Source organism: Taudactylus pleione, unplaced genomic scaffold, assembly GCF_031769625.1.
Source record: "Taudactylus pleione unplaced genomic scaffold, aTauple2 ptg000251l, whole genome shotgun sequence".
In the NCBI taxonomy this organism is placed as follows: Eukaryota; Metazoa; Chordata; class Amphibia; order Anura; family Myobatrachidae; genus Taudactylus; species Taudactylus pleione.
Window position 1 is genome coordinate 1,002,892 of NW_028284653.1, and position 230,061 is coordinate 1,232,952.

Consider the following 230,061-nt stretch of genomic DNA (forward strand, 5'->3'; position numbering starts at 1 on the left):
TCTATCTGATTAGTTGTTCCTGTGGCAAACACTATGTGGGGAAAACTGAGAGGGCCTTCAAGGAACGCATGGTGGTCCATAGGTCCTCTATTAGGGCTGCCCTACAAACAGGGAAGACTGACCAGCCAGTGGCCCAGCATTTTTTGGAGGTACGACATAGCCTGGCCTCTCGTATTATCGATCACATCAAACCTCCCAAACAAGGGGGTGATCGTGGTCTATTGTTGTTGAAGGCTGAATGTAGGTGGATATTTCGCTTAGAAACATTGTCCCCTCGGGGTCTCAACGAACACTTGGGACTGGCCTGCTTTTTATGAATACCCAATACATGCAATAAGGGATATTATGCACTTTCTGTGTATTACTATTATAATTATACTTTGAGTACACATGTAACTGTATTATTGATCCCCGGTATGTGTTGAGGTCTGATACATTTTGGTGATTTTTTGAGATTGCTTTTTTGGAGATCATGTTATACTATTATGTCTTTATTACCTGCAATATTTATGTGTGGTGCTTGTTTTGTTTGTTTTACCAACAGGTGCTTGTTGTGTCCATCTGTTCTCCATGCTCAATGAACTATTTGTTTATACTCTTTTGCTGCTAGGTTACATATTTGTTACTGGTATTGGTTTATTGGAATCACGTGGCCGGCCCCTCCATAATGCCGATGCATGCGCTTCCCGTGACGTCATTTTTCTGCGCAGGATCCCACCTGCATGAGGTGACACGGACGGTCCAGTGGGGCTATATAGGTGAGTTTGTCTATATGTGTATTTATGCCCTGAGGAAAATGTTTACATAAACATTGAAACGTCGGTGTAACCTGGTCTCCTGTGTCATTTTGCAATGCGTGCCGCCTGTCTCTTACGCCGGTGTAACCTGGCCTGTTCTTATGCAATTAGTGCTGCCTGTCTCATATAAATAATATATATATATTATATTAGATATTTGCAGTATCTGAAAACTTGTTTTATAGTATTCTATTTTCCGTATTTATGAGTCGTAAATTATACCAATACTTTTTCCCAATCTAGTTGGCCACACCCCTCCAGGGACCTGCCACACCGCTTTGTGGGCCTCTATTATTGCATTCCCCCGTAGGCCCTTCATAGGTTAAAAGCTCCACTGGGGCAGGGACTGATGTGAATGACTAAATATATAATATGTGTACGCTATAGAAATAACTGTTAATAAAACATTGCAAAAATATGAAAAGCAGAAACTGAAATCAAATCATATAGTACCTTAGAAATGAAAATGTTAGCTCATAGGGCTACTGGCAGTTTAAGTATGTACTTTATATTGCTATGTCAAGATAAATAGTTATACTAATATAGTACAGTATATCTCCAGCACTTGCATGTGTAAATTCTATTTGTATTTTTGAAAAACTATTCTTGGCAGATCAGTTTTCCATTATGTGTTCAAACATGACTAATGATTAATAATAATAATAATAATAATAATAATAATAATAATAGTTACTAGTATTAAAAGATTCCAGGCCTAATTAGTGTTCCCCATTAACAGATGAATATCTACGTTGCTTAGCTCTACAAGTAAAATAAGATAAATGCCAATGCAAAGGTCCACTTTTAACACCTCTTTTGAAATCTCTATGAGCAAAGCAGCACAATACTTTAAAAGGTTAATGATAGAGACCTAATGGGCTTAACAATATAAAGGGCCTGGTATATGCAATGTTTTTAGCTGCCCCCTACTGCTACGCACATCTAATGTCTGTACTTTGATATGCTAATGCACAGCTGGAAAACTTTTCTTTCACATGGAACTATTTCTTGGTTTGTAAATAAATCTGATGCTTCTTCTACTGACAAACAGTTGTAAATAAAGAACTTTCATCAATACAGTGTACAGAATGAAACTGAACTTTTCAATTTATTTTAAAAAAGAAGTGAAGGCTATAAAGAACAGCCAGAGTTTACCTAATCCCTTCAGACTATAGAAAGCCAAGGCTGCTGGAACCTTAGCTTACCACCAGGATATGAATATCGGCATTTCACCTTCCACCCGAGTTCCACAGCCATAAAGTGCAAAACCAGAAGCATCACTACCATTGGCGGATTTTACCTAGGGGCAGCAGGGCTACAACCGCCCCAGTAAAATCCAACACCTCAGTGAGCAGTTGCAGTCCGTGACTGCACTGGCTACACTGTGATTGGCAGTGACTTCCCATTAGAATTCCACCTGCCAGTCATATAGTCAACAGGCAGCCCTAGGGGGAGGTTTCTCCTCCCCTGGGACTGCCAGTCCGGGCTGCTATTATCAGAGAGCGGCTTCCAGTAGGAAGCTGCTCCTCTGCCTTTCAGCCAGTCCTACCCGGCTTCTAGGAGCTGCAGCCGACACAGTCTAGTAGCCAGGGATATCCGCATGCGCGGCCCCCAGCCGCTAGTGTACATGCGCCGGTCCCGGTGCCTCTCAGATTGCGCAGGTGCTGGGACACAGCTGGGAGGTGAGTGTTTCCCCAGTCTCCTCTCCTTCTCGGCAGCGGCAGCCCCTCTTATCCAAGATGGTAGGAGCCGCCGCTGGTCACTACACTAACATCTGGAACACACAGCTGGAAATAAATAAAGGGCTAAGCTAGAGAAGGACCTGTCACTTCCTGCTTGCGCTTCACCACCTTGGACGTATATACGGCGGTAAGGCTACCATACTGACAAAACAGCAAGGCTATAAACTGATATTTCCAGCACTACTTACAAAGTGAAAGTTAAGTTACAGCTTTTCGTACACAATGTAATATTCATTCCTCACAAAACTGCTAATAAATATAGCGGGGCATATATAAACCTTCAATTAAATATATTAAAACCAACTAAGTATACAGTCAGACTGGTTACAGCATGAAAGAGAGGCCAAGCATAGTTATAACCTAATAATTACATGGGGGGCTCAGCTGCAGATGAGTATCATTTCACATAAGGAGCTCTATTTATTAACATTATTTTACTAAAATAAAGTGAAAAGGGGTGTTTTCACATTATTTTAGTATCACCTAAAGTTACTACAGGGCATTTGGAGTAGAATTCGTAAAATTCTACTCCAACCCCTAATTATCACTTATTTTTAGTAAGCAGATCGCATTTCCCATAATTGTAATGGGAAATGAGATCTGGCCAAAGTTAATAAAAATAAATTGCGAAAAAATACCGGACTCCTGCTCTGCTCTAACGGGCAGAGCAGAGCCCAGAGCCAGCCCCAGTGATCAGCTGTGTGGTCTAAACAAACCACACGCTGATCTCTTCTAAAAAATAAAAAGAAATAGCGTCCAGCTCTGAATCACGCCCTATACACAGTGGACAAACAATGTGAAAAAAAACACAAAATGAAAATGGAACCATGTACAAAAGTTATCAGACCCAGTACACCAAACTAACTATAAATATATATTAAAAAAATCCCAAATAATATATTTGTGTTCATTTGAATGACTTAAAGTTATAAGGAGGGCATACAAAAGCTGAGTTGCATGGTGAGAACTGTTTTGTGTACTTCAATATTGAGATTTTGTCCATGCCCTTGAGACAAATTGTTGTAGGGATACTTTCCCATCTTATTTTATTGATATAGGTAGCAATTTTATCCCTCTTTTTGTATTCTCACCTTTTTTAGACTTATATAATAAATGCTAAAGTTTAATATAGGCCATTATACATAACCAAGAGTTTTCTTTTCTCCTCATTCTCACTATTCTCTTAAAAGCCGAGTTGGTACAAATGTTAGGCCAATACTATATTTCTTAATCACCCTCTATGTGGTCCTAAGATTGTGTTAGGGTTGGGTATGAAATCCTCTTGCAGGAAGCTCAAAGGTGCAGAATCCCGACAGTGGCAGTAAGTAACCTAACCCTCTCCCTCTCCCCCTTAACCCTAACCCTCCCTTAGTGGTGCCTAACCCTAACCTCCCTAGGAGCTGCCTAACCCTAACTCCCACCAGTGGTACCTGACCCTAACTCCTCCTCGCAGCCTAATCCTAACCCTTCCCGGGGGTGCCTAACCCTAATTTCCCCCCCAGGGGTGCCTAGACCTAACCCCCCTTTACCTGGGCTAAAGTGCATATTTACCCCGGATCCTTCGTTCGGGATTTCGGCGGTCGGGATGCCGGCACCAGTATCCTGATCCCCTTCGGGATAGGGGAGTCTGCATTTTGTCCTGCCGTGGAATTCCGGTGGCAGTTTATCAATGTCCGACATCCCGTCCACGGGCATATTCACTACATCCCTGTTACGAATCAGAGGTTTAGTCAAGGAGGGAAATTGTTATGCACTTAAGTATTGTAAGAATAAAGTCCCGCTACAGCCTTGAGGGCTGGTATACTTGGCTAGCTGCGGCCGTGGAGCAGCCTTGAGGGCTGGTGATGGCCTGTGGGTTGTAGAATATGATGGGGCCTTTGAGCCGTGTAGCAACCTTGGCAAGCTGTGGTCCGAGAGCCGTAGAACAAGATGCTGCCTTTGGGCTTTGTAGCAACCTTGGCAGGCTGTGCCCCGAGGGCCGTAGAATAAGATGCGGCCTATGAGCCGTGTAGCAGCCTTGGCAAGCTGTGGCCTGAGGGCTGTAGAATAAGATGCGGCCTTTGGGCCGTGTAGCAGCCTTGGCAGACTGTGGCCTGAGGGCCATAGAATTAGATGCGGCCTTTGGGCCATGTAGCAACCTTGGCAGGCTGTGGCCTGTGCTGCCTGGATGACACAAGCAGTGGTATGCTGGATTGCATATGCTGGACGCTGGAGTGCCGTCTGGATGACACAAGCAGTGGTACACTGGAGTGCATACGCCGAATGCTGGAGTGCCGCCTGGATGACACAAACGGCAGATACGCTGGAGTGCGTACCCCGCATGCTGGAGTGCGGCCTGTGCCACCTGGATGACACAAACGGCAGATACGCAGGAGTGCGTACACTGGACACTGGAATGCGACCTGTGCCGCCTGGATGACACAAACGGCAGCTAGTAGATATGCGGACCGTGCCGCCTAGATGACATAAACAGCAGATAGCAAAAGACGACCGAACTGGGTACTCGATTGGATACAGAAGACAACACCAAACCGGAAACATGTGACCACTATCACCGGCATCAGAGCAGAGTTCACACCAGGAGAAAATAGAAGGAGGAACCAATCCAGATCGATCCTGGCATGATGGACAGGAGGAGTTTCAGCGAGCGCTCGCTCGGCATTCACATCACCCTGCATGTGCAGTGCGGCGGCTTGTGACAGTACCACCCCTTGACAAGGGGTTAAAGAACCCCTAGACCCTGGTTTGTCAGGAAAGTTCTCAAAGAATTTTATCTTCAGGGTAGGAGCATGCAACGACCTTTCAGGAATCCAGAAGCGCTCCTCCGGTCCATACCCATTCCAGTGTACAAGAAACTGAAGACATCCTCTAAAAATTCTGGAGTCCAAGATTTTTTCCATAACAAACTCCTGGCACCCCTGGACAAGCGCTGGTGGAGGTCTGACTTGAGAAATAATCCTGAACGGGCCGATGAACTTGGGTCCCAACTTTTGTGAGCTCCGGTGCAGATTAATGTTTCTGGCAGACAGCCAAACCAAGTCCCCCACTTTGAGACTACAGGGCCTATGATGTCTGTCTGCCCAGTCCTTGGAACGACCAGACGCTTGAAGAAGAGACTGATGTGCTTTCTTCCAGACTAACCGTAACCTGGAAACAGACGAAGGAGAAGAAGTTGTGGTAGCTGAAGTCTCAAAGGAGTTAATCCTAGGATGAATCCTGAAATTGCAGAAGAACGGAGACACTGAGGAAGTAGAATGGCAGGAGTTGTTGTAAGCAAACTCGGCGAACAGCAAAAGAGACACCCAGTTGTCATGACATTTGGAAATGAAGCAATGGAGGTACTGCTCCAGAGATTGATTGGCCCAATCCATCTGCCCATTGGACTGTGGGTGGTACCCAGATGACAGGCTAACATTGATGCCCAGATCAGCACAAAAGCGCCTCCAGAACCGAGCAACAAATTGGGTACCCCGGTCAGAGACGATGTTTAAGGGAAGTCCATGAGATCTAAAAACATGTTGCACAAAGAGTACTACAAATTCTATGGCTAAGAGCAATTTACTGAGAGGAACAGAATGTACCATCTTGGGGAATCGGTCTACAATAGTCCAGATGACCGTGCAGCAGGAAGATGACGGAAAATCCACCATGAAGTCCATTGCGATATGCGTCCATGGTTTGAGAGGAGTTGCTAACGGACATAACAGGCCAGAAGGAGTGGTGTGGAGAGTCTTGTTTCTAGAACAGACGTCACAAGCTGCCACAAACTCATGAACATCATGAGACATGGACTGCCACCAGACAGAGCAGGAAAGAATTTCAAGAGTCTTGGAAATGCCCGGATGACCAACAGACTTTGACGAGTGGAAATCCTTAAGAACTGCCTTACGAGATCCCTCTGGTACAAATATTAGGAGGAGCTTCAGACTGGCACCGCCTAAGAGAGTCTGCCAAGGTTCTTGTCAAAGCCAAATGAATCCGAGAAGTCGGAATGATGGTTTCTTCCCCAACAGTAGGACAATGACCAACGAAAACCTATGAGAAAGGGCATCCACCTTCACATTCTTAGACCTAGGCTGAAAGGAGATGGTAAAGTTGAAGCAGGTGAAAAACAGGGCTCATCATGGTTAGCCCCTTCTAATCAGTGTTGCCAGTCCTTAAGAGATGAGGTTTGTTCCCAATCCAGGACAGCATTCACCTTACTCGGATCCATGGAGAATCCACGAGAGGAGATTATGTAACCCAAGAAGGAGATCTCTTCCACCTCGAATTCACACTTCTCCAACTTGGCATACAGACAATTATCCAGGAGTCTTTGCAGTACCAGTCTCACGTGTTGTTGATGTTGTTCCACGGATTTGGAATAGATGAGAATGTCATCCAAATAAACAATAGCAAAGACCACCAGGAAATCCCTCAAGATCTCATTAACAAAGTCCTGGAAGACGGCTGGGGCGTTGGAGAGACCGAAACACATAACCAGATACTCAAAATGCCCCGAGTGGGTGTTGAAAGCCGTCTTCCATTCGTCTCCTTTACGGATGCAAATAAGGTTGTATGCACCTTGCAAGTCAATCTTTGAAAAGAAAGAAGCCTCCAGTAATTGATCAAACAGGACTGAGATAAGAGGTGATTTTATTCAGTCCTCTTAAATCAATGCAGGGTTGGAGTGATCTGTCTTTTTTTCTTGACAAAAAAGAAACCGGCACCTACCGGGGACTTGGATGGCCGAATAAATCCTTTTTCCAGAGCGTCCTGGATTTACTCCTGCATCGCCTTACTCTCGGGGACAGACAAGGCATATAGTCTACCTTTGGGAAGTCTGGCATCAGGAATCAGATTGACTGCACAATCAAAGGACCGTGTGGTGATAGAACATCAGCTTCCTTTTTAGAGAACACTTCTGCCAGATTACGATAAGGAGCGGGGACCAATGGAGATTCTGATGGAATGGCTGCTGCTAGACGAACAGGATGAGATAGACAATGAACGAACAGAAGGATCCCCATTGCAGAATCTCCCGAGTTTGCCATTGGATAAATAGGTGATGCTTCTTCAGCCATGGCAAACCCAGCACAATGGGAGCCAATGGACATTGAAGGAGGAGAAAGGAAAATTCTTCCAGATGTAGAGTTCCAACGGTCAACTGTATCAGTGCCGTCCGGAAGGAATTGGGAACTGAGGAAAGATTCCTTCCATCCAGACCAACGACTGCGACTGGACTACACAAAGGTTCAGGAGTAAGTCCCAACGTCTCAAAGAATGCCAGATCTATGAAATTCTCCATGGCTCCACTATCAATGAAGGCAGAAACGGATACCTGGCCATGTGGTAACTTGAGTATGGTGGGGAAAAGGACTGAATTTTTTGGAGATATGGATGCAAGGCCTAGATGCAACTCTCCACTACCATCTAGATCTTGCCTTTTTCTGACTTGATGGGGCAAAGTTGGGCCATATGTTCTTTACCTCCACAATACATGCACAGTCCCAGTGTGCATCTCCTCCGTCTCTCTTCAGCAGGGAGACAGAAAGCCCCCTGTTGCATTGGTTCCTCCTGTTCCACTGAAGGCATCTAAAGAGGTGATCGAGGAGCCTGTGATGGCAGATTCTTTTCCAACCTGCACTCCCGGAGACATCGGTCGATGCAGATGGTCAGATTTATTAGGTCATCCAGAATCTCTGTGGAGGAATGCTGGACCAGGATGTCCTTTATCTGATCTGATAAACCCCATCGGAACTGACTCCGAAGAGCAGGATCGCTTAAACCAAACTCTACGGCCCACTTCCAAAACTCCATACAATAATCCTCTGCTGCCCTGTTCTCCTGTTTAAGAGACTGACGGCTAGCCTGCACCATGGCTGCCTTGTCTGGGTCATCATAAAGTAACCCCAGGGCAGAGAAAAAGGAATCTATGGTCTGAAGAGCAGTTGAAGTGGAGGGAAGACCGATGTCAGGATTCGTTGCAAGTGTTTCTCTGTGGAGGATGGGGGAAGTGACTGTAACTAGGTCTCCTAGTTGTGGCCAAACCCAGGTTTGGCTAGACCTGCCCAGAAAATAGCATGGAAGCTAATGCAGGAAATTCTAAAGAACTGTGAGTAGACTGAAGCAACACTCTGAAGGGAAAAACACAGAGCAACACTGGTGAGAATCACAGGCATTGGAACAGCGAAGTTGAACAGCAGTTTCCTGTTCCTGGAGTCAAACTAAAATACCCCTGGGTAGCTGGTCATTGGATCAGAGGATCAGCTGAGTGACCACCGGACTACCATTGGGAGAGACTAGTCAGGTGATATGGACCAACACGGCTGTGCCCATGCCCGGCACCCTGGAAAACAGGACACACACACAGAAGCCCTAGCAGACCCTGGGGAGAATACTCAGACACCACTCCCCTCCACTCCCAGCGACTTGACATCTAAGACCAAGGAAACGGGCATGAAGGTGAGTAGCGGCCGATCCCAGGCCGCATCCTGTCAACCGAAAGCTCAAGTTTGAGGGTCTTCCTGTAGAAGGGAAATCACAATCCCAACTCGATGGACCTCAGAACCTGAGGCCTGAGCCTAAAGTACAGTTTACAACTCTCCCTAAAGTTCACAAAGACCTTGCAGTTACGCGTAAACTGGTCAGGCATATTCAATTTGGGCTCAAGGACAGTTGGATGGGCAGGTGACTAAATCCCCCACATAGCGTGGCCGGTGAAAATGTTAGGAATCAGAGGTTTAGTCAAGGAGGGAAATTGTTATGCAGTTAAGTATTGTAAGAATAAAGTCCTGCTACAGCCTTGAGGGCTAGTATACTTGGCTAGCTGCAGCCGTGGAGCAGCCTTGAGGGCTGGTGATTGCCTGTGGGCCATAGAATATGATGCAGCCTTTGGGCCGTGTAGCAGCCTTGGCAGGCTGTGGCCTTGAGGGCCGAAGAATATGATGCAGCCTTTGGGCCATGTAGCAGCCTAGGCAGGCTGTGGCCTGTGCTACCTGGATGACACAATTGGTGGTACGCTGGAGTGCCACCTGGATGACACAAGCGGTGGTACGCTGGAGTGCGTATGCCGGACGCTGGAGTACGACCTGTGCCACCTGGATGACACAAACGGCAGATATGCTGGAGTGAGTATGCTGGATGCTGGAGTGGGGCCTCTGCCTCCTGGATGACACAAAAGGCAGGTAGTAGATATGCGGACCATGCCGCCTAGAAGATAGTAAAAGATGACAGAACTGGGTACACGGCTGGATGCAGGAGACAACACCAAACCGGAAACACGTGAACACTATCATCGCCATCGAAGCAGCGTTCAAACCAGGAGGAAATAGAAGCAGGAACCAATCCAGATCAATCCCAGCATGATGGAGAGGGAGTAGGAGTTTCAGCGAACGCTCGCGCGCCGTTCATCTCGCCCTGCATATGTAGTGCGGCGGCTTGTCCCTTCGTGTCATACCATGTATTGAGGATCAATGTGTTAGAATCAACACATTGGCAAATCTTTTGCTGATCTTGTAATAAGATATTTCTAGCCTTGATGAGGCATCTCTCAACAGTGGCCGTTTTGTACCCATGTTCCAAAAATCGTTCAAAAGATTCACTTAATTGGGCTTTTGCTTGAGATGAATCAGTTATTCTGCAGAACTGTAATAAACTGTGAGACTGGTAAATTGGATTTTAAAGAGTCAGGATGGTGGCTACTTGCCCAGTATGTGCTTACATTACCTGCACCAGAATACCGACGTCGGTCAGAATCTGGAAGCCAAAGGTAAGTAACGGGATTGGTGGGAGGGTTAGGTTTAGAGACTAGGGTTAGGCACTAGGGGAAGAGTTAGGCACTAAGGGGGAGAGGGTTAGGTTTAGGGTGCAGGGTGAGGGAGGTTAGGTTCAGGCACTAGGGGGGAGGTTAGGGTTATACACCAAAGAGGGAGGGTTAGGGTAAGGAGAGGGGGAGGGTTAGCATACCGACTGAGTGTCATTCTGACTGCCAGGATCCCGACTGTCGGTATTTCATACTGATTCCAGTTGCCCATAGTAGGGTGTTCCTGTCAGTTTCTTTTCTGTATAAGGTTTAGTCTAACCCATAAGGACCCTTCAGCATGGTGCCACCCAAAAAATGAATCTCATGACTGCAAAGAGAACAAGTGAAACTAAGAGGGACATCCAAATTATGCAGTGTTTGTACCATCAGTTGAAAGGACTCAGCATCACCTCTTCAAATGACAAAAATATCAACTATGAAGTATGAACCGTTTAAAATAAATGATTTGTTCAGCAAAACTACTTAGGATTTGCTCATGTTTATAGCGATTCATAAAGATGCTATATTTAAGCACATATCGGTTCCCACTATCTGTATGAAATAATCACTTTGGTACATGAAATGGTTTAGCTCAAGAACACATCTGAGTAGTGATAGTATAAATTCAATAGATGGGCCTTTCAATAAGGCCTCCCTTAGTGCCTCAATCCCTGCCTCATGCGGGACCACCGTGTACAGTGAGCACACATCGAGAATACACAAAAGACAATCCACAGGTAAATCAACTAGAGTTCTCAAATCTGCAAGAAAATGATTGGTATCTCTTAAATAAGAATTTTAAATTTAGGGTTTAGGATACGGGGGGGTTAGGTTTAGATGTTACCGGGGGGGTTAGGGTTACGCTGCGGGCAGGGGGGTAGGTTTAGGTACCACAATGGGGGGGGTGTTAGGTTTAGGCACCAAAGGGGAGTGTTAGGTTTAGGCACTAACAGGGATGGTTAGAGTTAGGCTTCAGGGAGGTTGGGTTAAGGTTAGGATGCAGGAAGGGAGGGTTAAGGTTAGGGGGTGAAGGGAGGAGGGTTAGGATACTTACCGAGCCCCTATCAGGATTCTGAGCATTGGGATGCAGCTGTCACTCTTCTGACCGCCGGCATCCCGACTGCTGGTCTCCCGTATGTATTTCGTTCATACACACTGAACAACCATCATCTGTCATCTGGCTGTGAGTCCCGCTGGCTCCCCACGGCCTCTGCTACAAGTGTACAGGCGATTGGCTAACTGCCCGTTCACTCTCCTTGGCTTTTTACCTTTTTTGTTACATTACAACCTGTAAATTATTTTATTTTTTTATCTGAATTTTATGTGATGGATCTGCACAAAATAGTTAATTTGGTGAAGTGAAATGAGAAAAATATATATAAAAAAAGAATCTTTATATATAAAATTCGGAAAATTGGCATGTGCATATGTAATCACCCCCTTTGCTATGAAGCCCCTCAAAAGTTCTGGTGCAACCAATTACCTTCAGAAGTCACAGAATTGGTGAAATAAAGTCCACCTGTGTGAAATCTAAGTGTCACATGATCTGTCAGTATAAACACACCTTTTCTGAAAGGCCCCAGAAGGCCCCAGAGGCTGCAACACCACTAAGCAAGAGGCATCACACCATGAAGACCAAGGAGCTCTCCAAACAAGTCAGGGACAACGTTTTTGAAAAGTACAATTCTGGGTTGGGTTATAAAAAAAATATCCCCTGGAGCACCATCAAATCCATCATCATCAAATGGAAAGAACATGGTACCACAACAAACCTGCCAAGAGAGGGCCGCCCACTAAAACTCACAGACCGGGCAAGGAGGGCATTAATCAGAGAGGCAGCACAGAGACAAAAGTTACACCCTAAAGGGGCTGCAGAGTTCCACAGCAGAGACTGGTGTTTCTGTGCATGTGACCACAATAACCCGTACACTCCATAGAGCTGGGCTTTATGGAAGAGTGGCCAAAAAAAGGCTTGATAAACATAAGAAGACACGATTTGAGTTTGCCAAAAGGCATGTGGGTGACTCCCCAAATGTATGGTGGAAGATGCTCTGGTCAGATGAGACTAAAATTTAACTTTTCAGCTGGCAAGGAAAACCCTATGTCTGGCGCAAACCCAACACATCCCATCACCCCAAGAACACCATCCCCACAGCGAAACATGGTGGTGGCAGTATCATGCTGTGGGGATGTTTTTCAGCAGCTGGGACTGGAAAACTGATTTGAGTCAAGCGAAAGATGGATGATGCTAAATACAGGGATATTCTTGAGCAAAACCTGTTTCAGTCTGCCTGTGATTTGAGACTGGGACGGAGGTTCACCTTCCAGCAGGACAATGACCCGAAGCATACTGCTAAAGCAACACTCGAATGGTTTAAGGGAAAACATTTTAAATTTGTTGGAATGGCCTAGTCAAAGCCCAGATCTCAATCCAATTGAGTATCTGTGGTCAGACTTGAAGATTGCTGTTCACAAGCGGAAACCACCCAACATGAAGGAGCTGGAGCAGTTTTGCCTTTAGGAATGGGCAAAAATCCCAGGGGCAAGATGTGGCAAGCTCATAGAGACTTATCCAAAGCGACTTGCAACTGTAATTGCTTCTAAAGGTGGCTCGACAAAGTACTGGCTTTAGGGGGGTGAATAGTTATGCACGCTTTTTTTTCTGTAATGTTGTCCTAAATGTTGTTTGATTCACAATATAAAAAGAACACAACTTCACAGTTGTAGGCATGTTCTGTGAATGAAATGATGCACACCTTCAAACAATCCATTTTAATCCCAGTTTGTGAGGCAACAAAACATGAAAAATGCAAAGGGGGTAAATACTTTTGCAAGGCACTGTAGCTGCAGATATATCTGCCATCAGCTGTGCAGCACAACTGGCACAATATGTCTGTGAATTACGTCGGTCACAGGCATATCGCTCGTACACACTGGCCGATGGGTACACGATATATTGGACGATCAATTGATCGGCCAATATATCTGCCAGTGTGTACCAAGTTTAAGGGATTTCAACACAGAGCATTCTTCTGGACTAAAGGTGGGTACACATCTGATAGTTATATCTGCAGATCGACTGATCTGCAGATATATATGCAGACTGTGCAAAACATATGTTCTGCATATAGTCTGCACAATCCATCGTGACTGACATCACCACTGACCCGTGCAGCAAGTGTACGGGCGGTCACCTGACCGCCTGTACACACAGCACAGCCGACGCTATATGCCTGTGAACGATGTCATTCACAGACATATCACTGGTACACACTGCCTGAGGCACACACAATATATTGGGCGTTCAATTGAAAGGCCGATATGTCGGCCAGTGTGTACACGGCATTATGTTATCTTAGAACCTTTTGGCAGAGTTAGCTGGTTTACATTCAGTATCGACTAATCTGAGGAAGGGCTTTAAGCTTGGATTGGATGATTGAGGGTCAAACAAACTGGGTTTTTTAAAGACCTTCTTATCAGACTCAGAATTAGGTTGCATTTTACCATCAAAGAATTCCCTAAGTCTCAATTTTAAAATGATAAATGGACCATTAAAAAGAATCAAATTTACAAGTTGGAATAAAAGACAACCCTTTACACAACAAAGACGTTCCGCTTTAGACAAATGTTGATTGGACAGGTTAAAGATTAACTCCTCATGCCTCTCTTTCTTCTTGGTCTGCCTTTGCTTCTTCCGACCCCCTATCCTCAATTGTGGTCTCCTAGTCCTTCTAACGGACCCCCACTTGTGTATCTCGTACCCGAGACCTAAAAAAGAGGAACCAGATGGTGAGAGGCTGTTGGCAGATTCAGCAGAGGAATCAAGAGCATTTGGAAAATAATAATTAAAAGTTTAGTCTTTATGTCAGCTTTACATTTTCTAACATTATTTAATTAAGGTATTTCCGGGTAGTAGTCACAAAATAAAATAGCTAGTGTAGTTGGGAAGCAATTTTTATTTCCAAACATGTAGCAATCCTAGGGTTTAGTTTGTGGAAAAACAGAGGCATCATTTACTCAATGATTTGCCAGTTATACACAGTCATGCTGTCTGAGTTACTCGCTATTGGCCCCAAAGTTTTTCTATGAGAAACATGAGGAAGTCATAGCAAGTGTTTGAAAGTGTTCGCCATATGCATCCAGGCCAGATTGAACGCGTTGATCCATGTTATGGAAGGTTTAACCAACATATTGGGAGTCACAGTCTCAATTTCCCATTAAGGGCCATATTCAATTAGTGGTGAAAATGGACGTTATCATTAGGGTGGGTGTTTAAAGGGTTGTGAAAGACATCGCCAAATTTTTAGCCAAAAATAGGGATTTTGCATATTTTTTTCTCCTTGTCTTTGATGGAGAAAACTTTTCTTCAGTTTTTTTTTTTTTCGCTTGTTGCCGTTTTCACCTGTTTTAATTTAATTCCGTTTTTTTGTGGCCAAAAAAATTCAGTTTTCGCCGATAATTGAATACGGCCCCAAATGTTTTCTCTCAATAAACACAGACACGATGAATGTGGATGCTTCTACACAACACCACTGTCAGAAGCAAGAATATCTACTGACTAGCAGTGGTGGCTCCAGAGGTGGGGCTGCAGCGCAGTCCAAAATTCAAATAGGGAAACCACACCAACTGCCATCCTCACTGTCATCCTCACTGGCAGTTGGTGTGGCTCCCCTATTTGAATTTTTGACTGCGCTGCTGACTTGGGTGGTGAACAGTTGGCCTTCACTGCGCACATGCATGAACAGCTGGCCTGGATGCTAATGGCGAACATTTTCAACACTTGCTATGGGGTCTATTTACTAAGCAGTGTTAGGAGAGTGAAAAGTGATAAGGTGCCAACCAATCAGCTCCCAACTGTCATTTTTCATACACAGTCTGTGAGATGGCAGTTGGGAGCTGATTGGCTGGCACCTTATCACTTTTCACTCGGTCTCCTAACACTGCTTAGTAAATAGACCCCTATGACTTCCTAATGTCTGACTTCCTAATGTCTGACTGACTTAGTAAATAGACCCCTATGACTTCCTAATGTCTGACTTCCTAATGAAGGTATGTCTGTGTCACATTTCACTAAATTATATCAAATAACTTTAACAGTTATAAGAAAAACTTTGGGGCCAATAGCGAGTGAAACACCCTGTATAACAACATGAGTCTAAAATCTGATTGACTTATTCCTTTTCCGAGTAGATTATAGGGTTTGTTTTTGCTTTTTTGCAGTGATGCTGTAATGCAAATCCTATTTTTAATAGCAGGAATAGATGGTGCAGATTGCTTCCAAAATGTAGCAATCATACAGTCCGTGGCATGTAAAAAATTAAATGGCAATTTGTTGAAACCTCTGATGAGCTGAGGAATAGGTACAAGAGTAAGTTACTCACTTTAGACAGTGCTATACACAGAGATAATTAAAGGTGCGTACACACTAGACGATGTGCTCACTATGCAATATCGTGAGCGATTTTCCTTGAACTCTCCCCGGCAGTCCTGGACACGAATTGGTGTTTAAAAAGTGTCCAATTTGACCAACGATCTGACAATCTATTGTGCATCGTGTACGATTTCCAAATCGTGAGATTGTGCACGATAAATCATTAGTTTATCAAACGCCTGACGATGATCTGCAAGATTTCAACTAAATTTAAATAATGGGCGGGCTTAACTAGTGGGTATATAAAGCAGGAGCCATTTTAGGTCTGGGTAGTTCTGCTCTGTGACTATTGAGGCTTGGTGTATAACTGATGAACGCTGTACATTGCTATTGTGCTCTGCTTTGTTTTGCCTGGCTTAACAAAGTGTGTTTTCTTGCATTCTATCCTGCATTTTGTGCTGATGCATCCCTATCGGTATAGAGTTCTGCTCACCTATGCTGGGGCTAAGGTGGTGAAGGAGAGGGCCCAGCAAAGGAGGAGAGCATACTGGACCAAGGAGTGGTTGCTGCAGAGGGATACTCGCTCTCGCATGTCCCTACTGATGGAGATTCGGGAGAACAATCCGGACGACTACCGCAACTTCCTGCCCATGGATGACGCCACCTTCCAGGAGTTGCTGCATCTAGTGACCCCCTATATCCAGAGGCAGGATACTAAGCTGCAGAGGGCTAGCCCTGCTGAGGAGAGGCTGGTGATTACCCTGAGGTACCTGGCTACAGGAAGGAAGTTTGGGTCCCTCATCTCCCCTCTGGTTTGGGCATCATCATCCCAGAGACCTGCAAGGCTATTGTCAAAGTACTGCAGTACCAGTTTTGCAAGGTAAGAAAAAAAATACACTACTGTACACATTTATTTCTTGTGAAAGAAAAAATGTTTTATTTTATTTGTTTTGCTTTTTATAAATGTAGAAAAGTGGTGTAGAAACACTTTAAAACAGTGTAACGTTTGCTGCCAACATGGCTGCGTGCAATAAAATAGTTATTAATGACCACACTTTAAAATATGCAATACCAACATGGAAAAAACATCTGTTAAAATGCATTTTTTTTTAAGCTGTATATGCATTTATAATGGAATAAAAGGCAATTATCAACAAGTTTTGTCAGTCCCAATAGCTATGCTGCTCTATGATATGTGTTGGTTCAGACGCTGGATTGAATAGGCCAAGAAACACATGGCGCAAGTACAGATTGTGGCCCCGGCTTCCAACAATCTGTCCTTACACCATGTGTTTAGTAGTGGCAAACGCAGTATTTTTAGAAGGGGGTTTCCAAATGCTTGATTTTAGAGTGAGTGTGGCCAGTCCATGAAGTGGGTATAATTAGCACTTATCCAGCTTTAATATGTGTCATACAAAATGTAATGTGCTTCATAATTCCAGCATATCCAGGACCAGCGAACACAGTAAGCATTAAATGTGGCAGTAGGGCCATCCTGCCTGAGCTAAATGTTTTTATTTCAGATGTGGGCACCATTCCAGAGCATTGGAGCAAGTCTGGGAGTCTGGGGGTGCAGCAGAAGAACCTAGAACTACCCTGGGCATATATGTACATATTGGTCTTCTTTTGCACTGAATAGTGTATTATACAGTATTAATAATTAACCCTACTGATGGTCTATAGCATTGCAACAATAACAGTTCATGTTTTCCAGATCTCCTAGTTGGTGCACAGGTGTATTTAATACTGGCTGACACATGTTAAATGATCAACAAGGGGTGCTATTTATTTAATTTGTGATACTGAGAAGAACATGCAGCACTAGTAACATTCTATTATATTACTATTTCTATTGTGGTTATGGCAGTGGTTCCCAAACTTTTTTGAATCACGGCGCCCTAGTGCATCAGCATTGTTTTCATGGCACCCCTAAGCCAAAAGTTTGTTACTGAGAAATTCAGAAAAAAAATTAGTAAAGTGAAGTAAATTGTGCTTACCTGTCATCCTTAGGGTCAGTTATGCGATGGTGGACAGGTTTGTGCTTCTGTTTGTCCACATATTTACATTACATTGAACATAATTAATTTGATTTGGTGCTGGTCCACCAATCTGAGGCACCCCTGCAAGTGTCCCGAGGCACCTCAGGGTGCCACAGCGCACAGTTTGGGAACCACTGGGTTAATGGCTGGGGAGGGGGGTTTCCAGGGATCCGGAAACCCCCTCCCCCTGCGTTTGCTTATGTTTAGTGACCGTGTCCAATCAATGTCGTCACCAACATGTACCATAGAGTAGCTATTAGGAAAGATAAAATCTGTTGATACTGAAGCCAACAACAACACTGAAACTCATAAATAAATTATCCCTTTCTGGAATTTACATAAAATGTAATAAAAGTCAAATATCAACAAGGTTTATCAGTCCCAATAGCTATGCTGCTCTATGATATGTGTTGGTTCAGACGCTGAATTGAATAGGCCAAGAAACACATGGCGCAAGTACAGATTGTGGCCTCAGCTTCCAACAATCTGTCCTTATGCCATGTGTTTAGTAACCGTGCCCAATCAGTGTCGTAACCAACATATACCATAAAGTGTCTATTAGGAAAGATAAAAATTGTTGATAATTGTATAAAAAAATAAAATGAAACATTTACAGGTTCGTAAAAGCCAAGAATCTCCTCCTCCAATTCTAAAAGTTCGCTATAAATAGCCTGGCTTGAGGTAGACGGGTTAGTGGGTGGGGGAGTAGGCTGTGACTGGGTGGGAGGCATCACAGTGGCGGTAAGGGGAAGGTGGGCAGGGATGAGGGTCAGCAATGTACGTAGTTGGCGATAAATGATTTCTCATCGCCCTGATGACCAACTCGTACACCAGGGGCTGAAATTACAGCTGCATTTCCAGCCCCATCTGATGGATGGAGCTATTAATGTGAGATGTGAAGTGATCTAGGTGGTCGGGGGGCCTTCTTAAGACCACTTCCGCCTGACGCAGAAATTCATCTGCAGGCTCCATGGATGGCTGCCTTCTTCCCATTTGTCACCTTTTTTTCGGGGGGGTTGGTGGTGCAGTTGGTGGGCATGGGGACAGAGAAACATCCCAATCACTTTTACCGATTCCACTTAAGTCCGGAGTCCCAGCCAAGTCCGGTTCTTGGGTGGGAGAAAAATAAAATAAAAAAAAATAATGTTGATGTTGTAACCAATATTTCCTTTTTTTCTAGTTTCCTACATCCATGGAGGAGAGGCAGACCATCGCTGAAGACTTTGATCGGCGGTGGAATTTCCCTAACTGCGAGGGAGCCATCGATGGGAAACATATTTGCATCACCCCACCTGCCAACAGCAGATCCTACTATTCTAACTACAAGAGGTACTTCAGCATCATTCTCATGGCGGTGGTGAATGCAAATTACGAATATGTCTTTGTGGATGTTGGCAAGAATGGCCGTGCTTCAGATAGTGGGTCGTTCAAACCCTCAGGCGGGGTGCCTAATCCTAACCTCCCCTGGGGGTGCCTAACCCTAACCCTCCCTTCCCGTAGCATAACCCTCCTGGGGGGTTGCCTTACACTAAGTCCCCCCCAGGAGCCCCTAACCTAACCCTCCCCCCCCTCACGGCTGTCCACACCCGGCGCCTGGCTTACCTTCGTTCGGTATGCCGGGCGTTGGGCTCCCGGCATAGGTATAATGACAGGCAGCAAGATTTCGACACCTGTCATTAGTCCCCTGCCGGGATTTCACAGTCGGGAAGCTGGCGGTTGGCATTTCGACTGCCGGCTTTTTTTACTGCATCCCATACACAAGAGGATTTGGTGTGGAATGGTGCACAGTGGGTGGGTCATGCATTTAATACACATAGGTGGACAGTAGGTGGGTCATGCATTAATAAACACATTGGTGGTCAGTGGGTGGGTCATGCATTACACATTGGTGGTCAGTGGGTGGGTCATGCATTACACATTGGTGGTCAGTGGGTTGGTCATGCATTAATAAACACATTGGTGGGTCATGCATTGGTGGGCTGGTTTGCATACATTGGTAATCAGCTGCACTATCTATCATACTCACCAAAATAATAAGGTACACGCAATCAGGTGAGCCAGCTACTGGAATCGCGTCCGTCTCCTTCCAAGCCACGATGCTGCACAAAATGGAAACAGGGTGTGTCCAGGGATATGTCAGTCAAGTAATGCTGATTGGACGATAGATTGTGAGTGCCAACTGTCGAAGCCGGATAATTGGCTAAGACAGAATCTGTTAGAATCGGAATCTGCACGATGCCATCTTGTGAATGGCAAACAAGATGCCATATTGCAACTGATTGCAAAAAGCCATTTTTGCTACAACTAAAAGTCCTTACATTAAATATTCAGTGATGACAAGACAAGTTTTGTTGATTTGTCTGTGATGAATAATTAAAGAATACACAAAGATATGGTGAGCGTTTGCTCTGCATACAAAACAGTATGCCTATGAAAATTGAAGTATAATACAGACACTGATACATACCTCCCAACATGACCCTCTCCAGGAGGGTCACAATGCTCTGGTCCTGGACTTGCCTGGTAAGAGGTGAGGCTGCAGCGCAGTTCAAAATTCAAATAGGGGAGCCTCACCAACTGTCATTTCACACACTGCCAAATATCACTGGCTGGGACTCACTGGCAGTTGGTCTGACTCCCCTATTTGAATTTTGAACTGTACTGCAGCCCCACCTCTGGAGCCTCCACCAATCATAAATTGCCAGGGAAGTCCAGGGCCAGAGCATTGTGTCCCTCCTGGAGAGGGTCATGTTGGGAGGTAGGCGTGTACTGAAGGTGGATTTAGGAACAATTGTTAGATGTCTAAGCTATCATTAGCCATTGTAGGCCTGGTATCTAATGTTGATGTGGTTAAGAAGAAATTAATTGTATTCTAAATAAACCATTGTCTTTAAGTATGATGCTTAAACAAACTAGCTTTTACATTTGTGATTTCATCAAGCATCATTTGCCACCTGTGTAAAATCATTGCCTGTCATTTTGTAGTCCAGACAAGTAATAATAAAATATGCCAAGTGATACATAGATAGATATATATATTAATTCATGATATATACATGCATGCACATAGACAATCGCATGTGTATCCACAATGCGTGCACATATATACACAGTTGCTATTGCAGATATAAACACACACAGCGCACCTTTTACGCTGTGCTCAGACGCACAACACATACTTACATATAATCATAAATACACACGCACTCATAAAAGGTTCCTGCAAATTATGGTTTATATTAAAGTTATTAATTATGATGTAAAATGTATGTATTTGATATTAATGGTATAGAACATCGTAGACATTTCATGTTTGGTACTGTACTGATACCTTGTCTATTTCCAGATACCCGGTTATATCGGCAAGGGAATCGGATCATGCGTTCGGGAGTTATGGACCATATTGAGTTATTGGTTGAAATATAAAACTCTGTATGCTGAGCCTGTGGTTAATTTAAATCAATTAAAGAAAGACAATACAACCTGGAGAAGTGGGACATACCCCTAGTGAACTGTCCTATGAACTACAGTGTACTACAAAGACCAAGAGCAAGAACCAATGGAATTATGTTTGTCCGTCTACATTGCTGTTATCATGATCTGTTCGGGTATATAGCCTGTGTCCTGACCCAATTAGGAGCCATTATTCATGGATGACCGCAGGCTTCTGGATTGATGACTGTAACTGGGACCAGCGCACTGGCTCATGTATTGACTGTACCATAATGAATGTAACCTTTGCACTCATTGTTTAGATCAAAGTGCTAAGTACCTTTTTTCTTTGTGAATAATAACTTTTGTGCTTCGGAAACCACAATCGAGGTCTGAAAGTGTTTATTTTTATGTGCGACTATTCATAACGCTAAATAGCGTCTTCTAAGGTATAGAGGTTTAAGTAGGATTCCATGGAGGTTTAAGTATGATTCCATACAACACACGTACGATCTGCACAAAATTGTGTATGAGATTGGCAAATCTTGCCTGCAGTAGGCAAGATCTGAAGATGCGATGTATGACCAGTGGGTAAGCCTCGCGCATCGGCACAGTGATCGTGAGTGGACACTCACGATTTGGACATATTTTACATGATTTGTCGTTCCAAAGCATCGAAATCAGGTGAATCATGTAAAATATAATCTAGTGTGTACATACCTTAACAGTACTGCAGCCTATTTGAACCAGGAGCTTGAACTGTCAGGACTACTGCCCTGTTCGCTTAACCTTGACACATAATAGCCAGGGCCGGTGCAAGGTTTCCGGACGCCCTAGGCAACATTTCACCAACCGCCCCTGCTCCTTCCAATTCATAATATGCCACGCATCAGACTACCCAGTTACATAATATGCCACACAGCAGTGTCCCAAATTCATAATATACTATATAGAGTATTACACACAGCAGAGAGTCAAAATCCTAATGTACCTTATAACACTGCCGCAAATTCAGAATATGCCACACAGCTGTACCACAAATTCATTATATGCCACTCAGCCATGGATTATGCGATTCATTTATTTTTTGTGGACTAAGCGGCGCCCTTAGGCGGCTGCCTAAGGTTGCCTAATGGTAGCACCGGCTCTGATAATAGTGCTTATTGCTCAAGGGATGACTACACTCCTTTTTATTGCACTTATTTATCCATATTCTTGCTTTAAAAGTAAAGGAATTTTTATTTAAATTTTAGGGTCCAGTGTAGCCAGACTCTAAGTTCTTTTCTAGTCCCTCAGAGGACCTATGTAATTATAAGAAAAGACAATAGACCAAATGTTTTGGAAGAGTAGCCACCAGTGAGCAACATCTACATTGTAATTTTTGGTGGGATGGGCGCTGTTGCTGGAGGCAATCCTATTCCCTAAATCAAAGGTTGTAGATCATAGATTCCTGCAACCAATTTGTTCTTTGTAAAACTGCCACATAGCAACAGCTGGTGGACAGACTCAACACGTCCCTGGAAGTTGCTCTGAGAAATCTGATCTTTTCTTGATGTTTCCAATATTGTTATGCAAATGACCGCATTGATGACTAATGAGCCAAATGAGCCTTGCGCATAAATGTTTATAGGGAAAGACCTTCTTAGGTGCCTTCATTTTGCAACTCCAGTCAAAAAGCGACCTAAGTAGTGTCAAAACCTACATTGTAGACACAATTCATTCTGTGAAAGTTGAGGGTATATCAGAGTGTGAGGAAAAATGTCCTAGCTAATTAGAGAGTATAGTTTGTAATTTGCAAATGTACATGCGGATGAGTAGCTTGCCGCATACATGACAGTTTGAAGAGGAAAGACTGTGGGGCTGCTTTAGATGCAGCCTCTATCATGTCACAAACAATCTATATTCTAGGGTACAGTGTTTTACTCTTTGGTACTATTAGGGAGACGGTACGAATTACCTGGGTCCAGGCTTGTTAGTGGGGCCTGGGTCTGCACCTTCTCCATAAAACTTCTTACCTGTCAACGGCTGCAGCCCCTCTCCCCAGACCAGCACCTGCTGCTGTGCTCTGGGCTGTGGAGGGTCCAGGGAGGCTGCAGCCGCTAAGCAACACCAGTCTCTATCTGCCCTCATGATGTGCAGGGCAGATCACTTGCACTGATCACCCCCCCCCCACCCCCCCCCCCCTGTATTTGCCACTGACTGAGGAGCATGTGAAACTTCCCTGTGCAGTGTATGGCACCAGCCATAATTTCTTCAGTCCAACTCTGCACAGGGCCGCAACTAGGGGGGGGCTGGAGGTGCACGTGCACCGGGTGAGCCGCTGTACCTGGTGCCAGTGACCTCCAGCCCGGCACTGCAGAGAGGCTCCAAGCCGGACGTCCGCTGGTAATATTTATTACCAGCGGGCGCCCGGCTCCTTCTCTGCAGCGACGCGGTGTAGCCGGAGCCGGAGGCTGGAGTTCTCTCCCGAACTCCAGCTTCCGGCTCTCCCCACGGGCACTATGGGGGAGACGTCATGACATCTCCCCCATAGTTCCAAGGAGCAGCCGGCGGACCGGACGCGACGCTGGATGCAGGAGCGGGGTTCAAGGTAAGTATTTTTTTTTTAATAAGCTGCACTACAGGGGCATTATTATGGGGGCAGGGGCATTACCACAGGGGCATTACTATGGGGGCATAGGCAATAAGGGGCATTACTAATGGGGCATGAGCACTACAGGGGCATTACTATTGGGGCATGGGCATTACAGGGGCATTACCACAGGGGCATTACTGTGGGGGCATGAGCACTACAGGGGCATTACTGTAAGGGCACTACAGGGATATTACTATGGGGCATGGGCAATACAGGGGCATTACTATGAGAGCATGGGCACTACAGGGGCATTACTATGAAAGCATGGGCACTACAGGGGCATTAATATGGGAGCATGGGCACTACAGGGGCATTACTGTATGGTGGGCACTACAGGGGCATTACTATGGGGGTATTAACATATGGGCATTACTATGGGGGCATTACAATATGGGCACTACTGCAGGGGGAATTACATGGGGGGGCGCCAAATTACTGCCTTGCCCCTGGTGACAAAAATCCTAGTTTCGGCCCTGCTCTGCATAACCCAAACTTCTGTTGACCCTCTCTGAACATTGCTTACATGAGGACGCCCGGTTGTAGCCCAGTTATGTCTCTTCAGTGGCAAGTGTTTGAAATGACTATGACTCACATTCACTTGTACTTGTGTAAGTTTGGTCCCAGAACATGTGCAGTGCAAAAAACACAAAAGCCTGTAGAAATTGACGTGGGGGGGTACATTTTCCAAAGTGAGAATTTTTAGAAGTGAGTTTTAAAAGTGATGTTGCCCATAGCAACCAATCAGATTCAAGCTATTATCTTCTAGAAGGTGCTAGATAAATGTTAAGTAGAATCTGATTGGTTGCTATGTGCAACATCACTTTTAAAACTCACTTCTAATAACTCTCACTTTAGTAAACTTACCCCGGTGTGTACGTTTTTTTATTCCATGTATTTAAAACTAAGTGCACTTGGAAAAAAATGTCACGAAAGAGCATTTCTGCTGTTTTGTACTTTAATAACAAACATAATTAATGAGCAAGTACGTGTATAGGAAAGGCTGTGTAGTACGTCAATGACTAATATGCCTGGAGTAACTGGGGTGTTGATTCTTAAGGTGCCCATCCACTAGACAACTAAGTTAAGCGATTGAACGATAACAATATCATTATCGTTCATTCGTTCATAAATTGTTTGCAAATTGTTTGGCCCGCTGGTCATTTAGACATCTATCATCGGGCAAACATGCTGGACAATCTGACGATATCGTCAGGTTCAGCATTTTTGCAGATGATTGATGTGCCTACACTGAACGACTGCTCATTCAGTGTAGGCACATCACAGACTGACAAACGACTGCACAATGACAATGTCATAATCGTGCAGTCGTTTTCATGTCTTCTAGTGGATGGGCACCTTAAGCTACGTACAGTATGACCATTTTTCCATGCATATTTGTATCAAATGCATTTAGGTTGGTAGGGTAATATGGTAAGCAATATTTGCTCATTTTTCTGTGGTGCAAAGAAAACTGAGCAAAGATATTGGTCACAAAGCCTGACTATTTGGGATGAGCACACTGCTTATGAATGTAGAGAAAGGAAATAAAAAAGAGTCATTACAATTACTTTGAATCCCTGCTAGGTACTGCTGTTTTGAGGAGATATTTGTGGAGTTGTTCCTGGTACCTTTATAGTGCATGGGGGTGTAACAGTGAAAGTTGTGGCAACAGGGACAGGTACTGCAGGCCAACATGGGGTTAAGGCTATTCACACTGAAAGGAGGTCCAATGACTGGTGAGAGGGTGGAGACCTCAGATGGATAAAACCTGGAAGCATTCCTGATAGCAGCCTCTTTACAACATTTTTTTTTCAAGGACAGGATATCCCTCTGGATGTAATATAAGTATCAGAGCTTTGTCAATCTGCCTGTGCTGTATCCCTTTCCCCTTCTTTTCCTGTCTCCACTGCTCACCTCTATGTGTGGCCATTTTCATTTGGCCCCTCTTTTTCTAAATGTGTTTTTATGCATATGAAAATCCTTTAATATTAGTGGTCAATTCCAATTGAAATCCAAATAGTGTTTGTAGATTAACTCTTTTCTAGTTTGCTTGTTAACCCCCCAGTGGCAAACGCAGGATTTCTAGAGGGGGGTTTCCAAATGCTTGATTTTAGAGTGAGTGTGGCCAGTCCATGAAGAGGGTATAATTAGTACTTATCCAGCTTTAATATGCATCATACAAATTATATTATGTGTCATAATTCCAGCATATACAGGACCAGTGATCACAGTATGCCATTAGATGCGGCTGTAGGTCCATCCTGTCTAAGCAGAATGTTTTTTTTTCAGATGGGGCACCATTCCAGAGCATTGAAGCAAGTCCGAGAGTCTGGGGTAGCAGAAGAAGAACATAGAACTGCCGTGGACATATATGTACATATCGGTCTCCTTATGTACTGGATAGTGTATTATTATACAGTATTAATAATTAACCCTATTGATGGTCTATAGCAGTGCATCCCTAACAGTGCATGTTTTCCACATCTCCTAGTTGGTGCACAGGTATATTTATTACTGGCTGACACATTTTAAAAGATCCACAGGTGTTGCTAATAATTTCATTTGTGATACTGAGAAGAAGATGCAGCACTAGTAACATTGTATTATATTACTATTTCTACTGTGGTCATGGTGTGTGCAGGGGAGGGGGGTTTCCAGGCAGACGGAAACCCCCCCTGCGTTTGCCTATGAACCTCCCTGCCCTCAGCTCTTTAATTTTGTCTTTGTCCCCATCCACAGTTCAGTTACATCCCTGGTGGCCCATGCCTGGGCATAGCAAAGCATGGAGTGTCCTTTGCACTGGGGTCCATCATGGTCTTGAGGTGAGTGCATTCTAGATAATTAAATGCGGATGCTACCTATGTGTGGAGAGTGGTACTCTCCAAATAATAATGTTTCTGCTAACGTCTCTGCCTACTCTTGTGTGATTCAGGACGATGTCCAGGAGCATCTTAGCAATGGATGGACTTACCAATAAGGACCTGGTGACTACAGCTGTCAAAATCTTGGTAGCAGATACCCATCCTCAACTGTTGGTCACACATGCTGGCCGCCTGTCTCCCATCCCAGAACATGAATATGATCATGTTCAATCCTTTGATGAATTGTCTTGGTTCAGCAGCTCTGGTAGCGCAACTAGGTCTACCGACCACCTCATGCACTTGCTGTGAAAGGGCACAAGAGCATGCGTACATCTGCCATGGTGAGAGTAGGTGATGTGGCTGAGCAGGAGGATACCAGAAATTGGTGTGACAACACAGTCATTAAGTGGGTTTTGCAATGCAGGGCCCGCGAATCACCTAGGAGGAGTAAAACAGCTTTGAGGTTAAATAGACATGCAGAGTGGCCCTTGGGGTTGCCAAGAGAAAAGCAGGTAGTGGCGAGAAGGCATATAGTACCTTTATTTTGCTGGATGAGGGAGATATTGGTTTACTCCTCCTGCTACTTGTAAACCAGACCAGGTGAGGACTTAAAATTACATGCATATGATACATGACATGCGGGCCAAAGCAGAGGCAGGGTCCTCGTTATTATATGAGACATTAATGGCAAAGTTGGATGTGGAGTCTGCCTTGCAGCTCCTGTCTCTACACCCCTCTTCTTTTCTATTTATGGCTTCCAGATTACAGGACGGATTTTCCATTGACAAGTGCTTGCCTATGGGCTATGTGGTCTTGTTCCCTTTTTTAATTTTTTTATTTTAAATTCTTGCACTTTCTGCACTGGGCAGTTCACGTGGACACAGGGCACCATGGGGTAGCTGAGTACCTTGGTGATTTTTTATTTGTGAACTCTGCCACTTCACTGGGTTGTGAGAAACTGTTTGTCTCAGCCAAGGCCCTGTTTTGGCAGTTAGGGTTGCTTGTGGCGCATGACAAAACAGAGGGACCCACTAGCTGTCTCTCTGACTTGGGCATCAAAGTCAATTCTGTGGTGGGGTGTTACAGGCTACCACCGGACAAGGTTAGCAAGCTTCAGGCCTTGTTAGAGGATAAGTTACATCCCACTAGGCATGACCAGTCCCTGCTTGGCCTCCTTAATTTCATGTGCAGGCTTATGCTCATAGGCAGGATCCTCTGCCGGTGACTAGAGAGGGCCCCGGTGAGCACTAGGTCGCCATATCTTGTGCACCTGTCCATGAATATTTGGGGGAATCTGGTAATGTGGCAGGTTTTTCTGCACAATTTCAATGGGATCCAAACATGGCAAAAGGAGAAATTGGCAAGCTCAGAGCTACAGATATTCACAGATGCAGCTTGGGGCATGGGTTTTGGGGACTTACTCAGGGGTCATTGGTGTGTAACACTTGGCCCCCTGACTGGGGGATAGACTATTTAACCAGGAACCTATTGGTGCTGGAGCTTTTCCCCATAGTGATTGTCGTAGAGCTCTGGGCCAAAATCTTGTGAGACATGCATATCATGTTCTGGTGTGACAACTTGGGGGTGGTTCATGTGATTAGCAACAAGCATGCTGCTTCAGCATTGTGACTAGTCAGGCACCTAGTGTTGACTTGTCTGTGGAACAATATGTCACAATCAGTGCAGTTCCTCCTCCTTACCCCTGGTGTTGCTCTCTGCCTGAGGTCTGTCTAACACATTCCTCCCTGGTGAGTCTGTGATCTTGCAGCCTGATTACCTAATCAGGCAGTTTTGGGCTGCACCTGGGGGACTGGCTATTTATCTGCTGTTTTGTAATCCGTGCCAGATCATCAGGTCAACCACCTTGACTGTGCTCCTGGTTACCAGCTTTCCAGGATTTTCTAGGTCTGTCTACTGATATTGGAGCATGACTTCCACTTGTGTCTCCCTGTGTAAGCTATCTGGGACTTTTATACTTCATGTCCAGTACTTGCATTTCACCAGCGTTCCAGGACTTGGTCATTCACTTCACATCAGTTATTCAGGACTTTACTTATCTGCATTTACTACATCTGCCTTACATTGACAATCTGCAATATTCAGTATCTATTTATGTGGTGCATTTTTACCTTGGACTTTTGCATTTAGTTCTGCTGTATGTATCCATTCCAGATCCATCTGTCTAGCCTGCATAACGTACCTGTGTTCAAGAATAGCCTGTGCTTATCCACATTCAGTACTCTGTTTATCACCAGTGACTGTTTATCTGCTTACTCCAGAATCCGTTACAAGAAGTGTTGTGTCAGTATTGCTCCATTTAAACTTGACCTTCCTTATTCCTGTATTACACTGTGTGTGCTTAATAAAACTTTATTAACTACATCTGGCAGCAGTGCTAACCTTATTTTGAGTACTTCATGCACACACATTTTGGAAACCCTTGGGAATCGTTACACAGAGAATCTTGTTGCAGATGCTTTGACTTGGTTTCAATTGAATAGGTACCAGCAGCTAGCACCTTCGGCCTGTTCAGCTGGTGAGAAATGTCTGTCTCATGATTGGCAGATCCTCAGGCCACCATCAAAAGCTTTTCAGTTAATTCCCTAGCTCCCACTACATACCGCAACTACAGTACTGCTTGGAAAGCGTCTCTACAGTTTCTAGAGGCCAACACAGGTAAAGCCAGCTGACAGACACTATCAGTGCTGTAACTATACATTTTAGTGCCCTGTGCAAGAAAGAGCATCGGTGCCACCCACTCCCAACTTATTGTAAAACTGGTGGGGCCATGGTGAATGATACTGTGGAAACGTTGACCTGGGCCTCTTGGTCTTGACTAAATCTCAGTTGTTACCCCCCCCTCCCCAAAATCCACCTCTATGCCTCACTCTCTCCAAAATTTACTTTACCTGCCCAGTAATAACCACCCAAACCCCCTCCCTATGCCTCTATTTCATTTGTAATGTAACCTTCCTTAATGATTCTCCTTATGATTCAATGATGAAGTGAATATTACTGACAGTAAAATGTATATCTTTAATATTAAATAACATTGTACAGCACTCACCCCCACTGTCATTGGGTGCTGCACTGCTCCCACACTGCTGCTGCCTGGCCCTATGCTGTAGGCACTCAGTCAGTCCAGGCATAACTCAGTTGAGCTCACTCTGCCTTGCCGTCTCTTCTTCTGACTCTTTCTGAGTCCTGCTTAGTGGATAGTGTCCTGTCCCTGTGCACTGCCAGCCTCATCGCCACGGCCATCCTATTGGCTACTCGGCATAGGGCACTGTGGGAATGGACTGGGAGAGATGTCATGACGTCTCTCCCAGTCCCAAGAGACACTGCAGGAGACAGGAGGAGGACCAAAATGGGCAGGCTGGTTGCAGCACTGCCCACTGCTATCTGGAATGGAAGCAGTGCAGAGAAGGAGCCGGACGCACCACTACTATTATACATTGCAGCGGGCAGTACACAGCAGCTGGCAGTGGCGGCGCACACAAATTACCACAGGTGGATGCGGCTGGTTCTGCCCACAGAGCATATGTGCTCTGTGCCAGCGCACTGGTCACACCACCCTAGCTACGGCCCTGGACACTATTAAACTACATCTGGGAGAGCTACAGTTCAAAGTGTTCTAAGGCATCTGTGGCTGGTGATCCAACAGGTATTTCCATTTTCCTGAAGTTAAAAGGTAGGCGGGGTTTCTCGTCTCAAAGGCTCTGAAAGGCTGGGGTAGATACCAACCAGCAAAAAGAGATGTAAGAAGGCATATTGACCCACAGAGGTTGTTGAATTAGATGGTGGCGGCCAGTAGGGTTGCTAGCAGCCCCTTCGAGGTGGTCGTTTTCCAGGTTTTTTCCCTTTGCTTACTTTAGGGCCTGTCAGATAGGAGAGGTGGTGGCTTCTTCCAGAACCTCAACTGACACAGGTTTGCACTAATGTACTGACTCGGGAGTCAGGAGTTTTATGCAAATTCACCAGTTCAAAACTGATCAGACAAGCAGAGGTCAGTGGACTTCCCTTTTACCTCATGAGAACAATGATATCTGCCCACTCCACTTAGCAACCCATTACCTATCACTAAAGCAAGCCCACAAATTTGTTTGGATGCGTCCCTGACCAAGTTTCAGTTCTTAGCAGTATTCAAGAAGTGTATTTCTGATGGGGTTGGATGTCAAAAACTTTTACTCTGACTCGTTTTGGATTGGAGCGGCAACTACTGCTGCCGCTTCGGGGTTGGCCGTTAGTAACATCAAGTTAAGTGTAAAAGTTATTGTTACATTGATACGGGTGCTCACACTCAGTTGGTGAGTTTGAGGGATCTTCCCCTGAATGTTTGAATGTTTTTTTTTACTCTGGTCGCTATAAATTTGCTAATCCTTCTAATTTGACATGATAGACACAGGGTTTTCTTCACCCCATCCATGGGTTCTGAACCTCATGTGGACACTCATTATAGGAGACCAGCAGGGTTGGGGGTTCTGTTTTCCCGGTTTATTATTATTATTATCCTTTATTTATATGGCACCACAAGGGTTCCGCAGCGCCTTACACAGTACATAAGCATAGTAAATAAACATAGTACATAAACAGTTGAGCAGAACAAGAAAACAGTGTCATACAGTTTAAGACAATGCAAGACAAGTACATGGTATATAAACATTGCTGCAACAGTAGCAGGATGGCAAAAGTCACGGATTAGGTGCTTTTGAGTATTGAGCAGATAATATAAGTAAAGAAAGGATAAGCACAAGAGGAAAGAGGGCCCTGCTCGTGAGAGCTTACATTCTAGAGGGGATGGGCAAACAGACAGGGGTGACACAGATGGGCTAGACAGTGAGCATGGGAAAGAGGGTTAGGATGTACAGTATGTTACTAGCATCTTCCTCCTTTCTTCAGATGCTGGAGACACATGGATCGTGAGCCACTCATTTGTTTTCTGGGCTGAGATCTATGTTAGGGAGAGGGGTATAGTTTGTTTTAAAGATAGGCAGTTGCATACGGTTCAATGGTTAGGTCAGTGGGGTATGCTGTAGGCACAGTTCACTGCAGCTGTTTGGCTGCCCAAATATGGTGGTAATCCAACATGGTGGAACCAGTCTAGGCAGAGTTAGTTACTTAAGTCTGGTTAATGAAATGAAGGCAGATTTGAATGAGCTACATGCTCATCTGCCTGTCATACAACTGGTTTGATTGGATATTAGGCCTGATTCAGACCCACTCGCGAGCGCTTAGCGCTCGTAAGCAGGTCGATGTTGGGCCAGTGCGCATGCGCACGGCGGACCCGACTCCATCGTGCGCATGAACGAGACCCGGATAGCGACTGGTAAGCCATCGCTATGGGTCTCGCTACAAAGGGGGCATGTTGTCGATGGTGAGTGACAGCACGACCCCTTTGGTGGGTGTGCCGGGGGCGTGGCTGGCCAGATGGAGGTGTTCCCATGGGAACGCCTACCGTCTGGGGCCGGCCCCACTGACATCACAAGTGATGTCAGTGCGAGTGCTTTTGGCTCTGATAGAGGCAAAAGCACTCCAGGGCTTGCGGCAGACAAGACCCTACCACAAGGGTCTCGTCGCAAGCCCGACGGTCGCGATGGTCTTGACCATCGCAACCATCTTTTTGGCCGCTCGCTATAGCTGTGGGTGGTCACCCACAGCTATGCGAGCGACCAGGAGGCCGCTCTAAAATCAGGAAGGACGGCCCTGATTCACAGCGAGCGCTCTGTCAGAGCGTCTGGCTCTGATTCCGTGCCATTGTCTCTAGGAGGTACAGGTGGGCTTGGTGCAGGCCAGCTATGTATGTAGCAAGTCAGAAGGTCAACCACATGGTAGACAGATTCATGCTAGGTGGCAATGCTGTCCGTCACCATCGCTTGGATGCCACGGTGGAGCACCTCTACAGGGCATCAGAGTGTCCAACAGTGGTTTGTGGATTATCTCCTAGCATGTTTTAGGACATAGGCTGTTTGGTTGGTGGTGGGTTAAGTTCTGAAAGGGTTCTAGCTTTGGTGGGATATTCAATTGCAAACTGGAGTACAATTAATGTACAATGTTATCTATGTGATGAGAGGATCATATGTCCTCTGGGGCCATGTAGTGATAGTGCACATTTACTGATTTTACCTGCCTCAGTATAGACAGTGGACACTTGCCTTGGTATAGGCAGCAGAGTACTTGTAATGTCATGGTCCCATTTGATACTGATGAATCATGAAGGCTCCTCCAAAGCTGATCAATGGCATGGCATACAACTTTTTCATATGGTTGCCCCAAGTCTGTATGCAGACCCCTACATCCATCACTACCCCCTGTTACCTACCTCTCTGCCCTACCCCATGACCATCCTTTCTTACCACTAACTGTCTTCACTACCCCCCTGATCCCCCCTTACTCACCATTACCACTCTGCACTACCCCTCACCCCTCCTTATCCACCATTGCTGCTCTGCACTACCCCGACCCCTCCTTACTTACCACTACCTCTCTGCTCTACCCCCTGACCCCTTTATACTCACCACTACCACTCTGCTCTACCTTACTGACTCATCCATTATCACCACTTCCACTCTGCTCTACCACCTGACCCTTCCATACTCACTTATACCTCTCTGCACTGCCCCCTGACCTCTTCATACTCACCATTACCACTCTCCACTACTTCTCTGACCTCTGTATACTCACCACTACCTCTCTGTTCTACCCCCCTTACCCATTCATACTCACCATTACCCTCTGACCCCTCCATACTCACTGATACCTTACTCTGCACTACTCCCTTGACCCCTCCATACTCACTGATACCACTCTGCACTACACCCTGACCCCTCTATACTCACCGTTACCACTCTGTACTACCCCTCTTACCCATTTATATTCACTTCTACCACCCTGCTCTACCTCCGTGACCCCTCCATACCAACCACTACCTCTCTGCTCTACCTTACTGACTCATCAATAACCACCACTACCCCTCTGCTCTACTCCCTGACCCCTCCACATCTTACTGACTCATCCATAACCACCAGTACCTCTCTGCTCTACATACTGACTCCTCCATATTCGCCAATACCGCTCTGCTCTACCCCCTGACTCCTCCATACTCGCTGATACTGCTCTGCACTACCCCCTGACCACTCCATACTCACTGAGACCACTCTGCACTACCCCCTGACCCTTTCATACTCACCATTACCACTCTGCACTATCCCTCTGACTCCTGCATACTCCCCACTACCTCTCTTCTCTACTTAACTGACTCATCCATAACCACCATTCTCTGCTCTACCCCGACTCCTCCATAATTGCTGATACCACTCTGCACTACCCTCCTGACCCCTGCATTCTCACAACTAACACTCTACACCACTTCTCTGACCACTGCATAGCCAACACAACCTCATTGCACTAGCCCCTGCCTATAACTTACATATTATTGCTGCATTATAAGAAGGCTGTCATGACTCTGGCTAGTTTTTCACCTTTTGCCTTGAGACTTACCCCTGTCAACTGTCCCATGGATCTGTATGTGTAATTTGCCTGGGAGATCTGCTCTGATCATGCTGGCTGCAACACTTCTGTGTATGCATTTGGACTGTGCTCTCCTTTCTACATTGATTATTCACCTGGGTCCTTTCCTGTCTGTGAACACTGCTAGTCTTGATTGGAATCGCAGGTGTAGTACTGACTCTCAGTACTGCAGATATGTTTGCTCCTTCTGCATGTTGTGCTCTTCACCACTCAGAATGCTACTGCCAGACCACCTGAGTGTATTCACCAATTCCTGCGAGACCCAGGGTGTAAAACATCCTCCTCTGATAGCATTCAGGGCCAGAACCTCTCGTTACTTCCCATGGTGCACAGATTGTGTTATTTCTGTCTCTCTGTGTACACATGTATCCCAGGCTCCTGCTAATAGCAATACCTGGCATATCCAGAAATCCTGCTGATTCCCAGACCAGTTCATCTAGTAATCCTGTTAACAGCTATACCTGGCATATCCAGAAATCCTGCTGGTTCCCAGACCAGTTCATTCAGCAATCCTGCTAATAGCAATACCTGGAATATCCAGAAATCCTGCTGGTTCCCAGACCAGTTCATCTAGTAATCCTGCTAACAGCTATACCTGGCATATCCAGAAATCCTGCTCGTTCCCAGACCAGTTCATTCAGCAATCCTGCTAATAGCTATACCTGGTGCATCTGGAAGTGCTGCTGGTTCCCAGACCAGTTCAATCAGCAATCCTGCTAATAGCTTTACCTGGCACATCTGGAAATCCTACTGGTTCACAGTCCAATTCTGCAAGTCTATCTACTGGTTCTCAGTCTAATTCTGCAAGCCTACCTACTGGTACCCCGTCCAGCTCAGCAAGCCTTCCTGCCGGTCCCAGTCCGGTTCCTCCAAGTTTTCTACTGGTTCCACTCCAACGTTACAAGTTTCCTGTTCCTGTCATTTATCATCAAAGGCAGTTCTCACTGTCATACAATTCATATGCAAATAGAGCTATTTACATCATCCATGGTTCCCGTCAAGCCGGTCTCCGCTGAATCCAGTTCAACACCTGAGTCGGGTAACTCTCAAGCACCAACCATGACAAAGGCGTAACCAGCAGCTGAGTGACAGCAAGTTATTTTTGCAAGAGCCAAATAAGTAAAATGGTGATCTAGGTACCACATATGAGTCTATTCATACAGTGCATCCGGAAAGTATTCACAGCACTTTACGTTTTCCACATTTTGTTATGTTACAGCCTTATTCCAAAATGGAATTCATTTTTGTCCTCAAAATGCTACACACAATACCCCATTATGACAATGTGTAAAAAGTTTTTATTTAGATTTTTTTGCAAATTTAATTTAATAAAAAACTAAGAAATCACATGTACATAAGTGTCAGGACTATTTCAGTACATAAAGATAAACTATACTTGCCAAAGTTCCATTGTGGTCATTGGAGGATCTATCCTGGTTACTGGCGTTCATCACGTGCAGTGTGCAGAGAGTTAAAGTGATCATCTGTTTTTTAGATGTCGTCAGGTTGTTGGATTCCTTGATTGCTTATTATTCCAAACCTGATTCTATTTGGGTCACATATTTTGAACTTCCTATGGATCACAGACCTCTAGTATAAAGCCTATTACTAACTATGCCTCATTGTCTGTGCAACGTCACTTTTAGGTCTTCCTTGGACTCCTGCCAGATCCCCGCTGTGCCTGGTGTATGCTGTGGACCTAGCTACATTCCTGCTCGTGTTCCGGTTCAAGTTCTGATACAGGTTATCAGCTGCACTACAGAGCTCAGCAATGCCATTGTCTTTCTGTTGTTATCCTGCTCTATTATTGCTTTTCCATTCTACGCTACACTATTTGGTTTACTTGTTATTATTAACTCATACGGACACTGGGGTTACTTCTTCTACAGTTGTCAACTGCACCATTACAGTCTATCCTCATCGGAACCCCATTACATCGCAGGGCTCAACCCTGCTCCGGACCTTCATCCTGCCGCAGGGCTCATCCCTGCTCCGGACCTTCATCACATCGCAGAGCTCAACCCTGCTCTGGACCTTCATTGTTCCGCAGGGCTCAACCCTGCTCCGGACCTTCATTACGCCGCAGGGCTCAACCACGTTCCGGACCCTAATCACGTCTCAGGGCTCACCTCTGTTCTGGACCCTCATCATGTCTCAGGGCTCAACCAAGTTCCAGACCCTCATCACGTCTCAGGGCTCAACCCTGTTCCAGACACTCATCATGTCTCAGGGCTCAACCCCGTTCCAGACCCTCATCACGTCTCAGGGCTCAACCACGTTCCGGACCCTCATCACGTCTCAGGGCTCAACCCTGTTCCAGACCCTCATCACATATCGGGGCTCAACCCTGTTCCAGATCTTCATTACGTCTCAGAGCTTAACCTTGTTCCGGATCTTGTTACATCTCAGGGCTCAACCCTGTTCCAGACCTCCGTCGCAATACAGGGCTCAACCCTGTTATTGACCTCCACTCTATCCTGAGGCCCTAGCCTCGTGTCGGACTCGGGTTTTCACCACACACCAGTTCAGTGTGTACTTCGAACTTTGTTTCTCACAGGGGCATACCCCTGCACCTGTTAGTGCATGTCATGAACTTTGTGTTATTGAGATTTAACGTGGAACTTTGCCATACAGTTTTTGTTCTTGAATAAATTCTATTTACTTTTATTTCGTGCTAGTGATATTTCATGAAAAGGTCATTCCTAAAACCACCTCAGTTCATACTACCTAGTAAGCCTGACTCTTCCCAGGAGTCTCAAATGTCTGTAGCCGTGACACCTTCATTATGCTGCAGGGCTCAACCCTACTCCGGACCTACATCCTGCCACAAAGCTCAACCCTTCTCCGGACCTTCATTACGCCGCAGGGCTCAACCCTGCTCCAGACCTTCATTACGCCGCAGGGCTAAAACCTGCTTCGGACCTTCATCACATCGCAGGGCTCAACCCTGCTTTGGATCCTCATCACGTCTCAGGGCTCAACCATGTTCCGGACCCTCATCATGTCTCAGGGCTCAACCCTGTTCCGGATCTTCATTACGTCTCAGAGCTTTACCCTGTTTCCGGATCTTGTTACATCTCAGGGCTCAACCTTGTTATTGACCTCCATTCCATCCTGAGGCCCTAGCCTCATGTCGGACTCGGGGTTTCACCCCACACCAGTTCAGTGTGTACTTCGAACTTTGATCCTCATTCAGAGCCGCTCGTAAGCGGCAGTACGCTCGTAGCGTTCCGATGTTGTGAAACCACGCATGCGCCGGTGTTACACTGCGCATGTGCGTACGGCTGATTGCGATCTTTTTTTTAGTCATTCTTCGAATAGCAAACAGGAAGTGACATGTCAAATGTGATTGACAGATCAGGCCATTTTTGGGCGTTGACGGGGGTGGAGATGGGAAAACGCAGGCGTGTCGAGGCATTTTTTGGGCGTACATAAATCATCTCATGCGAACGGCCAATGTGATCGGAACAAGTCATACGTCACTGTCTGATCCACTTTCCGTTCAAACTGCTCGCACAGCTTGTGGTCTGGTATGCACTACCACAATGACGATGGTCTCATCCTCCTTCCCGTGCCTCTTCGATGTTTAATCGATTTATCATTTCTTGCCCGAAAAGCAATCAACTTAGAATTGAAAACAAGCTTGTAATGTGTTTAGCAAATAGTTTTTTTTTAGTAGCACAAAACCGTACGCAGGTGAAATACTCAGCTGCTAATTTCTGGATTAGACAATCAATTAGCGTACCAATTTTTTATTTATTTTTTTTTGCATTTTTTTTTTGGTTTTGTGTTATTGCAACAATATTGTCATCATGTTTGTGTTTTAGCAACATTTTTAATGGGCCAGGAAAATTTGCATCCATTTTGTTTTGGCAAAGTGTTCCTTAAAACTCCTAAATGGTTTTTAACCCTTTGGAATCTGAATTAAAATGAATGTTTTTTGTTTTTGTTTTTTTTTTGGCCGGGATTACCTATAAACCATTTTTAGAATAATGTCACAATACAATGGAGCAGATTTTTAAATGTTTTTATTTTTTAGACATATTTTTATTTTTTCTTGTGCATTTGCCAGTTTTCAGTTCTGGCTAACGTAAAAAAATTTGAAATTAAAATTACAAACACAACAATAGTGGCATTTGCCCAAAAGAAAATAACACACATTAAAAACAATTCACAAGAAAGGAGAGGGAAGTTTTGGCCCTTAAGGAATATGGGGCAAGCACAGAAGGATTTGTGGGAAAATTAGCCAGTGCTGTCATCGCTTTTTGCCCCGTTTGGCCGGGGTAGGGTGGGAGCCTGACCGGGTCCGGGATGTCCTTTGGCTGGCCTGTCCAGAGGCAGATGCTGTGGCCTCTGGACTAGGCAGAGGGCTAGGCACATTTGGAGGGATGGCTGTTGTTGTGCCAGAGGTGGAGGATCCTGATGTTCCGGCAGGAAGGGAGGCCGGCTCCACCATGTGCTGGCGAATGAGCTGCTCCAGGGCATTGGCAATTAGGATGTTGGCCCCGGTATTTTCGGCCAGGGCCTGAGCAATGGTCACGTTGGCCGCAGCATTTTGCTCCATGGCTTCAGCCACCCATAGCAGACTGGCGTCCATCCTCAGCAGAATCTCCGTGTGGTGATCCGATTTAAAATTGAGATCTGTGAGGAGGGCCACTGCCTGCGAGGGGGATTGCCGTGAACTGGCTTCTGCAGGGTCCCCAGCCGGATCTACTGCTTCCTCCCCTGCGGCCAAGGCTCCCCTCTGGAGTAGACTCATCCGCCTGTGTCTCTGTGAGAAAAAAGAGAAAAGAGGAACATTAGAATCTACATATTGTCACAAACACATTTCAGAGTTGGTAACATAACAACATTTACCTGGGACAACATGAGGAGCCGCAAAGTCTGGCATGTCCATATCCATGTTGGACACGCCAAACACCTCCTCTTCCTGCACACACCCCTGTGCCAGCTCTTCCAAGTCATTCAGCTCCAATGACACAGGGGTGGGACCCCCACCTGTCCCCCTTGCATGCCTAGCCCTGTCAGCCAGTTTTTGCTTCAGGCGATATTTAAAATCGGTCCATCTGTGGGTGAAAAAGTTGGCATTATTCCTGCAGTATTTGGCCCTGTAACCACTTTTTATTAAAATGTAGTTTTTATGTACCGGCGTTTGACATCCCGGGTTAGACGGTCCAACTCACCCACCCTATTGATAGCACTGGCTATCTCATCCCACATTCTCCACTTCTGGCTTGCACCCATATTCCTTTCTGCCTGTGGCAGGGTGTCAACACACATTTGGACCAAAACCTCCATCTCCTTTCTTGTGAATTGTGGCTGCCTTTTTTTTTGGTTGGTTTTGTTGGCCTACTCGGCCCAGCAGCCTCTTCCATGGCATCCTCAACACCTTTTTTAAAAAACATTTTGTAAATTTTGATGTCAAATTTTCTATAAATTAGGGTTCTAAATAATCCTTGAATACAAAAGAGACAAATACTTACCGGGCGCCTCTTGGCCATTGTTTTGCTGTTCTGTAGCCATTATGAGCACCTCAACTTGAACTACAGCAGACCGTTTGTGACTTTCCGTGACGTATTTATACATGCGTCCTCATTATTCGTCCGCATCATTGATTGTGCGCTCCTATGATCCGTCCTTAATTTGAGCGCGAAAATAAAGACTATTTATGGCTTGTTGCGACTCGAGTCGAGGTGGCGGGTGATGAATGTTGGAGGTTTAGCTTGGAGGAGTGGATTGTTGGCGTGATTAGTGGTTTGAGGCGGTTTGTTGGATTTGGTTATTGGTTTTTTGTGTTTGATTTTTGGATTTTACGTTCGCTTTTTTTTTTCTGGTTATTTTTTGAGTAAGTCTTTTTAAAAACTCTTTGAAAAATTAATGGATCTACTAACCAAATGTTCTTACTTATTTTTTTTTTTTTTTTTTTTTAACAGTTATTTAGGCAGTGCCCCATTGAAGTTTTTGGACTGTGACTTATTTGTCGCTTTTCGGAAAGTTTTTATTGTTTCATGATTTTACAATTTTGATGTGTTGGTCTTCGCATATGTTTTGCCAAGTAATGTTTTATTTTTAAATGTAAAAATCATGTATTAACACTAAATATAGCGTACTGTTTTGCGAAATATATTTCCATTTGTTTATTTTTTTAAAATGCGTACTATTTAGCGCACTAATGTTTCCTTCTTAACCAGTCAAAAATGCGTACTATTTAGCGCACTAATGTTTCCTTCTTAACCAGTCAAAAATGCGTACTACAGTATTTAGCGCACTAATGTTTCCTTCTTAACCAGTCAAAAATGCGTACTACAGTATTTAGCGCACTAATGTTTCCTTCTTAACCAGTCAAAAATGCGTACTATTTAGCGCACTAATGTTTCCTTCTTAACCAGTCAAAAATGTGAACTATTTAGCGCACTAATGTTTCCTTCTTAACCAGTAAAAAATGCGAACTATTTAGCGCACTAATGTTTTTTGCCTGTAACAAATTTCAAGTCATGTTTTACCACTACAAGGGCTATTCAATATGGGTGCGTTAAGTATTTTTTGGCCTTAATATCGCACTTTTTTACGTTTATGCATTAATATCACTGTTTTTACTTTTACACCGTATTCAATATCAAAGACTTTTTCCATTTTTGAATAGTCGAAGTAAAAAAACGGGGATAAGTTATCACCATTGAATAGGTGTCTTAAAAAAGTGCAGATTTGGGGTTTAGGGGTGCAGGCTTTAACAAAAATAGCCTGCACCCCTGAGAATGTCCTTTAAAAAAGCACTGTGTTAAAAAAAAGGTTTGTTTTAAAATAGGGATACCTCAAAAAATTATTTGTAAATTTGGGGTTCCCAATAAAAAACAACATAAAAAATGTAAAACAATAGGCAAATATGTTCAGGGCTATTCTGCATGTATGCGGCAGGTGTTTTGAAGAATAGAATTATAGCGGCAGGTGCACAAATGCTGAATTTTCAAAACACTTACTTTAAGGACACCAAAATATGCTAGTACCCATTTTCATGTCCCCCAAATTTGATGTGACCACTTAAAATATTTTAGACAAATTCCAAAGTGCTCTTCTGCATCACTTGCTCAATGTCGGTTAAAAAACACCTGCTGCGTCAAATTAAATCCCCGACTTTCAATCAAAGGCTAAAACGGGGGTACCCACAGTGTGCCCCCATGTTTTCCCAACTTTAGGGGGGTCTTACAATTTTTTTAAGGAAAACTTCGTTATTTTACGCAAATCAAACTAAGGAGTTTCCCTTTTTCGCTAATTTTATATTGAATAGGTGGATAAGCGGGAGCGCGCACCAGACTTAACGCTAATAAAACTCCGAAAGGAAACGTTAACTTCACTGTCGAAGTTAACGTTTCATATTGGAGTTTTTTTTTTCGTCAAGTCTGGTGCGCGCTCCCGCTTATCTATTTAATGCAGAATGAACGAGCAGGTAATCGAAATCTGACAGGCCCACTTCCGGTTTGGACTTGTGCGAGCGTTCCGTGCAAACAAATTTGGAGATGGACGGTCTCAATTTTGCTCGTTCGTTAGCTAGAGGAGGGGTTGGGAGACTTTGGGGCGGAAGATTAGCTACGAGCGAACTTACGAGCGAGCGCTTGAATTTACATTTTCTCACTCGTTCGTCTAACGAGCAATCATCCACTTGCGTACGGCTCTGAATCAGGCCCTTTGTTTCTCACAGGGGCATACCCCTGCACCTGTTAGTGCATGTCATGAACTTTGCGCGTCGATGTTGAGGCCCTGCATAATCATTGAGGGCATGATTGAGGGCATTGCATAATCATTTTTATATTAAATCTCAGGGGTATGACAGGGGAGGCTCTGCCACCACTGCCTACCCTGAGTGAATGTCCCTGTCTGTGGCCCCTTAGGGGGTCTCATTCAGACCGGCTCGCAAGTGGGTCGATGTTGGGGCCCTGCGCATGCGCAGCAGCCGGACTGCGCGTGCGCAAGCCCCAGAGCTCCGGGGCTCACAACAAAAGGGGCGGCTGTCGATGGTGATCGACAGCTCGCCCCGTTTTGTAGGCGGGGTGGGGGGTGGCTTGCCAAATGGAGGCGTTCCCAAAGGAACGCCTGCCATTTGGGGGAGGCCCCACTGACATCAGTCGTGATCAGTGGTGAGCTTCCGGCTCTATTAGAGCTGAAAGCTCACTGGGGCTTGCGGCAGACAAGACCCTACCACAAGAGTCTCGTCGCAAGCCCCGATGGTCGCGATGGTCTTGACCATCATGACCATCAACCTGGCCTCTCGCTAAAGCTGTGCGAGCAGCCAGGAGGCCGGCTCTTTACAGAGAAGCGAGCGCTCGCATTTTGCGAGCGGCTCTGAATGAGATCCTGGGTGTCGCCAGACCTGTTGACGCCTCTGGTGGGCCACACCCCCTTCAGTGAATGGCCATACCCCTTTGTGGGCAGTGGCCTAACGTGGGGGGGGTCAAGCAGGGCACGTGCCCTGGGTGCCGTCGGACCAGGCGGTGCACCATCGGACCCGGTGGCACGTGCGGTCCACTGCACTTCACATTAAAACACACCGATGGTGTGTTTGAGTTAGACAGACTCTTATTGGCTGCTGCACCCAGGGCTGGAGCCAGGCTGGAGCTCTCTCATGTGCCGAGCGGGGCGGGAGCAATGGACAGTGGCGGCAGGAGTCTTATGTGTACAAAGCACTACTGCTGGGGGCACTGTATATTGGGCACTACAAAGGGGTACTACTGGGGGACACTGTATAAGGGGCACTATAAATTGGGCACTGCGTAAGGGGTACTATTGGGGGTCACTGTATAAGGGGCACTATAGAAGGGGTACTACTGGGGGCACTGCATAAGGGGCACTATATATTGGGCACTACTGGGGGCACTGTATACTGAGTTACTACTGGGGGCACTGTATATTGGGCACTACTAGGGGTACTGCATAAGGGGCTTTACTGGGGGCACTATAATATGCACTACTGGGGGAACTACATAAGGGGCACTATATATTGGGCACTGCATAAGGGGCACTGCTTAAATGGCATAAATGGGGCACTGCATAAGGGGCACTGCATAATGGGCACTACAACAGGGGGAGCATTGCATAATCATTTTTATATTAAATCTCAGGGGTATGACAGGGGAGGCTCTGCCACCACTGCCTACCCTGATTGAACATCCCTGTCTGTGGCCCCTTAGAGCCCCAGAGAATATTAATAATAGAGGCCCACAAAGGGGCTTGATTGATTATATGTTTAAGTGATACAATTGTAGCACATATGTAATTAAAAGCTGGACATAATAACCAGCTACCTTTTGGGAATCCATGTATTTGCTTCTGAGAAAACAGAGGGAGAAGACCTCAGCAAAATGCGCCAAGTCCAGCGCAACCATGACACCAAACAAAACCTGTTCTGTTGATTATCTTGATCAGTTTAGGAATTTCATCTACCTATAGCAGTTAAGGGACACCAAGAGACATCTGCACTGAGAGCATTTCTTGCTAAAGGACTGTCTGGATTCATCCTTCCCACAAACTGATAGTACCAGACTGCATACTAGAATATACGAACTGACTTGGATTACTATATTTACCCCTTGCCCTCACAACCAAGGCTGTTTTTATTTTTAAAAAATAGGGACAATATCAACTTTCATTTTGAGGACTTTTTCTGACTGTGAATATGGCTGTCTAGTTGCCAATAGTCATATGTTTATGAATTATATATTTATATATGTATTTTCTTGTTTTGTATTATAAATTGTTTCAACATTTGAAATTAAACCTATCTATACTATCCTGCACTAATTAATGTTTAAAATATATTTTGCACTGTTTTTTATTTTCCCCATAATTATTACAAGTCCATATTGTAACAGACTTTTTCATCTTTAAAGTTTCCCTGCTATGTATAGTACGAATTGCAATTTACAGGGACAGCAGTAGCAATAACCCCTGTCTCTGCGAGTTACATCACCCGCATATCGGAGAAATCTTTCACATTTTCAAAAGACCCCTCCTGAAAAAGTGAAGCTGCTCACAACAGTGTCGGTTTCGAGAGCCATATACTGCAGGAGAGGAATTGTAAAATCTCTCCCCTCCGAATATGCCTCCATAGGGATAAAGGGGCCTATTCATCATGTTAATTATCGGAGTCAGAACAGACCCCGATAATTAACATCCTAACTCGCTGCGGCTGCTGGAGCAATTCATCATTGCTGTGGCGCGGTGGCAGCTGATGTGATATCAGCTGCCACTGCGAGCTGCTTCACTGCTCCTTTTCGGGGCAGGGAATCCTTTCACTGCTCCTGTCGGAGCAGTGATGGGAGTGCGCATGCGCGACCAACAGGTCACGAATGCGCACAAGAGCCCCGACGTCCGGCAGAAGGAGCTGGAAAGGGGCAAAGTGATCCGAAAGGATCCTTCTTCGCAACCCGGACCTCCTTCCCATATGAGCAGGAAAATGGCGGATACTCCCGCAGTCGACCTCCGAAAATATTATATTTTCGGAGCTTGATGAATACTGTCCCCATACTAGTGTATGGGCACAGCGGGCCATTCCGCAAAAGGAAGGTAAGTAGGAGATATCTGTGATATCTCCTGCTTTACCTTCTCGATGAATGGCCCGATAACTTCATTTTCACAATTGCAGGTGAAAATGTGCATTTTCAGTTGCTTTTGTGAAAATTAAGTGATGAATAGGCCCCAAAGTGGCTTATGCCATCTGATGAGTTTACTACATAGGGGGTCAAATCATTATCCTAGGCTTGCCGACATTCTGGCTGCCCACTCCTGGAGGGAGCAGCCAGGTCGGCATAGCGGGTGGGCATGACTGGTATAGGAGGGCGCGGCCGGGTATATTACCCGACATTAGGGGTAGAGCGAGGGAGTGGTCACACAATTGCATCATTTTGGCCCGCCCACCCTACACAACGGCTAGATTACTGGCATTGGGAAGCAGGGAGCTGTGTTATGATGACGATGATGTGATTCAGGGGGTCCGGAGGGGTCGGCGGCCGGGAGGCTTGCCTGCTTTTCCAGGGTGTGCCGGGAGACTTCTGTGAAATATCCATTAGACCATTAGTACATAGCAACAATACATAAAATTCTGCAGAAACTGCAATTCCTACACAATTTCATGGGAAAAAAATACTCTTGATAAATAGCCCTACAGTGAATAAAGCGCAGGTTAGAGTATTTACACAATTGATCAGTAGGTGGCAGTAGATGACACCTGTGTGCGCTGTTACCCGGGTGTGTCAGACAGATCCCTCCCTCAGGACGCCTCAGTGACCCGTTACCATGGTGACAGTAACGCACACGCTCCGGCCTGTGGAACAATACATATTACACGGATGTAGCACAAAGTTTCCTTTCCCCCGGCCTGTGCTGTGCCCGGTCACTGGTGTGGCTGCTGCACACAAGCAGAGTTATTGCTGGTGAGAGAAAATTGTTTTAAAATTTACAAAATATACAAAAGAAGAGAATTCTCACTGACACCCATCCCCCACACAGCAAGTGCATGCAGAGCGGCTCATCACTGTGTCACAGGCATATAAGTGTGAGCACGGTCTCCCAACAAGATGCCGTATTACGGCTAACATACATGATGTATGCTCATAAACATATACCTCTAGCAGTAATCACTAATGTAACAATATGTACATAGCCATGGCTGGAGGAAGGGTGAATGCTATTTATTGAATACAATGAATCAGATCGGATCCCATTGATACATTCCAGCTCCCTGGGCAGCAGCAGAATAGTTTAGCTAGAGGAACAGGTGGGGACAGCAGCAGTGTGGGGGTGGGGGGCTGAGGACAGACCTGTAATACAGCATGCCGCAGTACACAGCGTCCCTAATGCAGGGACACGGAGAGGTCATGTCACCGCAGCACAGGGACATGCTACATACAGTGATGATACATGAATCAGGGACATGCTACATACAATGATGACTGATGAAACACGAAGCAGGGGGCATTATACTACATACAATGGTGTGTTATAATATCATTCCCTGGACGTACACAGCGTTTGTCTTACATAGAAGGAATATACACGTGTTCCGCTGGGAGCTGGATGGGTCATAAATCCGTATTTAATACATGGATGTATATAATATATGCCGGGCTCCCAATGGGCTGTACAGTACATAGACCATGACAGACAGAGTCCCGCAGACAGTGCAGCAGTAGCGCTACTACTAGTGTACCGGACGCCCCGTACTATTATATCAGTGCTGCGGCCCCTCCCGCCCCGGGGTGAGTGAGTGGGGGCTGATGATGATGCCTCTGTGGGAAGCTCCCAGGCTAGCACGGCAGGGTGGATGGATAGAGCAGGTTTATGCTAATCTGGGCTGCGGGGGGAGGAGGCGGCGGCAGAGGAGCTGCACAGGGTGAGGGGGTTGGAGCCATTTTGAAATCACTTTTAAAGTTAAGGTGGGAATTGGGCGAAGTTTCCGCGTACCGTGCCCGGCATGCCGCCGCCCCCCAGCCCGGTGTGAGGGCACTTGATGGGCAGTAGCCGGACTGGTACCTGACCAGGAGATGTGGGCGCTCTGCGTGTGGGTCACTGTACTCGGGGCGCTGCAGCCGGCGGGGGGGTTGGATGTCCAACTTCATCCCGGGACCACCGGAGGAGTCAACTTGTCCCTGGGATCGGACTGGAGCTACCACTTGCGGGGAGCCGGAGTGATGAGCGGGGAGATGACCAGGGATGGACAGCTCAGGCTGGGCAACGGGGCGAGCTGTGAGCGGCTCTCTGCCCTGTCCCAGCCGGTGTATCTGCAGCTCACCTCCCGGAGCCGCCTCACCTCTTTGGCCATCAGGCTACAGGTACATGAGCACGGGCGGGGCTGCTACATCCAGCAGCGGAGGAAGAGTGCGGGCACCGGGCTGGCTGAGCCCGATGTGGACGTGGTGTACGGAGCTCATCCCGGGATGTCCGGCTGCCTCCCTGCCCTATGTAACCGGACTGAGGCACTGCTGAGCGCTGTGCTGGGGGTATCGGGCTGCCGGTTGCGAGACTCGCCTACATCTCGCTGCCCGGACCCTGGGACCGCTGTGCACCTGGTGTGCCCGGCTGCTGGGCTCCGCAGGCGGCTACTTGTGCGGCTCCGGCTGCTGCCAGCAGACGACCGGGGCTTGCCCAGGTGGCAGAGGAGGCTGAAGAGGAGCATCAACAACAACCCCCAGTTTCAGCTGCACAATTACCAGGCGTCCGTGCCCGAAAACGAGCCGACCGGCACCCGGGTGACCTCCCTGCGAGCCACGGACCAGGACCCCGGGGACGCGGGCAGGGTGCAGTACTACATGGAGGCTCTGTTTGACAGCAGGTCCAATGACTACTTTGAGATAGACTCAGAGACTGGCACCGTCACTACCACCCAGGCGCTGGACCGGGAGACTAAGGACACCCATGTGTTCAAGGTGACTGCCACAGACTTCGGCTCCCCCAGGAGGTCGGCCACCACCTACCTGACAGTGACAGTAAGTGACACCAATGACCATGTCCCAGTGTTCGAGCAGTCGGAGTACAGGGAAAACATTAGGGAAAATTTGGAAGTGGGCTACGAAGTGATGACCATCCGGGCCACGGACGGTGATGCCCCATCGAATGCTAACATGCTGTACAGGCTGGTCAATGCAGACGGGGTAAATGCGGTGTTTGAAATAGACCCGAGGTCCGGAGTAGTCAGGACCAGGGCATTGGTGGACAGGGAGACGGTCACTGACTACCAACTCATAGTCGAGGCCAATGACCAGGGCAAGGACCCAGGTCCACGGAGTGCCACAGCCACTGTCTACATCTATGTAGAAGATGAAAATGATAACTACCCCCAATTTACTGAGAAACGATATGTAGTCCAGGTGCCTGAGAACGTAAGTCCCAACACCAAAATTCTGCAGGTTCAGGCCACAGACAAGGACAAGGGCAGCAACGCCATTGTACACTATAGCATCGTCAGTGGCAACATCAAAGGGCAATTTTACATCCATTCATTTACAGGGAACATCGATGTCATTTACCCCCTGGACTATGAGGCTGTCAGGGAATACTCCTTGAGGATCAAAGCCCAGGATGGTGGAAGACCACCTCTAATCAACACAACTGGTATGGTGTCTGTGCAAGTATTGGATGTCAATGATAATGCCCCCATTTTTGTTAGCACCCCTTTCCAGGCCACTGTCCTGGAGAATGTTCCAATAGGATACTCTGTGGTTCACATCCAGGCTAATGATGCAGACTCTGGTGATAATGCTCGCATAAAGTACAGTTTGACTGATATCCCTCCCAATTTCCCTTTTGTTATTAACAACAACACTGGGTGGATCACAGTGTCATTAGAGTTGGATAGAGAGGCAGTAGAGTTTTACACCTTTGGGGTGGAGGCAAGAGATAATGGAGAACCAGTTATGACTTCTTCAGCCAGTGTGGCTATAACAGTTCTGGATGTCAATGACAACAACCCCACCTTTACTGAGAAGGTCTACCAGCTGAGGATCAATGAAGATGCTGCGGTGGGGAGCAGTGTTCTCACCATGACAGCTGTGGACAGAGATGTAAATAGTGTGGTAACATATCAGATCACTAGTGGGAACACCAGGAACCGTTTTGCTATTACTAGCCAGAGTGGAGGTGGACTGATCACCCTAGCTCTACCTCTGGATTACAAGCAAGAGAGGCAATATGTCCTCACTGTCACAGCCTCTGATGGGACTCGCTCTGATACTGTCCTTGTGTTCATTAATGTCACTGATGCCAATACACACAGACCAGTATTTCAGAGCTCACATTACACTGTGAGTGTGAGTGAAGACAAACCTATAGGCACATCTATTGTTTCCATAAGTGCCACTGATGAGGACACAGGGGAAAATTCTAGAATAACATATATAATGGAAGATAACATTCCCCAGTTTAGGATAGATCCAAATACTGGAACCATTACCTCATTAATAGAATTGGATTATGAGGACCAGGCATCTTACACACTGGCTGTGACTGCTAAGGATAATGGTATTCCACAGAAGTCTGACACTACATATGTAGAGATACTTATTTTGGATGCCAATGACAATATGCCTCAGTTTGTGAGGGACAGGTACCAGGGTGCTGTGTTTGAGGATGTACCAATTTCCACAAGTGTACTTCAAATATCTGCGTCAGATAGAGACTCTGGTCTGAATGGGAGGGTTATGTATACCTTCCAGGGAGGGGATGATGGAGATGGAGATTTTTACATTGAACCTACTTCTGGTATTATTAGGACCAATCGTCGGCTGGATAGAGAAAATGTGCCTATATACAACCTCAAAGCCTTTGCAGTAGACAGAGGTAACCCACCCCTGAAAGCCCCAGTGGACATCCAGATAACTGTTCTAGACATCAATGACAATCCCCCAGTCTTTGAAAAAGATGAGCTGGATATTTTTGTGGAGGAGAATAGCCCAGTTGGGTCTGTGGTTGCCAGAATTACTGCTTCTGACCCAGATGAAGGGACCAATGCTCAAATTATGTACCAAATAGTGGAAGGTAACAACCCAGAGGTCTTCCAGTTAGATCTTTTCAATGGAGACTTAACAGCTCTAGTTGACCTGGACTATGAGGTGAAGACAGAATATGTCATTGTTGTCCAAGCCACCTCTGCCCCTTTGGTGAGCAGGGCTACTGTGCATGTCAAGTTGCTGGACAAGAATGACAATGACCCTGTGCTGCAGGACTTTGAAATAATTTTTAACAACTATGTCACCAATAAGTCCAATAGCTTTCCATCAGGAGTAATCGGAAAAATCCCTGCATATGATCCCGACGTATCTGACACTCTGCATTACAGCTTTGTACAAGGGAATGATTTAAATCTTCTCATATTGGACCCATCCACTGGGGACCTGAAGCTCAGCCGGGACCTTGACAACAACAGACCACTTGAAGCCCTGATGCGAGTCTCTGTTTCTGGTAAGTTATTCATTCTGATTTAATCATTACTTCTATGCAGCTAAGTATTGTTTTACTCCATGTGTATAAATACGAACCTGTCTCCATGTAGTGTAATTTACCGATTGCAGAGAGAAAAGAGAGTAATGTCTGTAACCATGTAACTAAAGTTGTCGCGTTAATAACATTGTAGCTGATGACACTGACAACCTTGCACACATGGGGTTCAGTTTATGACAGTGTGTTGGATGGAGAGACGCCCTGACAGGCAAAAGCTTTTGCTTCATTAATGTATCGTAAGGAGCTCCCTACAGCTCCAAGCTTTCCAAAATGTGTGATCTTATCTGTTCAGCTGTCTTCAGAAAGAGTGATTGTGTATAATGAGGAAACACCGTATAAATCTGTTTGACAACTATATAAAAATAACTTATGGAAACATTACTACCTGCATACGAAGTGCTGCTACAGACATTTTATTATTGTGTTAACCTATGTGTCAGTAACTGTATAAGAAGTAACATGCTGTTGTAAATTCTTTGTTTTGGTGTTCTTAGAAGTATTGCTGGGATTTATTTATTTTTATAATGTATGTACATCTTCCTCTTGCTGAGATGATGGGTCCCACCACTTGTTTATGCTTTGTCCCTACTGATGGAATATTATCTTGTGATGAACAAGACAATGGCATTATTATTATTAGTATTATGCTACTGGTGTGATATAATTATTATTATTAGTAGTAGTATTATCACACCAGCAGCATAATAATAATAATGCCATTATCTTGTGCATCACAAGATAATAATTTTATTAAGTTTATTTCTTTATTGTCTCCTACTTTTCATCTATTTGGAAAGTCTGTAGCTAGACACAACAGAATGGAGTGCAGCAGCCATCAGGCATAGCTAGAAGGCCAGGATTTACAATTGATAACCATAAAAAGATAATCTTCAACATTAATGGACCAGTAGCTAATGTTCAGGTGCATTAGTTTACAGGTTCTTAGGATTTTTCAGCCTTCTAAAGTATATTTGCATTGTATGTAAAAAAATAAATAAATAAATATATATATATATATATATATATAAACATAGGCTCCTATTATTGTACACAGTCTAGTATGTACACAATAGTTAGTCCAGAAAGTTTTAAAATACAGTGCTGCTCCCCATCATAACCTTTCCTCAAAGGTTGCATCTATTTGTTTAAAAAGAGAAAACAAGGAGGCGCACCATAGTGAAGAAACGCCTGTGACGTCCACCTGTCAAGGAACACATTTGGGCGGAGCCAACTGAGATGCGGACGTGATGACGTTGAAACTTGGAAACACGAAAGGACGCCTCGGGCTTCGGCGGTTGCTGTGGACCGGGTTTTGTGTTATTCCTTTGAGTAAAACATTATACTTTTAAATTACTACACTATGGTGTGCCTCCTTGTTTTCTCTTTTTGAAACAAAAAATAAATAAAGAAAATAATAATAAATAAAAGTGTGTGTGTGTGTGTGTGTGTGTGTATATACTTCAAGTCTCCATGTAATCAGTCAAAGAACCTGTGTTTCCCGAATTAAAGGCATGATATGACATATATATATTCTGCACTGTGTGATGAAGCTCTGGTGCCTGGGCTGAACTTTTTCTCGAAGGAGTAATGTGCTCCTATATCTCTTCTATCTGAAAGATATGAGGACATGGCTTTGGTGGATTAAAATCACCCAAGGGCACAGACTTATGGTCTTTAATATATTACATATTTATAGTGTTATGCAAGACTTTTGTCACTGCATAATGATAGTCACCATAAATACATCTTAAGGTGTGTACACATGGGGACAATTTTCTCCCCGAATGAACAACACTGAGCACAACACTGAATGAATTGTTAACAACACTGAGCACAACACTGAATGAAATCAATGATTTTGTTCAGTGCTGGGCTCCCTCCCTCATCCCCAAACATGTTCAACCTGACATTATCGTCAGGTTGGACAAGAAGTTCGGACGATGAACGAAAACTACAAACTACAAACGGGAGCGCTTTTGTAGTTTACGTTCATTGTTATACCTCAGAAACTGAATGATTTTTTTAACTATTTGTTGCTAATGACGTCGTTAATGACAAATTGTTCAAAAAATCGTCCCATGTGTACGCACCATTAGACTGTCATAAGTTTGTCCTAGAGTAATTGTGACATCATAGATAAACAGGCTGTCGAAAAAGGAGACTTGTACAATAATACTTTAAAATGATGTCCAAACTTGGACAAATTCCTACTAACCCTTTATTTCCACATTCAGCCTATGACCTTGTTTAATGTATCATGGGTGCCTGCACAGCCACCTGAAATGTGTTGAACAGAAGGTGAAAGCAGTATAGCACACCTAATAGTGATCTGTTGATCATGCAATTGTTGTATGCATGTACACACGCTTACAATACATTTTCAGTTTGTTTCATGCAGTAAAAACAGCCAACAGTATGTTCTGACATGTTTTTAAAGTATTTATTTTTATTCAGGTTAAAAAGAAAATCAAAATGCATATAATCTGCATAGTTGTGTATGGGCCCTTACTGTTCACATAATTTTTAAACTTGTTTCATAATATTAGTTTACCCCTTTTCCACTGTGCCGCAATAAACCGGGTTAGTCCCGCTTCTACACAGGTTGCGGCTCAATGTTAAAGGGTCCCAAAAATATAACTCGGATCCAGGGTTGGACACAGGAAGGATCCAGGTTAAGGGGCAGTATAAACGGGTAACCGGAGTCTGACGACACGGGCCCCGTTTACAACATGGGGCCGAATTCAATTAGCCGCGAAAAGTACCGTTTGGAGAAAAGTTTTTGCGGATTTGCGCTTTTACCCTGTTTTCAAAGTATCTCCGTATTCAATTCCCCGGAGTTTTCGCCTAGGCGAAATCTCCATAGGCAAAATCAGGCAAAAAAGTTTCCCCAGCAAAAGGCAGGAGAAAAGAAGTGCAAAATCCATATTTTGGGGTACAAATGTGGGGACTTGGTTCAGGAACCTCTGAACACCCCCCCTTCCCCCTAATGATTAATTTTTTTTTACTATCTTAATTCACCCCCCAAAAAATAGACATTGTCATTTTTGAGGCAAAAATTTTAAGTGTTTGAAAATGGGTAAAAAGAGGGGGCCTGGTATTTTTTGGGGGGCTATATAGATGAGACAGGTGATTTTGAGATTGCAGGAGGCTGCAGCAGGTGTGTTTTTGAGATTTTCTTCATTTTAGAGACATCAAACTTTACTAGTACCCATTTTCAGGTACCACAAATTTAACTACGGTTCTTATTTTTTCAGAAAAAAAAAAACATTACTTCCTATAATTTTTCCATACATATGCAAATATACATATATAACTTCCCTTTGCAACAAAATAAGTTCATTAAATAACTTTTATTAGCGCTACTGCTACTATTCTTTATTGATTTCCAGGGTAACTGAAGCTTGTCATGGGGTACAGACAGATTCCCCCCCAAAAATGTCTTTTTCGCTATGTAAAACATTCGCCTATCCGCATTTTTGCGTGTTTTACAATTGAATAGAGCAAAAAGCGGGAGAAAACATTGCGTCAAAACAGGCGAATTTGGCAAATTCAATCCGCTTTTCACCAGACGGCACTTTTCGCTACTAATTCATTTCGTCCCATGGTGAGATAATGAACCGGATTTCCCGGAGCTTGTAGATGATGTCATCTCCAAGTGCCAGCAAGAGAGCTCCACTGCACACAGGTGCAATGTGAACACCGCCAACCTGGGAATAACCCAGGTCGGTGCCACGGTGTAAAAGAGTCTGCCCTGGGTCTGACCTGGTTTAGAGGTCGGACCCAGGATTTTGTTGGAAAAGGGGTACTAGTGTTATTAAACATGTACAATACAGTTATGTATCAAGCTGCTAGCTAGTAAGTATATTCAATAATGAGAAAGAAGACTATGTAGCCACCAAGCATGGAACAAATGCCAATTGCTGGAAAGGAATAAAGTGATACGTTATCAAGGCTGAAATTAATGCCTCCAGTTGAACTTTTCTCCTATCTCCTCACCACTGAAAAATCTGTGCTACATAAATGTACCATCCATATCTGCACGAAGTATATGCTGTATTCTGAGAGATAACGTTTTAGCACAATTCTAGATTATATTTGGCATAAGGAATGGTAGGTTCTGTCTGAACCTATTTAATATGTTCACTGTGTTTTTATTTATTACATTTATATTCAACACTCTCATTTCATAGGGTCATATAATGTTTCTCTTAGCACTGTAATACGTGATTACACCAAGCCTCACAGTCTCACCATAAACACTGCCCTCTTATCTACAGACAGTGGACAGACACAGACTAAACAGAGCTACTGAAAGATTCCTGTAAGAGGATGAGCGTTCTACTAGAGCCAGGATTGACATGTTAGGACAGATCGTTAAGAACTAGTCTTTTGTATAATTGGATAAGGAAATTCTGTATCACTTTACAAACGTATCAGTCAAAACCAAGTTAATCTGGAAACGCAATGCTTGCTAGTAGATTTTTTTTTTTTTTCGCTCACACAGTTAAGCATATTTTTCATGGGAAAAGGAGCTTTGGCAGCATTTGTCTCTACTCTGAGAGCAGTTTTCTGCATGTAAATGAGGACAACAGTTAAACAACAGACCATAAACCATTGCCTAGACCATGAAACGGAAGCCATGGAGAACTGAAATCATTTCATTTATAATTATTTGTTTTGTTGTGTTATATGTTGGGAACCTTTTATAGCATACATATGTAGCAGGTTATTTTGTCATCATGAAATGTTACCTGCATCAAATGTATTTACAGGTTGCTTTTATTAAGGAAATGTAAATTATTCCACTTAATAATGGTCCCTTGTATTTGCTATAACAAAGTAAAGTAGAGGAGACTAAATGGTGTAACACAGCACCACTTTGTATGAGTCCAGATCTTACATGGTAACATTAGGTATTGTGGGAGATGGCACAGAATAGTGCATGGAAATAAATGGTGTATCATAGTATTACTGTGAGAGGGTTCCAGAGTTTGCATGATGAAAATTGGCATAATAGAGTGGTAGAAGGCTTTTGTATTATAGGTGTTGTCAGTGACTTAAAGGAAAAACAAAATGGGTAATTGTGAGTCCTCTTTTTGGTTATTTCACCAATTGTAATCCTAAAATCGCCAGGAGTAATTCAAACAAGAACACCACATTTAAAATCAGTCTATGTTTTATATATGTCTCATAATAATTATATTTGAACTCCAAAACAACACGTTAAACTTGCACATAACGTAAGGGCTTTGTCAGATGGGTGCTTTGAATGCCGGTTCTTTTCCAGCTTAAAAAGTGCCATGCCTAAACACTGCAATGAGTGGGGAATACATTTCCCTGTAACACCAGAGCAATCGGGAACATTACATGCACCATCTTTAAAGTTATTTGCTGATGTGATCCGGGGTATGAGCATTGCACAGTCACTTCATTGCTGACGTGTTCCGGGGTATGAGCATTGCACAGTCACTTCATTGCTGACGTGTTCCGGGGCATGAGCATTGCACAGTCACTTCATTGCTGACGTGTTCTGGGGTATGAGCATTGCACAGTCACTTCATTGCTGACGTGTTCCGGGGTATGAGCATTGCACAGTCACTTCATTGCTGACGTGTCCCGGGTTATGAGCATTGCACAGTCACTTCATTGCTGATGTGTTCTGGGGTATGAGCATTGCACAGTCACTTCATTGCTGACGTGTTCTGGGGTATGAGCATTGCACAGTCACTTCATTGCTGATATGATCCATGGTAGGAGCATTGCACAGTCACTTCATTGCTGATGTGATCCATGGTAGGAGCATTGCACAGTCACTTCATTGCTGACGTGATCCATGGTAGGAGCATTGCACAGTCACTTCATTGCTGACGTGTTCTGGGGTATGAGCATTGCACAGTCACTTCATTGTTGATGTGATGCGGGGTATGAGCATTGCACAGTCACTTCATTGCTGACGTGTTCCGGGGCATGAGCATTGCACAGTCACTTCATTGCTGACGTGTTCTGGGGTATGAGCATTGCACAGTCACTTCATTGCTGACGTGTTCCGGGGTATGAGCATTGCACAGTCACTTCATTGCTGACGTGTCCCGGGTTATGAGCATTGCACAGTCACTTCATTGCTGACGTGTTCTGGGGTATGAGCATTGCAGTCACTTCATTGCTGATGTGATCCATGGTAGGAGCATTGCACAGTCACTTCATTGCTGACGTGTTCTGGGGTATGAGCATTGCACAGTCACTTCATTGCTGATGTGATCCATGGTAGGAGCATTGCACAGTCACTTCATTGCTGACGTGTTCTGGGGTATGAGCATTGCACAGTCACTTCATTGCTGATGTGATCCATGGTAGGAGCATTGCACAGTCACTTCATTGCTGATGTGATCCATGGTAGGAGCATTGCACAGTCACTTCATTGCTGACGTGATCCATGGTAGGAGCATTGCACAGTCACTTCATTGCTGACGTGTTCTGGGGTATGAGCATTGCACAGTCACTTCATTGCTGACGTGTTCTGGGGTATGAGCATTGCACAGTCACTTCATTGCTGATGTGATCCATGGTAGGAGCATTGCACAGTCACTTCATTGCTGACGTGTTCTGGGGTATGAGCATTGCACAGTCACTTCATTGCTGACCTGTTCTGGGGTAGGAGCATTGCACAGTCACTTCATTGCTGATGTGATCCGGGGTAGGATCAATGCACAATCACTTCATTGCTTACGTGATCCCCCAGCTTAGGAGAATTGCACAGTCACTTCATTGCTGACGTGTTCTGGGGTAGGAGCATTGCACAGTACCTTCATTGCTGATGTGATCCGGGGTAGGAGCATTGCACAATCACTTCATTGCTGATGTGATCCGGGGTAGGAGCATTGCACAGTCACTTCATTGCTGACGTGTTCCGGGGTAGGAGCAATGCACAGTCACTTCATTGCTGACGTGTTCTGGGGTATGAGCATTGCACAGTTAGTTCAATGCTGACGTGTTCTGGGGTATGAGCATTGCACAGTTAGTTCAATGCTGACGTGTTCTGGGGTATGAGCATTGCACAGTTACTTTGAGTGCTGTAAACTCTTAATATTTTTCTAGCTGGTAAAGTTCTAGAATGCAAAGCACCCACCCGACATCATGCTAAGTGCTAGGCAAAATTCAAGCAGAGCCCTAACCATACACTAGATAATACTATAAAATGTACTGTGACACAGGCGGGATAGGGGTCCCCCTCCTGGGGTAGACTGACTCCCTCTTTACATACACCGCAGCTGGAGAAACAGGACACAATTCTGGGGTTCTCGTACAAGCTGGCCGGAGACAGTCTTTATTGTACCAGGTACATAAATAAAACAAAACATAAACAAAATCCTAACCCGTCTGGGCTCTAACTAGACCGTAAGTTCCCTCACTATCAGAACACTATAAACAAGTTCACGTCCACAGTACTTACAGGTCTGTATCAAAACAATGTCTCAAGGCAAAGCTACCCTGCGGGCCTGCTCTCCCCGGTGTGACACTCAGCCAGAACTAAATCCAGCTTATAACAGCCATTTCCAGGTGCAAGCCCTAATGAGCCTGCTACCAGGCTGAAAGGCCCAACACCCTCTCCTCACATCCACACCCCCAGGACCCATTCTGGCTTTTCACCAAAGCTGACATTCCAATCAGTTCAGCAGAACAGACTTTTCCTGGGGGTTTAAAAGACATATGTGAGAAATCTGGGACAGACATAGAAGCCATCCACAACTTTTCCAGTGCTTCTATTACAGTACCCAGGTATTATTAAATTTCTAAATTTACCTGGCCAAATTCTAAAAGGGTAACAATATATTGGTATGTGTATTAATTGCCACATAGCTACACACACATGTTCTGTAAATGGCAATGAGGTCCATGCATTTTCTTTTGGTCCTGGACCTACTAATGTTTTAAAGCATACCTCCCAACTGTTCCAACTTTGCTGGACAGAATCAATTTGCAGTACACCCATTAAGAAGCCAATAGTGCCCATGGTATATGGGTAGTGTTTGGGGATTGGCAAAGGACAGCCTTTCTGATGCTAGCCACTCCTTTGGCAACATAGCCACTCCCCCACCGTGACTTGGCCACGCACCATCCTAATTCATTGAGCCTGAATTTTGGCAGATATGATTAAAGGAGCACTGGTTGTCATATGTACTGTGACATCACACCAGCAGGGAAGTGGTCACAAATTGCATTGTTTTCTGTTCCATTCTCTCAGTTTCTTGGGAACCTGCAGATTCTGGATGTCTCTTTCATACTTGCCAACTCTCCCTGATTATCAGGGAGACTCTCTGAAATAGTAGCTGACTCCCTGAAAAGTCTACCAATCTTCACCTTACCGCCATTATGAAGCTTTATATAAAAAAAATACACAGATATATACATTCAAATGTGATGATTAGTATCATTTCCCTGCAATGGTTATAAGGCACAGTGATACATATGGCTACATGCATTTTCTGTAAAGTAGCGGTGTGTATTCATAAACAAATAGATCTTACTAACTGCTTTGCAGCTTGTTTACATTTGGTGTAAGTCAGTATTATGACACGTCTCTCAGATGTAGCAGTACACGTCCACTTTACCCCAGCGCTCATACTATAGGTGCTGCTTTCACAATCTCCCTGAAATGCTTTTTCAAAGGTAGGCAAATATGTTCTTTCTGACTGATCATTTTTTCTTCCTGTAGTGGACAATAAATTAGTACAAAATATATTTTAGCTATGTTTATGCCATTATCAATATAATTAACATATGATATATTTCATATATTTTGAATGGAAATTATCCGGAAAAAATATTCTAAATCAATGTGTTTAAAGAACTTTGTTAATGTGTAAAGTAGACCTGTCATGTAAATACAGTGGAAACCTCCCATTTTATTTACTGAATCATTGCATATTAGGAATCAGTGAGGCACTGCCTGATTTTCATAAGGCTGGTCTTATATCCATGACTCTACTGGCTCTCTTTTAAAGTGCACATTATGGCTGACACACCCAGTTACTGCTATTATTATTAACCAGTATGGGAAACCTTTCACAAAATGGGGGCAGGTGCACTCTGCTATGGAATGTGATAATTATTTGGTCTGCTATGTCTCCAGTCCAACAAGCCACTGCTAATCACTGACAAGTCACATACACACAAAACTCCTCCAGTGACTGAGCGCTCTAACCGTACTAAATAGACTTTAGACTTTATGCCTTTTTGGTTGATTAGCCCAGTTAGTTCCATTTGACTCTGTAAATTATATTTCTTTTGACTAAACAGGCACCACTTATTTTTTTCAAAATTCCTACATGTAGAAATAAGGTATAATGTTGTGACCAGGTATTTAACTGAATATTTATAGAAAGTAATGCATACCTCCCTGTAGTCCATTTGGCGGTGCTGTCCCGATTATTGATTCCCAAAAGTTAGCAGTGGTATATTATAAAGGAGGAGAGGTTTTGACAAAGTGGGGGCACCTTTTGAGCTTTTTGTGTTATTTTTTCGGATTTTTTTCTCATTAACATAAGAAAAAAATTCAGATTTATAATAGAATTTATTTTCTCTTGAAATGTATAGTGCCTAGAGAATTCTTAACTTCTGATTTTATGGACCACTATAAACGTCACTTCTCACTTGAGTGTTGCTACGAGATGCTTTATATTCCCAGTTTATCAAGCAGAAATACAGGTGTGTTATGGCCTAATAATAACTATTCCCTTGGTGTCAAAGGACTTGTGAAGCTCTATGTACTTCTGCCAGCAACAAACAACATCTGACTACTTTTTAGAGGAACTTCTCACCAGCTATACAGAAACAAAGGGTGAGCATGAAAAGATTGATAGACATGCCCATTACTAAAGGACAGACGAATAGGCTACAGATGACTTTGAATTTAACATGTCTTCTAATGTTTGTAAAAGTTGACCTTTGTGACATGCCAAGACATAAAAAAATGTATTTTAACATGAAGTTTAATCCCATCTTCTACTATTTCAGTTTAGTTATTTTGTTTGCAAAATGGTCACTTAATTGAGTAGTAAAATTACATCAGGATGTGTCCTTATAGTTCTAAATGCAGCGTGGAGCTTGACAACCGTCTCGTGAGAACACCCAGAGTGCTGAGCACCTGTGGTCGCTTCCATGGTGCAGCTGGCAATCTGAGGCATTGTGCTGGGCCAGTTTCCCTTCTCTCTGCTGCAGAAGCACACGGGAGTGTCATGGTGAGATTGTAACCTTCTTTAGTCATACTGCATGTGAGTGGGTCCAGGAGTGCCAACATTATGAGAGGCTATTGTAAATATTAGCATCTGTTTAAAGTATTACTATAAATACGTTCTATATTATGGTAAATACAAAAATATAATTGATTTATTTATATTAGATATGACCTTTTTATTATATCTTTCATGACTTATTTTCCAGGGACCAAACCACTAGGTTCCTCATATGTTGCATGGAATTATTGAAAAACAGATGTTTGAATATATTATATTTTATTATTTATTATTTATTTATTACCAGTTATTTATATAGTGCACACATATTATGCAGCAGCTTTACAGAGAATATCTTACCAATCACATCTGTCCCTGTCCCTGTGGAGCTTACAATCTATATTCCCAACCTCATGCTCCCAAACATACACACTATGGGCAATTTTGTGGGGAGCCAATTAACCTACCAGTATATTGTGGGAGGAAACCGGTGTACCTGAAGGAAACTCATGCAAGCACAGGGAGAATATACAAACTCCACACAGTTAGGGCCGTAGTGGGAATCGAACCCATGACCTCAGTGCTGTGAGGCAGTAACACTAACCATTACACAGTCTGTGCTGCCCCAAAAAACTGCCCATATGATTTGTTGTTGCATTAGACAGACCTTGCCACCCTGTGGCTCTCCAGCTTTTGTGAAACTACAAGTCTCAGCATACCCTCCCTCCGATCAGCTGGGACTTGTAGTTTCTCAGCATGTAGTCTCTATTGTATTCTAGAAATTGATAGACATAATCTGATTGGTTGCTATGAGCAACACCACCACTTGTCTATTTTAGAAGCTTTAGTAAATCTACCCCATGGTCTCAGATACTGTGGTGGAAAATAATGTAGTACAGTTTGTCCTGTGTGATTTAAATGTGTGGAATGTAAAAATCAGGTCACTCCTTCCAGCTGAACAATGAGAAGATATTTGGATGTAGTGCTCCCTCAGGCCTTTACCTTATTTTTCACCTGTCACCTTAAACCCAGCAAGTTACTACCAGCCCACCAAGCAGTCCCCTCAAGACAGAGCTACCATAAGCCAGTAGCAGAACTGTTTGAGGATTAATTAACCTTTTTGATAAATGCCACTTAAGCATACAGATGAATGAGAATCAACCACCGCTGCACCACCTCTAATATGCTCTATGCTATGCCGTCTATGTCCGTCGTATTTGCTATACAATGATTATTCAATTTACATAAAACTGATTTTTTTTTTTCTTCAGTTTTTTCTTATTTATTTTTTTTTCCTAACACTAGTTGCTAGATAGTTCAGTGTTACATATTTTCAAATACTTTTACCTTTAGCATAAAACTACCAGGTCCAATACCGATGGCATATCCAAATATAGATCTGAGATTGTTGTTTATGCTTTCCTAGCAAGAAACCCCGACTTTGCACGCGAGCAATTTTGAATTTACGGTCATAGTCTTATTTTAACCAAGGTCTTATAAGATTGCCTCATAGATGACATTACTCGTTTTTCCTCCTAATGTCAACATGAAAAGATTTAGTTTTGACGTGACACGCAAAAGGGCTACGAAAAGTTGTCCATGAGAAAATAGTCTCCACTTAGGTCAGCTCCAGCCACGTTAAGTGTCTGTCCCTGTGCTTTATTTATTGGCATGCCAAAGCAGGCTCTTACCGGGAAGTGGACCGGTTTGAAATTATAGAATCGTTTTTCACATAAATGAAATAGGAACGGTAAAAAAAGTGAAAAACTGCAATTTTGCATCAGTAAACTGGACTTACATCATTTTTTCATATGTATCAATCTCTACATGGTATAAATTAAAGTCCATTGTTGTGATATATTTTTAATAGTTTAGGCAGCGTAAACCAAGAAAGTGCTCAGACATCCGTTTTTTCATTAACTGGCTTCACTAAAATCGTCACTGCTCGGCTCCCTTTTGTCATACATTAATGTGTCATACACCTAAACCTTCCTCCACAAATTCTCTATAGAATAGTAAAATCCAGTGGTTCTCCAGATTAGCCCAAGATGCACGCCTACCAGGGACTTTATTTTATACTATGTATAGATTATAATTAAAAAGGTTCTCCACATGGAGAATTCTCTCCTACTTTAGTCCCTCTTTCCTTGTGTAAACCTTTGGGGTAAGTCCATTCCTGGTATGAAAAAGAGAGCCATGGCTCTACCGGTAGACTGAACCTGTTCTAGAGCTATCTTCTAGGCCAGAAGGTGTGAGGAGAATGTGGTGCTTAATTTGAGGCTGCAGAACTAATCTGCAGAAAAAGTATATAGAGCAGTGTTTTACTGTAACTCCCCTTCTTCCCCCCAGAAGGTGGGTGCAGTATAAAGTACTTAGTACTTATCATTATTTTACAGTAAATGATCATATCGTAGGATATGTACGATCTATCCACTCGCTCAATAATTTAGGTTAATCCCATAATGATGAAGATGTTGCCACCTAAAATGTTTATTTATTTGCTCATTATGCTAATAACAAGGACATATTGACGTATAAGTCTTATAGACCTATACATACTTTTTATGCAGGTATACATTATAAAAGATAATTCTATATGATCCAGGAATGACTCTAAGCAATTTCTGCCTTGCACCTTGGATTATGCATGACTTGTCAGCAAAGGCAATGAATTATGACAGCTTCCTTAATTAACTTTTATTAATTTGGCAAGTTGAAGCAGCTTTCATGGACCTGCTGTGTTGCTGTATTTCTGTTATTGTTTCATACTCAAACATGTGCACAGTGACCCGATTTCCTTTTCTGGTGCCTGAAACCTAAGGGAAGACCAGGTTCTCTCAGAAGGCCGCTTAGGCTCTGTAGTTGGAAGGGATTTGTGCATTCTTGTGAAATCTGTAGATTTCAATAATTGGAAGTTTCCTTAATTATGTAGACATAAAAGAATGGGTACTTTCACTATGGATTAAACAAAAATCCTTAATGGTTGATTTACTAATACTTTGAATTAAATTTTTAAACCGCCACACATTTGTGATCCAAATTACTCTAAACAGCTTTTATTGGAAAAACACATATAAATATTGAGTCATGAGTTTAATAATGTATATTTTAATCTGTTGTAAGAAACATTTTCTTAAATATCCCTGTGATTGTGGTTGTACGGAGTTTAGTCTCAGCAATGCCTTACTTCTCCCATGCTAGACTAGATTTCATGTGCATTTCTCAAATAAAATAGTACAGAAATGATAGGTAGCAGAGTTTATTCACTTTTGTTTCCCCCTTGGCATGCCGTCCTATACCTCTGCCAAGTCTGTTACCCAATCCTACTGAGAGCAGTGTCTCACAAGTGCATTATCAAGTCACTGATTCAGAGAATGCCTGATCTTTCCTTTCAGCCTCTCACGTCTGTATGTCCTGGCTGATATTTGGGTATGGACAGAGCTGTGTATTTTACTGTTATTTTATTTGGTGTGGACAGGTACTGGGGATGTTTACATGTATTTTATGTTATCACCAAGAGAGCACAGAGCCAGAAATTACTGCTTGTTCCTAATGTTTCAGGGTAAATTCTACTGATCTAAATGGGTATATAAATCAACTTCTTTCAGAACCTTAAAGCTAACTAGGATTGTTACGCCATGGGGTAACCTGAGAGATAGACAAGTCCCAGGGAAGTTAGATTGTATTTATTTTGAGTAATCAATTGCACCCATTAACTTTATACTGTTGTATTTTATGTGTGAATCCTTATAGTATAAGTAACTTTCCACTGCCGTTTCGTGATCAAGGTGTTGTAATGTTTAATTTGGATGGTTAAGATATACTATGTGCAATTAATACTTTTATATGAAAAATTAGATATACATTTCCAACTACAATTATGCAATGACTATGCATGTGTGTATATAACATATATAGTCATAGAACACTTGCAGTAGGAATGCACAGGATCTCTGTCACAGTAACCTCAAGGTCACATGGTAACTTCATCCATGGGAAGCCTTGCTGAGCTGAATAGCCAAATGGCAGTGAAAATCCTGCATGGTTTGTGCCCTAAGCCTGAACATGAGACTCCTGTCACCGTCGTTTAGCACAGGAAACGCAGTCTTTCTGTAAATTCCAGTAAAATTACTCAGTACAGTAACATGTGCAACAGTTGTCTAATAACAGTGCAGTACATTTTTTTACCTATGCATCAATCAATTTTCCCCCTAAAAATGCAGAAACAGAAGTTTCCCTGCGATTTAACTAATCTATTTAAAAAAAAAAAAAGCCTGACTACAGGAGAGAGCTGTAATATCTGCTGTGTTAGACAAGCTAATGCTGCAGGCCAGAGTCCATATTGGTTTTAATGCACAGTAGCCATTATAGCCAAAGGGGGATAGTACAGTTGGAGAGGGATCTTCCGATCCCTTTCTGGTAGCTGCAGGCCTCTAGGAGGTGGAGTCTTTTTCATGGCAAAGTTCTTCATCGGGATAGTCTCTTTCCAATAGTGCTGTCCTGCAAGCAAGAATTCTTAAATGGCACTAATAAATTGGAGAGAAACAATGCGATCTGAATTGTTAGTTATAGAGGGAAAACATGATAAATATAAATAGTATAGGAAACATTTAGTGGTACCGTATACTCTGCAACAGAACATCCCCCCGCTTGCCTGCCGTAAATGGCACAGAAATTTTATTTCTACAGTTAGCCCGATATTAATGTGCCCGATATAGCAGAGGTTACTAGGTGGAATCTCTCAAGTACTGACTAACATCACCCGTATAGCTGCTGTTCTCAGACTGTTGGGACATTAGCTGCTCATTAAATCTTCAGGGTAATTTGACAGGCTGATTAGCTTTGGGTAAGCAATATAGTGAATTATTAACCATCACGCAACAATTTCTAACTTACCCCTTTTGACATTTAGAAAACTCTGATGCAGAAGGGTATTTGGTTACTTAGAAATATCTGCATAAAAGTGCTAAACAACTGGTGATTAGTGTTTTGAATGTTCATAAAAAGGTTATTTAGAGGTTTGTTTTTTTTAATAAACATTTTACTACTTCCAAAGGACCGATGTGAATGATCAAATATCTCTGTAAACAGCTGTGGAATGTGTGTGTGTGCTATATAAGTAAGTTATAATAACAATAGTAATAATAATTCTACATAGTAACCAATGCTTGGAAACAGAGGGTCTCATTCAGGCCCGCTCGCGAGCGCAGGATGCTCGCAAGCGGGTCGATGTTACCCCAGTGCGCATACACACGACGGAGGGAGCTACATCGTGCGCATGCGCGAGACCCGGACAGCAACAGCCGAGCTGTCGCTCCGGTTCTCGCACCAAAGGGGGCGTGCTGTCGATGGTGACTGACAGCATGCCCCCTTTGGTGGGCGTGCCAGGGGTGTGGCTGCCAGACGGAGGCGTTCCCATGGGAACGCCTACCGTCTGGGTCCGGCCCCACTGACATCACTAGTGACTAGTGGGAGTGATTTTGGCTCTGATACCGCAGGGTCTCGTCGCAAGCCCGATGGTCTTGACCATCGCGACCATCATCATGGACGCTCGCATAAGCTGTGGGTCCAAAAGGCCGCTCCACATTTAAATAGGACGGCCCTGATTCAGAGCGAGCGCTCTGGTCAGAGCATCCGGCTCTGAATCAGGGCCAGATTCCATTGCTGGTGGTGCATCTAAACCTATTACTATGTATTGTGCTGGGGACTGTAATGCACTATGGTTCCTATTTGGATTTATATATTTTTTTAAAACATGTCCAGGGCATAAGGATGGCAACTATAATTTTAAGTCCACTAAAAGAGGATTGTTCAACTAAAAATGTACATTTTTGGGGAGCTGCAAGTTGCAGGAATATAAACATATACATACAGCCTGATTTGAACTTCAGGAAGCTGTCTGATCAGCTGCATTGAAACAATTAAGAGCAGCCTTTGTACATCCAAAGTGAGTAGCTCCCAACATCATTCATTGCTGACCTGTTCCGGGGTAGGAGCATTGCACAATCACTTCATTGCTTACGTGATCCCCCAGTTTAGGAGCATTGCACAGTACCTTCATTGCTGATGTGATCCGGGGTAGGAGCATTGCACAATCACTTCATTGCTGATGTGATCCGGGGTAGGAGCATTGCACAGTCACTTCATTGCTGACGTGTTCAGGGGTAGGAGCAATGCACAGTCACTTCATTGCTGACGTGCTGACAGGATCAAATCCCCATTCTATTCTTCTAGACTTGAGAGGTGGGCAGTGAAGACTGGCAACTATGTGACCCAAATATGCAGCGGGATTTTAGTGGCAATACTATATATCTCTAGCAAGGCATTAGACTTAAGTCCTGCACAGTCAGTGGATTAAATGACTGGGTATTATAAATAATTTATGTCCTTTAATTTAAGAGGAAGTTGAATTTTACTGTGTGTTCTCTTCAGAGTGTTCTATACATACTACCCAACACCCCAAGATTTTGGAAGCCTAAAGGGGTGTGGACTAGGTAATACGTAGTGGTTTTGTCATAATTGAGCGGCTTGTACCTATACGGCCTTGGTCTGTGTAGTGTATATTGTCATGTGCATGTGATCACTTTCTAAAATGTTTGCAAAAGATGAGATACATTTGTAACTGTCACTTTGTTATTAAATTAGCTTATTCCAGAAGACTTCTGAGCTGTACTCTAAAGGGGCCTATCCACTAGGCGACCTGAAAGGCTGAATGTCTTGCGTTCAGACCTACAGGTCGCCGAGGTGCGGTGCCCACACTGAACGGCGTTCACTGAACGTCATTCAGTGCAGGAGCCCGATCTCCTATCTCTGAACATGCCGAACCTGACGAACGTCGTCGGGTTGACGGGCATGTTCAGTAGTTAGTCAGGGTCGGCAAGGACCCAACGTGCACGCGCATCGCTGGTCCTTGCCGGCTATCCATTTCCTGACTTTGTGAACAATGCGACCAAAACCTCCTGGTTTGGTCGGATTGTGCACAAAGTCGGGTAATGGATAGGCCCCTTAAGTGGTCTCCACTAAAAGTTGTTTGTGCATATGTATCAAATGTTATTTACTAAATATGTCAGTGTTACTCTAATAATGATCGGTTCAAAGAGTATTAAAACAGTAAATTTCCAAGGTTAGCCTATGAAACTATCCATTCAAAAATATCAATCTTCCATTTATCTCTATAATGACAGCGCTGTATTTGTAATGTCATATTGTAAAGCAACAAATCATTTTATGGATTTTTTTTCTTTTTTTCCTGTGACTGGCAAAACAAATACCAAGCTCAGGGTTTATTTAATTTTTTTTTCACTGCATAATTTCGCTTTTAGTAATTTAATAACCTATATACTTTGCCATTGAGCACCTCCTTTATTTTAACGTGACTCGTGTGCTGTTCCTAAACTATCCAGCTTACAGCTGGCACTATGCAGAACAATTTTAGTGGTGCCTTTGCATGAGGAAGTAAAGGTCTCTAGGAACATAGGGCCTGATTCAGAGCCGGACGCTATTTGCGCTCGCTCGTTCAGAAAAAGGGGCCGGATATTTAAATAGAGCGCTCGCTCTTTGCGGTCTGTTGACGCCTCTATGTCTGAACGAGCAAACTATACATGCGCTCGCTTTTTTTAGAAAAACGCACCCTGGCCGCTCGCATCCTACGTCATCTCTGCTATTTATTAGATTAATCGAGTACATCGAAAGGCGTCTGAACTGCTTGCAGTGCTTGTGGTAGGATTTTCCTACCGCAATCATGCGAGCAGTTCAGGCTAAAAGACAGCCAAGTGACGTGGTCGATGACGCTGCTTTGTTAATTATGCACACCCTTAAAACGCCCGTTTTGACCGTTAGGCACGCCTGCGTTCGGATCTCCACTCCCCGTTTTCAAGCACCTTCCCCTGTTACCACCCACAAACGCCTCATTCTGTCACTCAAATTAGCAGGCATTCGCTATTTTGCGAGCACACAATTTCCGACCGCAATGATTGGTTCGCGCATGCGTATTACAACCCTTACGCATGCGCAGTTGTGAGAACATCGCTCGGAGCGAACGAGCGGCCGCTTACGAGCGGCTCTGAATCAGGCCCATAGTATCTTGGTGGACATGGGGAGGAGAATGTTTTAGATAGTCTTGAATTAAGATTCCTAGCAGTTGATTGTAAATTACTTTATCTAAAATAAAAACTCAGACACAATTGGCTGGTTTAAAAAGGTCACAGCTGTTATTGATTATAATTTAAATTGGTGGCATAGAAAGCATTGCATCCAATCAACTCCTGTCAAGTAAAACTTTACCAATGGGGGCGGCTAAAATGCCTTAGGCACAACATTAAGAGACTCCTCTCCCCTTACCTAGGCAAAGTACTGGACCCTCCTGCAAAGAAGGCATCCAGGTCCCCCCACATAGTTAAGAGGAAAAGTATTCCAGAGCTACAGTAACCATGGCAGCAACAAGAGGAAGAGCAACGCTTTCCCGCACCAGCTGTGCCTCCGCCTCCTCTAATGCAAAAGAAAAGTTAGTATAAGCAAAAAACAATCTTAAAGAAAAACAATAATGATTTTTAAAAAAAAGGGTCTGGAGGGCAGGAATTGCAAATGAAAGAGGCAGATCCCAGCAAGACAGTCTACTTTATAGAATACCAATAACTCTATCCATGCACAACTGAAGGGGAGATGTATCAAATGTTCTAAAGAGGGCAAGTAGCCAATAGCAACCAACCGGATTCTACCTATCATCTTATAAATTGTACTGGATAAATTATAGCATGTACCCATGTGCATAGTAAATAATAATGAGTGAAAAGTTCTTCTAAATGCTAATAGGAAATCTCAGTTCCAGTAACCACACCAGCATTACTGGTTAGGATTTGATGCCCTTACTTTCGGGCCAAAGTGTTATTGCCTTTTTATATTTGAATGATCATCCTCTCCTTAGATGAAATGGGTCCCATATCCATTGCTGCAATATAATAAAATTAAGCAAAAAGGAAAAAATCTAGTGCAACATTGTTTGGTAAAAATTGTACATACATAAATTTTAATATGTTACGCATTAAGGATAATGGTCATTGCTAGAGAGAGAGAAGTTTGAGGTCACCCAGATGCATAGTACTGTAGTCACACTACAAAGTTCTTTGCTTTTGTGTTACTGAGGAACAGGCACAGTGTAGATGTTTTCTTCATATCTCAAGTACTCTTCTTTGTCTTGAAACATTAAGCTGAGCCATGAATGTATTATTACCTCACCTTCAGTATGAACACAGGACACTCCTTGTATGTTCATACAAACATTTCTAAAGATCGTTATAAAACAAAGGCTACAGAGTAAACAATGGCGTCCACAGTGTAGAGATCTATTCTCTGTTGGCTTCAAATGCTGTGATACTGTGGTGTATGATTTTTGTACTGATTGCCTAAGTTGTGAGTATGTCTAATGCTGGGTACACACTGGCCGATATATTGGCCGATCAATTGATTGGCCAATATATCGTGCCCCTGTCGGCCAGTGTGTACAGATGATATGTCTGTGAACGTCGTTCACAGACATATCGCATTGGCTGTGCTGCACAGCCAATGAACAGATATATCTGCAGACATATCTGTCCATCGGCAAGTGTGTACAGGCGATCAGCCGATCGCCCGTACACAGGGGTGCAGGGGGGGGTCTCCTATGTCAAAGGGGGGGAGCGATCATGCTGAAACGTTTTTATTTATTTTCTTTGAAGAGGACGTGGCCACGCTTCCCGCGATTAGGCCATGCCCCCTACCCGCCCCAGTCCGGCTCGACCCGTTGCAGCAGCAGATGATGGTCTTTCAGTGTGTATGAACTACCATCATCTGCATATATACCTTCAGATCACTTGCTATATCTGCAGATCTTAAAGATGCATATCCACATGCCGACTAGGGAAAGACAGTACGATTACGACATCGTATTCGTACCTTCCGTCCCCATCCCTTGCAGTGTCTACACTGAACGTTCCGTGGTAGGCACCCTCCTTCATCCCCGAACATGGTCAATATGTCGTTATCAGCAGATTGACCGGCATGTTCGGGCGATGATTGATGGAGCGCGCATCGCTGGTCCTTTCCGACATTATGGTGCATGATTAATGAGTGATTGCACGATTACAATGTCGTAATCATACAATCGCACATAAATATCACCTAGTGAATGTGTGCCTTAATGCTAACACTGAACATAATCTATTATGCAGAGTCTGATGGTTACATGAAGCACAGAAAGTGTCTATCATTATGGCTTATTATACAGTTGCAGGCTATTGCAGATAAAGGTGTATATATCTCAGCATATTAATGATACAGTGTGAAATGTAGCTAATACCCTTTTCAGACATACGGCCCGGGAAATTTCCTCCTCAGATGCAGGAATTTCTCCTGTGCAAAATCCCAGGTATTTGGTCGAGACCCCCCTTTCACATTACAGCCTTTAACCGGGAAATTCCCGGGTAGACCCCTTTCAGACGTAAGCAGGGTTTTTCAGTTTTTTACACTGGATGTCTGATAATAGCTAGTGTTGTAGGTGTTTATAGAAAGTGAGATGGATCAGACTGCAGTGTGAATGTTTTAGGATCCTCCACTGCTGCAGCTTCCTCACCTCTGACTTCCTCTCTGATGGGACAGCGCCACAGCCTAATGCGGACATGTCCCACGCGATATCCTAGGGGACAGCGGGGGACTAGCCAGGCTAGAGACGGTACAGTCATCTGTAAGTGGTCCCACACTTGGGGCCAGGATGACTCTGTGACCCCGGGAACCCCCTCCCTAGTGACCCGAAGCAGCTGAGCCACCTCTTCCAGATTCCCCAGCTCTTCCCCTCTCCATGTCCAAGATGCCGGCAAAGAAGAAGAGCTGCTGACTCAGAAGTACCTGCCGGATTTCAATGCATGTGAGGCAGTGTCTCTGTCAGTCATGACAGGAGTGACCGTCAGCCGGCCAATCAGAAGCTGCTTGGTGCAACCTGGGAGTAAATTCCCGGGTAGCACCATTCACACATGAGCAGCATAATTTCCCGGGACTTATGTCCCAGGAAATTCCCAGGTCAATTGCAAGGTCGGCACATTTCAGACATATGCGAGATCCCGGGAATTTGGCCAAGGGGAATTAGTATCTCATTCTAGCTACATATGGGCCAAATCAGCTGCTTCGCTAAAATGTTAGGGCTCTCATACATCAGTGATGGACTGGGCCAATTCCCCAATCCCCAGACACCTGGGATGGTGCATCAGTGAAATCCAACATGTTGGATTTCCCTGATTTGCCGATCCCAACCATAATATAATCTGGATCAGCAAATCAAGGATTTTTACCATGAACAATTTCACAAATTCCCCTATGGATCAACACTCATCAATGGCCGCTGATCATAATTTCCGACCTTGCAGATCGGTGGTACAAATCCGATTGGGGAATCCGAGTAACTGCCAGGCCAGGCTTACTTGCACACTAGGTTTTCAAATTCATAATTAACCAATTGATTTAGATAGAATCATACTTGGGAATGTCAATCTCTTTGGGGACTTTACACATATATTTATTTCTTAGCAGTTATCTATACAGTGCACATATATTCAAAATATTTACAGAAAATATTTAGCCATTTTCTTCCTCCATATTTTGCTCTCCAGCGTTTCCTTCATGGTGGATGGATAACATCACTGTGTTGTGCTCTCCCAGGCTGGCCTCAGGTAGATTGTTAGACTCTTCATGTAGTCAGGGTGATTTCCACTCTTTCAGGTGGTCTCCCTGACATTCAGGGAAAGTCGCCAAGTATGCTTAAAAGGAGCTATTTTTTCACATATATTGGAATTTATTAACACTGGTGGGCTGTCGCATTGCAGATCACGCTACTCTTTTTCTCTTTAAGGTGATTCAGTTCAGCATGATGCGCGATGCTGAATAGCTCCAGGAGGGAACATTATTGCTCCCAAACAAGTGTCCCTAGCAAGAATTCAGAATGAATGTGGATTGGGCTTTGGGTATGGTGTAGATGTGCTTAGCGGAGCAAAATATTGAATCATTTGCAAAAATTGTTCTAATTGTGGAGGTGTGAATATTAATATGAGATTTTAAGTTTTAGAAGTAGGAAGATAGTGGAATTATGAGGTAATAAATTCCACTGGTGAGATGCCAGATCTGTTAGACCATTCAATGAGTGAAAGGGACAGGCTGGGTCATAATAATGGAGGACATAGAAGTTGGGTAAGTGCTAAAAAGAATCTTTTAGTTTAATGTTAAAAATATTAATTACACAGTGTTTATGTATTTTGTTGGGCATGAACATCATATTTTGCTATATTACTTTGAGAAGAAGCAGAGAATAATTGATGGGTTTCAGAACCCATTTTGTGGCTGGCTTTGTTTCATTTTCATTGTAGTCGCTCTTTTATAGACCAGAAAACATGGGCAATACCTACATTTACAGATTTAATTCCAAGACTTAGTACTAGTGTATCTTGTCTGTACAATTCAGATCCAATGGAAGAAGCATCCATGGATTTACTGTGTACCCACTTCATGACTGTCTTGATAGTATAGTGTGGCGCTCATACCCCCATCAAGTTGAGGACTCTGCAACTGTGCGCCACAAGAAGGGAGCATGAGCACATCTCAGGGAGGAGTAGACACCGCTTCTGAAGCTTGGGACTGCCCCCAGCCCTAGAAGCACCCCTTCATTTTCGCATGTATCAGTGTCAGGAGCGTGTGACACCAGTTCACTGCTGCTCTAGACTTACCTGCGGTTCTACACTACATAAATGTGCCTGGTGGCACAGCCATTGGAACATGCTCAGCCATTCCAATTGGGTTTAAAACTTAATTGGTGCAGCTGGGCAGCAGCCTCTGTCTGTATCTCTACTGACAGACGAAGCCATACATTATCCATACTCAGTAGCACACTGATTAGTGATGGTGCTGAAACAAAGCAAAGTCAGAGAACAGGAGGTGGCAGGGGTATGATATAGAGATATATAAAAAGGGGGAAATGTACCTTCTAAAGAGTGGAGAAGTGGAAAAGTTGCCCATAGAAACCAATCGGCTTCTATGTTTCATTTTATATAATGTACTTGATAAATGCTAGTGATTAGTTGATTGGTTGCTAGGGTAGACGCTCAGTATGTCGACCTTCAGAATGTCGACACGTTCTGAATGTCAACAGAATGTCAACATGGGTGTACCCTCGAAATGTAAATAAAATGTTGACATTTAACACATCGACACCAGAATATTGACAGTAAATTTTTGTGTTATTTTTAGGGTTAGACTAGATAAGAAAAAAACTTAGTCGACATTTTGATGTTGACATGGTAAATATTTACATTATGAACATATAGACATTTATGAATGGCAACGTATTCTCTGCTGACCTAATGTTTATGTCAATATTCAGAACCAGTCAGCATTCTGAATGCCGACTTTTCATACCACACCCGATTGCCATAGGCAACTTCTCCACAATGTCCACTCTTTATTAGGTTTGATAAATGTCCCCCATAGAGAGGGAGAGACAGAGATAAAATATAGATATCATGTGATTTTTGTTTGTCTCCTCTTAGACCTGTTATTCTGGGTACACACTGACAATTACATTGGCTGATCAATTGATCGGCCAATGTATCTGCTGCCCGTTGACCAGTGTGTACCCGGCTGTGCTGCACAGCCGATGGACAGATATATCTGCAGACATATCTGTCCATTGGCAAGTGTGTGCGGGCGGTCTGCAGACCGCCCGTATACACACAGTGGCAGCCCCGAAGGGGGAGTGGGACACGCCCCCAACACACCCACCGGCCGCCGGGCCCCGAGGGCACAAGCAGATGATGGCTGTTCAGTGTGTATAACCGACCATCATCTGCAGATATATCTGTCAGGTGTGTACCCACCTTTAGGCTTTCATAATTGTGATCAAAGGGAACTGTAGGTGATCAATGCAGAGATTTAAAACCGGAAGCTGTTACATTTATAATACTCACGATGCAGATGGCAGGTCCTTACAGAATGCAACATATCCTTTTACATGATTAAATAGCTTTTGATGAAACTCATTAAGGGGCCATATAAGTAGATTTACAAATCGATTATAATAATAAGTTAAAGTCTTTATGACTCACTTTGTCTACTGTAATAGTTGCTTAAATGTTCAACTGAAAGAACACATGTTTAACCCAGGTTTGTTTAATGAGCTAACGCTCTCAGTTACTATATACTGGAATTTCCTCTGTACACAATACTGTCTGCCATAGCATGGAAACCATCACCAACTACACTGTTACTGCAGGTGACCGTACCAAAGAAACGATCACAGAAAAACACTTTCTGTAGTGCAGGTCACGTCATTATATTCTGACGTCTTTACACTGCACTTTTGCATGTTAAACGTATTTCATAGTAGGTAAAATGTAAAACTTAAGGTAGAGTTTTATTAAAAAGTTCGCAGGAAAAAAATGCAAAGCTTGTAAGCGAGAGCACAGACTTTACTGTGTTTTCCTCAAAGATATGGGCAAGCTGTAAGGTTAGCGGATGCACAGTGTAAACTGAGACATATGAAGTACCTAAATGGCATATCTGTGCTTCTGTTACTTCACATTCATACATAATAACTGTCCCTTTTTTATTTACACATATAAATGCTCCCTATTTTTTTTAGGATAGTCAAAAGGGTCGTACAATGTTGGAAACAATATGTGGTCTCATTGGAAATGTGAATGGCCTGGTTGTATTCCCAGTAGTCTGTCAGGATTAGGCGTGTGGATCTACTTTGTCCCAATCTTTGTAATGTTCTGTGGAATGCAAGCTTGCAGGGTTTTAAGGTTATTCCTATGCAGTGTATGACATGCACTTCTCTGTATCTTCATTTCTGTGCTTTAAGTAGTCCTATTAAATAACAGTTATTGTAATATTTAATTGTGCAATGCTTAGTTGTCATAATCTGTGGACCACAAAAAAAAACAATTGATATCCATCCTAACTAAAACGTAAACATGTTCGTACTAAGACTGATGCAATTAGGGACTGAATTTCTGATTAAATTATCAATATTAATGCCCTCTTGTTAGCAAGTGCTTAGAATTGATAGCCCGATACACGGAAGGAAGACTCAGTGATCTTATCCTACATGACCCACATTCCCCTGCTTTCACCACATCAGGCGCCACACATATAGCCCTCACTCATGTCCAGTTTTTAATTTGAGTTATAGAGTATGACAGCTGCTAAGTGCTCATATCAATAGAACCAAGATATAAATAATTCCATTAATGAATAGTTTTTTTTTTTTTACCACTTATGTCAAATAACTCATGTAATATTTATTGGTAACAGCTGCATTAGCGTCTATATTGCAGACTAATGTGCATAAAACCCTGGAACAGTGACTTACTACTTACTCCCTTCTTTCTCTAGTACTCCAGCTGCTATCTTAACTGGTGAGCTATCTAGACAATATGCTATTCATTGGAAACAGTAAGGCCTATTTCACACTTGCCAGTTTGGGCCAGCCAGCTAAAAAACAGGCTGAAGTCGGCCGTTTTTTGTTCAGGCACTCAGTGCCTGTCACATGGAACGGCTTTAAGACGTTTTTAATGTGTTGTTTTTTTTTCCCTTCTTCTACTGAGCATGTGCAGCAGCAGCCGGCCGGTGTGTGTGTAAGAAAACGTTGTTTCCTATACTCCACTGCCTTGTTTGGATGGCATGGACATGGCACGGCAGCTGTCCTGCTCAGTGGATACTTCCGGCTATTACACGGCGATCGTGCCCTGTGAAAGGACCCACCTGGATCCTTGTTTAATTAAATTTTACACCCGGCAAAAAAAAAGTAATTTTTTTTGCCGGCCAGCCAAGACCGGAAGGTGTGAAATAGCCCTAATTGTTTAGAATCTACATGGTGAGATTTTTACCAACGTAATGGAGTTGATTTAGTACAGTACTACCTGCTAATGCAGTTTTAGCTTTGTTTGTTTATCTCCACTTGCAAATTTGCAAATACGTATTTTATGGTATTATCTATTGTCTTATAAATAATTCATTATAGTTTCCAGAGCCTAGTGTATCCTATTAACTTACCTTGTTGGTTTTTGGGTTTTTTTCACGCACATCATTAGTTATTTCCCAAGCAAAACATTGATTGACAATTTGTAGAAATGGTACAACATTATTGTGTGACATTCACAAACACCTTATGCCAGGAAAGTCAAGTTACTGCTTGGCAGGTTACATGATGTGACCCCTCCCAATAATTTGTATACTCATACTTGTTATGTTCCAATAATTACAGCCAACACCACTCACATCCCATAACCTTCATTCTAGGTTAGCAGTCTTGATCATTCTTTTTGTTATGTTTTATTAAATTAAATTCTCCTTTTTGCAATAAGAATATAAACTGAAAAGCCTATCCTGAAACCGTAATGGGTTAACAGGTTTGCTTCCCTCTTAGAAATGGAGCCTGCCAATTTCACCTTGTTTTGCAGGTATAGTGTTTGGCATGTCTGCTCTAGACCTTTATTCACAAAGACTACAGATAGCAAATGATAGTTATAAACCAGCAGTCTCATAGGGTCTGCAAGAATAGAACTATAAAGATAGTAAATAGGGCGCTGTGGTGAGAAGTCTTCCCAGCAGCTGCAAAAAGGGGAGGTAGTCAGCCTCCTATATGACAATATAGAAAGGAAAATATGCAGCGCTGATAATAGCTACAGTTTAATATAAATATAAAAACAATACAATCATAAAAATAAAAACATATCAAAATATATTTTTTGTGTGGTAATATTGTGGATCCACTGCGATAGTAGATGGAGGTCCAAATAGCAACCTCATAAAGCATGCATGATATCCTATAGGCACTATTGCTGCAGCAATATACTGGATGGACACTGATGTAATGTCTCGCAAGGTAACTTGGGATATAGTTGTAAATCCAACAATGGGAAAGATTTTACCAGCTTATGTCCAGATGAAACGAGGGTCCCAAAATTAGCGATGGTATCACACCGGCGAACATCCAACGCACGGAAAGACCTCTAAAAGATTGATGCTGGAACCAGGGATGGCGTCCCAAGTTGAGAAAACTCCAATACAGTTCCTGAATAGTGTCCAAATGATGAGTGCCTGATAGGAAGAACCACCAACGCGTTTCACTACCACCTGGTAGCTTTTTCAAGGTGTCTCTATGGCTGATATACAGCCCTCTTATACTGCTTTTCATTAGGCTCAATCGTCCTCAGGTGGATCCAATTAATTATATAAAAAAACTACTTAGTATTCAAAAATTAAATAAAGAAACAAACAATACAAACAACAGGAGGCAGACATTGACATACATTAATTCAAATAGTTAAACTTACTGTTTAAAATACACTACAATATTCGATCTAAAACTCACCACAGATGTTTTCTGTATTTGTAGGTAATTATTGGTCAAAAACAATCACGTGACCATGTGGAGCGCTATGGAATCACATGTTGCGTTCCAAGCCTCCGGCTGATGACGGATCTCTGCTGGGCGGCGGGTCACATGACCCGCTCGGATTTTTGTGTGGAACGCTATGGCATAAAGCGCTGCGTTCCACACTTCTAACTTCCCCATTCCATTTCGTATGTTCGTCACGTGGTTTCCCTGACGGGACCACCTCGTACTCCTATACTGTGTGCCCATTCAGCGCTCAGATATTTTTAACTCCTTAGTCCCCAGATGTCATATCAAAATACTACATAGAGGAATATGGTATCGATCCTCATTATAATACTACAATTATATAAACTATGTCTTTAATCGAAAGAACAAAAAAAATTAAAATATCAATGTAACTATAAATCAATAAATTGATAGAAATAAGAACATTACTAAGTCTATTAGATGTGATATAGACATCATGATAAATAATATAAACTAAATGACCAAAACAACAAAATAATAAATATATCAAGGACAATATCACAAAGGCAGATATAAACATTCTTAATCCACTCTGTATGACATATATACCATAAATTGGGTGGACCACTGAATAGAATAAACAGGTAAACCACTAACCCGTTAGATATGACACACACCAGAGGTAAATCAGTGTTGAAGATACACTGGAAACATACATCTAATAACCCTAGATAATAATCAACCACCTAAGGTGATACCCAAATGTCCCTATTTTATCGAATAGCATTGAGGTCTAGGGCTTCATTAAGTCCACTTGGGAATAGAGAATTAAGTTGAAATGTCCAGTAAATTTCCTGTTGGCAGAGTTTTCTAAATCTATCCCCTCCTCGTAGGGTTGATGGAATAAATTCTAAACCGATAACTTTTAATGAGCTTGGATCACTATTATGTTTCACCATAAAATGTTTAGGAATACTATGATTCTGTTTTTTATTTAAAATATTCCTACGGTGCTCCATATAACGCACCTTAAGGGGTCTCGTTGTTCGACCAACATATTTGAGGTTACAATCACATTGGAGGAGATAGATTACCCAACTAGAGTTACAATTAATAAAACCGGTAATACTTTTTTCTTCTCCTGTCATAGTAACAGATGTAGTTCTATTTAATACAAATTTACAGGTTGTACATCTTGTGTTTCCACATCTAAAAAAACCTACTGTTCTTCTGCTTAGCCAAGCTTTAGTACAATTGTCCGAGTCTTTGACCATAGGAACAGATTTCATAAAGCTTGGAGCAAGAATGGTTTTTAAGGAGCGATTTTCCTGAAAATAAATTCAGGGTGACTGGGAAGGACTTGGTTGAGTATAGGATCAACTTTTAATATATGGTAATTTGATTTAATGATTTGTTTGATAGTATTTGACTGGTTATTAAATTTACTAATAAAAGCCAACTCTCTAGATCCTTTTGGATTGTTATCATTTATTTCTAACATTATCTTCTTTTTGGGGGCTAATAGGGAATCTCTATCTATTTCTGATACTTCTTTGAATGCCCTCTCTAAGATATAATTAGGGTATCCTCTGCTCATAAAAGATTCCAACAACTTTTTCGCTTGTTCCTGGAATCCTTTTTCTGTCGAACAATTCTAAGGAGTTGCCCCTTCGGAATATTGGTCTTCCATGGCATGTAATGGGCACTACGGAAGTGTAGATATGCTTCTGTCCCAACTTCTTTGATGTAATTAGAAGTGATGATTTTATCACCCAAAATCTCAAGGGTCACATCCAGAAAATTTATAACACTCTTGTTATAATTGTAAGTGAAAGTCAAATTATAAGTGTTAGTGTTGAGAAAACGTGCAAAATTGAGAGCTGTGTCCAAATCCCCATCCCAAATGAAAAATAAATCATCTATGTAATGGCCATAGAGAACCATGTGGCCTCCAAGCTCGCCCCCCCATATGAGCTGGTTCTCGACCTTGCCCACATAGAGGTTGGCATAGCTTGGTGCAAACCTGGTTCCCATGGCCGTTCCCATAGTCTGTAAATAAAAAGTGTCAGAAAAAAGGAAATAATTGTGGGTAAGAATAAAGTGAATAGAGTCTAATAGGAATTCTTTGTGTCTGTCAGTCAAATCTCCATCTTCATTAAGAATGTCACGAATGACCTGGACACCCATTTGATGTGGAATATTGGTGTACAAACTTTGTACATCCATAGTAAGAAATGCATACAAGGATTTCCATTTCACATCTCGTATTAGTTGCAAAAAATGTGTCGTATCGCGTATATGTGATTTCAACTGACAGACACGTGGCTGTAAATACGAATCCACATAGGCAGAAAGAGCAGAGGTAAGGGAATTAACACCCGAAATAATAGGACGTCCAGGGGGTGAAGTAATTACATCAAAGATGTTGGGACAGAAGCATATCTACACTTCCGTAGTGCCCATTACATGCCATGGAAGACCAATATTCCGAAGGGGCAACTCCTTAGGATTAGGAGGAATTGTTCGACAGAAAAAGGATTCCAGGAACAAGCGAAAAAGTTGTTGGAATCTTTTATGAGCAGAGGATACCCTAATTATATCTTAGAGAGGGCATTCAAAGAAGTATCAGAAATAGATAGAGATTCCCTATTAGCCCCAAAAAAGAAGATAATGTTAGAAATAAATGATAACAATCCAAAAGGATCTAGGCGGTTGGCTTTTATTAGTAAATTTAATAACCAGTCAAATACTATCAAACAAATCATTAAATCAAATTACCATATATTAAAAGTTGATCCTATACTCAACCAAGTCCTTCCCAGTCACCCTGAATTTATTTTCAGGAAAATCGCTCCTTAAAAACCATTCTTGCTCCAAGCTTTATGAAATCTGTTCCTATGGTCAAAGACTCGGACAATTGTACTAAAGCTTGGCTAAGCAGAAGAACAGTAGGTTTTTTTAGATGTGGAAACACAAGATGTACAACCTGTAAATTTGTATTAAATAGAACTACATCTGTTACTATGACAGGAGAAGAAAAAAGTATTACCGGCTTTATTAATTGTAACTCTAGTTGGGTAATCTATCTCCTCCAATGTGATTGTAACCTCAAATATGTTGGTCGAACAACGAGACCCCTTAAGGTGCGTTATATGGAGCACCGTAGGAATATTTTAAATAAAAAACAGAATCATAGTATTCCTAAACATTTTATGGTGAAACATAATAGTGATCCAAGCTCATTAAAAGTTATCGGTTTAGAATTTATTCCATCAACCCTACGAGGAGGGGATAGATTTAGAAAACTCTGCCAACAGGAAATTTACTGGACATTTCAACTTAATTCTCTATTCCCAAGTGGACTTAATGAAGCCCTAGACCTCAATGCTATTCGATAAAATAGGGACATTTGGGTATCACCTTAGGTGGTTGATTATTATCTAGGGTTATTAGATGTATGTTTCCAGTGTATCTTCAACACTGATTTACCTCTGGTGTGTGTCATATCTAACGGGTTAGTGGTTTACCTGTTTATTCTATTCAGTGGTCCACCCAATTTATGGTATATATGTCATACAGAGTGGATTAAGAATGTTTATATCTGCCTTTGTGATATTGTCCTTGATATATTTATTATTTTGTTGTTTTGGTCATTTAGTTTATATTATTTATCATGATGTCTATATCACATCTAATAGACTTAGTAATGTTCTTATTTCTATCAATTTATTGATTTATAGTTACATTGATATTTTAATTTTTTTTGTTCTTTCGATTAAAGACATAGTTTATATAATTGTAGTATTATAATGAGGATCGATACCATATTCCTCTATGTAGTATTTTGATATGACATCTGGGGACTAAGGAGTTAAAAATATCTGAGCGCTGAATGGGCACACAGTATAGGAGTACGTGGTGGTCCCGTCAGGGAAACCACGTGACGAACATACGAAATGGAATGGGGAAGTTAGAAGTGTGGAACGCAGCGCTTTATGCCATAGCGTTCCACACAAAAATCCGAGCGGGTCATGTGACCCGCCGCCCAGCAGAGATCCGTCATCAGCCGGAGGCTTGGAACGCAACATGTGATTCCATAGCGCTCCACATGGTCACGTGATTGTTTTTGACCAATAATTACCTACAAATACAGAAAACATCTGTGGTGAGTTTTAGATCGAATATTGTAGTGTATTTTAAACAGTAAGTTTAACTATTTGAATTAATGTATGTCAATGTCTGCCTCCTGTTGTTTGTATTGTTTGTTTCTTTATTTAATTTTTGAATACTAAGTAGTTTTTTTATATAATTAATTGGATCCACCTGAGGACGATTGAGCCTAATGAAAAGCAGTATAAGAGGGCTGTATATCAGCCATAGAGACACCTTGAAAAAGCTACCAGGTGGTAGTGAAACGCGTTGGTGGTTCTTCCTATCAGGCACTCATCATTTGGACACTATTCAGGAACTGTATTGGAGTTTTCTCAACTTGGGACGCCATCCCTGGTTCCAGCATCAATCTTTTAGAGGTCTTTCCGTGCGTTGGATGTTCGCCGGTGTGATACCATCGCTAATTTTGGGACCCTCGTTTCATCTGGACATAAGCTGGAATAATCTTTCCCATTGTTGGATTTACAACTATATCCCAAGTTACCTTGCGAGACATTACATCAGTGTCCATCCAGTAAATTGCTGCAGCAATAGTGCCTATAGGAAATCATGCATGCTTTATGAGGTTGTTATTTGGACCTCCATCTACTATCGCAGTGGATCCACAATATTACCACACAAAAAATATATTTTGATATGTTTTTATTTTTATGATTGTATTGTTTTTATATTTATATTAAACTGTATCTATTATCAGCGCTGCATATTTTCCTTTCTATATAGTCTCATAGGGTCTGACTGGTCTTCTGTAGAGGTGTGGTATATTTTGTTGACATTCATCAATGAAGAAATTATGACTAAATTGTAGAGGGCCACCAGCTTAAAGAGAGTTCATGTAAATAAGCCCTCTGGACGCATGCATTTATTGGCTGTCCTTCTGTCCCAACTAGACCATGTATGCCTCTAGCGAATTCAATTATTTTAAATATACTTTAGTTTTTATCAGGTCCCAACTTTTCTACTGTATGCGTAAGATAAGTGATGTCAAAGGAAAAACACAATAGGAGCAATTATGACAACAGGTGTTTGTGAAATTGTACTTTGCATCTAATATACTGTACATAAAACAAACTCCTTATGTAATGGCTTTTTTCTCATTGTGTGGCTGGTATATAGCTGCTGATCAAGCAGCATAGTAACTGGATAAATATGATGATTTTGCTCCACATTGTGTAATTAATAACTATTATTTAAAATAAAACATTTAACTGTATTACATCTCACTAACATGGTATAGACTTATATAAAATGTACAACGAGAGAATTGCTGCCTGTATATTCAAAGGAGAGCATATTTATAATATTGCTTTTTCTGCAAATGATAGATTTTGTCTGCAAGTACAGAATTGTATTCTACTAAAAAATAAAAATAAGTGCTACTTTTTATCATTCATGTACAGAAGTAAATCTGTGATGAATAATTTGTTTGTTTACTTCCCCTGCTGAAAACTGAATAACTGCTAATGTGAATCACTACCCTGCTCTACACTCCAGACTCCACCTGTCTTAGGATAACCATAACATAATGATATAATGATATAATGATAGGTCACAGGTTCTCAAACTCTGTCCTCAGGACCCCAAACAGTGCATGTTTTCCAGGTCTCCTCACAGAATCAAAAGTGAAATAATTAGCTTCACCTGTGGATCTTTTAAAATGTGTCAGTGAGTGATGACTACACCTGTTCACCTGCTGGGTAACCTGGAAAACGTGACCTGTGTGGGGTCCTAAGGACCGAGTTTGAGAACCAGTGTCCTATGTTATCCCATGTATTGATGTACAATTGTTTAATCTCTGTACTACACACGCCAAATAAATAAGAGATGATGATGATAATAATACTAAGTTGTAACGGATGTGACCGGGCAAACTCACATAAGCAAGGCTTATTATTAGGGCATGTTTACGCAAATGTAGTCTTACATGTAAGCGTATATGACTGTAAGGAGGCTATCTTTTGCACCAACTTTATTAGGGCAGATGCTAGTACACACTGATGATGATGACATGGAGTAAACTAAACTCCTATGCTTCTGACGCAGAGGCGGAGGCATCTTGAGAAGTGTACAGCTCTGTATATGTGTGAAAATCACTATATTCCTGAGCGCGTTTCTCTGAGCAATGTACGCCCATGTTACTTCTGTTCCTGCATAGTCTGCTTGGTGTTTGTAGACATGTACAGTACAAAAACAGGGTTACCAGTATGCCTGAAAACAATCTGATCAGTCCCTATGGAATATTGATCCAAATTGCTACTTGGTTTCTCTCTGCTCCACACATGGAGCACAGGTTTTCTCCGGTCCTCTCATGTCCATCTGCTGTGTTTCCTAGCAGAGACCTCATACCAGCAGTGGCGTATCTATAATGGATGCAGTGTGTGCAGGGCACACGGGCCCCCGGGTCCAGGGGGGCCCCGCACCGCACACACTACACCCATATTATTTTCGACCTACCTGTCCGTGGTCCCACGTCGGGTGTCTGCGCTGCTCAGAACACCGGAAAATGGCCGCCGTGGCCATTTTTCCGGTTTTCTGCGCATGCGCACTAGACTCCGGGCACTAGAGTGTGCCCGGAGTCTACTGCGCATGCAGAGAACGCCAGAAAAATGCCCGCCGTGGCCATTTTCCGGCGTTCTGCGCATGCGCAGTAGTCTCCGGGCACACTCTAGTGCCCGGAGTCTACTAAGGCTCCGTTGGCTGGCTAGCCACGTCAGTCGGCTGCTGGCCACCAGGGAGAGAGGAGGGGCCCCCGCACGGTGAGTGCACACAGGCCCCCTCCTCTCTTGAGACGCCCCTGCATACCAGCTAAGTACTGTTGTTTTCACGTTGGGAACCAAATACACCGAGCGGTGACCTGGGCCCTCACTGAGTAAAGTCATATCCTGTTGCGGGGATACCTGGTGAATTCTGGTGGGGATCTTAGACTCCTTGCCAGGGTATTTGGTTGGACCAATTCCACCATTTTGCATTTATCATGTGCGTGTGTTTGTACTTTGATACACATGCTGTCTATTTTGAGCTCCAGGGTCACTGCTATATACTCAGTGTATCTCATTGCAAGCTACGTGCTGTTCCCACAGTGCCAGCACATCTGTGCCTCTGATTGTTTGCTATGCGCTATTCCCACAGTGCCAGCACATACGAATATCTCATTACATGCTACACACTGTCCAAACGGTGCCAACACTCACTGCATGCTACAGCTGTTCAAATATTGGCAACACTTCAGTGTACCTTATTGCACACTATGTTCTGTACAAGCAGTGCCAACACATCAGTGTACCTTGTTGCACATTATGCACTGCTCAACCAGTACCCACACCTTCGTGTTCTTTATTGCACGATAGGCACTGAGCAAACAGTACCAACTAACCTGTGTAGATTGTGGCATGCTACCAAATTCCCACACTTTGTGTACTCCGCTGTACCTTTAGGCTGGGTACAGGAAGCCGGCGCTCTGGATTCTGGAGGTTAACGTCCTGACAGGGTTAGGAAACCGACACCTTTCGGTAAGTATCTTAACCCTACCCCTAAACCTAACTCTCCCTCCCCACTGCCTAAAACTAACCCTTACTCCCCCCCTATCAGCCTAGACCTAACTTCCCCCCCTACTCTTACCCTCCACCTAGTGCCTGACCCTAAAACCTAACCCTCTCCTTAACCCCACTACTTACCATCAGGATGCCGGCGGTGGGGATGCTGGTGTCTGCATTCTGAACCCCGGCATCCCGACAGCCGGGATTTACACTACATCCTGTACCTTCGGCATTTGTGCCTACTGTGTTAAACACCTCAGGGTAATCTGTGGCTACCACCACTTGGAGTACTGCAGCTATATCCCTTTCGGTGTGTTCCCCTATAAAAACAGACTCCCAAGGCTTTACGAGCACTGAAGACTTGCTATTTTTACATGAAGACAATTTTTGTAAATTGGAGTGTATAAGACGTTCATACAATATTTTGTATTTGTGTTCTCTTTTTGTTTCAGGAAAGAGTCTGTGTTGTGTTCTGTACATTAAAAAAGTAATTGACTAATATTATTTTTTATTAGGAATTAAATATTTGCAACATATTTAAGATCTGACTGAGTTTTATTCCAGATAAATCTTTTGTTCATTTATCAGTTCTATATGCACTGCAATTTTCAGTTCAACTTGTCAGATATAGCCTTCAATAAATCAAAATCTGTGGAAGTACTTGTAAAGCGATAGACACGGTTTTCTAGGGTGTGCTGTGTCTGAAATAAGTTGGCTCCGGGTGCAGGTTTCATGGATATGAGTCAGAGCATGTTAAGCTAACAAAAATGTGTAAATTGAAAAGTAAACGTCTGTCAGAAGAGAATCTTTAAAGTTTAGAACAAAAGGTGTTTGTTAGGTTATATTTATTGTGCACCAAACTTCAGAAACCGAACCACAGCTCTGCCCTTGGCTACTTAAACCTTGAAGTGGTAAAAATATGCCTATTGAAAGGGGTGTTCCCTTTTGGGCATTATCTCTTTAATCATACCTACACCCCACAGGATTGGGAGAACTAGAGAGCCGGCTGACAGTAAGTCATGCTTGCATTGATACAGAGAAAGTGCACACGCTGCAAGCCAAACATGGCTTTACATGAGAGATTTATGGTAGAGTTTCATACCGCTCTATTTAAGTTTTAATGTCAGGCTTTAATGTCGTCTGTTTCATTTACTATAGTTGTATATATTGTACATATTTTCTATTTATTCAACATGTACGGTTTATATAAAGGGGGCGATGTACTAAGCCCTGGAGAGAGAGAAAGTACAAACCAGTCAGCTTGTTATTTTTCAAACACATTCTGTAAACTGACAGGTGCTGATTGGTTGGTACTTTATCTCTTTCCAAGGCTTAGTACATCTCCCCCAAAGTGCTTCTGGAGACTGCAATTTTGGGGACTTTATATATATATATATATATATATATATATAAATGTGTATATATATATATATATATATATATATATATTGGACTATACACTAATTCTGTTCACTAGGAGCTATATTATTCAGGCTCTATATTGGTTTAGCCAACAAAATGTCTGCCTCCACCATGTGTGTATGTGATGGCTTTACTTCAAATGGAGTAGAAAAACTATCCTAAAAGCGGCTTTAATTTGTATACACATAATTATCTATTCAAAGCTGAAAATGACATTTCCTTGCCCAAAGCAGCATTTACTAATGGATAAATTGTGTATTGAGGACCATGCCAATCTGTCAATTATGTGTTTCTTTATAGAAGAGTAGTTCTCATGCATTGTATTTGCCTTGCTTGTCATTTATTAATAGAGTGGAATGAGAGTTCAAGCACTGTGTCTCTAGGATATTGACTATCATATCAGACATTACTTGTTTAGAACCTGCTGGACTGTTCCCCTCCAGATGACACTGCTTCAATTATCAAGCATTTTGCTGGTTACTTAAAGTAGTGATCTTTCACCTTGTGCAGTTTCACTGATGTTTTACCTAGTGTCCATTTTAACGTGATATAAGCTGATGATTGTTTAAGCCTTAGGGTGGTGGCCTGGAAGGCTCCTAGGAAGACTAGTCTATGGCGTGTAAAGTTGTTAGGACGATCCTCTAGAGAAATCTGCTGCTCAGAGACTCTCGTATAGCTTTGAAACTATGATATGAAGTTGTTGAAGCTACTTCTGGACTTCAAGGTATAGCAGGGGGGCTGTTCTAATAATAATAATAATAATGCTACTTTTTGTTACAATGTAACCTGTGAATGACTTCCCAAGCATGTTAAAAATAAAGTGGGCCAGTGTACAGAGTGGTGGTTGTGATTAAATTTGAAACACAATGTGTGAACCAAAGCATAAGACAGGCAGAAAAGCTGCCAGACTGGAATCTCCCAGTGTAAATAGGGTGCACTATGCCAAACCTGTAACACCGTTCATTATCTTCTTGTCACTAATGCTTTTAAGTTGAGTTTTGGCAGAATTTTGAATCATGCCCTTTCAAAAGACAACGGTTGTCTAGGTTAAGAAAAGTGTTGGCGTTATAAAAGGTCTCTATGGCGACTGAAATCTTCACAGAAGCATGTCACAGTAAAAGCAGACTGCAAGATTTACCTTTGTAGTCCCCTTTCTGAGCAACGGACCCTTTCAATTGACGAGTCCACGTTATTGTGTTAATGCAGATTTCTGTCACTAGCAAATCAATGGAACGCGGGAGCAGTGTTTGTGCATCAATGGCTGTTTTAATTACACTTAACATGAAGGATCCTAAGAGAAATGTAGGCCCATGTTCAGCCTGGCAGAAAGTTGTATTCTGTGGGAAGAAGACCAGGCATGATACTTATATATTGGATAACAGATCATTGCTAATACAAATAGTTTAAGTAAAAAAAACAACACATTTTTATTAGTGTTTTAAACTAACATGACAATGATGCAATTTCTCTTTTAAGTAGCGGAAATTGCAGGTTTCATTTGAAATGCCAGATAGACCTGTGATTAGTTTTTTCACATCAGACCTCAGGGACTGTGGTCTCTTGAATACTCAGTATATAGTATTTGTCAAAACAAAAAAGAATTTTCACAATGTTTTATTTTAACACAAAAATATATTTTTTATTTATTATACACTTGCACTCAATAGAGGCATTAGCTGCTTGTGAAGAATTAAACTACATAGGTGAAAGAAACTGCTTATAATTTGACATTCTTACAAAACTACAGTCTGGCTACACAGATCTTTTCTTAAAAGTCCTTTTATTCAGCACATTTTATATTTCATAATCTTATGGCATCAACCCTAAAATGTGAGCTCTGTATTTTAGGTGACTGCTTCACAGTGTGATTACTGGTAATTAATTAATTAATTTATTTATTTATTACCAGTTATTTATATAGCGCACACATATTCCGCAGCGCTTTACAGAGAGAATATCTGGCCATTCACATCAGTCCCTGCCCCAGTGGAGCTTACAATCTATATTCCCTATCACATGTGCACACACATACACACTAGGGGTCATTTTTGTTGGTAGCCAATTAACCTACCAGTATATTTTTGGAGTGTGGGAGGAAACCGGAGAACCCAGAGGAAACCCACGCAAGCACAGGGAGAATATACAAACTCCGCACAGTTAGGGCGGAGTGGGTATCGAACCCACAACCTCAGTGCTGTGAGGCAGTACCGCTAACCATTACACCGTCTGATAATGATAACTGCTCTCACCCACAGTGTGAAATGTGTGGGGGAAGCTGATTTGATGACAGCTTGAATGACCAATTGAAGTATGTGGTCATTGACTACATAAATGCCATCTATAAAGTCCCTCAATATTGGTCATTGTGCTTCATTTCTGACTAAAAAAAACTGAGGACTAGATTGAAGATAGAAGTTGCCCCTGTAGAGCATGGTTATCTAATTAGCTCACTGCAGGTTTATAGCCCTGATTGGTGTTTCACTCCCACTGACTGTTAGGCACTTAGCATTCCTAAAATACTACTGACACTGTAATCTGCGTCCATCAGTAACCGCCCTTACACTGATAATGCTGGCTTGGGAGGTTCCTATTTATGATTATTTATTATTAAATGCACATAAAGTTTTCAAATATCATACAAAAGAAAGGCCCCTTCATATAAAATGCTTATAATGTTAAGGGTAAAACAAAATAAACTGAGTTGGTCAAATGTCTCCACCTTTTTGATGCCAATTTTTTTTTTTGTCACCACCCACCTTGTGATTGGTATGCACAGTTTGACGACGGTAATTGTTATACTGGTACTGAGATTAAAGTTGGTAATAATAGTGGCCTGAACAGGAGCCCTTTTATATAAGAGGTGCTAATCTTGCTATAAATAGCATGTTACAAAAGGCTACCTGTCTTCACTGTCTCTGCTTTCTCACCAGTAGCTCAAGTATTGGATATTAGACATTTTTATTGCCACCATAATTACAAGAAGAAAAAATCTTTAACAGATGATTGCCTTTCTTTATTAACTGCACATACCTGCCCGCCTATTGTGGATTCACATGTTCTGGAAATTGATTGTGTTACATAGTTGTATTTAATAATTGAGTTATTTAAGTCGCCTACATGGTGACCTTTCAATTCAGGATCATATTTCTGGGAACAGCAGAACTGAAAAATACAAAGGAAAAAGGTCATCTGTTTTCTGTAATAAACTTGTGCAGGCTAAGCCAGTCACCTGTGCTTTCTGTATGGGTGCTGTCACAGATATTACTAAAGGTTCTTATTTTGCTCTACAAACCAGCCTCAGGTTTTGCTAGTGCTTGTAGTTTCCATCTCCTAACCTGCGTCAGTATTACTTGTGCTACAAGTTTTATTGAATTTTGGGTGTTTTTTTTTTTTTTTTTTTACATCCATTTTGTTAATTCTTTACAGTGTGTTTTTCAGGTCTCTTGATTTAACCTATTATATTTAGTGACATCTCTTATATTCCGGTTCGCTATGTCAGTGAATGTAATCTATCTTTAACATGACCCAAGAGATCATATTGGGATTTTATTTTAATCATGACATGTGATTTATTAGTATCTATGTATCTATTGTTTGTAGGGTTAGGAAATACAGAATGATATAGTGAGAATATATATATATATTTATTTTGATTAAAACAATGTCAAATACATTGTTTGAGTTATTAAACTGTTTATTCATATATTATTATTGATTGAAAATATTATTGTTGGTTACTGTTAAATCATTAAGTCTCCTATCCTCCCTTTGTACACCTATGCCTTTACCCATCTCCCCATTTGTCCAGGAACTCATACATTCTGTAAGAACCAATAAAATGTAATTCATAAAAAAAAATGAAAGAAAAGCTTTAAAGCAAGGTTCAGGTGGTTAAAATGAGCCCACTTAGCAGCCCGAGAGAGTGCTTCATCAATGATCAATGGTTTTAATCTATCAGACAGGACCCATCGATGGTTTGTGTATTGCATCCCACGAATGCACAAAACGCAGTTGTGACACAAAATGCAGTTGTGATTCATCAACGAGTTCAGACATTGATTTTATACTGTACCAGCGGAGGCAGGACATCGATGGTGAAACACGATCAACCTCAGACCATTGATAGTTGCTAAACCTTTTGATGGCCATTGGCAAACCCTAGCCAGAGATCAAGCAATAATAAATCCTAATATCAGAGCCCTGACATTATGGTTATGTTATTGCCTGAATTATTGTTATTGTCCAGGCAAACTTTTGCTGATTTTAATGCTTTCAAAAAAAATTTAATCATCCAAAAAGCATAACTGTGTGAAAACAAGCTATGCAAAAAATGTAGGAAACATTATTAGACTAGATGGAATGAGTTAGATTATTTATGCAAACAATTGTGATCAAGGCTTTCTCCTATGCCTCATTGCCGTATAAAAACTCTGCTCAGACTCACAGAATCAGCCGTTTCTGAAAGATGGATGTGCCCTTACATGGTTTTCTTCTAACATTATAATCAATTGAAGTTCATTTCATAGTTGCAGAAATAACTACAGTGTAGCATTATGTCTACTGTGTATGCCTAGAGGCCATGTAATAAGGAGGAGTGCGTTCCCACAACTCGCAGAAATGGATGCATTCTTCTAACACTGAGCTTCTAACTTAACAATTCACTTTTAATATCAGATAATATGATTAGAACATTTTACAATTCCAAATTTTATAGAGGGACAGCACATAATTTGTATAAACTGTTGCAAGCCTGATATTTAAATAACAATGCTGTAAGAATTGTTGTTGCGATAAGAAAAAATCATGTTTTTATTATTTGTCATTTTTTATAATAATGTGTGGGTACAGTTTGCTAGTAATTTGATAAGAGCTTCATGCAATGTAATAAAGGAAGTTCCATGTATTTTGCAGGTGTGGTATATTTTGTCAACATTCATCATGTCGAAATTTTGACATAATCAGAATGTCAACAAAACCTCCCTGGTGGTTTAGTGATGACTTACCTGAGATGGTGGGTCAGGACACTCCAGTGATATCTTCCTGGTCTGGTGGTCAGGTGATGATGACTTTCCGGCGTATCCAGCAGTGCTTCCTAGTATATCGCTAATCCTAAATCTCAAACATCCCCCAAGTGCCTAACCTCCCCTCCCGCAGCCTAACCCTCCACCTAGTGTCTAACCCTAACATTCCACTTCGTAGCCTATCCCTACTCCTACCTCTCCGGTCCATGCAGAATGTCGACATTTCACATGTTGTCATTGAGCACATACCGACATGTTTTAACAATGTTGACATCATAACTATTGACATTGTGATGTTGACATTGTAAATGTCGACATTTTGACTACATCCCCATATTTCCCATGGTAGTGACGTGTGTGTGTCTCAACAACAGCGTTTTTGGCTTGGCAGGTGCTACTTACAGTCATTTATTAACATTTACTTATGCGTTAAGGTAATTTACTTATATTTCGTTGTGCTTTACAGTTGAGATGTTTTGAAATAAAGTCTGTGTGCAGATATATACAGGGGTATTCAATATGAAACGTAAACTTCGCCGTCTATGCGGGTCGAAGTTTTCGCCGCTTTTGCCGGCGAAAAAGTATTGGGCACGCCCCCGATTATACCCGTATTCAATATGAAATCATCGAGAACGGCACCCGGCGAATGTGAAATCAGCAAAAACTTCGCTGATTTTTGTGGAAATTACCCTAACACCCCCACAAAGATGCTCTGACATGGGGGATCACTGTGGATACCCCTGATTAGACCTGCTGCAGGTTTTTGGGGTCTTTAAACGGGATCAATAGCTGCTATTTTGGTGATTTGGGAAGGTGGTGAAGAATAGCATTTAGAAGGTTTTTTAGCTGAAAGTAAGTAGTCCCAGCAAATTTGGGGTACTTGAAAATGGGGGTGAGCATATTTAAAAGTTGCTAAAGATAAGTTTTAAAAAACATGAAAAATCCACCTGCCGCAAACACCTGCAATGAAAAAAACACCTGGGGCATACTTGGGGACCCCCCTAGATTGTAGTTCGCTAGTTTTTAACTTTGTACCCCCCAATTTTTTTTTTCGCCCCCAAAATGAAAATGCTTTTTTTGGGGTCTCCTGTGGTATTTTTTTTAAATTTTTTGACATAGTTTACCTTTGGGGGACTGTCTGAAGGTTGCACCCCAAAACCCGAATTCTGCACTTTTTTTCGCCACCCATTCCAGGGTCGAATGCAATATACTTTTCGCACCAGCGATAAGTTTTCAAATTGAATACGGTGTAAAAGTAAAACCGGCGAAAATTATGTCAACTGAACGAAAACCTCGCAGAAACGGCGTTTTCGCTCCATATTGAATACCCCTATTAGTGTATATTTCATGGAAATGTCTTTGCTTTTTTATGTAATCTATGCATACAAATAGGGTACAGTTGTTAATTATAGAATTACAATTTGTAAATGAAAATAATTCTTTATTTGCACTGTCTAGTTGTTCCCTAGATCTCCATATTTTACAGCCCTAAGAGTAATAGGATATTAGATGGAGCTGTATTGGGGGAGCATGTTGTTGAGGTTAGTGGCTGAAGCTCTCTGTATAGATCTTAGTCGGGCTACATACCCACAGGCATTGCTTTTGAATTTCATGAATCAGCGCAAATATAAGCCTTTGTTGTTAGTGCTTGGAGGTAAATCAGAACAAGTTGCTTTCGGAAAATCAAGAAATGCAGCACTAGTAAATAGGCCAGTGGGTATGGTGACATTTCTATTGCCAGACTTACATAGCGTGGTTGTACTAGCACTTAAAACTGTAGTAATAAGCATGAAATTAACACCAGTGGGTATGAGACCTTGGGTCTAATTCAGACGTGCACTTGGATGCGTATGTAGCTGCAGCCACGTCTGCATCTTTATGCTAAATGCCGCAACTGATGATCTTCCTCCTGAGACGCCCACAGGCTGCAGTGCTAATACGTCTCGGTGCGGCTTTAGAGGCACCATCAGTTGCACCAGCCCATTAACAGGCTCAGTTTCTCTGTCTGAACATGGCGCCCTGTGCCTTTCCTACTGCGTCTGCCTAACACCCCCTCCCCTCATTAATAAATTCTGTGTCTCCTGGCGGTAACCATCGGGGTATACGTACACAGCGACTCAGACGCATGTGCAGTACTTCCAACATCAGCCAACAGCGTGCACGCCGGCTTTGCGTAACTCTGAGTCAGGACCCTTGTTCCTAGTTTGGTTGTCAGAATGCAACAGAAAATACTAATAAGGTGATATGGAAACAGGCAAGGGATGAACCAATCACGGGACTCCGATGACTGTGACATGTAACATTTAACAGGGATTGCAAATGTAATAAAACGTGTGTATAGAATACATTACTGCATGCATACATTTACCAAGCTTCTTATTTATTCACCTTTACTTACATGGCCACAGTATTTTACACAGCTCATTACAGAGAGCATGTTTATTATTTATTTATTACCGGTTATTTATATAGCACACACATATTCCGCAGCGCTTTACAGAGAATATTTGGCCATTCACATCAGTTTTATCATTTATACCCTAGTGGAACTTGCAGTGTAAATTCTGTAACCACATAGACAGACACTAACATTAAGCTACCAATATGTTTTTGGACTGCGCAATGAAACCAGATCAGGTGGAAACTCAGGCAAACATAGGAAGAACATATACGATCCACACAGATAGTGCCCTAGTATCCTTGATAAATGAGACTTGACTACTTTTCTGGGCATTAGGAAGCTCCTTGGACTTTCCAGGAGAGTAGGCAGGTATGAGTACACCAGATTCCTTGGGCTTCAGGGACCTGTAGTAGTCATGTGAGATTCTATGGATCTTGTTGCACCTCTGTGTCTGTGAGAGAGAATTTAAAAAGCAATTTGCAATAAGGTAGAGATGTAAATAAAGTAACATATTGGTGCTATTTCTGTACAATCATGCAGAGTGGCATGTTCCTTCCATGCCAACGACTGTAGCTAAAGAGACGGAGAGGGGACATTCCAGCAGTGGAGAACCAGCACTGGTACAAATAAGCATTACAGGAGAACGGGGCAAGCTGAGGTGTACCGGCATATATATCGGGTCCAGTTTCCTAGTAAATAAATAAAGAGATTCCAATGTATAGTTAATTGTGCCTCTGCCGACCAGTCATACATGAATCTTATAGAATAAAGAATGAAAGGTGTAGTCATAATGCCGACAATCACAAAGTTGAAAGTCAAAAGGTCAACACCACAATTATGTTTACATGCTTAAAATGCAGACACCCAAAATGTAAACACTTGCACAATGTTAACAATATAATTCTAGGCTTAGGGGTTATGGTTAGACCAGAGCTTCCCAAACGCGGTCCTCAAGGCTCCCCAACAGTTCAGGTTTTAGAGATATCCATGGTTGAGCACAGGTGGTCAAATCAAATTGACTGAGGTACTAATTAAGTCACCTGTGCTCAACCATGGATATCTCTAAAACCTGAACTGTTGGGGAGCCTTGAGGACCGCGTTTGGGAAACTCTGGGTTAGACTTAAAATTGGGTGAACTTGTCGACTTTTTGAACCTAACGACATTGTGGTGACTATATAATGACTGTCAACATTGTGATTGCTGACAATACATACGGAACCAATGGAATAATGTTTCCTGTGCTCTCAGCTCTTGTCTCAAGCAAATAGTATTGATTAACCTGCCAGACTGGTTCACTAGACATTTGAACATGTCTTTGCAGACGTGTACGCAGTCCAGACCTCCTGCTGAGTTCATTCAGAAAAGATCATTATAAATATTCACTGTCACATTTTTGTATAGTCTTGTTGGTCACTTAAAGTAACAGTAAGCTTTTTAATTTAAATGTTTTTTATCCATTTTGTTTATATTATTGCTAAAAGATCATAACAATTATTGTGCTCTTGGCATTGGGTAAATTTATTTACATAAGCAGAATGTGCATATGGTTTTCCAACGTTTCTGCGATATAATCAGGAATTCCTGTCACCGAGACACTTGGATCTAAGCCAGTTTCCATTAACTTTCTATAGCTATTGCTTAACCACCGAGCCAGTTACTGTCATTTCTCCTTTCACACATTAGATGGTTCTGTACATGGCCAAGTATTAGGGGAACTATGCAGTAATATGTAGCTGAATAAAATTACTGTTTTAAGCCAGACTGTAAGGGGTAAATTTACTAAAGTGAGTTTTTATAAGAGAGTTTTAAAAGTGATCAGATTCTAGCTATTATTTTCTAGAAGGTGCTAGTTAAATGTTAAATAGAATCTGAGTGGTTGCTATGGGCAACATCACTTTTAAAACTCTCTTCTAAAAACTCACACGTTAGTAAATTTACCCCTAATCATCTGCACAGACTAGAAACAGCGCCTTTTGGCATTTCTGTGGCGGTTTTCCATTGCTTTTATCTTTTCCCTTAAATATATTGTCAATAAAATGGCAGCTAAGCAGTCAAAAAAATTATTCTATAGAGTGAGACTTATTTAGAGCTATATATGTATGGTGAGTACTTATAATATTATTAATATCGTTATCTTTTATTATTTAGCGCCACATAGTGTATGCATCACATACTTCCCTACTCTTCTGAAAATTGGGAGCCGCTCGCAGCCCCCCGGAAAAGTAGGCAAGCCTCCCGGCCTCTCAAGCCTCCCCGCGACTTGAGCTGAATCGCGTCATCATGACCCTGCATCAAAGCTGAATCTCGTCATCATGACCCCGCCCCCTGCTTTACAATGCCGGAAATCTCGGCATTGTGTAGCAGGGGCAGGGCCAAAATGATGTGATCGCTTGTCCACACCCCCAGCTCCGCCCTTAAATGCCTTGTCATGTGCCTGGTCGCGCCCCTCTTTGTTGGCCCGCCCCCTGCTAAGCCAACCTGGCTGCTCCCTCCTGGAGGGGGCAGCCAGGATGTCGGCAAGTATGATGCAACACCCTACAAAAATTAAACAACACCATTATACATCAATACATATGATAACTACTGAAACAACCACACATTCAAACTCAGAGTGAGGAGAGAGTATGGGGTAGAATAGAGCAACTTACTATAGCTTGTAGAAGCAAGTAATGATAAATTGAGGGAAGGGGGGAATAACAAAGAGGATGTTAAATCTTTGTGAAACTCTGCCTGGCTTATTTTAAGAGAATTCCAAGAAAGATTAAGGATGCTTGAGAGACTGTTCACCATACTGTACAGTAGGAGTAAACAACTAGTGTGCCAGATATAATATAGTTTAAGTATCATTTTTTTCAACTGGAAACAGTCAAAACGCGTTGGTGGATAGGACTGGGGACTATATCCAGAACCAAGTGAATGAGAACCTGATAGCTCCCTTTTTGGACCACCTTATTTATACCTGGGAAAGGAGTCCATTACTGTCCATCTGGTACTTGGGTTTCAAGCTTCACTAACATCCTGGCAAGTACTACCAGCCCTTGGTAGAATTTTTTTTTAACCCTGTATGTTATTTTTTTTTTTAAATTGAATTTACTACACTACGAGGAGTATCCTCTGCTTTGTTTGAGACATATTGGTCTGGGGACTGGAAATTGAATACCCATAAAGATCTCTGATATGTTGTGATGAAATAAATACTTTTGTGAGTAGGATCTAAGATATATATCTCTATTGAGTGCAGTGATTACTACACAGAAGTGTGCTCTTTCTCTCCTTTTATCATTTATCTGTGAAGGTTTATTTGCTGCAGATTGAATCTGGGACCATTACATGACAAACTGGCTGTGATTATCACCCCAACAACCAGTATCGCTTCACCGGACTATATTTTGAGACTAAATTGTACTGGTGAAGGTGATCACCTTGTGGTATTAAGCAGCAACTGAATTGCAAGCGCAATATTACACTTCTCTTTAAACGTATGTAGCGCTGTTGTTTGTCCTTTTCAATATAGTCATTTAATAATATAAATTCAGTGACTGACGTCTTTTTTTTTTTTTTTTTTATTTGAATGCATGTACTATTCTATTAATTTCTCTGGAGGGTACCTTGGTGATTGATATATATTTCATTTATTGCCAGTATATGAGGGGTTTTTGAATGCTAGAATTAGGAGTGAGTGTGGCCAGTTCATGAAGAGGGCAAAAATGGTACTTGACAAGCTATAGCATGCAGTGTATGTAATGCTTCATATATATATATATATATATATATATATATATAATATGGCGGCCAGCATACACAATGAGACGCTAAACATGAGAGTAGGGTCAGGCTACCTAAGATTAATGGGCTTTTTTCTGGATGTGGGCACCATTCCACAATCCAATTCACCACTCTTCGGAGCATTGGAACAAGTGTGGTGATGTGGCAGAAGAACCTTTGACATATGTACACATTGGTCTCCAGATACACTGTATAGTGTATGTAATACAGTAGTGTTGGCTAACCTTGACACTCCAGCTGTTGTGGAACTATATATCCCAGCATGCCCTGCCACAGTTTTAGCATGCCCTAATAGCAAAACTGTAGCAGTGCATGCTGGGTTATGTAGTTCCATAACAGCTGGAGTGTCAAGGTTAGCCAACACTGTAATACAGTATTGATAACACTATAGATGGTCTATAATCGGCTATAGGGAAGAGAGTCTAAAAAAGAACTTTCTGTATCAAACACATTTATATCATATAAATAACAAAAGCAATCAGGAAAAAGTTAAACATGCTATAATAAATATACATACATAATATAACCAGCAAGCTTTCTAAGCGCACATTATCCCACCTTATGCTACGACACTTCATGGTGACAGCTTGTCTTTGGTTTGGTGTCCTGATTGTGTCCTCTGATGTACACACACAGCAGGCTTGGTAGGGAAACCTGATGCCACTGTTCATGCGCAACAGCTCTGTGCCATACCTTATACTGCTTATTGTGGCTGTAGCTTTAGTAAAATCATAATAAACACATACATGTACATTCCCCCCCCCCCATTTACCTTTGAGATGCAGAGAGATGGAATGGCATACTTTCCTCCTCACCCACCACTGGAGCGCTGGCAGTGACTCTGATTGTGACCTCCCCACATTTTGCAGAGGAGAAGGTCATGTGATGCGCCCGCAGGTCCACCCACCAACAACTGACGCAACAGCACAACCCTGACTTCTGCAAGCCACATTTGGCCAACTCTTTATGTATAGTCTAAGTCACTCTATTGTTATTGTGTGAAAAATAAACGTTTAAAGGCCAATTCCACCCAAAACTAAAATGGATCAGGGGAGGTACTTGATAAACTTAAAATATCACTTACCTGCCGGTGACTAGGAAGAGTGTTTCATGCTTTTTATTTTTTTGCCCTGCTATTTTTTTTCCTGGTGCCATCCAATATATAGACCAATATGTAGTAAGAGGTGGCTGGTAGAACTCACGGTATGAAATAAGCATATCTTTATAGTTCAACTTTTCAGTCTTTATAGACTTTTTCCCTGCCGAAAGTCTATAAGATTGAAACGTTGAACTATAAAGTTCAGGTGGACCTTTGTTTATTTTCATACCATGAGAGCTGCCAACCACCTCTTGCTTCACACTCACTATATATATATATATATATATATATATATATATATATATATAATATTATATACCATGTAAAATGGGAATTGTAAGTAGCTTTGTTTGACTTCATGTTTGCATGAGTTATGAAACTTCCTGTTGCATTCATTTTATTTTTACTTGTCCAAAGGAGAAGCCAGCTACAGTTGCTTGTGTTTATAATGGCTTCATATCTTTGTTGCCAAAAGATTATTTGGTGTGGACATTTGTGATAGAGATGTGACAATATTTACCCAGCCAGCATGTTGAAGGTGTGAGTAATGTCATTCTCATGTGGTACAATATGAACTACCACAAAGTCATTTCTACAGCAGGTGTGTGCTTATTGTGGACTTGTCACAACCTCCTGTTTGATGTAGGACTGAAATATTACCTATTACATTATCTTCTACTTATTGGTAGACAAACAAAGTGCATAGAACCTCTTCATATGACTGAGAACAAGCAAGTACACGCAGTGGAAGCATGCAATTCTGTATTTGTCATACATTACACACTGGTATTTTTTGTAGTCTACAGAACTTAAACTTTAGATTGAAATTGTGTACTTATACTGTAGGGTAATGTATACAGTGCCTTGCAAAAGTATTCACCCCCTTTGCATTTTTCATGTTTTGTTGCCTCACGATTAAAATGGATTGTTTGAAGGTGTGCATCATTTCAGTCACAGAACATGCCTACAACTGTGACGTTGTGTTTTTTTTTATATTGTGAATCAAACAACATTTAGGACAAAATAACATAAAACTTCAGCGTGCATAACTATTCACCCCCCTAAAGTCAGTACTTTGTTGAGCCACCTTTTGCGGCAATTACAGCTGCAAGTCGCTTTGGATAAGTCTCTATGAGCTTGCCACATCTTGCCCCTGGGATTTTTGCCCATTCCTCAAGCTCCTTCATGTTGGATGGTTTCCACTTGTGAACAGCAATCTTCAAGTCTGACCACAGATTCTCAATTGGATTGAGATCTGGGCTTTGACTAGGACATTCCAACACATTTAAATGTTTCCCCTTAAACCACACGAGTGTTGCTTTAGCAGTATGCTTCGGGTCATTGTCCTGCTGGAAGGTGAACCTCCGTCCCAGTCTCATATCACAGGCAGACTGAGACAGGTTTTGCTTAAGGTATTCCACTTCTTTATTATTCCTGCAACTACTGCTAAACACATTTCTTCACCTTTAACATAAATGGCTATATGTCTTGCCCATATATACATATCAGGCACATTTATTTTTTGTATTTGTTATCTTATGGTGGAAAACTTTTAATGGTAAGCTCTCTATTTGTTTAGCTGATGTCTGTTTGCACCACATTAGTCTTGCGATGATTTGCTGGTGTGGAAGACCCTAAGGCTGACCTTGAAGAGTGGTTGGTCAAGGTACAGCACCCTGACTTGGTTGAGATCTGGTTGTATAAACTCTGAGAACAAGTTTATTGTATCCGAACACCTGAAAGCTGATCTCTACTTGTTTACCTGCTGTTTTACTGATAAGGAGAAACACTTTCAGACCACTTCATTTTATGATGTGTATAACTTAACTTTTTCTATTTTGCACAACAATAAAAACATATTACAATTAAAATGAACAAAATATAAAATGTGAAGTTGTGATTGTGAACCACTTTCTGGTCTGAGGACTATATCTAGCTCTTAAGGATTCCTGCACACTGGCTGTGGTGCATACAGTACTTGCCAACTCTCCCTGATTGTCAGGGAGACTCCCTGAAATAGCAGTAATCTCCCTGATTGCACCTTACCCCCAGGGCCGTAACTAGGGTGGTGCGATGTGCCATGGCACAGGGCACCGCTGGGCAGGGGGCGCTGTTTAAGCCTGTCAATTATTTGTTTATAATCGTTCTCACTTGTAGCTTCCTCTTCTTTTATCTCCGGCATCTCCTGGCAGCCCCTATCTCCTCCCTGGCCAACTTCCCCTCCATCTTGCCACCTCCCCAAGTACCTTCAGTCACATCCTCTTTTATTTAACACACATATGGCTGTCTGCCCTACAATTTCTGATGGCTGCCCTGAACACAGTCACCGATTTCCGACGCAGGTGTTACCGTGTCTTATGTCCCTGTTTGAAAAATGAGGGGGAAGGGGGGGCAAAGCTCTTTCTGGCCCAGGGCACCAAAAAGTCTAGTTACGGCTCTGCTTACCCCCATTATGACACTGTTATATACAAAAAAAAAAACAGATATATACATTCAAATTGGATCATCAGTATAATTTCCCTGCAATGATTATAAGGCACAATGATCCCTATGGCTACATGCATTTTCTGGAATCCAGCACTCCAATGCGGGGGTGGGGAGGGGGGGGTTAATCATGGATTAATTACTGCATCAAGGTTTTTTTTTGTGTGTAGGGTCACTTTATAGGGGCTCTACTTTGGAGCACTTGTGTTAGATATGGACATTTTGGCCTTTTAATGTTTCTAACAGTAATGGTATTTGGGGTGTTCTCTCCAATATAAAAGCTGTATATGGTAAATACACAGATGGCTGAACAGTTTATTTCCAGATAGTAATAGGTATGTTAACACTGGGAAAAGTTTTTATGTAAAACATATACTGGAAAATAAGATGTTATTTCTACTATGATATCTAGCTCTAGAGTCACTGCATATATCACAGTATGTATCACATTTGAGAGATGGTGATGTGAAAGCCCTGCTAGGGAAGGCACGTGCAGTATTACAATCACATTGCATTATTTAAAAGAAAAGGAAAAACACCTTGCACCACGTAGGGTGTTAGTCAGCTCTTCTGTGGTAAATGCAGGCATACAGGTGTTTGTAGCCCTTGTACAGGTTTTTCTTTCCTTGAGGCCCTGACTTTATATAAAGGCGTGTGCAGAAATGACGGTTACTAGCAATGGGTGGGGCGGCTCTGAATCCCTTTTTGAAAATAAACTGTGAAACTTAATCATTTCGGTATTGTTTCTTTTTGTGATCGTATACTGCACGCCCGAGATACCTTTCTGCTATGCTGCACTTTTACTGGCTTTTTAAATGGTGCCTAGAAGTCTTTTTTTTTCTTTCTTCTTTGGAAAAACTACAATGCATTTTCTGCCTATTGGAAAAGCACTTTTACTCCTTACTTGGTGGAAATATATCACCATATGGATAGCACTGCATTGGTAAGCTGCCTCATTGCATAGTAGACTGTGAAAGGACGGTGGGCCTGAGTCAGATGTTTGGCGGAAATGCCAATATAAACCTTGTGTGCATCCATGCAGCAGAATGTGCAAGGACTGGGGTGGCCACTTTTAGTGTCTGTGCATGCGGTTATACAGATTGGTGCATCCTTATACGCCACCATCGGTCGCACCATGGATACTCGCACTGGCTCTGTGGAAGGTGCAGTTTTTTCATCTGACTATGGCCTCCTATGCCTGTGGCTGTAGGTCTATGAATGCAGCCGATATCAGCATTGACACCCAATGACACTCCCATAACATGCCCACTGAATAGACCATTTTTGCTTATACTACTATCCACGTCCCAGTCACTGCCCAGGAATCTCATACTTCTCCGCCACATTGCTGATACCATACAGCTCAATCACAACAGCGTCTTTGCGCGCACACTCTGTGTAATGCATGCACTGTACGAGTTCATGGACATTTGTGCACATGCACAGTTGCAAAAAATCTCTCAAATACGTGAACATGTAGCTCGGAATTAGACCCGGTGTGTTCAGGGAATTTTTGTTAAAGATGAACATGTCTCTACTTCTGCACATAAGTGAAGTGAAAGTAACCCATAAATCTAATACCACACTTAGGACCTCATTCAGAGTCGGTCGTTGCGGCTGCACGGTCGTACGCCACCGATGTTCGCTATACTGCGCATGCGTAAAGTTCGCAATGCGCGTGCGCAAACTAGCCGCTACAATCAGAAATTTCTCTCTCCTTGAACACAGCCAGGTCGGTAGTTTGAGTGACAGATGGAGGCGTTTGTGGGTGGTAACAGGGGAAGGTGCTTGAAAACGGGGGAGTGGAGATCCGAACGCAGGCGTGCCTCATTATGCGAACGGCGTTTTGTGGGAGTGCATACGGATTATGGGAGTGCATAATTAATAAAGTAGCGTCATGGCACATGTGACCTGGGAGGTTTTTACACTGGCATGATCGTAGAGCTTAAGAGAGGGTATGGTCAACCTTAAGCTCTACGACCAGTTCCGATGGTTCCCGATTGGTCTCGATTATTCCTTATATGCCCGGAGATGACGTGCAATGCGTACGAGAAGGGGGCGTATTTTTTTGTCTTCCGACCGCTTCCTCCCCTTGGTCGGCCAACTACGGATCCGAACTTAGGGACGCAACTTGCGAGGGAATCATTTGTATATCCTGCCCCTTATTCCGTACGACCGTGCGGCCACTTCGACCGACTCTGAATGAGGTCCTTAGTGCCTGATTCAGATCCGCAGGTAAATGTCATCGCACCTGCGTTCTCTCCAGATCGCAATAACGATAATCTGCTAATGTCTACAAAGCTTACCCAAGCATAGAGACACCCACTGCTGGCTTCTCATATGCATCTGCTGATGTGCACCAATATGACCATGACCATCGGTGCAGATTGAGGAAGCCACGCAGAGTGAAGTCCCTGTGGCTCTCCTGACACGCTCTCATGCTGCGAAGGAGATTGCAATGGCTAATTATGCACACCCATGAAATTACGTTTCAATGGTCAGACACAACTGCATTTGTCTAGCCACTCCCTTTTACCTCCCCCAAACGCTGACTACCTGTCACTCACTTTTTGAGTGAATCATTTGTGCGAGAGTAATCGCAAATAAATCGCAGGACGTGCGCAGTACGGCTTTAGTGCATGCACAATGGCAAACAATTTCTCAATCTGCAGAAACATCAGTATGTACTGTCAGTTCTCATTTGCTGTTCCCGGCCTCACTTTGCCGGAGTCCAGGAGATCCCCTAATGTTCCAGGAGTCTCCTGGTCATTGCAGGAGAGTAGGGATATATGCGTTTGCGTCCTACAGGTAGGAAGGATGTCTGCAGTACTGGAAGGTGGAGCTGCTTAGTTTTAAGGCATGCTTCTGGTCACGGGTGGGGACTGGAAATCTCCCCCAGTGTGTGTCTGTATCATGCTTGGCGACATTTGCCTTTTCCTCCTGGGAGAAGCCCGGGTAGGAGAAGCAGGTGGAAGGTGTTGGGGGCTGGGCCAGATGGGTCACATCACTAAGCCCCGCCCCCTCGTGATAATTTGCCGCGAACTGTGCATATTTGAATAAGGGGCAGGGGTAAATGACTTGATTCTCATAGAATCGCGTCATTAGGTCACACCCCCTACTCGCAGTATTCTGCCCACTTCACTAGGAAGTGGGCAGAATGCGGGAGAAGTGCCTTCCAGGGGTGCGGGGGGTTACCCAGAAAATACGGAGCCTCCTGCGTCTTCCGGGAGGCTACGCATGTATGGTCTGTATGGCCTCACTGCTGGGTACTCCTCTGTTTCAGATTAAATCAGTGCAGCGCACGGAGCACCCCCTAAGCTTTGGCTCTCCCGTGTGGCCGCACTGGTTGAACATGTCTTGAACCAGCCCTGAGACTATCGCCCAGATTTATCAACGAGTGATGTTCTTGTTATCACTCGTTACTAAACTTAAATGGTGCTCAAACCAATCAGCTCCTGTCATGTGTTTGAAAAATGATAGTTAAGGCAGGGCCGAAACTAGGATTACTGTCACCCGGGGCAAGACAGTAATTTGGCGCCCCTCCTGGTAATGCCCCTGTAATAGTGCCCATATGGTAATGCCCCTGTAGTAGTACCCATATGGTAATGCCCCCATAGTAATGCCCCTGTAGTGCCGCTTACACAAAAAAAAAACCAATAATACTTACCATAAACCCGCTCCTATGTCCGCTGCCGTCCGGTCCGCCCAGCTGTTCCTCGGAACTATGCGAGAGATGTCCAGCCTCCGGCTACCGCTGTGCAGCAGGGAAGGAGCCGGGAGCCCGCTGGTAATAAAATCTCAGTGGGCGTCCGGCTTGGAGCCGGGCTGGAAAACACTGGCGGTGGACCCGGAGCATGTGCACCTCCAGCCCCCCCCCCAGTTGTGGCCCTGGTTAAGAGTTGAAAGGTTGGAGCACCATTTTAGATTAGTAACGAGTGATAACAAGAATATCATCGTTAACCAAACTGGGCCTATATACGGGTTAGAAAAGACTGTCTACTACAGGGCACAGGTCTGCAAATTAATTGGCATAGAATGGTTTACTAGAGTGACTGTCTTACTGGGCCTTGAGGTGTGTAATACGGGGCATGTGGTTTTCATTACTTAGCATAAAAACAAGAGTCTTTATGCCAAGTAGTTTCTAGTTGTTTTTTCTTTAAGGGGTGGGAATTCAATTACTGGCAATGTGCCACAGAGCAATGCCGTGTTGCTCTTCTGCCCACATCTCAGCCAGTTACGATACAGCCAACAAGTTTTCCTGTAGACCTCTATAGCAGGGGTCAGGGAACTTTTTTACCTTTTACCCCAAAATACATTTAGATACGCCGATGTTACCCCCTTGATTTGAAAGGAAGGAAATCATATAGTAGTGCCCCCATATAATGCCCCTGTAGTAGTATATTATAGAATGATTCATATGCATGCCCGGCTGTCCGTCCATTTCCCCCAGGAATTTCATTTTTACCCCATGTGGGGTAATTTACCCCTGTTCTCCGACCACTGCTCTATAGGATACCAGGCAAAACTTGGGTAGAAATGCACATTGGGTCCATGCCAGTGAATTGAGGGTCTCATTCAGACCCGCTCGCGAGCGCAGGATGCTCGCAAGCGGGTCGATGTTACCCCAATGCGCATGCACACGACGGAGGGAGCTCCGTCGTGCGCATGCCCGAGACCCGGACAGCGACAGCCAAGCTGTCGCTCCTGGTCTCGCACCAAAGGGGGCGTGCTGTCGATGGTGACTGACAGCACGCCCCCTTTGGTGGGCGTGCCGGGGCGTGGCTGCCAGACGGAGGCGTTCCCACGGGAACGCGTACCGTCTGGGTCCGGCTCCACTGACATCACTAGTGATGTCAGTGGGAGTGATTTTGGCTCTGATAGAGCCAAAATCACTCCAGGGCTTGCGGCAGCGAGACCCTACGAGCGAGCGCTCTGGTCAGAGCGTCCGGCTCTGAATCAGGCCCTGAATCTCCCCCTTAATTTAAGAATATACTTCTCATTTTATTTCTAATTGGCCAAGTATATATAGAAAACTGGCATGCACAGTGAAATGTTTAAGAGGTTTGGTCTGCCATTTATATAGTTACAGTGGGCATCCTTGAACTCTACCATGTAGCTATTCTTTGGTAAAAGTTGCCCTGGTGTCTTTTTTTTTTCTCCATGTTTTTTATTTTTGCATTATTGCCTCACAGCCCTGAGGTCATGAGTTCACTTCATGACTAAGGCACTATCTGTGTGGAGTTTGTATGTCCCCCACTTTTGCTTCACTTTCCTCCAGGTACTCCGGTTTCCTACCACACTCCAAAAACATGCTGGTAGGTTCATTGACTTCTGACAAAAAAAATTAACTGTAACGTGTATGTTTGTCCATGTGGTAGGGAATATATATTGTATGCTCCACTGGAGTAAGTACTGATGTGAATGACTGAAATATTTCCTATAAAGCGCTGCGTAATATGTTTGCGCTATATTAATAACTGCTGATAAAAGTGGTCACAGCTTATTCCACCACTCATGAAAACCACTCTTCCTGACCTTTAGCTCTTGCCCAGTTCCCTGTTATATCACTCTAAAACATATCTGTGGAAAACTGTCAATTTAATAGGCTAATATCAAGGTTTTAGAATAGCTTTTTACATGTACATTATACATTGCATTTCTTTATTATTTTACCCCTGTTTATTAGTGTCTATAACGTGAGAACAGAGTAGTTTATATAAGATCGAAGGGACAAGTAATAATTCTGTGTTAGAGGTCAATACAGAATGGACATTTTCTTATTCATAGTAACTTTTTGATACAGATTTTCCACACATACAGTATAATAATGATGATAAAACCATGTCTGGGCATATTAATTTTGTCTAGGCTCATTCTTGATGATTCGTTAAATTGTTTCGGGCCCACTACTAGACAATCTATGTCCTATCTAAATAATAACATGACTACTCCCAAAGAAAACTCCTGTATCTGTTTTTGTATGACTGAACACTGGCTGCAGGCACTAGAATACCAGCAGACAAGATGTATATAGATAACTTGTTAAAGGACAATTAGGCTGCTACAGAGCAGGGAAGCATGCTAGTCACAACTGGACTCTCAACTAGAGCTAATCACACCCTTTATTCTCTAGATCAGTAGTATTTTCTCTTTCTATCCTGGTATATGAGCTGTTCGCATGGCACAGCATGCAGACTGTGGGGTGCAAGGAAAGATTCATCTACAAACTGTAGAGAGCCCAGCTCATCATTTCCATGTGAATAGAGCTTGGAAGTTGCAGCTCTGGAGCCTGACACCCGCAAACCATGAAAATGAGATGTTGGGCTTTGTTTTCATGTACACATACCAATGCTGATCACTGAGAGTTTGCTGACTTTTATGTTCCTTGCTTTGATCTCCTCCCTACATACCTCACTGCAAGTTATGTTATAAGCACTACGCTATTAGTTTAAGAAGGGTCTCTTTGATTATGTACTTTGATTTCCCATTTATGTTCACCTAACATTTATCTCCTGCTTTATTCCGGTAGCAGTGGTAAGGTAAGTCTTTTCTCTGTTTTGATATTCAAAGGTATTTTGTTTTCTTTCACTTGTTTTGAAAAGTCACTTGCATTTATTCTTCTTTTATATATTAAGCTGCATTTAATGTGCTTCCAAGCCAAGCAAAATGACAGTGCAATGGTGATCAAACATAACTTCAGAACTATACATTTGTACATAATTCCATAATAACTCAGATTATATCGAGAAATGCCCCAGTTCTATGTTGGTTATGTTCCCGGCTAGTAAGGACACCTTTCTGCAGTTCTCCGGCGTCCACACGTGATTTGAATCCAGTCCACCTTACAATATATGCTGAAAATCCTAGGTTTTTGGCGTTAAACCGCATATCCATTAGGTGATTTTATTGAGCGATTGAACAATTACAACATCGTAATCGTTCAATCGCTCATTAATCGTGCACTTTAATGTGGGAAATGACCAGCGATGCGCGCTCCCGCTGGTCATTTCTGACATCAATCATCGCCCGAACATTCCGGTCAATCTGGTGATAACGACAGATTGACCATGTTCAGGGATGAGGGAGGGTGTCTACACTGAACGACATATCGTACAGTGTAGGCACTACAGGAGATCAGGAATGACTGTACGATTACGATGTCGTACTCGTACTCTCTTTCCATAGTCGGGTAGTGGATGCGCACCTTTAGTTTCAGTAACAGTTATTTTTTTTTCCGTGCGTTAACATATAAGTGCACATAAGATAGAGTTTACATCGGCTAAGGATACTGTGAAATAACATTTTATATACCTGAACACTTTTTACTTTTTTTTATTTTAATTGTGACGTTGTTATATTAGTCTAGTCTTTGTGTAACTCTAAGAAAAGGTTTGTTATTACTGCTGTAATGGGGACATTTCTGTGAATAAAAACAAATTCACATATAAAATGTAAATAGTACTGTGCAGTATAGATTTGTTGCATAGTCCTGAACACATCACGGTGTGGCACTAAGCTCTGTTGCCAGTCCCCGTGTGGCATAACTCGCTAACTTCCAGCGTGTAATAGGAAGCTGCCAGTGACTGTGTCTCTGCTCAGAGGAAGCTGACTGCCCTGCCCACACAGTTTCTGCCACTGTTATACAGGAATTCCATGAGTGACAAGTGGCTGATTTGCAAGAGGTCAACAGGAGGTAAATAATAAATCTGGAGTGACAGCTGCTCAAGGGGTAAGGTGGGTAACCAGTTTGGTATTGGGAAGCAGCTGCATTATTCATTGGTATGAAGGGACTGTGGATTGTAGAAACTCAGCAATCCACCGTGGGAGGATCATGCAATTGTCACACCAGTGTTTACATATACTGTAATGGCATTTCTGTGTATTAAGGGCCTGATTCAGAGGCGCACGCTATTTGCGTGCGCTTGCTCTGAATCAGGGCGTCCCTATTTTTTTAAATCCCGGCCTCTAGGTCGCTCGCACAGCTGTGGGTGACCACCCACAGCTTGTGCGAGCGGCCTGGCGATGGTCGTGATTATCGCAACCATTGGCACTGCAAGGAGACCCTTGTGGTAGGGTCTCAGCACTCGCAATGCCAAGTGGACTTCCGGCTCTAATAGAGCAAGAAGTCCACTACTGACATCACGAGTGATGTCAGTAGGGTCGCCCACAAACGGCAGGCGTTCCTTAGGGAACGCCTCTGTTTGTTCATCCACCCCCCCCTACCCGCCTCGAAAACGGGGTGAGCTGTCGATCAACATTGACAGCCGCCCTGTTTTGCTGCGAACTCCGGAGCGAGTGAAGGTCTCACTCGCTCTGGGGCTCACGCATGTGCACTGGGCCACCAACGACCCACTTGCGAGCGCTATGCGAACAGAAAAGAACCATAGTTAAAGTGAAATATTGCTACTTATACTGCCACCATTGTAGGCTTGCTGTCGTTGCTCTTTACGCTGGTAATCCCCTCCCCCCCAACTTTACAAAACGCATTACCAGAAGCAGGTCATTTTCTCCAATGGGAAGACTTCCCGCGGGTGTAATGGTCTTTTGCTTATCACAGTATATTGGATGTGCAGCTTATTCTGTGCTTAGTTGTTTGCCTCACCCCATACCACGGTCTTTGCCCACTTCCTGATCTGAGAAGGGTCCTAATTATTGTCAGATTGCAGTCCAAGATGAAGTTGCCCATGGTTGAGAACCAGCTAACCACAGTTGGACATTAATATAAATTGCTCCCTTTTTTAAATCAAAAGGCACCACTAGGAACTCTGCTTTTATCTGAGGCTGCTGGAGGGTTGTCCAATAGTCAACATTACATTTGTGTATGTAAATGTCTTTACTATATTGTGATTTCTGTGCATAGCCGACAATGTGTCTTTGTGTTAATGCCATGGCTGATGGGCATTCTATTGAGACTCCCACTGGCAGTGGTGTGAATCTGCCAATTTGCATACAAAAATAATAATCGTCAGATCATCAGCTGCACCAGAGAAAATTGCACCTGCCTATGGCTGGCGCAGAATATTCGTGCAACCATGGCCGCCTGTATCTGTGGAACACCGAAACACCCATGTCATGCCCTCCCTGTTAGCCACCCTTTAAAAAAATACTGTGAACATTGCCGCATTAGCAGTCATAAGACCCAAATCAGTAGCAGGATGGCCAAACTAAAAGGTTTGGTGCCAATGTTGGCAGTGGGGAGATGATGGTATAAGTAAGAGAAGGAAGAGCACAAGCGTGAAGAGGGCTCTGCTTAAGAGAGATTACAGTCTGATGGGGAGTGGCAGACGGATAGAGGTGACACACAGAGGAGACCTATTTTATAGAGGACCTGTTAGTGACATCCAAAAGGTCTAATGCAGAGCTGAACACAAGCCAGTTTTGTTTTGCGTGTTTTTGCACTGCGCATGCTCTGGAGCTGAGTGTACGCAACTACAGGGAGTGCAAAGTCATACGCAAACCATTTGCATCTCCACTTGTAGCTGAAGGGGAGTAAATGGGTGGTAACAGGGCATTTGCACCAGAGCGTAACTAGGGTATTTGGTGCCCAGGGCAAGATGAAAATGCCACCCACCCCCCCTTAACTGTGTGTGCGCACCAAAATTGGGCATGGCCACATGCTACAAGGGGAGTGACCACTGGAAAATGGGGGCGTGTCAACATGACACACCATTGTTTCTCATCACTCTGGGAACATTCCTTTCCATTCCAGTTTGAATCCCAGGTATGACTGTGTTTTCGATTATGGAGAATGTGACCCATTCATATGCGTTCACTGTAGTAGCTTGTGGCTCCATTGGTAAGGTGACTGACTGCAAAGCATGAGGTGCTTAGTTCGAATCATAGATATGACTGTATTTTAGATTAATAAGAATGTGATGTAGCTTGATATAGTTAGAATAACAGTCTTCCCTTGTTAATAGCAGATGGCTCCATTGGTAAGCTGTCTGACTGCAAAGCATGAAGTGACAGATTTGATTCCCAACTAGGACTGTGTTTTGAAATGTGAATATGACTGAAGGGGAGGACATGTGATCAGACGCAGAGAGAAGATTCCTGGACTCACAGAGCAGGAAGCTACATTGCCGAGGGACGTTTCTTCTATAACGACAACTTCCGGATACGCTGCCTTGGCCAGAGGCGCCCCCCTCTGCTGGGCCTTCCATGGCGCCCAGGGCACATGCCCTGCTCGACCCCCACCTAGTTACGCCACTGATTTGCACATTGGAAACGTTTAGAGTTCATGTTATTGGTGTGTAATTTTGGATGTTTTTATATGGATCTTTAGCACAAGTGCACACTGAGACATTGATGATTGGTATTAAGCCAAGCATACAGATAGGGGCGGTCCTATCACAGAGATGCGTACAACTCTGTTCACAGGCGATTATATGCAATAAGTTCTGTGCATGCAATGCGGAAGGAAGAATGTTCAAATTGTGTCCAACTCTGCATCGGATCCCAAATGTACATTTCATTCCATCTTCCCTTCCAGTTACACTGAGACATCTGTTCTGACATATATTATACCAAAAAAAACAATTATGAGAATGCTCTGCAGGCTTTCATGCACACTCCTGTGTCGCTCAGCCTCTTACATGGAGCAAAGACTAGAAATCTTAGGGAACATGTTGGGTCATGTATGGATGCTTTTGTTAAAATGAAAAAGAGAAACGTATTGCGGACAGTTTACAGTGAATTCATCCACATTACTTGTTACTCAAGCTATAGAAAGAGGCTTACTGTACTAGTGTGTACATACATAGAGGGTTTACAAAAAGTCGGGCGCTCTTCACTAGGTTGCAATCAAAGGCCCTCATTCAGAGCCGTACGCTCTGAGCAGAGCGCACGCTCTGCATGAGGGCCGGGCTCCATTTTCATGGAGCGTCCTCCTGGACGCTCGTATAGCTGTGGGTCACCACCCACAGGCTATACGAGCGTGCATTTTGATGGCCGCGATGGTCATGACCATCGCGACCATCGAAATTGCGAGCCGGAGCCTGCGGTTGAGGTTTTCAACCGCAAGCTCCGGAGTGATTTTGGCTCTATCAGAGCCAAAATCACTCCCACTGACATCACTAGTGATGTCAGTGGGCCGGCTTCTGACGGGAGGCGTTCCCGTGGGAACGCCCCCGTCAGGGAGGCACGCCCCCGGCACGCCCACCAAAGGGGGCGTGCTGTCAATCAACATTGACAGCACGCCCCCTTTGATCGGACACAACGAGCGAAGGAAAGTCCTTCGCTCGTCGTGTCTGGCGCATGCGCACGACGGAGCTCCCTCCGTCGTGCGCATGCTCAGTGCAGACCATCGACCCACTTGCGAGCGGACAGCCGCTCGCGAGTGGGTCTGAATCAGGCCCAAAGTCTCTTGTTGGTCTCACATACAAAACAGTCTTATTTGTTAAAAAAAAAATTCCAATTTCCATCCATCGACGTAGGTAATGATAAAAACCTTTTATTCAATCATAAGGCTCACAGGAACCGCACATAAAAAAGAAAACAAAAATGTATATAGTGAAGTACAATAAATATTAAAATATGCTAAAACAATAATCTCCACGATTAGTGGGATTGCAAATGCATACCAGAGGTAGGGGTGTAATCAGTACACAGCATGCGTGTAATATAACAGATTTAAATCCGGAATAGAAACCTGTATCAGCACAAGCTAGTGCAGATAATCCTCAAGGATGTTCCCCTCTGGTGTAGTTGCTCCCTCCTTTCACCAACGCGTTTCGACCGCCAGGGTCTTTATCAAGGTGTGTATATTGAAATAAGGACTGTCCTTATATACCCCCCCCTTCCTGTCATTGGTTATTGGTAGGGAGGTAAGATATATTAATTTTCCCGATTATTCATTAAACAGTGCAATGTGTACATAAACAATACCATAATGAGCATAATACTGTCTTGAAAAATACTTTCTTGTAGAATATATCTACTCAACCCATTCAAGTAAATTCATTACTTCCGGGTTTGGATAGCTGGTGACACACACCTGAGGGATGCTGGGTATTCAGCTCACTTCCCACTAACCCCACCACGTGATAATTATAGTCCGATCACGAATCAGCCAAATTATTGGCAAGGAAACCTCCCATGCTTGCGTCACTCGGTCGGGATTCCCCGACCACATGACCCACATCCACGGGCATTCACAGGGATCGTCATATTGTCACATGATCGGAACTCTCCGGTCATGTGACTAAGGTATCTAGAAATAGACTGCCACACCTCCAAACAGAACTTCATTCGACCGCACCACGTGGTAGGCTCTCCGGTTATGTGTGCATGACAACACACGTGGGCAACATATACAGGCGGTACCAGGGGCGGGTCAGCTGTCAATCAACAATGCGATTCATATTAGGGAAAAAAACACCGGAATTGGTGATCAAAAATTATATCTAATACAAAATTGGTATAATGCTTATCTAACTGAGGAATATCATACATAGTGGAAATGGTGTGCATTATACCAGTTTTGTATTGGATATAATTTTTGATCACCGATTCCGGTGTTTTTTTCCCTAATATGAAAGAGAGCCTACCACGTGGTGCGGTCGAATGAAGTTCTGTTTGGAGGTGTGGCAGTCTATTTCTAGATACCTTAGTCACGTGACCGGAGAGTTCCGATCATGTGACAATATACACACCTTGATAAAGACCCTGGCGGTCGAAACGCGTTGGTGAAAGGAGAGAGCAACTAGACCAGAGGGGAACATCCTTGAGGATTATCTGCACTAGCTTGTGCTGAAACAGGTTTCTGTTCCGGATTTAAATCTGTTATATTACACGCATGCTGGTGTACTAATTACACCCCTACCTCTGGTACGCATTTGCAATCCCACTAATCGTGGAGATTATTGTTTTAGCATATTTTAATATTTACTGTACTTCACTATATACATTTTTGTTTTCTTTTTTATGTGCGGTTCCTGTGAGCCTTATGATTGAATAAAAGGTTTTTATCATTACCTACGTCGATGGATGGAAATTGGAATTTTTATTTGAACAAATAAGACTGTTTTGGATGTGAGACCAACAAGAGACTTTGATTGCAACCTAGTGGAGAGTGCCCGACTTTTTGTATATTTTTTGTAATTCATTTTGGAGATAGTTACCTCCATATTTTGAGTCTAGTGGCTGCACTCCCCATTTGGAGCGCAAATTATATTTGTCGTTTTTACATACACAGAGGGGATTGTAGTCACCTTATATGTCACTATAGACTAAATACATATGTTTGCTTTATTTATTATTTAGTAATATGTTCTTCATTAATTCCTTGGTGTCAAATTAGCCTGTAGCTCATTATTTTGGCAACACAAGACAGACTATGGTTTGACAACAGATGTTCTTTGTACGTAGAGAAATTGTCAGTCATTACATTGAGGCTTTAGTGCCTGTGTACATGTTTGTACTTACAATAATCCATTGTCACTAACTTCTTAATGGTGTGTCATGCAGTCAGACAGTGTATTGGCTATTACTCATAGTGGAAACAATTTGTATATGAAGGTTGGCAGGTATGTAATGTGTTCCTGAACACTATAGAATGGAGCGTCTGGCTCAGTGTGCTATTTTGCCTTTAGTGAATTCGACTAACTATATATATATATATATATATATCAGCCTATACCAATGTAACAATGTGTCTGAAACAAGTTTCATGATCATACCCTTATTTCCACTGGTGCACCTAGCCTAAATGGCATCTGCCTTTCATTAGCATAAATATTTGCACAAACCTATGTATGTGCAGTGGGACGACTTGAGCATACACCTATTAGCTTACAGTCAAATATGCAGATTTTTGGTGCGCCCCCTCCCCCACAACAACAAAAAGCTTTCATCCCTAAGCAGATTTAAAACTTGTCTCTCCTGCTCGGCAGTTTACAACTGTGAGAACATCAACTTTAATTCATTATTTATTTATTTTTTACCACCTCAGTCTGCTCAAAGTGACTTTGTTAGAAGTGTGTCCTCCTGTTAATAGTGGTGCTGTAGTACACACTACATTATTATATTATAGTATAATATTTTAGCAGGTACATTTCAGCATATATTAGTGGCATGATATATGGAAACTCTAGAAATTTACGGTCTCCAAAACACACAATTGCTGAAGCATATTTATCTGTGTGTTTCATTGGCAAATGCCCAACATAGTTTTCTTCAGGGGATCTATAGCTTGTGTGCACCTAAGTACTGATGACACTAGTACCACCCGCCAACACAAACAAAAGAACTTTGTATATCTCATTTAGCTATCCATGAATACTGTGTTGTGTAGAGCACTGTGTAACCATACATACACACACCGTCTGTGATTTTAGTTGTTTGCAGCCTCTATACCAAAAGGGATACAGGACCTCTTCCATTGGTTTGGAGACGGTATGAAAAGTCATAAAGGATGAAATTATGTAATAAGTAAAAATCTGGAAACATAAACACAACTCATTATTTATTGTTCTCATTATCTCCAGTAATTGGTCCAATCTCCACAACTTGGCTGCTAGTGGAGGGCATGATAAGACATGTTACCTGTGCTCACGTGGTACCGTACAGAAAATAGCTTATGTAAATGTAGTAGTAGGGGCTAGACAAGAAGATTAGCTGTGCTTAGTGCACATCAACTTCATAACTGCATGGGGGAATTACCCATTTTCTAGTCATATGTTACATAAGGAATACCTCACACCCCTGGTATCTGCAATCATTTTGGAAAGATACAACCTAATTCGCATAGAGATATCACCCCTAGGTCCAGCCGTAATTGTCACAGAGATATAAACATTTGTCTTCCTTCCTCTCCCCAATGCCAGTTCCAGCTGTGTCACTTACCTTCTCCTGTTGGGAATTTCTGGGACAAAGCACTACAAGTGCTCATAGTGATGAATGACCTTGGCTTCTATACAGCAGATATGTAATGTTGAGGAGTGTGGAGCTGCTGGTCATTGCTATTGCCAAGCTGTGACAGCTGAAGTGGCAGTAAGAGCTCTTGTCACAACTGCTGTCACTATAGTACTGCCTTGAAATCTGTGCATAAGAGCCCAGATAAATGGTACAAGGCTGCACACCGTGGATAAAAATGCTCCTTGTGATCCTCCCCCCACCCATTGCTCCTTTTTTTTACTTTGTTTCCTATTTATTTTTCAGATCAATAGTAACTCTTAAAACATTGCTTCTAATAATGGCAGTGGTGGGAAGTGTGTATAGCACATCTACTGGTGCATGCAAGCGGCCTGGGTCATATCCTGGACTTCCTGGTGTTTTTTCTTTCTGGCGGAGGGGAGGGGGGAGCCTAAGTGCAGTTGTGACCCATGCAACCCCTGTAGCGCCAGCACTATAACCAACTTAGAACTCCACAAAAAAATACAGAGGTGCTTGTGCCTCACTTCCTATGATTCTGCAGCTTGTTTTATCTGCGTCCAAAAGAATGACCGTGAATGAGGTGATTCTGTGTGAGTGGTGGGAGTCTGTTGTGTGCACATGGGATACTACAGTACTACTGACCCCCGCCCCCCTCCCCTTCCCCTCCCCTTTAGTATGGAGTTGCAGAATACATTTTCTCAAAATTAAATAAATATATAGATTTTTTTAATACTATCCACTTTTAATTAAAAAATACTTTTAACTTATGTCAAAGTTAATGTAATGATTATTCTTAATTCCAAAAATTGTGGTCATCAGATCAGTGGAAGTTCCTTTTGAAACCCATACAGGATAAAAAGAGGAAAATCATTGGACTTTGCCAGAGAGTAGTGGCTTTAGTTTGTTGGTGTATCCCCCTTGAATATCTCCAATAATCTTTAGCTTTTTATGTTTATCTTGGAATATTTAATCTACTGAAGTAATTTCAAGTAATTTCTTTACATATTGCAAATCCTCTCCATGGTAGGACAGTGAGCTAATTATATCTTAGTTTAACCTATTTGAAATGTACTAAAATTGCAACTATGGTATAAAACAGCAATTTTATTACAGAATCTAGAATTGTCCACACATCTCTATCTGGCAGTTTTCAGGTCTCAATTGTTATTTTGGAGCCTAGAATCTGCTTCTTGACATTTCCATAATGGTAGCCTTATGGGTATGTAACTATTCATATACAAGAACTAGCAATGATCATGAGGGAATTCTGCAAGTACATATAATGTATATGGAGTACTCCTGCTGGATGCATCAATAGCCATAGACTGATGAGTCATACTTGTGCAGACCATGGACCTTAGGGAGATAAGGAATAAAGAATAATATATGAGCATGATTTGCTAATGGAAGAGATGGTGAGTACTGGAACTTGTACATGATTTAATGTGGAGCCAGCAGATGGGGGATGTTCCAGTGAATCTAGACACAGTACAATTGTTATAAGCACTGAGTGCCCACAGTAACATATAGGAGTTAATCTTGAGATGAAAAGAAAAAAAAACACATATGTTATATTGTATTATATCTTTCTATACATTAGCACAACATTTTTATTATCTGAATTTTAAAAATAACAAATACTCCATCAATATTAAATTATGTTCATAATTACATTTAGATTAAGTGTTCCATCATTCTGTAGTATCTATCTCAACATGTGCCTTGTGCTGCTCATCACTGAAGCCTAGAATTTTGCTGTGCAGTCTTTAGTCATAACATGTTATTCTGACATCAGCAGGGAATTAATCAGCTGGCCACAGGTTTTGTTTAGTGTATGTGTGTGTGTGTGTGTGTATGTATATATATATATATATATATGTGTGTATATATATATATATATATATATATATACATACAGCTTTTATCTCTTGTTGATCTCAAGAACTAAAGGCCCCTACAAACTACACGAAATTGCTAACGATTTGGCCGGATTCCGGCGCAACGGAACGACAAATTGTCAATATCATGTAGTGTGTATGTACTACGTCGTGTAGTGCACGCTCCCATGTGGTCGTCACCTGCATCGCCTGATCTTTTGCACATGAAGGAAGATCAGGAGATACGGCTGACGATCCCATGCACGGGCAGGCATATATCGGCCGTCGGGCACCGGATCGTCCAGTGTGTACGGACCAGCTGATATGTCGGCCCGTCGGCGCTGGGATCATGGGTTGCATCGCACAGTACACAAACGTTTAGTGTGTACCCAGCTGAAGAGAAAAGGGAAATCATTTAGATGTGGTGCACTAAGATCACTGGAGATATTAAACTTAAAAAAAAAATCTCATTACAAAATACTTAGGGGTATATATATTTACTAAAGTGCGGGTTTTTGGAAGTGGAGATGTTGCCCATAGCAACCAATCAGATTCTACTTAACATTTATTTAGCGCCGACTAGCAGATAATAGCTAGAATATGATTGTTTGTTTGCTAAGGGCAACATCTTCACTTCTAAAAACCCGCACTTTAGTAAATACACCCCTTATACTGTTATATTGTCTACCTCTTTTTAAATGTTTTGAATTTTTTTACTTAATATAAGCAATTTCTTTAGCTATACCATTTTCATATTGGTGTATATTTTTCCACTTTTAATGCCATATGGATGGTTGGTGTTACTGTACCACTTTATAAATTTATCATTATTCACATCATTGGGATAGGTATTCTAGTAAAATAATTTAAAACCCAAGAAATAGGTAGAAATTTTGTTGAAAGTAAACCATATTGGTGATGTGTGTGTGGTGGTGGTGGTGGTGTTGTATTATAGCCATAGGTAGGATATTCTACAGTGGTATTATGTAATTTAGGGGTCAATACAATTAGCTTCGATGATTTCGTGAGTGAGAGTCATCACGGCAACATAACGGCAGCCAGGGGCTGGCCGGCCACTCAGAAGCAGTAGACTCTGGGCACTAGAGTATGTCCGGAGTCTACTGCGCATGCGCAGAACGCCGGAAAATTGGCCGCTGCGGCCATTTTCCAGTGTTCTGTGCAGCACTGACACCCGACGCGGGACCGACGGGTGAGTTTTAAATTATATGGGTGTGTGGTGCGGGGCCCCCCTGGACCCGGGGGCCCGTCACACCCTGCACCCGTTATAGATACGCCCCTGACGGCAGCCCAAACTCGCACAAATAGGGCTCCAAGCAAAATTGTGCAAATTCGGGTTCAGAGCGGGCCTTGAGGGATGCGATACCGTTGCCAGCGTTATAATGCCGTGGCGACAGCAACTCGCACCCTTCGCGGCTAGTTGGATTGAGCCCAATAGTGTCACCTATGTGACTTAGGGGCCTGATTCAGCAAGGATCGCAATTGCAATGTTGCACGCAGGCAGCTTTGCAATTGCGATTCTTGCTATTATGCAAATGTAGCAGGAGGTGCATTACACCCCCTGCTGCATTTGCTATCCTAGCAGTGCGATGGAGGTCGCAGGCTGGGATCACCATCGCGACCATCGGTGTTCGATGGTCGTGATGGTGGACGGCGCCTGGCCTCCGGCCAGCTGAGTAAGCCTCAGCATACTCAGGGCCTGATTCAGACCCGGTCGATGGTGGCCCAGAGCACATGCGCACGACGGAGCCGGCTCCGTTGTGCGCATGCGCGAGACCCGCACTCCGTCGCTCCGGGTCTCGCAACAAAGGGGGCGAGCTGTCGATGTTGAGTGACAGCTCGCCCCTTTTGGTGGGCGGGCCGGGGGGGTGGCTGCCCAAGCAGAGGCGTTCCCATGTGAACGTCTGCCGTTTGGGGGCAGCCCCACTGACATCACGAGTGATGTCAATGGAGAGATTCCTGCTCTGTTAGAGCCGAAATCTCTCTGGGGCTTGCGGCCATGAGACCCTGCCACAAGGGTCTCGTCGCAAGCCCGATGGTCGCGATGGTCTTGACCATCAAGACCATCTACCTGGCCACTCGCTATAGCCGTGGGTGGTAACCCACAGCTATGCCCCAGGAGTGTTGCCCCTTCTGCAGTGCCCCCTATGCAATGCCCCCTGTAGTTATACCCCCAGTAGTAGTGTTCCCAATAGTAATACCCCCAGTAGTAATACCCCTGTAGTTGTGCCCCCAGTAGTCATGCCCCCTGTGTGTGCCAATAGTAATGCCCTCAGTAGTAATACCCCTGTAGTTGTGCCCCCTGTTGTAGTGGCACCAGTATTAATGCCCCCTCGAGTAATGCCCCCAGTAGTAATACTCCTGTAGTTGTGCCCCCAGTAGTCATGGCCCCTGTGTGTGCCCAACAGTAATGCCCTCAGTAGTAATACCCCTGTAGTTGTGCCCCCTGTGGTAGTGGCACCAGTAGTAATGCCCCCCCCCCGAGTGATGTCCCCTGTAGTAATGCCCCCCCGAGTAATGCCCCCAGTAGTAATGTCCCCCTCGAGTAATTTCCCCTGTAGTAATGCATGACGTCTCTCCCATAGTTCACTGCCTGAGCCGGAAGCCGGAGCTCACAAGTGAGCTCTAGTCTCCGGCTCTGGCTGCCGCTGCCGGGAGGGAGCCGGGCACCCGCTGGTTACAATCTCAGCAGGCGCCTGGTGTCTCCGTGTGGCACTGGGGTTAGGTGTCCGGAGGAGGCGGAAATGGTTCCGTCTCCTCCGGTTCACTTTAACCCCGATGGCTGGGTGTGGGGGCCCAGGGACGATCGCCCCTGTCGCCCCCCCTTTGATCCGGCCCTGGGCAGAGGCATTCAAGGGTCTGCGTGTGACTACGCAGGGCCCATTCTGCATACTCACAGAATGGGTCCTGCGCACATGCAGAATCCCGATAATAGGGAATCTGCGATCAGCAGTGCACTTGTGCGCACTGCTGAATCAGGCCCTTTAGCAGTTTTAGCAAGGTGATATATTATGTAACGTACTTTTTTAAATCAATATATTGTAAATCGTTAGTAAACTGTCCTTTACAGATGCATATATGTGCTGTTTATGTGGTTTATCATGGGGGTAACATATATTATTTTTATGGACTTTTTTCAACATAACCGTTTTACATGCAGATCCACCTACATAAGCAAGATGGATTTTTTTTCATTCCATCACAAGGTGCCCGGGGGGATGTGATAGTCTATGCCCTGGCAGGGGGGAAGTGCTGAAGCTGGTACTCCCTGTGCCAGTTTCTGTGCATGCCTATGCTTACACACCTATATTTTGTAATTAAATGTGTCACTTGGACAATGTCTTCAGGTCAGAAGAAAATCTAAGTGCCAGGCTGTAGCAATGTATCCATGACAGTATTTCTGATTTTGTGTATTTTTCTCTCCTTCCTGTAGATGGTGTACATAGCGTTACTGCGCATTGTACCTTACGGGTCACCATCATCACAGATGACATGCTGACTAACAGTATCACAGTCCGGCTAGAAAACATGTCCCAGGAGAAGTTTCTATCCCCGTTACTGTCTCTATTTGTGGAAGGAGTGGCAACTGTGTTATCTACCACCAAGGACGGCATCTTTGTCTTCAATATTCAAAACGATACTGATGTAAGCTCCAACATTCTCAATGTGACCTTTTCTGCATTACTACCTGGAGGAGTCCGCAACAAGTTCTTTCATTCCGAGGATCTCCAGGAACAAATCTACCTGAACAGAACGCTTCTCACATTGATTTCCACCCAGCGTGTTCTGCCTTTCGATGATAACATTTGTTTGCGGGAACCTTGTGAGAATTACATGAAGTGTGTGTCGGTGTTAAAGTTTGACAGCTCGGCTCCTTTCATAAACTCCAATACTGTACTTTTTCGCCCCATCCACCCAATCAATGGATTACGGTGCCGCTGCCCCCCTGGATTTACTGGCGACTACTGTGAAACAGAGATTGATCTCTGTTACTCTAATCCTTGTGGCAAGAATGGACAATGCCGAAGTAGAGAAAGCGGCTACTCCTGTGACTGCTATGAAGAGTATACAGGTATGAGCCATACACATTTTATTAAGGTGTGTTTGAGTCAGGGCTGAGCACCATATTCTGTTGCAGAGGTAAGCACTCCAGCTGCTGTGGAAATACACATCCCAGCATGCCCGGCCACAGTTTCAGCATGCCTAAACAGCAAAGCTGTGTCAGGGCATGCTGGAATGTGTAGTTACATAGCAGCTCTAGTGCCACAGGTTGCCTATACTGTGTATTGTCAAATCATCAGAATGGTCACAGCAGCAGCAGAAGATGAGTGAGCTGATCTTACAGGAAGCAGTCACTTGTGTTACTGAGCACAGAGCTGCATAATGTATGACAGGCAGAGCCGTAACTAGACTTTTTGGTGCCCTGTGCCAGAAAGAGCATTGGCGCCCCCCTCATTTTTCAAAGGGACATAATGCACCCAAAAAAGGGCCATGGCTTCATGGGGAAGGGCCAGGGAAGAGATAGGAGAGGCCAGGAGATGCTGGGGATGAAATAAGAGGAAGCTACAAGCAAGAATGATAATAAACAGAAATTTGATAGGCCCAAACAGCGCCCTCTGACCTGTGGTGACCTGTGCACCGGCCGCACTACCCTAGCTACGGCCCTGATGACAGGGGCAATGTAATGAAGTGAGGAGGAAAATGGAGGCACCCAGGAAACTGCAGACTTATGGGCCTATTTATCAAGCATTTTCCCCCATAAAATTATGTAGAAACTGCAGTTTCTGCATAATAATTTAGAAAAAGATCATTAGGTGAAGAATGTTTCAGACTTAGGCCCGTATTCAATTTGAAGCGTTAAGTCCGCATCCGCGTTAAGTTACCACCGATGACGTCATTATCGCCTGTTTTGATTTTGCCCGTATTCACTTTGAAAGACTTTCCACCTAGGCGGAAAGTCAATGCAGTGTAATAGGCGGTAAAGTATCGCCTATGACTGACAGGCGGTAAAAAGTGCAGAATTGGAGTTTTGGGGTGCAACGTTTCGGGAACCCCCATGCAGCCTTCAGACAGTCCCCCAAAGGTAATCTGTGTCAAAAAAATTAAAAAAAAAAATCTTAAGGACACCCCAAAATTTGACTTTGAAGAAGGGGCAAAAAAAAATGTTGGGGTACAAACTTAAAAACTAGCGAACTTGACTCTGGGGGGGTCCCCTAGTGTGCCCCAGGTGTTTTTTTTTATTGCAGGTGTATTTGTCACGATTTTTTCAAGTTCACCTTTTAAACTTTAAATATGCTGGCCCCCATTTTCAAGTACCCCAAATTTGCTGGGATAACTTATTTTCTGGAAAAATTACTCGTAAATACTATTCTGCATCAGGTATTGAAAAACGCAATTTAGCAGCTATTGAGCCCTTTTAAAAACACCAAATACCTTCAGTGAGCCAAATCGGGGGGTACCATAGTGAACCCCCATGCCAGAGCATCTTTTGGGGGGTGTCAGGCTGATTTCCCCAAAAATGACAGTACTTTCCGCTTGTTACAGTATCGCCGGGTGCCGTTTACGCATACTTTGAAATTGAATACGGGGTAAAACGTGCGCGCGCGCAATACTTTAACACCTACAAAACAGGCAAAGTCGGCGTTAAGTCCGGGGAGCGTTAACTTAATGCGGCTTGGCTCAAATTGAATACGGCTCTTAAATTTAGAAGATGTGGATTGCATTGATAGTAATGATGAATATGGCACAATTATAAACTATACTTAAGATAAGACCATACTTGCATATTCTCCCGGGATGGTCGGGAGCCTCCCGAAAATTGGGTGGCGATCCTGGCACCCCGGAAGAGTGGGCAAGTCTCTCGGCCGGCGCCACCCATCCGCACCCCCATACCGTTTGCGTTTGCTCCCCCTGCTGTTCGCTCTGCCCTGTGAGTGGCTGTCCAATCGCGATTACGTGATTTGCGCTAAGTCGCGTCATCGTAATCTCGGCATTTTGTAGCGGAGACGTGGCCGCGATGATGCGATTGCACAGTCCCGCCGACCTTTAGCAATTTTACCCATAAGACTGCATATCAGAGGAGTAGTTGCATGATGCAGGAAGCTACCGAGACCAAGGGGTAATTTTACTAAAGGTCAATTTAGATCGATTTAAAATCGATCAACATCGACGGGCTTTCCGACAGAAAAATCTGCATATTTATCAATCGTAGGGTTTCAACTTGAAGACTTAGAAGAGTAATGTGTGGTCCTTGTCAAATGGACGCAGGAAGATTTTCGTGACAAGTTTATCTCTATATGAAAATAAGTGCATATATCCAAGTTTTTTACTTTGTATGACTTTTAGGACCGGATTTAATTAACCGGCTTGTATGGCCAGGCTTTAACGCCCAGAGCTATTTAAATTCAAGCCCATTTGCTCTCATGGTAACATGGGCTGCAGTTGAATAGTCCCGGGCACCTAACCCAGGAGCTAGAAGCAGTAATTGAATCTGGCCCTTAATGTACGTATACAGTATAGTGTTCCTAAAAAATCTGCTATATAGAGTAATTCATATGTATTTCAACCATTTTGTGCTGAACTACAATTTTGAAATGTGGTTTGAATATAAGCATCAACACTATATCTGTTCTCTGAGGTATAACAATATTTAGTGGTTGTTAATTATATGGGAGCTAATTCTACTTGAAACACTGGAATAATTGCGTGATGAGGGAGGTCATAGGTGACAGAAACCAGACTCCTTGTCAATTGGTACCCTTATAATTAACAACTACTCGTATGTAGTGTTGCTTGTTATACAACACAACACTAGTACTGTTTATCAAGGATTACCTTCCCTGTTAAAGTGTATGTGTACCCTACAAAATAAGAGGTGCCACTGCTTCCTATTGAATTTATAGCCTGCATTCTTATAACGACTGTTAAAGTCCACAAGAGAATGCACTTTGAATGTAATACTGGAACCACTTCTTAATAATAAAGATCAATATTGTCTTAATAACATTAGTGAAACACAATGACAATATTTGGGAACTTAGCATATATGTCTAATAAGATTCCTCTTTTCCTGCATGTTCATTTTGCAGTCTGTATGTCTCTTTTCAGACTATTTGAAATCTCTTTACTGGGGCAAAAGCCCTACACTGACTGTTGTGTCCCTTTGTTGAAGAGAATCTTCACGGTGGATTTCAGGCCCCTCAAACTTAAGGCTCTAACAGTTGTGTTGTCTGTTTAACTGTGAGCTGTGGCCATTTGCTGCATGTTAATGTGAGCTATTGTTAGGCCTGTGAATGAACTTGGATTGAATAATCCTGTTGGTGTGGTAATGCTGGGTGGAATGTCGAGTCAGTCAGAGGCTCCCTCCAGTTCACTTACCTTTTCAACAGGCAGCATTTCGGAAATATGTTACTGCAAAATGTTACAATCTGTCATCCTTATGATAAGACTCTCTAAGGACTGATGATGGAGAGTGCAAGAGAGATGAAGCTCTGCTCACATATCTCAGTTAGTAGCCAAACACTGAAAATGTCAGATACATTTCCTGCGGAGGATAATCGTGGCCGAATGTGACGGTTATTCCTTCTAATACTTTGAAGGTCCTTACTCGGCCTAGAGCAATTATTAGTAATTTATACACGATGAAAGTTACCCTATCTTGATAGTGTTGTATTACCGACACAAAGGTAAACTGAACCTCAGGGTGCATTTTTTTGTAATGAGACTACTATGTAATTAGGCTCTCTGCTCTATTTTCCTGCAAATAGTCAAAAGGTAATATTTAAAAAAAAAGACCCGCAAAATATGTTTTATTTACTTATATTTTTATGTTCGGTTTTAATTAAACTGGAACAGCTCCAGAACAGGCTTTAGTTTTCTGAAATTCATATTTTCAGTTCTTATTCCCCAGCTTTTGATAATAACTTTCCAAGTTTTTTTTTTAATGACCGAAATTTGATGCTGGGAATTGTAGTACAAATTGCATAATGGTTTACAAGAGGCTCTGTAGAATTAAATAAAAGTGAAGCATGTTATGAATCCTTTTGCTAATTTCAACCCTGTAATGAGTCACATTTGGTGCTTTTTGGGCTAGTCACATTCCAACCTTAATGCTAGTCATTTTGTAATGCAGTGCCCACACAAATCATACTTTGGGACAAATGTAATAGCTGATATATTTGATTTTCACTTTTTACTCAAGTAGCTGGGCCACTGGAGAACACTCCATAGAACACCTCGCATTCCCATGCAGACCATGCAGTGTCCATGCCCCCTCCACTCTAGACTGCAGATAAGTGTAAGGGGGTATGGACTATTTGGCATGAATAGGTTGTACTACAAGATTGTGTGCATGTTAAACATTACAAGATTTATTTGATTTATATTTGATCAATTTATAGGTTCTGTAGGTTTTTTTATTCTAAATTGCTAATCAGAGTTTACATTGAATGAATAGTGTTTCTTACAATAATAAGGCAAGTCTGCATGTCACTTTAGCTGCTCAGTAGCAATTTGTGGTTTAATACATTATAATTAAACTGTGTCCGCTTACAGTAGAGCTATAACCTGAGGATGTTTGCTTTTGGTAGTTCTCACACCTGTTATGATCAGCTTTTCATGTCTTCAGGGATAAATGGCTGCCAATGTTCATCTGTCAGAGACCGCTCTAAAGTGCTGCCAGTTACACTGTGACAAGCCTCCTGGGATGGCTTTAATACAATTGTCATATCCTTATTTGTACTGTCTTCCCACAACATCACAAGACAGTGGTGTCAGTGACTGCCAGCTACCACAATTCATCAGCGTACTCTACAGGGCCAGAAGGTATAAAGACTGGCCATATCGGAGCTCAGTGGCCTGGGACTGAGTGATAAGCGTTGCTATAGACATGGTTTTTGTATTCCTCCCTCCCACTTGTAAAGATGACATATTGTCCTGCCTGCTTTATTTTCCCACTTGGCCCAAGGGTTTCTTCTAGTAAAGGGATTAGTCACCGTTAGTAAAACAGCGGAGTCATTTTCTAGCTGACCTTCTGTCATGAACTGTGTGTTGTAATGACATGTATTATACCATAAAACGAATCCAAACAGCATACTCCTATTTCCACTCAACTTTTATTATAGTAATTCATAAGACGTTTGCCTTTAATTATCATTATAGTATATTGGAAGATGTAAACCACACATATATTGCATTACTGTATAATTAGCAGGGCACACACATGTTAAAGTATAATATGGTATTAAATGACCTGCTTTTTCAAATAACTTAGAACTGTTTAGTGCAGATTACAGTTATCCCTGACAGGATACTCCTTCTGTTAGCTGAGAGTGAGTTTTCTTTTCTATCAGTAGAACTCTAGACAGTTTTCCTGACCCATAAAATTAGACCTGTGACCAGAAAGTGCCTTAAACATGTCTGTGTGAGTATCTGTGACTCATTAGTATAGACCTGAATCTGCTGCTTTCACTTTCCACCAAAACTCAGGTTTAGCTGTGAAACTGTAAACTGACAATATACAGTGTTGGGCAATAAAAGTAATTTATACTGAAACATTCTTTCATTTAATAAACATATGACTTTTTAGAAAAGCATTCTATGCTAAGTAGATCAATGGTAGGTCTGTGTCTATTTAGTTTTACATTAGTATGTCAAGTTACCATATGGGTAATGCACCTATAGTTTTGAACTCTAAAACCCGCACACGATTGGTTATAGAGTTTGTACAGGCTAATAATGGGCCTGATTCAGATGTGGACACAATGCTGATATTTATGCAGACTGAGAGATCCTTCGCCATTTCGCAAGCCGCACTGTGCATGCGTAGAGATTGTTTTACAGTTATGCTGACATAGAGGAGTCACTCGCAAAGTAAGCGACAGGTAGGTAGTGTTTGTGGGCGGTAGCAGGGGTGGTAATAAAAACACAGACTTGTCGGACCATTTAAACATTGTTTTCTGGGCGTCCATGTATTAGCCAACTGCGTTCCTAATCACAGCAGGAGAGCCCTCTGCGTGTCTGGGGACCCGCTATGTCTGTGACAGGCGGTATCCAATTAGCCCCAACCATTGTTCAGGCGCTAATGGATCCCTGCGAATTGTGGAAAATGGGGATTATTCACCGATTATCCACGTTTTTTTATTTTTTTTACCCTACCCTATTATTTCAAATGAAATAATAGGATATATCTCATGAAAACACCTAGGGTCTGTGATAAGCTCCGAGACCTATGTGTTTTCGCCTTTTTTGGGGTGAAAAAAACTGCACTTTATCATGGATTATTTTTCAGGACACATCAGATCCCAAAAACTATCCATGATAAGTGCTGGTGTCGGCGGCACATCAGGGCCAACAGGAGAGCCCCACCAAGATCAATTAGCAGCACTACTTTAGCTCTGCTAATTGGATACCCCCCTTAGTCTAAGGCCCCCATACATCAGAGATTGATTACAGCAATTGTGCAATTTGCAATCGATTGTGTATAAAAATCTTTCTCTTTGTGGCAATTCTGCAATCGATTGAAAAAGGGAAAGATTTTATACACAATCGATTGCAAATTGCACGATTGCTGCGATCAATCTCCGATGTATGGGGGCCTTTACTCAGAAGACTGCTAGCCGCCTGATCTGCGTTACATGTTTCCGGCTTTGTGCATGAGTGGCGGATGTGAGATGCTCTCAGTGGGCGTCTCTAAGCACTGGACGCTGAGTGAGTCATTAGATTATTTTCACAATTGTGATCCGTGAGAAATAGCTGTTGTGATGACCTTAGCGTCCACATCAGAATCTGGCCCAATACCAGTTCCTGCATCTTTTCGATTACTTTCAAGATAAATGTGCTGGAATATTAGTTTATTTTTTGAATTAGAAAAGATAAAATGCATGTTTCTTAAAATATGCATTTCTCCAATTGTTATGAGTAGTACATGTAAAACATTGTCTACTTTTGCCCTATTTACCAATAGTATATGTAACTTAAACATATACTTTGCTGAAAAAATTAATTGACACAGCACATTTACTCACAGATTACTGGGTACCAATTCATTTTCTTTTTGCCCCACAATACTCTTGCGTTATAAAGCAGCAAAGTATTTGATGTTTAGAGATTCCCCACTAACAGACAGAGCTCTGGAAATCTAGGCACAGCTTGGCGGGTGCTTGTCACTTTTCTTTACATAACCCTGTCAAACATTTGAAGAGAAATGGTTAATTCAGTTAACTGCAGTTGTGTTGTAACTAGAAGTCTGTCTCTAATCTTGCTTGACAAACCTTATTCAACTTCACAAGATCACTTCTTTATGTAACAACAGGAGGCAGGCTCTGGCATCCGTTCACCATCTGCATAGATTAAGAGTATATTATAAAGCAATGACTTTCACATGTAGGCAAGGTTCCCTTGGTTATCAATATGCTCATGTCTCTCTGCTGCTATTAAACATGCATATTGTTAGTAAAACACTAGCTATCAGCTATACTATGCAATTACCTTATTATTTACCTTTGTTAAACTTAAACCTTATATAATACTTAGATTGCCATTCACCTTTTATTTGACAGGAAAACAAAAAATCCCCCAAATTACAAACGCAATAGTTTCCAGGAAGGGGGTCAACCCAGTCTTTCTATTAGACAATTAGCTAGATTTAATTTGTGCAGGTCACAAAGTACGCTGTTGTTATGCTGACATAGGATACCATAGAGAACATCTTATGTTAAATGCTCTAATACAAACTGTGCTGTTACCGAAATCTAAACGTATATTTTATTATTACAGTGACTCAGAAACATTTGCTGTGCAATCTCCCAGAACTGGAGACTGGGAAATAGAACCATGTTTGGGTTAAAGTATTTGGCCTTGGAGTGCTGACGACATTCTCACTTCAATGCTAACAAGATTATAAACAAATTAGTAATTCCTCGAAGATTAGTATTATAACTAACCAAGACCAACATGACACTTTATTTTCACAGAAACTAGTTTGTATGGCCCATTATACCCGAACGCATATGTTTTACACTGTACATGGCAAAGTAACTCTGCAAAGTGGTGGTTCTAACATTTTGGGGTCTATTTACTAAGCAGTGTTAGGGGAGAGAGTGAAAAGTGATAAGGTGCCAGCCAATCGGCTCCCAACTGCCATCTCACAGGCTGTGTTTGAAAAATGACAGTAGCTGATTGGCTGGCACCTTATTTCTTTTCACTCTGTCTCCTAACACTGCTTAATAAATAGACCCCTTTATTTTAAAATATTGTTTTTGTGTGTGTGTAATGAGATGGAAAAAAATCATATAGTTTAATTATTTGTAAATGTTGTAAATGCTTATTGAGTATAAGTACCATGCACATCAGATGCACTTGTCCCTTCAGTTTACCGCCATTAAGCTGAAGTCCTATAGCAAATATGCCAATTTCTCTATGTATAGCCTGCCTCACCCACCAGCAAGCTCTTGTATAGACACATGCACTGTGAAAGCTAAAATACCTCTATATTGCCTCACCTGTCACTTCGTAGCAAAAAATGCCCTGTGGGTGTTGTGTAGTTTCTCACAACGACATGCTCGCGATGTGGACACCGATGAATTGTCAACATTATTAGAATGTAGACAAAACATCCCTGGTGGTTTAGCTGTGATTTGCCTGGTATGGTGGTTATGGCGGCTCCATAGATGTCTTCCAGGTCCAGCGTTCATCTGATGTGCCTAACCCTAACTCCCCTTCCAGGAGCCTAACCCTTAGCCTCCGATGCCGGTCTGTGCAGAATGTCGGCGTTTTGTATGTCGACCTCAGGTCACGCGTGTGCAGAAGGCCTGCACAGTCCAATAAGTAACGCTGCTACTGACTTAGCAATGTTAGGGGATCACGGAGCAGCTGTCCCTGCAGCGGAACAATACTGAATTACTTCGGTAATTATGTATCCACCGCTGCAACTCACTGCAAATTGAATGGTCCCCGATGGTGAATAGGCTCCTATGTGATGCCCTCCAATCACAGATTCTGTACACAGGGGCAGATGTGAGAACCAAAGAGTGATGGAATTTGAAAAAATGTTTATACGTTTGTTTCTTTAAATAGTGTATTTCTTATTTTGTTATTCAACCATTCTAAATTATGAGAAAATTGGCTTTGATTTCATGTTTCTATAAGTTATAATATAGGCCGAGGGATATTACAGGAGTTTTAGGTTCTTTTCAGATTTTGAGGAACTTTTGCAGTTATAAAATATCTTTCTTTTTTCCTTCCTATTTCTCAGGAGAACACTGTGAAGTGAGCTCGCGGTCTGGACGCTGTGTCCCGGGGGTCTGCAAGAACGGAGGCACCTGCATCAACCTGCTCATTGGTGGCTTTAAGTGCAAATGTCCCCCAGGAGAGTTTGAGAATCCGTACTGTGAAATGACCACTAGAAGTTTTCCTCCACAGTCTTTCATTACTTTCAAAGGCTTAAGACAGCGCTTCCATTTCACAGTCTCTCTTCTGTAAGTTTACACACTAAATGGCTACACATACTGGAAATTAGAATTAAATGGATGAATGGAAGCTGTTTGTTTCTTTTATTCCATATTGTCCTATAAAGGCCAACTAGTCACATGGTTATCACTAGTTCTGGTTAACTAGTCACATCAGCTTATCTTTTATTTTATATACTTTTCCTTGCTAAGCCTGCGTTTGTGTTGTAGCTGATTGTGACATCAGTATATTTTTTCTGTAATATTTTTGTTATATATTTGCGAATGTCATGTAGTGAAGGAACAGATCTCAATTTAATTATCTTTTCTTTGCCCATATTCTTGGCTCCACGGCAATTCTTTTGATATAAAATGAAGCAGTCTTGCTGTCAGAGAGATGATAAATCAGGAACACAGCTGCCGAGGGTTAAATTACACAGCTCTAGATTGCCAAATGCTATGTTGGAGCATAAATTTGTTTTCAGATCAATATTTTTTAATGTTAAATAAAACCTTTACATTTTAGCATGGTCTGTACTGTATTTTGCCTTTTGGTTTACGGTTACATTGTAATTCATTGCTAGTTATAGGCATTTAATCCCTCCGAAAAATCAACTGACTTATAAAGTACAGTAGTATGCACTATGTGTTAATCAGAAATTCTGCAACCCTGATGTTGATTTTTGAATGGACAACTCTGGTACATATTCAAGTATTAAGTACTTAAAAGACTGGGCACTTCGCTGCAGGGGTGTTATAGCAAATAAGAGGGCTTGTGGGCAACTGTTTTCTGTTCACCAACTTCCTGCCCCCCTTCTCCCCCATTGGGCTGCTCCCACTTTATGTATGCAACATTTATACTCTCTAAGCGTGGTCTGTGACTGCGGCAATGTGTCTGTCCCCCAGATGATATCTTGCTGCCGGTAGCAGCATCTTTCAGACGATGTCTTCTCAAATATTGTTCTGGCACAAAAGATACCAAGGACTCAAGCACATTGCCTTAGTTTTGCTATCTTCTCCACTGGTGCCATATTGGAGAAGACATGGCTGGAGAGATGTCGCTTCCGGAAGTGTGGTAAATATGAAGTCTGTTCTGGGTGCAGGGCATGTCTGGGCGGCCCCTCTTAGATTCATGGACCTGTATGTACAACGCACACTGCACATATTACAGATACGCCGCTCCTTTGCTGTTTCATTATTGAATAATGAAAGATAATAAAAGAATAAATCATACAGACAAATTGCTCTAAGAGTACAGAAAGCAGTGAACTAAAAAACATAGTTAAAACAAAGATTTAAGTGGCATAGGAGGACAGATAAATACAAAGTGGTAAAAAATACCAACACCAACCATCATAAGTAATATGAGGTTGAAAAAAAATATATTTTATATGCTTCGCAATTGAAAAATAACACTAAGAACTTAAAAGAAAACAAAACAAATTAAATCAAAAGTAAAGTGTGCAAAATTATCAAAACCAATGAGGAAAAGGAAAGCACGGTGCCAATCTCTGGTGAACCCTTTCAAGCTGATTATTAGTATACATTTCTCTAGCTAACAACCAGTCTGCTAAATATCTAGCTCCCGGAGCTCCCAAACTGCCCTGTGGAGACTTACTTTGGAGAAAGGGGATGCGGTTAATATCCAGGGAAAGGGAATGCCGGCGCTTACAATTGCGGTGCCGGAATACCAACACCTGTCAGAATCCTGGGGCTGGTATACCGAAGGTAGATAGTGGGGTTAGGGGGATGGTTGGAGTTAGGCACTAGGGGGAAAGTAAGGGTTAGGCACTGGTGGGAGGTGGTTAGGTTTAGGGTACGGGGATGGGAAGAATAGGTTTAGGCACTAGAAAGGGAAGTTAGGTTTAGGCACAGAGGGAGAGGTAGGGGTAGGAAAAAGGTTAGGATACCTACCGACAGGTGTCGGTATCCTAACCCTGTTGGGATGCCGGCGTTGGGATTTTGACCGACGACATCCCGAGTGCCAGCATCCCATACTCAACCCGTGAGGAAGCAATCATTGGCTTATTCCCTTGTGAGAGAAAGTCAATAAATATTTTTTCACATCCCTCTTGGATAGACTAAAGGGTAACATTTGTAAGCATAGGATATCTTGGATAGAAACACACTTTTCAATAAGGCTACCCAGTACCCACCCTAAGAAAGAAAGTGGTAAATATGACCATGTACCGGATAACATGGTAATCTTTTTCCATTATTGATGTTCACATAGAGGCACCACTTCAGATTTGTCAAAATGTATCCTATATCCTGCAAAAATCCAAATTAACGGATCAGTGTTATAATGGAGGGGGCAGACACTTCAGGATTTGGCAGAAGCATGTTGGTAAAGATTGCCAATTTGGCCTCAAATTTACCAACTTTGATGTCCTTAAAATTGTTATCTAGTCTAACAGACAGAGGTTCAAAAGTGAGGGTGAATAGGAAGGGAGACAGCGGGCACCCAATCTAGTGTCTCTATGAACTTGAAATGGGTCTGATAGATAACATCCACTCTCTACCTGTGTCGAAGAACCAACATAGAAATTATGAATGAACTTCGCTGGAATCTGAACCCCAACAAGTACTGAAATAAATGGCCCCAGGTAATGACATCAAAAGCTTTTTCAGCATCAAGTGACAAAACAAGACTGAGTTCCTGCAAAATTGTGAGAACCTTTCGAAAATTAGTGACAGAGTGTCTCTTCCAAATAAAGCCAGTCTGATCTGTGGCAATAGCCAAAGGGATAATGTATTTCAAACGTTCAGCTAAAATTTTGGTTAACAATTTATAATTATGTATTTATTAATAAAGAAATTGGCCTATAAAAACCCGGAAGCTCTGGTTCCCTTAGGATGCTGGCAGAGGATGCTGTCCATTTTAGGAGAGGCTGTAATATTAAAATCACTACCCACTATGAGGTGGGTTCCAGAGAGCATATATAGCTTAGGTAGCAGATGATCCAAACATCGCCACTTCATGCATCTCCGAAGGAGGCCCCCTGTGTTTTATTAAAGTAGCTTAGTTCATTTTTTGTTTCTGAACGATTTATGAACCTTTGCGGTGTCATTAAATGTAAAGAACGTGTGGGCCTTTTGTGTTTCAGGTTCGCTACCAGGGAAAGGAATGCACTGATACTTTACAATGGCAGATTTAATGAAAAACATGACTTCATTGCACTAGAAATTATCGAGGAGCAGATCCAACTTACCTTCTCAGCAGGTGGGTTAAACATTCATTCTGGTGTCCTGTACATTTGTATCCAATTATGTGATGGAGTCTTGATCTAAATATTATTTTAAATTTTATTTTTACTATTCTGCTGGTACAAATAATTAGTATTTTTCCTCATGTTACTTTAGATATTTGATCACTGAGTAGATTTAGAGCCTGATTTCGATAGGTACGTAAACCAATGGTTTACGTACTAATCCGATTGTTTGGAGTCTGCGCGTATCCAGGACCCATTCTGTGTATGTGCAGAATGGTACTGCGATCTCGCTCGTGGATCCCCCATCATGTAGCATGATTGACATGCTGTGGCGTCTGTGGGGCTGAGCGTGAGTGTGCCTGGGCTGCATTGCCAGGAGCAGTGATGTGTTACCTCTATTTTTCGGGAGTTCCGAGGCCAGGGTCTGTGGATTTCCTGGCTTTGCAAGTTGCCAGCCTCAGTTGGCTGAAGCTTACTCAGACTGGCCTGTTACGGAACCCTGGGCAACAATGTGTAAACCCCCTAGAACCCAGGCTAGCGAGGTCTTCCGCCACTAACAGCCATCCGCTGTTCCCTTAGAACTAGCAATGTTCACTGGTACTTAAGTGGCCACCTGGTCTTATAACTCGGGGTAGTAGTGGTTTACACGAATGACCAATGGGAACCAGAGGTTTAGCGTGTGGAACAGGAAACCAATAAAAGTCAGTTGTGTGGCTTTAAGAGCCGATGATGCGACTTGAGAGTCGTTGGTGCCGCTTAGAGCCGGTAGTACAAGTTGAAGAATTGATGATGTGGCTTTGAGAGCCAATGATGCGACGTGAGAGTCGAGGGTGCGACTTGATACAAGTTGAACTGATGGTGCGGCTTAGGGGGCCGATGCTGCGGCTTGAAAGCCGGTGGAGCGGCTTGAGCCGGTAGTTCTAATTAAAGATTTGCTGACGCGGCTTTGGGAGCTGATGGTGTGACTTGAGAGCCGGTGGTGCGGCTTGAGACGGAAGTACTAATTAAAGAATTGATGGTGCGGCTTGAAAGCCGATGGAGCGGCAATGAAGCCGGGGGCAGTTTGGGAGCTGATGGAGCAGCTGGGAAGCCGATGGAGCGGCTACGAAGCTGAAGATACTGGACTCAATACAATCAGGAACAACGAACGCACCGACCATGCAGCAGAGCCGAGAGATCGACAAAGAACGCTATAGTCGGCGAGATGGCAAAGGCCAGCGTGCACAAATAGGGGAAGGAACCAATCATGCCGTGTTGTGGACAGCACGTGAGATCTCCTAGCAACCGATAGGACTGGAATCCTACTGCCAAAAGGAGGTACATTACTAGAAAGAGACAAGTTGTGACTGCTACTTGTAATTCCTGTGCTGCCGCCATGTGATACGTTGTAGCGTGTACGGAGTCGGGAGGTGTCTGCTTATAGATGCCTCCTGGAGCTTTTAAATATTTGCTGGACAGTATTACACAGCCGCTTCCTTGCAGCTATGCAATACCATCCACATCTGAATCAGGCCCTTAGAACTGAAAAATTCTAGAAAGATATAATAAACGTCACATTTTAAGGGATAATGGGCAGGATGGAGCAAATGTAGAAATGCGGTCAAATCCCCAAAATGCAGGTTTGACCGCATTTCTCATATGCACCAAGCCCCGGAATGCAATACATTCCGGGGCCTATGGGCTTCTATCGGGAGAGTGCTGAGAGAGGGATCCCTTCCAGCACCCAACGAGGCGCGTGCGTCCCTCCCTCCGCGCATGTGCAGAAGGATGACAGGGGTTTCTGGGTCATAGAGCCAGAAGTAGGGCTGGTGCTTCCATTAGGCAGCTTTAGGCAGCTGCCTATGGGTGCCAGAACCTGCGGGGTGGCTCGCAGAGGCTGTCTGAGGCTGGGATTGAAATTAATATGACCCTTTCAATGGCCGCTGGTTTTATAAACTGCAGCCCCAGCTATACCCATTATTTTCTCCTGCTCTGGGCTGGCTGGTCACAATCACAACAGCGCTTACATTAACAAATCTGTCGTGTTGTGATGCAGCCTCCCATGCTCACCAGTTGTGTGATGCTGCCGGCACAGCCCACCCCTTGTCAATTGATAACCGATCACTAGACAAGAGTTGGGCTGTGCTGGCAGCATTGCACAGCTGTTGAGCGGTGGAAAGGGGAAGGTACGGCTTAGAGACAGGTAGTGTCGGTGGTGGGGGGCATTGTAATACCTTGACCCGGCCCTGCAGTCAGGGCTTGTTGTTGCATTCCGTTGTTATGGTGACACCCGAGAGGGGACTGTTCCTACTTCCTAGACAGAGAGCCCAGTGATTGCGTCATAATGGCTGTGCTAACATTAGCGGCTAGGGTTAGAGCGGAGAGAGGCTGATAGTGGTGGCTGGAGACTGATCGCACATAGTTGTATCTGGTGTACAGTGGCTGCAGTCTCCAGATGTGACAGAGAAATAATATTACATTGAGTCGGGACCCAAATGGGGGAGGGGTGGCACTGAAGTTCCTCCTATGGTGTTGTAATACCTTGCACCGGCCCTGCCCGGAAGTCCCTCCATCGCAAAGAGCCACTCTTACTGAGAGAGCGATCCTTTGCGGTGTTTCTCATGCATACCGGTGTTGCCAATGCCAGCATGCATACGAAGAGCCGTGGGATGCATCTCATCTTGAATGTGGTGCATCATGCATTGTTTACAAATATAAAATGTGGCACCATATATTCTTAAAAAAACTAAAAGAAAAGCAACAATCAGAGGCTATAAGGATATTTTTTTACAATAAATAGACTTCTGAGTGTCATATTTCTGTAGACCTTATGAAACTTGATAATATATTTCCTTGAAAACTATCTCAAACAATGTAGGCGTGTGCACAACCATTATCCTCTGCTGTTGAAAATTTACAAGAATGTCAATTCTATTATGCTCATCTCTAAATTATCATAAACTATGGGCTCAATCCAATCAGGAGTGAAGGAGTGAGTTGCTGTTGTAACGGCGTAAAATGTGCCCCCCTCGCAGCCTCATCTCACCCCAGACTTGCACATTTTTGCTCACAGCCGCACTTATTCAGACTGCGGGGAACTTGCTCCTAATTGCCCTATATGTTTGGATAAATTACCATTATTATTGTTTATTTACCAAACCAATGTACTAGTTAAAGGATAACAGAAACTAAATGTAATTTTGGGCAAAGGACATAAAATGACAAAAGTTCCCTTATCCATGCTCTCCTGACCTTCTTATCTAGTTGTGTCCACAATACCCTTTAGACCATTATGACATGCACTACACACACACACACATGTGCACACGTGCACATACACAAACATGCACGCACACACTTTTTTATCACAGAGGCTGCAGCCGAGTTTAAACTCTCTGTAATAGGTGCTTCGAAATGGTGGGACCTGGTGAGCAAACAGTCTTGGGTGTAATTTCCTAAAGTGACCCTTTGGGTCCATTTCAATGATTAGCATAACAAAAAAATAAATAAATAATTGAAAAAATAAATATATATATCTTTAAAGCATTATTCAACATTTTTAACCTGTTTTATGACTGTTAAGCAAGTACTGTAATTATTCAATGGCTTCATATATGGAAGAAGTTGGATACTTAGCATAATTGCAAATTATTGATTAGAAGATAATTCTACAAACACCCTTTGCAAATAATACTACATACATTTTATATTTATATATCTTACAATAAAATCTGAACTCTTTCATGTACAATATCATTTGTATTTCCATTAAACTGATTGCATTGCTTTCTGTCTTAATATTTAGACAGATTTTGTATTATACGCCATTCCACTATAGCACGTAATTGCATAGAACACCAATGTGAAAGTTATAATTACGGTGCTTGTTTCTCACATATGCTATTACAAACATCCCACCGCTGCATGTTGTGGCAAAACGACTTGCATTTAATATATATTTTTAACATACTTCCTGTTGCGCTTTATAATATACCATTCTATAAGGCTGCTGGTTATTTTCTTCATCAATTAGTAGAGCTTAACTTGGCTTTATTTAATTTCGCACAAAAAACTGCTGCCATATTGTATTAGTCTTACCTCATTCTTTATGGGCGGTTTTACATGTTGGAGCATGTGTCTGGTTTTACTAGACCTTAGGGATAATATGACACATTTATTTATCTATTGCTGGTAGTAGATTAATTTATTGGCATGTCAAGTCTCAGCCAGGTCTCCCAGTATCTTCCTGGAATTAGAAGCTTGTTACCCTAAAGGGTGTGTGAGAATCAGTTTGGCTACATTATTACAAGACACAAGTGACTTGCTGAGATGTTTGGATTTAGTGGTTGGGTGTTTGTGTGGGAGGTGCACAGACAGGCATAGTAACATGGAAGGGCCTGGCTGCAAGCTTCTGTTAGGTTGGAAAACTGGGTGGAGGAAAGTGAATGGTTATGACAGCCAGACTCTGATAAATCGGGAATGCTCGTCAGATCCTCCAGATACATGTCCCTGTTTATTTTCCATCATTTTTTATTAAACAACGTTTTGCTAAGCAGCTAGTAATCGCTGTCCCTTTTTTGGCAGTAGGATTTTACTATCCTATGTGATAAGGTATGACTGATCCACAAAGGTTTTGTCAAGTAATATAATATTTGGCAGCAGATTTTAAACACAATAGTCCACCTGATGTTTATTGTGCTTACAATGTCCTTTACTGGTGATATTGTGCATTTAATTTACGGCTGGTAACAATTGGATAACCACATTTTGTTATACCTTGTCCCTATCTTGTTGCTTTACTATTCCAAGAATGAAAGACAAAGTGGTGGAAAGGCTTATTGCTATTTCATGAACACTTTGTAATTCCTTCATAAGGACTACAGCACAGTAAGAGCAACGCTCGTTCATTCGCTAGGAGAATGTGCTGTTTCCCAAATCCAGTCCCTAGGGTACCCTAACAGTGCATGTTTTCCATATCCCTCACAAGTAAACTTAGTATCTCCTGTGGTTCTTGTAAAATGTATGAGCCTGTAATGAAACACCTGTGTTCCAGCAAGGAGATATGGAAAACATGCACTTCTAGGGTACCCTTAGGAATGGATTCGTTAAACACTGGTCTAATGCATGATTGTTCTTTGCAGTCAAGTATTTATCATAATAAACTGAAGTGAGAAGCTTGCTGGGTATGTTTGACTTTCAGACAGCCTTGCCTTTATTTACCCGCTTTTCTAAGGTTCAGTAAATGTTTGCTTTGCAGTAGTTACTCACCTGGAGGACATACTGTTACGCTATTTGATTTGGGCAATCTCACCAGGTTATTCTGTTGTGTGCAGGTGAAAATGGTTTTGGTTATTCTTTAAAAAAAAATGTATTGTCATGTATTTGTTTCTAAGTTTCAGAAGAGACATTAAGCCTGATTCTGTCGTACCCTTTTTCTACAGCTGTGCCTTTATTCTAATGCTGCGTCCAATTTGTTTTTTAAAGACTCCCACTTGCAGTGTCTTGTGCTGTGGAAATCCGTCTTGGTGGCACCATCGAAACTTGCACCAGCCCCATGGCAGGTGCAGTTCATCTGTCTGACTATGGGCTCCTGTGTCAGCGGTTGTGCTGCTTTAGAGGCATCTGCTGTCGGTCACACGCCCGAGACATGCCCACTTCTGACTAGTCACCCTACTGATACCTACCAAGAACGGCCACTAACTACCAAATTCTTTGCCTCCAAATTCGTTTGCATCTCGGTGTGGTAAGAAATGGGATGCATGGCAGTGCGGCTCATATGCATGTGTAGTATTAAAAACATCGGCCAACTGCAGTCATATCGGCATAGCGTGTGACTCTGAATCGGGCCCATTCTGTGTACAGCAGAATCTGAAATCACTACAGTTTTTCAATGGCACAAATGACCAGATAAGTTGGATGCATGTGCCAAAGGAAGATATTGGCGACTGCACATGCACCAGATCAGCCAAGCGCACACAAACTGAGTTCGCTAAAATAATAATAATATATAACTCATATTAAACACACAATGGTATAATCTGTAAGTGAAGTCATTTAAATATGTGAAAAATTAGCAGAATGTATGGTATGTTATCCTTTTAGCTATGTGATCACTGATGTGCAAATGTTTGGCTGTTGCAGGGGAGAGCACTACTAAGGTCAGTCCATACATTGAGGGAGGAGTGAGTGATGGCCATTGGCATTCCGTTCAAGTACAATATTACAACAAGGTGAGATAAATTTATGTCTTCCCCCCACAATGTGTGTAATATGCTAGGTCACAGTATATAATATGAAATTATTGTGCTTGCTGTACAAAATGAAACAGCATTATTTTATCTTTCTTTGATATCTGTAGCTATTATAGTTTGTTTACAAAAATGCCTGTCCTCAATGGGTGCTAAAAGGGACCACTTATTACTTTAAGGACTCTTCACTCATTTTCTCCTGCACCCCTATGGTGTGTGAGGACAAATTATACATTGCCATGCACTGCCTTCACAATCGGTCAGGAAGCACATCACACAAATTGAAGCTCCCCATGAAATTCTCTATATTGAAATGTTTTTCCCCCTAGAATTTACATTCTTACTATAATTCTCAGATTTAATAGAATCCGTCTATGTAAAGTTTGCGTAAAACTCCATAATTACATCATTAATGCAGAATATGACTAGGCCCTGGGTTCCCTAATCTGGCAGGACTCACAGTGTTCTCCTTGCTCCTTCCAGCAGTGTGTGGCCTATGGAGAGCATACTTCTTCTAGGATAAAAGCTGTTTGCATTACGCTACCTGTATATTTGTGTTTGGGTTTTTTTACAGTGTAATTTTATAGTTGGTAAATGTTGTGTTTTGTTATCTGCCCTGCTTTTATTGTAAGTGTGTAAATTGTACTTTCTCACATTTGTGTGCTCAGTAGCTGGTAATGCTGTAACATTCCTATGTATTATTCATATATATTCTTTTTATCTGAGCTAAAAGAACATTGTCCAGGAAATCTGACTCCTGACAGTGCAGTACAGGTAACCTGCAGCCGATTTCTCCGCCCGACCACAGGACCAATGTAATGTCCTAGATCTTTTCAGATAAACACTCTTTTTAATGATTGGTGGAAGAAACCTAGACCTTGTCCGACCTGTAGGCAAAGAGAAATGAGGAAAATATGTCTCTGTGACACACAGTAGGTGACGTTGATGTTGGCTGTGCATTTGATTTCATGCTGAACAATGAACTGAAAGCTAAGGTCTAGGATAATACGGGAAAGGTGAACAAAAGGTGTGCCGGGACTCCTAAATAGGCCGCTCATGTTACACTGGTGTATTATCTAGACATTGTATAAAGTTACACCAGCACATATGGAAGGGGCCCGATAGTGTTTCAGGAATGTTCAGTCCCTTGTGTTTAATTGACATTTTTCTTTTTTTTTCTTTTTATTCCAGGTTAGTGGGCACCAGTCCCAGGTGATTTGGTGCAGGCCCCTAGTTACAGCTCTTTGTACTGTGTCTCTAAATGAAACCACAATATTCTTTGAAAAGCCGTTTTTGCTAATTACCCAAAATATTTCTAATTAGTTTTAGTCGTGTGTGTTTCACTGTTAGGAAACAGGGTCATGATCTTTGAGACATTCATACAGGTGGTAAAGGACATTTATTACTTTCAGTAAGACATTTAACATTTCTGAAAGTATTATTATTACAGTGAAACTATATTAGTGTGGACTCTCTGTTATCTTTGAGGATACCAAGAGATAAATAAACCCAGCGGTTCTTGGTCCATAATTCGTTTTAAACAAAGAAACATTGGTACACACACCTATATCATACAAGCATCTGGCAGAAGCAGGGTTAGTGGTATGCCAGTTTTAGGGAGGTATTATCTTACTACAGGCAGTGGTTACTTCATGCCTTGTATGTGTCAGTGTCACAGAATAGCTTTATATAGTAGATCAGTGTGCATTTTAGGCTTAGCGACCCTTCACCATAATAATATTAAAGTGAATACTACATTCACATTTCCTGCAGAGATCACTGTTGTAACCAATGATTATAGACCACTAATTATAGTGACATGTCAGATTATGTGAATCAAACTACATTCAAACAAAGCAATGACTTTTGTTTTAACTAAACAGTTTCAAATGTTCAATAATAAGCTATGTTATATATGTAGGGGGTAGTAATCCTGTCTCACAGCACTAGGCCTTGGGTTCCATTCCCAGCAGGGCCCTATCTGTGAATAAAATAAAAAAAATATCCTAGTATATGTGTGTGTGTCCATGTAGTAGGGAATATAGGGCCTGATTCAGAGCCGGACGCAATTAGCGCTCGCTCGTCCTGAAAATAGGGGTGGCTATTCAACAGAACCATTCGCTGTTTGCGGTCTGTTCACGCCTCTAGGTCTGAACGAGCGAACAAAACTTGAGGTCGTTTTTTTTTTAAACTACGCCCCCTGGCTGCTCGCATCCTACGTCATGTCCGCTATTTATTAGATTAATCGAGTACATCGAACAGGGTATGAACTGCTCGCTATTCTTGTGGTTGGTTTTTGCTACCACAATCTTGCGAGCAGTTCTGGCTAAAATAAAAAAAACCAGTGACGTTGTCAATGACGCTGATGTTTTAATTATGCACACCCATAAAACGCCTGTTTTGACCTTTAAGCACGCCTGCGTTCGGATCTCCACTCCCCGTTTTCAAGCACCTTCCCCTGTTACCACGCACATACGCCTCATTCTGTCACTCAAAATAGCAGGCATTTGCTATTTTGCGAGCACACGATTTTCGGCCGCACTGACTGGTTCGCGCATGCGTATTACGATCCGTACGCATGCGCAGTTGGGCAAACATCGCTCGGAGCGAACGAGCAGCCACTTGCGTCCGGCTCTGAATCAGGCCCATAGAGTGTAAGCTCCACTGAGGCAGTGACTGATGTGAATGGCTACGTACTCTCAGTAAAGCGCTGGATTATGTGTGCGCTATAGAACTGTTAGAATGAAATCAATAAAATATACCTCATTTAGGGCCTGATTCAGAGGTGGACGCTGCTGTGCCTGCTCATGCGTCTAATGTTGGAGTTGTGACTGCAATAATATGCAAATGCTAGAATTACCCCCACCCCCAGTATAGTAACCATTGTGTGTGCATGCACTGAACGCTCGCTATAACAGTCTCTGTACTCTGTATCGCTGCCGGTGACTGGCCACCATCACTTGCACCATCGGCACTTGCGCCAGGAGCAGTTTCTCTGTCTGAACATGGCCTCTGCTGCTGCGGCTCTGTGTCTGAGAATGCAGCTGCCTTCACTGACATGCTACGATATTCCCATAACACGTCCATGAGACAGACTTTATTTTTTTGCATTCACTACCAGTCACCACCCAGGACTGCCCATCGCTCTGCTTCCCCATGGCTGATACCTTCTATCCTGAACGCAGCAGCATCTGTTTGCATACACTCTGTGTAACGCATGCGTTGTAGAGGTAGGGGTTTTCTGAATTTTCACGCATGCGCAGTAGCAAATAATCACTTAATCTACGTGAACATCAGCATTGCGTTCAAATTGCATGCACCTGAAGAAGCCATGTTGTGCTACAATGCGGTGCTATTTGTGTTTTCTTTTATCCTTCCAAGCATGGAAAATACTGCCTACCTTTGCCTGTACTCTAGCACACAAATACAGGGAAAGTGGTATTACACTACAAATTACAGTTGTCAGGATGCACCTTCTCCCAACTCCAAATCTCTCTGCTAATTCTACATTTGTCTTTAAGCAGTGTAAAAACTTTGCTTAGGTGTGAAAATGCACCTTATAGCTGAATTAACTACTACATTTAAATCGTGCATTATTTATTTTCCTTTAAGTGTAAAATCGCTTACCTACAGTCATTCAAGTTATTATGGGCTCATAATCTACAGAAGTAGCAAGTGCCAACACCAGCTCCTTATACATTTCAAAAAGGCCCACAACAATTTAGTTGCCGCTGTCCTTGTTGGTAAATGATGCTAGGGCATACTTACCTACTCTCCCGATTCGGCCGGGCGCTCCCGGCCCCCAGGAAAAGTAGGCAAGCCTCCAGGCTGGCCGTTGACCCCCCCGGACCATCCCTGCAATTCGCAGACAAACCCCAGCATTCGCACTGAATCGCTTCATCATGACCCCACCCCGTGCTTCACAATGCTGGTAATCTCTGCATTGTGCAGCATGGGTGGGACCAAAATGTTGCGCTTGCTTGGCCACTCCCCCACTATTGCCGTGTAATATCACGCTCTACCGCTTGGCCAACCTGACTGCCCCCTCCCGGAGGCGGCTGCGAGAATGTCTGCAAGCATGTGCTAGGACTGTACAGAAAGTGCCCCACAAACTAGCTTTTACCTTCATTGTTTAACCTGGCATCAGGAGAGTTTTCTATCATTATCTTACACCACTTCTAGTACACACTATGGGGCTTATATAATAGGATGCGATTTTGTGCTGCTGCAAGAACTCCTGCAAGTCTTCCCTTATTTTTAAAGCGGCAATCATTTTAATGGCAACACCAGCTTGGTTTGAAAATGATTGCCACTTAAACATACGGGAAGACTTGCAGGAGTTACCGCAGCAGCACCAGATCGCACCCTATTACATAAGCCCCTATATATCCCCTATATCCCCCAGTCCCCAAATGATTATTGTGAGACAGAAATTACTATGAAGGTACTACTACTAGTATTCAGTAATTCCCTTTCTTTTTGAAATGTGTTATATTGAGCTATTGTTGTGGTAATTCTGTAGCAGATACATTACAAAGCGTTTGGAAGAAACCTGAATCCCATTTAGGCACACTAGGTGTCTCATTGGGGTCAATGATCTGTTTTCAATGGTTTCCACTCCACAAACTCTGTTTAGACATTGGAAAAAAATGAAAGAAAACAACGCCCAGATGTTTCCTTTTCAGTTTATATATCCAGAGCAGTCGTCCTCTTAACTTATAAACATGGCAAAGTATATCTCTATTTTATAGTGAAAAATGCCTTTGTGGTACAAAACCAGTGATGCAGCAAAGTGTACAAAGAAGTGACCAATTGCAAGTAATTCATTGACCTGAATCCTAAGAGGCTTCACATATTTAATTCACTTTACTACTCAAGTGCCCACTGAGTTATTGTGTGCATCAGGAATATGCACTACAAAGGAGAACTGTACGGGCTCTCTTGTGGTGACTTCCTGAGATTGCTAATGATCGTGTATTAGCTCATTGCTCTTTGTATACATGTAAATAACACAGGACATATGAGCTTCCCTCTGCAAGAATACGATGAGGACACTCATTTTTATGTTAAGTGAGAGAGCAGTTTTCAGAGAGGTCACCGACCGTAAAAACATTATATATGTGTAGAGGTGCTTCAAATTAGTGCAAAGTAATTCTCGGACCAGTTGCAATAAATTCTGGAACTTTAGAAAGACTAAAACATTCACGCTAAGTTCAATACTGTTTTGATCTGACACAAGCTTAAGTGGCTTCATTGTAAATTATGTTTTAATGTTTTTGCATGTGAACAGTGAAATTAAACTGTAACACCGTAACGTTAGCTGTTCCAATAATAAAAACAAGCTTTAAAAATGCTATAGAATCTAGGAATATATGCATATTACATATACACTTTTATAGTTTTATTAGCAGTTTAGCAATTATAACATTTATACCACGGTCGCACCAGAAGCTAATTTTGAGATTGGTTGGAGTTTTCCAGATCAGCTGGTACTATGGAAGATCTAACTCCCATGAATAGAGCTAGCATCTCTATGCCTGTGGTCCTTCTCTAGTAATTGTACTGTTTTGGAATTGAAATCATGTTCTAGGTGATTAAAGTTACTGTATTTTTTCTCTGATATGCTTAATCTGTGTTATGGATATGAGAGCTAATTGTAATGTACAAAAATCATTTTATTCAATGCTAAAATATATTAATTAGTATACTGCATAGCTGGCAAATGCTCATGCTTATAGCTGGTCAGTGTTACTTAACTATTTCTGTATGTTGAATGTAATTCCGTCACTGTTCTATTATATAATGATCACCCCATACAATAGTTATTTGTGGAAATTTTAAATATATAGTGCAAAAGAATCAGATTGGTATTGGATTGGTGCTAAATTTGTCTTGAATCTGATGTACATTAAATGTAAAGCTGTATCTTTGTGACACACTATTGAAATACTGACACCTATGTAAAAAGCGTACCTCCCAACACAGGGGTCTCCATGCATGCCCCAATGTGCTCATCTGCATCCTATTCTGAGTCGTATGGAAATCGCACGTATCTGCCTTTATGTGTAGTTGGGCTTTTCATGGTGGTACAATGTGAGAGCACATAACTGCCCTGACTTGTGGAAGTGTCATAGGAGTGTATCAAAAGCTCTGTGTGATTCTGTATCATGCTTACGGACAAGGGAAGCCTATTTCTGACGTATCTCTTGCACTAAGTATGGGGCTGGTGCAAATGCATATACAAATTAGGACAGTTGCGGCAGCCAGCATAAAGTAAATGGGCGTCACAGATTTCCGCTGGCACATGCACGAGTATTAGGTGAGTTGGATTTTGGAGAGCATTAGTTAGTAAATCAGGCTTCCACGGCTGCCCACCACTACAGCCACTATGCCTGTGTCTCAAAAGCAGCAAATTGGGACATTGTTGCTACGCAGGGGTAGGCAGCCTGAAAAGTGCATGTGACCACATGTGGTGGTGTGAACACACGAAATTGGGGCATGTAAAACTGTCAAAGGGGTTTCCTAGCTCCTGTAATGCTAGTCTTACCTCAACATCCCAGGTTCATCCCTAAAAATACCCCTCCATTGCTGGACTCACCAGTGCTAGGGAAACCCCTCCCAATAATATCATTACAGTTGGAAGATATGTAATAGCAAACGACTTCTTCAGTACATAACATTTTCATACATTTATCATGGATTGGTTCTATGCCAATGTATGTAAATGTGTCAGGCGCCGCTCTTGGCATCGTGTATGTAATTAGCAGGGATTCCACACTTTGCACCCTGTCCCCTACCACTCTGCTAATGAAGAGGAACAAGAAGAAACCAACTGGAGCTGGAAATGTTCAACATGTTAGAAAATTACATATCTTCCTGCAAACCTAAACTATGGCTGAGGGCGGCAGTAACCACAATGCATGGGCACATCTTTCTTCCTGTCATAGTACACACATTATAGCAGCACTCCTGTTTATACTGTTCATGTGAATTGAGCAAAGTGATTGGATTCCTGGCTTTCTTGTACATTCTGTATGACAAACTTCTAAATGCTGGGATAGGTGTTATACAGCTGTCTGTGCATTATGTGGACGATAGCTTTACATTGAAAAGTAATACCAGCCTGCTGTCTTGCTCTGTTTTGACTTCAGATTAGTATAGCAATTCATCACCATAAACAGTTGTAATCCTTATATGGTGCAGTCCTTTTCTTGGGTTATTGTGACTACTATGATAGTCTATGAGAGATTGCCTTACATAGGCAGCTGGCTTTACAAACATCCCACAAGGGCCCTGACTTGCTGCTGTTTATGCTATATACCTGTCTGCTTTCTTAATATTTTCACATTCTACATTAAATACACCCTCTATTGAATTATGTTGTAGCAGCATTGAAGGTATACATTTATCTGCTACACCAAAGCCCAGGGTTTTGTATTTGGAAAATATAAATGTAAACTGTAAGTAATTGTATAGGTATTTAGGAGAGGTAGTCCTCCTATAAGTCTTTAGTAAAGCATAATCATGTGGCAAAGTGTCATTTATTTTTTCCCATGAGTTTATATACAGAACAGAATTCTCTAGTCAACATAAGGTTCTAACAGGGGTATTCAATATGGGTGCGATAACATTGTTTTTGCGTTAATATCACAATTATGATGTCATTATCGCAGGTTTTAGTTTTACACTGTATTCAATTTCAAAGACTTTTCGCAGGTTAGAAAAGTCTTTGATAAAAAACGGGGATAACTTTTCACCACTGAATAGGTGGCAAAAAAAAGTGCAGAATTGGACTTTAGGGGTGCAGGCTCAAAAAAAATAGCCTGCACCCTCCAGAATGACCCCTTGAAACGATCTGTGTCAAAAAAATATAAGAAAAAATCGGGACACCCCAAAAAAAGCACTTTTGGGGACCAAAATAAAAAAATGTTGGGGAACAAAGTTAAAAAATAGCGAACTTGACTCTGGGGGGGGTCCCCAAGTATGCCCCAGGTGTTTTTTTCATTGCAGCTCCTTGCGCAAGTGGGTTTTTCACGATTTTTTCAAGTCTCTTTTGCAACTTTAAATATGCTGACCCCCATTTTCAAGTACCCCAAATTTGCTGGGCATAGTTATTTTTCGCTAAAAAAAAAAATCTAAATGCTTTTCTGCACCACTTTCTTCAAAGTCGCATTTATGCACTTGCCGCGGCTATTAGAAACCCCGACTTCCTTCAGGAGTTAAAAATGGAGGTACCCATAGTGATCCCCCATGTCTAGACATCATTAGGGGGGTCCCTATAATATTTCCCGAAATTTCCCATTTTTGTTAACCTTTAAAAAAAAAAATCAAAAAATTTAGAAAAAAAATGACATAAGGTCCCCCCCCCAAAAGCCAAACCAGCCCCAGGCTAGCCAGCCAGTGGTGGTTTCTAAAAATACAGGGAACAAAATGTGTAGGGTTCCACTGTATTTTAGAAACCAACACCAGGCTGCAGGGACTAGTGCTGGTTTTAAACCTAGGGGGCAAAAACGACGTGGGGTACCGCCTATATTGAAGACCAGCACCAGACCCAACCGACCGGGGTGCAATGCCACAGCCCGGAGACCCAATCACCGGGGCTCCAGGTCCAAAGCATTACACCCCAAGTCGATCAGCGCAAGCCAGTGATCTCGGGGGAGTCAGGGACCCCCCAAAAAAGGGTCCCGCCTCTCCCGAGCACCAAAGGCTTACGCTGAAGCCTGGGGCTCATCCCCATACCCCTGGAGCGGTGGGTATGGGGGTAATAGGGGGGCCAAATAATGTAACACTATTGTACTTTACAGTGGAACTATAAGTGCCAGCATGCCTGCCATTTTGCACTTGTGGAACTACAAAAAAACGTGTTACCCGATTCACGCTACAAGCTATCTGTATGTGTGTTGTCACACATACAGATAGCTCCCGAATGGCCGCTGCTGGCACTTCACGGGGCATTGCAGTCCTGAGAGCCAGTCAGCGGCCGCGCTAACTGTAGCGCGGCCGCTGATAGGCTCCAGCAAGTGACAGTTCCCACGTGGGTGAGTCAGCCCACGTGGGAACTGTCAGTTGCCGGAGCCAATCAGCGGGCGCTCTACAGTGAGCGCTGCCGCTGATTGGCTGACGGGACTGCAATGCCCCGTGAGGTGCCGTCAGCGGCCATTCGGGAGCTATCTGTATGTGTGACAACGCACATACAGATAGCTTGTAGCGTGGATCGGGTAACATGTTTTTTTGTTTTAAAACACCCATGGATTACTGCGGAGACCAGCGCTGGATGTAGGTGAGTATGAAATCTTTCTTGCAGGGCCAGCTACCATGGATTTCTACTTGACAAGGGGACCGAACATCTGGTATAGGTAAGTATGTGTGAATGGGTAGGTGTATGTAATAAACTTATACTGGGCACGGTGTGTGTGTTTTGTCTTTTTTTAACTATTTATTTTACAGTGAAATTACAGGTGCCGCATGTCTGCTGGCACTTGTAGTTCCACAAGTGCAAAATGGCAGGCATGCTGGCACTTGTAGTTCCACTGTAAAGTACAATAGTCTTACATTATTTAGCCCCCCTATTACCCCCATACCCACCGCTCCAGGGGTATGGGGATGAGCCCCAGGCTTCGGCGTAAGCCTGTGGTGCTTGGGAGAGGGGGGACCCTTTTTGGGGGGGTCCCCGACTCCCCCGAGATCACCGGCTTGCGCTGACCGACTTGGGGTGTAATGCTTTGGACCTGGAGCCCCGGTGATTGGGTCTCCGGGCTGTGGCATTACACCGTGGTCGGTTGGGTCTGGTGCTGGTCTTAAATATAGGGGTACCCACGTCGTTTTTGCCCCCTATATTTAAAACCAGCACTAGTCCCTGCAGCCTGGTGTTGGTTTCTAAAATACGGTGGAACCCTACACATTTTGTTCCCCGTATTTTAGAAACCACCACTGGCTGGCAAGCCTGGGGCTGGTTTGCCTTTTGCCGGGGGACCTTATGTCATTTTTTTTTTTTTTTTTTACTAATTTTTTTTACAGGTTAACTAAAACGGTAATTTTCTGGAAATATTCTAGGGACCCCCCTAATGATGTCTAGACATGGGGGATCACTATGGGTACCCCCATTTTTAACTCCTGTAGGACGTCGGGGTTTCTAATAGCCGCGGCAGGGAAAAACACCTTGCAAAGCTATTTAAAAACCTGACTTTCTTAAGCAGGCAAAAACAGGGTTGCCCATAGTGATCCCCCATGTCAGGACATCTTTAGGGGGGTCCCAGGCATATTTCCCGAAAATTCCCGTTTTTTTCCTTAAATGGGCTCAAGGGTCATTTTTTGAAAAACAGGGATAATTTTTCTAAGCACTATAGCAAGTGAAAAAAAAATGCAGAATAGGGGTTTGGGGGTGTAGGCTTATAAAAATAGCCTGTAGTTTTGGGAATGTCCCCTTAAAAGGAAATGTTCAAAAAAAAATGTCCTACAAAAAATCGGTACACCCTTAAAAAATAAATTTGGGTTTAAAAAAAAAAATAGGGACACCCCCAAAAAATTTATAAAAAAATTGGGGTGAAAAAAAAAAGGGAAAAAATTGTTTAACAATAGGGAAATAGGTTCAGGGCTATTCTGCAAGTATGCGGCAGGTGTTTTCTAGAATAGAATTATAGCGGCAGGTGCACAAATGCAGAATTTTTAAAAACTTACTTTAGGGACTTAAAAATATTCTAGTACCTATTTTCATGTACCCCAAATTTGATGGGACCACTTAAAAAAATGAAAAAAATAACCTAAGTGCTCTTCTGCATCACTTCTTCAATGTCGGGAAAAAATACCTGCTGCGGCTATTTAAATCCCCGACTTTTAATTAAAGGCTAAAACGGGGGTACCCATAGTGTTCCCCCATGTTTTTACAACTTTAGGGGGGTCTTACAAATTTTTTATGGAAATAATCGTAACTTTACGCAAATCCAACTTCGGAGGTTCCCGTTTTCGATAATTTTATATTGAATACGGGGATAAGCGGGAGCGTGCCCGATACTTTAACGCAGGTAAAAACTCCGATATGAAGCGTTAACTTCGACAGTGAAGTTAACGTTTCATATTGAATACCCCTCAAAGCATATTTTCTACTCGGTTGGGGAAGGAGAAGGCTGCCATATGTTTTAGTGTTGTTTATATAAAAAAACATTGTGCATCTTGTTAGACTAGCATCTCACATGCTCCAATCAAACTGGGCGGATGCTAATGTGATCGCAGAAGCAATTTCACAAGGAACGCAGCTGCAAAAATATGTTGCTGGCTGCCAAAGCACAGCTGGCATAAAGACTCCCTCAGCTACCTTCTCATATCTGCCCAATGTAGCACTGAATAAACATTGGTAACATCGATGCACGTCACGCAGCATGTACGGCAAGTCTGACCAGCTGCAAACACTGCTGCTCTCCTCGCACTCAGAGAGCTCTCATGTTGTGAATGCAATTGCAATGGCTAATTTCTGCACGCCCACAGAACGGCGTTTAAACAGTCAGACATGCCTGCATTCACCTAACCACAACCCCCTTTACCGCCCCCAAATGCTGACCACATCACATTTACATAGCAAATGATTCCTACGTGCCTATGTAATCACAAAGCAATTGAGATGCGTGTACAGTGTGACTTATGTGCATGCGCAATGGCAAATAATTGCCCGATCTGCATAAACCGCAGAATTGAGTCCACTGCTGAATCATGCCCTGGGTACTGCACTCTCCTACCATGTACTGTAATGTCTATGTATTGTGTAGAGTACTGTGATTTTGTGTACTCACTGTGGACCTCCTATCGTATTCTTGGCACATCTGCTCCTGTTACATGCGTGGGGATGGAGTCACATTTGCTAACTATGCAGAGTCGGGCACTTTTCGTGGTTGCTACCTACTGAGAATATGTAGTAAAATTCACTTTTTTCCCCAGAGACTTCTGCTATTACGTGTGCATTCAACTCTGATTAAGGCCCTTTGTGTGCTGTAATTTTGATAAGTTGATTGTAGTTAGTGTGTACAGGGTAAGATATGCAGTATAATAAAAACTCTAAATGTAACCACCTACAGTGTCCTAAGTGATCTACTGCTGCTGCTAACGGGGGTGTGATGCGCTATTGAGAAGTAAAATGCTTACTCATAATATAATATAATAAATATAATAGTCAAATATTTTTTTCCATTGATACTTTTGTATTATTTGATATCCATTTACAGCACCAGTGTCTTTTCAAGACTATTTTATAACCTGCTATAATAATTCTAATATACTACTGTGTTGTAAGAATTACTTGTACATGTATAGTCATTTATGCTGATTTAATATGAAGTGATTGTGCACATGGAACTAAATAGACATGTAATAAAATGACCTAGCCCTCCTGTTGATCTCCTCATGGAATATACATCCTTTGCACCTTGTTGCTCTTGTAATATTAGCCGTCTGAGCTGTTTTGGTCTTTTGAAAACACTGCTGTTTCAGGGTCACCTGTGTCTCATCTATCAGCCGTAGTAACCATGACTATAACTGGAGGCCTGTCTAGCTTTTGTAAACATTTATTTTCCCTAAGCATTCTTAGCATGTTGTTTGCTTTTTTTGTTATAAAACACACACATCAGTGTTATTACCATTAATTCGAAAATATCCTTTATTTTTTGTTTATCCAATGAATGCTATTTGTTTTGCACAGAATTTATTCAACAGTAAATTATTTTAGTGCATAAACTTTCTGATAGTCCTGCAGCAAATAGAGTGTATTGCATAGAAATCTAAGTGATTATTTGTGCCCAGTGTCGGACTGGCCCATATGGCTACAGGGGAAATGGCCCTTGGGCCCCACTGCCTGAGAGCTCCACCACCTCCTCTAGGGGTCAGGTTCTAGACTGTTGGCTGACTACACCGCTTAAGCAGGGGCCCCTACCACATTCTTCTGGTGGGCCCTTCATGTCTCAGTCCAACACTTTTTGTGCCTGTGAGTAGCAAATTGTCTTTACCTACTGTATGTCTGAACTGTTCAGGCTACATATAGTATACACAGTGTTTCTAAGTGTGTGTGTTACATTGTGTTTCAGCTGTGTTTTCAACCCTTGCTGAACGTAGCTCAGACCTTGGGGTCATTTAGGGCTCTGAATGCTGACCAGTGACTACCAGAAGCTTAATGTTTGTGTTCATGCTTATGTCTCCATAGAGAACAATTCATTCTGTTAGTTTTCTGGTCTGACCTGCTGTCAGCAAGTGGATGAGCACCATTGATAGTATTTCACGGATATATTGTGTACATAGCCCTATGCACAACAGGAAAGTTATTCAGAATTTGTGGACCTCATATAGTGCCATGTATAGCATTACACAAGAATTCTGTACTGAATGACATATTTATCTGGATTCATGCAGCTTGTGGACATATTTACAGATACAAAGTACAGCTGGCGAAACTGTGAGCGAAATCTAAATCCATTTCCATGCACTGGTCTCTGGCTGTATATTGTGTAGGATGAGAACATTCCAATTAAATCATATGTGTCCCAATATGAGTTTGGGGTTCTTACTTTTAGTCCTACACCTTTGGCTGCTCTGCAAGCTGGGACACAACTAAGCTAGATAAGTGCTCCAAGGGGGTAATTCAATACACATAGAAGCGACTCATTGCAGCTACTCCCAGTGACTGAAATAGGAGTTTCCTGCCAATCACTTTTGATTATCAGTTACCTCAAGGAAGTAATTCTAATACTCTTGCTTGCTAGTTCGTTTTATTGACATGCACATCAGTCATATTAAATACCTCTCTAGTAAGTCACTTTATACATTTTAGTTTGACAAATTGGCGTGGGTATAGTGTTTAACTGCATCTCTACAGCAAGGACTAAACACATGTTATAGACTGGTCACAGGCATTATTTTCTTATTTTGCGATCAATCATTTACTGGTTGTGTCTTCTGGAATATCACATACCAGCGATGTGCATTGGGATCCGCATGTATCACGCAGATCGCCTTACACTTTTTATGTGGAGATGAACAACTTGTCACCTTCTGCTTGTTCTACATGATTAAATACATTAGTTGTGTCACACATGCTTTTATGTTTGGTTGTGTGCATAGAATAGTCATAGGCCAGTGACACACTGTCTATATAGTAATCCTTAAGTGAAGAGTTGATGTCGAAAATAAGAGCATTGCAACCACCAAACAGTATCCAAGTAGTTCTGTGCAGTTGTACATAATTATGGAGATGTGGGCTGCCTACTCTTCTGTGGGTGCGGGGGGAATACCCACAAATTAGGGAGGCACCCGCAACTTCCGGGAGAGTAGGCAGATATGCATTGCAGACATACTGAATGTTGATATTCAAAAGACTTACTGATAGAACTTCTATATTATGTCTTGCATTAGTTTGACCTAGAATATGAATTGATAACTTAAGCCTTTGTATAGGGAAATGGCCCCGAAATATTGGTGTGAAAATCACACGTTTGCATTTGGATGTGGCTGGTGAATGACATGTCGTGCAGTCGTTCATCATATAGTGCGTTGTGTATGGACCACACAATATATCGTCCATCGCATCGTGGGTCGGCTGGGCACACTGGTTGTCTAATGTGTATCCAGCTGAAGTCACTCCCTTTTATTATTTCATTGCGACTGTCTATAGCGTAACACACACTGAGCAGAAATCCACTATCCAGCACTCAGGAGTTTAAAATTGGGCAACATTACTTTTCTCTAGGTATGACACTGTCTTGGCACTTCCCAGTGTCAAGGGTAAAACGGTCACCCAAAAAGCTGCCATGTGAAGGCAATTTATACAAGCAGTTTAATAAATGTTTACTGAATAGCCCTGTACAAAATCAGTCTAGAGGAGATATAAAAGCTTAGTAAAGCTTTGTGTAATTTTGGCTTCTTAGTTGTCACGTTGTGACTTGCTAACCGTCCTGAGCTAAGCCAGTAACACATTTCAGTAATTGTACATTTATGATAATGACAGAATACTGTAACTGTTACATATGATATGGTAACATGCAGCCCTACACTGTGACATTTCCTCTACTCCTAATAGTAATAACAAATTATATGTGTGGTCTGTACTGTTATGTCAATCAGAGCCAGGAAAACGGGAAGCAGCCAGACTGTACCACAGATGTCTACATGACCTGCCACCTCTTTTCAGATTCAAACAACATTGTAACATGCACATGCTGTAACATTCATCTGTTTGGCTGCTTTCATGCTCCCTATATACTAGTTTTGCATCCTGTTTTTATAGAAAACAAATGGTCACGTTGAACCTTAGACTGTTACCTCTTCATTTTATGAATTCAGTGATTGGAGATGGTGGGAGACGCTGTTGTGAATATGTGACTTGCTGTCCTTTCTAATGCTGGTGTATCTTAGCAGTCACCTGTTCCATTCCTGCTGTCCACTGCACTATTATATATATATGTGTCCTTATTATTAAAGTCTCTGCAATAGCCTGATTGTTTGCTATCTATATTTGAATTTGTATTTTACAACAAGGCCACTCTACCACAGCTGGGGTCCTATCACTATCTTTATGATAACAAAAAACAATGAAACAAATAAAAACATTTATAAGTTTGGTCAATTCATGCTATATAAATATCTTTGTGCTATCCATGCAACTGTATGATTCCGAGGTATAATAATGAACCATTCTTCTACTAACTGGCCATCACCCCAACTGAATTCCTGAATATAAGAGGCCCAACATTCCACTGAGACAAGTTAATTTGCTTTGTTGTGACTTAACTGTATGTAAAGCAGTGGTATCTAAACCTTTTCTACAAGAGTGCCAAAGCACCTTGTCCATGGTAACAGCAATTACCTGAGTGCTTTGCTCTGTATTACCAGAAATACAGGTAGGGGCTGCATTGAACCTACAGAGCGTGACTGTTAGAGAGGTCCTGTTCCTACTAGTAGTCTGTGATAAATGAGACCATTGTTACCAATACAGTTCATTGCTGTGCTTGGTTCCCTGTGCTTATACTGTGCTTATCAAGGCAATTTAAAAACAGTGCAGGTATATATATTATCTGAAACATTTTAAATAAATTGATTTGCTGTGATTTAATAAATGTGATTGAACATGTTATAATTTGTTACATATGAAGTGGCTATACATCTATAGGAAGCAGTTGCCTCCAGACAGCAATTGCGATCCGAGTGCAGCGTCCATAGACACAGCATTAGGTCACCCACATGACCATTGGTCGTGATGGCAGCAGCATCAACCAGTCTGAATAAACTTCATCTTGCTCAGGCTGGCAGCTTGCGAGGCCAGGAAATCTGTGTCCACTGACACAGGCCCTGGTTCTCCCCCAAAAAAGAGGGCGTCACGCCCCTGTTTCTGAGAACGCAACCGAGGCATGACCCCACTCCGCCCCTTAAACGCTACAGTACGTCAATCATGCTGTGGCTTTGGGGATTTGCAAGCAAGATCGCAGGACCTGAACTGCTCATGCTCAGTTTTCCAATAATCTGAAGACTGCGTGAGAATCTCAATACTGTCCAGAGCTGAATCAGGCCCTAAATGTAGTAAAAGTCCTAGAACTTTGTCAGCTATCTGTAAATTGTAGCTCTATATGATAAAGAATCACATACATAATCTACACCTATTATAATGGCTGGAATATAGTTTTGTTTTTTTTGTTTTTGGAATATGGATATAATTAGTGAAGGATAAATAATGGTTAATATAGAAGACAATGAGAGTGGCTGACTAATTAGCAATGAAAACATTATTTGAACTCAGATATGATTGATGTATTTATTATCAAATGAAAGAACAAATTGTGATGTTCCTGGTATTGCAGATATTACAGATAAAGGCTTCAGCAAGAAGTCCAATTACAGAGGCTCATATAGGGGACTGTGCGACTTGGGGCTAATATTGTCCTGTAATAAACCTTTATTGGTTATATTTAGAGCATGACAGAAAGACCTGTAACTAACAATGTCTGCATGGAAACAGCTCTTCAGGTTGCTGTATATTGTAGGTCGTATTCATGTTCTTTACTAACCATAAGCAGCAATTTCTGCTTAGGAATAAAATTTATATTTTCACAGTTATGGTGACTTTTATTAAATGGGTATAATCTGATTATAGCCTTATCTTCCAGTTTACATAGAGAGAACAAGCACCAGTGGATAAGAATAAAACATATTATTTGCTACTGTCCAACTGAATAGCATTAATACTTATTGTAGCTATTGTATAAAGCAAACATATATAGAATGTTTAAGTTTGTGTTTCTAACTTTCTAATGGTTTATTTTTAAGTAGAACAGTTTTGTGCTATTCACTGGCAATGGTGATTGTGGTAGCGATTACCTACACAATATACCATCGTGACATCACCTACGCAATACGCTATCACTGCTGGATGATGACAGTTAAAGTGTGGAATCCAGATGGCTTTTTGAACCTCCGACTCGGTGACATATTTATTAAGCCACCTGGGAGCATGTTTAGGCTATTTTTAGAACATGCTTAACGGATAAAGGTTAACATTCATATACACCTCAGAAAGGAAGGCTGTATAAATGTACAGGAACTGCTTACTCAATATGCAATCCAGACCAATCAAACAACTAAAGAAGTCCAGCACCGACTTAAGTTGGCCACACATCTAGCCAGGGGTGTAGCTAGACGGGTTCCGGACTTTAAATATTCAGTAAAAAGGTTGACCATGTCTAGATACACCAGATGTTAAACAGTCAATAGGTCAACTGGGGAAAAAAGGTTGACACGGACAAAATGTTGACACACTAAAGGTCAACATGTAATATGGTCGACAGGGTCAAAAGGTGGACACAAAAATGGTCGACACATGATTTTTTTTTGTTATTGTTTTAATGGTTAGGGTTAGGCACTTACGCCGACGCTTAGGCACTAGGAGGGCGGGTTAGGAACTTACCGGAAGCTTATGGTGGGTACACACTGGGCGATATTACTGAGCGACTGCACGATTACGACATCGTAGTCGTGCAATCGCTCAGTAATCGTGCACAAATCGCGCACTTTTATGTCAGAAACGACCAGCGATGCGCACTCCCGCTGGTCGTTTCCGACATTGTCCATCGCCTGAACATGCAGCACAATCTGACGACCTCGTCAGGTTGCTGCATGTTGGGGAATGGGGGAGAGAGCCCGGCGCTGAACGATATCGTTAATGATATTGTTCAGCGGCTGTGCTCAATGTCATGAACGACATTGAGCACAGCCTGCCGGGGACACACTATACGATATCGCTCAGGGAGCATATCGTGTAGTGTGTACGCACCTTTAGAGTTAGGCACTAGAAGGGATGGTTAGGGTCAGGCACCTACCCCTATGATTAGGGTTAGGCACCAGAAGGGAGGGTTAGGGTTAAATATCAAGGGGAGGGTTAGCGTTAGGGTGAAAATTAGGGCTAGAAAAAATAAATTTAAAAAATCATGTCGACCATTTTTTTGGTGTAGACCCTTTGACCCTGTCGACCATCTTGCGTGTCGATCTTTTGTCCCTGTCAATCTTTTGTCCCAGTCAACCTATTGACTGTCTAACATCTGGTGTATATCTAGACACTATCAACCTTTTTACTGTCTATCTGTTAATCCACACCCTAGCTAGACCTATGGGGGCCCTATAGCAACTAGTTGCTAAAATGTTAATGTTTGATTTTACCAGTTGGAACACTAGTCATTCCAGTGTAGAGGACATTTTCCTCCAAACTGAGCAATTCTGATGTCAGAAGTAGACTAACACTGTCCACCTACGTCTGTGTTCTAATAATAATAATAATAATAATAATAATAATAATAGCATTGATGGGGGGGTTCCACTATTTAAACAGCACTGCCGCTTTCAGCCAGGTGCTGGTTATTACAAAATCAGGGAGATAACTGATGTGGGGTTTCCCTGAAATCAGGGTACTCAGCTCTGGGCCTTGCCAGGCTGGACTGGTGGTACCATAGAGGAAGTACCTGCAGTGGTGGGGTCCCCCCAACATGGTTCCAAACAATCCGGACCAGTTGACACCAGGATGGCTTCCTCAGGAGAGTCGACCAACAGAAATCCATGCAGCCTCCTCCTTGGTGTAACCAGCGCTGTTGCCAATAGCACCTGAGCTCTCCACTATACCCTAGGACTGTAGGTATGGGTGTAATTAAGTTTAAAAAAAACTATAAGTCCCAGCATTGTCCATTTGCCATACAGACTGGACTTTCTGACAGTCCCCTGAAAAGTAAAGAATTCTCACAGGTTACTTCAGGTGAGAAATGCAATGTTAAAATACAGTATAGACAGAGGCGGTAAAAGAGAGGAGACTACTCCGTGCGGGCCCGCTCCTCTCTGTGCAGGTCTCCGTTAATATGGCGCCCACAACATTTTCCTGGTGTTTCTTCTGTTGCAACTTGGATGTTGGACTTCGGAGAGGTATTAAACATGTGTGCAGGTTGTGCCATGTGGCCCCTCTGGACCCAGGGGCCCATGTGCATAACACAACCTGCACCCATGCATGTTTGTGTCTCTATATGTGACCCTCCATGTATATGTGTGTGTATGTATATGTGACCCTCCATGTATATGTTAGTGACTCTCCATGTATATGTGTGTGTATGTATATGTGACTCTCCATGTATATGTGACCCTCCATGTATGTGTGTTTTGTTATAATTGAATATATTATTATACCAACTAATTTTTATTGAATTTATATTTGGGTTATGGTTTAGGTTTCTTTTCAGGTGCTCTTTCTAACCACTGCCATAGACATAGCTACAGTTGGTGAAATGGGTTCAGTTGCTACCCAGGGCAACTCCAGGCCCCAGCCCTCCCCTTGCACCCAGTTAAGATGCACCACACAGAGGGCCTGATTCAGAGATGTACGCTAATCAGTGGCGTAACAAGGGTGTATGGAGCCCAGGTCAAAATTAAAAATGGAGTCCCCCCCCTCCTATGTGCACACGCTGAAAATGGGCGTGGTCACTGAAAAATGGAGCGTGTCAACATGATACACACCCCTATCTCATCACTCTGGGAACATTCCTTTCCGGTACATATGCACCTTATTGCCCCGAGTATTAGTGCCCCTCTTGCAATTCCCACTGTAGTAGTGTCCCTTATGCAATGTCCCCAGTAGCCGTGTCCCATGTAGTAGTGTCCTTTATACAGTGCCCCCAGTAGTGCACCCTTATACTGTGCCCCCCTATGCAGTGCCCCTTATACATTCCCCCCTATGCAGTGCCCCCAGTAGTGGTCCCCCTTATGCAAGCCCCCAGTAGTGCCCCTTATACAGTACCTCCCAGTATGCAGTGCCCCCAGTAGTGGTCCCTCTTATGCAGGCCACCAGTAGTGGTCCCCCTAATGCAGGCCTTCAGTAGTGCCCCTTACACAGAGCCCCCAGTAGTGATCCCTCCTATGCTGTGTCCCCTATACAGTGCCCCCAGTAGTGTTCCGCCCTATGCTGTGCCCCTTATACAGTGCCTTCTGTAGTGCCCCGGCCAGTTCTGCATAACAGACAGACAGAAAACACTCTGAATCCCCGCTCCTGCCGTGCCTGCTGCTGTCTGCTCCTCCGTCTTCCCGCTCTGTACTATGGGAGAGACGTCATGACTTCTCTCCAATCACCCACTGCAGGAGCCGGAAGGCGGAGCTCATGAGTGAGCTTCAGCCCGGCTCTGGCAGTGGGTGCAGCAGCCAATGAGAGTCTGTCTGACTATCATTGGCTGCTGAAACACACACATCGCTGCCGGGTAGTGTGAGTGTACTACCCAGCGCCAGCGGCGGTGCTTGTGGAACTGTGTGGTGCAGACTGCACTCACTGCGGACTGCGCTACAGAGTTACTAGAGCGGGCCTGTACCGTGGCCGGCGGCACCCCGCCCCCATGCCACCGGTCCCACGGCGGCCCTGCCCTAGTTACGCCACTGACGCTAACTATTATGATGAATACTGTTGGTCGGTCAATCTTCTAAGAATTTGCAGGAGATAGAACTGCCTACTAATGAGTGAGCAGAGAGGAGACAGCATGACAACATGAAGTACTGGTGCCCGCACTGGGAATAGGTGACAGCATTGAGATTGGGGTTGAGAGCTGGAGACAGCGATGCATTTTGCAGGCAGCGCTGGGTGTTGGTGACAGTGCTGGGAGCTGGAGACAGCAGTGAGTTCTGCAGGCTGTGCTGGGTAGTTGCTGACGGCACTGGGAGTTGGTTAGATGTGTGGGGGCTACCTAGCTGATTGTTGAGGACAGGGGAAAGATTAGCAGGTCTGGACTTGGACATGGTTTGCGGACAAAAGGTTATTTTCAAAAATCGTGAACAAAGATTTTACACATACTTTCTATTGTGTTAGGTTTACAGATTAATTTAAGAGGCTGTGTGCAATTATATATTACACTTTGATAAACATTTATGTCCATATTTTCTAGCCCAACATTGGAAGGCTGGGTATTCCTCATGGTCCATCTGGAGAGAAGGTGGCAGTAGTAACGGTGGATGACTGTGATACCGCAGTAGCGGTAAGGTTTGGAAACCTTATCAAGAATTACACGTGTGCTGCTCAGGGAACACAGACTGGCTCCAAGAAGTAAGTTGTTTGTTGATATTGTTGGATTACTAACTTTATTCTTAACTCTATTTTAGTTGTAAAAGATATTTATATGGATACACGTAAACGTTTTCTATAGATGTAATTGCAGATATAGAGGCCAATGCACAGCTGCACGCTCTGTGGCCGAGCGCACACATCTAAGGATGATTCAGAGTATTACTCATCTCAGGCATATTTCCACTTGCAGATGAATGGGCGTAACTTGACGGCACCGGGGCATTCACATATAGGCATTGTTTAGTGAGGGCGTATAGGTGGAATTTCGGGCTTTGCCGAGATTTCAGATGAATCTCTGGTACCAGAATAGGGCTGGTGCAAGTGTGTGCTAATAATGATGAGGGCTATTTGGCAATACACAGACTAAAGCTGGGTACACACTGCCAGATATATTGGCCGATCAATTGATCGGCCAATATATCTGCTGCCCATCGGCCATGGTTGTTCAATGTGTAAAAACATCCATCATCTGCAGATATATCTGTTTAGTGTGTACCCAGCATGCCCTGCTTATTTTGCCATTGTGAAAATGTTGAATTGAGCACCCTTCAATTGTGACAGTGGTCAGAGTGTGTTTACACATCAAAAATATCTTTAATTTTAAAATTATTCTTAAATGGCCTTAAGGTGGACCCTCCTCTTTATATTCAGCATCATTTTGCACGCACATTTCTACAACAAAAAGTAATGCAATACTGACAGGTGCCGAGCTTTCCTGTATATTTTTAGTACGACATGTGCTCTGTATTTTTACAAATGACTCTGACACTTTTTAGTAGAGTAGTAGAAGGAGTGAAGGTGGTAAAGTCTGTAAATCGCCCTGCCCTGCATGTAATGTATAACTATTATATTTCTAGATCACTTGATTTAACTGGACCACTATTGCTAGGAGGTGTTCCTGACCTACCCGAGGATTTCCCTGTACAGAACAGACAGTTCATTGGCTGTATGAGGAATTTAACCATTGACAGTAAACCTGTAGACATGGCTAGTTTTATAGCCAACAATGGCACTTTAGCAGGTACTTTATACTTGACGCTCCATGTGTACATTCGTTTTATTTTGTAGCGTTTAACAGTTTTATTAAAAAAGAAGATTTTGTAATCATGTCTATTACAATAGAATGAAAGTTTGATATATGATTTTTACATTAGTGTGTACCCACAATTTTCCTTTGTTAGTTTGCCAGAAATGTCTCATCACTATGCTGTGCTGTTGTGGACCTTCTCCTTCCACCACATAGCTGTGTGTTTTCCTGCTTTCCTCTGCTTCCTGCTTCTCACATGACACTTGTGGGAAGCAGAGGAGCTGTGCCCAGTACTAGGTGGGCTCAGCCAATGCCAGATGAGCTTGTATACCCCTACACTATCAGCCCCAATGTCTCCCTAAATATGTAAAAGTACAAACATTTCATAATTATTTGAGGAAAATAGCAAATATAATTTGTATCATTTTATGGCTGACTGTGTAGCCAGCTGGGTGGCTGGCCATCATCATACTTTGCTAATGGGCTTGTTTTTGTGTGGAGACCTGGGGCTGTAGTCCCATCCGCCACATTGTTAATCTGACCATGTGTGCTATAAGGGGCAGTTGCCTAGGGCAAACTAATGTGTTGGACCGAAGGTAACAACCTATCTTTGGGATAACTTTTGTGCACTCATGTTAATATATTTTTTTTTTTTTCTGTTTCACAGGTTGTTCTGCAAAGAAAAATTTCTGTGATACCAGTTCCTGTCAGAATGGAGGAACCTGTGTTAATAAATGGAACACATACTATTGTGATTGTCCACTACATTTTGGTGGGAAAAACTGTGAGCAAGGTATGTACTGTACTAATGGTTATTTTACAAACCATATAGCATATACCAGTCACTATTTTAATGTCGAAACCTGCAACCTTTCAATTTACTAGAAGTCAGTGACATCACTGAGGCACTGCCTGGCTAATATTCCTCATGCCAGTCTTATACTGTATTCATGGAGTACTGGTTCCTAGTGAATGACAGGTGGCATGTATACTAGTTCAGTCTGTAACATTCTTATTTATTTTATTTTTTTTAACAGAAAATAGCAGCTTGTTTTGAACATACTGTACATTATGTGATCATTGCTTTCTGTTACCTATTAGACAATAATTTCTGCTAAATTACAAAAGATTTCCTATTTTGAGTACTGAATACATCAGCTTATTTGATCTCTTGGGGCAACAGGAAAAAAATGAAGCATAGAGTTTAAATTGAGCATTTTATTATATGGGACAATGCTCCATAATAAAAAGAATATACTTTTTCCAGTAATGCCATTTCCACAACGTTTCCAAGGAGAGGGAATTGTCATATGGACGGAGATGGATATTACGGTGTCTGTGCCATGGTTTATTGGGCTGATGTTTAGAACACGTCAATCTAGGGCCATACTGTTGCAGGCTAATGCTGGATCTTCATCAAGGGTTAATATCCAGGTAAGTACCTAAATATTTCCATATACAACAGTGCTTAGCAATACATCTGTAGACAACGCAAAAGACAAAGAACTCCATTTCCAGCTCTGGGCACTGGAACAACATCAGCATTACTGCTAATACCGGTGGATTACTGCTCACTGACAATCCTGTCTAGCTCAAGATCTCTGTTTTGACATAATGATTTTTGTACATGTACACAAACCACAAAATCACAAACTATAATAACCTGTGTCATTAGACGGGTATATAGTACTGTAAGAGATCCAATGACTGCAATATTTCATAGTCTGTTATAAAAGCATTTGTTACTGCAATGATTGATTAAGGGGAAGTTCAGCCAGGACACAACCGTATTTACTACAATGTGTGCTAAGGGACAACTAAACCTTAAAGTGTGTGTGTATGTATGTGTATATACATGGACAAAAGTCCAGGAATTATGATGTTCGTCCATGTAAGATGACGTTTTGCCTCTTTCTGAGTTCCGTTTTTTTGGAGGGAAAAATCCGAACTCCACGTGCAAACTCGAACCTATCCGAGCCTGCACATCCCTAATATATATATATATTATCCTCTGGAGCTCTTATAAAAAGTAAGGCGACCTCTGAAACCACGTCCCAAATCTTTCAGACAATTAATGAGAACTTATACAGGATGAAAAGCAAGCAGAGCATGTTGTTTATTCTTACTGTGACATCGCTGGTCCTGCCCTTGTGTATGAATCCACCAACCTGCAGTACAAATCACCTCTCTTAAGACGACCATAGAATGCACAATTGTGCAGACGATCAAAAGAAGTGGACAGGAGCCGGAGAGACATGAAGATAATCTCTGTGCCTCCATACACTGCAACATACTGTATATGGAAGCAATCTTCACTTCACAGCATAGAAGCTGCTGAGTGACAGTCAGAGCAATAGGACAGGTTTGATAATCAAGTCAAACTAGATCAGTTTTTTTAGCCATTTTCATGCTGTGAACAATGGGCCTGATTCAGAGCCGGACGCTATTTGCGCTCGCTCGTTCAGAAAAAAGGGGTGGCTATTCAAATGAACCGTTCGCTCTTTGCGGTCTGTTCACGCCTCTAGGTCTGAACGAGCGAACAAAACTTGCGGTCGTTTTTTGGAAAACTACGCCCCCTGGCCGCTCGCATCCTACGTCATGTCCGCTATTTATTAGATTAATCGAGCGTATGAACTGCTCGCTATTCTTGTGGTTGGTTTTTCCTACCACAATCTTGCGAGCAGTTCTGACTATAAAATAACCCAGTGACGTGGTCAATGACGCTGCTGTATTAATTATGCACACCCATAAAACACCCGTTTTGACCTTTAAGCACGCCTGCGTTCGGATCTCCACTCCCCGTTTTCAAGCACCTTCCCCCGTTACCACCCACATACACCTCCTCCTGTCACTCAAAATAGCAGGCATTCGCTATTTAGCGAACAAACGATTTTCGGCCGCACTGACTGGTTCGCGCATGCGTATTACGATCCGTACGCATGCGCAGTTGTGCAAACATCGCTCGGAACGAAGGAACGGCCGCTTACGAGCGGCTCTGAAACAGGCCCAATGATCCTTCATGTCCTTATACAGAACGATAATCATTCAGAGCTGTCCTGTAATCGATCAATCTGAACGATTATCGTTCAGTGCATGGGCCAGCATTAGGATTTGAAAGTTGTTAGCCAATCTCACAAGTTCTGGATCTGCAGTGCTGCAGTAGACTGAAGAACCACTTTAAGTGCTTTCTCTGATGGACAGGACAGACCAAATGCTGGGCACATCAAATATAATATCTTGCAGTAACTTCAAGGATATTATCTAAGTCATTATTACACGTGCTTCTATATTGTATCATTTCTGAAAAGTGGATGCAGTTTCTCTTTAAAAAGGGCTTCAGTATGTGACAGTGTAATGTGACTTAATCAGATGCTGTACTGTAGCCAGCCAATTGTCATGACATTCAACATTAATTGTCAGTGTCCTAATCACTGCTTCTACTTTTCCCACGTGAGCAGCGTTATATGTATTTAAATCATGTTGTGGTTTCAGTATAGCTGTCTATGTAACTTAAGGCTAAATTCAGCTGTCTGGCTGGTTAAATGCAAAATCTGTGTAAAGTAGTGCAATATTTTACCCACTTGCCAGGTATACCTCATTTGGTTCCTCTTTACTTCTACAATGTCTCTGTTTTGTGTGATCTATAGATCTGTGTGTATAAACTTTTCAAGCGGCTCCTAAAGCTATAATAATATAAATATAATAACATCAACCTTTGAATTATTTACTTGTTTTAGCACCGTGTGCTCTTTTTAGCGGTGTATGACCTGTGCTTTATTACCACTCCTATTTGAGGGTCTGCCAAGCAACGAGAATGTGGTAAACAAAATCCTAGGTGTTCCTCTGGCTATCTGAAATATTAGCAGGAATGCAGCTATACTATAATCACACAATCAGGAAAGGCTGTCACTCTTGGAATCTAAACAGTTGTATTTTAAACCAAATCTCAACCGAATTTTAGCTTCAAATAAAAACATTATTAACCTTGAACATGAGAGATTTTCCATTTTTTGGGTTTGATAACTACTGTACTTTCATGAGAGGATGCACACATATGGGGCCTGATTCAGACCCGGACGCTATTTGCGGACGCTCGTTCTTAAAAATGGGCGGGATATTTAAATTGAGCGCTCGCTCTTTGCGGTGTGTTGACGTCTCTATGTCTGAGCGAGCATTCGAAAAATGTGCTCGCTATTTTGTAAAGACGCCCCTTTGCTGTTCGCATTACACGTCATCTCCGGTATTTATTAGATTAATCGGGAACATCAAAAGGCATCTGAACTGCTCGCAGTGCTTGTGGTAGGATTTTCTTCCCGCTATCACTGCGAGCAGTTCAGGATAAAAGACAACCAAGTGACGTGGTCGATGACACTCCTTTACTAATTATGCACTCCCATTAAACGCCCTTTTGACCATTAGGCATGCCTGCGTTCGGATCTCCACTCCCCCGTTTTCAAGCACCTTCCCCTGTTACCATCCACAAACGGTACATTCTGTCACTCAAATTAGCAGCCCCTCGCTGTTTTATGAGCGCACGATTTCCAACCGCAATGACTGGTTTGCGCATGCGCATTACGACCCATACGCATATGCAGTTGTGCGAACATCGCTCAGAGCAAACGAGCTGCCGCTTACGAGCGGCTCTGAATCAGGCCCATGGTGTGGAGATGTGTTTTATCAGCAAACAGGGAAGGTGATGTACAGCTCAGTGACTCTGATATCACACCTCTCTAGAGGGAACACTATATATGTACCCTGTTCATAAATATATATATATATATATATATATATATATATTTATATATGTGTGTGTATAGTATATATATTTATTTGTACACTGAAGTGCCAAAAGTCATGGGATAGAAGCCTAGTATCGTGTAGGACCCCCTCTGGCCCGATGAAGTGCAGCAACTCGACGTGTCAGCAATTCCACAAGTATACGGAAGTCCTCTAGAGAGCTGTTGATAATGCCGTCTGAATACTTTCTCACAGCTCCCTGATATTTGTAGGTGCAGGTTCTTGGGTGCGACTGGACCTCTCCACCACGTCCCATAAATGCTTGATTGATTTCATGTTGGGCGAACGTTGTAGCCACACCGTTCATCGAATCACTCCAGAATGCTCCTCAAACCAATTCTGGACAGCTTGGGACCGGTGACATGGTGCATTATCCTGCTGGAATATTCCATTGTTGTGGGGGTACATGAAGTCCATGAAGGGCTGCAAATGGTCATTAAGCAATGCAATGTAGCAATGACTTGATCAGGCGGACCAGCGGACCCAACCCATGCCACGTGAACACACATCACACCATTATGGAGAGACCACCAGCCTGCACGGTGCCTTGTTGACAACTGGGGTCAATGGCCTCATGGGGTCTGTGCCACACCAAACCCTACAATCAGCCCAAAACATCTGGAACCATGACTCATCGGACCACGCCACGTTGCCAGACCTCCAGGGTCCAATTAGTGAAGTCACGAGAAATGGCTAAGTGCTTTGTCCGGTATCATAGTGTCAACAGTGGCACGCTAGTGGGTCTTTGCTTCCATATCCATATGGAAACTACTGTAACAAACACTGCACTAACCTGCTGGATACACTTGTGGGTACCTCCTGCATTGTATGTGATTTGAGCCAGTGTCTCTTTTCTGTTACCACAGACAATTTTGGCCAGATGCCGCTGGTCACAACCGGGGTCGGCCACTGTGCTGTCCACTGTGGGTGGTATCGCCTTCCATGAGGTATTCCCGGTACACACGTGACACCGTAGATCGAGGAATCTTGAATGTCCACACAACTTCGGAAATGTCCCATCCGTCTGGCACCCACTATCCTGCCCCATTCAGTCATTTATATAGCCTTGCCATAAGCAGCCTAGATAGTGTTCAAATTGACTCACGAGATGTCAGATTACAAGGTCTGTGCATTTCCAAAACGTCACAGTACGGCGACACCACCTACCATTATCTTTGCTCTTTGCATACTGCTATCCCATGACTTTTGGCACTTCAGTGTATGTATGTATGTAATTTATTATTAGGCATGGCTCATTGTCCAACTGTAAGTGACAAGTAGGACATCATTGAGGCAAGACAAAGGGCCTGATTCAGACCCACTCGCGAGCGGCTGTCCGAGGGAGATCCGTCGTGCGCATGCGCGAGACGCGACGAGCGAAGGACTTTCCTTCGCTCGTAGTGTCTGATCAAAGGGGGCGTGCTGTCGATGTTGATTGACAGCACGCCCCCTTTGGTGGGCATGCCGGGGGCGTGCCTGCCAGACGGAGGCGTTCCCAAGGGAACGCCTACCGTCAGAAGCCGGCCCCACTGACATCACTAGTGATGTCAGTGGGAGTGATTTTGGCTCTGATAGAGCCAAAATCACTCCTGGCCTTGCGGTTGAGAAACTCAACCGCAGGCTTCTGCTCGCAGTGGCGATGGTCATCCTGCACGCTCGTATATGCTGTGGGTGGTGACCCACAGCTATACGAGCGTCCAGGAGGACGCTCCATATTTATGGAGGTGGGCCCTGATTCAGAGCAAGCGCTCTGGTCAGAGCGTCCGGCTCTGAATCAGGGCCAAGGTCCAGACAGGATTAGAAAGAAAAGAGAGACCCCCCCCCCCCCATAAATTTGCTTTTAGCTTGCACAGAGTGATAACTTTAATATCACAGTATGTCTAGCATATTGCCTAGAGCCATAATGAAGAGTTTGTTAAACATGATTTAAATGGTTATTTAAACAGATCTTAAATGGTTACGTTGAATTTGAAGTATACAACGGTGTTACTCGTATAGCTGTAATGAAGATTGACCAGATTCGAGTCAGTGACGGTGAGTGGCATCACCTGCTCATAGAACTGAAAAGTGCCAAGGATGGGAAGGACATCAAGTATCTGGCTCTCATGTATCTGGACTATGGAATATATCAGGTAATAGTTCCATATACGGCTTTTTGTGTACCCATGTAAGAATCATAGTCTACTTCAAGTTGGGAACATTTGAAAATGTCTTGATTCTGCTGTCTCGGCGGATGACTTGCTCACATCCGTTTCCCTCTATGTTGTGATAGAACTCTGTGGAAATAGGCAATGATCTCCCGGGGTTGAAGCTGAAGACCATCTTTGTTGGTGGTGTGTCTGACTCAGAAGGCACAGAAGGCTTTGTAACTCAAGGTTTTAATGGCTGCATGAAGGTAAGTACTGTATTTAGTACTCGGGCATCCCAAATGAATGTGTATTTAGATCCTTGAGATGTCTACTTAGCAGTTCTCCAAATGGCCCTTTACTGAACATTTTGCTTTACGATGTTTGTGCACCTTACATGGCAGAATTTGTCAAATAATAAGAGATGAATGAATCCCGTGAAACTGCTGCATCCACCTCTCCTACCTTTAGTAAATAATTAGTTAATAAGCAAAGGACATTACTTGCAGTATTTTCAGACTGGTTTTCTTATATTGAGTAGTAAATATAATGTATTTTTTTATTTTTGTTTGTGATGTGCTTAACATTATTAGTTGAATGTAGTTATCCAAAATATACACTTTTATCTCAATATTATATAGGGAGTGAGAATGGGAGAAACGTCAACCAACATAGCAACACTCAACATGAACAAAGCAAAGGTAATCAATGTGGAAAGTGGTTGTGAAGTGGACAATCCTTGTGACTCAAACCCGTGCCCCTACAACAGTGACTGCAGTGACGACTGGAACAGTTTTTCTTGTAATTGTGAACCAGGTAAAAAATGCCATTTCATCTCAAATATTAGTGTTTCAACTTCCATAGATGTTATAGTTGTGGTATAAAAATACAGAATATATTTAATTTGCACATTTGGATTCCCATAATGTTGGTGGATTCCTTAATATTGAAACAGCCATACTTAATGCTCTTGTGGAGATTGATCAGCATAACTAATAAATAAATGTGAGATTAAAGGTGCGTACACACGTAACAATTTTGTGAACGATTTAACTAACGATGTCGTTATCATTCAATCGTTCAAAAATTCGTTCAGTTTCTGAGTTATAACAATGAACGAAAATTGTTCAACCGCGCTCCCGTTTGTAGTTCATTTTAGACTGACTAACATACTGATTTTCATTAAGGGAAGGAACATTTTTCGTTCATCGTTGTAAAAATCGTTCATTACACTTCAAAAAATCGTTCACTCTTCAAGGTAAAATCTGACAGATAGTCGTTGGTTACAAAATCGTTACGTGTGTGTGCACCTTTAGTCATCATTTCATGATTGCATGAGACATGATTGCTGTAATCAGTAGGAATTAGTCACACATTTCCTTTTGTTAGTGCACACTGACTACACCAAATGAATGAAGATATGCGCTTGGCTTGGCTTGGTTATCATAGGTTACAGCACATTTGTGCCATTAACACCGTGCTGATATATACAGATATGCCCAGTTACATCTTTGCAGCTTCCGCGGCATATCGCGCCACACATGTCCGCGAATGGTTACGTGTGCTACGCTTGCACCCATGACACCATAGGATTGCATGGTACGATCGCAGTGCTCGCCATAGCGTACTGTAGTGTATGCAGCAGCGGGTAATAGCATGGGGTGGTGCGTGCGCACATTTGTAGTGCTATCAGCAATGATGTAACTGGATGCATCTGTATGTCCTCTAGTGAGGGTGGGCAGTATACTGTAATAGGTCTAATTATCTACTCTCATAGCCTTCAAGACATGTTTCCATATTCCGAATTGGGAAACAAACAGAGTAATTCTCATAGCATTCACAAATCTGAATGATTGATAGTCACTACCTATGGCTATAAAACCAACAAAACACATGTGATGGTAATGAGGGATATCTATTTATTGATTGAGTTATTTGAAAGGTGTCCATGTCTGATATGGCATTAGCCTAGCAGCATGTGTAACTGAATCCCCTTTTTTCCTCCAGGGTTCTTTGGGAGAGACTGTGTAGATGTGTGCAGCCTGAACCCCTGTGAGCATGTTTCTGCTTGTGCTCGAAAGCCAAGCTCCTCTCATGGTTACACGTGTGAATGTGGAGCAAGTTACAGCGGGCAATACTGTGAGAACAAGTAAGGGACATAGATTATGTGTGTCTTTTCTGAGACTAGCAACTTTTCTGATTGGACAATTATTCTGCTTGTCTACTGCAATATCACCCAATTTGTCCTATACTGATCTAATTGTACTGTTTTTGACAGTTAGACTGACTTTTGTTTTCTTCATTTAGAATTAATTTGCCCTGTCCTAGAGGCTGGTGGGGCAACCCAAACTGTGGGCCATGTAATTGTGAAGTAGATAAAGGTTTTGACCCTGATTGCAATAAGACCAATGGAGAATGTCGGTGTAAGGTAAGTTCTTGTTTCAATCTCTGACAGTGCACTGTATACTTTAAAAATCAACATAATTAAAAACATTTTTGTGACCTTATAAAAAACATGTAGTTAATTACACCAGTCACACACTGCTGTCCATTGTTTTTTATATTTATTTGTGTGTATGTATGTATGTATATATATATATATATATATATATATATATATAATGTGTGAATATATATATATATATATATATATATGTATGTGTAAATAAATACATATATATATATATATATATATATTATTTATTTATTTTTTTTATTGGTTTTTGTACAAATCATAATACATTCCAGAGAAATGTCAAATGTTTTCATGTATCATATAAATACTTAGCATACAAAAACAATTGTAACAGAGTGATCGTCTTATAACGAAATGTAAAAAAAATTAATAAATATAAAAATCTCAGTCCAGCTAGAGCTCATGTTCTATTTAGACATAGATGTATAGACATCACAGTATAAATGATTTGAATTTACTAATTTGAGCAATTTGAAGCATATGGCAATAAAAAAAACTAAACACTAAAAAAAACTAAAACTAAAAACAAACAGGGAATAGACGACAGACAACGGGAAGAACAATAGGGTAGGGAGGGGGTTTCTTCAGGTCGTAGATATATCATTCAGATATTACTACTGTCAAATGGTGTACCTTTTACATATATATATTTTAAGGTCATATTAAAAAGTAATGGATGTACCTAAGAGAGCTCAGAGCCACAGACCTGACATGTGAGTTAGTATTAGGACAGGTGCAACAACATGTCATGAACCTCTGACAAATAGTTACATTTATATATCCTACATTACTGTAAGGCACATCTTTGGATTGAAAATCTATATTAAAGCACAGATGGCCTATAGGCTCGAACCTATTATTTGTTGATGGAACAACATATAAGATCTATCTATCTATATATCTATCTATCTATCTATCTATCTATCTATCTATCTATCTATCTATCTTATAGATGTTTTAATTGCTTTACAGCTGTTTGTTTATCCATTTCCAGGATAATTACTATAGGCCACAAGCCAGTGACACTTGCTACCCGTGTGACTGCTTCCCATCTGGAGCATTTGAGCGTGGCTGTGACATGGAGACAGGACAGTGCCCATGCAAACCTGGAGTCATTGGACGGCAGTGTAACCGCTGTGACAACCCTTTTGCTGAGGTTACTAATGAAGGCTGTGAAGGTATTGACCTGAAATGTTATCAGAATGGACCCTATGTACTAAAACAGATGGACTAGAGGCAAAAAGCAGAGGTCGGCGAAAAGCGCGAAACATTTTTCATGTTTGGATGCAATGTTTCCACCATGCGCGACCCCACTCATCTCACTATTCATTCCAAAACAGGGGAAAGCGCGGATAGGCGAATGTAATAACGAAACTAGCGAAAAGGACGGCATATTTTGGAGAATTCAGTCTGTACCCTAAAAAAAGCCTCACTGACCCTTGGTATAAATCTAGAAGAGTATTATTAGCCCTAATAAAAGTATTTAGTGAACTTAAAATGAGTCAAAGGGCTGTTATATGCATGTTTGCATAAGTGTGAAAAAAGATATATAAAGCAATGGTTTTTGTGAAAAATAAGTACTGCAGATATATTTGGGGCACATGTAAATGGGTATTAGTATATTTTGGTGTCTCTAAAGTGAAGATTTAAAAAAAATATAAAAAAATACACCTGCTGCAGCCTCATGTAATCTTAGAAACACCTGGCACAACCTTATAGCCCCCCAAAATACCAGGCCCCCTACTTTTTTACCCATTTCCCAACACTTTTTACATTTTCGCTTCAAAATGACAAGTCATTTTTTGGGTGTTTTTTGTAAGGGTTTTTTTTTGGCCTTATTAGTCATTGGGGGGTTGTCCAAAGGGTTCTGAATCAAGTCCCCACATTTGTACCCCAAAATAGAGATTTGCACCTGCATTTCGCCTGCCTCTGGGTGGAGAAACTTATTTGCTTGTTTTTGCCTATAGAGTTTTTGCACAGGCGAAAACTTTCTGGAATTGAATAGGGCGGAAAGCCAAAAACAGGCGAAAAGTGCAAATCGGTGAAAACTTTTCGCAGATAGCGACTTTTTGCCTCTAATTGAATTCTTTCCTTAGGCTGAACCATCAACGGCGCACCACAGTGCTTCAGTTCCTCTTGGTCGTTGTAACTTATTTTACTCTGTCATTTTTAGTATCTTCTGTTTTCACTGTGACAGCATATCTGACAGCTATGGTTCTGATATTTTAATGCCATTACCAGCTTCCCATCCCCTTCAATTACTCCTTGGGATGTCATCCTTGTTTCCATGTGATGGTGCCACTTGGAGCAATTGGTGGCATCTGAAGCCTCTCTGAAGAGTAGTTCTGAGCCTGACTTAACTTGCTGGCTGAGTAATAGGAATATAGCTGTTGCTCTTCCTCTTCATAGTATCCCTGTCATAGGCAAATGCAGGGGGGGGTTCCGGATGCCTGGAAACTCCCTCCCCAGCCCATAAACCAGTGGTTCCCAAACTGTGCGCCGTGGCACCCTTGGGTGCCTCGGGACACTTGCAGGGTTGCCTCAGGTTGGGGGTCCAGCACCAAATCAAATTAATTATGGTCAATGTAATGTAAATATGTGGACAAACAGAAGCGCAAACCTGTCCACAACCACATAACTGAACCTAAGGATGACAGGTCAGCACAATTTACTTTTTTTCTGAATTTCTCAATAACAAACTTTTGGCTTAGGGGTGTCGTGAAAACAATGCTGATACTCTAGGGCACCTTGATTCAAAAAAGTTTGGGAACCCCTGCAATAACCACAATAGAAATTGTAATATAATAGAATTTTACTAGTGCTGCATGTTCTTCTCAGTATCACAAATGAAATAAATAGCACCCCCTGTTGATCTTTTAACATGTGTCAGCCAGTATTAAATACACCTCTGCACCAACTAGGAGATCTGGAAAACATGCACTGTTAGGGGAGCAATGCGATAGACCATCAATAGGGTTAATTATTAAGGGATGCAATCGGGAAGCCGGCTGACATTATACCGACAGCCGGCTTCCCGACTGTCATATCCCGGCGAGGGTGAAATGTCCGGCGTCTAGATGTAGACGCCGCTCATTTCACCGACGCCGAGAGACCGGCGCCTGGCATCCCGATCGAAGGGATGCCGGGCGTCGCGAGCGGACAGCCGTGGGGAGGGGGAGGGTTAGGTTTGGGGCTCCCGGGGGGGACTTAGGGTTAGGCACCCCCTGGGAGATTAGGGTTAGGCTAGGGGAGGGAAGGTTAGGGGTAGGCACCCCCGTGGGGAGGTTAGGGTTAGGCACCCTCCCGGGGGACTTAGGTTTAGGCAGCGGGGGAGGGGGGGCTTTAGGTTTAGGCACTTAGAGGGGGGATTAGGGTTAGGCACTGGGGGGGGAGGTTAGGGTTAGGCACCCTAAATGAGGGTTAGGGGGGTAGGTCAGGTTAGTTCATACTTACCTGGGGACGATCGGGATTTCCAGCGCTGTCGGGCTACCGCTGCCGGGATCTGTTCTTCTGTCGGCCTGACGTTGCCGGGAATCGAACTGCCGGCCATGCGGCCAGCGGTATTACATACTGATTCCATTATTAATACTGTATAATACACTATTTAGTGCATAAGAAGACCATTATGTACATCTATGCCCAGGGCAGTTCTAGGTTCTACTACTGCACCCCCGGACTTGCTCCAATGCTCTGGAATTGTGCCCACATCTGAAATTAATACATTTAGCTCAGGCAGGATGGCCCTACTGCCACATTTAATGTTTACTGTGACCCCTGGTCCTGGGATATGCTGGAATTATGACGCACATTACACTTTGTATGACACATATTACAGATGGCTAAGTGCTAATTATGCCCTCTTCATGGACTGGCCACACTCACTCTAAAATCAAGTGTTTGGAAACCCCCCTCTAAAAATCCTGCGTTTGTTGTTATTAGGGCATTATAATCACTCCTGTGCTTTCTATTCTGTCTCCTGCGAGTCCCACCTGCAGATAGTGTTTGAGACATTCAGTAACTGCCCTGTTTGGTGACCAGCTTAATGGGGATAAGCCTAAGTCTAGCTATTCATCTAAGATGTATATTTACATTTGTCTGGTAAATTTGTTAACAATTACAGATTTTGTTTTCCCTTTATACATATATGGGGATGTATTTACAAGAGGAGGGTCTGTAGATGCTGATGCTGTATATGTACACAAATTTTCCATAGAGATGCCCTCTACACCTCTGCCAAAATATGAGAGAAGAGGAAACCATGAAACGCGTGTTTCCATGACCAGCGTTCCTGCTAAATCACTGGAAACCTCTGCTTTTTATGTTGTTTTTAAAACCTTTTTGGCACAGCATGAATCAGTAGTGAACAGCTGCAGACATTTTTATTATTCTTGGCTCGTGAACTATATTAGGTTACAAGAACCTAAATGTTTTTGTACAGTAAAAGACAGTATATCTAACTCTGTGTTCTCTTTCCACCATTGTTGTTCTGTATAATTACACTTCTTACATTTTAGTATGGAACCCATGGCTATTATTACTCCAATCTGTTGCCATTTACCTGTTCATTGTTTTGTTTCATAATAAGTGAGTTATCAATTATTCAGTCAGTTTATTCTGTCGGTAAATCACAAGTAACACCATGAACGCTTCTCTTTTTTTTTTTTTTTTTTCACTTTATCGCAGTGATTTATAATGCATGTCCCAAAGCATTTGAAGCTGGAATCTGGTGGCCACAGACCAAGTTTGGTCAGCCAGCTGCTGTTCCATGCCCCAAGGGATCTGTGGGTAAGTGGAGCAATGAAACCTTATCTGCAAGTAGCATACATTAATATTGAAACACCTTGAAGGACTTATAAAATATGTACACACAGCAAACAGATTTGTGCTATAAATATACCTTGTATATAATATTACACATATTGCCCACCTTATTGTGCTTACAAAACATATTGTTGACTTCTTGTACATTTTTTGGAGATCATTTAAAATAATGGGCATTACTCTGAGGCTTATCGTATTGCTTATGCAGGTGGAAAATGTTATAATGTACATTTCTCTGCTGCTAGAGAATTTTCACTTCACGTTTGCCTTAATTATGGTAATTCAAAAATAGTTAGGAATATGTTGAGTAAAGGTATAGGGCCTCATTTACTAACGAGTTTTATCACCAAAACGAGTGATAAATGTCACTGTATATGATAAATGGTGCTCCAGCCAATCACCTCCCAACTGTCAACTGTTAGAAAGATGACAGTTGGGAGCTGATTGGCTGGAGCACCATTTATCATATACAGTGACATTTATCACTCGTTTTGGTGTTAAAAACTCATTAGTAAATGGGGGCCATAATAAGGTATAAAAATTACTAATAAGTAATTGGTGTTTGCATACTTCCATTACAACTTGCTGGGAAGGTCTTTTATGTATATCAAATAATCTGTCACATAAGTTTTGTAATTTTGTAGTCTTCCTCCAATGTCCAATTGTCACCTCCCTATCATGTGTCTCATTAGTAACCCCTTGGCACACCAGTGTATACCTGTATACCCTCCTGCACTCCTTACACTCATGTGTTACTTCCCTGCTTCCCTTATCTATTTTCTCATTGTGTTAATTTGTTGATTTGTTAGTTGCTTTTGCTATGCTGGTTTAACAATATAAAAAACAACCTCCCAACAACCCCCTTCTAAATAAAAGGTACCCCTTTAGCGCTATGTCTAGGAAAAATAAATTTGTGCAATTAATGAATGGTTTGCATTAAAGTACAAGTATCAAAATATATGTGCCACAAGTATAGGACTTGTTCATGATATTTCCATAGGTGTGGACGAACCTGTCTGCGTAGCCTACCGTACATTATTTTAATAAGCAGGATATTGAGCTGTGCTTTGTCTATAACAGGACAGCCTATAAAACTAAAGATGGGTACACACCTGACAGATATATCTGCAGATGATGGTCTTTCATATACACTAAACGGCCATCATCTGTGTCTTGCTGCGGGTCCCGGCGACCAGGGGGTGTGTGGGGGGCATGTCCCGGTGGGCGGGGAGCGTGTCCCGCCCCCCCTCCTCGCGGCTGCCGCTGTGTGTGTACGGGCGGTCTGCAGACTGCCCGTACACACCTGCCGATGGACAGATATGTCTGCAGACATATCTGTCCATCGGCTGTGCAGCACAGCCAATGCGATATGTCGGTGAACGCCGACGTTCACCGACATATAGTGGGTACACACTGCCCGACGGGCAGCAGATACATTGGCCGATCAAGCGATCGGCCAATGTATCTGTCAGTGTGTACCCAGCTTAACCAACACTGCAAGATGAGCATTTGTTATGGAGACCTTGAATAGAGAGATTGTAAAGCGAGATAATGGCTTCAAACACAGACTGTAATGTGACAGTTAGAAGCTAATTGGTTGGTACTTTATCTCTCTCCTCTTTATCTCTTGCCAAGGCTTAGTTCATCTCCTGCACAGTATTCAATGAGTGGGATGTACTAAGATGAAAAATGCGCTAGAACCCCCGAAAATGCAGTTTACCGCAATTCCCATATGTACTAAGCACCAGAATGCAGTGCATTCTGGCGTTTCGTCCCGGTGGGTAACGCCATCTTCAGATGGTGTTACCCAATAGAAGCCTCTGGATTTCTTATCGGGACACCCTCTGAGAAAGATCTAATCAGATCCCTCCCAGCTCCCTCCAAGGCGCGCGTGCAGACGAACGCCAGAGGGACTTTTGGGTGTTAAACCCGGAAGTCCCTCTAGCTGAGGCTATCGCAAAGCACAGCTCTTATCGGGATAGCTGTCCTTTGTGATTTAAAATGCATTTCTAAGTACAGGCCGGGGTAATTAACCCCTGCATGTACCCGATAAGAGGCGGAATGTACTGCATTGTAGATGTGATGCTTAGTACATCCCACCCAATGAGAGAGATGTCAGAAACAGTGCATGAGACAACAATATTATGGTCAGTTCACAAATTTGTGCTTTGCTCAGGAGTGGCAAAAAAGAAAGCATTAGGAAATATCTCCTAGTGTGCAAAAAGCACATTGTCTGCTCAGACACCAGGTGGAGTTGAGATTCTATGGCCAGTCTGATGGATATTCTACCCCCTAATTATAATCCCAATCCTAGGCCTCCCCTTAGTGCCTAACCCTCCCTACACCTCCCCACACACACACGCACACACATATACACAGCCTAATCCTAACCGACGGCATGCTCAGAATGTCAACATTTCACAGGGCGACATTTCAGATGTCAACATTGGGAACATGTCGCCTTTCTGAGGATATCGCCATATTGCCTGATGACATGTTGAACCACATTGTGATGTTGACATTATAAATGTCGACATGGTTACTGTCAACCATCTGACCAAATACCCTGCAAAAACTGAATTAACTCCACTGTAATTGCAGTTAATGGTGCTTATACCAAATATTAAAACAAGAGGATGATAACTTATTTAATCAATGATTCTTTTATTTTTAAATATATAGATTTATTAAATTTTAAGTTATTTACAGCTTTTTTATATGTCATTACAGAATGTTTTGTGTAGATCAGTGGTAAGAACTACAAAATATTCTTAGATGCTGTGACAGAATGTATAATAAACCAGGAAAATAAGTAAAAAACTATTTATTACTAAAGCTACCAAAAGACAGCTATACATATCCTTAAAGAAATAGTTTAAGATTTACCTGGGGACATCAAATAGTAAACTTATAAATTGATTATTGGTTATATTGCCATATAACAGTATTGTGAAATTTGGGTGGCCCCAAAGGTATAAAATAAGGGGTTAGTGGCATTTCAGATGGTACGTATTCTTTCTGAGTCAGATCAGCACAATATCTGTAAGTAAGTAAAATAGTCATTGATACGCTGTAGAAATCATAAATCATTGGGATTATATGACCTTGTTTTCAAGTAGTAATTCTGCTTGTTCCCCCGTCACCACTCACACAGTTAAACTCTGCCAGGTTAGTGCACAGCGGGCATGACAAGCTAAACAATAAATTATTTACACTCTGAGTCATACTCAGCTCATTTCATTAGCAGGGCAGGGGCAGAATGGCAATGTGAGTATTGTGTAAATCCTGCGGGTGACAGCTATTGATTCATGGTGGAAAAAAAAGTGCTTGTTTATTTAATAAGGTTTTCTTTAGAGAAAAAAAAATAGTTTTTTTGCATTCAAAATGTTGCTGTAAACTTATCCAAGTATAGGGACCATGTCAGGTACCCAGGTTTGGGTATCTCGAAAAACTTTGCTCATTTAATCTTTAAGAATGTTTGCAGGATGGTCACTTATATTTTCTCTTTAGTATGCAATGCATATATTGTATTGATTGCTTTTAGATGTCCTATGCAAGCGACCTATGCAAAACTTAGCAAATCCAGAAAGCACTGAGGTTAAATATTGACTTGACAGATCTTTGATAAATTTCAGCAGCTCTGTGTTGGTAACACCCATCCAATTACCGTGATGTAAATCATTGCGAGACAGTGTCTTATCCAGCTGACCCTAACAGAGACTATTCTGTTTCTGAATAACTTATACACTGTTGTTGAATTTTGTGTCTGCAGTGCACTTTTATGGCTAAATATCTTACCTTTCCAGTTTGCACTATTAGCTTGCATATAATACACAGCAATGGGACTCCTTCCATTGGCGTTTTTTGTAACAAACATCTGTATAAACAGCATGTTCTATGATTTCATACAGCAGCAGCTCTCCAAAGTAACCATTGTTATCGATCATGTAACATCACCCCACTGTCAGCACTTAAGTTAACATGCAAGCACTTACTATACTCCAGAGCTGTCACAATATTCCCTTAGCGGTTCTATGGTATGTGACTATCTCACATTCTCAGATGAGAACCTCACAGAGAATGGTGACTTACATGATCGGTAGTAAAGGGTACGGGGGTGTCATTCTTTGTGTAAGTGTGTGGATTCATATGGTCCTGTTTTTTAGATTGTTTTATTTTTTTTCTTGCTTATATTTAAACTTCTGTATGATACTGGATATATGTACCCCTACAGTGGACTTATGCTTTTGTAGAAGTCCTAAGTGATAATGTCATTATCATTTTCTGTACATTATCCCATATGCATTTATATATCTAGTTATTTGGCTTATTCATCTAGTGTTTCCTCTTTTTAATTCTTGTTCTGCTCTTTCTTTGGGCTTAAATTACAATGTGAAATGCCTGGGTTTTCTGTACATGGAAAGAGGGTGATACATAAGTAATGTATTGTGAATGGGAGAGACAATGATGCTTTGGCCTTTGGCAGCAGCACAAGTTTCAGGTGTATATCCTAATTTTTGTTCTATATATTCAGGAAATGTAAATAATGAAACATACAATTCACAATTAGTGCAGGCTGCAACTAGTACTGTACAATCCAGTTGACAATGAACAAGGTAGAAAGGTACAAATATGGCTGTTCTAATTTGTGCAGACACATTCTAGAATTGTATCAGATTAGGAGAGCCATGATACACTGAGGACTGCTCATTATCTGATAGATCAGGGTCTGCTGCATGGTGCATTTAGGTTTACAGAAAACGTTTTGTTTACACGAGCCAGGATCACTAATGAACAATTAGCTTGTCTGTGATGGGATAACTTATTAGTATGTTGCCTTGTATAGGGAACGCGATCAGGCACTGTAGTGAGGAAAAGGGCTGGCTTCCTCCTGAACTCTTCAACTGCACTACGCTGACCTTCTTGGAACTGAAAACTCTGGTAAGAGCATTACTAAGCTGCCCAAACACTAAATCCATTTTAACATCACTCTTTACCCTCCTTCATTCGCACACACAATGCTGAGGTAAACTGCATCAGATTCCGCAAAGTGCAGCTAACAAAATTGAGGCTATTGTCTATGTTACCAGAGCATAGGTATGTGACCGTATTCTCCTCTAGGATACAAGCTGGTAATATACCAAGGTGAGGCAACATGAAGCAGTCCAGCTGCTACTGAAACACAACACTCCCAGCAGGCCATGGCAACCAGCGGGCGTGAGAGTTGGCTTTCAGCAATCTCATTACCTGGTACAAGATACCTAGCTTTGCACTCAAATATTTTTGAATCTCAGGGATTTTACAATGTAGAATAAATTACCATAGCACCATTAATTATCAGAAAATGAATAGTAGAAAGTATAGGGGCATATTGGTAAATGAATATACGCAGATATTGTATCTCAATATATTTTAAAAAAAAATTATTCATGTGTTTATGTAATGATTTTGAGATATGGTAAAATTGTCTGTAGCATAATGCTTGTATTCCTTGTATGAAGCATGTTATTGTGGCCCCGTTAGGTATGAAGCATGTTATTGTGGCCCTGTTAGGTATGAAGCATGTTATTGTGGCCCCATTAGGTATGAAGCATGTTATTGTGGCCCCATTAGGTATGAAGCATGTTATTGTGGCCCCGTTAGGTATGAAGCATGTTATTGTGGCCCCGTTGGGTATGAAGCATGTTATTGTGGCCCTGTTAGATTTGAAGCATGTTATTGTGGCCCCGTTAGGTATGAAGCATGTTATTGTGGCCCCGTTAGGTATGAAGCATGTTATTGTGGCCCTGTTAGGTATGAAGCATGTTATTGTGGCCCCGTTAGGTATGAAGCATGTTATTGTGGCCCTGTTAGGTATGAGGCATGTTATTGTGGCCCTGTTAGGTATGAGGCATGTTATTGTGGCCCTGTTAGGTATGAGGCATGTTATTGTGGCCCTGTTGGGTATGAGGCATGTTATTGTGGCCCTGTTAGGTATGAAGCATGTTATTGTGGCCCTGTTAGGTATGAGGCATGTTATTGTGGCCCTGTTAGGTATGAGGCATGTTATTGTGGCCCTGTTAGGTATGAGGCATGTTATTGTGGCCCTGTTAGGTATGAAGCATGTTATTGTGGCCCTGTTAGGTATGAGGCATGTTATTGTGGCCCTGTTAGGTATGAGGCATGTTATTGTGGCCCTGTTAGGTATGAGGCATGTTATTGTGGCCCTGTTAGGTATGAGGCATGTTATTGTGGCCCTGTTAGGTATGAGGCATGTTATTGTGGCCCTGTTAGGTATGAGGCATGTTATTGTGGCCCTGTTAGGTATGAAGCATGTTATTGTGGCCCCGTTAGGTATGAAGCATGTTATTGTGGCCCTGTTAGGTATGAGGCATGTTATTGTGGCCCTGTTAGGTATGAGGCATGTTATTGTGGCCCTGTTAGGTATGAGGCATGCTGGTGAGTGTTCTGGTAACTTGAATGGACAGTCAGAGCTATGGAGCTGTGTAATAATAGGTAGTGCTTCTTATTCTTTTGCTGACAGTCAGAAGCTTGTGTACTCAGCTCTACAAACATGTTTTGTTCGTGGATGTCAGGAATCCTGTGCATGTCTCGTGCTGCTGTTAATGCCTTTGTCATTACACAACACCAATACACTTTGTGGTATGCCTTAAAGTATTTATACAGTTAGTATAAACAACATGGCTGATTTGTGCACACCTTTTAGCAAAACAACCTGAAAGTAGGAGAAGGTGATTGAATCAGGTACGAGTTGCATGTACTGTCATGTGTAAATTTGTTTTCCAGAATGAAAAGCTTCACTGTAATGAGACCACTTTGGATGGTGTCAAGTCCATTGAGATAGCTCGAGTTCTGCAGAACGCCACCAATCACACAAGGCCGTTCTTCGGGAATGACATCAGAACCAGCTACCAAATGCTGGTGAGGGTATTGCAGTATGAGAGCCAGCAACAAGGGTTTGACTTGGCTGCAACAAGAGATGTGGAATTTAATGAGGTACGCTCTCTTCCTGTGTCAGCTGAGGGCATGTGCAGTATTATATACCCTATGTCCTCTCCACAGCATTCACTTGGTTTGCGCTAATATCTATGGATCTCTTACTGTACAGGGCAGAGTAATTTGTTGGTGCTTTTATAAATATTGATGATGACGTAGGGCACCCATCACCACTGGCTATTTTATAGGGGTGTAGTCAATTGAGCACAGTGTAAAGTCCATTGTAAGCACATAGCAACTTGGAGCCACTTTTATAACTGTATGTAGCAAGTTTTCTAGAAAAATCAAAGAATAACAAAAACTTTAAAAAAAACCCAAAAGCCATAGAAATAGAGAAAAGAGAGACAGTAAAAATATGCACCAAGACGAGAAGTGACTCCAAGAAATTGGTGGTTCATTAGTACTGGGGTAGTCAGTGCAGAAAGGCCAGGTTTCTGCAATATATGTATATCCATAATTTATTATGGATAATTAATGTTTATAAGTTTTCACAAACCAGATCCACAAGCAGCAGCAGTGAGACAGAGATTTGTATTAGAAGACAGGGAAATGAGTTATAACAATTTATGAACACATTCCCAAATATTATTACAAATGTTTCACTGTAATTCTACAGTCTATTTGCATTAGATGTGATAATCAGGCATGTGTTAGAAGGTCAGCAGTGATTTCTGATGATAAGTGGAACTGGCATAAATATAGCTATGTGCAGTGAATAACTATTAGGTGCTTCTTTTTGAGACAGAGTTTTTTCTGTTACATTCAAAAAATGAAAAGAATACTATAGCTCCGTCCTCTGCAAGCTTTAGGTTCTTAGGTATCCAAAGTGTAGATGTGATATAATAGATGACTCCAGCCAAACACCTGTTGTTGTTTTATGCAATGAAGCATCATGTAGGTTAACAAAATATGTGACTGTTCCCATACAGTCATAGAATTGAAGATGTGAATGGTAATGTACAGATTTTATGGGAAGCTTAGTCTTTAACCCTACTTGGGGATTGACAAAGTTTACATTTATTGTTGGTGGCAAAGCAACCTGAGACCTTTTGAAGTATATACAATTGGGGGAGACAATTTGTAGACAATTGCTTATGGTATATTTCCTGCATTCAAGACGTATGTATAGTACTCTTAATAATTTTGAGTGTGGATTCTATGTAAAATTCCGACTATGAGGCATGAGAATCCAATTGTCTATGCATTAACCAAGAGGTGGGTTAAAATAATTTGTAAATATGTGTTTGGACCGACACATCCAGAGCTGCGATGTAATGTTCCCATTTTTTGTGGAATCTTATAATACCATTTTCTATATCAGGAATGGTAGTTCGTCTTTCAAAGTATATAATACGGAGAAGAACACTCTTCACCTCAGCCAAGGAGGGAGAAGACCCCTTAATCCAAAATTTCAAAATCAGTTTCTTCGCCACAGTAAGAATAACAGTTAAGACAGGAGTAATCTCCCTTCTCAACACACCTAAATCCCATACAGAAAACTTCACAAGTAAACATGCTGTTGGCTCTCTAGAGAGATTTAATTTGAAAATTTGATTAATATAGTTAATAATTTTATGTCAAAATACAGCTATCTTCCCACACTGCCAAAAATGTGGCACCCTGCATTCTGTATTTTGGGCACTTCCCAGTTTCTTCTGGGACCATATGTGCTCTCTGAGCCTGTGAAATAAATACTCTGTGCATTATTTTAAAATGTGTTTCCTGCAATGAAGATATTTAAATACCATTAAATTATGTTCCAGGAAAACGTCTAAGTCTGAGAGGTCAGTAATATCATCTGACCACCTTTTAAATGAGTTCATTGCGTCGTGTAGTCTTAACATACATGTTATAGGCCCTCATTCAGAGCCGCTCGTTAGCGGCAGTACGCTCGTTCCGAGCGATGTTTGCACATCTGCGCATGCGTATGGTTTTTAGTACGCATGCGCGAACCAGTCAGTGCGGCCGAAAATCGTTTGTACGCTATATAGCGAATGCCTGCTATTTTGAGTGACAGAATGAGGCGTATGTGGGTGGTAACAGGGGAAGGTGCTTGAAAACGGGGGAGTGGAATTCGAACGCAGGCGTGCTTAAAGGTCAAAACGGGCGTTTTAAGGGTGTGCATAATTAATCCAGCAGCGTCATTGACCACGTCACTTGGTTTTTTTAAACTCAGAACTGCTCGCAAAATAGCGGTTGAAAAAACCAACCACAAGAATAGCGAGCAGTTCATACGCTGTACGATGTACTCGATTAATCAAATAAATAGCGGACATGACGTATGGTGCGAGCGGCCAGGGGGCGTTTTTATCAAATAAACGAGCGTATGTTTTGCTCGCTCGTTCAGACTTAGAGGTGCGAACAGACTGCAATTTGTGAACAGATCATTTGAATAGCCACCCCTTGTTTTTGAACGAACGACCGCAAATAGCGAACGGCTCTGAATGAGGGCCATAGTGTTTAAGTCTAAAGAGACTAATGCGAGAAAAGGAAAAGATAGTCTGCATAGGGTCAGGTGTTTCATCATTAGACATTGGCTTGGGTAGTGTATTAATGAAGTGCCTAATCTGCAAGTACATAAAAAAAATGGCTATTCGATAAATTAAATTTGCTTTTTTAATTCAGAAAAAGACATCAGTACCCCACCCGGATCAAAAACATCCCGGATTGATGCAATTCCGGCCTTCACCCCTTATACAAGGCATTCTGTATGTCTGGCAAAAAAGCTGGGTTTCCCCAAAAAGTTGTAAACCTGAAAGAGCATGGGTTCCTCTGTAATTTTGTATTAGTATTCCTCCAGGATTGATATGTATAAAAAAATAGGATACTAGAGAATATCTTAATAGGAATGTCTTTCTTGGGGGAATGAAGCAATGCGCTGGGAGAAAATGGAGAAAACAATTCTACCTCTAAGTTATAATTCACAAATATAGATCGGCACCAGAACCAGTCCAATATATATCTGAAAGATGTTGCCCTACTAAAAGATTGTAGGTCAGGTAAATTTACTCCTCCCTCCGAACAAGGTAGTTGCAATTTAGAATATGCTATTCTTGGTTTTCTTTTATTCCATAAAAATTTTGAGAAAATAGAGTCTACATAAGATGCGTTTTTTTTTTTTTCTTAAGACTCAAGGGAGGCATTTGTAATAAATAAGACAGTTTAGGAAAGGCTATGCTCTTGATTACCGTGGTTCTGCCTAACAAGGACAGAGGCAGATTCATCCATCCCATCAATAGCTTAGATATACTTGTCAAAATAGGTTTAAAATTAACAGTATATAGATCAACTAATGACCTGGGAATCCGTATTCCCAGGTATGTCAGTGCATTTGTATAAATTAGATATCAAGTGGATGAAGTCCAATGATAATATTACATTAGTATCCCGACATCCCGAGGACTCCACCCACTGCATGATTGAAAGCACCTTTCTAATATTTGCAACAGACTGGCGGCCGTGAATGACGTTTGGATATTTTTTAGAGTAATTGCTTCACATACGCAGTGTTAAAACAATTAAGCTTTGAGAATAATAACGCCTCAATCTGTATTCACTCATTTAGTACAATGTGTTTTTTCCTCTCATACCCGGCTACATGCACTATGCTAGCGCCGGGCGTTTTGTTAGCTGAGAATGCGTCTAAGTCACAATGTGATGTCACAAGGACGCACCAGGAGACTGTGCTGATTAATGTGATATGTGACACTTGTATATCTGTGTGTGACTGAGTCTCTCAGCATGTGAAGTGCTACGATGCAGCGACCGTAGCTTTTTTTTATGTTAAGTTCCTTTTCCAGACTCCGTCACACACAGATATACAGAGTGGGTTTATAGACCTATATAAACATCCAGGCAAACTTTCAGTTTTCAATTTACATAAAGCAGATGGTTATAAGGACAAGTAGACCTGCAGCGATAAACCATCAGATTGCTATTATACATTTCAGAGCAGTACAGATATTCTTTACAAAGGAGCACTAGATGCCTAAGGATTTATACAATAGACCCAAAAGAGGGACAGTTTGGAAAGGAAAATGAATTACAAAAGAAGCACAGTCCTGTGAAATGGACACAGTGGGGAGGTATACAGTACATTGGATTTGACGACCGTGCACCTAGTAAAACCATTACCTTGAGATCACATTTTGTGACTAAGGCAGCTTCACCAAACATACTGAGGATTTATGGGATATTTGTTAACTGAGCTCTTTTTGAACAATAAGTAGTGAGATATGCCAGTCAGAATGCAGTTTGTTGAATGACGATATCTAAAGATCATCCGCGTTCCGTAAAGACAGGTTAATATGTCTGCTGCCTGGGGCTCTAAGCCTCTTTCACTCTTTTCAAAGTTTTCGAAGCAGAGTCCTAATTTCTTAACAGTATTAAGATTTGAAGCCAAAGCAGTGTTGGGTTTCTAGTTTAATAATTACCGTAATCTCTGAACTTGGCTAAGACTCACCAGTGAAAAGCTGCTTTAAAGGATTACTGGTAAGTAATGCAATTTGCAACCAAGAAGTACATTATATGAGAGGCAATACCACTCAGAGGGAGCCGTATATGTCATTGTTACCAAAGTCTGCCGCATGTTCTTACAAATCAGGGCCAACGTCCAATGGACTCCGGAATCTTTTTTGAATTTTGTTCATTATTTGCCATTTGATTTTTTTTTTTTTTGTATTTCAATTTATGGATTAGACAGTTAAAGTACATATCCCTGGATTTGTCTTTATTGCAGAACGTCATCCATGCAGGTAGTGCAATATTAGATCGCAGCAACAAAGATCATTGGGAACAGATCCAAAGGACAGAAGGCGGCACTGCACATCTGCTGAAGCACTATGAAGAGTATGCCAACAATGTAGCAAGGAACTTGAAAAAGACTTATATGAAGCCTTTTGTCATCGTCACTAAAAATATTAGTGAGTTTTACCTTTTGGGTTGTATTACTCTAGCACATAGCTTATAGCGCACATATATTATATGCATATGTTATTAGTAGGGTTTGTAGAAATGACTGTATAAGGTTACAGTGTGTGACGATTACAGATAGAGGGTGTGTGCGGTAATATGTTAGTAAGATACCGTTTTCAAATTCTGTTAGCTCATTAAATGAGTGATAGAGATGTGAAGAAAGGCAATGGGGCAGGAGGTATAGGGTACAGAGGAACAACTTGGATTCAATATTTAAGGTGTACAAATATAATAGATGAGTTTATTGCACATTAGTCAGTACATCTGTATGCAGTACTAAGTCGGTGACTACTTTATAACTGATGCTAAAGTGTAAACAGTGTAAAGTCCACTATAAGCACACACTAGCTTGGAAGGAGACAGTCAGACATTTCTGTAACTGTGTATGTATGAATTGTTATAGAAAAAGCAAATAATAAAAAAACTTACACAAAATACAAAGAAATAGAGAAAATGAAAGTGAAATGAGGGCTGACGTTTAGAGAAGCTATACGCTGGGATTTCCCCCACATTTCTAGCATGATCTCTGCAGGGGCATGTTTTGTAGGTATATTACTCATCTAAGTACCTACATACATTAAATTGTCATTTTGAATATAAAGTGAATCTAAACACAAGCGGTAACATTGTACTGTTATTGTCTCTGCAGGACCACAGGCTCTCTGATCCTCCTGATTCACTAGTACCCCAATAGTATAGGGCATATCCACCACCCCCTGCTTTAGATAGTGCATGGCCAGTTAGATAGTTAGTGCTGCAGCTCTGCTATATTAGATCAATCATTCCTGTAGCCATAACCAAAGTACGGAGATGTAAGATCAATTCACGAGAACAGGAGGCATAACATTTGTCGCTTACATACAGGAACAGTTGCAGTGTGAAAGGTATATTTCCAAATGTTACAAAATAATTTCAGACATGAATAGGATACAATAGATACAATGTTTATAGTTCTGCCCTCACACAGACTGCAAGATTACACATTATGTACCAGTTAGCATATAGAGGGGGAATGGAATAAAATGTTGCACATTTATACATATGAGGGTGGGGTGCAGGCTTAGCTTCTAGTACCAGCACCTCCTTTTGACACAGGACCATTCTTAGAACTTGTGTGTAAACAATTTAAGTAGCTTGCTGTGAATAAAGCCATTGTTAAAGGTGAGCATTGTCCGTTCGAGATGCCGACACTCGAGATCCCAGTGGGCAAAATCCAGACACTGGCATTCCAAAAGGGTTAGGATCCTGACACCCGTCGGGAGGTATCCCAACCTTCCCCCCCCCCCCCCCCAAACCTGACCCTCTCCCCCATAGTGCCTAAACCTACATTTGTGCAGGAAATGTATGTATTACTCTGAATTTATAACGTTACAATGTTTATATTATATTAACTATATTGTTTACTTTAGGTGTTTTGCTTCGTATACATTTTTTTTCTTTACTTATACATTTACTGTTGGGCAGATTTGTTATTTACCAGTGAAGTAATCCTTTATTCTGTCTGGGTACACACATCACAGAATTGGGCACTTACTAATGTGTATACAGTGCTACTAAGTGACTGACCATTTCGTGGATTTTGTCTGGTTTAATGTCCCTTTCCGATTGAGTTTGTATATATGTTATTACTTACAAATACATTTGAAATTATCCAGAGTGATACATAAGGGTGAAATACCCCTTTACATCTTTAAAACTTTGGATTGTCGCTGGAAATTAGGCACAGCTCACCACTATGAAGTAGTCATGACGAGGGGAAGTGCTGACGGTATCCAGTCTATACTGAGACACCTGTTCTCTAGCCAGCCTACAGCAGGTGTGAATGTAAAATAGAATTGGTGCCAGCCATATAATTGGTCGCCTCCTCTTAAGGACTTTCGCATTATTCTGACTGTTATGTGGGCATTATTGTCTAGTAACTGTTATAGGTACAAAACATGGTAATAAGTGTAAAAAAAATAATTTAAATTGCTTATAAGAATTTATAAAATGTCAATTTGTAAAATAATTAATCTCTTGCAATGGTGTTTGCAGTAATAAAGTCATTTATATGTTTATTTCTATATATATTCTTTCTACTAGTCATTGCCGTAGACATATTTGACAAGGCTAATTTCAGTGGAGCCAAAGTCCCTGAGTTTAATGAGATCTACGAAGATTACCCTAAAGATTTGCAGTCCTCAGTCCTGTTCCCTGATACTTTGTTTAAGCCTCCTGAACAAAAAGGTAACATTACAATACTCCTTTGTGCGTCACAATTAATAGCTGTACGGAGTTATGCTAAGTGATATAGGACCTCATTCAGAGTCAGTCGTTGCGGCCGCACGGTTGTAAGGGAAATGGGGCCGGATATGCAAATGATGCACTCGCAAGTTGCGTCCTTAAGATCGGATCGTTAGCTGGCCGACCAAGGGGAGGATGCGGCCGTAAGACAAAAAATACGCCCCCTTCTCGTAAGCATTACACGTCATCTCCGGCCATATAAGGATTAATCGAGTCCATTGGTAACCATCGGAACTGGTCGTAGAGCTTAAGGTTGACCATACCCTCTATTAAGCACTACGATCAGGTCAGTGTACAAACCACCCATGTCACGTGTGCAATGACACTACTTTGTTAATTATGCACTCCCATAAAATGCCGTTCGCATAATTAGGCACACCTGCGTTCGGATCTCCACTCCCCCGTTTTCAAGCACCTTCCCCTGTTACCACCCACAAACGCCTCATTGTGTCACTCAAACTACCGACCTGGCTGTGTTCAAGGAGAGAGAGATTTCTGATCGTAGCAGCTAGTTTGCGTACGCGCATTGCGTACTTTACACATGCGCAGTTTAGCAAACATCGGTGGTGTACGACCGTGCGGCCACAACGACCGACTCTGAATGAGGTCCATAGTCTCTGGGGATCTGTATTTTGACAAGTGCTTTACTTAATATTTTTTTTAAATCCACTAATTAAAATAATCAAAATGTTTTTTTTTTTTTATGTTGCTTTTCATTGCACGGTGCTTGGTGACATTGATACATCAGTCTAAATAATTCAATAATTGATATTGAAAACACTTGTGTTCTTTGCATGGGTTTATTGTTGCCATCCATTACGGTAGTATTTTCAAATGCTGCCATATTTCTTAATTTACCTTTATCATTTTGTGTTTTGATCTGTGTTAAATATTGTTTTCTATGAAAAAAAAACAAAACAATTTTTAGGTTTATTTAATAACCTGGTATAAGCACAAATAACAGATGAGGTAATTAATTTGTCTGATTCTGAAATTCAAAATGAGGATGAGGGTGTAAAAAAAACCCAGCATATATCTCTTGTCTCAGAGGCTTCCGGTCCTGCACTGAGAACAGTGGGTCTTGACCCCTCAGATGTGGCATCTGCGATAATTAACACGATTCTGATCCCTGCCCATTATACATTAATTGTAAAAATAAATGAATAAATAAGAATATACACAAGCTTAATTTTAAAATAAACTTGTATAATTTTAATTTGTTAAAGGGCTCCCCAAAATGCTAATTATTCACTTTTTTGGATAAAATACATATATTTTTAGTACATCAAGTGAAGGCAGGGCTGTTAAAGGAATGCGTAGGATGGTATTTGATAATGAAAATAGAGCAGTATAAGAAGCTTCATACTAACTACAATCTAGATAATAACTTTACAAGCTCTAAAGGCGTAAAGTGTAATTTTCTGGGCTATCTCTGGTGTCATCAGAACACAGTCAGTCACACTTGAATAATTGTTATGGAGATGAAAAATGAATTTGGCACAGTCTGTGTAGGGAAATTGTGTGAAGGGGAATGGGTGCATGAAAGATATCAGCAGCTCATATAATAAAAGAAATTTAGAGAAAAGTAAAGTGAGTAAACCTTATGACATTTGTCCTAGATTCTTATTTAATTTTATGTTGGCAGCTAATTCATCATATTAGGATAAAAAGGGAATTCTAATATAATAAAGCGACCTGCTTTGTAGAATAATTATATAATGTTATATATACAAACCAATTATCCAGAATGTTTAAAGAGCCAGAAAGAAAACAATAGTAATTAATGCCTTACTGGCCTGTAATGTAAATGGCTTTCTGAGGGCTGCAGTACCATAGGCAATACAGGGAAGCCAGGAATAAGGATTTCTCCTATGTAGCCTATTTTTGGCATGGCACTCCAAAGTTATAGAAAAAACCCTGTGCAAAAAAAATAAAAAGGCCCTGATTTAGCAATATGTGATCTTCCATCTCTATAATGATATATAGTTTCTGCTTTGTTTTATCTTAAAATAAGAACAACACAATGATTATCACTTGAACCCTAATAGAGCAAATATTAGAAAATACAACTGAAACTAGTACACAATAAAATTAGGCAAGGTGTCCTATAGCAATATGTCAGATGTTTGCTTTCAGGTTTTAAACTTTGCTACAAAAATTACATTTACAATTTGGTTGCTAAGGGTTACAGCACCTATTGCTATGCACTAGTTTTCTGCTGAAATAGTTCTCTGTTAGCTTGAAGCTGGTAAATAGCAGGACATAAATTGACAAGCCCACAATTATGATGAGAATCAGCCTGAGCAAAGTACTACTCTTTTTATAGAAGGCTTATTTTACAATGCCGGGAGTGGATCGTTTTATAAGTCGCTTAAAGATTTGTTTGCAAACCTTGATTGTTTTAATTAGGTTTATTAACTGAACTCAGCTGTGTGAGACTTCCACATTATATATTAATCATAGCATTTTACATTCTATATACAATTCAATATAAAAGTTTTTTTATATCTACCTTGAGACAATGTTTTGTGTGCAGCCAGTACAAGCTACAATGCCAACTCATTATTATTATTTTTGTTAAGCAGCTCTGGCTACGATAAAGCCTTTTAACCCGAAACATCCCACCAGTGAGGAAGAATTTGATTCTCGTCTGTCTAAACGAAAAAAGAGACAACCAGATCCATCCGACCAGTATGCCGTTGCCATGGTGATAGTGTACCACTCTCTAGGGCAGCTATTACCAGAGAATTATGACCCTGACCGCAGGAGTTTAAGGTACTCTTGGCAACTTCCCATTGTCTGCTCTGTTATGTATGAGTGCACGATTCATATAGATCATGGGCTTTCAAGTACCACCAACAGGTCATGTATTGTGGTTTTCTTTAATCATACACAGATGAGTTCATCCATTTTGCTGGCTCAGTAATTATCCCACCTGTTTCCACAGAAAGAAATCCTGAAAACATGGCCTGTTGGGAAAACTTGAGGGATGAGAAGCACTTGTATAAACAAAATGGTGTGCTATATAAGCTCTTGTTATCGTCATGGGGCCTGATTATAAAGCTGGGTACCCACTTGCTGATGTGACGCCCGACTGCACAATATATAGTTGGTATACACTGCACGATACGGTGACAAACCCCCCAATACTTCGGGCACCGGCTCCATCCACTATGCCGGCGTCGGTATCTGGGTCGTTCCATTGGCCCAACATGCAATCTGATGGAACGACCCCGCTAGACGACCCGCAGGAGCGCATAGTCGCGCATAGTGGGTACACACTGGCCGATGTGGTCGATATGTCGGCCCAATCCGCAGGATCAGGCAACATATCATGTAATGTGTACCCAGCATTAATTACACGCAGCTTTGTATGTGTCCTCACCTAGCCAGTTTTAGTACACAGTGCGTGCAGTGTAGCGCCAGGGTGCATCATTGCGTATCTCTGGGCGATTTGGAGTCAGATGAATTTCGTCTGTTTCTCTCCATATATGCAGGTGGTGTTTCTGGGTGTCAGCTGGGTGTATGCACAGAAGGGAATCGTCTTGTGGGAGTGTCATGGGTGTATAGCCAGAGGCGTGTGTATGCAGAGATTTTAGAGGGATCTCTTGCACCCAGCATGGGGTGGGTGTAAGTGATGATACTAATGATAACGGCTGTCCTTGCTGAAGGAAAAAGTGTGGCTGCGCGATGTGTATGCGTTAGGACACATGTATTAGCAGTACGTTAGCAAAGTATCTCAATGCGGCTGTATGTGACTCCAGCCCATTGTGTGTTGCTGCTTAGTGTGAGTGAAAACATTCTGGAAACATTATCCCTCTGTCATACAATGCTGCTTTATGGCATTAATGTGGCCAAGCAAAGATCACATTAGTCGTCCCCCAATCCGCTTTGCAAAACACTAGGTACATTATTGTTGTGTGATGTAGTATTCTTACAAGAAAAAAAAATATTCCAGTGGAACAATTAGTCTGTGTGATGGTTTAATACATTTTAAGACTGTGAGGTGGACGATAAGAAATCTGTAGTCTTCTGTCTTCACCTAGACTTATGGATAGATATGGACTAGGGCTTGGCTAAGTCTATGGTAAAACCGTTAGAAACCATAGATACACTAGGCTGTGACTTGCTATGCACAGGAATTGGTTTTACACTTGTACAGTCGCAGATGAGCACGACGGAACTTGATGTGAGGAGAGGTCGCAGCTGCTCGCATCGGGCCCCTCTTTACAGATTCAGACTCAGTCGCACACCCTATTGATCAGTGTATGCTAGCAATGTAGTTTTGTCGCTTCTATGGGGCATATTCAATTAGGTGTGAAAAGTCGAGTACTTTTCGCATGCCAAACTTTTCGACGTCATCGCTGGGTTTGTATGCGGAAAAGTATCGGGTGCGTCTCCGCTTATCCCCGTATTCAATTAGAAAGCAGCAAAAACGGCACCCGGCGAATTCGGAACTAGCGAAAAGTCCTGTCAAAAAATGGGGAAAACATTCTGTACCCCCAAAAAACATTGGGGATCACTATAGGGGTGTTCTAGTACCCCTAATAAAGCTAATCTGGGGGGGGGTTTCTCCAAAAGCTTGCTATTAGCGTCTTTGCATAAGTGGTGAAGAATGGCATTAAGCAATATTTTTTCATCAAAATAACTAGTCCCAGCAAATTTGGGGTACATGAAAATGGGTACTACTAACATATTTTGAAGTTGGTAATGTGCAGTTTTAAAAAACTTTAAAAATCCACCTGCCGCAAGCACCTGCAATCTTAAAAACACCTGGGGCATACTTGGGGACTCCACTGGAGTCTGTTTCGCTAGTTATTAAGTTTGTCCCCCAACAAATTGAAAGTACTGTTTTGGGGTGTAAAGTTTTTTTTAAACTTATTTTGACAGTTTACCTTTGGGGTTCAGTCCCAAGGGTGCATGATGGTTCCCGCAAGTTTGCACCCGAAAACCCCAATTCTGCACTTTTTTCAACAGGTTTCATAGGCAAAACTTTTTCGCCTGTTCCAATGCATTGAATATGGGGATAAGTTTTTGCCTGGCGAAGTGATGTCACCGGCGAAACTTTTTCCCCGAAAATGGATTTTTGCACCTAATTGAATATGCCCATATGTGTTTTAGTTATGCAAAAAAGATACATATTTTGAGCCCGGCCTGGCGAGTCGCACGGGACCTGGCACGCTGAGACGGGCTATATGCCACGACTGCAGCAACAGTAAAAGTGCACTCGTCTTATTTGTTCCATGCAGTAATGCAGCCAATAGGCAGAAGTCTGTAGATACCGTATTATTTTTACTGATGCTAGTGCATTATGCTGTACAACAGGATACCAGAGGAATGGTATAAACTCTTGGGAACACACATAGGGGCATATTTAATTGTGTGCGAGAATTGCTAAAAATCTGCACCTGCGTAAGTATCCAATTAGCTCAATTAATCCTTAATTACTCACCTTCCGAAGCGCTGTCTTCTGCATCTTCTTCTGCATCCAGCATTGGGAGCCGGCTCTTCTGCAGCATGGTGAGTATGTCGGTGTGAGTGAGTGTGTGTGTGTGACCCCCGGTGCGGTGTGTCTGGCCCCCCCGGAATGGGCGCTGGGAGAACCACATCTCCCAGTAGCCCTTGCTCCTTTCATCAGCCCCCAGGACTCCCAGCAGCCCCCTCTCCAGTAAGAAGAGAGAGGGGAAGTCACTGGGAGCCGTGGAGACCTCCTGTCAGGTGACCACTATTTTTTCAATTGAATACTGCGGGTAGCGGGAGCAGGCATACCCGCGGTGTTCCGGAATTGGACGCGAGGTGCGCAAGATTTTTAATTTGCTAAATCTCGCGCCCATTGTATATGCCCCATAGAGTAAGATGGCATAAGTACTGAAGAAGGGAGTTAGGCAATGGTCAGACAGAGAGGATAACAGCAAAGATCCTTTGTGTCTCACGGAAAAATGTCCAACACAACATTGCAGGAACACGCCTAGATATTAGGAACACCACTGGTTTTATATAATTCTATAAAGTGTAAGCAGCGTATTCATTTTACAAATCAGGGTATATTTGTGTTTTTATTTGTTTTATAGTGAGACAATAACTCTTGACAGCAAATGTTTATTGGAAGCAGTTTGTATAATGCAGTATTTCACTGGTCTATTCCGCACAGAGTTCCCAATCGGCCCATCATTAACACGCCTATTTTAAGTGCAACCGTACATAATGAAGGGGAACCGCTTCCACCCCAACTGGACCAGCCAATAATACTGGAGTATACAATGCTGGAAACGGAGGAGAGAACTAAACCTGTGTGTGTATTCTGGAACCATTCCATCATGTAAGTGTCTATTTGTTTCTATTACTTGCAGATAAACGTCAGAAGATGTTATTATTAAGTCACAAATCATGTGTATATTTGTCATTACTGGAAAAACTACTTTCTTAGATCTTGTTTGGCCTAATGTTTTGTATGATATTTGCCAGATCTGGGAGCACAGGAGGGTGGTCTTCTAAAGGCTGTGAGCTGATCTCCCGGAATAAGAGCCATGTTACCTGTCAGTGCAATCACATGACCAGCTTTGCTGTGTTAATGGACATTTCTAAGCGAGAAGTAAGTTGCTGAGAAGAATAAGATAGAAAAGGAACAAATTGAGTTGTATACCGTGATAAAAAATAAAATCATTCTGTACTTAAGCAGATGTTGACAATGAAGCATAAATAAGTTATTATGCATTAGCCACATCTGTATTGAAAGTCTAACGGCTATCGAGTGCTCAATGATTGCTGTATGGGCAGTCCTCCAGCTAATCACTGTGCAAACTTGGAAATAAGAACAGATATTGGTGTAGGATGTTGCGAATATGGAATAATAGTGTTAATTGTTGTGGATAATTAAGATGTCTGAAGAGAGTGAGTACGGGTCCATCAAGTTTCAACCATTTATAAATTCTGATTACACGGACCCATAGGAGACAAAACAAAAGCCTAATGGTACGTACACACTAGGCGATTTTACTGAGCAATTGCACGAGTACGATATTGTAATCGTGCAATCGCTCAGTAATCGTGCACTATAATGTCGGAAATGACCAGCTTTGTCCCCAACACTTGTTTTAAATAATTTATACATATATATATATATGGCAGTGATGTAATATTGTCTAATTATTTGGTTACAGTTAAGTGTTGGATGTGCCTTACATATCTATGTTGCTATCTGTCAGTCAAATGAGAGTATGTAATGGAAGTGACCTCTGGATTGTTCCCTTTACAGAATGGTGAGGTGCTTCCTCTGAAGATTATCACGTATACGACTGTGTCTGTTTCACTAGTGGCTTTGTTGGTAACTTTCATCTTGCTGGTGATTATCAGAACATTACGTTCCAACATCCACAATATCCACAAAAACCTAGTGGCCGCCCTCTTCTTCTCTGAACTAGTATTCCTCATTGGAATCAACCAGACTGAAAATCCAGTAAGTGAGACTACATTGACATGTGTATGTTTGTCCGGGTATAGTATGAAGAGTCGACATTCAAAATGTCTACAGGGTCTGAATATCGACAGTCAGAATTTTGACATGGACGTTAGGCTGACAAGCAATATGTCGACATTCGAAAATATCGACGTGGCTAAATTGTTGACATGTTCATAATGTTGCCACCAGAATGTTGACAAAGTTTTTCTGCATACTTTAACTAGAGATGTGTTCAGACCCCCGTGTTCTGGTTCTAAATCATCATTGTGTGTTGGTTATGGCAAAATCACCCTCAAGTGTTTTAGTTCAGTTTTCTTTAAAACGTGATAAAAAATACAGTTAAAATCATGTAACTTGGACCTGTATTTGCTCCTATCAGGGCCGTAGCTAGGGTAGTGTGGCCGGTGCCATGGCACAGGGCACCGCAGGGCAGGGGGTGCTGTTTGGGCCTGTCACATTTCTGTTTATTATCATTCTCACTTGTAGTTTCCTCTAATTTCATCCCCAGCATCTCCTGGCCTCCCCTAACTCTTCCCTGGCCCTTCCCCATGAGTCCATTCCCCTTTTTTGGGTGCATTATGTCCCTTTTAAAAATAAGGGGGGTGCCAATGCTCTTTCTGGCACAGGGCACCAAAAAGTCTAGTTACGGCTCTGGCTCCTATAGTACTATTAATATCAATGACAGTCATTTCCAGTCAATTTTGACCACCTCACAGAACCTGAAATCAAGAGGGAGGGACTGGGATGCAATTCAAAACACGCAAGATCCGTTTTTTTTAATCTGAGTTGCGAACATAGCGGGAAGACCTGAGTTGTACTCATAACCCTAAAGTTCTGGTGTGTTCCGTTTTCAGCAAAACCCCAACCGCTCATCTCTGAATTTAACCTAAGCCAATACCTAAACCTACTCCTAGCACTAAAAATAACACAAACATTTATTGTCGACACACTGATGTTGACATGTTAAATGTTGAAATTTGTGAATGTCGACCTTTTTGCTCTTATCGTCCTTCTGTCCATGTCAACATTCTGACCGGATACAGTTTGACCAGTTCATTTGGGCAACTTTTTAAAATCGTGTACCTTACATTACGAAGACACGTTTTTATATGTATTGAAAGAATTATTGACAGATAATTATTTACATATTTATATTGTTAAATACAATATATTTATAGCAAAGGCTCTGCCTTGGATCTGTAAGTGTACTGGATTTACATGATATAAGTTTCCCAGAAGAAAGTCAGAAATAAACTGCAGAGAGTATAATATTCATATAAACTCCATTAGAATCTCATTACTGCCTGTATTTAACATTTTTACAATGCAAAGCATACCCTGTACCTAATACACTGCTATTGCATCATCATTGACTTACCCAAAACCTTCCCGCTCCTGATTTAATGTTGGACATTTCATAACAGGGTGTTTCCTCACATCAGGCAGCAGTACCATTAGGCAGGCCTGTCATTGTGGTACCCGATTAATCATTTGTGTACCTTGATCTGCTGCCTGACACGCCATGCACTGGTAAACCCAAGAAAGCAGGAATGTTAGAGCTGCAATAATTCATGACTGCCTGGCTCACTGCCTGATTTATGAACTTTCTCCTGTAACACAATGCAGTTTCAGGGAGCAGCTGTACCCCCCAAAGTATGCAGCTCGTAATAGGTGATTAATAGCATTTTTGCTCCATATATGTTTTATTTTTGAAACTACTAGCAAGGACGTCATCAGATGAGGACTATTATATAAAGTTAGTGGAAAAAGAGAAAAGTTGTTTGTTTTCTTAAATTGAACTGTAAGCAAATATTAATATTGGAGTGAAGCCAGTCCTTTCTAAATGACGTGCTGACCTGCTTTTGTTGTCACTGTCATTAGGATGGAAAATATTTGGGCTTATCATGTTCAGTCTTCCCTTCCTGCTAATCCTTTTGTTATGAACAGCTTTCTCTATAATGAGGAGATGACTGGACAATGAGAGGTCTGTTATGGCGTAGAGCTGGTCTGTGCTTACGGTACAGTGCTCGGTTATGTGTGTGAGATGACATGTTATGCAAATCTATGTAAACTTATGTCTATAAACTGAATTTCTGTCCTCCATCTAGTTTGTGTGCACAGTGATCGCCATCCTCCTGCATTACTTTTATATGAGTACCTTCGCCTGGATGTTTGTGGAAGGGCTTCACATCTACCGCATGCTGACAGAAGTGCGGAACATTGACACTGGTCACATGCGCTTCTACTATGTGGTTGGCTATGGAATACCTGCCATCATTACAGGTACATTACAGCCGTGCCATTTCTCTGCATGTTAATAGGAACTGCAGGGAATGTGAACTAAGGTCACCCTCATGGTGTATCTCTGTGATTATCATGCTGAATAGCTATGTTGTCCCTAGGCCTATACGTATGGGGCAATGCCCAAAACACCTCTTCTTTGCTTTAATGTAACCTAAATAAATGTATCCGTTCAGTAATGGGCATTATTATTTTCACCATAACCAGTGCATACAGCCTTCTATCTACCATCTGTGTACATGAAGCCTTGGGTAATTGTGTGTGTACAATGTGTGTTGTTTCTGGAAGTGTCTTATATATTGATTCAGTAGCTGGGAACATTACCTTGTGCTTTCTGTCATTCTGTGACTTGCTGAGTGATGGCTGAATGTGGTGTTTAAGGATCTTCTCTGTCCTGTGAGTGCCCCGGGGCAGAGTCCATATCATTTAAAACTGGAATGTCTACTTCTCTATAGGTGAAATATACAGATGAGTGTGTTACAGAGGCCTTTGCGATTTGTTGATGGTTCTCATGTTAACTCCTACATACAATTACACACTTGTCACGTATGTAACATTGAATGACTGTAGTGCAACAGTTATAGACAAGGATTTGGTGTCAAACTTGCCCTCCTACTACACTTGCACTCTTATATTAGACACATGGGTGGTGAGAAGGGTGAGTATACTGAAGATATGTATGATTTAGTGATAACAGATCTAATCTGCAAGTTGAGAACTTCCGTTGTATAGCTTCCATTAAAGAAAACAATGCTGCAGATCTGTACTTACCTTTCTAATATATATATAGCATAAGTTCCATATCTATTGTTGGTACTGCTCTGTTACTGTGTGTGCAAGTAAGTCAGCTTTTAATGTATTCCTCTATTGTCGCCTCTATTGTCCAGGGCTTGCTGTGGGTCTTGACCCTCAAGGCTATGGAAACCCGGATTTCTGCTGGCTCTCAGTACATGACACATTAATCTGGAGTTTTGCTGGGCCCATCGTCATCGTGGTTGCTGTAAGTGTCAACTTGTTGCTTCAAAATACAGCACATTGTAGAGCCCTTAGGCCAGGAAAGTGTTGTCATAAAATGTTACTGACTTTCGGATTAAAATAAATTAAAAATAAATGCGTCAGATAATAATGTCTGTGGCTGAAGTATCAGAGCTCATACCCTGTGCACATCATTTTAAAACAGAAAAGCAAGATATCTATGTGGCCTGAAGATTGCTAATTATATATAAGTTTGTGTGCTTCGTGTAAGTGTGCCAATACAAGGACCATATGTATAGTAACACTAAAGCTTGTGGCTAAACCCAGACTACTGGTAGAAGCAGACAGATGGGAGATCTTTTCATGCTTGTTATGTAACTCCTCATTTCTCCTGGCATAGTGTAGAAAGTACAAGGCAGGGAGAAGACAGTGCTGCATGTACAGAGGCTGCTGGGCTTATAATTGTCTTCCTATGTACAGGATTTCCCATGCTAGGGAGGTTATTAGTTGTGAGAATAACTACATGATATGATATGATCATCCTAATACATCACCAGTCATGAAAGGCATGACCAAAGCTGAACCACTTTCTGGCAGGACAAATTAATATTTTTTTTTTAGACATATTAATTATAGGGATTGTGAAGTCCCTACTTCTCTGTGGAAATGTGCAGTAGCCATATATACAATAAATAACCCTCTATTCATTGAAAAAGTTTTGTTGTTTTATTTCCGCTACAGATAAACACAGTCATTTTCGTATTAGCTGTAAAGGCGACCTGTGGCCGGAGGCAACGCGTATATGAGAAAACTGGGGTGATGTAAGTTAATAGTCTCATTCCAAATGGACTTCTCATGTATGGCTGCACAGCCCTTACCTGCACAGCTCAGGTGGGAGAGGCAGAGGGATAGGCACTTATCACTTATCTTATACGGGGGTATGTTACATTGTTCAGCAGATAGATCTGGCAACATAAGTCTGGGCTTCACTTCAGTAAGGAAAGTGTATAAGAATTATTAAATAGTAAGTAAATGCCAGACTTGGAGAATGTTTAACCCTGGGATATATTTTTCATCTAGTGCTTTGTACACTAAGCAAGTATAATTGGAAAAAGAAAAACCTCCTTTTCTGCCTACTTGTTGTTAGGTTGTGAGAACTATCCATGATGTATGTGGCTGATATACAGTCTCAGTAAGCACTGTGCTGATGTAGGATCTCACTATTCTTTCTAGCTCAACTCTGAGAACTGCCTTCCTCCTGCTGCTCCTGATCAGTGTCACATGGTTACTGGGACTCATGGCCGTCAACAGCGATGTGATGACCTTTCACTACCTCTTTGCCATCTTCAGCTGTATGCAGGTAACTTGCCATAAATATATATATATTTCTTTTTTTCTCAGGACAGGAAAATAACCTCAATGACTCATGTTGACAAACTGGTACAATATATAATTCTGCTATAATGAAAAATCTCCTTAGAAAATTCCATTCCTCCGCTTTTCCTTACATCCTGGTCTTTGGTTCAAGACAATTTTATTATTATTACATTTTATTTATTGGGCGCCACAAGAGGTCCGCAGCGCTGTACATACAATCTACTTCATATTTACCTATAGAGCCAGTTTGTATAGGGCTCCATACCTACTTTTGTCCATCAAATTCCTCCAGCCTCTGATATAAAGTCTCACCTCAATAGACACAACATTACCTAGTAGATACGCTGCTTTTACACCCAGAGTAAAGTTCCCTCTTACGTTTTATGAAGTGGTTTCTGGTTTGTAAACTTCTCAGCTCGGGGCTCCCTAGGCTGCCTTGTCCTGTGTTGTCTGTCAGTACTGTGACCACTTGCGTTTATGTGTGTTGCTTATATTTATCTGTGATTGCTGTTCTTATAATCCTTACAGTTGTGATGCTAAATACTACATATATTTTGCTATAGGCTTTATCAAGTCTATATGTATATACTGAGGTCAAATACAGATTGCATCATTCATACATAAAGTGACCCACAATGTAATAATCAATGTAAATGTCCTTTCTTTTCTAAACATTCATCCCATCCTATTTAATTTACAGAAAAATGTGATTTCAGCTCTTTTCAACCATAGTGTTTTACCTCCTAGTCCCCCAACTGTGCCTAATACAGACATGTATCACCATATTTCCCATCTGTGCAGCAGTGGCATCTCTTTCCAATCCTCAATGAGAACAATTATTGTGGTTGTCAGACACCAGCTGCACTTCTCCAGAACAGCCACAGGCAGCATCCAGCATGTTTATTTCCCCTGTGACATCCGTATTGCCAAATTATTTATTCTTTGTTTCTCAGACAAACCTGAAGTCCTAAGGATCACTGTGCTTGGCTTCTCCGATGTATTACTCTATCTTATTGTATGTGGTAGCATTTCCTTTTTTACTGAATTTAACTTCCCAATTAATCTTTCAATTTAATTATCTTAAAGAGTAAGCTGCCGTGCTGCTGGCTCGGGTATATTAGCAAGGGTATTCACCAAGCCTGTATATTTTAGAATATGTACTCTTATTTGGTTGCAGTTTGACAGTGTCTTTTGTGTGTGAGCTTGAACACATACATATATTTATGTATTGGAAATCTTATATCACTTAGTTTAGTACATTTCTGTACACAGCCTAGTCAGATGGTTAGTAGCTGCCGTATCAAGTTAATAAGATGACTCCTCTAAATTGCTGGTGTATATACCGCATTGTTTTGCCTATTGCGCACAATACAGACATTTAATTGTGAGATCTGTTTTACACATACGTACTATCGATAAAAACTGTTTACAAGTTGTCAGCATTTGTCATCCTTTGTTGCTAGGGTAAAAGTGCAGGTGCTTGTTACGTCAGAGACCAGAAAGCCATTCTGCTTTTCCTTTCTGTATTTTTTTCTTTAATTTTTATATATTGTGGAGGTTAATAATGATTGTAATATGGCCGAGGCACAGAGTCAGCTATGGCCCTTTCTACTCCACAAGGGTACTTACACCTTCACACACCCAGAAGTGACACTTGTAGTAAAGACACCTCATTGTTACGTTAAATTTACGTTTAAGGGTCCTATCTATCAAGCCATTTTTTACATAAAATTATGCAGAAACTACAGTTTCTGCATAATTTTATGTATCGATCCTATGTACTAATGGCACATTGCAGGAGATTTCACAGAAATTTCCTGCAAAGTGCTAATTAGCACTTCAGATTGCAGTTCTCATTATTATCAGTGGGGACTACGATCTGACCCCTATGTACCAAACTCCAAAAAGTGAAGCTTTTCTGAGTTTAGCACCCGCGGCCCCCGGCCAGTCCAGGAAGCGAACGCTGTGCGCATGTGCAGTGTCAGCTTCCCCCAGGGAAGTCTGTTACTTCAGTGAAAGACTTCTCCAAAATGCTGGGGTTATAACTCATGGGTACAGTGGTTATCGCAACCTCTGTCCCTGCGAGTTCCTAGTAGTACATACCTGGGATAATATTACATAGGCCCCTAAATGCGGCTAAACTGAGACAACAAAGTTTTATGCAAAGTTATTAAGGGGTAGGAGGTTGGACAGTAAAGTGATGCACTATCACACAGGGGGAGATGTACTAAGCCTTGGAGAGAGATCAAGTGGAGAGAAAGTACCAACCAATCAGCTCCTGTCATTTTTCAAACTGCCTGTAAAGTGACAGTTAGGAGTTGATTGTTAGTTACTTTATCTCTCTCCGAGGTTTGATACATCTCCCCCAGTGTACCTCTTCAGATTTTCAGCCCCTTTCGGTGTGTGTTATGTGGACACAGCGGTGTGTGGTGCACACTGAGTGTTCTTTGTAAATGAGGCAACGATTGTGTATTTTCTGACAGCTAAACCTAATACAATGTTTTTTTTTACATCTTACTTACTGCAGGGGCTCTTCATTTTCTTTTTCCATTGCATCTTTAACAAGGAAGTAAGAAAGCATTTAAAGAATACAATCACTGGAAAGAAATCTCTCGCTGATGACAGTACAACAACAAGAGCCACATTACTAACTGTAAGTAAGATTCACCATGACAAATGATTTCTTTTTTTCTGCAGTATCTCTGCTGCCCTCTCTGGATGACACAAGGTATATACACGTTGACGGGAAATTAGTCTGTTTAAAATAAAAATACATTTCAGTAACAGCTTGGAATTAGGATATGCTACAAAAAATATTACATTTAAATATGCCATCATATATACAGTAGTATTATGTTTTCATGAAGCCTGTGACCAATTTACAAAATTGGTGAGATACATTAATAAGTTAGCTTATGAACATGAGTTTAATTTTTCTTGATTTAGCTGCTTCAATAATAATACAGTCAACATTTTTTGACATGGTCAAAATGATCTAATAATATCTGAACATTATGCCGATTCTGAGTTGAGAGCAAAGTAAAAAAAAATAAAAAGCTTTACACCTGGAACACACCATGCTACCATACAAAGGGTGCAATTGCATTGATTATTTCTGGATGCAGGATAAATACTGGCTGCTTTTGCATGTAGCACACACATGCTGGACAGCTTTACACTGGAATTCATATTTGAGCTAGGACACGTCCCTCCAAACCCTAAAGCTGTCTGCACATTTTATACCAGCCCCACCTGCAGTGCAACATGGTTCTGCCACAGTGCACAGTTACCTGTTCTTTTTTGCTTTGCTCCCAATTCAGAATCAGCCCTTATATATGAACACTATGGGCTATATTTACTAACCACTGTTTTGAGGGATTTAAAATTACAATAATATTGAATGCAAAATCATTGCATTTAATATTATTGCCGTTTTAAATCCCACCCTCAAAACCACAGAAAATTGTCGGCTTTGAAAACCCACCACTGAGTAACTATACTCCTATGAATACAGAGGGTCTGATTTAGAGATGGACGCTAATCCAATCGCCACTGCGTATCTGTACGCAGTGGTACTGCATAAACATGCAAATGCCGCAGTCGCTGGGACTTGTACAGAGACCCACACTGGTGGCGTCTCTGATCTTCCACTTGTGTACTGAGAAGCACCATAAAACATCGCAGCAACCTTATGTACTTATATCTCCCAAGCACAGTGCTCTGAATAACGGTAACTTTTATTGGTACAGTTTATCTCCAAGCTATTTTTTGTATAAATAGATATATTGATACATTTATAACAGTATTTATTTTCTTGCTGATACAATATTTCTCTCCTAGATATGTTTCTATTTAAAATGTGTGGCTGTTACAAATGAATTGGAGATATTGTATGTGTTTTATATTACCATTGCAATTAATTAAACCGTTTTAAAACTTATATTGGCATATTTGCATATGAATTAACGTCCGATTATTCTTATTGCGCTGTTATTCAAATCATCTTTAGTTTCTCTGCCCTATGGGGCTGCGAGCAAAATTTGGCGAATCCGGGCTCACTGCCGCGATGATCTCGCCGGTGCTAATATGATTGACCTGCAAGTTCCAAATCTTACTACATAGAAAAATCCAGAATAACTTTGTCCCTTGTATTTAAGTGAACATTATTCAAACAAAATAGTCATAACCTTGGTCTAAACTAGGGATGTTTCATTCAAAAGAAAATAATTGATCATCAGGATGGCTGTTATTTGCCAGGCAGTGGTAGTGGGGTAATAGTTGCCACTAACACCTTTAAGTGACCTACTTTTGCTAATGAACATTTAGACAAGTATAAACAGACACTGCTAATTATCTTTGTTTCCTTTCTAGCGAACCCTAAATGGCAATAATACATATATGGACGACACAAACATGTACAGAACGGGCTTCGGAGAGTCCACCGTCTCTTTGGAAAGCACCGTCAGGTCAGCCAAGAGCCACAATAGCTACCTTGCTTATATTCTCAGGTAATCTGGTGGCGGGTGCATGGCGCTTGGCTTCTCTCTCTCTCTTTTTTTTCCAATCATCACTTCAAAAGCATATGAGGGTATTCACACACACAACATGTAATACTCCTAAACTACTGGATGTGAGTCCAGAACTTGAGCTTCTACTGTCTCATTTCTCTTTGAGATACCATTAGACGTTCTCTCACTACAGCCAGCATACTGTCTGTTCAGGTAAATGGTGGAAATGTAGGGGCTGAAAATGCTGCAATAAATCTCTTAAGCTGGGCATCCACTATACAATTTCTGTCAGATATCTGTCCAATCTGGCTGGTTGGAATGAAAACCTGGTAATGTATGGGAGCAATGACAGTCGATCATTGGTTTTAAACACTGAAAAAAGGACAAAAATAATTGGTTAAATTTGTGTGTTTTAACCAATTTGTCTGAACGACCATTTTTGGCTATTTTCCAGTGTTTGTGAGCAAATGGACGATTGTCATTTACTCTCATACATTACCAGGTTTTCATTCCAACCAGCCAGATTGGACAGATATCTGACAGAAAATTGTATAGTGGATTCCCAGCTGAAGCATATAATGTGAGTATGACCATTGCTTTCTGCATGGCTAGCTTTCCTATGCTATCTTCTGTATAAGTAATACATGAAATAATGCATCCTTCTTTCTATAATGTTTACTGTGTTATCAAGATGAGATCCGCTAAGTCTAGTATGTCTGCTCTATTGGATGAAATTATTTCCGCCATATTACACACTCAGATAAATATTTACCATATCTCTACTTATAATCCACATGGATATTGTTTTAATACATTCTAAAGACAGTTACAAGACCCTGTTATTGTAATAGTAAATAATTTCCCTGCTCCCGCGATTAGACCAATGCAGTCAGCAAACATGTCAGGATTGTTTGACATATGTGAAAAATAAAGTAAGAGCATTAATAATAATTTTAACAAATGCTTTTCTTTTTTGCATTTACTGAAGGGGTTGCATATTGCTATTGAGTCCCTCCCTCTCTCCTGCCCTTCTCCCGTCCTAATTGCCTATTCAGATTTTAGGGTAGTTGTACGTTTATTTATACACTTTTCTTTTGGTAAAGCACTGCACATATTGTGTGGCTAGCTAAATACATTTGTACACACAAACGTACATACACCAGTGTTTCCCAGCTCTAGTCTTTAGGGACCAAGAGCAGTGCATGTTTTTCAGATCTCCTAGTTGGTGCACAGGTGTATTCATTACTGGCTCATTACTGACACATTTTAAAAGATACACAGGTGGAGCTTAATGTGATACTGAGGAAATCTGTAAAACATGCACTGTTAGGGGTCCCTGAGGACTGGAGAAACACTGACATTCACGTTAGAATCTTTGAGCTGAGGCAGAGGTCCCCAAATTCTGCCACTGCAGTCCAGATTTTAAGGATATCTATGCTTGAGCACAGGTGATTTAATTAGCACCTCAGTCAAATTGATTTAACCATCTCAGCTCAAGCATGGACATCCTTAAAATCTGGACTGTAATGGCAGAGTTTGGGAACCTCTGTGCTGAGAAATATTATGCTCCAGCCTTGGTAGTATGATACTGTGAAGCGTTGTCTTCTAATAATACAGGATCTAAAGCAACAGTTTAGGCTAGAACACTGCTGCCCTACTTGCTTGCTGAAAACTGAAATGATCTTTGTGGAACATTACTATTTCTCTCTGACTACTATCTATTTTTTTGCTTTAGTATCACAGTAAAATGTTCTGATCCCCATTTCCTTTCCTTGCTGTATGTAATCAGTTGCTGAGAGCATGGCAACGTTCTCGCTCTGTCAGTAATATCTAATTTCCTTTGACCGATTATGTGGTGATAGTTACCAAATAGTTGTCCCATATCTGACACAGGGATGAGGCTGCTCAGAAGCTCAGTATGTCTTCAGGACAGGCTCGTGCTGGTGTTACTGAGGTGGACGCTGCACTTTTCCATAGAAACCGCACCCGTTCCCATGGTGAGGAAACTGGTTCAACTAAAAGAATTATCTAATTTCATGTCTGTTTCCATGTTCTACATAATTGTAAAGATGTCCACTGGTGATTTTTGATTACAAAAAGTTCTAATCATGTCCATGATGCTTTGCAGCATTGGCAAGCTTCTGGGGCTCAGTGGGAATTGATGTGGGAAGTCTGAAGCTGGATACACACTATACGATGTGTGTATCTAGCGATGGAACAACGCAATGTAGCAATACATAGCGCCGGCCTTACACACTGCTCGATCCGGTGTATGACGGCGCAATGTATCGTTCCATGCTGCATGTAGCAGCATGGATTTATTTATTGCATCGTCCCATCTGCTGTGCTGCACAGATAGGACGTTGTGATGAAAGACTGGCGTGCATGCGCAATCAGACGTACACACTACACCAGTGGTGGCGAACCTATGGCACGTGTGCCAGAGGGGGCACTCAGAGCCCTCTCTGTGGGCACGCGCCGTTGCCCCAGCACAGCGCAGCGCGGGGCCAGGCACTCTACACAGCACAGGAGGTGACATCTGTCTCCGGATCAGGTTAGTGGTCTCGGGTCATGGGTGCTGCAGGGCCGGAGGCCACGTTTTTTTTTTTTTCTTATTCAATTTGGTGAGCGCGGGTCAGAGGGATGGTGAGAGGGGCTGTGGCGCGATGAGTTGGGGTGTGTTAACTAGGGATAGGTCTGTATGGATGTCTATGGGGCATAATATATTATAACTATATTGCAGAACATGAACTGGGGGCACAACTATGGGGCATTGTATTATTTGGTGCATAACTATATCGCAGAAGATGAACTGGGGGCACAACTATGGGGCATTATATGATTTGGGGCATAACTATATTGTAGAACATGAACTGGGGGCATAACTGTGGGGAAAACCTCAGTATTCAGGTTAAATTGCTGTGCTGGCACTTTGCGATAAATAAGTGGATTTGGGTTGCAGTTTGGGCACTCGGTCTCTAAAAGGTTCGCCATCACTGCACTATATCATCCGCACAATATATAGTTCCGATCCCTGTGGGATTGATATATTGGATGATATATCTTATAATGTGTACCCAACTTTACAACAGGTAGATACGATTGAGTTCTTGGTATTCCATTGTGTTTTTATTTATAGGAAATGACTCGGACTCAGACAGTGAGCTGTCCCTTGATGAGCACAGCAGCTCGTATGCTTCCTCACGCTCTTCTGACAGTGAGGATGAAGAGATGGAAACAGAGAAACAATGGAAACCTACCAGTCCTAAAAATAATGAGCGAGGACCTGTTCATAGCACCCCTAAAGGTAATGCACAGCAAACACTTGCCAATTCTCCCCTCCATATTTTACATATTTATAACACTTATTAAATTACATAGAGGGAGACGTATGAAAGCTTCTAAAGAGGACAAGTAGCCCCTAGCAACCAATTACCTTGTAGCTATCATTTATCAAGTACAATCTATAAAATGATAATGTAGAAGCTGTTAGGTTGCTATAGGCAACTACTCCACTTGCCCTCACTAAGAAAACAATCAATATATGCTTTCTTTGCTAAAGCAAAGTTAATATCGGATGTCAGGAATCTAGTCTTAAATAATCGAACACTAGTTATGTATAAAAAACTGACATTTGTATGTGTGTCTATATGGGATTTTATCATTATTTTTGTAGTGGATACAGTACCAAATCACGTTAAACCTTACTGGCCGGCTGACTGTATGACTGCCAGTGACAGTGAGGATCAGAGCAACAAGTGCACGCTGAAGGTAGAGACCAAAGTGAATGTAGAGCTCCATAATGAAAACAAGGTTAATCACTGCGGAGACACACCTCATGACAAGGAGAATGAGGCCCAAATCAAGGATGGAAAACTCCTCATCAATCAAAACAATCAGCAGCCAGAACTCAGAAAAGGTAAAATGCTGCCCAAATTAATAAAAAAAATATATAATTACAAAAGGAACAGAGATATGCAGTGGGCTTGTTGACATCCATAATGTCGACAAGCACTATGGGGACCCTGGAACGCACCAGGAGAGCAACAACTGTGTATTCTTGCTTACAGCATTTACGGAGTGCTGGCGTTACAGTTGTAAACATGATGGCTAATTATCATGAATACTGTTGTAGTGCTGGGGCCCGGTAAATGCTTTAAGTAGCATTTTACAGATGTCTATCACTTAGTGCCGGCATTCCATACTACTTGTTGACATTATGTCGATAAGACTAATAGAACAGAGGTCCATGTAAAACACTTGTAACTGCGCTGACCACTCACTGGGCCTGGTGGAAGAAGTTCCGGTGTGCGCGCAATTAAGTCTTTATTTGCTACCGATATGCACGAGAAGTCCTGAAAGCTCCAAAGGCGCATGCGTCACCCTGAATGTATGGCTCCATACGCTGTTGCATACGGAATAGCAGGCATTAGAGTTGGTGACGCAAAACCATGGCTGTTTCTGGGCGGTGTCTGGGAGATGGGCTGAAGTGAATGCAAAAAAAGGCCATCTCATGGGCATGTAGTGGGAGTATCACAGGTGTGTCCATGACCGCAGCTCCATTCCCAAATGCAGAGCAGCTGCCACAGAGGCTATGTTTAAAGTAATTTCAGAAGAAGACACTGTGGTGCAAATATCGATGGAGATCGGGATAGTGCGCAGATGGTGGAGTGTTTAAAACCTCTGGTGGATTTGTGCTGTCCATGGACAGTGAAAGTGGCTTGTACTGTCTGGCGCACAATAGTACATGTTGGAAGGAGTACATTCCTGCGCTGTCTCCCTCCCATATCTGACAGGTAAGACTGAGCCGGTGGTCACTAGAGCTCAGCTAGAGAAGTCCAACCTTTGTGCATCTTTACTCCCTGGTGTTCTGCATGGACGGTCGCATCTAGAAGACTCTCACCACTTTGGAGCCTAGCAGTGCTGTTGTGTTACCCGCAAATACACTATACCACCACCATTGTACACTAGACCACCAGTGCGACCATCCGCCAGTGCCAGTACCGTGATTATGCCTGGTGCACTATATCACCAAAAATGGTACCCTGAGTTCTTGGTTGCCACAATCCATGTTATACCTACCCCTATTACACCTGTGATATTCCCTGTGTCATATTCTACCTGATATAATAAATCTAAGTCCAAACCACGTGTGGACTTACCACCATGAGCACCAACAACTGCGTTAGACACCATTTCAATACCACTCACATTCTGGCAAGATATATAATACCCTCATGTACCAACTTGTCTGGAGAACTACTGAACCCAGCACAATCTGCTTCGCACTTCATATTAACATCAGCACATGGGTACTAGAATTGATCACTCTGCCATGGCTCTGCTAATAGTTAATGGGCTCAGAGTGTTCCAGCATATTACTCTGCTAATAGTGCACAAGGGGAAGACAGCATTTGTATGTTACCGCCGCTGAGACTCCACAAAAATTTGCAATAGGGATCACTATTCTGAGTAAAACAAATTTCAATTGGATATAGTCATTACCATACAGTACTGACACATTCTCCACAATAATGGTAACTATAACCTAATAGCTTCCACACATCTAATCCATACTGACTGCCCCGAATCTTAGTATTAGCAGGTTTGGTATGAACAACATGAATATGATGGCTGCTTTGACAGCTTAGAATTGTAGAGGATATGTTATTCTTTAATACATAACCTAATGTGCAAATATAGCACGCCATGCCAAGTACTTCATGCACATTTTGGATTTAGATAAAAATTCTGTCTTGATAAGATCACTGTCACGCTCCACACCCCTACACCAGCACCATATAATCATTGCATCTCTCCTTGGCTTTCAGTACTTTGGCCTAGAACCATCTAATTCTGGTCTTGGTTGTTAGATCATTCTATCACAGAGGTCCATTTCCACTGTGTCCTTGAGGTCACCATCACTGGGGCTACCTATATAAGGGAGAGGATCTTTTTAGACATTGATTGCTATTTACACCGTATCCTTTGTATATAAATGTGTTTACATGCGCTAAAATGAGCTTAGCCATCACAGATATCTTTATTTTGCATATTAATATCTATATAGTGTTCTAATCAAAATAGACATACATACACAAAGATATTAAAGTAAAAACAAAGAAATTCAAAGTAAAATTCATTAAACAGTTTTATTTCTGGTCTTTCTGTATATGATGGACATTATTTCAAATAAATCTATATAGTCCATTTTGCAGTTGCTAGGTTTATTTATGATATTTGGAGAAAGCACCTTTTGTCTGAGCTTTGTTGGAGTTGGGGACGGGATGCTGGTGCTCGGGATCTCAGCGTTCAGAATCAGGCGCCGGCATCCAAACATGGTTAGGATACAGGCCCCTGTCAGTATGTATTCTACCGCTCCCCTAACTCCCTCGCAGCCTAAAGCTAATAGTAGTGCCTAAACCTAACTCTCCCCCTAACCCCACTACTTACCGTCGGGGTGCCAGCCCAGCGATTTCTGACGGGTGTCAGGATTCCGGCGCTGGCATCCCACACGCCAGGATTATGACTACATCTCCTTTGTTGCTTCCAGTGGAGAAACCACACAATAGAATCACACGTGACCGATTCCAGTTTTAGGGTTTCCTGCTTCTAAGCAGTGATAAAATATTATCTGCTGTCCCATATAATACTAAAACTGTCCGGCAGTACGAATCACACATTACCTCTTTCCTGTTAGTCTCTCTTTCTAGACATCCCAATCATTGTAATACATTAGTTTAAAAGCTAGCACAGTGTCCAAATCAACTGACTTTCTTATGTAGCCCATAGGTCCCTTAGAGCATACCAGTTTGGGATAAAATATATGGTTGTCTTCTGCAATGACAGAACAGAATATTGTGCATTTCCTGCAGGCATTTATTGGTGCTTTCCTGCTGCATTAGTTCTTTTGAGCATAGGAAGTTTATCTGCTTAGGAGGTATAACGTGCCCACTGAAATAAGTTGCAAAGTAAGTTTCTGCCAATATTCCTAACAATACAGCTTTCATACATGACAGTGAATTATGTGCTCTCTTCATAGCTCTCCTACCCAATATATTTACCTAATGAGTCAAGTTTACTTAAGAGAACAAAAGCCATACGTGTACTGTGACTTGCTCGCCCAGAGTCCCTTCTAGAATGTATTTCCTATGATGATTTATGGAATTGCATTGTAATCTATGCAAAACCGGAAGCTGCAATATTATACAGGCTGTCTGCTTATTCTACAGATTCCTATGCTGGGGATCCTTGTAGGTATCTAAATCTTTTGTAGTGTGATATTTGGTAACTGGTGATCTTTTCTGCACACATTCTCCTTTATAGTCATACTAGCCGACATTCTGGCCAGGTCAGCACAGCGGGGGGCGTGGTGTGGACATGGCATTGGGTTGGGGGCGTGACTGCATGATTGCCACCTTAGTGAAGCAGAGGGCAGGGCCATGATGACTCAATTCAGCGCAAATCACACTATCCCCCTCTTCCCCACTGTGAGGTGTGTGTGTAGTGGTCCGGGGCTAGGCGGGCGTGTGGCAGCTGGCCAGGAGACTTGCCCACTTTTCCAGGCGGCCATGAGCGCCATCCAATTTTCAGGAGCCTCCTGGTCATTCCGGAAGAGTAGGCAAATATGTTCATAGTTCAGTCCTGCATCTGTCGTTGCCTTATGATTTGTGTCTGTGTGTGGAGTTTCAAACACTCATGTATTAAACCATAACTCGTTGTTCAGATATTGCAACAACAGACCTGACAAACTGAAATTAGCAAAGAAGAAAAAAATATAATACTCTGAATAACTTGATTGCTTATGTTTTTGAATCATCCTATTAAATACTAATACATTTGCTTCTCATTCAGTTGCACAGCACTGCAACGTAATAATAAGCATATGGTTAGCCTGATAAGAGAAATATATTTATTGTTTTATATTCAAGGCACCACAAAGGGTCTGCAGCACCGTACAAGGAATATGCATAGTAACTTGCCATATCAAGTACAATACAATGTAAATTAACAAATCTTAGCACACAAAAAAAAAACAGGCAAATGTAGCCTGAGGACAAGTGGTGATGTTACAGCAACTCACAGTAAATACATCAAAGCAATAAGGTATACAGAAATGTACTTATGTATCTGAATACATGACACTCTGCAGTAGCAGATAGACAAGTTCCTATTCCGGTTATAATTACTTAAATGTGCCTTTTAACAGGTATTCTGAAAAACAAAGTCACGTATCCACCACCCTTGAATGATAAAAACATGAAAAACCGACTGCGTGAGAAGTTGGCAGACTATAATCAAAGCACTATTTCATCAAAGACTTCTTCCCTATGCTCAAATGATGGTGTACGTCCAGTAACCGACTCTGCAATAACCATAAAAAATGCACGGAGTGACCATTCTCGAGAACAGCTCAATGGCATGGCGATGTGTGTGCAAGTTGGACCTACAAATGGAGAAGCTTCGGATTCTGAGTAAGTATAGTACCTACAAAAGTACAGTGGGAAACATGTAGGATGATAAAAATAGAAATAAATCTATAAACCACTTCCACACAGCCAGTGGTGTAATTTCATCCCAGACTCCCGGAGGCAAGCTATAATTTGGTGCCCCCCTGTCACAGCTGCTGACACTGTAATGTAGCAATTTGCATGCAGACAGGCTATAGATAGGTGGAGGCGGCGGCTGATGGTCTGACATGGAGCTCTCCACTAGTGTATGGTGGCTTCTCAGGTGCTGGGAGGGGGTGCCATGTATTGGACGGCCATGACGGTAAACTCCAGGTACATAGTTACAGCCCTAAGTGGGGTGAATATGTTGTGGACAATGGAGGTGCCCCCTCAGAGCTGGAGCCCGGCGGCAGGCGCCTCCATTGTCTCCCATAGTTCTGCCCCTGCACACAGCACCAATGTAAATGGTATTGCCTAAATGGTGGTCCAAAACACAATGCCTGTTCACAGGATGACTTCCGAAAGTGTCCCCTAGCTGCTCCTCTGAGGTCCAGGACAGCGTGGCCACTAGTAATACATTTTAAGTTTGAGATTAAATCTGGGGGAATGTTGTCAAATTGGAAACGTTACACAAAGTGGGAAAAAGCTAGAAATGTTAGCGTGGCAATGGTGAAAGTGGTATGCTTAGCAGGTGCTTTTGTTCGGTAAAAAGTATAAGCAAGTACGTAATTGTATATCCAACCCTGCCACTGCATGTGTCATAAAAAATACCTTTGCTAGTACTGTATTATATTGTAAAATAAATCTGCCTTGCTTGGGAACAAACACTACACTTCTGACTTAAAGGATATAATTGCACATTTAAAGTATGCCCCACTGGATAGTCTAGTTTTCTTGTTTACTTCCTTTTTTTTGCAATTTTATTAAAGACAAAATGTCCTATTATTTTATAGGGTAACCAGTAATCTGATTTCCCTGGAGCAGAAAGTCAGATTTTAACATATGCAATGAAATTGGGTAAATAGATCTATTGAACACCACTAGTATTTTTATTTTGCATGTGTACTGAGTGTAGCAGGTGGTGGCAGGGTTGTATTTGCATGCTACATCTGTGAGTACTGTGTGGCCTCCTCTCCTCCCTTGGTGATATGCATGACAGACAAACTAACATATAACAGTGTTTCATTTCACTTTAATCCTGCATGGTCCCTTCTTTCATGAACAGTGGCAGTAATGAAACTTCAATTTGAATCATCAGGAAACATGAATGCTGCTAGTGACCGGGAACCCTCGTCCCAAGCTTGTGACTTCCCGAACACCTGGGATTATACAGAAAAGTACAAGTGTGATGGTCGAGGATGTATTATTGCTAATGCAATTACTTAATATGGCAGACTTGTGACTGCTTCACAACATACATACCGTCGCTGTGCTATCAGGATCTATGAGGAAAAAAAAACCCAGTGCCAAAATGTGACAATAAGGCTCCATTGCCCAGGATGGATAGGACATCAAAGCTGTGGCCATCGATAGAGACTGGCGGATACTCTGAGCCATACGTTTCAGGCAAGACTGTTTTGTGGTGTAATCTAAGCTATGACTTTGGAATGAATGTAAATACAATGGATCTACTATGTTAAAATCAGGACTCTTTACAGCCCTCTTATTTGGGGGCCCAGCGTTGCTGATTTTTTTGTGCTTTGTCACAATGTGACCTTCCAGCCTACTGAACAATGCACACCGGAATATGACACCAAGTGCCCTTCATGAATTTCACCACATTACAGTGTGTCCTAAAAAGACAACAAAATCATCAATGTATAAATCTGTTAAAAAAAAAAAAAAAAAAACTTACTGTAGATATTTTTTATATATTTTGTATGAAGACTTTTACAAAGAAAACAAAGCTCTTTTTGTAAATTTTACATTACTACTAGTTTTGTTCATTTGCTATCCACAGACCTGCTGATGACAGATATTTTTATATTAAGACGATTGCACAATGCTACTTGAATTTTTAAGTTTTATTTTTAATGATGCTTATTCTAGACCCCTGTCCTATGTTAAGATGAAAAAAGAATCAGTTAATATTGCTGCCAAGTAATTCTTCTTGTTTAACACTCCTACACAATGAGCATAATTCCTTCTTCCTCAGTTAGGACTCAAGTGCCTCTAGCATTATCCGTCCCTTTGTGAAGACAGCTCATTCTATGTATCTTCCTATTTAAGTCATTTTGTACAGATGGGGATGTTCTGCTGCTTTCTTCAGGCGCCCGATTCACAGTGAAACTGCCTAGCATAATGGCAGCATTCAGATCATTGCTGGAAAAGGCCTATGATCTGAAGAGTTGTTACTTTACTTTATTGGTCCTCATTTATTTTTACTGCATGTCAAAGTCATTTCCATGTTTAAAATGTTTATTTTAATAATTCCAAAAATTGAAGACACCAATGGTAGAGCACTTCATGTATTACTAAGAAATGTTTGTGGAGCATTCTACTGTGTGGCTGTCCAGCTGTAGACTCAGGAACAGGATATCTTTGCCCCTCATTTTTCTAGACGTTCTCAGAATCTGTTGCATTTTGAGGTATAATTTTTGGCAGCATGCAGGAGAGTTCTGGCTAATGCAGTATAGCATTAAAGACTTAAATTTCCATTCTTTAAATGTTCAGCAGTGCTATTCCCAAACATTGACAATAGTATAGGCTACACAGAGGTAACCATTTTGAATACTTCAGGCCAGCCACACTGATGCTATCTAAAGGTCATTGAGACGGGCTGGCAGCTACACAGAACTTTGTGTCATCGGACAAGTCTGAATGTATGTGTGGGCACCATTGAACAATCTTCGGGATCCATAGTCTTGCAAAATTATGTCTATGCATTGCTATCGCAATTCCTGATAATCTTCTAAGATTAGTAAAAAATATATTCTAGATGCTGAAGAGTTATTTTTTTTAAAATGCCTTTAAAATAAGTCATTGGTCTTTCTAATTTGCTTTTTCAAGTATTGGTGATCTGCTAAATAATTGTATTTCTTTTAAAGCTCAAGGTTTCTTTAATTTTTGTTTCAAAAAAAATGTTCTCTCATTCATTTAGTATTTATGGAGGGAACTGGTATCCGATATCTGTTACACACAGGTCCCAATGGCAGAGAAATTTTATAGATGACATATGTATATTGTGACCCCGCTAAATGTCTCTTGGGATTTTGGAAAGAAGAAGTGTTAAATATTGGCAAGATTTTTTAATTTGTAATATTATTTTTATGACAAATATTAGACACTGGATCTTTTTTACATGCATATTTATTAATGTACAAAACACTGGAAAAGCAGTACTGATAAAAATGGAACAGTGAATTAAAATGTTCAACTTGTATTATCGTGTTGAGTTTATCATTGGAAATCTTTAACGGGAAAGTAAAACAGATCACTACAGTAAACAAATCAATATTTAAAAGAAGACAACCACAAAAATATACTGTAATATGTAAAAATGAAATGTGTGATTTACAATGTATTTAATGCCTTAATACTGCACTAATCCTTTCATGCCAGGTCAAATTGTACATTTTGCTATGTGGCTATTCAAAAGCACAGTTTTTTTTATTTAATGGATAAAATATGAACAGAATACATTTTCGATGAATATTACAATAATTTTTTTTTTAACAAATAAATGAAAATATCCTCTCTGAAATTGAAATGACTAATTTTCACTGATCCAAATTATTCATACTTTCTATAAGTCTTGGCCTTTACAGGGTCCAAGAACAAAGGTTCATATTTTTGGTTTAAATGTATTTACCCCATATCACCACTGCACATGGGTACAAATTAGAATATGGCATGGACTTTTACAGAAATAACAGAGCACATAATGGGTAACGTCTGATAATTTCAGGGTACAGCTCTCTAAAAATGATCTATACAGATTACCTGTTGCCATTTTTTAGTTTATAATGTACTGCAGTATGTACCTTTCTGAGGATTTTTTTTTCTCAATAATTTAAGTATTACCAACTACTGCCTTGTCCAAGTATCTGTAGGCAATAAGCTTCAGCCTAAAAGCATTAAGTTCTGGATAATGGTAATTGGTTCCACATAGAAGGACCTCTACAGTTTAAATACAAGTGCCCCAATGTAATATCGGGTCATGAAGCGGTCCCTTTTGTACAAAAAAAATAAAATAAAAATGGAGAGGAATGGACTTTAAATCACTCTTCCCCACTGTAGAATGTGATTCAGCACCTTTGCTAAATGAAGGGAGTCCCATCTTTCATACAATGTGTCCCCCTAGACTAGAGGCTTTTGCCTGGTGATCAGTTTGAGTCTAGGGATGGGTGAAATCTCGCTCAACCTGGCTTCCAATAATTAAGGGCTACCCAAATTAGGATGGGGTTTCCTCTTTGTAATGATGGGGCCCCTTAGTAGCTATTGTCTGCTGATCACCAGACAATGTTACCTTGTGCTGGGGAAAATTTATGGGAAGGTACAATCACCAGGCAACTGTGGAGGCACCCACATTCCAAAGAGGGAACTTCCTGCTTTAAAACTTTTCAGTCCCCTAGTAGCTATTGTAATATCACACTGTGCTACAAAAAAAAGAAAGACATTTTCCATATGTGCCCATACTGGCCTAAATACGTGGGTGCAGCTTTGTTTGAACAGTTCCCGCTTTCAAACGATAGGTCCCTTTTTTAGGAATTGTCTGGTGAACTCCCCCATCTTATGTAAGATGATAAAATGGGTCCACTCATTTAATATGTGTTCTCAAACTCTGTCCTCAGGATCCCAAACAGTAACTGTTTTCCAGGTCTCCTCAAAGAATCACAACTGAAATGATTAGTTCCACCTGTGGGTCTTTTAAAATGTGTTAGTGAGTAATAAATACACCTGTGCAGCTGCCTGGTGGCTTGGAAAAACCGAACTGTGTGGGGTCCTGAGGACAGCGTTTGAGAACCACTGTCTTAGAGGAAACTATCTTCCTCCCTTTCTTCAGTACTTCTAATGAAGACTAGGCTTGTTTATTCCTATTCTAGTTTTAAAACTAACAGTCAAAGCCACCGATGATCAGTTACTTTGAAGTAGATTGACCAGAGGAGTTTTCAAAGTGTTTTTCAGGTGGACTATTTGTGGTTCCCAACCTCAACCCTCAAGTTTTCCCAGGTCATGGTTTGAGGATTTCGGTTTGTGAAAGCAGGTGGGATAGTTACTGACCCAACAAAATAGATTAGCTCACTTGTGCATAATGAAAGAAATCCACAATCTGAGTAAGGGGGGTGATATGTGTGTGTGTGAAGGGAGGGGAGCTCTGTTAAGGGGAGGAGCTGTGGAGGTGGGTATGTATAAGGAGGGGAGATCTGTGTGTGTGAAGTGGGGGATCTGAGTAAGGGGGGAATTTTAGTGAAAGAGGAAAGCTGTGTTTGTGAGGGGGGAGCTGAGGGAAGGAGAGAGCGGTGGGTGGGTTCAAATGAGATCTGTGTATGTGTGAGGGGGAGAGCTTTTTAAGGGGAGATGAGCTGAGGGGGAAAGCTGGGGGGATGGGGGTACTGAGTGAGGGGGGTGCATTGTGTGTTTGAGGGGAGGAGAGCTGAGTGAGGGGGGAACACTGTGAGAATTTTATATGCTGTATGTATTTATATATATATTATTTATGGAGCCCCTAGGCCAGTGATTCCCAACCTCTGTCCTCAAGGCACACTAACAGTCCTGGTTTTAGTGATATCCATGCTTGTGCACAGATGGTTAAATCAAAATAACTGATGTACTAATTAAGTCACCTGTGCTCAAGTATGGTTATCCTTAAAACCTGGACTGTTAGTGTGCCTTGAGGACCGTGGTTGGGAACCCCTGCCCTAGGCGGTATTTTCGTAGGGCCCTGTGGAGTCACAGGCAATAACAAAGAGGATGGAGGAGGCAGTCCCCTCCCATCATCACCCCCAGCTACTTCTCTTTCCACCTGTGAGGTGGATTCCACCTACTACCCTGGCCATGATGTCAGCTGGCCCGGTTTGCACGAAGGACAGAAGATGGTGGCTGTGTCTCTGCTGCTGAGTGGAGGCCTGAGCCAGGTGCTGCTGCTGAGAGCCTGTGTCCTAGCACACATGGCTGGGAGGAGCCTGAGTGGTGAGGACATGTCTGACAGCTCTGATGCAACACATGCCAATAAGGGACACTACTGTGGCAGGTGTATACGGGCACTACTATGGCAGGTGTATAAGGGCACTACTGTGGCATAATGTGAATAACGGGAACTAATGCTAAGCATAAAGTGAAAAAGGACACTACTGAGTGTTGAGACATGAATAAGGGACACTACCGACGTGGTGTAATGTAAATCAGGGGCACTATGTGAGACGACACCTTTTTTGCACGCACTTTCCCTTTATAAAAAAAAAATATATGGGAGTGAGGGCGCTAATTTATAGTTTGCAGGCGGGCGCCGAACACCATAGCACCGGCCCTGGCCAGGAGGTACAGATGTGCCCACATACATCTATCCTCCATGTGCTACAAGTTGCGCCACACAACACAGGAGCTCCATGTGCCTCGGTAGCGGAGGGCATCTTTCATGCAACTTTTTACCTTAAAATGCGTCTTATTCACACACCGATGTGAACAGCTAGCACAAGCAACTTCTGCTGATTACAATGAGATGCAGCATGCCTATGTTCTGTGTGCATCTGCGGGTGTATCTGCATGTGAAATTCTACATTACACAGTGTCAGCAGCTGTAACACTAACGTAGTATTTTGCATGCAGACACACCCGCAGAGACACAGAGAACATTGGCATGCTGCATATCATTTTATTCGCTTCACTCTGTGAATAAGATGCATCTGAAGGTAAAAAGGCGCTCTGCACTACCGAGCCACGCAATTAGAAGGGTTGTTTAACACACAAGGAGGCTAGATGGACACATCTGTAAGTATCAAAGAGCATGGGTGTGCAGTGTGGGCCCCCTGGACTCAGGAGCCATATGCCACTGTTTGAGAACTAGAGTTGTGAAACACTGATTTAACTGACATTTTATTTCCCCCAAAAACGCTCAGAAATAAGTTTTTTTTTTTTTTTTTCTATGACTGAATTAGGTCAAGAACATTTTTTTATAAAATCATGTTGGATAAGTTTAAAAAAAATAAAAAAATGTAAGCACCATATACCATAAAAATAGCAATTTTTATGGTATACTGTAATAATGGCCATTGACAGCTGTACCATCGATGGCCATCAATTGAGGTCATGGCCATCGATATTTCCTTAACATCAGTTTGCAAACCATCGATGGTCGGTGGCCATCCCTAGTATACTGTCTAGTATATAGATAGAACAAGCGCTCTGAGCTGCGTTAGATAGTAATAATGAGAAAAGAAAAAGGGGCAGCCTGATGTCGTGAGTGGTCCTAAACTCACGTAGAATGATTTAGTAAAAATGCACACATATGATTCCAACCAGTTGGATATGTGCGTAAATGTCACCGGCGCACCCTGCCTCTTGCTTATGAGATTACTGGCATCAACTAATGGTGCAAATATTGTGTGGTGGGGTGCAGTGTTAATTATGACGAGTATCAATTGATGGTCAAAAGACAGTGGTATACCAATAATATCTTTTTATTTGTTTGGTAAAAGGAGAATTACAGTGCTTTGCAGCCATTATTTCACCAGCTACTTCTCTTCTACAGCGCCGGAGCCCCCTGCAGACGTCAGTGGACCCTCCCACACCCCTGCCGGACCCATCCGCAGCTCACTACCGGACCCTCACTCCCCTGCCATGACCACCGCTGAACCCCCGCAACGCAAGTCGGACCCCCACGTACCACCGCCAGACCCCAAGGTATTCTAAATACTGGAGAAAAAAACCCACATATCCGAAATGCTCCTGGTCCTGAGCATTTTGAATATGGGAGACTCGACTTGTACTGTACACAGAGATATCTATAATATATATATATGGTTATATACAGTACAATGCCCGATCACTGTGTCCAGCAGTGATCGGGTCACAGGGGGTTCAGAGGCGGAGCTGTGGTCAGAAGGAGTGGCCGGGAAAAGAGCAGGTAGGAAGGGGATAGAGCAGCAGGAGCCGGTCATGGCTGCTGTTATAGGTGTCACAGTGCCTGGCAGCTGCACTGGTGGAACAGAGGATGGGCGCGCCGCTGGATGCCCTGGACATGAACAGCAGGAGCCACGGCTACTGCCTCCATAGAAGTAACAGCACTGCCGCCGGGGGAGGAGTGGAGCAGCCGCACCGCAGGAAGAGTGACTGGCGCCGGGGGAGAAAGGGGGGAGTGTGCCGCCGGCTGCCCAGGCTGGGGACAGTGCCACTCCAGGAGGGGAGACAACCAGGCTGCCCGATCACTGCTGGCCACAGTGATCGGGACACAGAAGCATCAGCTACTGCTAGCTGCTGCTATTGAAAACACAGCTGCTGGGAGGGGGGAGTGCATGGTTATATCTGATGCGACCAGCCGCCTAGTGGGCATTTCTGGCTGGTCGCATCAGATATGACCATGTCAGGGAGAGCCCAGTCTGGTGTGGTTGCATCCTATGTGACCATGCCAGGCAAGTGGTTAAGGGATTACCCACCTGTAGAGATCGTATTGTAGGGAGCCGCACAGCGAGTTAACTAGTGAATTTGTGCAATGGCGCATAGTGAAATCCACATATTTAGTGATGCAGGTAAGTGAACTTCAGATTAAATGCTACATTTGACCTTGTTGAAGAATAAGTAGTTGTGTAAACTGATACCTATAGATGACTGATTTAACTAAGGGTGTGCAGAACAAATATTCGGAGGATTAACTAGGAGAATAGGACTGAATGGGTCTTGTCAGCTCTAACATTTGCATATACTTAATCAGTCAACTCTTGCAGCATAATCGAAAGACCGGATTTTCTGGACCCAGGTAAGATACTATTTATCAACTCCACATTTAAGTTTGCTTTGGAATAATACTTGTTTTATAGACCAATATACTGTATATTGTACAATAACAACAAAAGCATTGAGACACCTATTCATATTGTAATCACAAGGGAGAAAGGGGCAACTTGGGAGAAAAACCTAAGCACAGGTAAGTCAAAACGAATAACATAAAATATTTATATAAAAAATTCAGTATGTAGCCCACTAATTAAAGTAAATTCTACCGAGACATTGTATCACCAGGAATCACATTCGTGAGGGTGCACCCCCGAGGCTAAAACATATGCCAAGAAACAGGGGAAGAAAAGGACTCTCTGTTTGGGGGCACTCGTTGTATATATTATCTTACTGAAACTTAACTTTTAATAAACTTGTTAAGTTATATGGATATTTATACCACCATGTAGACATACAGGAATAAAATTTATAAATTAAGCACCATTTTGTGCTTAGTAAGAAGCAACAACAACGTGCTTTAGCAAAATAATGCTCTTAATTTGATATAATGAGAAGCAACAATGTATTATTGATATGTATGTATGTGTGTATATATATGTATGTATATATATATATATATATATATATATATATACACACACACACACATATATATATATATATACACACACACACACATATATATATATATATATACACATACACACACATATATATATATATATATATATTACACATATATTGTATGTATCATAATATTAGAAGTACAGATACTTTGGTTACATAGCGGCCAGCATAGTCACAGTAAATGAGACAGAAGTCTGTGCTGAGTGTCATACATTACTGAACAGGAATATAACATTCTCTTGTGTAAAAGTATTGTTCAGTAAATCCCAATAAGAATCTAACACATACTACATAATTTCACAGATTTGCCCAGTGAGCACATGTAACTAGGCCCACACAGATCATGCAAATTCTTTGTAATGGGGAATAACAGATCCTTGGTACTAACTGATCAGAAATAAATGGTACACCTAATCACAGCATTCCAAGCTACTGCTTCCCATATGTTAAATAACATTTAGTGGAGAGTGAGCGGTGCAATGTTGGTGGTGACACTAGAATATAGTATAGTAAAGTGGAAATGAGCGTATGCCAGAGAGGGATCTGTGTTTTCCTATCTTCTATTTCTCTTTTATACAAGTTTCTGTTACACTCATCTACTGCTTGCTAACTATAATTAAAATGCATATCCTTGATTTATGTTGATACCACACCATTGTGGTTTTTGAGCAATTCTGGCTCTATTGTATAAAGTCCCTGTATACTGATACTCACCAGATCACAACAGAGATTACTTTGCAGATCAATTAGTACCAAGGATCTGTTATTCCCCATTACATTGAATTTGCATGATCTGTGTGGGCCTATGTACATGTGCTCACTGGGTAAATCTGTGAAATTATGTATGTTTTAGATTCTTATTGGGAAACCATCCATTGTGGTTTGATTTAATGCTTTATTTACTGTACAATACTTTTACACAAGAGAACGTTATATTCCTGTTCAGTAATGTATGACACTCAGCACATATTTCTGTCTCATTTACTGAGACTATGCTGGCCGCTATGTAACAGAAGTATCTGTACTTTTAATATGATATATTGTCAATAATACTTCGTTGCTTCTAATTATATCAAAAGAAAACCATTATTTTGCTAACACACATTGTTGTTGCTTCTTACTAAGCACAAAATGGTGCTTAATTTATACACCTATTCATATTGGTCTAACTGAAAACTAAATATGGGTTATAAAACATTCCTGAAACATTATCAGTTAGATCAGGTTTCCTCACTAGTGACTTAGTGCCTGACCTGCAGACAACAGTTCCTTTACTAGTCCAGGATATCTTGTGTTTAATTGGCACAGTGATTGTGTAAAGTCACTATGCTTACACACCCATGTACATGATCTTTAATCCAACAGAACATTGGAATATTCTATGGTTTGTAAAGCTAGGTACACACTATGAGATTTTTTGATCATACAGATAATTGGGACGATTTTCCTGCAAACTCAAAATCCCGATATCTGTGCCACACACTATACAAATTAAATACCTGGCGAATTTCACAGTGAATTTGCATATGTACACCTACAAGTATGATGAAGTAATCAGGAAAAAGCATAGGAAATAGGGGCAGATTATCGAGAATGCACTCACACTGTTTTCTAACAAAGCAGAAAATATGCAAACACTCATATTGTACATGGTACCAGCTGTGGGGCAGTATTAATGCCATATATGTATACAAAACCAAAAGACTTGCCATCGGTGCTAACAATAATATACTCAAAGCTATGTGCATCTAGTAAATAAAAGCATGGGAGTTTTGTTCAAACAGATGTGTCCTGCTACATCTTTGCTGCGTATGCAGCAAATTGCACCACGCATGGCGTGAGGTGTGTGCCCGCGAGTGGAAACGCGCACTGGGTTTGCACCTGTGCCGCCATAGGAATGTATGGTGTGATCGCAGTGGGTGCCGTAGCGTATGCTGTTCCGGGTAATCGCATGGCATGACGCGTGCGCACATTTGTAGCGCTATCGGCAGTACACATCTGTTTCTTTAACAACACATTCAAGTTTGCAGCATGTCATCACCAATTCTCTGAAAGCTTTAAGGTGCATACACACAAAGGTTTTCTGTCCAACCATCCAACTAGTTGATTGGTTGGAATAAAAACCTGGTAATGTATGAAAGCAAATGACAATCAGCAATTTTCCCCAAATGCCGGAAAAATGGACAAAAACTGTTGTTTGGATCAAACATTTAACAAACTTGTCTGACGACCATTTTCATCTGTTTTCTGGCATTTAGGAGCAAATTGCTGATCATCAGTTGCTCCAATACGTTACCTGATTTTCATTCCAACCAATCAACTAGTTGGATGGTTGGACAGAAAATCTTTACGTGTGTACTCAGCTTTACACTAGCATATAAGACCAACACACCATTACATTGCAGTTAAATGCACTTACCCTCTATACCTGAGAGGTAACATCTAGACAAGGACTTGCAGAGAGGGGCTGATTCAATTAGCCTTGGCATTTTGCTATTCAATTAAAAAAATGTTAAGTTAACTCTGCTCTCAATGAGCATTAACGTGGATTTTATTATGCATCTCCAGACTAGGGGAAAACTAGGGACAAGTTTCTCCAAAAACAGCTCTGAGAACAATAAAGAAAAGAAAATACTTGGGCAACAGTATCTAATGTAAGTAAGGGTTCAAAAGGAGGATGTTTGAAGGCAGTCAGCAACCCTAATGAGATGCTTATGCATCACTTCCTGTAACAGTGCCATTTTTCTGATAGAAAACAGATAATTTGCATATTCAGTCTTCTGCCCTAAGTTTCAAACCACTGTCGAGACTCTTCCACAAAAAGATGTAAACAGGCAAAGCAAAATGAATAGGTGTGAAACCTCGTTTTACACCACGAGATGTAGGTCTTCCAGATCGTGTCCATTTTTGTAGAACTGGTCTACCTTGAGCAACAGCATTGATGTTAAAACTAACAAAGGTAAGCTTACTTTGATGATGAAATGGTCCCTGACTTAGTAGGTCTGGTCCAAG

The 230,061-nt window shown here is 42.1% G+C and overlaps 1 protein-coding gene across 2 annotated transcripts; it reads left to right on the top strand.

Moving 5' to 3' along the window:
* The first annotated feature begins 46,612 nt into the window (after positions 1 to 46,612).
* CELSR1 (cadherin EGF LAG seven-pass G-type receptor 1) lies at positions 46,613 to 221,233 on the top strand. Of its 2 annotated transcripts, XM_088480162.1 has the most exons (36): positions 46,613 to 50,132; positions 121,909 to 122,547; positions 131,728 to 131,950; positions 135,028 to 135,143; positions 141,253 to 141,341; positions 162,782 to 162,939; positions 163,818 to 163,981; positions 164,655 to 164,780; positions 165,255 to 165,421; positions 170,731 to 170,916; positions 171,057 to 171,179; positions 171,552 to 171,726; positions 172,918 to 173,059; positions 173,218 to 173,338; positions 174,381 to 174,564; positions 178,070 to 178,171; positions 183,054 to 183,148; positions 184,994 to 185,203; positions 189,942 to 190,125; positions 192,260 to 192,403; positions 195,046 to 195,235; positions 198,612 to 198,779; positions 198,926 to 199,052; positions 199,716 to 199,916; positions 202,028 to 202,202; positions 203,108 to 203,220; positions 203,937 to 204,016; positions 204,429 to 204,555; positions 207,100 to 207,225; positions 208,944 to 209,080; positions 210,974 to 211,077; positions 212,220 to 212,387; positions 212,757 to 212,999; positions 217,290 to 217,554; positions 218,484 to 218,547; positions 218,789 to 221,233. In XM_088480162.1, the coding sequence occupies exons 1-35, from the start codon at positions 46,721 to 46,723 to the stop codon at positions 218,527 to 218,529; spliced, it is 9,030 nt and encodes a 3,009-aa protein (XP_088336288.1). In that variant the 5' UTR covers positions 46,613 to 46,720; the 3' UTR covers positions 218,530 to 218,547; positions 218,789 to 221,233. The 2 variants fall into 2 exon arrangements, with proteins under 2 accessions (XP_088336288.1, XP_088336289.1); XM_088480163.1 differs by lacking the exon at positions 218,484 to 218,547 and having other exon boundaries at positions 218,756 to 221,233.
* Positions 221,234 to 230,061: the final 8,828 nt, after the last annotated feature.

What these genes read in the sequence shown, in the direction of transcription:
- CELSR1 (XM_088480162.1), top strand. Translation starts at nt 46,721, where the DNA reads ATGTGGGCGCTCTGCGTGTGGGTCACTGTACTCGGGGCGCTGCAGCCG. An exon ending in CATCAAGGGTTAATATCCAG is followed by an intron (nt 165,422 to 170,730) that starts GTAAGTACCTAA and finishes TTATTTAAACAG; the next exon opens with ATCTTAAATGGTTACGTTGA. An exon ending in AAACCGCACCCGTTCCCATG is followed by an intron (nt 211,078 to 212,219) that starts GTGAGGAAACTG and finishes TTTTATTTATAG; the next exon opens with GAAATGACTCGGACTCAGAC.